At 55.5% G+C, this 268,048-nt stretch overlaps 1 protein-coding gene and 3 long non-coding RNA genes across 27 annotated transcripts; 2 read left to right on the forward strand and 2 right to left on the reverse strand.

The window, feature by feature from the left end:
* The first annotated feature begins 2,531 nt into the window (after positions 1–2,531).
* On the forward strand, positions 2,532–199,594 carry TNS1 (tensin 1). 20 transcript variants are annotated; one of them, XM_072813586.1, is made up of 37 exons: positions 2,532–2,685; positions 14,531–14,645; positions 25,911–25,948; positions 86,604–86,645; positions 99,113–99,154; positions 99,936–99,986; positions 106,240–106,289; positions 108,526–108,697; positions 111,013–111,063; positions 112,144–112,266; positions 112,721–112,785; positions 113,784–113,867; positions 117,547–117,659; positions 118,001–118,061; positions 118,262–118,337; positions 118,907–119,036; positions 120,446–120,511; positions 121,866–121,982; positions 152,474–154,063; positions 160,248–160,331; positions 161,686–161,838; positions 165,253–165,449; positions 166,406–166,481; positions 170,017–170,109; positions 170,731–170,754; positions 171,213–171,251; positions 178,829–179,027; positions 181,824–182,815; positions 185,937–186,023; positions 186,790–186,921; positions 187,271–187,363; positions 188,022–188,099; positions 189,931–190,002; positions 190,229–190,397; positions 191,167–191,235; positions 191,679–191,711; positions 194,800–199,594. In XM_072813586.1, exons 1-37 carry the CDS (start codon positions 2,653–2,655, stop codon positions 194,942–194,944), a joined length of 5,754 nt encoding a protein of 1,917 aa, XP_072669687.1. In that variant the 5' UTR covers positions 2,532–2,652; the 3' UTR covers positions 194,945–199,594. The 20 variants fall into 20 exon arrangements, with proteins under 20 accessions (XP_072669687.1, XP_072669684.1, XP_072669685.1 ...); XM_072813583.1 differs by lacking the exon at positions 2,532–2,685 and having other exon boundaries at positions 161,686–161,805; XM_072813599.1 differs by lacking the exons at positions 2,532–2,685; positions 14,531–14,645 and adding an exon at positions 23,150–23,331.
* LOC140625907 (uncharacterized) lies at positions 60,371–64,075 on the reverse strand. Its single transcript, XR_012025181.1, has 2 exons — positions 63,679–64,075; positions 60,371–62,971 (listed from the first exon to the last, which is right to left on the reverse strand). It is a non-coding gene; the product is annotated as an uncharacterized lncRNA (long non-coding RNA).
* Positions 131,216–139,254, reverse strand: LOC140625906 (uncharacterized). Of its 5 annotated transcripts, none has more exons than XR_012025180.1 (2): positions 134,464–139,254; positions 131,216–132,047 (listed from the first exon to the last, which is right to left on the reverse strand). It is a non-coding gene; the product is annotated as an uncharacterized lncRNA (long non-coding RNA). The 5 variants fall into 5 exon arrangements; XR_012025179.1 differs by having other exon boundaries at positions 131,216–133,606; XR_012025177.1 differs by having other exon boundaries at positions 131,216–133,825.
* Positions 199,595–220,504: 20,910 nt separating the features above from the next.
* Positions 220,505–239,249, forward strand: LOC140625559 (uncharacterized). Its single transcript, XR_012024912.1, has 4 exons — positions 220,505–221,008; positions 221,732–221,837; positions 222,118–222,225; positions 239,066–239,249. It is a non-coding gene; the product is annotated as an uncharacterized lncRNA (long non-coding RNA).
* The last annotated feature ends 28,799 nt before the right edge of the window (positions 239,250–268,048 follow it).

Below are 268,048 nucleotides of genomic sequence, written 5' to 3' on the forward strand. Positions count from 1 at the left end.
GAGAGACTAAGATACAAGAGAGACCCCCATAGGCTCAGGGAAAGAGGGATGGGGACATTCTGGGGGCGGGTTCTTCCGGGGGGGGGGTAGGTATGTCCAGCACCAGGGTCCTCCACACCCTGAGGCGACTGGGGAAGGAGGGTGGCTGAAGGGCTGCAGGGCCCCGTTGGGCTTTGTGGGAGGACAGACAAGTTGGTGTCACTGCGACTTGGTCTTCAGTCTTGTTTTCCGGCGTTTCTGGGAAGCTGCAAGGTGATTTCTCAGAACTTGTGAGCTAGCTGCCGGGAGGCGCATCTTCGAGTGCCGCCAGCAGCCTAGGGCGATGGGAGCAGGCGGGGGGAGATGGGTGGGCGTGGGCACCCGGATGTCAGGATGTAGCTGGCTGAGCCCTTGAAGTTGTGGGGAGGCTGGAAGGGCTGCTGGGGGTGGCTGCGGGCTGCCCCCCCAGCACTCAGGCCTCCTGAAAGCTCCTCCTCCGTGCTTGCCCGATGCTCCAGTCGGCAGAGGGTGGGAGGGTTCGCAGGAGTGTCTGTGGACACCCCCTGACCCGTGGTGGCTGCAGGGCCAGCCATGTGGGGAGCCCTGCTGCATGTGGTGTTGGCCAAACTGTCAGCTGAGCCCCAGTAGGCTTGGTAGGGAGGTGTCTGGGGTGGGGGAGCCAGAGGGTCTTGTGATGCTGCAGGGCATGTGGTGGAGAGGCAAGACCTTTTGCGGCTCCATAGCTCTGCAGAAGGACTCAGAGAGTCAGGAGAAGGGACCCCGAGTCCTCACTCTAGCTCCTTGACCAGAACAAAGGCTTTGAACTCAGGTGTCAGCTCCCAGAAGGACCAGGATCAGACGCTTTGGCTTCAGCGGCCACCGCCTCCACCGCCGCCCGACTTCTCAGAATCACCAAACGATAGAGAGTGGGTCCCTTGTGCAGTGCACAACCTGCGTTTCTGCCTGTGGCCGCCTTTCCCCAGATGAGGTGGGAATGTATCCCTCTCTTTCCGGAGTTAGCCAGGTAAATGTCTTGGTTGGACTGGGAGCCAACACACCTGGCTGGGCAGGGCCAGCTGAGGCGGGGAGGCCGGTTGTAGAGCCTGAACCCTCCGGATGCACCGTGTGTGGTGCTCACAGAGTGGCAAGGACGTGCTCTTGGGTGAGTGGGGGAGAGAGTCCAGGGGATCTGGAGCCCTCTGTACGTGCCAGGGGCGTGCACAGCACACTCATGCATGTGCAGAGGAGCTCGAGCGGGAGGCCTCTCTTGCCAGGTTACTCAATCCAGGAAAGTGGTCTCCAAGCGCCTGCTCTGGGTGGGGCCCTGTCCTCGGCATTTTTTGTGTGTTTATGTGAGTTGTACTGTGTGTCTCGATGTGTGTGTCTGCAGAAGGGGGTGGGGCTGAGGCCTCTTTCCCTCCCCTGGAAGGCTCCAAAAAGCAGAGCGGGTGATTCACCAGCCCCACCCACCCTCACTTGGTCCAGCCTTGGCCAGAGCTCAAAGAGGAAAGTCTTTGGGGGGGAAGGTGGGGGCGGGGGGGGGGGGGGGAGTGGTGGATCAGACAATGAGGGCCTGAGCAGATTTTACTGGATCCCCCTGCAGTGCTTCCTGGGAATACATTTATATTCTGGACCCTCCTTTCTACCCCACACTGGACTCCAAACTATTGCCCCTGAACTAAGGTGGGGGAGAGGAGAGGGGAGGGGAGGGCTGGCAGGGGGCAGGGGGACACTGTGGGGGAGAATGAGGCGGGTGGAGTGATGGGAGGTGAACACTGGGCCCAGGGAGGGGGAGCAGGGGAGGTGGAGGAGGAAGTGGGGAAATGCAAACCAAATGTTGGCCCAGGGTACAGTCAAGAAAAACAGACTCTCTCGCAGGAGCCTGGAGAGCCTGGAGCGGGGCTCCCTTTAGGAAGGGCAGGAAGGGCTGGGACAGATGTTTGGAGAAAAGAAAGAAAGAAGGGAAAAAAAAAAAGAAGTAGGAAAAAAATTGGAATGAAATCCACAGCCTGGAGGCAGGGCCATTCTCCCACAGTCTCAGGCCTGGTTTTTCTTGTGTTAAGGCCTGTTGCTGAGTGTGTTGTGCAAATAAATGTATGTTCCCAGGGCTGGAGGGCACACATCTATCTGCACTCAGAGATAGGACCTGGTGGACCCCAGGATATGCAGACTGTGTCTGTCTGTCTGTTCATCCATGCTCTGGGGGCTGGAGGGGGGATCTGCAGGAGGACAGTAGACCTGGGGGCTGCCAGCATCCCATCAGAAGGCAGGAGGAGCCTGGGTGGCTCCCAGGGTGGCTCCCAGGGCTTGTATGTCTGGAGGTGGGGGTGGCGGTGGGGGGGGGGGTAATGGTAACGGCCTGGGGGCAGCTGGCTCTAGTAGCTGTCCCTTTGCCTGGTCTCCTTCACACCCCCCTGCAAAGCAGGCTTCTGACCCCCAACAGCCACCAGCGGAGCCTGGGAGGAGGGAGGAGACAGGAGGCTGGGACAAGGGGGTGGAGTGGGGGGAGGAGGGAAGGAGGGAGGGTGAGCGGGAGGCAGGCAGGGTGAGAGGCCCGACAGATGCTGGCTGGAGGAGCCGCAGCCCGAGCTGCCTTCTTGCTCCGTGGGGGCCGCGAGCTCAGGGGCCGTGAGCAGGCTCCAGGCTGGGCCTGAGGGACAGCACCCGCCGAAGATGACGTGGATCTGTCTGTCCTGCATGCTCTGGGTAGGTCCGGCTGCTTTAGCTACGAGGTCATGGGCCCCCCTCCCTCCCGTCTTATCCTTAGGCTGAGAGCCAGTGTGTGTGGGGGTGTTGGTGTGAAGGCAGGGGGGCAGGGGGGGCTCTCTGCCTCTTACTGACTGAAGGACACATGGACTCACGCAGGCCCTCGGCTGTGGTCCTTCCCCATCAACAGGGCCTCGGCGGTCAGGACATGCCCCCTCCCCAGCTCTCTTGCTGCCTCTGGAGTCCAGGAGCGGGAAGTGGAAGGAAGCCGGCAAGAAGTTTGTTTCCTTTTGGAGCCTCTCTTGCCACCCTCCCACCCCCTGCCACACTGGGGGGGCAATTCTTCACCCCCTCTGACGCTCAGCCCAAGCCGGAGGAGGTGGCAGCCGAGGGGTCTGGAGGGACAGGGGACCCTGACCTGGCACATGAAACCTGGGGGAAGCCTGGCTCTGGAGAACTCTGCTCCGATCCCTCACTTTGATCCCTTCTGGACCCGATTTCAGCTTCTACCGCTGCCAGCCCCCTTCCTCTATGGGCCTCCCATCCTTACCAGGACCCCCCTGCCGCCCTCCCCTCCTGCCCAGCAGAGGGAAACATGGCCTGCTCTTTCTCCCTTCTTGCACCCCCAACCCCAGTTACCAGGGCGTGTGTTGGGGTGAGGGTGCCTGAGGGGTGGGCAGGCAGGGTCTGGGGGCCGCTTGATGAAGTTACAAGTCTCCTGGGAGAGTCCTGACTGCTGCGGGAGGGGTGGGGGCAGGGCCAGGAGACCCCGGCCTCAGAGGGGCTTCTGGGCTCTGGGCTGGGTGAAGGCATGCGCGGGTCAGGAGGGCAGCGAGGAAGTCATCCCTGGCCGAGGTCCATGTGGGCCTCCAAGAGAGTGATGGCTGGTGGGGGGGAGGAGCGCGTGGGGAGGGGGCTTGCAGCCCAGGATCCAGATGTGGCCTTTCCTGCCCGGTTCCCTGTTCCGGCCAGTCCCCAGGCAAGCCCAGGCTGGGGACAGCTGTGGGAGATCAGACTCAGGGGGCCAGGTGTCCTTGGGGCAGAGAGGGGAAGGGTGGGAGAGGGGTTTGGGCGGACTGTGGGGCTCGGGTGCAGGGGAGTGTGGGGGTGGGTCAGAATGCTAGACTGAGGGCCCGGAGCATCCTGCACTGGGGCTGCACCGGCGGTTTTCTGGGCTGCTGTTCACATCTGTAAAAGGGGAGCCTTGGCCCAGCTCACCTGGCTAGGGCCTTCCAGCTCCCTCGGGCAAGCTCTGGGAGGCCTGCGTACAGTGCTGGGGATGGAGGTGGGCAGCGGGGGAGAGCCCTGCAGTGGCACAGGTGGCAGTGAGACTTCCAGGGTGACAGGCTGCTGTGGGCGGACGAAGGGCCACTTCTGCTCGGAGGTCGTGAGAAAAATGACTTCACCCTGGCAGGCCTCCGTTTCCCCACGTGTGAAATGAGGTCGGTGAAGGGGAGTTGCAGAGAGGTGGGCATGAGTGCCCTGTCGATCTTACTGGCCTTCCTGGGAGTTGGGAGAAGGTGCTGGTTACCAAAGACGGGTGTGGATGGTGCCACCTGGGGGCCTCTAAGCCCCTCCCCTGCCCTGTCTCCTGGTCCCTTCCCAGACCTGTTCCTCCCAACCCTGTGTGGGACAGCCCAGGGAGGGGCACTTGGCTGTGGGAATGGGAAGAGCTGGTGAGAGTGGGCTGGACAGAGGACCAGGTTCTGGTCGGGTCGGGGCTCTCGGCTCCCCCCTCCGCCCCAGTGGCACCGGCAGCCCTACCAGCAAACTTCCTCTCTTCTCGGCGGGCCATGGTGGGACTGGGGGGTGTGTCTGGGGCAGGCGATGGAGGGGTAGATGGCACCAGTTATGGAGAAGGGGCACAGAAGCCCTGGAGGCTTTGCCGAGGGGGCTGCTTCTTCTGCCTTGAGAGGCACCTGGTGGCGGGACGTGTGCGGACTTTGACACCAGGCAGGGCTAGGTTAAAATCTTAGTTCCATTGTTTACCAGGTGGGCCTTGGGTAAGACAGGCCCCTTCGTGAGTCTCAGTTTCCTGGTCTGTAAAGTGGGAATAATAAAACCCACCTTGTATGACTGGGATGAGCACAGAGGTAAAATATATCAAAAGTTCAGGTGCCCAGGCACACAGTAGGTGCTCAGTAGATGCTTGTCCATCCCCCTCTCAGAAACCTCCTGCTTGGCTGGTGGGATCCCCTGAACCCAGATCTCACGTGCAGGAGGATGTCCCTGGGATGGCTGTTGTGGGAGGGGGCCCCACCTCTGAGGCTCCTGACTGCCCAGCTGTTCTGGGGCCAGCAACTAGCTGGGTCTGCGGCCTCAGGGAGGTAAACTGAGGCATGGTCTGGAAGAGACACTATGTGTGTGTGCTTGTCCATGTGCACCCACGTTCCTGGACAGGGATAGGTACGGAAGCTTCTTCCGAGCAGCAGTGTATCTGCAGTGCATGGTCTTTACAAGCTCGAGGAATAAAAATCACTTTATTAGCAGAGGAGCATAGCTACATATTATGCATAACTTGATTTTCTCATCAAATGCTCCTGCTATTACATATTCAAGGATGGTTTCTTTAGAAAATAATTACATGCCCATTAATTGAGGCTTTTTGGTGTTGTGCCGATGGAGTTAGAGCTGCAGGCTCTTCCTGCCAGAAGGACTCACTCTGTTCTCTGGGACTGGGAAGGAGCTTATCAAGGGTGGTGGGACTGAAAGGACCACCAGGCAGGGCCAGGGCTGGGGGTAGGGGTGGGGGGCAGGCGCAGCTCTGGCCCTGCCCTGAGCAAGCCATGTGGCTTCAGGCTGGTTGCTCGACTTTTCTGGACCTCACAGAAGTGGGGAAAGTCTTCTCGGAGGCCCCTTGCAGCTGCGGACAGTGAAGTGTTCTCTTTCCTGGAGCTGGTGTCCTTCCCAGCGCCAAGCACACGTTTTTGTCCAGAAGGGTCCTCATGCACCCGCAGATTCTGGGTGTGCAGTTGCTGCCACATTGACCCCAGTCTGACCCCTTGGCTCTGAGATTGTTGTGTCTGGAGTGTCATTTGCCTCTGAGGGCTGTGCCCACCCGGGGCCCCCTGATGCGTGGGGTTTGGGCCCTAGGATGGGCTCCACGAGCCTGGCCGGGGTCTGAAATAAAACCCTCCTTTTGCAAAGCTTCTCCTCTGAATGACATTTGAGGCACAGAGTCTGAGACAAGTACCTCAGTGTTCAGCTGGAGTGCAGTGAGCTGGCCGAGGGTGCTAGGCCTGGCTCCCATCCTGGCCTTGACCCTTGCTAGCTGGGTGACCTTAGGCAAGGAGCTTCACAGTTCTGTGCCTCAGTTTCCCCACCCACCTAGAGGGTTGTTCCGTTTTAAATGAGCTAATAGACGCATACATTTAGAAGAGCGTCTCTCACACAGGCGGGGCTCAAGGAATGTTAGCTCTGATCGTACGATGGCGTGTTTCCAAAGCCACGTCAGCGAGCTAGAGCAGAACCGGAACCTGGGTTCTCCTGGTCCCCCGTCAAGGGCTTTCCATCCTGGGAATCCTTCAGGGCAGGGTATGTGGCAGGGGCCATGAGAATGATGTGAAGGCTGAGGAGAGTCAGGGCCTTCCCCTACAGGCAGCCTGTGCAATGGGCAGAAGGTGGGCTCTGGAGGAGCCTGCCTGGTACAAATGCTGACGCGGCCACTTATTAGCTGTGGGCTCAGGCAAGTTACTTAGCCTCTCTGCGCTTCTCTTGTGTTCAGTTCCTCGACTTAAATAATGTCGTTCGGACCTCAGTGTGATTCTGGAAGGCATGAAGGGTGGAGACGAGTTCTGGTTTCCAGCCATGGTGAAGGGGAGCCACAGAGGGGAAAGGGCCTGCCCACGGCCCACATGTTTTCTGGGTTCCTTGGTCCTAGACAGAAGGGTATGGGCTGCCAGGGCTTTGGAGCTCTGGGTTGAAGGTCGGGGCTTGGGGGCAGGCAGCCCAGGGGTAGTGGCTGGTGTTGGGGAAATTCTGTGTGTGATGGAGAAACCATCCAGCCACTGGGCCACGTGGGCACCCACCCGCCCAGTGCCCGTCCATCCATCTCACAGATGATTATGGGGTGCCCACTTTCTTCAAGAGCCTTGCAGATAGATCTTGGGCTCATGATTAAAATAGGGGGGGGTGTTGCCAAGAGGGCAGCTGTGGGGACAGGTAGAGGGGACCTAACCTGGACTGGACAATGGGGAGGTGTTGGGAAAGTCCTCTTGGGAGGTGAACTTCAATGCAGGGGTGAAGCTGAGAGCTCAGAAGTCCAAGTGCAGCAGGTGAAGGTAATCGTGGGTGGCTAGGACTGGGTAAACTGGCCAGGATGTGGCCTTGGGCAGGGGGGCCCTGACGATGACTGGCAGGGCTCCTGGCACACTGTCAGAGACGGTGGTAGTGCAGGGGCTAGGGGCTTGCGGGTCGGCCTCAGGCAGACTTGGATTTGAATGTTGTTCCATCCTGCCCTCTGTGTGCGTCCAGAGCAGGCTCCTCAGGCTCATCGTCACTGTGGGGGCTTACTGGGGATTCTGTGCCAGCCTCTCGCCGTGGCACCGGCCACGAATGGGGCTCAGGCTGTCCCACCTCTGAGCCCTTGCACCCCACTAGACAACTCCCTTTAGGGCACAAAAGGGACCTGGGACTTGCCACTCAGGAATGTTGCGGTGCAGTTTATGAAGTTGCTGGGCACGGGGGAGAGAGGCAAGCTGAGGGGAGATCATCCAGCTCAGGAAACTGAGTCTGGGGCTGAATCCTGGGTTCCCAGCCTCGGGGCGCTCCTCTGTCCCGTGGGAGGAGTCCAGCCAGTGTCGCCCTCTGCCCGCCCCCCCTCACCTCCCCGCAGAGAAGCAGGGCTACTCAGAGTCACAGAGTTCTCATTCAGCCCGGCACCTGTGGCCGGTGAAGGGGGTGACCTGTGTCCTCTCCCTGAGGACAGGCCAGTGGGAGTGGGGTATAGTTATAGGTGCAGAAACTGAGGCACGGCAGCAAATCCATTCAGTTTGCTCCTTCAGACGTATTTAAGGGTCACACCATGCCAGGACATGAGGACATGGAACAGAAGTACCGGTAGACGTGTGCCCCCAGGTGGGCGAGTGTAGTGCACGCACCAGTGACACACAATGTGCCCCGGAGGTGCTTCACCATGTGCCGGGTGTTGTCTCAAAACAACCTGTGGGAGGTTACTATTAGCCCATTTAACCCATGAGTCAAGTGAGGCAGACCGGGGTTAATCCACTTGCCTGGGTCCACCTAACCCGGGGAAGGTGCAACCAGGAGAGGAGGGGATGCCTGGGGCCGGGAGGTGGGGGTTCAGCCTGAATTGAATCATGAGGAAGTAAGCTGACAAATCCAAACCAAGGGACCTCCTGCCAAACAGCCTAGAGTCTTCAAAAAAGGCAAATCAAAAGGTGGAGTAGTGTGTCCAGTTGAAAACAGATGAAGGAAACCCCGCAAGGAAACGTGATGCAGGGTCCTGATGGATCCCCAGTCCAAAAGCAAAACCAAACCAAAGACCCAGCTGTGATGGATGCTCATGGGGCAAAAGGGGAAATTAGAATATGAATGGAATATTAGAGAATGGCACTGCACAGATGCGGGGTTTCAAGTGGGTGGTCATCCCAGTGGGGTTTCTGTAGGGGCAGAGACCGAGGAAGAGCCCGGAAAAGCGGCTCGACATCAGCCAACGGTGAATCACGGTGATCGGAACATGTGTGCTCATCTTTTCCAGCGCTTTCAGACTTTTCGAGAAAGAAGCAGTGGTGGAGAGTCTGAATCTCAGGCAGGGGTGTGTGTGGGAGGGTATGGGGGGTGGAATTTCCCTGAGGGGGTGGGCATGGAATGAGGCCTTGGAGGACCCTCAGAAACTTAGCAAGCTGAGGGGGGAGGAAGGGCATTCTGGGAAGAGGGAACAGCAGAGCGGAGGCTCAGAGGTGGGTGCGGGGCAGGGAGCTGGGGAGTGAGGTGTGGAGATTGAGATGGCGGAGTGGGCTGGGTATGCTCGAGGCTGCTTCCTCCGCTGGCTGGAGAGAGCGCAGCTTTTGTCTTGGATGCATGCGTGGGCATGGAAGCATTTTGGGGCGAGTGGGGGTGCCAGTGACCCCATAGAGCTGTGCTCCTTAGAGGCTGCACAGAGGGGCCCAGGGTCAGGGGCCCAGGAGGCTGTTGCAATAGAAGTGACGAGGCCTTCCATCGGGCAGAGGCCCTGGAATCGAAAGGCGCAGGAGGCCTGAGAGTGTTCAGGAAGCAAGATTCAGAGTCTGGCAGCTAGTTGGATTGGAGGGTGGAGGGCTGGGAGGAGTTTGGGGGTGACTCAGAGTTTTCCACCCGGGCGACCAAAAACACCGTCAGGTCGTTCGCTGGCTAGCAGACTGGGGGGGCTCGTTGAGGAGCTTTGGTGTGTGTGTGAAGGGAGGTGGGGCTGGGGGAACCTGCACCTGATGCGACTGAGGTCTCCCCAATGCCAGCCTGCAGATCCCTGGGGAGTCCGAGTCCTCCCCACGGAAATGACAGCCGATGCCAAGCCCGTCCTGGTGTGTCCCCACCCAGGATGACAACGTGGACAAGACATGGAGGGGGGTGTGGATGGCCAGGAGGCGGGGAGAGGGCTGACTGGCTCTCCAGGCCTGCTTTTTGGTGATGCTCTCCCCTGAGGCTCAGTGGCCCCCCGCAACGTCTGTCCTCTGGCCACTTCATCGAGGCTCCTAAGTGTGCGCCAGGGCTGGGGAAGCTTCGGGAGGGGGCGGGAGGCCTGAGCTGGAGGACCCCTAGGGCTGTCGGTTCCCCACCCCACCACACTCTGCCCCCATGGGGCAGGGAGGAGCCCACAAACAGCCTTTCCCACCCAGGGCCCGAGGACTCCCGCCAAAGCTTGTCCTAGCCAGATGTGGCCCGCCCCTCTGGCTGGGACTCTGCGGCAGGCAGGCCTTGCTGAATGGAGGGTGGGAAGGCCAGGATCCCCCTGAGGCCCAGGAAAGCCCTGTGATGCTGGGTGGGCCTGTCACAGGGCTGGGGCTCTGGCTGGCAGGGAGGGGGGGGACTGACTTCCGGGCTGGGACCCCTGCCCTTCTCTGGGCCCTGGCTCTCGAGAGAGGTGGGTGTTGGGGAGACCGGCAGCTCCTGCTGCAGCTGTGCCTTCTCTGCCTCCCAGTATCCCCCAGGTCCTCGAGGAGCCAATCCAGCTGGGAAGGGTGGGAAGGGCTTTGTGGGGCTGTCTACCCCTTGTCAGGAAAAAGGATGACGCGCCTTGTCCCAAGGAGTGGTTACCCCCGTGCAGAGCTTTGCACTTCAAGGGCTGGTTCACATCCGCTGCGTGTATCTGCAGAGTAACCCTGGGCGAGGGCAGCGTAGGTGCCAGCCCCCACCCCACCGCAGGCTGCTTCTTCGTCTGGGTTTTAACGTATGGTTGGTCGTTGGGAAGTTCTTGTGCCCCCTTGAGTCTAATCGTGCGCCCTTGTGGCTTCTGTCCCCACCTCCCCCCTCGAGTTTTGTTTTGCCTTCAGTAACTTCACACATCATGCCTGGTGCATTCTTACAATGCCAGTGCCTTCAGATATTTGAAGATACAAGGCTCACTCACCCTACACTATCTCCTCCAGCCAACTGGGAAACCTTCAGACCTCTGTGGATCTGTGGATGACTCCACGAAATTGCCAGATACCCATTTTATGGCTGGGGGGGGGGGGATCTTGGGGGTGGGGGAGCCAGTGTTGCAGAGTGGGGGTCACAGCCTGGGGCCACTTGCCTGGGGGTGGGCGGGCTGGCCTCCTGCTCCCCCGTGCGTTCCCTAGCCTCTCCTGGAGGGCTGATATCTCATTAGGTACCCCTCTCTGTAACCATGAGCATGTCCCACCCCCAGTTCCTCTAACCCCTCCATCTCAAACTGGCCCATCCTCTCCCCTGCTCTTTCGATGCTCAGACTATCTCATCCAAAGCCATCACCTCCATTTGGGGGGTTGTGAAGCCCAGAGAAGGCCACTGATGTTGTCAAGGTCATCAACCTAGAGAGCGGGTCTCTAGACTCCCGTGGCAGTGCTCCTTCAGCCAGAGAGCCAGAGAGCCAGAAATAGGGGAGGGGAGGGGCGGGAGCCTGCTGGGCCTTGGCCCACGAGCTGCTTACAGAGGCCATGAGTGAGGCCAGACAATGTCTCTGAAACCCTGTTCCTGTTCTCCAAGCCTGGGCGGGAAAGATTTTGTAAACTCACATTTATGAGTTTGGGCAGGCAGGGCAGGTAAGCCCAGGGCCCCGGGGGAGAAGCCTGGGTGTTTTTGCTTGTCAGCCTGGAAGGCTCGGCCTGTTCCCGGTCTGTGCATTGGGCAGCCGGGACCCCCTTTTGGGAGAATCCACTGCCCCAACTATGCTTTGGGCAGTAGGCCTCCTTCTGCAGGCTTTAGGGTATAGATGGAGAAGTCTAGGGGTTGAGCTGGAATGGGGTGCTCTGCTGGACTCCATGAGGTGGGACAGGCAGGCTTGGGGGGGTGGCTGGGGTAGGCCTGGGAAGACTGGGCTTTGGGGCTTTCTGCACCTCCCCCAAGACAGGCCTTAGATTGAGCCCCAAGCCCCCTTTCTGCACCTCCCCCAAGCCCAGGGCCGGGCTGCTACAGTTGCCTTCGGGCGGGGCCCCCTCTCCAGACCGTCTATGAGGACCGTCTATGACCAAGATTATCTGGAAGGCTGTGGGCCAGGGGCCGAGGTAGGCAACGGGGCAGGTGAGATTGCAGAATGGAGGCGGCTCACTGCCCCTTGTCATGGGATGGGGGACCCTGAGTGAGGTCTAGTGCAGGACTGTGCCTTGCTCCCACCCCCCCTCAGTGGAAGCACAGCCCCTGGGACCCAACCCCTGGGTGAGCGGGACCCAGGCCCAGGGGCCAGTGCTGGGGCGGGGCTGCGGGCTGCACCGCCTGTGCTCGCTCCACCTCGCCCGGGCTTTGTCGCAGCTGCTCGGTCCCTGCCTCCCGGTCGTCTCAGTCTGCCTCTCTTTGAATTTTGAGATAGTCTCAGACTTCAGACAAGTGGCAAATGCAGTGCAAGGGACTCGTTTTCCGAGCTGTTTGCCAGTGAGCTGCTGACACAGTGCCCTGCCACCCCTCAGCGCTTTCCTGGTTCTCCACAAGGACGTTCCCCTACCGAACCCAAGCCAGGCAGCAAAGTCAGGGATCGGACACTGACACATGACCACGGTCTCGGCCTGGGACCCCACTGCAGCGCGGCCCGTTGCCCCCACCCCACCTGCCCATGATGTCCTTCCCGGGCCTGGGAAGAACCCAGTTCCGAGTCAGCACCGGCGTTTGACTGGCCTAGCTCTTTAGACTTCCAGCAGGCTGGAAATCTCCGCGGTCTTCCCTTGGCTTACTGTGACCTTGTCACTTGGGATGATCCCGAGCCACGTCATGGGTAGACGGTGCCTCCATCCGGGTTGCTCTGATGCTTCCCCACGACGATGAGATTGCGCTTGTGTCTGTTCGGCAGGGACGCGCCAGGGGTGGTGTCCTGCTCTCACCGCGTCCCCTCGGTGGTGCCCCGTGATTTCCATTCACCCCGTTACCGGTCACCTTGGCTTTGATCCCTTGATTAACCAGGAGCCTGCCAGGCAAAGTTACTTCGTCCCCTTTTGTGATTTCTAAGTGTGGCGTGGCCATGTGCTTCGAGATTTGTAAATCTTCTGTTTCTCATCAGGCTTGGAATTTTTTTTCACTTATTTCACCTATCGGCTTGGGCCCATTTTAGCCGCTACTATCTTTCCATATTGTGATGCTCAGGACAACCTGGTGTTAGCCTTTGGGGCCCGTTCAGGATGGCTCTTGGGTCCCTTTGTCTGCCCCTTTGATTCCCTGGTTCCCTTTATAGTCTCTGTGTTTCTAATTTCTTTTATTTCTGGATGTGCTTGTTCATCTCTGCCTTTATCTGGGTCTTTTCTTCCTTTCTGACTCCCTGTTGCTTTTCTCTATCTGTGTCTCTGTGTCTCTGGCTCTGTCTTTCTGTCTGTCTTGTCTGTCCCTCTCCCTTCCTCTCTATCTCTTTGTCTCTTTGTCTCTCTGGCTTTCTGTCTCTCTCTCATGCTGTCGGTTTTTCTCTCTGTCTCTGGGGGCTCAGCCCCTCTCTTCCCCAGGACTCACCACTGCAGCGCCTCAGCGAGGAGTCCTGGACGGGCTGGGTTTGCGGGACGCTGTCTCCCTCCCTTCTCTGAACACACAAGTCGCCCCTCCGCCCCCTGTCCCTGAGGCTCTGGAACTGGGTACAAGGAGGGAGATTGGGAAAGAAGAACCCTCCCCCGGAACCTCAGGGTCTGTCGTCAATCGTGGCCTTGTGTGTGGCTCTGGGTGTGTAGATGGGTGTCAGGAAGCTCTGTGCTGGCGAGAGAGAGAGAGAGAGAGAGAGAGAGAGAGAGAGAGAGAGCTGCCGATGTCTGTGTTCTGCTGGCCTCTGCTGCCGAAGCTGGGAAACGGATCAGGTGGGATCCCAGGGTGAGGTGCCTCTAGGCGTGGTGCCCGCGAGCGGGGACGGCTTCCCGGGGTGCCCCCTGCTGAGGGCCACAGGTGGGAGGGGGGGCTCCCAAGCAGTGTGGGTGCAGGGCTTTGCGGCGCGGAGTGTGTTCCCGCATGTGGTTACAGAGGACAGACTGTCCGAGCTTGGGGTGTGGTGCCCGACCCGGTGCTGTCCAGGGTGGGAAACTGAGTCCCGTGGTAGCGGTGGGCTCGGGGCAGGTGAGACCTTCAGAAGGCTTGGACCGCCTGCCCGCCCGCCGCTCCTCTCCCATGTGTGCTGGGGTAGTGAGGAAAAGGAGATTGGACATGCTGATGTTTTCATGATGCAAAGAACCAAAAATAAAAATAAAGGTGGAAGGAGGCTTCCGGCGAGGGGGTGAGAGAGACCTGGGGGGACGTGGCCCTCCGGGGACGTGGGGAGGAAGGCCAAGGACCCTCAGCAGTAGGACGGATAAAGGAAGCGCCGCAGTCGGGTGGCCGTGTGGATGAATCCCACAGGTTGATCCCCAGGACAGAAGCTGGACACGGAGCACGTCTTGTGTGAGGAAGTTAAAAACGCCGGCAACCCGAATCTTTGGTGATAGAAATCACAATCATAGCAGGGCGCAGGGGTGCGGGGGGGGTCAGTCGGTCAAGCGGCAACTCTTGATTTCGGATCAGGTCATGATCTCAGGGTCGTGGGATCCAGCCCTGCGTGGGGCCCCATGCTCAGTGCAGACTGTGCTTGGGGTTCTCTCCCTCCCCCTGCTCATGCCTGTGCACGCATCCCCCACTCTCTCAAATAAATAAATAAATAAATAAATAAATAAATAAAATCTTAAAAAAAAAAAAAAAAAAAAAAGAAGCCACGATAGTATTCACTTTAGGGGAATCTTGCCCGGGACGGCCCTGAGAGAACCTTCTGGGCTGTAGTGACATGGTATATGTGGAAAATTGTATTGTGTGATCCATTTTATTTATTTATTTAAGATTTAAAAAAATTTATTTATTCGTGAGAGACACAGAGAGAGGCAGAGACATACGCAGAGGGAGAAGCAGGCTCCCTGAGGGGAGCCCCATGCGGGGCTTGATCCCAGGACCCAGGATCACACACCTGAGTCAAAGGCAGCTGAGCCACCCAGGTATCCCACGTAATCCATTTAAAATCAGTGTCCCATAATGCTGACCCACCTGACTGTGGGAGTCTCGGTTCCACTCAGCTCTTTCCTGGGGCACCTCCTCCCAGAAATGGGCTGAGGCCTGTCACCCGGGAAGGGGCTGGCACCTCTCGTTTTCCCCAGTCCTGGCCCACTTCTCCCAGAGGCAACCCCCACACCCACCCCCTGCTCCCTCCCCTGCCCAGACCCTGATCTCTGTGCCTCTCCCCCGACAGCCAGAGGATCTGGAGGCGCCCAAGACTCATCACTTCAAGGTGAAGACCTTCAAGAAGGTGAAGCCCTGTGGTATCTGCCGTCAGGTCATCACCCGGGAGGGGTGCACCTGCAAAGGTGAGGAGCTGGTCAGACTATGGGGGATGGGGAGCACGTCATCATGGGAATGAGGTGGCCTGGGGCCCAGGCACATGTCTTTGGGTCCTGGCCTGGTGCCAGGTTCTCAAGAGGTGGGGAGTTGCTGAGCACACCAGAAGGCAAGCTTGTGGGTGTGTATGGATGACATGTGGCAGGTGGTGGGTGGCATGGAGATGGCATGTGGCTTGTGTGTGGATGCTAGGAAGGCAGCATGTGGATGGCATGTGGAAGGTATATGGCTAGTAGCGTGTGGTGTGGGGATGATGTGTGGTTGGCATGTACTGGGTGTGTGGATGGCCTGGGGAGGGTGTATGAGTGGGGTTGTGGCTGGCCCATGGATGTCATGTAGTTGGCATGTGGCGGGCGTGCACAGGGTGTGTGGTGCTGTGTGGCAGTCATGTGGATGACACGTGGAGGTCCCGTGATTGGCATGTGGCGGGCATGGGGAAGGTGTGTGTGTGGCGTGTGCCTGGCACTGGGAAAGATACCAAACTTAGGGGTGAGTTTAAGAGGCCTCAAATCAGACTGGAGGGAAGGCCTGGTGGCTGCTGGGCTTCTTTAATCACTGTCATCATGTGCTTCTGAGACGGCCTGGGGTTTGGCTGTCACTGTAGCCGGACAAGCCAGTGTCTTGCCCCAGATCACACATAAGATCAGCAGGAGGCCCCTGCGCCCCATCTCGGTGGCTGACACCTCCCCCACCCAGCTGCCCCACAGAGGCCCTCCTCTGCCCCCACCTCCTGTCAGTCTCCAGGGCCCCTCGGTATAGTTGAGTCCTTGAGCTTCTCAGGCTGCCGGCATCTCTCCCCTGGCGGGCGGCCCGCTGCCCCTGGTCTCCTGACCCACCCTCTCCAACCCACCGTCCTCGCCAGCTCTCAGCCCGACTCCAGGCAGATCTAGTTCTGTCCGTTCCCTGGAAACGGTCTTGGGAGCCCCCACTGCCCTCAAGACAAAGCACTGACCCCTCCCTTGCCAGCTCTCCGGCCCATCTCACCCCCGTGCCCCAAGCCCATACTCACCCAAGCCGCACCAGCTCGGCTCCCGAATATGCCAGGGGTGGCACACATGCCAAAGCGGCCGGGCTCTTTCTCGCCGTGGGCCTTTATCACGTGGCTCTACCTGGACTCTCCCCTCCGCCTGTCCCTCCCTGCCGAGGTGTCCGGGAAGCTGGGCCTCAGTGCCCAGGGAGCCCTCAGCCAAGTGCTGGGTATTAGAGCCCTCACGTGGCTCTCCTGCAGTGCTCGCAGGCCCAGCATCCGGCAGGTGCCGCTGTCACCCTCACTTTACAGGTGAGGAAACTGAGGCTCAGAAGAGTCCAATCTCTTGCCAAGGCTCACAGCTGGCTGGGTCCTGGTGGGGTTGTCAGGGGCTGTGCTCTCTGGGGGAGGGAAGTCTTCCTAGACAAGGAGTTTGGGCTGCAGGACGGAGCGGGGAGAGGGTGGGAATGTGCGCGGCGAAGACACTCTGGGCACGTCCTGCTCCGGCCAAAGGGAAGAGGTCAATGGGCCTTAACCCAAGAGCTGGCACCCCCAGACAGGTGGAGGGGGCCAAAGGGACTTCCGCAGTACCAAGGTCAGCCGCGTGGTGGCACCCTCCTCCTGCGAGGTCCGACTGCGGCGGTGGTGGGAGAGGGTAGGAGCTGGGAGGATCCCAATTGCTGGGGGCGGGTTTGGCATTTTACCTGCGTCACCGCGGCCACCTGACCCCGCCCCCTGAACCTGCAGCAGTTAGCCCCCCTCAGCCTCCCCGACCCCCACCGGTTCCTTCCTTCCTTCCGGTGTGCCGTCCCTTCACCCCAGTGACCGCCAGCGCTGCTCTGATAGGAGGCAGCACAGGCCTGGGGCAGAGGGAAGTCCTGGCACTCGCTGTGTGACCTTGGGCACATCTGTGGCCGCATGTTCTGTGATGGTCTGTGGTCCTAGGCTCCTCAGTTGACCTGGCTGGAGAGCCTGGGTTGGGGAGGGGACGTGGCCCCCATGGGAATGGAAGGCTCCCAAGGTGAGCTGTGGGTTTTCCCCGGTTCGGAGCCTGGCCCTGCCTGCGTGAACCAGAGTGGAGGGCAGGTGGCCAGTGGGCTGCCAGGCTGGTTTGGCAGCTCTGAGCGAGTTATTGAGAAGCGGGATGAAAGCTGGGACTGAAGTCCAAAGGCACCACCAGGTGTCAGGACTGGGCCATGGGACGGGCCCGCAAGGGAGGACTGAAGACTCCCAGCTCTGCAGGCTCCGGGGTGCATTCTCAGCAAGAGCATTGGGGTCACCAGGTGTGAGGTCAGGGTGGGGCCACTGGATGTACTGGTGGGAGACGCAGTTATGAGCCAACTGTCTGTGCTTTGGAACAGGGAGGTGGCACAAGATGGATAGCCCCCCTTATCCATCCATCCATCCATCCATCCATCCATCCATGGCCACCAGGTATGGTCAGACAGGTTGTTCTCTGGCTAAGGGGATGATTGTGGACTAAAATCCAGGTCAGATTTTGTTCGCCAAGCCCAGGGTTTGCTGTGCTCTCTGGTTCCTTCTCTGGTCTTCAAGTCTGGGGTTACAGCGTGGCTACCCTCTGGATTAGTGGCTGGGGGTGGTGAGGGGACAGGGTGTATGGAGCCTCAAGGCTCTGGCTCACAGTCCCCACGGTGCTCACAGCGCTGAGGGAAGTCCTGCAGGCAGGGGCAGTGAGGACACTTTCCTAGATCCAGAGAAACTGGGGCATTTGTCCTGTCTCCCTCCGGCTGGCCTGCTCTCGAGCTCCCCGCCTTCCCGCATTTCGCTGTCTAATGTAATATGGCAGAGGGGGTCGGGGTGGGACCCAGGGGTGGGGTGGGGTGGGGAGAGGAGTCAGGGAGCCTGGGGTCTGGTCTGGGGGACTCACAGATGGACAGTGCAGACAAACTAAGGTGGCAGGATGTTGGGGCATAAGTGTGACCGATAAATAGGCGAAGAAGAGGTCACCGTGAGACGGCTGCCGGGCTTCTCCTTTGCTGAGCCTGTTTCCGCCTGTGTACCATGGGGTTAATGATAAACCCTGCCCTGTGTCCCTGGGGGGTGGTTACTGTGGGGAACACTGAGGTTCTGTGTGTGGCTATAACACGAATACCAGTGTTACGGACTAGGGCTCCGTGTAGGGGAGATGGACGGATGAGACCATGGGAGGAGAGGAGGCCCCAGGCCTTTGTTAGTGGCTCTGCCACCCACAGGCTGTGTGACCTCAGATAAATCATGTCACTGCTCAGGGATTCAGCTTCCCCAACTATAGGGAAGGGGCTGGACCGAGAATGCTCACTGAGGCTCAGACAGTGAGGGTGGGGGGTGGGGGGAGGCCCGGAAACTCACTCAGGGGCTCTAAGGGCTCGATAACTCTCCCACTGGAGGCGGCCACTTCACCCCTGCATACACCTGTGCATGCATCTGATGATTGTGCACCTCTGGGCTGGATGTGGTGCCAGGAACTGGTGCCAAGACCCAGTCCCTGACCTGGGAACATAGACTTGCCATCAGACAATCACAGAATGTGGCGGCAAAGACGACGTACAGGTGCGTGTGAGAGGTCCTCTCTGACTTAGCAGAGATTTTCCTGTTGGACTTTGTCAGGGAACGCAGATAGAGGCTGGGTCTTGAGGGTTGTGTGAGAGCTTCTCCGTTCACACGGTGGGTTTCCTAGAGCTCCTTGGGGCAGTGCTCTAAGGAGTCTAGGGCCTTGCCAAAGGCTGAAACCCCAAGGGAAGAGACTAGAATGCCAGCTCAAGAGCCCAAGGGCTGCCAGCTGGGCCTGGATTTGGGGTTTGACTTAGTGTACTTCTCTTCTCAAGGCCTCTGATCAGCCTGGAAGGTAGGGGGAAGTCGTCTGCAGTTTCCCCAGAGTGGGATGCACTTGGCACTTGGGAAAGACAGTTAAGCTCTCAAAGGGACAAATCTACCTAGAAGCCCTTACTGGTTGGATTTGGGGGAAACCTTGTTTCAGGGAGCTCTTTGTCCTCTGTTACTTCACTGGGGACCCCAGCTTCTCCCCTCTGTCTGAGGACCTCTTGGGAGTCATTGGAGACAGTCTGGTAGGGTGGGAAGACCCTGGGTTCTAGTCCTGGCTTGCCTTAGTCTTGTTCTGTGCCTGGCTGTGTGAGCTTGGGTGAGAAATTTAACCTCTCTGGGCCTGGCATTTGAGCTTCTCTAAAGGATGGATTGGACTAGATCAGAGGCTCTAAATTGTCATCCAAAATTTTGAACTGTAAGTTTTCTTTCTTTCTTTTTTTTTTTTTTTTTGGAGGTACTTTAGGTACCTGAGAAGATAAGAATAAGGAGAAATCCAAGGGGGAAGGCTTGAGGGGTTGGGGCCCTGCAGCCCCTGCCCACCTTAATCAGAAGAGTTGTGGTTTTAGCAGTTAAGTGTATCGGGAGGCGGGATGGATGGTGGTCTTGCACTTGGCCCGGACGTCCTGGATTCATATTCCAGCCCTGTCCCTTATTAGTAAGAACGTGAGCAGGTTGTGTCACCTCTAAAAGCCTGTCACCTCTCCTTTAAAATGAGACACATGGCACACCTCCCTCCTCGGGTTACTTTGGGGATCAAATGAGATAATATGTACACATAAAGGGCTCAGAACACAGCCTGGCACAGAGCAAGCATTTAGTAAATGTTAACACAAGTTCGCTGAGGTTCCACGTAAGAGTCCATCTGCATGAAAGTTTGAAAACTGCTGGATGGGATGATCTAGGTTTCCTCTTGCTTGAACTTCAGAGCCACATGGACTCCCCCTGACCATCCCTTGAGATACCTTGTATTAAGTTGCGGTTCCCCCGGCCAAAGAAACAGAACCAACAGGATGTGTGGATGGGTGGATAGATAGGTAGGTAGGTACCTGATGGATGGGTAGACAGATTATTTATTTTAAGGACTGGGCTCATGTGATTATAGGGGCTCGGCAAGTCCAAAATCCGCAGGGAGGGTTGTCAGGCTGGAGACCCAGGGAAGAGTTGCAGTTCAGGCCCAACATCAGTCTGCTGGGAGAGTCCCTTCTTGCTTAGGGAGATCAAGCCTTTGTTTTATTCAGGCCTTCACCTGATTGGACGAGGCCCACCCACGTCGTGGAAGTCAATGTGCTTTACTCACAGTCTACTGATTTATTTATTTATTTAAAAGATTTATTTATTCATGAGACACACAGAGAGAGGCAGAGACACAGGCAGAGGGAGAAGCAGGCTCCCGCATCGGGACTCCATCCCAAGACCCTGGCATCACAACCTGAGCTGAAGGCAGATGCTGAACCCCTGAGCCACCCAGGTGCCCTGAAGCCTACTGATTTAAATGTTAATCCCCCCCCCAAAAAAACCCCTCAAAAAACCTCTTCATAGAAACATCTTGGATAACGTTGACCAACTATGTGGGTCTGATAGCCTCCCCGAGCTGACACGTGATGTGAGCTCTCACGCACCTCCAGGCCGGGCCATGGAGCTAAGCAGGGCAGGGAGGGGCCGGGAGGCCGGGCGGGCAGGTGGGTGGCTGGGCCAGCCTGTCTGGCAGCTGGGGAAGGAGCGGAGGCCCACTGGGGGTGTGGGCGGTTACTGCTGGGGTCAGGTGCACACCGACGCTATGTGCTCATTTTCCGAGCCGAGGCCAGGAGGAAAAGGCCATTTAGATCGCAACAATGTTGGCTTCCTGTGTTCCCGGGAGGCAGGAAGCCACCTCGGGACAGAGTACCAGCAGCCCGGTGAGGCGGGAGCTGGCTCAGCGCTGGGGTTGGGGGTGCAGCTCTCCACCCCGGCAGGTAACCTGTGGACCCTTCCACACTCTGGGGCTCTCAGCTCCCTCCTGGCCACCGGCTCAGACAGTGACAGTGTGTGTGTGGGGGGGGACAGTGACCCCTGAGCAGAGATGAGGCTCCCAGGGCTCCGTGGAGCTCGGGTTTGACAGGGTCACTCCCCAGGGGGCTTCATCTTGCGGGGTCACTGGTTTACAAGGTCCCGGCCCTCGGGGGGAGCTGGGGAGGCCACGGTCTGCCCGGGGGGGCGGATCCTGGGATGTGCCTCTGGGAAGGACGCAAGCGTGAAGCACACCGGGATGGGAGGGCCGCTGTTTTCCTGCCCTTGTCCCCCTGCCCTGAGGAGCGGGACCCCGTGGCGCGGGCATCCCTGTCAACCGCAGGCTGGGAGTCCCCCCCACCGCGTCTGGGATGCGATCAGGGTTGGAACTCGGGCTTCCTTCCCTCCCCTTCCTTCCTTGGAGGAAGAGGCAGGTGGTGAGCGATGAAGAGCCCAGGGGTACCACAGGCTCTCACCGCCGGCAGAGGCTTGAGGACCATGTGTCCCAGGGCTCAGCGACCTAGGGGACCTTGAGGGAACGTGGGTGGACAGCAGGGCGTGCTGGGGACCAGAGGGTGCGGATGACTTGCTTCAGGTCACATAGCCGAATGGTGGCACCCGGGACTAGAACCGGGTCCCCCGCTAGGAGGCCTAACGCCAGCCACGGCCTTGCACGCAGCCCAGGCTGGGCCAGCCGGGTCTGCGGAGCCCGTCAGTTGTCACAACGACGCTGTGAGGCAGATGCTATTACGGGCCGCGTCTTAGAGCTGAGGAAATGGAGGCTCAGAGCGGCTGAGCAACCTGTCCGGGCTCCCGCAGCATGACGGGCCTCTGAGCTGGGAGCCAGTCTACATGCAGCCGGCAGGGAAGCGGGTAGGTGGAGAGCCGGACCAGGCTGGACCACGGGGCCGTTAGTACCGAAGCACCCAGAAAGCCCAGCTCCTGGTCCACACGGGCCCTCTCCCGGCTGGCTGTCTGGAGCCCCAGACACAGTGGGGCTCACCCGCCCTCTCCTGTGTCTGCCCCAGGCCCTCAGCCCTCAGCCCCCAGCCCCAGTGGTTTAGGCTGGGAAGAATTCTTTTGGTTTTAAATTTCTTCCACACTTGTTAAGCCCCATCTGTAGGTCAGACCCTGTGCTGGGAGCAGGGGCAGGATGCAGAGCTGCCAGGTTGAACAGGACCCCAGTGGGGGCACAAAGGAGGGAGGCATCATCTTCGGATGCCCGGTTATCCAGGGAGGGGCATTTTGAACAGGGCCTTGGAGGATGTATATGAGTTTGCCATTTCAGACCTACCAGACTCCGTGTCCTCTTGGGGGAGCTCAGTGTGGCACATCTGTTGTGGGGCAGGGGCTGGAGGTGGAGGCAAGGCCTTGTGAGTGTGCTGAGGAGCTGGATGAGACAGTTGTCAGCAGGAGTGTAATGTGATCAGTTTGCACTTGAGAATGGCCTGTGGCTCCGTGGATTAAAGGGGGAGGAGGCTGGAGATGGAGACAGGGCCCCGGGAAGGATACTTGGTCTGAACTGGGGCAGTGGAGAGGAGCTGGTAGGAGGGAGGGGGGCCTTGACAGCCTTTTTGGAGTTACTTTCTGGGACGCGATGACTAATTGTGTGCTAGGGTAAGGAGAGGGAAGAAGGAATTCCAGAAAGGAGCATGCCTGAACCCAGGGGGGAAGAAGGACTGAGGAGATGGCCTCTGGCCCCAGTGTCGGGCATCAGCCTTTAGCCTCCCACTTTCTGAGGGATCCTGTGCTCTGGTTTCTGTGTCGGTTATCTCCAGCTACATCACAGATCTGTCCCCAGACTGAGCAATTTACAACCAATATGAAGTCACGATGTCACGTAGTTTCTGAGGGTTGTAGTCATCTGAGAGCCTGACAGGGGCTGGAGGATCCACTTGCGAGGTGGGTCAGTCATGGGCCTGCCCACGTGGCACTTGGCTGGTGGCGGGGCTGGGGGTGCTCAGCTGCCCGTCACATGGGCCTGTCTGCAGGGCTGCTTGGGTGTCCTCACAGCAGGGTAACTGGCTTCCCCCAGAGCGGGTGACCCAAGAGACGGGGGTGGGGGGGGGTGGGGGGCTGAAGCCACAATGCCTTTGATGAGGGGTCACACTCCCTCATTTCTAAGTATTTAGCTGGGTACACGAGCCAGCCCTGTTGGCCATGGGAAGGGAGTACAGGAGCGCGTGCACACCAGCAGGCGGGACACACTGGCTGCCACAGTTTCCCTTCTGGAGCGCATTCGAACGTGCCGAGCATCTGGGCAGTGAGAAGCCCGCAGAGTGGCATGCCTGAGTTTCACACGACAGCAGGGGACATGCCGGTGAGAGTAGGAAATACTGCCCCCTGGCGGAGACCCGAGAGGGATGGCCCAGCCTGGGAGGGCACAATCCCGGGAGGGCACTCAGCGCAACAGGGCCTCCGTGGGGGCGGGCGCAGGTGCGCCTCAGGGGTACAAATGCACCAGCGGAGCTGCTGGGAACCTGCCACTTGAGTGGAGTTTGCTGAGCTTCCATCCTCTGGGCTGGGCTGGGGGGCTGGGGGCTCGGGAAGGCTTCATCTGCTCCCCACAGGAGAGCGTTCAAGGGCACACTCGGCATTCCAGCCCGCATGGAGCACTCGGCTCACTGTAGGGCAGTTTGCCCGACGATTTCCCCACCTGCCCTCCATCCAAGGGCGTTCGCTGAGCGCATGTCCACTGTGTGACGGGTAGGGCTGCCCTGTATGGCCGTGCAGGCCGCTCACTGCCAAGGGCGCCTGCCCGAGAGCCAGCCACACTCCAGGTATAGAGCTGGGTCCGCCTGCAGAAGGGGCACTTTCGTGCCATTTCCATAAAGACGCTGTACTCAGCTGTGTGTCCAAGGGGCTGGTCTGTCCAGAGGGTAAGACTTTTCCTAATTTACACAAAACTGCCATTTGCGGTTGGGGAAACCGTTCTAGCTACTACTGGGGATATGGTGTGAATGAGACAGGGGCGCTCTTTGCCTTCCTGGGTCTGGTGTAGGGAGATACACTGTTCCTAAGGGAGCATATGTTGACTTCCGACTGTGAACTGTAGTAAGAGGAAAATTATCGGGGTGCTGTTGGGAAAGAATATTGGAGGTGCCTAATGTCACTTAGGTGGTCAGGAAAAGCCTCTTTGAGAGACAAACTTCAGTGGGTTCTAGAAGTAGAAGAGGGATTTGGCTTGGTAAACAATGGACAGCTGGGGTCAGGGAGAATGGTTTGGGCAGCCAGAACAGCAAGTGCAAAGGCCCTGAGGCAGGAAAGAGGTTGGTGTGTTCTGTGAACTGTCAGAAGTATGGAGTACGGTACTTGAGGAAGACGGAGTCCTGGCTCTCATTGTGCTTTTGGTGTCTAGACTGGGGTTGGGAGGCCCAGACTGGACACCCAGGGAGGCCTTTTTGATGGATTATGAAATGTTGGGGGCAGGGTATGGCTCAGGAAAAGGCTGAGAGTGGGGTGGGAATGATTAAGTGGGGGTACACATAAACTCCAGGGGAGATCTTCAGTCAGGTCCAACTCATTTATTAAGCCCCTACTGTGTATGAGGTATTGTGTAGTGTGTGTGTGTGTGTGTGTGTGTGTGTGTGAGAGAGAGAGAGAGAGAGAGAGAGAGAGAGAGGTCTTCCTTTGAAGGAGCTCACAGCTGTAGGAACCAAGGTGGCAGGGGGAGGGGGGACCTGCTGTGTGGTGATACCTGCCAGGAGGTAGGGAACAGTGAGGGAGGCGTCCAGAGGAGGGGCCTGGGCCTTGATTAGCCAGGAAGGGGAAAGGTCCTTCTGTTTGGAGGTAGTGGCCCAGTAGGGCGTCCAACTGGCAGGAAGGGCCTTCCGAGCTCAGGCCACATGGCCCGAGGCTTTCTCAATTCCACATTCCAAGGCCAGAAAAGAAGGCATGGGGGTGGGGGTGGGGAGTCTGCAGGGAACTTGCCACCCTGGGGTAGCGGGTGTGGGGCGAGAGAAGCAGAAAGGCTAGACAGAAGGACGTGACTTGGGTGGCCAGGGGTGGGTATGTCCTGGTGTGGCCAGGGGTGAGCTGGGCTGGGCGGCTGGTGGGGTCAGGAAAGCCTTGCTCAGCACCAGCTGAGTCACAGGCCTGAGCCAAGGCCAGGACTAGGTTCTGGGAGAACAAGGCCCCAGGCAGGGCCAATGGCCAAGTCGCATCCCAGACTCCACCCATTGTGCCTCCCAGCTTCACTCCTACAGACCAACCAGAAGCCTTGGGATGGACAGCCCTGTCTGGGCCTTCATCTGTGCCTCAGTCTACCCTTTTGCATTCTGCTGAGAATCAGGTCGGCTCAAAGCCAGAAAGGGGTTGGAGGCTGTAGATCCAAGAGGCCAGGGCAGTAGGCTGGGGCCCAAGGCTGTGGCTGCCAAGGATATAGGGTGGGGGCAGCTTGCCTCCCTCCCGGACCTTGGCTCTCTAACCAGTGTCCCTAACCACCCCCCCCCCACCCCCCCCCCCCATCTCAGCAGGCTGTGGGCAGCTAACAAGGTCAAGTGGGTGCAGAAGCTCAGCTCAGTAGACCCCTCACTCCATCTGTGGGACTTGGTGGGAGGGGACCACCGAATGCCAGGGTGGAGGGCCCTGGGGGTGGGGCAGGTAGGGCTGGGACATTCCAGACTGAGGGAACCCCGTAGGAAATTTGATTCCAGCTTCTGGTAGTGGGAGGGCAGAGTTAAGTCGGCTGTGTGTGTGTGTGTGTGTGTGTGTGTTTCAAATGATGCACAAGAACTCTGCGAGCCTGTGTAAGCATCTGTCCACATGTCTGTGTCCACACGTCTGTGTCAGGCTGTACTGTGAGGGTGTCCCGTGAAGTTGTGTGTGCTGGTGCCTCTGAATCAGAGGTGTCCCTTGGGGGGGCGTGCAGTGAGCATGAGGCTCTATATGTGTATGTGTGCACGTCCGGTGGTGCGTGTGGGGAGAGCGGCTGCTGGTGTCTGAGTGTGTATGGGTGTGACCGTGTCTGTGTGAGCCCCTCGGTCCCCTCCTGGACGCCGGTCGGGGCTGTGTGTCTCTCTGGGGGACAGTGAGTGTGATCATGGCTTCGGGGGTGCCGGCTGCCTGCCTGCCTGCCTGGTGTGTAAGGGAGACCCCCCACCCCCACCCCAAGCCCTTATTCCTTGGCGCGGCTGCCCGGGGCCTGGGCCTGGGTCTGGGCCACCCGTGCCCCCCCGACCCGCGAGGATCCAGGGGGAGTCGCTCCCCCCTCCCCCTCCCTCCACCCCCACCCCTGGGGCTCGGGCGATGGGGGGCTCAGCGCCTCCCCGCAGGCCCCGGGAGCTGCGGCAGCGGCCCCCTCCCCTCCCCCCTGCCCCCTCCTCCCTCCTTCCCTCCTTCCCTCCTTCCCTCCTTCCCTCCCAGCGCCGGGTGCGGGCGGGGGTGGGAGGAGATTTCGCCGAGTTTCCATTTCATACCTCGCGGCTAAACTTTCTTTCTGTGTCTCGCCCTCTCGCAGTCTGCAGCTTCTCCTGTCATCGGAAATGCCAGGCCAAGGTAAGGGGCTCGGGGACCCGGGGCGGGGGCGGGGGCGGGGCCGGGGCGTCCCCTGGGCGTCCCCTGCCCCGCTCTTTGTTTATGCAAAGCTCCGCGGCCCGGAGCGGGCTCGGGTCAAGGTGAAGGCGAGGCCCGGGGTGGGGGCGGCAGCGGCTCCGAGGGAGGGGGGCCCGGAAGGTGTGTCCCCAGGTGGGGGCGGAGGAGGGGACGCTTTGCAGAGACCGCGGGCCGCACAGCCCCGTGGGCCCGGTGGGGGCCTCTGCGAAGCCTGGGGATGGGGGCCCCAGCCGCGGGAGCCCCAAAGGCGGGAAAACCGGGTAGCTGGGGAAGTGGGGACGGGGTCGGAGGTCAGGGAAACCATCCTCGCCTGCGGACCCGCCCGCTCACTTTACGGGCCAGGTGGCACTTTGGTCCTCAGTTTCCCCATCAGTGTGTCAGGGCTGGTTTTGGTGGGCGAGGAAGAGTGAGGCAAGAAGGCCAGAGGGACTGCTGGGTCCTGGTTGGCCAGGCTGGCTGGAGCCCGCTCGCTCGCTGCAGCCTCTCAGGCCCGGACAGAGTGTGGGCTTCTTGGAGTAGTGGGTTATGATGGCTTATTTTGGGCTGTTGGGTGCGATGGGCTCAGCTCTCTGGAGGTGGAAGTGCCCGGCCCTACCTGTGGGTCTGCACCGACCCCCACGTCCCCCAGGAAGGCTCACCTTCTCCCTGCCCTCTCACCTCGCCTTTGCTGTTCAGGAAGGACTGCAGGGGATGGGAGGAGGAGGGAGCAGCTTTCAAAAGGATGCGCTGAGCACTGTTGAGGCCACTGTCTGGTGCATCTCCTGCTCTGCTTCCTTATCTACTGAGGGTGACTTTGGGCAAATCATGGAACCTCTCTGAGCCTCTGTGTCATCCTCAGGGGTATGGGAATAAGAAAAGGGTCTTAGGAGATGACATGGGATAATGTGTGTGAAATGCCCAGTCCGGTGCCTGACATAAGGTAGGTGTTCAGAACATAGAAATTGATTATTATCAATTGGTAGCTCCAAGAGCCAAGTGTTATTTTGGAGGAGGGTGCTCACGGAACGGGCATCTAGATCTTCGAGGGAATCTACTTCCTCTCGAGTGACCTTGCTCAAGTAAAGTCCACGGGCTTGCTGGGGGCATCTCGCCATCTGCAAACTCCCGGTGGGGGTGCCCTCCCAGCAGAGGTGCAGTGGGCACACCTGGAGAGCTGCTGCCCCTCCCATCGCCTACTGCTTTGCTGACTCTCTCAGGGGAGGGGGGGGGGTGAGTGTCTGCTTCTCCCTCCATCTCCCTCCTGTTCTCTTCATCCAAGTAGAGCTTCTCCACCCTGAGCCCAGAGGCCGTTTTCTCGCTCCTCCCCTGTCTCCTCCCTTCCTCCCTTCCTTTCTGCACCTGCTTCTCTTAATAACAATGAGTGTTTGTACAGCGCTTCGGGCTTTAGAAGGCACTCCGGTGCATTATCTGATTTTATTTTTTTTAATTCCATCACAGCGTGAGACGGGCTGAAAGATCCCATTGTTGTACGAAGAAGGAAACTGAGGCACCCAAAGGGTGAATGACTTTCCCAAGGTCTCACAGTGTAACTCCTCACCTGACTATGTCCCTGGGCCTTTGTGCTTCCTTCTAAATATCCCATCTTGCAGATGTTCCTTAACCCTTCTCTGCACCCCCTGGCCCCCCACTTTGCTTTCCATGTCTTGCAGCAGCAGATGCCTTCAGAGAGGATAAGGGGTAAATATACTGGCAGTGGATGGTCTGAGTCTGGGTGAATGGGGGGTTGAGAAACGTGTGACTGAAGAGGTTTTCTTATACAACAGCCTCCTGTAGGATGACAGAGGGATGCCAAAGGTGATGTCCGGGGGCATAGCCTGCCTGGCAATTCTTGAGACTACCGCGGGCTCAGAATCCACCGGGCTGTGGCAATCCTGCTCTGCCTAGTGCAGGAGGACGACCGAGAGGGTAGGGGTGGACTGGTGGGGCATGGCCAGCCAGGCAGAAAGAGCTTTTTAGAGGATTTTTTTCTATAGGAAATGGGACCCACTGGTGGTGCGAGCTCCACCCAGCTGGCAAGTGTTTCCCCTAAAACCACAGCTCTTACTACCGCCCTGCCTTTTCCTCCTGCTGGAGGGTGATGTGAGCCCCAGAGCACACAGCAGAGCTCTGTCCTCTGGATTTTATAACCAGATCAGCCTGCAGGTCATCGTATCCATCCCCTTCCCTCTAGACAGGATTCATTAAACAAACGTTTATTGAGCTCTTTCCATGGGCCAGACGCTGGTCTAGGAGAACAAGACAGATAAGGCGTTTGCCCTCATGGGGTTGACATTCTCTTGGGGAAGATAGACAATAAATAGGTAAGCATGTTCTGAAGGAAATGAGCCAAAGCAGTGGGCTAGGGAGTGATTAGGCTAATGTGGCCCAGAAAGAACTTCTCAGAGGAAGTATTGTGTGAGGTGAGATCCTGAAATCCAAATGATGATGTTACACGATGATCTGGAAGATGGAGGAGCAAGTGCAAAGGCCCTGAGGTGAGATGAGCTTATCAGATGCTTGAAAGAAGGCTGTGTCACTGAAGAATAGTGAGCTCCGGAGCATTCTGAGTACACGAGATGTGATCTGATCTCTGTTTTGAGAAGGCTACTCTGGCTTTGAGCAGGTACAAGGGTAGGATAGAGAGATGGGCCAATAGGCTGCTGGTGTTGAGCAAGTGAAGGAGGCTGGTGGCTTAACTCCATAGTGATCGCAGGAAAGGCAGTGAGGAGGGGCCAGGTCTAGAATACATTCTGGGGTAGAGCCCAGAGTTTGGCTGACGATGAGATGTGGGCTGTGTGAGAGACAATGGGCCTAAGGATGACCCCCTGGTTTTTGGCCAGAGTCACTGGGTGCACGTGGTTTCATCTGCTGAGATAGATGGAGTGTGTGAGAAGTTCCTAGGGAAGAAGATGCCAGGATTTCTGCTTTCCTTGATTTCTTATCTCGCAGCTCTTTTCCCACATACTGGAAATTTCTTGTGGATATGGGTCCCCTCCTGTCTTCTCAAATTCAGCCCGTTCTGGCCACCCTTATAGTGGGTGACTAGTTCTGGACACCTTAACATGTCACCTTCCAGACTGTTCTTCCAGTGTGAACCCAGGATCTGATCTGAGAGGGACTATATATATATACATATATATTTTTTTTGTTAAAAAATATTTTATTTTTTTTTATTCATGAGAGAGAGAGAGAGAGAGAGAGAGAGGCAGAGACACAGGCAGAGACACAGGCAGAGGGAGAAGCAGGCTCCCTCCGGGAAGCCTGATCCAGGACTCAATCCCAGGACTCCAGCATCATACCCTGAGCCAAAGGCAGACGCTCAACCACTAAGCCACCCAGGCATCCTGGGAGGGACTATATTATTTATATATATAGCAATATGATATAACAATCTGCCCCTCAATTTAGCAGCTGAAAGCAGCAACAGACATTTCTTATCTCAGCTAGTTTCCGGGGGTCAGAAATTTGGGAGTGGTTTGGCCGGCTGGTCCTAGCCTGGGGTCTCTCACGAGGTGGCAGTCAAGATGTCCGTTGGGGCTGTAGTTATCTGAAGGCCTGACTGGGGCTGGAGAAGTTGCTTCCAAAGTGGTTCTTGCATGTAGCTAGTGGGCTGCCGCTGGCTGTTGGCAGGGAGTCCTAGTTTCTTGCCACCTGGCACTCTCCATGGGGCTGCGTAAGTGTCCTCACAACATCGTGGCTGGCTTCCTTAGAGCGGTGACTCAAGAAAGAGCAGGGTGGTAGCCACAATGTCTTCTATATCCTAACCTTGGAAGACAAACACCGTTAGGTTTACAATATCCTATTGGTTGTACGGGTCATCCTCATTGGCTGTGGGAGGGACTTATATGAAGACATGAATACTTAGGGGCAAGAATCAGTGGGAGTCGCCTTGGAGGCTGGCTGCGCAGAGGCCCAAGAGGGAGGGCAAGGTGGACCTGGCTCCTGGGGAAGCTGTGGGAGCGGTGGGAAGGGCAGAGAGGTAGGAATCAGACACACCTGGGCTTCAGCTCTACCCCTGCCTTCCAGCTACGCGAGCTGCATTGTAGAGGAATAAATGCACACCAGCACATAGTAGGCTCAGTTTTCCTTCCTTGAGCCATAAGCGAAGACTGGAAAGGATCTCAGAGTTTCTGTGTCCAGTTCTTTGCCACTTGGACCTGCTTGAGAGAAAATGCTCCGTGCTGGTAGAGGAGGGGCCTCAGAGTAGATGTTCAGTATCTGTTTATCGCACAAAGGAGGGCTGAGAGTTGGGTTGTACCCTCAGCTTCTAGAATAGTGCCTGACTTATAGTAGGGGTTCCAAAGAAGGAGTAAAGGAGTGGAGCAAAGGAATGTTGAGGAACAAGAGGTTCCTATTTAGAGAGGGACTGTGGAGTGGGGTGAGTGAGGGTGTGGGAGCAGGAGAGAAGGAGCAGCAAAATCATTTCATAATTTCCTTCCAAAAAGCCTTCCGACCTTCCGACAGAGACTCACACTCCACATAACTTTAGTCATTTACATTTTCTAGCTGCCGTCAAGTACACACATCAATGTTTGTACCTACATATGAACCAGATCAAGATCTAGAACATTTCCGGCACCCAGAAATGCCTTATGCACCCCTCCCAGTGTCCCCCAAAGGTAATTTCTAGTCTTATTTCTACTGTCACAGATTAGTTTTGCCTCTTTTTGAACTTCATATAAATTGAATCATCCAGTATGTTTACTCTTTTTTTTTTTTTAAGTTGTATTTGTTTGTGAGAGAGCGTGAGTGAGCCGTGGGGAGGGGCAGAGGGAGAGAGTCTTAAGCAGACTCCTCACTGTTTGCAGAGCCCATCATGTGGCTCGATCCTATGACCCTGAGATCATGAGCTGAGCTGAAACCAAAAGTCGGACACTCAACCGACGGTGCCACCCAGGTGCCCCTTGCTCCTGGCTTATCTCACCCAACGTTCTGTGTGGGAGGTTCATCCGGGCCCTCGCCTATTCCAGCAGTTCATTCTTTTTGATTGCCCTGTTGTATTCCAGCATACGAATAAACCACAATTGGTTGATCCATCCCACTGTTGATTGCCATTTGGGTTCTGTGCAGTTTGGGGCTTTTAGGAAGAGACGTGCTAGGGACGTTTCATCATCGGTAGCTAAGCAGAACTTTGTCATATACCCAATGTCTTCGTTCACCTTCTGGGTTCTGTGAGGTGGGCTGGGCTCATGGTAGCCCTATTTTATAGATCCAAAATTGAGGCCTAGGGAGGGTAACTAACTTGGCTAAGGGCCAGTGGCCTTCTCCACGATTCCGGCTCTGCCCTGGGATCCATGGGTAGGGAGCAGGTGAGAAAGGAAGAGAGTGAGGCCAGCAGAGAGCAGGGCTGCTCTGGGCACTGGAGACTCAGCACGGCCCGTGGAAATGCCACCCCCTAGCTCCCCACTCTGAATCTCTGGAAGGAAGCAGTTCCAAGCCTCCCCGAGTCCCCACCCCCATGTCTCAGGGGGTCCTTATGTGTCCCCAGTTGTTTCTCTCCTGTAAGGATTAAAATGGATGGTCCAGGATTTGCCCTCCACTTTTATTTCACTTTTATTTAAGGTATGTGCCCAGTGTCTATACACGCGGCGGGTTTTCTTCTGCTTTGCTTCTTCTCGCTCCCCTGCTGCAGGATTCCGCAACCTCTAGGTGCATTTTATCGAGCTAGCTATCACCTGTTTATCTATTGCTTTAAAGGAAAATTGTAATTCTAGAGTTGTCTTAGATTTACAGAAAAGTTGCAAAGTTGACACAGGTGGTGCCCGCGTGGCCCACAGGGTTTCCCTCATCCCTAATACGAGTTCGAGAAATGCTTTCTCAGTCCTGATTTCCCCTTTATATATATATATATTTTAATTATTATTTATTTATGATAGTCACGCAGAGAAAGAGAGAGGCAGAGACACAGGCAGAGGGAGAAGCAGGCTCCATGCACCAGGAGCCCGACGTGGGACTCGATCCCTGGTCTCTAGGATCGCGCCCTGGGCCAAAGGCAGGCGCCAAACCGCTGCGCCACCCAGGGATCCCTCCCCTTTGTTTTAAAATAGCAGTCCCGGCTGAAAAATGCAGCTCCTTCCAGCAAAATGCTCATTGTCCACTCCAGGTCAGATAAGAGAGAAGGGAAGGCAGCAGGCAGCTGCTGGGCAGGCGGGTTGCCCACGCCTCCGCCCCCGGGCAGCTCCTACTGCCCTCCTGCTTCTCTCTTGATCTCTCTCCTACCCTCTTCCCAGACCCCTTCTCTCCCCTGTCCCGAGCACTAGCAATGGCCTGGTCTCCCCATGCTCTACTAGAGGGGTTTAAATCCCATCCTTTAAGCTTGAAAGGAAAGGAAATCCCATAATTAACCCCCGCCTCTCCGTCATAGACACACCGCCTTTCCAGCGCTCTCCTAAGCACACCTGCAACCTGCCTTGGCAGTTGTACTGGAGGCTTGGAGTGTCCCCCTGCTACCAGGTATAGCTGGGCTGGGGGAGGCTCGTGGCCCCAGCACCCACTGCTTGTTTTTTGGCCTTGGAGGCAGAGTATTGGGTTTAAATCCCGACTGCATCCATAATAGGTCGTGTGACCTCGGGCACGTGCCTTAACCTCTCTGAGCTCCAGTTCCCTGTACCACGGGGATGGTAGTCGGACCTATCTCGTAGGGCTCTTGTGGGCACTGAGAATGATGACCCAACTCTAATGCCATGTTCAGGTCAAGTGGTCAAAAAGTTGCTAATATTTATTATTTTGTATTCCTCTCGCCTTCTCCTAACTCATGAAAGGGGGGAGAATCTGGGAGACCAACATAGGGGACCAGTGTGGACTGGGCCTGATACTTGCCTCTGTTTTTCTTCTCTTCTTTCCATTATCAAAGAGGCATGAAGAAATAGTGCAGGGGAATACAATGAATCTTTTGGTTGTTCTCTTGCCCCAGGGCACCTGAGATTGTAACGGTGGCTCTGAATGTTATCTGTGCCTTAGAATCACCTAGGGGCAGTAATGATGCCTGAATCCTCCCTAGAGTCAGGTTTAGTTGGTTTGGGGCTTGATCAACCATTGGGATTTTTAAAAATGGCAACAAGCATTGGGAGTGTAAAATGGTAGAACCATTCTGGAAGACAACCTGACTGTTCCTTATTGACTTACACACACACTTGCTGCCTGACCTGGCAATTCTACTCCAAGGTGTTTACACAAGAGAAATGGAAACCTGTCCACAAGATACATAAATATTCAAAGCAGCTTTATGTACAGTTGCCCCAAACTGGAAAAAAACAAATATTTAACAACAGGTGTGTGGAGAAATTGTGATAGAATGGCCCAGTGGAATACCACCCAGCAACGAAAAGGAACCCACTATCGTTATACATTGTGGGCGAATGTTGAAAACACTGCTGAGTGAAAGAAGCCAGGCACAACAATACATACTGGATGATTCCATTTTTTATGATTTTTTTTATGATTTTATTTATTTACTCATGAGAGACAAACAGAGAGAGGCAGAGACGACATAGGCAGAGGGAGAAGCAGGCTCCCCGCGGGGAGCCCGATGTGGGACTCGATTCCAAGACCCCAGATCACGTCCTGGTCTAAAGGCAGACACTCAACCGCTGAGCCACCCAGGAGTCCCCATTTTTATGAAATTCTCGAGAGTATGGAACTATTGTGGCAAAAAGCAGATTAGTAGCTTTCTGGAACTGGGGGTGGTGGGAAGGTTGCAAAAGGGTGTGTGGGAGCTTTTATGGGTGATAGAAATGTTCTTTCTCTTGACTGGTGGTAGTCATGCAGATGTATACATCCGTCAAACTCCCCTGAACTACATACTTAAAAGGGATACATTTATTGTATTTAAATTCTCCCTCAATAAAGTTGATTTATATAAATCCTTGTCTGGTAAGTCCCCTTTGCAGCCAAATTTGAAAACCACTGGTCTATAGCTTCCGAAGGCCCATCTCCATCCTTTCTCTCATGATTGGCACTGACCATGAATATCCACCTTTTCCTCCCCTTGGAAAGAAACCTGTAGGGGGGGGGATCCCTGGGTGGCGCAGCGGTTTGGCGCCTGCCTTTGGCCCAGGGCACGATCCTGGAGACCCGGGATCGAATCCCACAATGGGCTCCCAGTGCATGGAGCCTGCTTCTCCCTCTGCCTGTGTCTCTGCCCCTCTCTCTCTCTCTCTGTGACTATCATAAATAAAAAAATAAATAAATAAATTAAAAAAAAAAAAAGAAACCTGTAGGGGGTAGCTATCACTTCTCGTGATGGCACCTCTATCCTTTCCCCTAACCTCTGCCTCAGCCCTAATTTACTTTCTGTATCTACATATTTCCCTATTCTGGAGATTTCATATGAATGGCATAATAGAATATATGGCTTCCATGATTGGCTTCTTTCACTTAGTATAAAGTTTTCAAGGCACATTCTTTGCATGGCTGAATAATACTCCATCGTGGGAATGTACCACATTTTGTCTATCCATTCATCGGTTGATGGACGTTTGGGTTGTTTCCACCTTTGGATTATTATGCATAATGCTCTCATGAATGCTCATGTACAAGTCTTTCTGTGACCGTAAGTTTTCATTTCTCACGGATGTATAGTCAACCTTTGAACAACACAGGTGTGTGAACTGCACAGGTCCACATATACACAGATTTTTACAGGAGAGTATTGTAAATGTATTTTCTCATCCTTATGATTTTTTTTAGTTAACATTTTCCTTCCTCTAGCTTACTTTATTGTAAGACTACAGTATGTAATACATATACCATATAAAATATGTGCTAATTTAAATTTAAAAATGTGTTAATTGACTTTAAGGCTTCTAGTCAACAGTAGATTATTAGTAGTTATGTTTTTTGGGGGGGTCAGCAGTGATGTGGGGATTTTCACTGCTCAAGTGTTGGTGACCCGAACCTCCTCGTTCAAGGGCCGACTGTATATACGTAGGAGTAGAATTGCAGGGTCGTAGGGTAATTCTGCTTAACTTTTGGAGGCACCACTAGACTGTTTTCCAAAGTAGCTTATATTAGTTTTCTAGGTCTGCTGTAACAAAGTAGCACAAACCCGTGACTTTAAACAACAGATATTTATTGTCTTACAGTTCTGCAGGCTGGAAGTCCAAAATAGAGGTGTTGGTGGGGCCATGCCCCTCTGAAAGCTGTAGAGGAAACCCTCCCTTGCCTCTTCCTGGTGCCTGGTGGTTTGCTGGCAATCTTTGGCACCTCTTGTCTTACAGATCCTCAATCCTCAATCCTCTCTCTTCTTCTTCTTCTTTTTTTTTTTTTAATCCTCTCTCTTCGTATGGTATTTTCCCTATTTTCCCTGTATGTCTTCACATCATCCTCCCTCTGTGTCCACCTGTCTCTGTGTCCAGATTGTGATAAAGACACCGGTCCTACTAGATTAAGGCCTCCAACAATAACCTCATTCTAATTTGATTGTCTCTGTAAAGAATCTACTTCCAAATGAGATCCTGTTCTCAGGTGCTAAGGAATAGGACCTCAACATATTTTTTTTAGAGGGACACAGTCCAACCCACAACAGAGCCGCACCACTTTACAGTCTCCTCAGCAATGTATGGAGGTTATGATATTTCTACATCCTCATCCCTGCTTATCTGACTTTTTGATTATAGCCATCCTAGTGGATATGAAGTGACATCTCATTGTGGTTTTGATTTGATGTCCCTGATGACTAGTGATGTTGAGCATCTTTTCATGCACTTACTGGTCATTGGTATAACTTCTTTGAAGAAACGTCTATTCAGATTCTTTGCTCACTTAAAACATTGGGTTGTCTTTATTATTGAGTTGTAAGTACTGTTTATATATTCACAATACAAGTCCCTTATTGGATATGATTTGAGGTATTTTTTTCCCCATTCTGTGGGTTGTCCTTTCACTTTGTAGCAGAAAAGTGTTAAATTTTGATACAGTCTGATTATTTTTTTATGACTTTGCTTTTGGTGTCATGCTTAAGAATTCATTGCCAAATCCAAGGTCACAAAGATTTGACCCTGTGTTTTCTTCTAAAATTTTAATAGTGTTGGCTCTTTCAGTTAGATCTTTCATCCATTTTGAGTTTTTTTTTTTTTAAGATTTTATTTATTTATTCATAGAGATGCAGAGAGAGAGAGAGAGAGAGAGAGAGGCAGAGACACAGGCAGAGGGAGAAGCAGGCCCCTGCAGGGAGCCCCACGGACTCAATCCAGGGTCTCCAGGATCACGCCCTGGGCTGCAGACGGTGTGCTAAACTGCTGCGCCACCGGGGCTTCCCCATTTTGAGTTATTTTTTTAAGCTTTTATTTATTTGAGAGAGAGAGAGAGAGAGAGAGAGAGAGAGAATGAGCACAGGAGGGGTGGAGAGGGAGAGGGAGAAGCAGATTCCCTGCTGAGCTGGAGGCCAGACGGCCAGACGTGGGGCTTGATCCCAGGACTCTGAGATCATGACTCAAGCTGAAGGCAGACGCTTAACTGACTGAGCCACCCAGACACCCTGAGTTAATTTTTATTTAGGGTGTTAGGTAAGGGTCCAACTGCATTCCTTTGCATGTGGCTAACCAATTGTCCCAAAACCATCTCTTGAAAAGAGATGAAAAGACTGTTCTTTCCCCACTGAATGATCTCGGCAACCCTGTCAAAAATCAATTGATCACAGGTGTATGAGTTTATTTCTGGAATTAATTCTGTTTCATTGATACATATGGCTATCCTTATGCTGGTACTACACTATTTTTATTGCTTTGTAGTAAGTATTAAAATTGGGAAGCATGAGTTTTCTTTTTCAAAATTGCTTTGGCTATTCTGGGTCCCAGAATTTTAGGATCATCTATCAGTTTCTACAAAACAACCTACTGGGCTTCTAATAGGGATTGCATTGAATTTGTCGATTAATTTGGGAAGTATTACTATCTTAACAATATTGAGTTTTCTGAGCCATGAGCATAGAATATCTTTCCATTTATTTAGATCTTCTTTAATTTCTTTCAACATGTTTTTTTTTAATATTTTATTTATTAATCATGAAAGACACACAAAGAGAGGCAGAGACACAGCCAGAGGGAGAAGCAGGCTCCATGCAGGCAGCCCGATGTGGGACTTGATCCCAGTCAGACCCGGAGCCAAAGACAGACACCCAACTGCTGAGCCACCCAAGTGTCCCTGGAATTGCTTTCTTAATTTCATTTTCATGTTGTTCATTGCCAGTGTATAGAAACACAACTGACTTTTGAACATTGGAGATTCCTCCTGCAACCTGATGAACTATTAGATTTAATAGTTTTTAAATGGGTTATTTAGCATTTTTTATATATGTGATCATGTAATTTGTGAATAGAGATAGTTTCACTTCTTCCTTTCCAACTTGGATGTTTTTTGTTTCTTATCCCTTTCATCCTTATGACTGTCCTGGCTAGCACCTCCAGTACAATATTGATTAGAAGTGGCAAGAGCAGAAATCCTAATTTTGTTCTTGACTTCAGGGTAAAGCATGCAGTCTTTCACCATTAAGCACGATGATAGCTGTGAATTTTTTTTAAAGATTTTATTTATTTATTTATTCATTAAAGATGCATAGACGGAGGCAGAAACATAGGTGGAAGGAGAAGCAGGATCCTCATGGGGAGCCCAATGTGGGATTTGATCCCAGGACCCCAGGATCATGCCCTGAGTCAAAGGCAGATGCTCAACCACTGAGCCACCCAGGCGTCCCAATAGCTGTGGATTTTTTTGTGATGCCCCTATATCAGGGGCATTTCCTTCTATTTCTAGTTTGCTGAGTTTTTTTTAAATCAGGAGATATTACTGGGTTTTGTCTAGATCTTTTTCTGCATCTGTTGAGGTGATCAAGTGGTTTTGTTTTTCTATTCCTTTGATTTGGATTGTATTATGGGATGGGATTATACTAGTTGATTTTCAGGTGTGAAAACAGCCCTGCACTCCTGGGGCAAATCCCATTTGGTCATGGTGTATAATTATTATTATTTGTAGCTGGCTTTATTTTTTAATATTTAGTTGAGAGTTTTTGTATCTCTGTTCATAAGGGAAATTGGTCTTTAGTTTTCTTTCTTTTATAATGTATTCATCTGGTTTTAGCGTCAAGGTAATACTGGCCTCACAGAATTAGTTGGAGACTAATTTTTGGAAGAGTTTGGGAAGAATTGATATTGATTCTTTAAATGTTTGGTAGAATTCACACATGAAGCAGTTTGAGTCTGGGCTTTTTTTTGGTGGGCAGTTTTTTGATTGTGAGTTCAATCTCTTTCTTATAGGTCTATTCAGGTTTTCTGTTTCCTCTTGAGACAGTTTTGGAAGTTTGTATCTCTTAAAAAAAGATTTTATTTATTTATTTATTTATTTATTTATTTATTTATGAGAGAGAGAAGGGCAGAAGGAGGAGAGAGAATCCCAAGCAGACTCCAAGCTGAGTGTGGAGCCCAACTCATGGCTCCATCTCATGACCCTGAAATCATGACCTGAGCTAAAACCAAGAGTCGGACACTTAACCAACTGAGCTACCCAGGCACCCAGGAAGTGTGTGTCTTTCCAGGAATTTGTCCATTTCTTCTTGGTTATCTAATTTATTGGCATATGATTTTGTTCATAGTCTTCCTTCATAATTCTTTTTATTTCCATGAGGTCGGCAGGAATGTCTCCTGTTCTATTTCTGAGTCTAGTACTTGACTCTTCTCTCTCTTGTTCTTGGTTAGTCTACCTAAACATTTGTCAAATCTGTTGGCCTTTTCAGAGAACCTATTTTTTCTCTTACTTTTATGGGATTTTTCATTGCAATCACTTTGTTTATGGCCACTGTTTATTGAGTGTCCTCTGCATAGTGGCTACTTGACACTCAACTCATTTAGTCCTTGAAAAAACACACATAAAGCAGATGTAATTGGCCACACTGTTGAATGAGAACTCTGAGGTGCGATACTTTGTGCCAGGTGTGAAGCTGGCAGGCAGTGGGCCTGGAGCTCCCAAGCCTGATGACTTTTCGATGCAGCAGGGGACCTTCCCTGTTCTGCTTTCAGCCTCTGTTGTCTTGCTGCTGAGGCTCATTTTCGATTTCTGTGGGAAGAACTATGGGTCACTGTTCCCTCGTGTCACCTGTCAGGGGGCCTCAGCATCACCTGTGAGCCTGTTAAGCATGTTCCTGTCACCCTCAGCTTTTGATTCAGTGAGCCTGGGCTCGGGTCCACAGATATGCATTATTGTCTACCATCCCCAAAGATTCTGATGACAGCGTCTGAGTAACTCGTGTTTCCTCTGGATACTCCTCCTCAAATTTCCTGGGTGCAGTTTCCCCAGGAAGCCACTGGTTCCTCTGGGCTCTGTGTTCTCCTGGCTTCTGCTTCCCCTGGGGTGCAGGTCAAGGATGAGGCAGGTCCTGGGGGGGAAGCCATTTCCTTGCTGCTTTATAAAAATTAGCAAGAGGTTGTAACAACTTGCCCATCCCCATTCCATCTTCCTCAAGTTCTCTCTGAGGTAGTAGGTATAGGACCTTCAGGAGTTAATAAGTCAGCTTGGAGTGTGTGTCGTAAGCAGTCAGGAGTGTGTGCGTGCTCCCGGGAGCGTACACACACACACACACACACACACACACACCAGCAGGGAGGGGGCGAGGCAGGGTGTTGGGGGGAGAAAGTGACACTGAGCTGAGACTGGCGTCTCATTTTCCTGGAATGTGGTTCCCAAAAGGTCTCATAGTTTTTAGCGTTTCTGACTCTGGGGCTGTGTAAACATCGCATAGGGGACTGCTGCCTCTGAGAGAAGGGGGGAGTTAGGGGGAGGGTGGGAGCCTGGAGCAGGGAGAGGAGGCAGAGAGGGGGAGAGGAGAGGGAAATCCCAGGGTCCTGTTGAAACAGGAGCTTCCCACTGAGGGTGTGAGGGATCTGGGTGAGGGCTGGGGTCCAGGGTGTGGGGCAGAGGGCGGGAGGCCCAGCCCAGACGGGGAGGCTTGTCGGTGGTGTGGGAAGGAAGTGGGAAGGAATGGGGTGACTCCTGGACTCCTGGCCCACACCAGCCTCCTCCCACTGCTTCCAGCATTTAGCCTGGGGGTCTGTAGTCTCTGCTGGAGCCAGCTGAGCAGGGAGCCCAGCCCACTCCTGGGGCATGGTGAGCCCCTGCCTCCTGGCGTCCTGAGCTGCCTTCCTGGAACCCAGCATTCTCTCCTGCCAACACGGTCTTAACCTTCTGAGCCTCCCTAGTTTCCAGAGCCTGCGTGTCCTGGGAGGGGGCCCGGTGGAGTTGGGGCTCCTCTGGCCTTGGGCTCAGGTGGATCTTGACTCTGCCATTTATGTGAGCTGTGTTACATCAGACAAGGCACTCAACCTCCAAAAACTGGTTTCCTCATCAGAATAAAAATGGTGACACTGATATCAGCGAACCTTGCAACGCTGGTGTGAGGATTAGAGGAAATGTAGGTAAAATCCTGGCATGTGATGGGCTCTTTCTCAATAAATGATAACTTCTATTTATTCTGTTATTTTGAGACCCAAGGATAACAAACAGCTAAGCATCGCAGAACTCCACCAGCCAGCAGGTCTGGCCAGCTCCACCAGAAGGACAATGGCCCACACTCCCTTACCCTCCCCACATTGGTTCCTCTGCCTGAGGTCACCTGCTGGCCCCCTGTCCTGTGCCCTGCTTTGCCCTGCCTGGGCCCTATGAGGCCCCGCTCCCTTTCCCTGAGGGTTCTGGCCTCTGGCTGATGAGTCATTTGTGTCCCATAGCTGGCAAGCAGGGTGGGATGTTAGCGGGGGGCCATTAGGAAGAGAGGGGTATGCATGTCCTGAAGCACAAGAAAGCACAGAGTGAGTCACAGATTAACTCCCCGGCCTGTTTCCACCTGCTGGGCCGGAGCACCCAAGCGAGGGTGTCCAGAGGTGTCTGGGTTCAAACTGGGTTCTGTTTAAGGAAGCAGGGGAGGAAGGTCACTCATGAGTCATACATGATTGGAGGAACAGTAGAAAAGCTCCAGTGCCCTCTCCTGCACTAGGAAAATCACACTGGCTTGAATTCCACCATTAGTGCCCGGCTTACTCTATCCTTGTGTGGACAGGATCCATTTAATCTAATCGTCACAACAACACGGAAAGGTAGGCGTTAATATAATCCCTTAGGGCACAGAGGAGGAGACAGGCTGAGATGGTTGAGCTGCATGCTCACGCAGCCAGGAAGGTGCTGGAACTGGGACTCAGGAGCTGAGCCCAGACTTAGGGAGAGCCTTGAGGAGAGAGTAGAGTGGATGGCATAGTGAGAGACCTGACCCACTTCTGACTTTTCTTCCTCAACAGCCTCATTGTGACTTGGGCTTTTGATCTGTCCCTGCCTCGCCAGAGAATTGTGACAGTTAAATGAGTGAATGCATAGAAAGTGCTTAGAGCAAGTAGTGAATCCTAGCATTTTGTGTCATCGTCATTGCCTTGTGACTGGGGTCCCAGACAAGAGGCTGCATTTGGGTTGGGTGGAGAGAATTCTATATTAACAGGCCAGTTTTAACCTCCAGGGGAGACGATAGAATGGTCCCCACTGGACCGGGCTGTCCTGTGAGATGGCAAGCTCTTAGCAGCCATCCTGTGCTGTGGGGAGAGAAGTTGGACTGGGGGCAGTCAAAGTCTCCTTTGTTGTAAGGTTTGGGAGCTTGGGAGTCAGAGCTGGATTTGTTTGCTGCTTCCCCTGCTTATGGCTGAGTGACCTGGGGTCATTTACTGAGGTGTGCTGAATCTCAGTTTCCTCATCTATAAAGGTCCTAAAGACCTTCCTGGAGGTACAGTTGTAGTGAGGATGAAATTAGTAGGTATGGAGAGTGCATTCAGCTCCTGGTGCGCAGTGGCTGGCGATGTGTGACACTGGTGGGGGCGGTGGCATCGTGGTTGTTAGCCAAGTCGGGCTCTCTCCAGGTGGTGATCCCAGAGCTGGAAGGCCCGTGTACTGTATTTGTCACTTTATCCGGAGCCAGATCTGTTTGCTGTGCACTCCGAGCAGCCTGCATCCTTCCTCCTCTCGCCTGAGCATCCCTCCTCTGATTCCCTGAGGCATCTGGGGATCTTCGCACATTGAATCCCTCTTCCCTCCCCAAGACATAAATTCTTTAACTGCCCTCTGGCTCTCATTCTGACCCTTAATCTGTGTCTTCCTTAGAATCCATGTAAATGCATTTTTTTCCCTTCCCTGTTTTGAAATGATTTTAGGGTTACGGAAAGTTTGTGCCAAAATAGCACAAAGAGTTCCCATATACCCTTCACTCAACTTCCCCACATGTTGACAGCTTTAGAGATTTATTGCGCAATGATCGGAACCAGGAAATTAACAGTGATCTGATGCTATTGCTAATCCACAGATCTTAGTAGAATCTGCCGGGTTTTTCCAGTACCGCCCCTTTACGGATCCCAAATCCACTTCAGGATCCCACGTTGCATTTAGCCTCCACCGAGCTGGAACAGATCTGCAGTCCTTCTTCTTCGCTCGTGACTTTAGCACTTCTGGAGAGTACGCATCAGATATTTTGTAGAATGTCTCTTAGTTTGAGTTTATTTGATTTTGCGTTTCCATCATTCCTCCTACATGGATAAATGGAACCCGACTGTTCTTAATATTCTACTGTCCCTATTCACTCTACGGTCTCTTACCCCCCCCCCCCCTTTTTTTTTTACATCCAATTTATGTCAGTATGGAACCTGGATATTCACTTTTTTAAAACAATGCTATCATCATCATCATCATCATTATTTGATCGAATTGACCCTGCCATGGCCATTAGGAGTTTAAGTTGGTAGAACTCATGTATTTTTGACATCTCTTACTTCCTTGCTGTATGGTCAAGTATGTGTCTCTGCCTCTCTCATGAATAAATAAATAAAGTCTTAAAAAAAAAGTAGTAGTAAGAGAAATAGAAGTGGAGCCTAAGACGTGCTCGAATGGCTGTAATCTCATGGTCAAACCTGAACACATGAGGGGTTGCTTCCTGGAGATGAGCAAACAAAGTGGTTTCTCTCTCTCTCTCTCTTTCTTCCTTTCAAGATTTTATTTATTTATTCATGAGAGACATAGAGAGGCAGAGACACAGGGAGAGGGAGAAGCAGGCTCCCCACAGGGAGCCTGCTGCAGGACTTGATCCCAGGACTCCGGGATCACGACCTGAGCCAAAGGCAAACGCTCAGCTGCTGAGCCATCCAGGTCCCCCCAAAGTGGTTTCTTGAGACAGCTCCTATTCCTGGTGAAGATGCCGTGGGGATTGTTGAAAAGGCCACAAAGGACTTAGAGTATTGCATACACTTGGTTGACAAAGCAGAGGCAAGTTTGGAGGATGGACTCCAATTATAAAAGAAGCCGCACTGTTGGTGAAAGCTCTCCAACAGCATCACATGCTACGGAGAATTGGTTCATGAAAGGAAGAGTCCGTTGCTGTGGCAAACTTTACTGTCTGATTTTAAGAAATTGCCCGGGCCACTCCAGCCTTCAGCAACCACCTCCCTGAGCAGTCAGCGGCCATCAACAGGGAGGCGAGACCCTCCACGGGCAAAAAGATGAAGACTTGCTGAAAGCTCAGGTGGTGATTAGCACTTTTTATCAATCACACATTTTATTTTATTTTTTATTTTTTTATTTTTTATTTTTCAATCACACATTTTAGATTATAGTCTAGCATCAACGTAACTTTTATCTTTTATATGCACTGGGAAACCAAAAAACTCATTCGACTAGCCTTATTGTGGCAATTCTTGTTTTTAATGGTTGCTCTAGAATTGAACCTGTGACATCTCTGAGGTATGCCTGTATGTGTATTAAGAGATTTTATTTTGGGGCTCCTGGGTGGCTCCGTCGGTTGAACCTCCGACTCTCGATTTCGACTTAGGTCATCATCTCGTGGTCATGAGCGCAAGCCCCGCATCAGGCAGGCTCCACGCTCTCTGCAGGGAGTCTGTGATTCTCCCTCTCCCTCTGCCTCTCCTCCTGCTTATGATCTCTTTCTCTCTCTCTCTCAAATAAATAAATAAATCTTGAGTTTGAGTAGACATGATTCAAAAAGGTAGGTAGGAACCAAATTGTGGAAGGCATGTAGAAAGGTCTACTTTCTACTGTAGACCAAGGACTCTTAACTTAATCTCTATTTCAACATCATACTCTTAATAGATAAAAATTACACGTGTGTCACTCACCTGAGCTTACTCAAGATTAAGTATGGCTCTCTCTCTTTTTTGTTATTCAAGAAAACTCATCTATTTCTTTTTTATACTTTAATGGTTTTCAGCATCAAATATACAGATGCCCTGAGTTATTCTATAGTTAAGAATTGTTACATCAAGTAATGGGTAACAATTGAAAAAATGAATCAGATTAATCTTCAGGGAGATTATTGTAACAAAATCTATAAAATACTTGTTAATAACAATGTCTAGGGTGGTATCATGCATGCCAGTTCTCAAAAATGGATGGCTAAAGAAGGACAATTAAGCTAGAGGCTAAAATGTGTGGTCAAAGTTCTTAACTCAGTAATTCAATAAGTGCGAAAGGATTATTCTGTACTTCAATACAACTGGAGAATAAATTAAAAAAAAGATTTTATTAAAGATTTTATTTTAAGGAATTGGCTTACACAGCTGTGGGGACTGGCAAATCTGAAATCTCTAGGGGAGGCTGGCCATCTAGCAAATCAGATAGAAGCTGTTGTTGCAGTCTTTTTTTGAAAAAAAGATTTTATTCATTTATTCATGAGAGATACAGAGAGAGAGGCAGAGGGGGAAACAGGCTCCTCGCAGGGAGCCTGATGGGGGACTCGATCCCCGGACTTGGGATCATGCCCTGAGCCGGAGGCAGATGCTCAGCCGGAGGCAGATGCTCAGCCCAGGCATCCCTGGTGTTGCAGTCTTGAGGCAGAATTTCTTCTTCTGCAGGAAGCCTTAGTTATTGGTCTTTGCATCTTCAAGTGAATGGACGCGGCCTGTGCACATTATTGAGAGTGATCTCCTTTACTTAAGGTTGAGTGATTATAGATATAAACTGTCCTCACCCAACACCTAGATCGTGTTTGATTAAATCACCGGGTACTGTAGCCTAGACAAGTTGACACAGAAAGCTGTCACACCCACCCGTTCAATAGGAAGCATGCAAGCCACTTAGCTTCTCACTTGTCAAGGTAGGTAGATGGAGGGGGAATGCAGAGGTCCCATCTGGCTGGTTTGGGATGCAAGTATGCGCTTCTGGCCTGCGCCTCTTTAGTTTGCAGATTTGGTCTTTGACTCCTACCCTCCTTGAGATGATCTCGGCAGATTTTGCTCCTTTCATCTGTAACATGCAGGAATCATTATTATCCTCAGGTGGCTAGGGGGATCAGAAGAGGGACTTTAGAGGATCCCTGGGTGGCTGGGTGGTTTAGCGCCTGCCTTTGGCCCAGGGCGCCGTCCTGGGTTCCCAGGATCGAGTCCCATGTCGGGTTCCCTGCATGGAGCCTGCTTCTCCCTCTGCCTGTGTCTCTGCCTCTTTCTCTCTATCATGAATAAATAAAATCTTAAAAAAAAAAAAAAAAAAGAAGAAGAAGAAGAAGAGGGACTTTAAATGCCTGCCTCAGAAGCCTGAGTGGGAACATCCCCTCCACAGGGCTTGGCTTCAGCTGCCTTCCAGGACGTGCCTCCAGTTTTCAGGGGACACATGGGGTACCTTCTTCCCTTCTGGGAGAGAGGCTAAGGTGGTGTTAGCAGCAGTACTTCCTCTGTCCGATCTGATCCTATGGGAGACAGTAATCAGAGAGACCAAAGTGGGTTAACCACAGAGCCCAGGCAGGAATTGAGGCTACGAGGCACGTGTGTGCGTGTGCGTGTGTGTGTGTAATATCCTGGGGTGTGGGTGGAGAGTGATCGGAGATTCAGGGAGACCTCCGGGGATTTGAACCAGCAAGGAGATGATAGCTGCCAAGCAAGGCTCTCTAACAGGGCTGAGCTCACTGGAGTTTTGCAGAGAGGGGAGTGGAGGAGGCCTGGCTTTCCCAGAATTGGGGAAGATCCGGAAACTAGGGGGAAACTGGCCAGAGGAAAGCTCTAGGCCTATCCCCCAAGCCCTCCCCTGCTTTGAGGGCCTCAGCATTCCTCCTCCCTCCCTGTGGGTCACTTGTCCTCCTTCTTTCCATATGGGGAAACCGAGGCCCAGGGCGGTTCTAGCTTCTGTAGAGGAGCAGGTATGGCCACAATCCCTCAGGGTAACCAGATGATTTTCTTGGTCTCGGTGGAGGACAGCCTAGGAGGAAACAGGTTGAAATGGCAGCTGGAGTGAGTTGGGTTCATTCGGAGGGGCTGCCTTCTGGTGGTGGGGAGCCAGAAGAGAGCACCAGGGAACCCAAGGAGCCGCTGGGGCCCCTTGATTGGAATGTCAAGAACAGAAGTGGTTGTATTTGGCCAGGGGTGGGGGGGGGGGGTGCGAGCTGTCCTGGACTCCTGGACTGGTGGCTGTTGTGTCTGCAGGGGCAGGATGATGAGTCTCAGCCTGCCTTGCACGGACCTGGGGCAAACCAGCGCAGGCCACCTGTGCCTCCTTAGGGCCACATCCTGTCTCCCAGCACCCCTGTGAGTGGCCTCTGGGGCAGTGAGGAGATCCAGGGAATGGGGCTGGTGTCAGTGAGCATCCTTGGGCAGTGAGCTTGAGCAACCCCAGCCTCAGTTTCCTTGTCTCTCAGCTGAGGATGACACGATCCAGCTTGCTGGGTGGTGGTGATGGGCTTTGGAAGTGGGGCCCACGGTGGGGGGGGGGGGGCGGATGTCCTGTTCCTGGCTGACACGGCAGCTGCCGGGCAGGGGGCACTTTTGGGTGCCGCTGGCACTCCTCCTGCCCCCACTCACTGAGGGAGTTCTTGGAGGGGCCGGTGGGGTCTCCTAGGACACCAGCAAAGGCGCAGGTCCCTCTGGCTCTCTCCGGGAGTCCTCCCCTCCTCCCAGCAGCTGCTTCTCTTCCTCCCCCTCTCCGCTCCCCCCTCCCCTCACACGTGAGGATGATAAACACCCTGCCAGCTCCAAATAGGGCCTGACCTCAGCGGCGAGGCATCTCCCCTCGCCCCCCACCCTCCCAGCCGCCAGCCGCATTCCTGGAGAGGATGAGGTTGGGCTGCTCTCCCCTCTCAGCCTCCTTTGTCCCGCGGGCTGCTGCCCACCCTGCGGCCTCCTCTGGCCCAGGCCTCAGTGCCCGAGGGCCCCACTGTGGATCTCGTTAATGATAATAATCGCTGTGGTTATCACCTATTAGGCAATTGGGCACCAGGTTCCATGCTGAGCACATTACATGGATCATGTCAATGAATCCTCAAAACAGCCCCATGAGGAAGTCATTATTATTATTATTATTATTATTATTATTATTATTATTATCTGGATGGGCAGGGGAAAGTGGGAAGGCCTGGGAAACAGGGGTGGGGAGGGGGTAGGTCATGCTGCCTGCCCAGCCTTTCCCAGCTGGGGAGTGGAGTTGGGATAACCGGGGCCCCCCCTTGTCTACCCCCCCCCCCCGCCCCCCAGCCAGCATTAGGCTCAGGTCGGCCTGTCCAACCCAGGCCAGGGCCCCGAGAGAGCAGGTGCAGGAATGGGAGCAGGACTTGCTTAGGAGCCTGGGCCTCCCGGGGAGGCTGGATGGAGGGGGGTCTCCTGGGTGCTCAGAGCTTTGGCGAAGCTTCGTGTTCCTTCCCGTTTCCCAGCCTTGGCAGGTTAGAAACTCCGGTGGGCAGAGGGCCCTTCCAGGGCATTACCCCCGTCCTCGGGTCTGTTCCAGGTTCTGGTGCCCAATGACAGGATTCTTTTATTAGTATTTCCCCCCCCATGAAGCTCACATCTGGGGAAATTACATGCATTTCCCCATATTTTTGTCAAGCAGACACATTTTGGCTACCAACTAGAAACTTCCGGGAGGCGCCCAATAACCTACGTTTGCCATGCTGAGTTGGTATAATTCCAGCCCAAAGTTCAGAAGTGTGTGTTTTGAAATGTTGACCGAGGCTCACAGCCTTCCATTCTACCCTCCAGCTGCACCGGCTGCGTGACCTTCATTCAGCTTGCCGCTGTCCTTCGCTACCTGCCGCTTCTGGGTAACAACCAGGCGGGCACCCAAGCCGATGTGCAGCCCAGGCCCTGCCGGCCCGCCTGTCCTTCCTCTCCCTCCCACCGATCGCGTCCCTCTTGTCTTCCTTTCCAGTTCTTTCAGCACTTTAGCCCTTTGCCGGGCCAGTTACCCGGCTGCCTTCTTGTTTCAACTTGTAAGTCTGGGTGTCAGGGAGATGCGGGTTCAAATCCTGACCCTGTCACCCACTGGCCTTGGGGGCCGTGCGAAAGTCACATCTTCTCTCGGAGTCTCAGTTTCCCCATCTGTAAAATGGGTATGATGTGGTCTCCCTCCGAGGGCTGTGGCGGGGGTTGGGGTGGGAGATTGTGCAAGCACGGGGCCGGGGGGAGCTGGTCTTGGTAAAGGGCAGTGACCGTGACCCACTGTGGTCTCTGCATCCCAGCTCTTCGCTGGCAGAGCCCGGTGCGGCGTGGGTGGCCGATGTCTCAGGCACACCTGCCCGTCCAGGATGCCAGTGAGGGAGGGGAGTGCCTACGCCTGGGCGCCGTGTGTGGCTTCCCTGGCCGTGGGAAGTCTGGGTGGGTTTGGTGGCTTCCCAGCTGTCCCCCCGCCCCCCCGGCATATTCCCCTTTGCCTGCCACTTTAGTTTGAGTTCTCACTGGCTTGCACTATTACTACATTAAGAAAAAAAAAAAGTTGCCTTTATAACCTTTTACTCATTTAAGTGATAGAATGTGTAGACTTACTCGGGGGCACCTGGGTGGCTTCGTTGGTTAAGCATCTGGCTCTGGGTTTTGGGGTTTCGGCTTAGGTCATGATCTCTGCTTCAGGTTCTCTCTCTCTCTCTCTCAAATAAATAAAATCTTAAAAAAAAAAAGAATGGAAAGCCTTACTCTACGATTATATATTTTTAATTTTTTTTAATACACAAAAATATTGGAATAAAATTGTTGAGCCATGTTTCCAACTAACATCATCCTAATTCCACACTTTAGGGAACGTGGGTCAGATGAATCCCCCCCACCCCACCCCACCGTGCGCCTGCGTGTTCATCAGTTTTCTACTGTGGGAGATTTAAAACATACAGAAGTAGCAAGAATAGCATAATGAACTCCTTTGTACCCACGCTCGACAACCATCAACTTTTGTTTTTATTTCATCTGCCCCCCTCACTCGCTTTTTTTTTTTTTTGCTGGAGTGTTTTTAAAGCAAATCCCAGACATTATATCATTCCGCTGTAAATACTTCGCTATGTATCATTAACAGATAAGGACTTTTAATTTTAACATTACCATAATACCATTATTACAGTCAACATAATTAATAACAATTTCTTAGGAGAAGCTAATACCTAGTGTGTGTTCAGTTTTCCCTGATTATCTCAAAAATGTCCCATTTCGATTGGTTTGTTTGCCTCAGGCAAATGAACGTGGAATCTCTGTTCTTGTCTCTTTCTGTAATAATCATGTATCTACACATATTCTTGCCTCTGTCCCTTCAGCAGTCAGCTGCCGGTATGTGATCACTTCTCCTTTTTTTTTTTGGTTTAATGTTTTATTTAAATTCAGTTTGCCAACATCTACTATAACATGTGACCACTTTTTCGATGGGTCCTCATTCCTTAGTCGCTTTCTCCTTTCCGGCTTTCTCTCTAGGTTTCCAGCTGGGGTCTCTGTCCAGCTGGATGTGAAATCCAGAGGCCAGTGCCCCGTGTCAGCTTCTCCTCTCTGGCTTTGGCCGCTGGGTCGACTGTCTTGTCCCCAGGGAAGAGGGGGCTCTGGAAGGAGGAGCGGTGGAGACAGAGTGCACCCCAGGGTGAAGTTGGGGGGCAGGGGGAGTTCACACGCCTGTGTCCCTTGATGCCTCATCTCATAGATACTGTGTCCCTGAGATGTCCGTGTAAGGCTGCCTGGCTTGCTCAGAGTGGGGAGGGCTGGGGTGGCCAGTAGGCAACATCGGATGGGCTGTCTGCAGGCTGTGGGGCCACACGGCTCTGGGAAGCACAGCTGCCCTACCGAGCCTGTGCTGGGGGCGGCCGGAGTCTTCATGGGAACACAGCCCCCCGCTTTCAGCCTTACTCCCCACCGTGACCTGTGCCCTCTGCCTTCATCGCCAGCCAAGGTCCTGCCCTCCTGGAGCCTGGCGGGCTGGTGTCAAGCTTGGGATGCTGCTCTGATCATCCTCCACCATCTCCTCATCTCCTCGGGGCGCTGGGAAAGTCACACCCCAGAGTCCCCGGGGCCTGCTTCCTTCCGCTCTCCCTTTGCCTCTGAGGCCTCTGGCCTCAGCTCTGCCAGTTGGCAGGGCTGCCTCTTGGGGAATTAAAGAGATAGGGATACTTGGGTCGTCTTCTTAGCTTTTTTTTTTTTTTTTTTTTCTCAGCAAAAAGGAAAGCTGGCGCCTTTGGGAAGCCACAGCCCTTCCCTGGACCCCACTGTTCTTATATGAGAAATGTCCAGAGCAGCTCTTGACCTCATTGACTGAGTTGCCAAGAGGGACACTTGAGATTTAGGTGTGTGTGTGTGTGTGTGTGTGTGTGCACAGACTCTAGAACTGCTGCCCTGGGACATGATTGGGCTACAAGGTGAGAAAAAGACCAAAGTGTGGGCTGCCCCGGATCACCAAAGTGTGATAGAACTTTCTAGCTCTAGCTGGCCTCTGTTGCAACCACATCTCTTATTCTTCCCCTGTTGCCTCTTTCCTTAGGGACCTCAGGTTCCTTAGCTTTGTTCTTTCCCGTCCATTCTTTCTGGGTCCCTTCTGGGTCCCTACAGACTTCATATGTTCATGTCATCCTCCGGACCCTGCCTTGTTCCCCAAGGGCCAGCCCTTTCTCCTGGCCCTCCAGCCCTAAAATCCAAAGGCCTCTCTCTCTCCCTCTTGACTCCAGGGATGGGGGAGCCCCGTTCTCTGTCTTCACAGCTCTGTTTCCTCCCAGGCCCTCGGGGACTTGGGGGTTTAGGAGCTCATAGTCTCCTGTCTCTTCTTCCGAGGACACTCCTCACCCCTCAAGGCAGCTGTGATGCCCCAGAACATCTCCTATCATCTGACAGTTTTATGGGGGGTGTTGCCCGTGTATGTGTGTGTGTGTGTGTGTGTGTGTGTGTTACTGAGAACTCCTCCTCCTAAGCCTGTAATGAACACAAATCTTTTCCCTGAGAAGGGTGATTCCTGAGATGTCCCTCATCCACCTGGTGGCACTGAAAATACATGATATAAGATGCAGCCAGGAGGGGGGTTGTTTGAGGTCCTGGGAGGAACCTTTGACTTAGGAGCCAGAAGACCTGGGTCCTGATTCTGGGTCTCTTACTTCCTAGCAGTGGGGTCTCAGGGATACTTACTTCCTCTCAGTGGGGTCTCAAGGATACTTACTTCCTCTCAGTGGGGTCTTCAGTCCTCAGCTGCAGGGATACAGTGATGTCACTGAGTCGTGGCCAGCAGCCGTGCGATGAGGCGCTGGAACAGCCCCTGGCAGTGGGGGCTCCGCCCGGGTGTCGTGTCCTTAGCACCGGAGGCCCGTGGGGTGTGTGTTTGCCGGAACACACAGATCCTGTAATTTAGTCCCCATCTCGGGATAGACCCCGACGTCCCCTCCATCCCTGCGTGCACATCTCTGTGGGGAGACTGAGGCCTGCAGTGGGCCTGGGTCCCCGGGGAGGGCTGGGTGGCAGGCCCCTGGCCAAGGTGTCTGTGCTGGCGGCGCCGGCTGCTGGGGCTCCTCCAGGACGGCGCTGTGGGTGGAATCCACAGGGGTGAGGCAGCGAGGCCAGAACGTGCCGAGGATGCTTGGGGCCGCTTATCTCGGGCCAGGAATGCGCTGCAGTATTATTAGCCGACGGCCTTCTCGCCTTTGGAATAACCACCCGGGTGGCACGGCCGACATCTGTCCGGTCCTGCTTGCCCAGACAGTCCGAGGGTGCCTACGCCAAGCCTCCCAGGACTGCGGCTCGCGTGTGTGCTTGTGTGTGTGTGCGCGCGTGCAGGTACCTGCATGGGTGCCAGTGTGTGTGTCAGTGTGGATCTTCGGGGGCCATCGGGCCTGGGAGCATGTGTGCACAGAGGGTGCACGTATATCCTGTACACATATTTTCATGCCCGTGTGTGCAGATGTGTGTACGTGCATGAGTTTAAGTGCACGTGCTTGCGTGTCGTGAATGGGGCCCTGTGCATACGTGCACAAGTGTGTGTCCATGTGTGTGTGAGTGTGCATGTGTGGCTGTAGGTGCCACTGCCCTGGGGGAAGTGGGAAGCCCAAGGGGGCCTAGGGAGCTGCAGGTAAAGGACAGAGAGGGGGCTGGTGACCTCACGTGGGTGAGGCAGAGGCTGGAGGCAACGGTCAGATGTGCAGGGCGGAGAGGAGGGGCTGCTGGGGCTCTTGGTGCTTTGGGGGCTGGGTCACTCACTCCCCTTGATTGGAATCTTCAAGGCAGCATGAACCCTGAGGTCAGCCAGCCGGCCTGGGTCCAAGTCCTGCCTCTGTCACTCACACCATCACTTGAGCAAGTGACTCCTCAACTACTCCAAGACTCAGTGTCCTCATCTATTCCATGGTGACAATAATAGCACCTGCCCAGCAGAATTAATGAGAGAGAAAAAAATATGGTGCCTGGAACATACGGAGAGTTTGATAAATGATAATGTATCCCCATCATCATCATGATTACGGACTCCTCTGTCTGCCCTGCGTCTGGCCTTGGCAATCCCTCCGTGGTTGGGATGGGGGACGCCCCCCTGACTAGCTCTCTTGGCATGGCAGTAAGATGCGGGCCCAGAGAGGGCACAGACTGGCCCGGGGTGATCAGGGAGCTGAGTAGAGCTGTGAGGACCCAGCCCTGGCTCCTGGCAGCTCTTCCCGCTCCCTGCACAGCCTCGCTCCCGTTCCTGGGGTGCCAGGCTGGAGACGAGAGGAGAGTCTGCCAGGCTTTCTCACCTGGGCCTGCTGCTGCAGTTAGCCCAGAACCAATCTTTTCACCCCTGGATCTGTTCTTACAGGATCGATGTTTATACTCTCTGTCCTAACGACTGTCCCGTGAGTGTTCTGCTTTCCAGCTCCCTTGATTCTGCTGCAAATTCTGACTTTCAGATGGAGACGATCTGGCGCCAAGGAGGGCAGGACCCAGAATCCTCACCCCCTCACCCGGTCCAGCCCAGGAGAGCTGGCCATCTGGCTCCGGACTTAGGTTCTCGTACCTGGTTGGGCTGCCCCAGCTCCACCTTCTGCCCCTGGCTGCAGCCAGACAGGGCGGAACTCCTAGGAAGCGCTGGGCCCCCACCTGCCCTTCCTCTGCTCCTGCCAGCACATCCCACATCCTCTCCTCTGGCCCCGCTAGGCCTCTCTGGACCTCCCAGGTGCCAGGACAGCTGCCCGCCCCTGGGAAGTGGGCCCAGGGTGTCGCCAGGACTGTGGAGGTGGGAGCGGGCACTTTGGCGCCTGGGCACGGTGGGTGGGGCAGGCAGAGGCAGGTGGGACCTGCCAGGACCCCTCAGCCTGGGCAGGCGGTGGTTGCCCTGGACACCAGCCAGAAGAGACTTGTTCCTCATAACCATCACCAGGTACCTGGAAGGAAAAGAAAAAAACCAACAACAAAAACAACCATCAAACTTTTTTTTTCTTGTTTTGTTTTTTGGAACCTGCTGTTAATGGCCGATTGGCTGTACATTATTAAACAGGCAGCTGGAGATCTGCCAGGGTAGGGTGCTGGAGCCAAGACTCACAGCTCGAACACAATGTTCCTTGGAAAACAGTCACCCGTGGGGTCCCTGGGGAGGAGCACCCAGAGGGAGGGGCCCCAGCTGATGTCCCTTGCCCTGCTCACCCTTCCTGGTCCAGCCTCCATACTCGTCATTGGTGGGGAGCTGGACTGGGCTGCACTAGGAACCCTAGGATCCTTTATTGGGCCCTGCGGGTCCCTCACCACTCCAGCGGCTGGAGCCCCTCTTTCCTTCCTTGTGGTTAGATGCACAAGGTCCTGCTTCCCTCCCCAGGTGGATAAGGCCAGTACCAGCTCTCCTGGGGGCCAGTGTGGTGCAGGGGCCTGAGCATTGGGTGGGGAGCTGGACCCATGGTTCTAGGGTTGACTCCATCGAGTTCCTCCTCTCTGTGGTGACATTGGGACCCCCTACTTGTCCTTTCTGGGCTTCAGTTTCCATAAACTACAATGAGAAGGTTGGGTTAGTCAACTCTAGATTCTTGTGATCCTCGGTTGGGTGGCCCTGGGGAGAGCCTGGGGGGCTTGTTTCCCAGAGTTTGGGACTCTTCTTGCTCCATCCCTGGTCCCATCCAGGTGACACCAGAAGCCATGTCTCAAGCAAGCCTGATGAATGGGGCTGGCCTCTGGCCCCATTCGTACCCTTTACCGGCCACCTTGAAATCAACCAGGTCAAAGGTCCAATGTCTGAAGGTAACAGCAAGTGGAGAATAAGCTGGGGGTCTGGGGTTTGGGTGACTACTGTCTTAGTGAAGCTAGTGCTGCACCAGGCGACATGGATAAAAGGACAGTATGGGGTCCAGGTCACCACCAGGGTGGGCCTGGCATGTGTGTGAGGGGTCATTGGTTTGGGAACTGAGCCCTAAGGAACCCTCCCTGAGTCCCTTGGAGACAACACGGCGTGCTGTGTAAGAGTACGGCTGGGGTTCGGGCCTGTTGCCACTGCTTCTCTGCTGTTGTCTTACTAGCTTTGGGCAAGTGACTCTGCCTCTTGTGTCTGAGCTCCCTCCACTGTTCAGAGTGGGCTTAGAAGGACATCCCCCAGGGCTGTGGTGAGGGGCGGGGGGGATGAGCTAATAAGGCCTGTGCAGGATTTCTAACAGGACCTGGCACATGTGAAGTGCGCATTAGCTGTTAGGATCTAAGCGATCCCTCCGTCTGGCGTGCTGCTCTTTCCCCTTGCACCACTCAGCACTATTTGTGTTACGCGTTTGTGCTTTTGTTTGTTTGGTGTCTCCTCCTCTAGACCAAATATTCCAGAGCTGGCACCTCTGGGCCTGCCCCAGTGCAGGCACTCAAGAGCATTTGTTGAACGAATTGGTGACTGTGTGCATGGATGAAGGCCCATGGGGACAGGCTCAGAAGCAGGGAAACAACCGATCACCTGGAAGGTGGAAAGATCCAGAAACTATGGAAGAGCTGGGAATGTCCATCCTGTGAAGTGGGGAGATTGTGAGCAGCTGTGCATGTGTGTGTGTGTGTGTGTGTGTGTGTGTGAGAGAGAGAGAGAGAGAGAGAGAGATTTCTGAATAAAGCTTTAAAGGGACTTGTTCTCTGCAGCAGAACTGGGAGCCACAGTAAACAGGCTGCCACTCACTGGAACCTTCCAATCTCAGCTGGGTGTGGGAGTGAACTCCGAGGGCCTGGTGTGTGAAAGCAGAGGCCGTGAGCGAGCATCAGTCAGGCACAGGAGAGCCCTGCGTTGCACAGGATGTCGATGGGCCAGGCCCTGAGGTCCCTGCTGATGCACTGCTGCTGCTTGAGCGAGGAGAGTGGTGGCAATCATAGCCCATGTCTCTGAGCATCCACTTCCTTACCTCAGGATGGGGTTAATCGTGGTCGATACCCAGACGGTTGTTAGGACGATTAAAGTTAATACCTCCGAAGCTCGAGGAATAGGGCCTGGCACATGGAAAGCACTTGATAAATGTGCTTATTAAATAGAGCCTAAGAGACACACGGGGAGCAGAGGTGAATCGTGACTCTGGGGTGGGGATGGTGATGGCTCCTCTGAAGGAGGAGGATGTGGGGCAGCAGGCATATAGGGAGGGCTGCCGTGTGTCAGACTGTGTGCTCCTCTTTCATAACTTGCCCGAGGTCACACAGCGGCGAGTGAGGTGGCCCGGCTTCGGAGATGGTCCATGCGACACGAAAGCCTGGACTCTCCCCGCCCGCCCCGGGCCTCAGTAGGACGGGGCCGGGTGTCCCTGGCTCTCGTAGTCCAGGAGGGAAGGCGGGGTGGAGAGGTTCTTCTGTGTAGGGGCCGAAGCAGAGTCCTCAGGCGGAGTCCTCGGGAGGACGTCTCCGGCCAGCCCCGGAAGCCGTCCGTAAGTAAGAGGCTCTGGGGAGGTGGGAGCAGGGCGAGGGCTGGCATTTTTAGCAGCCCGTTGGCACGGAGCACAGAGCAGGACGTGGTCAGAAGAGGGACACTGAGGCACACGGTTCGGTGTTAAGGAGAAGGGATGGTGAGAGGAAGGTCGGTTGGGGGGCGAAGGATCTCGATGTGCAGATGATGAGGCCTGAGGCCCCACACAGGTGATGGGAGGCAGGGCCTGGGCCAGGGGGCAGCGCCACGGCGTGGGCAGCGGTGCCCATCTGGGGCCGGTCCCCACAGAGTAGTGGCGAGCGCTGAGTCTCGGGGGGCGGGAGGCCAGGCGGCCAGCTCGGGACAGCGCGGCGAGCCCAACGTCCCGCCACCAGCCTGGCCCTCGCCTCCTCCGGCTCAGCAGCCGGCTTGGCGAGAGGTTAGCGTTCGTGCCCGGGCCAGCACGCTCCCTACTGATCAGCGGCCACGGGCCTGGCCTTGTCAGGACGCTGTTTCGGCCTTCGCCGCGGCTCAGCCCCTGACCGGTCCTGCCTTTTGGACATTCTGGGGTGAATGGGAAGTGGTCCCGGGCTTCAAGGAATTCACAGATGAAGGGGCAGAGAGACAAAGGAGGTGGATGTGGGCAGTAGTGTTTGCCCTGGCTCACTTGCTCAAGGTAGTTTGGTTTTCAAATACTTGATGATGCATGCTGTGTCCTTTTTAAAAAAAATCAGCTGAAGTAAAAATTGGGCCCAATTTCTTTAACCTTTCTTATACTTTTTTTTTAAAGATTTTATTTATTTATGATAGACATAGAGAAAGAGAGAGAGGCAGAGACACAGGCAGAGAGAGAGGCAGGCTCCATGCCGGGAGCCCAACGTGGGACTCGATCCCGGGACTCCAGGATCGTGCCCCGGGCCAAAGGCAGGCGCTAAACCACTGCGCCACCCAGGGATCCTCCTTTCTTGTACTTTTATTCAAAGAATACTTATCGAGTGTCTTCTGCTATCTTCTTGAGGATGCTCTCTGATTTATAGAATATAGGAGAGAACTAGACACTTTATTTATTTATTTATTTATTTATTTATTTATTTATTTATTTATTCTTGAGAGAGAGAGAGAGAGAGAGAGAGAGGCAGAGGAAGAAGCAGTCTCCATGCAGGGACCCCGACGTGGGACTCGATCCCAGGACTCCAGGATCAGCCCCTGGGCTGAAGGCGGTGGTAAACCGCTGAGCCACTGGGGCTGCCTGAGAACTAGACACTTCTAATGCTGTCTGAGAGGCATGGCATAGAGTGGAACTCTCATCTCCTTTGGTCTAGATTCTACACCTTTGTTAATGCAACCCAAAGAGCATGTGCCTTTTGGTGGCAGCCATATATCCTACCGGGAGCTGAACTGAATTTCTGTTTTAACTAAATCTTAGATCTTTCCATGCATGAACTATTTTTTTTAATTGCACCAACTATTATCAATTCAGGGTTTTTTATTTTTATGACTTTGAACCCTAGGTTAGGACTTGCCCCCAAAAGAAATGGGGGCTTACTGATTACTGGCCTGTTTATCAAGTCAGTTTTGCATTTTGGTTCACATCAGCGTCTTAGCTCTTCCTTTTGCTTTTTCCACCTTCGTGCACTTGGTAAGCCTCTGTTCTAAAGCTTCATCTAAGTTACTGATAAGTATGTTGGACAAGCCAGGGCAGAGGACAGAGCCCTTTGGCAAGTCAGGAAGTTGACATTGATCTATTAATCAACGCCCCTTGGCTGGCTGGCTAGGAATCCACTCGGCTTTCTATCTCGTCTCCAAGCATGTCATCAGGGCTCTTGCCAACACCTTTCTGAGGTCCAGATAACCTAGGGTGTGGGGGTTCTCCGACTGTCCAGGCTAGGGACCTTGTAATAATGGGGTTAGGGTGGTGGGCGTGCCGTGTGAGGCAGGGCTGCGGGTCCTCCGAAAGGATCCAGGCCGAAGCCAGTGATCGTTGCTGGTTTAGGCTTGAGAGGAATCCAGTCCCAGAGGCGATTACATCCCAGAGCTCTTACAGCTTTAAAATCGAGTTTCTAAGGGGGAGACAGGGGTTTGTGTGCAGTGAACTGGCACAGCAGTGACTTTCTGCCAAGGACCAGCGTCTGTCCAGATGTGTGTTCAGGAATCTTCCAGGGGACCTTAGAGGTTGTCAAATATGAGGATGGAAGCTAAGAGGGTTGATGTTCTCTGGTCACCAGGGCACTGGTGGCTGAGCAGGGCTGAAACCCAAGGCCCTGACTCCCAGTCTGAGGCCTTGGGGCTGGATTCAAGTGCCTTTCCTGGCTGGAAACTGAGGCAGGCTCGAGAGGGAGGAGCTGCCAGCGTGTGTGTCTCAAGCACAAGTTGTTGGCAGGCCATTTTTCTCATGCTTCTCCTGCCCGTTTGATCCTCTGCCCTCAGACCACGGACGCAGTAGCAAACCTGAGAGTAGGAAACCAGACCGTCTCCCTCCCTGGGAGGGAGTGAGGGGAAGGGGCTGAGGCCCTGCCCAGTTCTGCATTCCCAGAGATGCTGGGAATGCATGCAAATGAGATGCAAATGAGGTGGCAGTGGTGAGGAGGGGGGGCCCCTCCTGCGGCCTCAGTCTGGCCTGAGTGTTGAGGATGACACTTAGAAAAGGAAGAGACCTGTGATCTGGGCTTTGGAACCCGGCATCCCAGAAGGAAGGGAGGGGGCTCTGTGGGGTGACAAGGTGGGGCGAGGCTTTTGGAGCCAGCTTTGGGGGACAGGGAGGCCAGCTGAGGTGGGGGGTGCTAGGGGGTAGCCCTGAGAGGAAGGATCCTGGGAGAAAGCCGGGACTCCTCTCTCGCTGCCCTGGGGCAGGGGCGGAGGAGGGGTGGTCAGAGGGGGGAGGGTGGAACCCAAGGCACAGACATTGACCAAGTGCCTAGGGTGTCCCCCAGGGCCTGGCTCCCAGCCAGCTGTGCTCTGAGCCCAGTCGGACTCTGAGGCCCTCTGAGGCCCGTGGCCTCTCTGCTTGGGACCTGGGCATATGGCCCTGCCTTCTCCGGTGGGGAGGCAGGAAGAGAATGGGGGGGGGGCAAGGGTGCTAGAGAGGAAGCTCCTGCCCCTCCTGCCCCCATCCTGGGGAGATTGGGAAGTCAGTCCCTGCCTGCTGGATGGTGCTGGTCTACTCTTGGCCCCCCCACAGGAGCTTGCCCTTTAGTGCATCAGGCCCTGCAAGAGTGGGGGTTACATGACATGACCCCTGGTGGGTGCACAGGGGCCCGCAATGCCCACTCTTGAGTTGCAAGCCCTGGATTCAAATTCTGTGTGTTTTGTCAGCTGCCCTGTGGTTTTGGGTAAATCGCTTAACTGCTCTGAGCCTGTTTCGGAGACTGATAGGAGTTATAGCCATTTTGCTATAGTGGAAAAATGGGAAAAATACCCGGGAAAGGTTTGGTGCAGGGTAGGCACTCAAATCTTGATGCAAATGGAATGAGGGAAAACCTGGGAGCAGCTCTGTGCTCCCCCCTGGGGCCCAGAGGCCTGGGGGAATCGGGATCCAACGTTCTGGACTTCATCCTGGCCCTTTCTCCCCAGTCTCTGTGTGTCCCTTTGTCCTCCTTTCTGTCACATCCCTCCTGTTGCACTGGAAGTGCCTAACTCAGCACCTGGCCCCGACAGGCACAATTCATTTTCCCAGTTCTTCTCAATGCTGCTCTGTGGCGCAGTGGCCCTGTCCCCCCACCCCCAGCTTCGTGGCTCTCCTCCTTCTGGGTCTCTGTTTCTGATCCCCTCTTTGTCCTGCCCTCTCTCCTCCTGGCTCTCCTGCTCTCTGTCTCTCCGGCTTCTTTCCTCCCTCAACAAGCATCCATTGAATCCTTCCTGGATGCCAGGCACAGCCCTGCTCCTTTCGGGGGTTCTCTGTGTCTCCCTGGCTCCTTGCTGCCCTGCCTCTCTCCCTCCCGCCCCTCCGGCCTTCTGCCCACCCTTCCCCCAGCTCCACAGGCTCCAACACTGGTATTATTCAGTTTTATGAAAAACCCCCAGGCCTACCCCTGAACGGACCAACCACAACTGGAACCAGATGTGCAGTCCTGCAGTTGGGGATGGGAGGGGGGGAGGAGAGAAAGGGGCAAGGGCTGGCTTAGGAGGGGGAGGGGAGACGGGAAACCCTGGGAATCCCTCGGCCTGCTTTGGCTCAGGGAGGAGGCTTTGAGCAGAGCAGGGGAGGGAAAAGGGGCTGAGCCGGCTTCTGTAGAAAGCAGCTCTCACTCTGCGTATGAGTGTGCACGGGCATGTGTGTGAGATGCTGGGACTGACATGGGAAAGCCCGGGTGGGGGGGGGGGGGCGGCGGCGGTGGAGCATCAGCTATGGGACAGCTCTTGGAAATAAAAGGGAAGGCTTTTATTTTTCTTTGGGATCCTCTAGCTCTTCGACTTCCTGTCTGTGTGGTTTCTAGAGACTTGCTGAATTCACGCTTCTGTGCCCAGGTGCTGGAGCAGGAGGGCTGGGAAAGAGGGGTGTTTTGGGGTGGACGATAGAGCGAGGCATCTCTAGGGGCTCCTGGCAAGCAGCTGAGGCTGGCATGTCTCAGAGCTCCTCCTGTCTGCTGCAGACCTGGGGTGGTTGGGGTGCGCCTGGGACGTCATGTACATGGTCCTCGTATCTTAGCACAGTCAGTTTTTTATACAGCTTCGAAGATAAAAGTCTGCCAAAGTTGTCTGGGGTACAGTCTGGTGCAGAATCAAGCGTTTAAAAGTGCTCTTTTATTCAGTTCCATCCATCTCTCTACCATCCGTTTTTTTCATTCTGCATTCTTTGAGAATCTAGGTGCCCACCTTGTGTTGGGCATTGAGCACACTGGGGTCGGGGAAGAGGATGAAGAATAAATCTTTGCTCAACTCACTGGGAGATCTAGAAGTGCACCCGACAAGTGAGTGTCCTGGCGTTAATGTATGAGCAAGAGCCTTGGGTGTTCAGAGGAAGGCAAGGTACCTACCAAATGGTGCAGTTGCAGAAGGACCCAGGGAGGATGTGGCTTTTGAGTTGAAGCCTGATTGCTGATGGAAGAGGGAATTGTGCCTTGAAAAGGCTCAGAGGTGGGGCTTTGTCACAGAGGGTCCTTCTGCAGAGCTCAGACTGGATCTGGTGGGCAGTGGAGAGCCGGGGACAGTTTGGTGTCAATCAGGGTGATAGTGGGTGTGCGTTAGGAGATGGAGAGGATCACCCTGGAATCAGATGTGCAGTCCTGCACTTGGGGATGGGGAGAGGGGTTCCCACTTTTGTGGCAGACTCCCCATCCACCTCTAGAGGAGCCCGGATTGCTGACGTGGAATCTCTCCCTTCCCTCACCTGACGGGGCTGATCTAAGCCCCCAAGCCACCCTTGGTCTGCAGGGGTGTGGGGGTGAGCAGGACAAGGCTATTGGGATTCACCTTTGCTCTAGAGTTGGGGCCAGTGAGGGCTGGGCAGGGAACCAAGGCCACTGGGCAGGTCTCCCGACACAGTCCTCAGGCTCAGAGGCACCGCCAGTGGGGCCATTCTCTCCCATCTCTGTCTCTGGCAGCACCCACACACACAGTCTGCGGCCACCGGCAAGGCTGGTAGGTTCTGATGTGCTGGAATCTGGGACTCTGGGAACCCAGGCTCTCCACTTAAGAAGGGGTGAAGTCATCTTGTTCTGGAGGCAGGGAGTGGGCGCAATGATGCTTCTGTCTCCACCCTGTCCACACAGGGTGCTGGGAAGGTGCCCCTCTTGCCTGAATCCACAGGGTTTCACTGTTGCCCAAGTGAGGGGGAGCAGCCCTCGGATGGCTTGACTATCACTGGCCCCGGATGCCCCCCTAATTTTTCCTGATGCCGTTTGCCCCTCCTCTGGGCCTTCCTTGTCACTTTACTCTTTGGAAGATTGAAGCTTGGAGAAGGGTTTGGCTGAATTAATACAAATTAGTGAGTGTTAGAACTGGAAGACATCTTGAGGACCTGTGGATTCAAACTCATCGTACAGCAGGGGAAACTGAGGATTTGCGATGCAGATCACTGGCCCAGGACCTCCTACAAAGGCCGCCCAGATGGGCAAGAGAAGAGCCTGTCGGTCTCTGGAGGGCTGAGTGGTGGGGAGCTTGGCTCTGGAGCGAGCCTGTCCGAGGCTGAGTTTCCCCTCCATACCACCCTGCGTGGTCTTGGACAAGTCACCTAACCTCTCCAAGATCACTTTCTTCAGCTAGAATAAGGGAGACTTGAAGATTAAGTGAGAGAGAATATTTTTTAAGTGCCTGGCATGCAACAGGCGTGCAGCAAAATGACTTTTCCCTCCCGCCCAAAATAATCCCATCTGCTTCTTAACTCTTATCATTCACATGGTGCTGCAAACTTTTCAAATCGCATTTCCCCTGATGTTTGTAATTAAAAAAAATTTTTTGTGTGTGCATATAGAACAGTTGAAAGGATTATCAGGTAAGCTCCCTGGATTCTATAATGAATTCTCTGGCCTATTTGCTTTATAACATTTCTATTCTCTCTCCATCCATCAGTCCCTGTGATTGATGTATTTCAAAGAGAACTGAAGCAGGCATCTCATTAGCTAGAGGTCACTTCACATGGCTTTCGAATATAGGGTCACAAATGTCTTCACCCAGCCCACGAAGCCGAGAGAAAAAAGCAGTGACTGTTATCCCAGATTTGACAGATAAAGGGAAAAAAAAACCCAAACAGGTTCGGAAGTGAGAGTCTAGGTCTCCTGTCACAAAATGAGTTGGGACTGGCGTAGTAGATCGGGGTGCTCTACAGAAACTGGGAGCTGGTGCTCTCGTGGTTATCACCATTACCCTCTGACCAAACACCCTTCTCCAGTCAGCAGCCCTCTGCCCATTTCTCTGCAGCCGGGTTTGGGTTTCTTACCTGAGCTCCGGGACCTCTTGGCCACCTGTCACCAAGCCCTCCGATGCCCTGCTTCCGGTCCGGGCTGGCTACGGGGGCTGTGGCTGCGGGAGGGGAGGCCGCATTTCTGGGCCCGGAGGGGGCCCAGTGGGGCGTGGGGCACAGGGTGCAGGGAGGGGAGCAGGGTGCAAGGAAGGGCGCAGGGTGCAGAGAGGAGAGCAGGGTGCAGGGAGGGGAGCAGGGTGCAAGGAAGGGCGCAGGGTGCAGGGAGGTGCGCAGGGTGCAGGGAGGGGAGCAGGGTGCAAGGAAGGGCGCAGGGTGCAGGGAGGGGCGCAGGGTGCAGGGAGGGGAGCAGGGTGCAAGGAAGGGCTCAGGGTGCAGGGAGGGGCGCAGGGTGCAGGGAGGGGAGCCGAGCGCTGCAGGGGTTAAAGGAGGCGGTGGCTCCGGGAGGAGGGGAAGGAGGCGGTGCCCCGCCCGCGGGGAGGGAGCCGGCGCGCAGCGCCCTGGCCAGTTGTTCCCAGCAGTGGCCCTGGGACCAGCTCCGCCGCCCTGCCCGCTCCCGCCTGGACACAAGGCTCGCTCACGCCCTCCCCGGCCACCCGCCTCCTGCCAGCCGCACTGCTGCCCTGTCATTGCCCCCGCCGTGTCCCGGGAGCCCAGACACCCCCCCCCCCCGGCACCCGGTGGCCCTCGGCTGGGAAGGTGAGTGTGGGGTGTGGGTGCCGTGAGGGCTGTAACTTAGGGGAGGGCGAGGCCAGCCCCCCTGGTCGCAGGTCCGGCTTGGCTTGTCCTCCCCCCTCCCCAGGCCAACCTGTCAGTCTCCTGTCTCCTGCCTTTGGTGTCTGCTTCCGGCAGGGATGTTGGGGTGCGGTGGTCCCCGCTCTGAGGGACCAGTCGGAAGGAGTTTCCTTTGCTGGGGAAGTTGCTGGTGTCAGTGGCTGCTTGAGGCTGAGGCCAGCAGGGCGAGAGGGGGAGGTTGGGAGCAGGAGTCTCAGGAGGTACTGGTCTCTTCCCCTGCCCCTGCCTGCTGCCCATCCCAGGGCTGGCCGGAGAGGGAGACCGAGAGGGAGACGCGGCCAGGACCGGGGGATGCCACCCGCTGGAGCTGCTTCCGGGCCCTGTTCTCCTCCTTGGGGCTCTCCTTGCTCCCCGCTCTCATCTCCTGGAGGGAGGGGCCGGCAGGCCTGGAAGGGTTGCCCTGCCGCCCTCCCCTCAGCCCGGGCACCTGGGCACCTGGGCACTGCCGAGCATGAGTGCCCCTGCCGGTCCCCCCGCCCCCGCCCGCCCCCCAGCAGCTCTTACTCCCTCCTCACCCCTCTGGGCAGAAATGGCTAATCCAGGTGGTTAATGAACAGACACAGGCAGCTGCCTTCCACCCCCCTCTCCTTCCTCTCTTCCTGCTCCCCATCTCCTCCTCTGACCCTCGGGTGCCCTACCTGCCACCCCTTCCCCAGTGGGAGAGTAGGCAGCGCTAACCTCAGTGTCTGGCCTCCCACCCCCCCAATTCAGGACCAGGGCCAGGACGGCCTGCCCAGATGTTTTTAGGCTGGCCACTGTCCTAGAAGAGGAAACTGGGAGGGGGGACCGAGGGGTGACCAGGAGAGGCCTGCTGCACTCCCAAGCTGGGCTCCCTGCAGGGGTGGGATGGGGCTAGTGGACCGGATGGGTGCTGGGTAGGGGAGGGCAGGACACGCAGTTGTGGGATGAGGGTCAGAGGACGAACTGGAAACCGGGGTTCCAGAGGCTTCTGGGACAGGGGTTTCTCTTGTGGAAGCCGCAGAGTCAAAGCAGCGGGGTCAGGAGGGCGTGGGGAGCGCTCTCTTTCCTCGAGTCTCTGCAGGGCCCCTTCCTGAAGCTGCCTGGGTGGGGTGGGGACCATTGTGGCTCAGACTTGGCGTTAAGTTGCTTCTGGCTCTGCCAGCTGGCGCCTCCTCCTGTCTCCCCCACCCTCACTCTCCCCCAGGTCCTCGGAGCTTGCTACAGCGAGCGCCACCCTGCCGGACCCCTCCGGCCCGGGCTGTGGGGACCAGGCTCCGCGTGGGGAGCGGGTAGGAGAGCTGCCCCGTGCTGGGATCCCGGGTTGGGGACGGTCTCCGCCAGTCTGCAGGATCCCAGGGTGGTGATGTGGGACCTTCGGCTTCCAGACCCCTGCCTCTCCTTCCCTCCGGCTCACCCGGTACTGCTCCCCACTTCACTTCCCTCAGAGCCCCAGCTTCGAGTCTCCCAGGGGGGCTGCAGCATCCAGAATCCTGTACACCGGGAGCTGGCGGCTGGGCGGAGGGGGGCTGGGCGGGGTGCAGGTGAGTTCAGAGCTGACCTTGCTGTCCGGTGACCATCTTCCCATCTCTGGGGGACTAGAGCGAGGGGGTTTGGGCATTCTCAGTGCCCTGGGTGTAGTGAGGTAGGAACAGGAAGCAAAGAGGGAGAAAGGATTTTTGTTTGGTGAAGGAAGCTTGGCTCAGGTTTAGCAAAGGGTTTCTTAAGAGGCCTGGCTGCTCAGCGAGAGAAGGGGCTGCCTTGTAAGGTAGTGAGCTTCCCGTTCTGGGGGGAGTTCAGACAGAGGCTGGAAACAGCTTGGAAGGATTCCTGAGCGGGGATGCGGTTAGGAGAGATGACCCTGACGGTCTCTTGGGATGCTGAGGTCCTGGGATACTTGGGAGTCAGAAATTCTCTGACACCCGGAATGGGGGAGCCGGAAGGCGCGGCCTCCGCCCTGCCAGCCCCTGCCAGCGTTGGGGAGCCCAGAGCCTGACGCCCTCCCCTCGCACCCACTGCTCGCTCTCCTACCAGGTCTGCCCCAGCTGCTTCCTGCAAAGATTCGAAGTTTCTTCCGATTCTTCCTGCCTCACTCTGAGCCGTGCCCTGCTGGTTAACCCCACGAGGGCCAGCACAGACCCGTGGGCTGCGTGATGCGGTGCGGGATGGGGGCGCCCGGAGGCCTTGCCCCCTGCCCCCTGCACTTAGAGCCCTTGCTCCTAGCTAAGGGATTAGGGGCAGGGGTGTGAGGATTAGGGGCAGGGGTGCGTTTGGAGGTTCCAGAGCTCAAGCTCCTGCCCAGTGTGTCGTCCTCTATCCGCACCCCCCACTATGGGAAGGGGCCTCCCCAGCCTGCCTGGAGATCTTTGGGGTGACTCTCACTTGAGCCTCAGTTTCCAAATTTGTGAAATAACACAGGGTTGTCAGGACAGCCTGAAACGGTTTGCGGGTTTGTGTAAGTCGTGGTGGGGTTGCTGGGGAGGAGCGTGGGAGGAGCAGGTCACCTCACTCCCTCCACACTGTCTCTCCAGACTTGTTTCCCTGCGCCAGGCACGGGGAGGAGAGAGGCAGGTGGGGTTGGGGTTAGGGATTTCTGGGCACCAAACCCCGGGAGGCTGGGGCTTTTCCTGTCAAGGGGAGCTTCTGGGCTGGGCTCAGGACCCACCTGGGCTCCGTCCTTCCTGTCCCAGCCTGCGTCTCCCCCCGAGCCCCTGTGACTCCTTTTCTCCTGAGTGGCGAGGGTGAAGGAGTAGGGTCTGAGGTCACCCGGGTCAGCCCCCCGCCCTCCTGCCCCATCTCCAGTCAGTCCTGGCTTGGCCTGACGATGAAGTCCTCTTCCGAGTCTGTCTAGTTCCTCGTCTCGAGCCGGGACCAGATGAGGCTGCTTCATCAGGACACTCTGTCCCCTGGCCCGACAGGGACCCAGTAGCGGGGCGGGAAGGCGAAATGCCCAGTGCGCCCTTGAGCCTCGCCCAGTCAGGGTCAGAGCTGGTGTGGACGGCGACGGCTCTGAGCCACGGGCTGTTCTTGTGGCCTATTTCTGGGGCCACAAGTCTCTCCCCAGAAAGGGAAACAGAGGTCCAGCTGGGGGTCGTGTGCTGGAGGGGGGCAGAGAAAGACCCTCCCGGTTACTGGACTCTGAAAAAAGCCAAGTGGGTGTGATGCTGGGGGGAGGGGCAGAGAGGTTTTCAGAGACCCGAGGGACTCTTGTCCCCGGTGCTGTGTTCCCATGGCCCTGGCCCTCAGCTTTCAAGCCATTAGGGGCACAGAGGTGTGGGCACCAGCGAGCTGGAACGAGAGGAGTGGGGTGGCGGGGCTGCCAGCCTTGCGGGCCGTGCCCAGCCCCCTGGGTGCCCTGCTCCATTATGCAAGGTCACACCTGGCCCTCCTCTCCTTCCTTCTCTCAAATTGCCCGAAGTGCTTTCCCAAGAGGGGAGGTGGCAGGAGGCACAACCGGGTCCCTTGCTTGCCTCTACTCAGATTGGTGACCGTGGCCGTCTTCCCACTTGTCCACACCTAGGTTTCCCTCCGAGAGATGGTCGGTGTCCGTGGCGTTGGAGCTTGGTGGGGTGGGGCGGGGTGGTAGGTGGGTGGGGTGGGGTGGTAGGTGGGCCCGAGCCAGGCCCTGGCGCTGCCTCCTCCGGGGCCAGTCTGGGCTCTGTAATCCCTGCCTTTTTAGGGCTGGAGGCTCGTAGCTCCGGCCTTGGCTATTCAGGGAGGCAGGAGGGACTGGCCCAGGAGGGCGCGGTCCCGGGGAGCCGAGAGCAGTGACAGTAGTGGTGTCTGAGCCCAGTCTCTCGGCAGAGAATAGGGGACCCCTCCGCTTTCCTGGTGCTGGCAAACTTCCTGCGAGCCCACCTTTCTTCTGGCTGGATTACGAGCTCCTCGAGGGCAGGCCTGGGCCTTTCGCCTTCCTGGCAGGTTGCCACCTGCCTGGCAGGGTGTGCTCAGCGCTAACGAGGGGCAGCGGCCTGGGGGCCTGAGACGGCTGGGCCGGGGAGGTTTGCTAGGCCTGCACACAGGAGGTACACAGTGAGGCAGAAAACGTGGCTCCGAAGGCCAGATCGCTGGGGCCCAGCTCCGGCCCACGCTGCTGATTAGCTGCGTGGCTCTGGCAGGTGCCGAACCTCTCCAAGCCTCGGTTGTCTCGTCTGGAGTGTGGAGTAAGAATTGCACCTGTGTCACGGGATGGTTGTGAGTATCAGATGAGTTGGTTTTATTTGAAACACCTTGAACAGTGCCTGGCACATAGTAAGGGAGTGATAAATGTTAGTAACTGTTATTATTACGGGTCGGTGGTGGAGCTGGTGTTTCTCCAGGAGCTCCATTCTGGGTAGACTCTTCTCCGTCCCATGGTTGTTCCATCCCTAAGACAGGAGGATTATGGGACCAGAGAGTGGAGGGACCCCCTCAAGGGGTCCCAGCATCAGCCCAGAGAAGAGACTCTCTCCCCGCCCATGTCTCTGTCTCTCTGTCTCTGTCTCTCTCCCTGTGAGTGGGGGGAGGCGGGGAGCTAAGGGGACCTCCCGAGGCCTTGTCTGCCCAGGGGAGCCGATGCAGAGCTGTGTTTATGGAGGACTCTGAGAAAGCTGCCATCACTGTAAACAAGATGCATTATTATAAACCAGTCCAAGCTCCCCTCCTTGGATCCCATCCCATCCCTTGATGAGAGTCACTGAATCAGAGACTCCCAGGCCTGGCAAGGACGTGGCTGGCCTGGCCTCCAGGCAGGCTACTCTTGACCATGGGTTATACCCAGGGGGGTGGCGCCTATATTTTAAAGTGGAATCTCCAGATAATTGCTGCAAGTTGCTGTGTCTCATACCCTCTGGGTCTCTCTGAAGTCTCTGAACCTGCATCCCTCTGGCTGCGACTTTAGGTTTCAGTCCCTGGTTTGGTGGGAAGTGGGGGAGCAGCATGCCCAGCCCTTCCTGCATGCCACATAGTTGGGAGCTCTGAACCCGTGGTCTGGGCGGGTCCTGGCCACACTCCCTCCTCATCCCAGGCTTCTGTCCTCTCTGGGGTCCTCCGCTTTCTCGTGCCTCTGACGTTCCTCATTAACAGGGGTCAGCCCTCCAGGCCTGGCAAGCTGCACTCTCCACCTAGCCCTCGTTCCCACCCAGGGAGGCTGGGGTTGCTCCAGGTCGGGGGTGAGCTCTATTTCCGGACCCCTGGCCCGCCCAGTTGCAGCTGCAAAAGGCATTAAGCATTTTTTTGGAGAAAGAATGGGTTTGGGTTGATGATGATGACAGCTGGGGAGGGTTCCTGAGCTCAACCCGGCCCTATCTCGCTTCCCCTGTGTAGCCCCTGCTCACCTCTGCTCCATTTCTGGGCCATTGCTCCTTTAGAGGAGGGGCTCGCCTTTGGCTCTTGACCTTGACCAGACCCGAACAATCCACTGGTCTACGACAACCCTTTATGGGGGGCAGTCTGTAGGTTAGGCCCTGGGCTTGGAGCTGGGGGGTAGGGGCGAGGGGTAGGCATGGGGTTTAAGGGCAGTATAAGAAAGGCCCAGGGCATGGGGAGAGCAGTGCACCTTCCCTTGCTGGGCCTGATGTCCTCACCTGTCAGTGAGAGGCTGGGGAGGTGCAGAGGCTGGAAAAGTCTATGAGTCCATCTCCCTGACTGAATCTCCCCTGGTCCCAGGCTGCGAGAACTTCACCTTGGGTTGACCTTGCTTCCCTCCTGCCCCGCCCCCACCCCTGGCAATCGCTGGCAGGAAGTCCTGCTGATTAGGGCCCTAATCACCGGCTGAGACTCCCAGAAACAGCCAGGCTGGTTGAGCAGAGAGGGGCAGGCCGACTGGCACAGGGAAAAGCTCCCACCAAGGAACATGAGCTAGGTGTTGGGCTGTGATGGGGGCACTTGATGCCTGCTTGTGACTGGGGGTGGGCTCCACAGTGGAGGCTGTGTGGCGGTGGCTGAGTCCTGCCGGGCACACGAGGCCCCTGATTATTCACTTAAAAGCCCTGTTTGGGCACCGACCCTATGCCAGGCAAGGTGCCAGGAGTATGGGGCTGCAAAGGTCGGGGGGACATGGTCTAGAAGAAACGAAGGAGAGTAGATGGATGGTTTCTGCCCAATGCAGAAGGAGGGTACGTCACGCAGGAAGCAGTGTGTGCGAGCTGATGGAGTGGAGAAAGTGTTGGGGAAGAGATGCCACTTGAGATGGGTTTCGAAGGCTGAGAAGGAGTTCTGCAGGAGGCGGAAGGGACACAGACTCCTTCAGGCACCAGGGAGAGGCCTGCACGAAGGCACAGTGGCACGCGCATGACGATGGGTCAGATAACGCCCCGGCCCTGGGTTAGAGCGGACAGGATGCGCCGACCCTCCCGGCTCTGCTGCTTGCTGGCTGGGTGGCCTGGGCCGGACCTCGGCGTCCGCATCTGTCAGGTGGGGTGGATACTCAAACCTCATAGACCAGTGATGGGGATGAAATGAGATCCTACCTGGGAAGTGCCCTGCTTAGTGCCCGGCACAGGATAAGCCCCAGTAAGCGGGGTGTGTGTGTGGGTGGGGGGAAGGCCAGCTTTGGGGGAGCCTGCAGGTGTTGCTTGGGCCCCAGCCATGGGAGGATGTTCTGGGCCGGGTTAACTGGGAGCAGCAGAGGGCTTTGACGTGAAAATGTGATGGGACTGTTGTTTCGGAGGGTGATTGGGGCAGCTGTGAAGGCCGTCCTGGCCGGGGAGATCCGGGGACAGGCCACAAGCCAGAGCCCTTGGAGTCCTCCGTCCACATTTCTCAACCCCACGCCGGGAAATCCTCTCCTGAATCACTTCCTCTCTCCCGGCTCCCTTCCCACGTGCTGCCCTCCTCTTCTGGATCCGGAGGCCTCCTGAAATCTCCTTCCTGGGAGACCTTTCAGGCCCGGAGAGAGCCCTCGCTGGCAAGGCTTCACACACAGGCCTGGCATGGGTGGATTGGAGCAGGTGGGAGCGAGGCGAGACCGCAGGCAGCTCGCAGTTCTAAGGAATCAAGAGGCTCCTCTCGGGGGGCATCCTTCACCGCCCCCGTCTGCCTGGCGCACAGTGGGCCCTCACTGTTTGTTGAATGAATGAACGAACAGGAGTGTGTCCCCAAGTTGGGGTGGAGAAGCCTGCCTGTTCTGAGGCCGAGGGTTCCCAGCCTGACCGTAAGTGGCCTGGTGAGTGTCTGTCCAGGGGCTGCCTGTCCAGAGCCACGAGGACTGTTGAGTGTCACCAGGCTGCTGGGGCGGCGGGGGTTCAGTGGCTGCGTGGATGAGGAAGCAGGGATCTTAGGAGCTTAACCGTGGAGCGAGGTCCTCTCATGAGGCAGGGAGTCAACATGAGACGCTGTAGCCACGGCGTCTGCATTTAGGTGTTGACCCCACCTCTTGCAGAGTGTGTGACTGTGGAGAACTTTCCTAACCTGCCAGTGCTTTAGTTTACTCATCTGTCAAAAGTGGGAAATAAATAGAACCATGTCCAGCAGGGAGGCTATGCTATGTGACCCTTGGTTATTATTACTGCTATTATTTCGTTGGTGCAGAGGGAGACAGGCAGGCAGGGGCCTCCGGGCGGGGATGGGTGCCCCGAGCTGGTGGGAGAGCACGAGAGACACAGGCTCCTCGGTGCCTCATGAGCTGCCTCAAACGCCGCACATGGGGCTGTGTCTGATGTGGCCGGCTGGGCTGAGCTGGGCGTGGGAGCGGAGGCCGAGGCCAGCCTGGATTCCATGCGGGAGCCCTGGGAGAGCAGGGGTGAGCCGGGGCGAGGGGCAGCAGGGAGGAGAGGTGAGCAGAGAGGAGGCCACTGGGACCCCAGGAATTCCTCCCATCATGTCCTGCCAGAAGGCCTGGCCCTTTAGCTCCATGGCCTCCGGCAGCCCATGGTCCAGCTCCCCGTCTGCCGTGTTCCTAATGCCCCGTCACTGTTAGAAAGTGACTGGTTCCCACTAACCACTGTTTGGCTGCAACTCCTTCCTTCTTGTCTCATCTGGACTTCAGCTCTCCCAACTTCAGTGCTTTGGGATATGGGGGTGGGGTGGGGTGTGTGAGCGTGGGCTTTCCGGGCCTGCTCCAGCCAGCTCTGTGGGGTGAAGGGACTTGCAGTGAGTGGAGGGACTGGTGGCAGGGGGGTCAGGCAGACTGTTTCCAGTCCCTCTTCGGTGCCTTGGGCAAATCACATCCCCTCTCTGGGCTTCAGTTTCTTCATTTGTAAGACAAGCGGTTGGCCTTAGGAGAGCTCTCCGTTTCTCTAACCGCTGCTGACACTCTGCAAGGCTCTGCATCTCTCTGAACAGAGAGGCTCTTGTTCTTGGGGCTGTTGGAGGAGCCATGCAGCATGGAAGTTGGGGTCCCGGAAGGTCTTCAGGCATCTGCGGGGAAGCCAGCTGAGATGTTGGGGAGATCCCTTCTAGCCCTGGGATTGGAAGGTTCTGTGCCCAGTGACCACTCCTCCAGGCAGCTCCGTTTCTTGGAACAGAGTGGAGGGTAACAGCTGTCAGGTTGAGTGGGCCGGAGTCTCTGGGGCTCTGTCCCGGTGACTCAGGTGGAGGGAGATGCGCTGGCAGGATTGGAGCTCGCGAAGCAAGGGAGAGAACCGTCCAGATCCTTCGGCCCTCTTTGGCCTCTCTCAGGGAGCAGAGTGGGAGTGAGTGTTGTGCTGGGGGGCAGGGTGCAGAGAAGAGTGAGTAACAGTCGTGAGTAATGGCCCAGTGTCTCTGCTCAGCAGGTGGCTCCTAGTCTGCAGCTCTGTCTGAGGCTCCGGAAACGCTCCCTGGAGGCCCAGCCACTGAGTCACGGCAGCCTGAGCTCTTTAGGAGCAGGGGTCCAGGCTGGCCTGCCCACTCGCCCGCTCCCTTCGCCTCTCTGCGCCCCTCTGCATTAGCGCCTCCTACCAGCTATCCCACCGCACCCTCTAGGCTGCACACAGCTGCCCTGTCTTGTCTTCCGAGCACCCGGTGGCTTGGGTTGCCTGCAGGAGTAGAGATGCTGCAGGCTGGCTGTTCTGGGTTTGAGTCCCAGCTCAACTGCTCATGGCCGTGTGACCTTGGGCACCTTACTTTTCTTGCTGAGCTTCTTTGGCCTCCTATGGAAAGAGAGATTTGTCTGTTGTGCTTACCGTTGAAAGGGTTAAATGTGATCCCATGTCTATAGGACACAGCACATTCTAGGTATTTGGATAATTCATGTCCATCAAGCCCTAACCTCTGTTTTGCTCCTCTTCACCACCTCCCCCTTAACATTCCTGCTCCCATGCTTTTATTTTGTGATTTTCAGGATGTTTATCCTCCTATCGGATCATACGAGCCCCTATCGGATCAGTGGCTCGTACACTTACCCTCCTGTTTCTGACACCTCCTACCCAGCTTCCATCAGTCAGCGTGCTTCGTCCCTCACCTGCTCAGGATGGGCAGGATGCAAGTAGGGGGGAGAGAGTCCAGGGGGAGTTTGTTGCTGGCCTCGCTGCGGTGGATGGGCTGGGTCCTGTGGGCACTTGGAGAGCTGGGTGAGTGTTCAGACTTGACCCCCCCACCTCTGCTGGTTCATGCTCTCACCTCCAGTCTGCCCACATGGACCATCCCCCCCGCACTCCGTGGCTCCCCCCTTTCCCCCCACCCCTGTGGGTATGCTGGTGGGGCTGCTGTGTTCCCATCAGGGCCGCTGTGCTCGGGGTGGGGCCGGGAGCACCAGGGAGTGACTTTGCATCTGGACCTGGCAGTGGTCCTGCGGCCTGTGTGTGTGCTATGGGGTGTGTGCTCTGTGTCTGGACCTCAGCAGTGTCTCTGGGCCACCGGGTCTGTAGCTGATGGGAGCCCTCGCTCCTGTCTGTTTAAAATCCGCCTGGGTTTTGGGAACCGGAGAGAGCCGGGTCTTCCACCGCCCCTCCCTCCGGCAACCCCTTCCCTCCAGACCTGGTTTCAGATGCGTGCATCTCGGAGGTTTTCCTGGAGAACAAGGAAACATTGCAGGGGGGTGGATATGCGTCAGATGGAGCCGAACAATGCTGGTGACAGCCAGGCCTCCGCTGGCCTTCAGTGCTGGCTGCGCGTCAAGTCTCTGCTGCCGCTAATTGGGAGCCAGAGGGGGCTTCCTGCGTCTCGGCCACAGATAGATTTAAAGGAGCAACATGGGGCTGGGCTGCCCTGCCCTCGGGACTCCTGCTTCCGGGGCTCCTGGTGCAGTTGGTCAGAGCAGATGGGGTTCCAGAACACCAGCCCTTGACATGTGCTAATTGTGCAGAACCATCACTAACTCCTCCTGGTGCTGATGTCTGGGGTCCAGGACTTTCCTACATAAAGTGCATTTTCGGATAACTGAAGCTGAGGCCAGAGTTGAAAGCTCTGGGGAAAAAAAGGTGGATTTTTGTTTTGTTTTGTTTTTGGGTGGGAATGAATCTTTTGCATTGTATTATACTGTCTTCGGCTCTGACTTATCGGTGGATGGGGCCCTGTAAATTGACTACTTCTCATTTGTTATACTTCTTCAGATTATTCTTCTGTTACGAGGGCATAAGAACAGAGCCTACCTCACAGGATGGAAGTGATGATTTTTTAAAGATTTAAAAAAAATATTTTATTTGAGAGAGAGAGAAAGGGAGAGCAGGAGCAGGGGGAGGAGCAGAGGGAGAGGGAGAGAATCTCCAGCAGACTCCGAGCTGAGTGCAGAGCCTGATCTGATGCAGGACTTGATCCCAGGACCGCAAGATCATGACCTGAGCTGAAACCAAGAGCCGGATGCCCAACCAACTGAGCTGCCCAGGCGCCCCTGAAGTGACGGTCTGATGAGCTGAGATGCATGCAATGCTTAGAATGGGGTCCAGGGCCTCGTCCACACGTGCAGTTTACTGCCCTGGACATGAAGACACGGAGGCGCGTGTGTGCAGCCCGCTCGATGGAAGGGGCCTCCCGTGTACCAAGCGTGTGCTGTGTTCTAGGACTTCTTAATTGTGTCGACTCGGTCAGTTTTATTAACTTGCACCCTGCAAAGCAGGTCTCCTCATCCCCATTTTACAGACGAGGAGATAGACTCAGGGACCTTTAGAAGGAAGTGGCGGTCTGTGGCAAAGTGGTATTTGAAGCCACACCTGACGCCCAGTCCCATGCTTTTCTGTCCCATGTCTTGCTTTTGCTGGGAAACTCAGGGCCTCTCGATGTGTTGAGGAATTTGGAAGTAAGGATCCACAGCCAGAAGGTGTTAGGTGTGATCCTTCAGAACTGAATCTGCTCCCAGCTCCCGGTCCTTGGTTAGATTCCGAGCTGTCTGGAATCAGGCCATGAGACAGAATGACCTGTAAGGGGTCCAGGGAATGTAAGGCCACAGATGGGCTCTTCGGAGATAGAATTTTCTCCCGGGTATCGTGAGCTTGGGGTTCCTTTCATTTTCTTTTGGCATCCTTAAATTCTTTAAAAAAAGAAAAAAAAAAAAAGTAGGTAGACACTGGGAGGGACTTCCTGATGGCTAGCAGCATAGGGCAGTCGAAGCTGCCCGAAGAGCCCACACGAGTTTTCTTCAAATTGGAGATGCTTTCTTTTACATGTTGGTGTTTGTGAAATCGGTAGGCGTCTTGCAATTGAAGCGCACGTTTTGAGGAGCCTTTTTCCCTCTCCAAAGCTGTCACCACCCGATGGAAGGTGCCCCAGGCACCTTCAAGATTAGGAAGCAGGGTGGTAAAGCCTGTGGTTTGCAGGTGCAGGGGGGAGGGAGAGGCCAGGAGGCCCTTGTCCTGCCCCCACCCCCAGGAGACTCCGGCCTAGTTTAAGAAGGCAGAGGGACCCCCTGGTGTTTGTGTGGGCTTGAGTGTGGCCCCAGAATTCTCAAATCTGGCCTGGCCCAGCGCCCCCCACCCCCGCTGCCACTGCTTCTCCCCCACCCTCAGCCTCCTTCTCCACGTCCCAGGACCCGGGTACGTTTCTCAGCAGTTCCCGAGCCCTTTGACTTTTTGGGCTTCCCCCTTGCTCTGAGCTGTTTTTCCCATGCGTCCTTCCTGCCTCACTGTTCTGGCACAGTTTAGGGTCAAAGACTTTTGTCCCTTCAAGTTCTCATCTAGGGACAGAAATCCTCAGTGGGGAGTGAGGGGGGCTGGGCGCACGGCCTCCCTCTGGGCGTAATTTCTGGAAAAACAGATGGGTTTGAATCCCAGGGAGATAATAGCCCTCTTCATACCTTCATTATAGCAGTTTACTGGGCTCTTTTATAATTCCCTGTTTACATGTGTGGCCTCCTCCACTGGGCCCCAAGTTCCCCTCCTGGGCCAGGCGGTCCTTATTCATCTCTGTCTCCCTTGCTGGGAACCTGGCACCGAGGGACCCTCCTTAGTGCTGTTGAGTGAATGCATGGTCTTGCTTCCCATGCCTGTCACCCTCCTCTGCCCCCGGTTCCACCAAAACCTTGACCACAGACCACAGCCCTCTTCTTGACCAGATTCTTCTAGGAACTTCCTAGAAGCTATGTGTTCTGTGCTGCGGGCCCTGTCACCCCACCCCCTGCTTCGGAACAAATGGCCCCTCTCCAGGAGGGCAAGAAGGGCTGGGGTTTCCCCTGGTCTTTGGATCTCAAGAGAAGGCAGTTCTGAGGTCTACATTTCAAACTGCCTGTTGACACTTTCACTTCTACAGTAGAGGCCCTGCTTCCTCTGGGGCCCCCAGGCTGGGCCCCTCAGTGGTGTCCGGCTTCTCCATCTTCTTGTGTCCCCTCGAAGCTCTCTTGGTGGCCTCTCTCCTCTGCACCCGGCCCTGGCTCAGCGCTAGTCGCACTCTGGCAGCAGCTGCCTATTTGAGGCTGGACATCTGGCCTCCAGGCCTGCCACTTGCCTGCGCCCTCTCTCCCTGGCTCCGGAGGACTGGATATTTGCCTCAGTCCAGCCCTCCAGGCCTTGCAGAACATGTTCCCTTTGACTTGCTTCCTCCATTTTGCCATGTGCGCCCTGGGCCTGGGGGACTGGTCTGCTCCCTGCTCTCCCATGATTGATGTCTCTCCCACCCCACCCACCTCGGAGGCCATGCCCTCCCTGAAACTCTTGCTGGGGCCCCTGACGGGGCAAGGAGGTGCAGCGCTGGCACAGTTGAGGCTTGGGACCTTGGGTGAAGCATGTGACATCTCTGAGCCTCATCTGGGAAATGGGTTGATAACCCCTAGGACCTCAGAGTGTATGAGATGGAACAGAATTGGACCTGAAAGGGGATTTCTCTGATGGGAGCAAGAGCTTGAGGCAAGAGAGGTGGGGAATGGGGAACTGAAAGAGACACTCAGCCAGGTCCTGCAGGGCCTTGAGGACCATATTAGGGCATTTGGACTCTGTCCCATGGAACCGGGAAGGACTTCAGGCAGGGGAATGACAGGACTGGACGCACATTTTAGAAAGAGTTCCCTGGCTGCTGAGTGGAGAATAGGTTAGAGAGATAAGACCCAAGGCAGAGACCTGGGTTAGGAGGTTCTTGCCATAATCTCCATGGTTAAGGAGACTGTGGGGTGGGCTGGCTTGGAGAGATATTTGGGCCGAAGAGTTGTCCAGGCTTAGTGGGAGGGAGTGGAGGGAGGAGGCTGATGCTCAGGTTTCTGGCTTAACAGCCTTGGGTGGCCTGGGGTGGGGTGGGGTGGGGTGGTGGGGGAGCAGGGTGGTTGTCAGCGCTGATCTGCGAAGTAGCGGGGTGGAGGCCAAGCGGGGCAGGGCCGTGAGCCCAGTATGCTGACCAGTGTCAAGCCCTGGGCCCAGCTGTGCCTTCTGACCCCTGCTGGTGCTTTCCTGTGGCCCCACATGCCCCCCGCCCCTTGTCTTGTGGTTACTGCTCAGCGTCCCCAGACCCCTGGCTTACCCTTGTGTGCTCCCAGGGCCTGGCACATAGTAGATGCTCAGTGCGGGTTTGCTGACCGCAACTTTTCTGATTCTTCTGCTCCCTGGGTTTCATCATGAGAGGGCCGGCCGGTTGCAACCTCAACCCTCCCGGAGTCACTAATTGTGGGTGTGGGTAAACAGGGCCCCTGAGCTGGGGCCCCAGCTCAGGCTCAAGGGGAGGCAGATCTTCAGAGAAAATGCTCTGCGACCAGCTGGGCCCCCAGCATGGGCTAATCTGGGTGCTCTCTCATGCCATCCTCCAGAAAGGCCCTGCAGGGGAGCGGCTTCCGCAGGTGGGGCCTGCTGGTTCCACAGCGTGCCCTGCCCGGTCCACTGTACCCCCTTTCCCGTGGCTGGACCTTCTGGCCGGGCACAGAGGGGCACACCCGGCTCTCCCCGCCCTGTGGGGTTGGGCCGTGCGGGTCGGGCTGCCGCATGTGGGTGTGACCAGGGGCCAGGGAGGTGTTCGCTGCAGAGAAGCTGCCCTGTCTGGAGAGCCCGTTCTTGAGTGTGTCAGCAGGCCTAGAGGCTGGCGGTGGGCTGGGCAGCCCGCGCCTGGGGCCTGAGGAGAAGGTTCCCGAGACAAGAGGGAGGACCGAGGAGAAGGGGCGCTGCTGGGGAACAGGTGGATTGGCTCAGTGGTTCAAGAGGCATGTGGCCCAGGAGGATTTGGGGAAGAACGGAAGAGGCCGGAGTCCCGGGGACATCACCCAGAGTCGGCCCTCTCCTCTGTTTCTTTTCTTTTCTTTTCTTTTTTAAGATTTTATTCATTTATTCATGAAAGACACAGAGAGAGGCAGAGACACAGGCAGAGGGAGAAGCAGGCTCCATGCAGGAGCCCGGTGTGGGACTCGATCCCGGGACCCCAGCACCATGCCCCAGGCTGAAGGCAGGTGCTGAACCGCTGAGCCACCCAGGGATCCCATCTCCTCTGTTTCTCGTCTGAGTTGGAGCCTCTGCTGGGTTTGGGGGGAAAGGGCCAGCCTCCTGGCTCTGGAGGGGACTCTCGGCTGGGACAGGCCCTACCCCCCGCGCCCCCCCAGCTCGAGGTGTCCCTGGGAATAGGCCCCTTCTTGCCTCCAGGAACTGGATGCACTTCCTTTCCTGATCCTGAGCAGAACTCTATATAAGGGAAGGAAACAGCCAAGCAGGCCAGGAGCAAGCTCTGGTGAGGACAGGCGGCCCGGAGGGAGGGCGCAGGCCTGGGAGGAAATGGAGCCAGGGTCGTGGCCATCTTCTCCCCAGGAGCCCCCCAACCCCTGCCCGGGGTCTGGGGCTCAGATCGGACGCCCGGGGTGTGGAGCCACGGAGCAGTGCTGGGCTCTGCCTTCTGCAGCCCTGGCCTTGCCCTGCTCCCCCACCCCGGCCCCCCGGCCCGGCCGTGGCAGTCTGGGACCACTGTGTACGCCGGGTCCTGCGGGAGCGCATGCTCGCCGCCTCCTTGCGGGAGCCAGGTGGACGCATCACGTGAAGTGGGAGGTGCTGGGCTGACCTCAGCCGAGGGGTCCTCTGGCTCTTTCCTTAGTCACCTGGCGTGTAGGCCACAGCCTCTGGGGGTCATGGGCTCTATGGTTCTTGACCCCCGTGGTGGCACCTCGGTGACCAGGGCTCGGAGATAGCAGCACGCTGGCCGCAGGTTCTCCAAGCGGGGCCCAGAGGGGGAGCAGGAGCTCGCGTGGGGAGGGCCCACTTGCTGCGTGCAGGGAGGGAGGGAGGAAGTCGGGGCAGTGCTGTCCTCCTGGGCCGAGGCTGGGGGAAGACAAGTAAAGCCTGGGGGTGGGGGTCTGTCCACATGTGTGTCTTGTTAGGGTGGAGATGAGGGCCTCGTGGTTTTAGGGTGCCCAATGGCCCCTTGCCTGTGGGCTTTGGGGGTCCCCTCCTCTTCCCCCCCCCCCCATTATTATTAGGATCATATGACACATCTTCTACCTGCCTTGAGCTTCACCCTTTTTTTTTTTTTTTTTTTTTTGAGCTTCACCCTTTACTTCCCCCTGCCACCTCCTGCTCAGGCACCTTCACTGGCTCCCCAGTGCCGGCATCTCAAAGTCTTAACTTCTCTGCTGGGCCGTCACGGTTGCCCGTGGTCCAGCCTGGAAAGAGAGTTTGCAGCCAGTCGTCCTTCCCTTCGTCTCCTTTGATATGTCCTCCTCCTTCCCTTGTCCCACCCTGTGTCCCAGCCTAAGGGGACCTCCCGTGGTCCTTTCCTCCATGCCTCGTCCATGTGATCATTTCCACCTGAGATGCCCTTTCCCCATCTCCACCTTTTAAAGCCCTGTCCACATACCCGGTGAGCTCCAGGCTCTGAACCAGGGCTTCCCGCCCTCGGGGCTCTTAGAACAGTAGTGGGTGAGACACCCAGTAGACAAAAGCGATGTGTCCTGGAGGCCTGGCCCAGGTGTCCCCTCCTCTGTGGACCCTGCCCGGGACCCCCGAGAGCACTCTCACAGCCCCTGGCACCTCTGCCCGGCCACGAAGGCAGCGTGGTGTGCTGGGCAAAGAGGGTATCGGAGTCGGGCAGACCCAGGTGGCGGTCCTGGCTCTGTCACTTAGTGGCCAGGCCGTCTTGGGTCTCACAGGATTGCTGAGATGGCTTGAGATCATGTGAGATGTGGGCACTATGATCTACCTCGAGGAGGTCACAGGGAGCAGAGGGGATAAAACAGCGTGCCTGGCACACAGCGAGCGTTCAAAGAAATCTTGGCAATCTCTGCTGCTGCTTCTACCATTCCTACTACTGGCCATTCCACTTTGGGCAGTTGCCTCACTTCTCTGAGCCCACAACAACCTGTCATAGAGACGAACTGAAATAATGTATGTAAAGCACCCAGGTCAGTGATGCACACAGTTAGGTGCTCTGCAAACCCTCCTTTCCTCCCTCCCGTGCACCATCAGTCGAGATGGGTGCCTGGAGTTGTGGGGGCAGGGACGTGGAGGAGGTGCCAGTAGAAGCCTCTGGAAACAGCCCGAGTGTCCATGGAGGACGGTGGATAGACACAGCGTGCCGTGCTCATGCAGTGGAGTAGCAGGCAGCCCGGAAGAGGAAGGCAGCTGACGCATGCTGCGACATGTGTGAGTCTTGAGGACACGGCGCTAAGTGTGACGGTCTCCTGGGGCTGCCCTGGCAACACACCACAGCCTGGGTGGCTCAACTAATTCATCTTCAGCCAGTTCTGGAGGCTGGGGCTCCAAGATCCAGGCCCTTCCGAGTTGGCCCTTCCGATTTCTTCCGAGGCCTCTCATTGCATCCTCACACAGTCCTTGCCTTTTGCACGTTCCCCGAGTGGCTCTCTCTGGGTCCTCACCTCTTCTCATACGGACACCAGTCGGGTTGGATTAGGGCCCACTGATGGCTTCCTTGTAACTTCCTCACCTCTTTTTTTTTTCTTTTTTTTAAAGGTTTTATTTATTTATTCCTGAGAGACACAGAGAGAGAGAGAGAGAGAGAGGCAGAGACACAGGCAGAGGGAGAAGCAGGGCTCCCTGCAGGGAGCCTGATGTGGGACTCGATCTTGGGACTCCAGGATCACACCCTGGGCCAAAGGCAGGGGCTAAACCGCTGAGCTACCCAGGCGTCCCCCCACCCCCCTTTTTAAAAGATTTTATTTACTTCCTCACCTCTTTAAAGGCCTGTCTCTCGATGCGCTCACATTCTGAGGTACTGGAGATCGGGGCTTCAACATGTGAATTTGGGGGGATAAAACACCAAGTGGAATAAGCCAGACTCCAAATGCGGTGTGATTCCTCTTACATGAGGTGCCTAGGAGAGGTAAATTCAGAGACATAGAAGGTAGCTTAGAGATCACCAGGCTGGGAGGAAAGGGGATGAGGTTTAAAGGATGTGGGATTTCTTGTTCGGGAAGGTGAAAAGGTTCTGGAAATGGATAGGAGTGATGGTTGTACGGCAGTGTGAATGCACTTAAATGCCTTTGAAATGTACTCCTAGCAATGGTTCAAATGGTAAATTCTATGTTGTATGCTTTTAATAATAATAATAGTAATAGTAATGATAATAATAATAAAGGACTAACTAGAGATAGGGAAAAAAATTCTACTCAGGATCATGTGAAATGCTAGAGTCAGGGACTCGAGCGGCTCTAGTTTTGGCTGGGGCAAGGTGGTCCTGTCCAGCCCCAGGGTCAGGTGGATGTGGAGAGCTCCTCAGAGGGCTGGGCAAGTTTCAGAGCCCGGGGTTTCATGTAACCAAGGCTGACAACTTGAGGCCCTGAGGATGGGAATGTCACTCAGTTGGGGACTCGGTCCCGCCACCTGCATGCTGGGGAGGTGATCAGGGCCGTGCCAGGTGGGTGCCTGGGTTTTCTCTTGCTCTGCAAACAGCAGTGCCTGGAACCTGCAGACCAAGATTTCACCTGCAGCGTGCCCTTCCTGGCCAATTGACCTGGGACAAGTGTCACAATCTCATCGAGCCTCCGTTTTTTTTCGTCTGTGACATGGGAGCAATATCGCTGACAGTACAGGATCAGGAGGGCTCAGAGAGCCAGGCCTATGGCAGGATTGGCCCTGGCACCTGGCGCATAGGAGGTGCTTAGCGATGGCGGTGATTTTTACCTCTCGTGGTTGCAGGTGCCTCCCTGGCAGAGGCCTTGAGTGTCCTTCATCTTTCCACAAGTATTTAGTGAGCAGCTACTGTATGCTGGGACCAGTGTGATGAACAATATGTATTTTTTGTCCCCAGGGCACTTGTTTCCTAGCAGGGGAAACAGATTATAGACAAGAAAACAGACACCTGTTTAATTATAAATTGTAATTAGATCTGTGAAGGAAGAGATAAGAGTGCAAGAGAAACAATGTGTGTGTGTGTGTGTGTGAGACCATGACCTAGGGGTGTCAGGAAGGGCCTCTCTGGGGGTGGTGGCATTTAAGCCAAAGCTAGAAGGCTGGGAAGGACCCAGCTATGCAGACAGTGGGATGAGCATGTCCCAGGCACAAGGAACAGCATATGCAGAGGCCCTGAGGAGGAGCAGAGCGAGGTGTGTTCGGGGGCCAGGGAGGAGCCCACCCTTGATGTGTGGCCTGAGGTCCTGGACAAGGGGGGCAGACGACACGGATGGTGGAGAGGAGGGCAGGGGCCCAGTCATGCAGGGAGCCCTTGCCTGGCTGGCTGCTGTCTGGTGCATTCCACCCTCGGGACCTGCGGGAGTCTCCAAGGGGGTGCCCTGTTGTTGGCGTTGAGCCCAGGGACCTTTGAAATTCAGAAGCTATCGGTGGGTGAGGGATGAAGAGTGCGGGGCACTGGCCCTGGTCTGGGCCTGCTAACTCCCCTCCCCGCGCCCCCAGATCTCTACTTTGCGGGCGCCAGAGTCAGACTGCTCCTCTGCAGTGGCCTTAGGCAAGTCGTCACCCTTTCTGTGCCTTATCTTCTTCATCTGGGAAATGGGGACACTAAGTCTCTAGCCCACACATTCTTCGAGCTTAGGGCAGCAGCAGACAGAAAGCCGCATTCCGGGAGCTTCTTGTGGCCGTTGTTGGCTCCAGCTGTATGGAAATTAGTGCTTGCCCGAGCATCAGCCTAGCGGAGGGGGCAGGAGCACATCTCCGTCCCGAGCCACGCTGCTGGCTTCGTGTCCCGTCTCCTCTGTTGCATCACTTACTGACGTCCCTGCACCTCAGCCTCCTCGTCCGTAAAACTGGGGTGTTGAGGGCTGTTGTGGGAATTCAGTGAGTGAATTTAGGCAGAGCGTGAAGAGTAGTGCCTGACATCTAACAAGTGAGATGGGAGTGTCTGCCGCGGCTGCTACTTTTGCTGTCACGTTTTTCAGAGTGGAGAGACTGGGCATGAGGCCTGCTCAGCCCCCAGTGTGCAGACGGGTTTTTGGAGGTACACCGGGGCGGGGGGCTTCCCTGAGGCTGACCTCCTGGGCCCGAGCCGCAGAGTGCCGCACGGCCAGTGCCGGGACCCAGAGGCCCTGCGGACACCCCAGAGCCTGCCCCCTGTGCAGGGAGAGGGTTCCTAGCTTGGGTCCCTGAGGGGCAGTGGGAGGGGTCACTGTTGACACCAGGAGTGTGGGGCCGTAGGGCCTGGGCCACAGAGTGGCAGGGGGCCCTGGCTCTCCCTGGCACATTCCAGGCTCCTGAGAGGGTGGCCAGGGGCCAGGGTGCCGGAGGGAAGGAGAGAGCCTTTTAAGGAAACATTTCTCTGCTTACAAAAAAAAAGAGAGACAAGAAACATTGAAACACACAACAAAGTTAGTGGGCTGGCGGCCGGCTGGCCTGGAATGCACAGCTGTGGGCGGCGGGCGGAGGAGCTGCTGGGGGGCAGCAGGCCGCGAGGGGCACCCAGGCCTCGGGCCCTCGGGCTGCAGGTCCACAGAGCTCAGTCCTTAGGGGTGGCGCTGCCTCAGGGGAGCAGGGAAGAGACTTGGGGTCGGGATGCCTGGCTCCCCATTCTTTCCACTGCCTTAGGGTGGCTCTGGGAGAGAGGCCCTCCCACTGTTTCAGAGGACACTGTCCATCCTGCTGCTGCTTCAGGTGTATCCATAACCTGTCCCTCCCTCTCTCAGTCCCCAGAGCCCGAATGGAGACTAGAAACCCCCTTGTGTAACGGCCTGGGAGATGTGGCTGTGGACGGGACTTGCCCGGGTCTGGAGGCTGTGGCCTCCCCCTGCAGAGTGGTCCTGCGTCCAGGTCCCCTGCGCTCGCCCCAGCTCCAGCTCCAGCTCCGAAGGAGGGAGCAGAGCAGGGTGCTGCCCTGTGGGTGGCGCTCACTCCCACCCGGGGCCCGAGGGACCCAAACACAGTGGTGGGGGAGGTGGCATTGGGGGCCTGGCCCCATGGGGTTGAAACCTACAGCCCCTGAACGGGGTTAGGGACAGGAGAGGACGGGGAGGGGGCCACTGCTAGATGCAGGACTCCTGGCCCACGGGTGCCTGGTGGGGGGCGGCTGTGTCCCCCACAGCTGAGACCTTGTCTGGTGGGCAGGGCAGGCAGGGAGCCCTGAAGGCCACAGCCACCCCTGGGACCTTCCCGGCCTTCCCGGTCTGTTCTCCTGTCATTCTCCACCCCACCCCGGGCTCCGTCTCCCCCAGAAACTTCTAAACTCATGGCTTCATGCTTACGTTTATCAAGAATCCTGAACTTAGGGGGAGCATTTGCCCCTGTGTCTCCTCGTTCCCTTTCACATTTCATTTTGGGAACCAGAATGCCTGGGTTCACATCTTCACCACGTATGAGTGGTGTGACCTCGGGCAAGTTGTTTAACCTCTCTGGGCCCCTCACCTCAACTGGAGATGTAATAGTCCCTACCTTATAGGGCTGTTGGGAGGATTGAATGAGGTAGTATGGGTCGAGCATCGATAACAACACCTGTCCTTCCTGTGGTCCGTATTTAATCCGCGTTAGCCGTTGTTCCTTTCTTTTGGCCTCATATATGAGTCTCTCAGCCGCACCAAGGGGTCTCAGAGTAATGGTGAGTACAGGGCGATAGGTGCTGAGACTCAGCTGAGACTCAGCTCAGGCTTCTTTGCTGGAGAATGAGGTGGGCGGGAAGCCCATAGCAGGCCTGGGTCGAGAACCCAGGGATGCTAAAGCCCCCGGCTTCTCCACCCATTCCGGAGCTCAGGGCACAGCATCACATGAGCCCTGGCCCCTTCTGGGCTGGTGTGTCAAGCCTGGGGATCCCCTGGGCTGGTGGGAGGACAGGACTGGCTCAGGCATGGGGAGGGCCCGGCTGAGGGTGGCTTCTTGTGAACAACCAGCTCCATCCGAGCCTGTAGGTTGTCACCGTCACCGCTCCACCGGGGCGGTGGCTGGAGCAGGGGTTGCCCCCTGCTCCAGGAGGCAGCAGCCTCCTCTTCAGCGATCCAGGGCTTGTGCCCAGACACCCCACACGCCTGGGGGAGAGCCTTCCCTAGTCCCTTCTGTGGGCCCCTTGGGTTGGGAATTGGAGCCAAGATTGAGGTATGAGCTCCAAGAAAAACGTGTCCCGACTAGAAAAAAAGAGCACGCTGAGTCTCTGATAAAGGGCCCTGCTAATTGTCAGGGTAGTGGTTTGGCTGCCTGGCCTGGATGGGGGGTGTTATCTCAGGGGAGGGTTCAGAAATGCAGCCCTCCCTCCACCCGCCCTCGTCTGGAGGCCCGAGTTGCCAGCCCCCACCCTCCATCAGAGAGGACGGTGAGGGCGATGGTAGGAAGAACCGCTCACCCACAGAGGGTGCTTTCACCCCTCGAGGCTTTCTTTTGAGGAACTGGCAGGGGCCTTCCACCAACCTGCTTCCCATGTGCTGTGGGGACCCCAGACTCTGTCTGCAGCTTTGGGTGACATGCCCTGGCCCTGGGGAGAACCCCCTTTCTTAGAGGCCTTAAACATGTTTTTAAAAACTTTAAAACACATCTTAGTATATCGTAGAACATTTAGAACATAGAGCCAAGAAGACAAAATCCTTATTCTTGTTACCTTAACCCACTGTTATTAAAAATCCTGGGGCACTGGGACACCTGGGTGGCTCAGCAGTTGAACATCTGCCTTCAGCTCAGGGTGTGGTCCTGGGGCCCCGGGATCGAATCCCACATTGAGCTCCCCGCATGGAGCCTGCTTCTCCCTCTGCCTGTGTCTCTGCCTCTCTCTCTCTCTCTGTGTGTCTCTCATAAATAAATAAATAAATAAATAAATAAATAAATAAATAAATAAATAAATCTTTAAAAAAAAATCCTGGAGCACTGACCTATAGCCTTCCACATATTTTTTCTACAGAATTTAAAAATTGGGATATACGGGGCGCCTGGGTGGCTCAGTCAGCTAAGCTTCCAACTCTTGGTTGCGGCTCAGGTCATGATCTCAGGGTCGTGAGACTGAGCTTCGCCTCGGGCTCTGCGCTCTGCACGGAGTCTGCTTGAGATTCACTCTCTCCCTCTCCTCCTGCCCCCTCCCGTGAGCATATGCTCTCTGTCTCTCTCTAAAATAACTAACTAAATAAATTCTTTTAAAAAATTGTGATATATATTTCATTTCTGCCTTTGCCGCTCGCCCTCTGCCAAGTGTTATTAGCTGAGGGATCCCCCACGAGGCTGCAGAGTCTTCCAGTGACCTCTCAAGCTGGAGATGGTCGGTGTGCTGAGCCGAGGGAAGGGGTGTCTAGCATGGAGGGGGCCGTGGAATGATCTCAGGAGGCCCTGGTTTTCTATGGGACTGAAGGATGCTAACCTTGCCCTTTCTCTGTTCCTCCCACAGGTGGCTGCCCCCTGCATTCCTCCGTCCAGCCATGAACTGGTGGTGAGTGACAGTCCCTTCCCTACCTTGCTGGGCCCTCCCTCCTCTTTCTTCTGCTCCTTTGTTAAGGGCTTACATTAAACCATTAGACTGAAGCATGCTGCTAGCCCCAAAGGGTGCTGGGCAAGTAGGTAAGGAGGAGGAGGAGGAGGGGACACTTCCCAAGAAGTGAAGCTGGACCGGGAGGAAATGAGTCATGAGGTCCCTTCTGATGAGATGCAGGGCCTCCTATTTCAATTTGAGGCTTAAGTCCTTGGAAAAACCCATAAAAGGGCATCTCGTGTGCCTCTAGGCCTGGCCAGGGGCCTGTTGTTCTGTGGCTTCCAGAACCCGAGGATGGCATCTTCTACCTGCCTGGTCCCAGGTCAGGTACCTTCGGCCGGAGGAAGGGGAATGGATGGCCTGACCCACAGAGCTCGCCTGCCTGGGCAGTGGCTCATGTCTGGGTGGCGTCTTCCACCTCCCACCTCCTTCCACCTCCCACCTCCTTCCACCTCCCACCTCCTTCCACCTTCCACCTCCTTCCACCTCCCACCTCCTTCCACTTCCCAGCTCCTTCCACTTCCCAGCTCCTTGGCTGACTCTGCCTTTCTGCTCTGTCTCCATGTCTCCCACCCCTGCCTCCCCCATCAGGCTTCTAGAAAAGTGTGGAGAGGGGCAGAACTCCTATGATCTGTGGGCTGTGGAGAGGGGCCTGTTCCAGACTGATCCCAGCTGGGCTGATTTGGAACCCTGGGAACCTTTCCTCCCTCCTGGCCCTCTCGGGGTCTTCTCACCCTCTGAAGGCCCCTCTCTTCCCCCTCCCAGCGCCGAGGCAGGCGGGCCCTGGAAGCTGGAGGGGAGGGGTCTGCATGAGGGCAGGTTCATGTGTGTGTGTTTGTGTATGTGTTGGGTGGGGAGTGTCACAATCCACCTGCTGATACAGAGGAGCCTCCAGTGACACTGGCATGGGTGGGAGTCTGGGGGAGGGGGCAGGGCTGTCCGGGGATCCAGACAGGTTCAGAGGTCTGCACACTCGCTCAGCCTGGATCCTGGAGTCTCAGTCACGCCACCTGGTTTCTTCTTTCCCTCCAACATCCATTTGCCCGGTGATGATGGACAAGTCCTGCCCTCTTTCTGGACCCCGGCTCCCTTCCTGTCAAAGGGAGGAGTTGCTCTAGGTGCTCCCAAGGCCTTCTCAGTGGCGGGCAGTGTTCCCTCCATTGAAGGTCACTGCCGGAATGAAATAAAGTTTGTAAAAGTGCTCGTGACTCAGCCACCTCGGGCCCACGGCGGTGTCCTCCCAGGCCCAGGCCCTGCCGAGGCATTTCTTTTCCTTGCAGAGGAAGGTCCTCCTCCCGGGTCCCACTGGGCTCACACCCTTCTGGGTCTCAGCTCTGCCCAGCTGTGCCGCTCCAGATGTGGAGTGTTATTCGCACAGGGCCCAGTCACAGGTCATCTGGTGACAGCCGGGTGGGGTGGGGCATGTAGTGAGGCCAGAGTGCGGGCCTGGTTTGCAGCTGCCAGCAAGAAGTTGCTCTAGGACTGGGGAGGGTCACCGTGGCGGGCAGGTGGGGAGACGTTGGGGGAAGTGGGGAGCATGAGTCTCATCATTGCAACCGAACTGCCCCCTCCCCTCTGAGAACAGAATGTCCTTGGCGGGTCTGGGATAGCTGGGGGGTCTGGGGTTTAGGGATCTCCAGGCGAGGCAGATTCCTGGCCACTTGGAGTCTTGTGAGCTTTGTTTATGTGAGGAGGGGTCAGGGGTTGGGACAAAAGGGAAAAGGTTGGCATTCCAGCTGGAAGGACTGCAGATACAGACAGGATACAGAAGGAGCTCCTACCTGAGTGAGGCTGTGGAGTTGTCCCGTCCCTGGGACCCTGGGACCCTGTGACGGGCCCCACCTGAGCAGGGGGCTCTGACCTTCCTGGAGGCTGGGTCAGCCACCTGGTGGTGGAGTGGGGAGATTGTGGGAGATTGTGCTCCCAGAGGTTCCCCCCACCTGAATCAGAACAACGCCATCGCCCCCCTCGCCCCATGCACTGCATTCAAGGGTGAGGGCATTAGACTCCCTCCCTTTGGACCCTGGCTCCCCAGCCTCTGCTGTGTGACCTTGGGACACATGATTTGACCTCTCTGGACCTCAGTTTCCCCTCTGCAGATTGGGAGCTGGTAACAGCAGCTACCCTGGAAGGTCGTTAGGGAGCAAATGAATGTATTTTTTTTTTAATTTTTATTTATTTAAGAGAGAGTGCAGGTGCATGCAAGAGCACAAGGAGGGAGGTGGAGAGGGGCAGAGGGAGAAGCAGACTCCCCGGGAGCAGGGAGCCCTACTGGAGTCCTACTGGAGGCTCGATCCCAGGGCCCCAGGATCCTGACCTGAGCTGAAGGCAGACACTTAGCCGGCTGAGCCACCCGAGGATGTATTTAATTAATCTGTATTGAGGCCCCTCCAGGGGCTGCCCTCCTGATTTGGTGTAAAAGTCCAGGTTCTTGCTTTGACCTGTGCAACCCCACGTGACGGGTTTCCTCTCTGACCTCATCTCCTTTCTAGAAGCTCTCTCCTTCACTCACTGCTTCAGATGCCTGGGCTTCTTGTCCTTGAATGTAGCAGGCAGCGTCAGGACCGTCAGGACGGCGGCGCTTCCTGCTCCTTCTGGCCGAGAGGGTCTTCCTTCAGGTCCCTGGGAGGCTCCTTCCCTCCTGGGCGTGAGATTTCCCTCCCCCCAGCGACCCTGCCTCCCCGCCTTGCTCTCTCCATCCGTCCATCCATGGTCAGCGTCTGGGACGCTGTGCATCTCGCTCACTGGGCTCCCCTCGTCCCAGCACGAAGCCCGTGTCCGCAGAGGACTTTGGTCTGTTGTGATCACTGCTGCATCCCCCCACGCACGTAGTAGGTGCTTGGCGCGCTCGGCGAGTGGCTGGCACACTGGGGTTCAGCAAGCAGGGTGCTCAGCAAGCAGGACTGCTGTGGCTCCCGCTGCCGGGCTTGCTCGGGGGCGGGGGGCTCTTAGCAGGGGCTGAGCTCCCGCTGGAAGCTGCTGCTGTCCCCTGGGAGTGGGAAAGTGGCCCAGGGGAATCCGGGAGAAAGTTGGGCTTCCCCTAGAGAGCACCCGGCACCTGTTTCCTCAAGGCGGGCGAGGCAACTGCTTTGAGCAGGTTCACAAGAGGGAGGAAAGGGCGGGTTGTATTTTTCCTTCCTTTTCCATTTGCTGCCTCCCCTTCAGCCTCCGCAGAGCTGGTCTCTGGTCTCCCTGCCCCCTTCCCTTGCGCCTCACACTGTGTGTGTGTGTGTGTGTGTGTGTGTGTGTGTGTGTGTGTGTCTGTCGTGTTTTCTCCGTGTCTTTGGGGGGCCCCAGCTCTCCCTCTGGCCTTCCCACCCATCTTGCTTAGATCCTACCCTCCCTGGGATGGGGCGCCCTTGTCCCAGGCTCAGGATTTCTGCCCAGCGTGGGCCTCCCAGACACGGTTTCCAGCCCGTGCCAGGCCAGCCAGGGCAAAGTGGCTTAATCTTCAACCCATGTTTTCATCTTACTCAACAGATGTTGCCCAAGGCCTTGGGTAGAAGGGTCCTAGGGTCATGTCCCTCCTGTGGGGTCCCCCGGTGGGGGCAGGATGAAGAGGGGAGAGGGTTTGTTTGCCATGGACACTCCTGATCCTTGGAAATTGCTGAAGCAGCTCTTCTCAACTTCTGAAAAATAAGAGTCAAAAGGAATTTCCCGAGCGTGATAGCCAAGTGGAGTGGCCGCCGAGGTCGGCCGGATGGAGAGCCCTCTTGCACACACAGCCTGGCACCCAGGAGCTTGGGCTGGAGACAGATGGGTGTGCATCTCCTCACCAGACCAGCCCCTAGGCAGGTGCTCGAAATGTCCTTGGAATGAACTGGAGGTCGGGGGAGTCGAGGAGTGTGTAGGGGCAGGAGGAAAGAGGTGAATGGGACAAGGGGAACGCCAGGCTGGATTCACCCATAATAGCAGCCAGAGTGCTAGTGAGAAGTTACCCCTTGTATGGAACTTTCTAGCTGCCAAACATTGTTCTGAAAGCTTTGCAAAAATAAACTCATTTATTCTTCATGACAACACAGCAAGAGAGATGCTGTGATTATCCCAATGATACAGAAAGGAACGGAGGCCTCAGGCCACAGAGCTATGCAAAGGGGGAACTGGGATTTTGACTGGGTCGTCCAGCACCACAGGCCACCCCTCCTGACCATCAATCATGACAAACATCATTCGCTTGCACGACTCCTGCGGTTTCCAAGGCCCTTCCCCTGACATCAGGCCATCCGGAACCCACTGTGGATTGTGTGCAGGTCTGGGCACGTGCGAGAGCCGCCTGGGTCGGCGGGAGGAGCATGTTGTGCTGAGGAACAGTGTGGGGCTCAGAAAGGCTAGGCGACCTACCTGTCCGTGGTCACACCGCCGTCGGGGAGGTGGGGTGGGTAGTGGTGTGCTGGGTTTAGATTCCTGCTTTCTCCCCAGGGTCCCCTAGATACTTGGCTGCTGTTGTAATACTGGATGCCTGCAGGTGGACTTTTCTGGGATTTCCTCTCCTCTCCTTTCCTTTCTTCCTCCCTCCCTCTCTCCCTTCATTTATTGGAAGTATAGTCGACACACAGTGTTACATTAGTTTCAGGTGGTGGGATTTTTTCATTTTTTTTTCTAAACACAGTGCCAATCACAAGTCCACCTAGCTAGCTCAGGGCCTGGGATTTAGAGGAGGGTCTGTCCCTCCATTCTGTCCATCCATCCATCCTACTCACAGACATTTCCTGAGCTCCCACCTCATGCCAGCTGCTGTGTTTTTATTTTTTAATTTAATTTATTTATTTGAGAGAGAGACAGAGACAGAGACAGCAGAGGGAGAAACAACATGTGTGGCAGAGGGAGAAGCAGCAGCAGGCTCCCCACTGAGCAGGAAGCCCAACGTGGGAGTCGATCCCAGCACCCTGGGATCACGACCTGAGCCGAAGGCAGATGCCCAACTGACTGAGCCCCTCAGCTGCTTTTTTTTTGTTTGTTTTTTTTAAAGATTTTGTTTATTCATGAGATACACACGGAGAAAGGCAGAGACACAGGCAGAGGGAGAAGCAGGCTCCATGCAGGGAGCCTGATGTGGAACTCGATCCCAGGTCTCCAGGATCAGGCCCTGGGCCAAAGGTGGCGCTAAACCACTGAGCCACTGGGGCTGTCCCCTACTCTTTTTTTTTAATTTTTAATTTTTTTTCATCCCTATTCTTGTATAAAAGATTTTATTTGCGAGAGAGAGAGAGAGAGAGCACATGTGTGCACGAGCAGGGGCAGAGGGAGAAACAGGCCCCTTGCTGAGCAGGGAGCCAGACGTGGGGCTCGATCCCAGGACCCTGAGATCACGACCTGAGCTGGGCAGACGTTTCACTGACCGAGCCACCCAGGCGCCCTGGTCCCCGTCCTTGTATAAACATCACCCCTCCGTCTCCAGAACTCTTATCATCTTGTAAAACAAAGCTCTACTCACTCGATAAGAAGGCTGCTTCCCCTTCCCCAGGGCCTGCCAACCACCCTTCTACTTGGTATCTCTATGAATTTGACCACTTAAGGGCCTCATGTGAGCAAACTCATATGTGTCCTTTTGTTTCTGGCTTGTTTCACTTAGCGCTGATGTCACGATTCCCCTGTGCTGTGTGTCAGAGCGTCCTTGCTTTTCAAGGCTGAATAATATTCCATGTGTGTCTGTGTCATGTTTTGCTCACACATTCGTCTGTCGGTGCACATTCGAGCTGTTTCCATGATTTAACTCTTGTGCATAATGCTATTTTCTTGGGAGTAGCCATCCTCATGGGTGTGAGGTGGTGGTCCTGAGATTTTCAGATGGTTTTCCCAAGGTGCCCTAGTGTTGGATCTGAGGCAGGAGGGCACCACGCCGCCTCACGGAGGAGGAGGAGGAGGAGGAGGAGGAGGAGGAGGAGGAGGAGGAAATGTTAGCCCATTCCGGAGAAGTGTGCAGAGCTCCCAGCCCCAACGATGCCGTCTTACCCTCCATTAAGGAGGGTGATTAGCAGGCGCTTTAGTTTGAACTCCAGGCTCTGATGAAATTTCATCTTCTGGCAGTGAGGGCCATGAGTAGCCATCTTGGGAGATTCTAGAAAACAGAGCAATACCAGGAGAGACGAGCCCAATAGAGCCTTGCTTTTCAACAGGGAGAGCACAGTGATCATTACATTCCAAAGAAGATTCCTAGAGTGGTGAGGGAGGCTGAAAATCTCAATTTGTGCAACGGGGCTGCATGATCTGGAGAAGGAAAATATGGAACAGGTGCAGAATGGGACTGAGAACGTGGGGAAAGGCAAATGGCCTATTTGCTGTTGCTCTCTGGAGGAGAACCTAATAGATGTTCTTGCAAAAAAGGAGGAGACTTGAGTGCAAAGAAGAGCCTTCTAACATCTACAGTGGCCCAGAGGGGCTGTTTGGGGCAGTCGCTGTGTGTTGCCACAACCCATACTCGCCAGCACCTACTAGGTGTAAGGTGGGAGCTGATAGCATGTTCCTTCTCAGGGGCAGTGCCTGTTGGAAGTCCTGCCCTTGACTCGGCTGCAAAGGGACATGGTTCCTGGAGGTCAAGGCATCCATGAATGTGTTGATCGCCATCCCCGGGGCATCCGTTGGGAGAGACCCAAGTCAGGTGAAGGGGAGCCCTGGGGAGCCGTGTTCAGTGGAGGGAAGAGAGAGGAGTATGAGATGGAAACTAATGAGTGCCCAGCTGGGGGCTTCCGACCAGAGGCAGCCTTGGGGGGCCAGGGAAGGAAGCAATCAGTTTATGCTTGGGGGGTTGAGAAAGCCTGTCTCCTGTTCCAGGCTTAGTTTAAGATTTGAGCAAATGGGAGGGAGGCGGGCAGGAGGATGGGGAGCTGACCCAGAGAGGGGGCAGGGCCTTGGTACGAGTTACTGAGCCTGTTGGGAGCCAAGGCAAATCCAGAGTAAATATTTTTGGCCAATCTGCGCTTGCTGGGGGGTAGTGGGGGCCAGGCAATGCTGTGTCATTTTGGTTGTCATTTGGTCATTTGGCTGTCCACTGGCTGGGCGCGCCGGTGGAACTGGTGAGCGTGGGCGGGAATGGAAGCTGAGTGAACATGGCCACATGGGGCGCGTGTAGAGGAAGGGGCCAGATAAGGGAGGAGTCCATGCACTGGCCAGGGGAACTTGAACTTGAGCCAAGCAGTAGGGCCATTGTGGGTCCTTGAGTGGGGAAGTGGCCCAGAGCAGGATCTGAGAGTTGCTGCCAGCGTGGGGCGTGGCTCGGGGTGAGGGGGTGCGGGAGGAGTGCGGGGCGGACCCCAGGCTGGCGCAGGTGCAGGTGCTCCGCTGGAGCAGAGAGGATGTGGACTAGAGTGGCCGGAGGGGCACGGAGGAGGGGCCTGGGGAAGCGCGGCCTCCCGTGTCCTGTGAGGGGAGAAATCCTCCACCCTGGTCTGGCCTGGCCGGGGAGCGCAGGCCCCTCCTGCTGTTGCCCCCTGTCTGCCAGGGGTTGTGTGCTGGGTCCCTCCGGGTGAACTGGGTGAACTGGGGCCGGCCTGAGGACAGGAGTGGGCTTGCCTGGGCCCCTCCCTGGGGAGGGGGGGGCGGGTGCAGGGAAAATCAGGCATCACATTTCATTTAATCACACCCAGCCTGTTTTGTTTGTTTTGTTTTTTTGTTTTTGTTTTTTTTTCCCCCCCTCTGGTGGCCTAGGCCTGCTGAGAGAGGATGGAGCCCCCAGAGCAGAGGGCACCCAAACACTTCATGGGGAACCAGGGTCCCGGCTTCCCTCGCACCCTGGCGGGGCCTAGCCCTGCCTGTTCTGAACCCTGCCTGTCTCCAGTCCCCAGCCCTCAGTGCTGCTGTCCACCCCCAGGGGCTCCTCTTCCTGAGAGGGTGGTCATTTACACTGGGGGGGGGGGTAACAGGTGGGGAGATGGAGGGCAAACCCAGGCTTTGAGGTGCAGACCTGCAACGAGCTTCTGCATCTGCCCAAAGGGGCTCAAAGAGCTACCCGAGCAGCCCCAGCTGCTGCAGGTTACTTTGTCCTTGTGCGATGATGCAGCTCACACCCCCAGGGCTGTGGGGTCTGTACTGTGCCAGCCCGGCCGCGCCCCCCGAAGTGCCCAGTAAATGGCCCTTCCCTTTCACTTCCAGCCCCTCCCTTCATCTGCTTAGGGTTCTATTTCCGGACCCAGTGAGCCTGGAATAATCTGCTGTGGGTCCTGGGGCTGAGGACACCCCAGCCCTTGCCGGCCCTACCTGCCGGCTCCCACCAGTGCCCTTCCCCTCCTGATAGGCAGCGCCACTTGTGATCTCACAGTGCGTTGCCATGGCAGCAGATGTGACGTCATGGGGTCTTTTTGGCCCAAATAGCTGCCTGGATTCCAGGCCTCCCAGGGGGCAAGAGTGGGGAGGGCCGGAGGGGTGGAAGGGAGGAGGGTGTGAGGAATTTCTGGACAGAATGTTCCTCCGGAGGCTGAGTCCGCATTCTGCGCCAGACCCCTCCCCCCAGCCCTGGGCTTGGGCATCTCTCCCCTCCCCACCCCCCTGTGGCCCTTGCCTTGCCTTTTCCTTCCTCCACAACAGCAGCCCACAGATACATTTTTTTCCCAGCCCACCCTCCCTGCAGGCCACCAACATGTACGGCACGAACGTCTGGGCATCATCCCAGCCACCCGGCCCCTTGGGCCCACACAGTCAGGGGTGGGTATGCATGCACAGAGGGGGTGTGCGTGGCTTTTTTTGGAAAAAAAAACTTGAGGAAAGGATGTGCAGTTTCCCTTATCCGCCCTGTGGTTCTCAACCCCTCACATTCAGGAAGTTCTCTCTGATGTCTGATGTCAGGGTCTCCTACTGCGGTCCATTCCCTCTTCCTATGGCAGTGCCCTGAAGGATCTGAGGGACCTGAGACTGCTCGTCCTTAAGTCACAGGAAGCTTGTTCCCAACGGGAGGGCAGTTGATGGAAAGGACCTCTCAGCGAGTGTAGGTCTTCGTCAGGGAGGGGAGAAAGAAGCTGAGCGGGGGACGGAGGGTTCACATAGCAGCCGAGCAAGTTAGTGAACGTCCCGGGCCGTCTGTCTCAACTGCAAAGTGGGGTCACGCTTGCCTCCCGGGGTGGTTCCGAGGACTGATGGTCAAGAAAGTAAAGAACTTGATATTATGCCTGGATCATTAGCACTTAGTGAACACTTGGTATTACCGCGTTGACACTGTGAAAAGGCACCCCCAGAGCAGGCAGGAAGAGGTAAGGTGAGGGAGGCCCGTTGGGTGGAAAATTTGAGGAGGCCTTGCTCTGAGGGTTGTGTGGGCGCACCTGGGGCAAGCTGAGAATGGCTGCCTCCCCACATTTTCTGCCCTAAGCGCCTCCCCCTACTCCCTGCTCCCTGCCTTGCCGTAGACTTCCACGTTTGAGACCCCAGGGCAGAGTCAGCTGTGAGGTGCGAGGTCTGGCCGCCAAGGGACACCAGGTCCGAACCCTGCCACCTGCTTGGAATTGTCCTGCCTGGGGGGCAAGGAAGATTCTGGAAGACTCCTGGCAGGGGTGGGCATTGGCTGTTGCCCTCAGCTTTGGAAAGCCTGGAGTCCTGAAGATGGAGGCTTTGTCGGGGTGCCTGGGTGGCTCAGTTGGTTAAGCGGTTAAACACCTGCCTTCAGCTCAGGTCGTGATCCCAGGGTCCTGGAATGGAGCCCCTTGCTCAGCGGGAAATCTGCTTCTCCCTCTCCCTCCGGGCTCTTCCCTGGCTTGTGCACACACGCTCTCTCTCAAATAAATAAAACCTTAAAAAAAAAAAGATACAGCTTTCGTCCTGGGCTTGGATAGGGGTGGGGCTAGATGTGGGGGTGCTGTCTCTGTCTGGGCTCCATCTTTTGCATCCTGGTACAGCTGAGTCTCAGGGAGAAGGAAGAGGAGAGCCCGCAGGGAGGTGTTCTGCGTGGCTAGGGACTGGGGTGAGTGAGGTGCAGCAAGGTGTGCTCAGCGGTGGGCCTACAAGCTGAGCCTGGGTGCCAAGCCCTGTATTGCCATGGACCTCACCATGAGAGGCTGGGCGAGTCATACTTCTCTGTTTCTCAGTTTCCCCATCTGTGAAACAGGGAGGGAGGAGATGGTGTCTGAAGTCCTTCTCAGAGCTGGTGTCCTGAGGAGTGGTGTGCAAGGATGGTGTGTGTGTGTGTCCTGGCCAAAATCCAAGCAGAGATGGAGATTAGAGACATTGGCTCCAGAAGGTCCGCAGGTGCTCGCTGCATTGTTGTGGTGATCATGGTCAGGGGGCCAGCCAGGGAAGATAGGGAGGGGCTGTCTTGGTTAAGTCACTCAGTGGATATTTGCTGAGGCCCTACAGTGTGCCAAGCCCAGGCCTAGGCTCCGGAGGCTTTGGGAGCTTACGTTGTAGTGGGGAAGGAAGACCCTAAATGAGATGAGAAAGTGAAATATATAGTGTGTTGGAGAGTGAGGAGTTCTAAGCAGGCAATTAAACCATGCAACAGGGATACGGTATGTTTGAGTGGGTGTGTTTCCACCTGCCGAAGGTGAGCTAACAGCCCAGGCCGAGTGGGTCTCTCTGGCCATGGGAGCTCTGGCTCTGCCACCTTGGGACCCAAAGTGTGGCTTCTCTGGGAGCTTTCCTACAGCATGGCCAGGGGCCTGGGGCAGGGGCAGCACAGGGGAGACCCTGCCCTGTGCTACGCGTCCCTTGCCTGTTCCATAGCCAGCAAACCCAGAGCTGGCGGCGCCTGGGAAACAGAGAAGCAGGACTTCAGTCCCTGGAGAACTGGGATGGGGAGGGGTGGGGAGCTCAGCTTGCATGCTGGGCTGGGTTTGCAAACACTGCGGGGTGGGGGGTGAGGGGTGGGGGGGTGGGGGTGGACAGGGCTTTTAGCTCCTGAGGGGTTATTGGAAATTTTTACCTTCTCGGAGAGCATCTCAACCAGTAAGTTGAAGGCATCTGGTGGCTGGCCCTGTGGCAGCCCTCCAGCTGGCACGGGGAGGGGTGGGGGCAGAGGGGCTGGTGCTCAGATGATTGCTGGCCAGGAGGGAAGTGTCTCTTGCAGTGCTGAGGCCTGTGGTTTCTAATATTGACTCGTCTCCCTGGTTCGCATCGTGCCAGACTGGGGAGGGGTGGAGCAGGAGGGTCAGGGTGGGGTCGGGTGGGCCTTGGGAGTGTGCAGGGTGGAGAGGAGAAATAAAAGCTCACATTGACGGAGAGCTTCCTAAGTGCCAGGCCTGTGTTCTAAGTGCTTAATGTCCTCCGTGTCGTGTGGCGCTCACAGAATAGCGCTCAGCCCTGCTGAGGAGCAGCAAGGCCAAGGTGACCTACGCGAGCTCTCACAGTTAGTAGTGGAGAGCGTCAGGACGGGGCCGGCTGCCGGCAATGCTGTTAGCTTAGACTCATCCCTGGGCCCGGAAACCTTTGAGGACTGTGCTTTCTTGGGTCCCACCATAGGGCCGCTGGATTAGACCCTCTGGGCAGGGCCCGCCACCTGTGTCCTCAGCCCTCCAGGTGATTCTGAGGGCTGCTGGAGACTTCTGTTGTGCCCAGAGCCGGGGCCTCTGAGGGGGCTTTACCCAGAGCAGGAGGAGGGGCTCTTCGGGGCCTGTCACGGGCCCGGGGCAGGTGCTTTGTCCCCACCGTCTCCGTCCCACCGCATTTCTGTCTTCTCTGACCACTCCTGTCTAGTCAGGCTGGTTAAGGGTGAGGGCTTTGGAGCTGAGAGATCTGCATTCGAATCACAATTCTGTGGCGTAAACTCCGCACATGGAAGGTTCCTGGGATCTGCCCTCCTTGTTGGGAGGAGAGCTTGTCGGAAGAGTGTGGGGCGGGGTGGGGTGGGGGTGTGGAGCCGTTCCCCAAGCAAGGGCCTGGATGTAGGGGTAAGCAAGGGGGTCCAGGGGACAGGTCGGACGGGCAGAGCTTTTGGGCATGGACTCTGAGGTCTGCGAGGGGCAGGGCTGGTGGTGGAGGGTCATGAAAGCCTGCAGAAGAGTTAAGACTCTGGCAGGCCTCACCCTGGGCTGTGGGGATTTCACACAAAGAGAATGAAGCCCTCGGGTTCAGATCCTGTCGTCACCAGTAGTAGTCGATGGCCCTGGGCCACTCATGTAACTTCTCCTTTCCTGAGAAGCGGGGCTCAGAGGTGATCAGGGGACCCACCTCACTGGGTTCTTGTCACGAATAAATGAGCCGGTGCAGGGGGAGAGGTCCGGCACGTAGGGACAGGCCTGCTCTCTGCTCCTCTCTGAGGGCTCAACACCGATTCACAGGCCTTGTGAGGTTTGTCGAGCTGGGTGGTTCTACTACCAGTAGGGTTGTTTTTTCATTTTCCAAACTCTGCCTCCTGAGCTTGGGGCTACCAGGTTACGTCTGAGCCTTGGGTTGGCACCACGGGCCCTGCCCCACGAGGCTTTCTGCCCGTCACGGCCACCAGCCCAGGGGAGACAGCCGGTGCGTGGCTGTTGGCCCTGAGACCTCACCCCGCTTTCTCCCTGTGTTCACAGCCCATCAACGCTGAGAGCGCCCCGAAGAATGTAGCCAACACGGTGAGTGGCAGCCCGGGCCCAGAAAGCAGAAGGGCAATTTGGGGTGTGTGGTGGGGAGTGAACAGATGTGTCTGGGGATATCCTTCTGGAGGAGATTTGAGGAACTCGGGGTGAGGGGAAGGATGGGGAGGTGGGTCGTGCTGGGAGCCGGGCATCTGGCCTCACTTGTGTGCTCGGAAATGGATTGCCAAGGAAGTAGGCAGGGCGGTGGGAGAGGCCAGTGGTTAAATGTGGGTTTCTTTATTAAATATGTAGAACGCAAGAAGGCCGGGCAGATGTTCCCAAACAGATCTTTCTGACTTAGCAGAAAGACAGATAATTTCCCAATTTCCTCAAGGGTGCGTGGAGGAGGAAGGGAAGAGAGAGTGGGTGGGGCGTGCAGCGGGGAAGCTGAGGTTAGCAGCCGAGGGGGCACCTCCTGGCCACGGCCGCGGCGCAGGAGGTTGGAGGGCTCGCGTCCAGATCCTACCTCCTCCGCGCTGCTAACTGTGCGACCGTTGGCAAGTCATGAGCCTGTGTGTGCCTCGGTGTTCTTACGTGCAAAATGGGAGTAAGAAGGTCTGGAAGAGTGGCCGTGAGACACAGGTGAGACAGCGGGTGAGCTCTGAGGGGCTTTTAGTGGACAGGGAAATGCTAAACACACGGCTAAGTTCCCTCCCGGGCCCTTCTGCTACCCCCCTTCACCCCCTCGCCCCTGCCAGACCCGGGAGGTGAAAGACCAGGTTACCTTTTGATTACTTGCCTTGCCTCCCCCCTCTGACTGCTTTTTCTCTGTCTTCAGGGAGAAGGAGCTTTCCGGAGTGGAAACACACGGAAAAGCCTTGAGGAAGACGTAAGTACGGGAAAGGGAAGGATGTGTCTGGGCTCACGGTGCCCTCGGGGGAATTGGGGGTGCAGAAGATGTCTCATACCTGGCTCCTTCGGGGGAGCATCCTTGCCTCCTTTCCAGAAGGGCAGCAGGGGTCACTCGGCTCTGTGGCTGAGCCGGGGAGGAGGGGCTGGGGTGAACAGGCCCCAGGTACTTATGCACTTACGGACCTCAGTCTTGGCTTTGGCCTCCGGCTCAGCTGGATCCAGAGCTCCTTTGCCCATCCCTTTGCCAGACCTCTGTGCCCCCGGGTGGGGAGGGAGGACGGAGAGGGAGTGCTCTTCGAGGGCTGGCTTGGTGGTGAGCAGTCACCAAGGTAAGGCCAAGGGAAACGGGCAACACTGCAGCAAGAGAGACCAAGGGCAGAGGTGAAGAAGGATGCCTGGGCTCCTGGAGGGTCATCAGACCTTGAGGAATTGCAGCCTCTGCTTCTGGGGAGAAAAGAGTCTTTGAAAACGTGAGAGTCTCTGTGTGACTTAAATGCCATTGCTTCGGGAGGCGGCTGCAAGATCCCGCTGGGCTCCTCGGGCCATGCATTCCTGCTGGAGGTCAATGGGCACATTCCTAAACCGAAGGAGCCCCCAGGGCAGGGCAGAGGGGGCTCCCCCAGGACCCTGCTTTGAGCAGCGGTCCCGCCTGGGCTTGCCCTCACTACGTCCCTGGGGGAGACGCCCCAGCGAGTTGGGCCTCTCTCTTTCTCTGACAGTTTGCCCCTCTGCTGGCCTCTCCATCCTTGCCCGCCCTGGTCTGCAGAGGAACAGGGAGTGGTTTTGGCGGTTGGCACAGGGGGAGCTGTTGATGGCATGAGGCCCTATCATCTGACAGCTGCCTGACCCACGGTGGGGAGGGCCCTGGAGGGAGGTGCTGGGGCAGCAGGAGGCAGCTCCCGCCGGCAGCCGCACTTCTGTGGTGAGCCCGAGCCCGTCGCCACTGCCACATTGCCCTGCCACATTGCCCCGGGGCAGCCCTGCCAGGTGGAGGCCTCCCCGGGGCCTTCCCCGGCCCGTCCAGATGCAGCAGGAGCATGCCTCTTAAATTAGTGGGGAAGGCTCTGTTCAAGGTATGCGCGGGGCCTCTGGGCGCAGAGTGCAGGTGTCGGGGTGGGCCTCTTGCCCAACTCTGTGATCTTTCTGGGGCTGGGATGCAGGTCAGAAATCAATTTTTGTGCGCACCTACTCCCGAGGACGAGCTAACTTAATGCACACAAAGCATATAACTCATGCTCAATAAACACTAGGCGTTCTTATTACTGTTATTTTGACTAAGGCTCGGGAGGTGGGCTGGGTGATTTTTGGATTCCCGGACACACCCCCCCACCGTGGCAGATGCTCTGGTCCCATTTTTCAGATGGGAAAACAGAGTCTTGAAGGGGCTCAGTGACGGGATGAGAGCCTTCTCCATCCCTTCCTGGGTCTGCTGCTCAGATCTGGTGCTGCCCGGCTCTCCCAACCCTTGGCCAGCGGAGGCTGTGTGAACCGAACGTTTTACCCAGTGGTCTGAGCACATTGATAAGCCAAGTCCTAATGCCGCTGCTTCTCACAACCCCAGCCTGGGCCCGATAGAACTTGTCAGATAAAGCTTCAGCGAGAGAGAGCGAAGTTAGACATCATGAAGAACTTTTTGACGCGATGGTGGGTATGACCTTGGTCCCGGGAAAGGAAGAAGTGGCCATTTAGTTAGGACAAGATGTTTTTTTTTAGAAGAAAATGTTGTTGATCTGGGATGAACGTGGGTGCATCTGGGCGTGCCAGGGTGGGTAGGGGTTGTGTCCTGTCTGGACCTGGGACGAGGGACAATGTGAATTTTGGCTTAGCTAGTCTAGTCAAGGAAGCCAGTGGAAGGCTAAGCAAGGGAGCAGGTTCCAGAATGGCCCGTGTACTGCCAAGGAGGGAACACCTGAGGTCTAAAGCTCCCGCACACCTGTCCCGGGTTGGGGGACCCCAGGGCATTGGTGCGTGCCGTGCCCAGCCAGGGGCCCCCTGCCGTCTGCCCCGCGCGAGGGGACCCGTTTTGGAGGCTGTGCTCTTGCAGCCCTGGGCCTACTGGTGAGCTAGTGAGCCTGTTTGTTGAGCTGCTTTCCTGTCTCTGGCCCGCGGCCCAGGACTCACAGGGCAGGAATGGCTGTTTTCCTCTAGCAGGGTTGGTGTGTAGAGAGGTTTGTGGACCGTGTGCTGTGTCGCACTTTGTTTTGGAAAAATCCAGGCTGGTGGGCAGGAAGGAGAGAGGAAGGGGTGTGGCTGGAGGGGCTGGTGGCGGGTGGGGGTGAGAGGGGGTGGCCACAGCCCCTGGAGGAGAGGTAGGAATGGGGACGGGCCCCTGACGTCGATTGGGCCCCAGTTTCTGGCTGCCTGACGCGGCCCCTGGTGTTTCTGATGGACCCTCCTCCCAACTGTGCCCCCTGGGAACTGGGGCTCAGGAAACGCGCCTTTTTTTTTTGGTCCAGAACTGTTGTGTTTGGTCTGCGGACCTCAAAGGCAGGCAGGACTCTTCTCACAGTCGTTTTGCTCTAAAGCAACCCCACCCGAGTCCTGGGGTTCCTGCTCCTAGTGGTGGTGGGGAAGGCAGATGAGGAGCCTGGGGCCACAGACCCCGGCCTCTCAGGAGTGTCTGAGGGTGGTCGCGGGGGGTGGCGGTGGTGGGTGGAACAAGGCAGAAAGAGTCGGGTGGCGAGATCCCTGGGTGGCGCAACGGTTTGGCGCCTGCCTTTGGCCCAGGGCGCGATCCTGGAGACCCGGGATCGAATCCCACGTCGGGCTCCCGGTGCATGGAGCCTGCTTCTCCCTCTGCCTGTGTCTCTGCCTCTCTCTCTCTCTCTCTCTCTCTGTGACTATCATAAATAAATAAAAATTAAAAAAAAAAAAAAAAGAGTCGGGTGGCTGTGCAGGAGGAAGGGTGAGGGTTAGACTCCAGGAGGAACTTCCTGACGGTAAGAGAAGCAAGACACCGTTTTGGGGGGAAGGGGTCAGGGTGTGTGTGCAGAATTTCCTTTCATGCTGGTCTCCCAGTGAGAGAGGGACCGTGGTTTGGTGGTGACCGTAGGGGAGGGTCCTGGTGCCTAGGGAGTTGAATCAAGGTTGTATGACTGCTTTCTGTCTTGGGAAGGGCCAGGACGAAGTTAAAACCTGCTGGGTAAAGGGCTTTGACCACAGCCCCAGAGAAGAGTGGGAGAACTTCTTTTTCAAATAAAATCTTTGTAAAGCCCTCTGGTGGTTTTCCCTGGAGGCTGTAGGTGGAACAGGTAAATCACCTGAGATCACAGGAGCACCGGGCTCTACCCATTTTACAGCTTTACCCTGAGGCCCAGCAGCAGCTCCTCGTACCAGCTCGCTCTTTCTTTCTTCCTTTTTTTTTTTTTTTAAGATTCTATTTATTTATTCATGAGAGACATAGAGAGAGAGGCAGAGACACAGGCAGAGGGAGAAGCAGGCTCCCTGCAGGGATCCCGATGCAGGACTCGATCCCAGGACCCCAGGATCACGCCCTGGGCCGAAGGCAGACGCTCACCCACTGAACCACCCAGGCGCCCCATCCTCATACCAGTTCTTGAAGAGTGTTTTCCTCCATGGAATATAAGTTCTCCGAGGTCAGGGATTCACCGCTCTGGTCCCCACATTGCCCGGCACACAGCTGGTGGCACTCGGTGACAGTTTTCCGAGTGCGTGATTGTGCATGATGATGGGCACCAGAGGTGACCGGTCTCGACTCACTCCCAGCCTCTTGGGAAGAGCCCGTGTGGTGAGGTGCGCGGCGGGGTGGGTGGGGGGCATTTCTGGCCTCGTGTGTGAGGTCACCTGCGTGTTTGGAACTTTCGGCTGTGCTTGCTCCCAGCCCCACCCCCTGGAACTGCGTGCGGTTCTCCACGTTCACTAGACTCAGACTTGTCACCCCTGTAAGTCTGCTTTCTGCCAGTGAGTGTCACATGTCCCCAAACTCTGCAGAAAACAGGAAGCCCCGTCAGTGAGAGGACAGCCCAGTGATTCAACAGGGGATGACCATCCAGCTGTTCCCATCCCCGTCATCTAGTGGGGTCACGGTCCAGGGCAGCTTCCTCCCCTGCCTCCCCTTCCCTGGCCAGCCTGGTGGAGCAGAGCCGGCTTGAACTTTGTCTTATCACCTCTGGAGGCGGCATGGCCAGACTCTGTTGGGGCCAAGTTTTTATTTATCTTCCCTGGCTTTTTTGGGGTGGGGAGGCTGAGGAATGTGGAGTGTTGTAACGTGGGGGGGGGGGTGGAATGGAGAAACAGGATCCGGTGCTCCTGCCCCGTTCTTCCTTTTCCCCCCTGTGCCCCGGGAGGCTCCTGGCTCCCCTTGGCTCTCCAGTCCCCTGGCCAGGCCCGTCTCAATATCACATTGTCTCCCTGCAGCTCCGTGGCCAGGACCCACGGCCCAGGCCACACCTCAGGCCTCGGCTATAGCTGCGGCTTCCAGTTGTTTGAAGCAGCTGTGGTGGCCTCCTCCAAAAGTGGCTGTGGATCTGCAACAGATGAAACCCGAGGGCCTATTTATAGCAGGGTGGCCCCGGGGCCTGGAGCAGGGCCTAGGGTCTGGGGAGGTTCAGCGACTCCTCATCAGGGACCAGTGAAATCAAGACGGATGAAGTGTTGAGTCTCTATGTTCCTCCGGGTGGGCAGTCTTGGAACAGCCTGGTTTGGGGCTTGAAAACCAAACGTGATCCCTCCTTACCACCCCCGCGCCCCTGTGCCTGACTCATCCAAACCCAAGTCGTCAGGGCCAGGGGCTGTGGAGACGGAAACCTGCTGCCCTGACAGTCCCACTTGGCTGTTTGTTCCCCTTGCTGCTGCTGCAGAGGCTGAGCAGACGAGAGCTGGGCCCTAGCCCACGCCGAGGGGCTCTGGGCGCCGCGTCCTCCCAGAGGGCTGGATGGAGAGCCCTCCTCTTAGGGGGGCTGCCCTGACTTCGGGCTCGGCCGGGAGCCAGGCCTCCAAGCCTACCCACCGCTGCCTCGTAGGCGCCGCAGGGCCCTGGGGGAGGCCGACAGGGGCTCCTCTTCTCCGCGCCCCCGTGGCCAGACCCAGGGCCTGAGGGTGAATCCTGCTGGTTGTAGACTTCCCCAGGACTCAGGGGGTGAGTCACCGTGCCTCAGTTTCTCCTCTTCTTGGCAGACTGGTCGTGTCTCCTCCGAGAGGTGGTTGCAACTGGGTGGTTGGGAAAGGCTGGAGGTTTGGAAGGTGTTGATGGGCTCAGAGGGCTCTGGCCGGGCCTGGGAACTAGAAGCTGGGTGCTTGATTCTGCATCAGTGAGGTGGCTGACGGGGTGGGCGGCTGCTGGTGGTAGAGGCGATGTGGGGCTTTGGTTTTCTATAGAGGTGAAGGTTGGTTTTATCTCCAACTACCCTTGTAATTGTACTACTATAGAGGGGCCCTATATGCAACTTCCTTTTCATCTTCGGACAGCTCTGTAAGGATCGCCCCATTTTACATGTGATGTTACAGAGGCTCTAAGTATTGCAAGGCTGCCTGGAGGGCCGCTGCAGGACCCCGACCCTGTACCATCGGGTTGTCTTGGGCTGTTGGGACCCCAACTTGGGTCCACTTGACTAATTTTCTGCAAGTTGACAACCCTGGAGATGGGAGCGGGTGAGGGTTAACAGCCAACGGGCGGCAGGTCCTCAGGCACATGACTTGCTGCCCAGCACTGGTCTCGGCTGGTACGTGCCACCCCTCGCTGCTCTCGCCCCACAACTTTTGATTGAATGGCTCAGTGTTGCTGCTTTGAAGGGGAGGAGTGCAGGGTGATGGTGGTCGGTGGACAGACGGTCAGAGCTGGACAGGGGCCTGCTGTACCAGTCTGTCCTCCTTCCAGGCTTGCAGTGTGTATTCTCCGCTCGGGCTTACTGTTATGGTGTCCAGGGAATCAGGACGAAATGTGTTTCCATCCGCTTAGTGACTGTTTTATTGAGTGTGTGTACTCAGTGCCGATGGCACCAGCCCAGGCATTTCTCAGCATTTGGGATTTCTTCGTTCCCCCGGGAGGGAAAGCGGGGCCCTCTGGGGGCTTGCATGCACACTCACAAGGAATTGGCACCGATTGCTTTTGGCTTTAGGTTGCCGTGTTGCCTGGGTGTTAGGGTGCCTGGGCTGGAATGTTGGCAGAGAAAGGAGAAGAGAGTCTGTGTTTGTCTGCAGCCCTGACTGCTCCCGTGGACGGCTCTCCACCGGCCTCCTCCATAATGCCGCTTCTCTTTCCTCTGTCCCAGGGCACCACCAGAGTCACCCCGAGTGTCCAGCCTCATCCCCAGCCTATCAGGTATGCCTGGCCTGTGTGGGGGGCAAGGGGTGGGGGTGCCGCAGTGAGGTCACTGTGGGTGTTTCCAGCAAGTCATGCCTTTGGTTTTCTGAGACCGAAGTCATAAAGCCACAGGTAGGGGGCATGGGGAGACGTGCCAGCTACAGGGAGAGTATGCAGGTAGATGCCTCTTGGAAATGCTCATGTTTTGAGTTCTAGCTCGAAGCCAGGCCTTGAGCTGGATTCTTTATGTCCTTGCATGATCTCATCTAGTCCTTGCAACAACCTTGCAAGGTAAGTATTTTATTCCCATTTGTCAGATGAGGAAACTGAGTCTCTGGGAGGTGAGGTGACTTGTTAAGGGTCACGCGGTCACCAGGACTTGGGTGTATGTTCAGGACTGGCTGGCGTCAAGGCCTGTGCTACATCCGGGTCGTCTTCGTGGGCAGGGGGTGTTTGATGTTGGAGGGTCATTTATAAAAGCCAAGTTCTCTGTCTGGCTGGGCTGGGGGAGGGGATGCACAAAGCCCAGTGCCTTGCTGATCCAGAGTCTCTTTTCCCTGTGTCCAGGTTCTGTGGTTTTCTGGCTTGGGCTCTTCCCTTCTGCCTCACTTTCACTCCCAAGGCTCCCGAGATGAGTGAGAATCTGGCTCCAGGGAAACAGAGCCCCAGCCAGCGACGGCTGGTGTGTAGCTAAAGCCCCCAGTGGGCCGTGGCCCAGCTGTCAGCTGCCCACAGACCCCAGGGGCCCTTTGGAGAATCCCCTTCCCTGAGGGCTGAGAACCACCCCGGGTTGGTGGATGGGTGCAGGGTGCGATGCTCAAGTTGTCCAGGCGGTGGCACTGCTCGGCCTTGGACACCCCCCCCCCCCCCCCCAAAAAAAAAAAGGCTGGAGTGAGAACTTTATCTTAGGGACAAGGAGTCATGGGAGCTCAGAGGTCAAATTCAAACTGGGCTCCTTGCCACAGCCCGCTGGCCCCTCTACCACTTGGCTCCTGTCCTTGCCACCGTGGAGAAGCCATACCTCACCCCTGGCTCCCCTGGCTCCCAGCCCTGTATACACACTTGGGCTCAGAGGTCACCCTGGTGGACATCTGGACTCTGCCACTGGTGCCCCCCCCATCTCTTTGACATACCCTGGTGCTATTTCTCTGCTGCCCCCACCTCTAGCCTCTCCTTAACCCTGCGGTAGTGAAAGATTGTCAAAAGGAAATGTGAGTGCTGCCCACCTTGGGTAGAGAGGGGGAAGTGAGACAGTGGGGGTTTGGTGATGGGGTAAGAAGGTGAGAGGGTAGGAAGGGTAGGGGATGCCCCCAGGAGTCACAGGGGGCCTCAGAATGGAATTCCAGTGTCCTGAGACCCATTTCCCCTTCCTGGGCCTCCCTGCTGGAGGAGAAGCTGGGTGAGGTGTACAGGTGTGAACCCCCACCTCGCCACACCCAGTGCCCAGCCCAGGGGCTTTCCACTTCTTTTAGGAGCTCAGGTGGAGCTGGGATGTCTGGGGACCACCCACCTGCCACCACCACGGCAAAGGCTCAGCACCCTCTGCTTCCTGGGCCCTTAGAAATCACGGAGGCCAGTGCCAACACACAGGCCCGGCAGGCAGTGGGAGCTGCCGGAGTGGGAGAGCGCCAGGGAACACGGGGCAGGAGCCGGCCTGCCTCCGGGGAGGGCTGGAATGTGCGCCGCGGTCTGGCTTACCTGGAGCCCAGGCGGGCGAGCGTGTCACCCGAGCTGCCCTTTCCCCTGAGCGGCCTCCCCGCCCACTCTCCGGTTCAGGAGCGAGGGGAGGGCAGCACAGTGCTCAGCTCTGGGATGCTGGGCAGCACCCAGCTCAGTTCAGTCCTCTCTAAAACCTGTCCCGGGATCCTTGGAGAGACTTTTGCCAGACCCAGTGGCCACAGTGTGTTGGAAGGCTGGGCTGGACTCCTGGGCTCCTGGCTGGGTCCCGTCCTGGCCCTGGCGCTGACCTCTGGGATCACAGGTTGAAGGCAGTGCCAACAGGATCGAGGGGCCCCTAGGGTTGCTGTCATGGCTGAAATGGCCTGGGATCCTTGCAAGCCCCTTGCCCAGGTGCACCCGGGCTCCCAGGCCGGCCTTGCCGGTTGCGCGGGCCTTGGCTCTGGGTCTGGGAAGAGCCAAGCCTCCTGGGTTGGAATTGCAGGCCACATGTGGGGTGTTGGGGGTACGGCCACCTGAACCTTGCCCTGAGGATCTGGGTGCTGACCTGCACCCCCTTCTGCCTACCGTCTCTCAGAAACATGAGTGTGAGCCGGACCATGGAGGACAGCTGTGAGCTGGACCTGGTGTACGTCACGGAGAGGATCATCGCCGTCTCCTTCCCCAGCACAGCCAACGAGGAGAACTTCCGGAGCAACCTCCGAGAGGTGGCCCAGATGCTCAAGTCCAAGCATGGAGGCAGCTACCTGGTGAGGAGGGGGCCTGGGGCCCCCTGTCCTTTCTGCTGGCCGCCCCCTCGCTTCTGGTGGCTGGGCTCAGCTCCAGCTTTACTGTGAGGAGTGTATCTGTGGCTGGGATGGGGCATCTGGCCCCGTTGCGTGTGCACGAGTGCCCGTGTACGTGTGTGGTGACCAGGAGGAGAGCATAACAACAGGAATTCAGGTTACCGAGTGTTCCCTGTGAGGCAGGCCCTGTCCTAACTGCTTTCCACGTATTAACTTCACACTCACCCTAGAGATTGGGTTTCATTGGAGCACATGTGGGGTATAGGGCGGTGGGGTGTCGCCTGCGGTCACAGCGGCAGCAAGTGGCAGAGCTGGTGCACCGTCAGGGCCTCTGAGGAGGCTGAGAATCGCGTTGTGGCGACGGGTGGCGTCTGCAGGGACCTTGTGATGCTGGCACCGGGGCGGTGCCTGGCCCAGGAGAAGCACCTCGCCCATGTGGGTGATCTCTAATGTCGGAGGGCCGGCGTGAGGGCCCCGAGGAGAGCTCAGTTCCACGTAGCAGGGAAGTACCTGTGGGATTGGGCTGGACCCACTGGCCAGGAGGTGCGGGCTCCGGGAGCCACCCCACGTGTGAGCCGAGGGGGGATCGGGATGTGCGGGCTCCGGGGACCACCCCACATATGAGCCGAGGGGGGATCGGGAGTTGTGGGCCCTGGGGGCCGACCCCCGTGTGAGCCGAGGGGGGATCGGGAGGTGCGGGTTCCAGGGGCCACCCAGCCTGTGAGCCGAGGGGGGATCGGGAGGTGCAGGCCCCGGGGGGCCGCCCCCGCGTGTGAACTGAGGTCTGGGAGGCCGTGTGAGGTCCCTGGGGCTTCCGTAACAAATGATCGCACCTTGGTGTCTGCAAACAACAGAATTGATTTTTTCATGGTTCTGGAGGCCGGAAGTCCAAATCGAGGTGTTGGCGGGGCCGTGCTCCCTCTGAAGGCTCTCCAGGGGAGCGTGCCTTGCCCCTAGCTGCTTTCTGCTGCCTCCCAGCAGTCCTCGGTGACCTTGGCTTGTAGCCCCATCGCTCCAGGCTCCACCTCTGTCCTCACACGGCCTGCCTTCTTTCCCGTATCTCTTGGTGGTTCCTCTCCGCATCTTATAAGGACACCAGGCATGGGACCCAGGGCCCGCCCGACACCCGGGATGATCTCATCTTGAGATCCTTAACTACTTACATCAGCAGAGGCCCCGTTTCCAAATAAGGTCACATTCTGAAGTTGCAGGTGCATGTGAATTTTTGTGGGACACTCCTGAACCCACCGCAGAGGCCTGTGCGTCAGCTGTGCTGGGCTGAGTGCAGACATCAGAGAGCCCCGGGTTTGGATGCTGGCTCTGCTCTTACTGCCTGACTTTGGCCACTTCGCCTCACTAAACCTTAGGTCCTGCGTCTGTGAAATGGGTCTAATTACATCACCTCCTTGTGGTTGTTGAGAGGCTTAAGCCGGCTCCTGAGGCCTAACGTCCTCAGCATGGGCTGCCAGGTTGGGGATGCTCGACTGGTAGCTGTTGTTAATGTAGTAAAGCGTGAGCCCTTATGGGGCCGACAATGGACTGGTAGCCAAGTGAGATCGTTCCCGGTGTCAGGAATCCGGGATTCTGTGGGTCTCTGTGCTACGCTGCCCTCCCTCTGTCTTACCCATTGCAGGCTGTGGCTCCTCTTTTCTCCCCAGGAGTCAGCACAGTTTTCTTCGAGTTTCCTGGGGGGTGAGGTGGAGTGGTGCATTCTGTGCACCTCCTTTGGAGGCAGAGACTGGAATTCTAGGGCCTGGGGGACTCCCATGGGACGAGGTTAGGTGCCAGAGGGCATCTGCTGAGAGAGGGGTGGGGAGGGTCTGAGAGGGCCCCCTCAGGGCCATTTGCACCCTCAGTAGGAGCGTGGCTGCCCACAGAGCTGTTGCGTCTTCAGGGGATGAAGTTCTCAGGTTGACGTGTGAGGTGGCAAATATTTAGCACCTAACACCACCGGGTTCCCACCCAGTGCGGGAAGATGCCCACCTCGTGGGTGGCACAAGGGCCCCAAGGCAGGCTGCATCCCCTTCTCGTCTCCAGTTCTGGGTGTCTGTCCGCTCAGCGAGGGGAGTGGCGTGTCTACATACTTCTCTGTCCTCCTCTTTTCCCTGAGAACCCGCAGTTGAGCTCTTGGTGGTCAGTGTGTGTGTGTCCGATGGGATGCCATTGTAAGCCCTTGCATGGGTAGAATTTTCACTGAGGGGTTGTGCGGGGAGCGGGGGAGAGACAGACAGACAGACAGCGAACACCATCCCACGGTCTCTCCCTTTTCCTCCTTCTAGCTTTTCAACCTCTCTGAGCGGAGGCCCGACATCACGAAGCTCCACGCCAAGGTGAGCTGATGCCCATCGCGGGTGGGGGCCTCCCATCAGGCCTGGAAGAGGAGAACAGCGGGGCTCCCTCGCCCTGGGTTCCTACTTTGGAATCTGGGGGGAAGTGATGAGAAGCTTCGCAAAGTCTATTCCGTGTCTGTGCCATTTTCTATTTGGAACAAGGAAAAGACCGTATTTATGGTTTTTGCCAGACATACAGAGAGCCAAGCTCGGTACAGTGATTTCCTACCCAGGTCTGTCCCCCTGGGGTGCACTTGGTATCTCTCTGGGGTGAGGCTGGAGCTACGAGATTCCTAGCCTAATGGAAAAGCACTTTGGATATGACCTGGCTGGGAATTGCCAACGGGTGTTCACTCGCTGGCTCCGCGGGCTGAGTTGCCCGATGTATGCTCTGGTTCCTGGATTCTGGTGCCCGTGGCTTTGTGACCCTGAGCAGGTGACAGCTCTCTGGGCACCTCTGAAAGTGGACGGGCTGTATCGGATGTGCTCCCTCAGCTCTTCCAAGCATGAGTTCTCTTTCACTTTAGTGGTCTGTGAGTTAAGAAAAGTTTCAGGCTGCTCTCCAGATCTGCCCTCTGCCCCCTTCAGGCTCTCTCTCGGCCGGCCTGAAAAATCCATGGTTTGTGTGTCCAGGCCTAGAAGAGAGCTGTGACTAGCAGTGGGGGGGGAGGGGTTCACTTTTCCTCCTTGGCTCAGGGCTGGGCTTTGGGGTTATATGTGGGAGGAGAGCTTAGGGGAAATGCTGGGGGGTCCCAGCACATTTTGAAGTTAGAGTCATGTGGAAGGGACCTTGGGGTCATCAGCTTTACACACATATGAGGAAACTCTTCCATGACTTGCCAGAGGCCCCAGAGCGAGGCAGTGTCAGAGCTGAGACTCAGGCGCAGGGTCTCTGATCCTGGGGCCCACGTCCTCTCTGCCCACGCCCTTGCCTCCCCTCTGGGCTGATGGGAGGGGCAGGAAGCTAGGAGGGCAAGTGGCTGCAGCCCTGGGACCAACATGTGGGGCGTGTGTCACCCCCGCTGCCCTGGTCCACTCTCTGGGGCTTCCGCCCCTTCTCACTTGTGACTTGGGCCACAGGTACTGGAATTTGGCTGGCCTGACCTTCACACCCCAGCCCTGGAGAAGATCTGCAGTGTCTGCAAGGCCATGGACACTTGGCTCAACGCAGACCCTCACAATGTCGTTGTTCTTCACAATAAGGTCAGAGCGGGGGCCAACGGCTGTGTGTGTGTTTGTGTGTGTGTGTGTGTCTGTACGCATAGGCACATACGCTCGTGTGTGCACACATGCCTAGATGTGTCCTTGGATGATTGTGCGCGCCTACCTGTAGGCACATTGGATTGCGTGAGCATGCAAATCTGTGTGTATGCCTTTTTCTAGGGTATAGTAGATTATGTCCCAGGGGCACCCCCGGGAAATGGGGAGTTGTGAGCTTGAGGGGCCCTCAGGTGTAGTGGGTGATCGGCTGGGTTTCTTTTCCTTGAGACTCAGCCCACCTGCTTCCCTCCCTTGCATTCTCCTCCCCCGTCCTGTTCTCCCTTAGAACCTCTCCCTCTCTCTAGCCACTGCCCCCTTATCTCCGGGTGTCTGGGTGGGCTCTGGGGCAGTCGGGCTGACGTTAGAAATAAAGGCTTTGTGTTTGGGGTTCTTTTAGGGAAACCGAGGCAGGATAGGTGTTGTCATCGCAGCTTACATGCACTACAGCAACATTTCTGCCAGGTAAGAGCCTCCCGTTCTCTGAATATTGCCAGCAGGAACCCCTTCTGTCCCTACCCCCATGGCCTCGCCCTTCCTTGGGTGGGAGAATGATGATGCGGGATGAGAGGTGCTGGGGATGGGGTAGAGGAACCCACAGAAAGGAGAGGGATCTGCCTCCAGTGCTGAGGCAGGTGGCTATGCATGGCAGGGCAGGAGAACGGAGAGTCCTTCCCTCTCTACTGAGAGCACTGGTAGGAGCAGCCTTGGGAGGCAAGCCCTCCCACGGACACCCCATCCACCCACCTTTCGGGGCCACTTTTCTTTGGCAAAAGACCTGTTTTCCTGAGTGAGCTGGTGAGGGAGTCAGAAAGAAATGTTGGATCAGATCTGGCTCTGGCGGAACCATCCAGAAGTTATCTCATCCTTGTGGGCCTCGATAAAGATTTTGGGGTTTGGGATGGGATGTCATTGGAGAGTCAAGAATAGACAGGCAGCATCATTTGTCTCTTCCTTTTAAAATGATCTCTTTGTGGGTAGATAGAATGTTCTATGGAGCCTTAGTTGGTAGTTTTGTGGCTCTAAGAAACTCAACCCAGCCTAATCTTCCCTTAACAGTGAACATTTCCTGTACACCTACTGTGTGGCCACATGTGCCAAGCTCTTTACAGGTGTTATTTCACTTAATTGCCATAACAACCTTCAAGGAAGGCACTTGTCAGTCTCCTTTGACAGGGAGGGAAATCCGGTTCAGAAAGGTTAAATAACCGGATTCAAGACACCGGGCTAATAAGTAAGTGGCAGACTTGCTGTGGGAAGTCAGGCTGTCTGGCTCCAAAGCCCCTGCGCTGAGTCCTGCAGTACATACATAGAAAGCAGAGATGCTGGAACTCTCTTTTCCTGAGAGCTTCTCAGCATGGGGTGCCTGGAGGGTTCTATAGGTTTGGGGGAGCAGGGATGAGGAGATAAGGGACTCTTAGACATAAGAGTTGGCTCCTCTGACCACCCGTCTCTCCCCGCAGCGCTGATCAGGCCCTGGACCGGTTTGCCATGAAGCGGTTCTATGAGGATAAGATTGTGCCCATTGGCCAGCCATCCCAGAGAAGGTGGGTCTCCGGGCTCACAGCCAGTGCATGCACGTGTGTGTGTGTGTGTGTGTGTGTGTGCACGCGCGCACGCGCTTGCTATCTTGGGGACTAGCCTTATGCACCCACAGGGGTTGGAACAGCCATGCCTAGGTGGGGGTGTGTTTAGGTGCCAGCCTGGAGTGGAGTGAGCTCAGGAACCCGGGTGAGCCCATGGGCAGTTGTGTGTACCCACAGTTGAGCATGGCAGTTGGCTCCTGAGGCCAGTGCTGGAGAGCAATGGGGCTGCTGGTGGAGGCCGCATCGGTCTGGGTGCAAGAAGGCAGCCCGTATTAAGAAGGCAGTGCTGTTCTTGGTTCTGGCAGTAGGACTGCTTCCGCGCCTTGGTGAGCTTAGAGGAGGCTGATGTCAATGCCACCTGCCCTGAGGACGTCACAGATTCTTACCATGAGGGTCAGTCATCTTCTGCTGGAAGAGCTTCAAAAATTTTACCAAGGGCTCTCAAGCACATGGTCTCATCGGAGCCCATAGGAGCCCTAGAAGAAAGCAGGGCGGGCAGAGATCATTCATTCATTCATTGGACAAGTTTTAGGTGCTTCAGTAGGTTCTGAGTGCTGGAGATACCTAGTGGAACAGGACGAAGTGCTCTGCCCTCAGTGAGCTGATATCCCATGATGGACATTGCCCAAGTAAATAGACCAATAGGACCATTTCTATAGTGGTTAGTGCTAGGAAAGAAAGAGAGCAGGATGGGATAGATCTGATGGGGGATACTGGGGATATTTAATGAAGGGGGAGTCAGGGAACACCTGGCAGAGGTGGTGGATTTGAGTCCCAACCTGAACAACAGCTGTCCAGGGCATTCCCATTTTACAGATGAGAAGCCTGAGCCTGGGGCGGGGGGTAGGGGCTCAGCATGGCCGGGATCCACAGCAGTCAGTAGCAGAGCTAGAAGGTACTCGGGGGCCTGTAACTCAGGCCAGTTGTGCCACCGCCTGTCCCGAGGGACGCCCCTGGATTCTGCTCTGGGGATGGCGTACTGTGTAGTGATGGCTGATCCACAGAAGAGCACACGTAGAATCAGGGCTGGTGGACTGTGGGGAGGCTGCAGGTGAGTGTGAGTCAGGAGCCCAGGCCCAGAGGGGCGAGTGGAGATGGGGAGGGAACCCAGCCCCTGTGTGGCCAGAGCTGTGGCCCTGCCACGTGTCCTCGTGATGTGCCACACTGCTCCGCGCGCAGGGGCTGTGGGGCTGACTCTCTCAGCAGGTCCCGCGGAGTTTACCAAGGACACGAGCCATCAAGGTGCTTTCAGGTCATGAGAAATCCTTGGAAGGGGAAAAAACCCAAAATGGAGTGATGGGGTGGGTGTGGGGCTGAACATTCTGGGAAGGTGATGGATGGGCTGGGCTCTCAGGGGAAGACGGAGGCATCTGAGTGCAGGTTTCTGGCCCAGGGGCCAGAGCATCCCCCTGACTTTTCTAGCCCATCAGGACACTGACTGGGGGGCACCCGGGGCGCCTGGGTGGCTCAGGGGTTGAGTATCTGCCTTCGGCTCAGGTCGTGATGCCAGGGTCCTGGGATTGAGTCCCACATCGGACCTCTCGCGGAGCCTCAGGATGCATGCTGATTGGCGCCTGCTTCTCCCTCTGCCTATGTCTCTGCCTCTTTCTCTGTATCTGTAAATAAATAAAACATAATAAAAGAAAAGAACACTGACTGGGCCAGCAGGACCCCTTGCCTCCCCAGGCTGGGGTTCTCATCGTATTCCCCATCACCCCCACCTGGCTTGCCTTGCTGGAAGGGTGCTGGCTCTGCCGGTGACTGTGTCTACCATTGTAGCGGGAAGCCCAAGCACAAGTGAGTCCTCAGGCCACCCAGCGCCTTACAACGGGCACAGGACAGCCGGTAGCTGGTCTCTGGGTCAGCCATCAGAAACAGGATGTCTGTGTGCAGAAAATTCTGGTTGGGCTGCCAGACGCAGCAGCTGTGGATCAATGAGAGTCTTCCCAGGGAGGAAGGAACTGTCATTCAAGTACCCGCCAGTCAGGCCCTGGCTCGCTACGTGTGACTGGTGGCCTTGGTCATGAGTCTGACTTTGAAGGATAAGAAGTCCCGATGGAGGAGCCTGATAGTATGAGGGCACGATGTGGCTTGGAGAGAGTGGGAGAGCAGCCACATCCCTGAAGCTGGAAGCCTGGGGAATGCGACCAGGGCCACCTCTCAGTAGTAGGAGGGTTTAGGGACTCCACGGTGTGCAGCGTGCGCTTACCCAGCGCAGTCGGGTGTTCACATGATCTGTCTGCCTTGCAGCTCGTTATCTGTCACCGCATCTGCTGATGGGTGGGTAACTCGGGCCGTGCGCACCGTGGGTGAGAGGACAGCTGTTGGCTTCATTGTGTATTTGTTGCCACTCTCCCGCCTTCTGGGCAGTGTCATTTGTAGGGAGCAGAGCAGTTGGAGGAGAGGAGGGCAGAGAGGGAGGGAGGGAGGGGCTTTGCCTGCAACTGCCCCATTCATCGTCACCCCACCCCCGGACTCATTGTCCCCAGCACACAGACACATCCTGTTGGCACGATTGAGAGATCTGATAGGAACCGCCATTCCAGGTTTCCGGTTTGAGTAATGGGGCTGGGGGCTGGGCAAGGGCTGACCAGGAACCGGGGCTGCCCATCAGATTATCTTGCTTGGGTAGTGCGAGGTGGCCCCTCCCCGGGCCCGGGGACAGAGGCGCACAGGCCTGGAGGTGGGCCAGGGAGTCAAGAGACAGGAGGGGACCATTGTCATGGTCACGTGGGTTCTGGCTCCACCAGCCTCAGGGAGCTCCCTGGCCTCTCGCGGAGTCTCAGGATGCATGCGGATTGGTGTGTCGGATGCAGCGCAGCGTCCTCTGGCCATTCAGAGAGGAAGGGCGCGGCGTCCAATCCACAGCAGAGGGACTGACCTCTCTCTGCAGCAGGTGCACCGAAGTTCAGACTGCTTTCCTTCTCTCCCCACCCACGCTCAGCTTGTGTGTCCTTGCTACGTGTTAGCGACTCTTTCTGCACCCGGTTTCCCCTCTCTTCTGGAAGGAGTGGAGTTGGATTAACTCTTGGGTTCTTCCAACATGATCCAAAAAGAATTGGGGAGTACTGACCGTAGGGATGGGGGGGATACTTGATGGACTTGGTGGAAGTTAGGGGTCTTTCAGTACCATATATAGAGGGATCTCCTACACTTCAGTGTGATATAAAAAAGTAAAGGACTCTAGTTATTAAGCTCTTACTGTTTGCTAGACTGTCATGTAGCTGGTGGGTCGGTCGGGGCCCAACGGCGGCCTTGGGCACAAGCGTAAGCTTGGTTTCAGCTCCGTGTGAGGGTGTTGGAGGGGTTTGCCTTGGGCAGCGGTGAGCAGCTTATTGATACCTGTCGGGGATGCGGGGGAGGAACTTTTTGGGTGGGAGTGAGGCTGGAAAGAGATGCTCACGTTGACCACCAGGGGACGCCAGAGAACCCCCAAACAGGAGTATTGGCTCCACTCCGCTCCTGGTTGAGTGGTACCTGCTCGTCCTCCTACCTGGGGCTCCCGGCAGCAAGAAAGGACTGTGCTGGGGTGGAGACCCCCCCTTCCAGGAGGCCCGGGAGAGAGGTGGGGGTGGTGGCGGGGAGGCTCTGCTGTGGGACAGCTCTCCTGGCTGAAGCCGCCCTTCTCCCGGCCCCCCAGGTACGTGCACTACTTCAGTGGCCTGCTCTCTGGCTCCATCAAAATGAACAACAAGCCCTTATTTCTGCACCACGTGATCATGCATGGCATCCCCAACTTCGAGTCTAAAGGAGGTACCTGCCCGGGCCCTCTGGCTTCCCTCCCCTGCTGTCTCCCATCTTTTCTCAAGGGGCAGCATCGGGGGGTAAAGGTGTGGGCTTGGGTTGGAGGCCCCACCTCCTGAGCTTTCTTTAAGCCCCGGGTCCAGTCACGGGTCAGATTTTGGCAGCGCCCGCTGGCACGTGATGTTGGATGCTACAGGGGTTCTTACCCACTTAAAAGTATCTCTCAGACGAAGAGTTAGTATCCCTTCCTCCTTTCTCTGTTCGTGTCTCCTGCCTACCTCTCCTGCCCCCAGCCCTTCCTTGCTTCTCCCTCTGCCCCCCACCCCGCCTGACACCACCCTCCCTTGCAGGATGTCGGCCGTTTCTCCGGATCTACCAGGCCATGCAGCCTGTCTACACGTCTGGCATCTAGTAGGTATCCCAGGGGATGAGCAGCCAGGGCTGCGCGAGGGCGAGGATGGGGACAAGGGTGCGGGGGAAGGGCCAGGACCTCTTCCAGGAGGATCTCGGCCTGCAGAGGGCTGAGCCACAGGGAGCCCCCGGCAGGGGGCGGCAAGGAGCAAGCGTGCCCCCTCCGCAGCTCTTGCTCCCTGCTCCCCTCTCTCCTGTAGCAATGTCCAAGGAGACAGCCAGACCAGCATCTGCATCACCATCGAGCCCGGGCTGCTCCTGAAGGGAGACATCTTGGTGAGTGCCCCCTCCTCCCTGTTTATTTTTTCTCGTTTTTTCTGTCTTCCTGCTCCCCTCCTGCCTCTTCAGACAGGATTGTCACTCCTCGGTGGCCACCAGGGCTCCCGCGAGGCCCTTCCGGCCTCCGACAGTCCTTGTCCATTCCCCTGCCTCAGAGGTGGACATCTCTTCTCCTGTGCTTGTCTCTTGTTCTAGAACATCTCCAGGGAAGTATCTCTCAGTGTGAGCTGTTACCCGCCTGGCTTCCTGTGGTGACAAGGACTCCCTCAATTCTAACTTCAGTCTTTCCTCCTGCAATTTAAAGTCACTCCTCCCTTTTTCCATTCTGTGTGCAGGAACTTATTGGGAGGACAGTTTTCTCCCCACAGGGCAAGATTGGCCTCCAACATTCTGCTTTCTAGAAGTTTCCCCAGATAGCTCTGAGATCCTGTTTGGTACTGGTGACCTCTCCCTCATTAAGGCTGGGTGAGCCCTGGGGTCTCAGTCATGCTGCTAAGAAGGAGGCTCCCTGAGACCTGATTTCCCATCCTCGGGTCCCTGATGGGCTCTGCTCTCTTCCCACCCAGCTGAAGTGTTACCATAAGAAGTTCCGGAGCCCAGCCCGAGATGTCATCTTCCGTGTACAGTTCCACACCTGTGCCATCCATGACCTGGGGGTTGTCTTTGGGAAGGAAGACCTTGATGATGCCTTCAAAGGTGGGCTCACTGAGTAGAGACATAGACCTCACAAGGAATAATTATACCACAGGGTAGAAGAGCACTGATGGAGGAGCTATGGCAGCAGTGAAGGGGGGACCATTTTCTGAGGGAATAAGAGGTGTTTGGGGAGGTGTCTCCCTTTGCTTCTTTATCTATTTGAGGTTATGTCTGTATCACATTCAGGCCTGAGACATATCCATATCCGTTCAGTCATTCACTCATCCACCCATCTGCCCATGCATCTACCTACTTATCCAAATCCATCCATCCATCCATCCACCTACTCATCCAAATCTATCCATCCATCCATCTATCCAACAATCCATACCCATCCATCCATCCATCCACCCATCTATCTACTCACCCAAATCCACCCATCCATGCACTCACCCAAATCCACCCATCCATCCACCAAGAAATACTTGTGTGTCTATATGTGCCAGGCAGGTGCTAGTCTCTGGGGTTACAAAGAGACAGAAGTCTGGCCCTACCCTCAGGGAACTCACAGGTCCATGGGAGAAAAAGAGACACACAAGTGTGATACCACGAAGCAGCGCCTGCAGTGACGGAGACATTCCCACCCCAGGGAACGCCTGCCATCCCTACTGTAACATCTCTTCCCACAAGCAGTGGATGGTGATCTGTGTCCAGATTGGTCTTAGGCCAAGAGCAGAGAGTAGGGCTGGCGCTCGGGGGAGGAGGAGCCTGACCCCCCCCCTCCCCCGCAGTGCAGTCTGGCTCATGTAGTAAAAGGATGTTTCTGTGGTGAGCTTCCTCTGTACTGGAGCCAGGAGGGCAAAAGCAGAGGGGATGCCATAATCATTACGGAACAGAATGTAAATGTTATCAGTCTTAACAAGGAAAAGTAAAGGGAAAACAGACAACATAAAGATGGAGTTGGTAAAGGGAGGAGAAAGTGGGGGCACGAATTTTCTTCTCTTACATGGAGGGAGTCAGGGGACACCATTGAAAATGGACAGCTCACGAAATAGAGGCTTAGTTGTAGCATTTAAAGTCGCAAAGGAAATCAGAATAAATATTACTACTAATTGATTTAGTGAGAAGGGAGATGGGAGTGATATTAGCAGGCCAAATTAATTACCGTCATCATGGTAAATCAATGGAGATTGCTTGAAACTGGTATGTCTAGAAATAGTGGCATAAAAACAGTGGCTATTATTTAGAGTCTTAGAGGCAACTGCTAGTAGGACAAGAAATAGAAACGGTTGGGAATGGTTTCAAGCAAGTAGCACTTGGGCCAAAGGTGGGCAAGAGGCCATTTCATTATATATATGGTATGATCAGCCATATATTTGCATATTATTTTTACCTTCTCCTGAAAGATAAAGCTGAAGTCCGTTTGGGGAATTAACTGCTCATTTTTGTCTTTCCTTCTCCCTTTTCAGATGATCGATTTCCAGAGTATGGCAAAGTAGAATTTGTATTTTCTTACGGACCAGAGAAAATTCAAGGTAAAAGCTTGTTAGAGTTCATTTTTTTTCCCACCCCCTTGCCTGCATCCTCACTTGTCCTCACTCCACCCCCGTCATTCTCCCACTGACGTGCTTTACAATGAGCAAGTTCCCTGTGAATGAGAGGCAGGCCAGCAGTAGAGGATCTGGGTATCACAGTGGACCCCCAGCTAAACATGAACCAATGACTTAATCTTTGGATCATAAAAATAAAAGAGCTGACCAAGATGTGCTGGGCTGGATAAACTGTTCTGGTCCCATTAGGTCACCGTCCCGTTATATTCGGAGACTAGGGGGCTGTGGTAGATGTGGGGAGTGGCTGAAGGGACGTTCAGAGGTGCTAGATGGGCGAGAGAAGTATTTATGAGGATTGAGGTGGTTCAACCTGAAGATGAGAAGGCCGATTTAATAATAGCTGGTATGCCTTCAGACTGGTTATATGTGGAGACCAGTTGTTCTCCATCCTATTTGAGAACAGAGTGAGATGAGACGAAGTTAGGCTACCGACGGAGGGACTCTGGGAAGAGGCAAGGAGGGACTGCCAGGTCAGGAGAGGGACTTGCCCCAGGAGGCAGGACTTGCGGCCTGTGCGGCCTTCATCTTCCCGTGGATGAGTGGGAGAGACTGCTTCTCCCCTCAGAGTCCTGCCGGCAGCCGGGAGCATCTGAAGAGGAAGTCAGGGGGTTGGCTAGCATGCCCTTGTGTCCTCTCAGTGTCCTGGCTGGGATTTCCCTGCTGTCCCTACCCCATGCCACTCAGCACAAGCCTCTTCCACACTCCCCCTGACTCCAGGGGCAGACCTTCCAGTCTCCTGGCACTGCCCCGGGGGTGGGGGGCCCAGGACATGGAAAAGGAAGAAACAGATGCCTAGCCAGAGGGCCCCCCAGCTTTCTCCTGGAGGAGGAGGGGTCTTCATTCCTCAGTGTCCCATCCTGATGTCCCCCATGACCACATACGAGCCTTTTCAAGAATGCAAGGAAACAGGGGTGCCTGGGTGGCTCAGTCGGTTGAGCACCTGACTCTTGATTTGGGCTCCGGTCATGATCGGAGGTCATGATCTCCGGGTGGTGGGATCGAGCCCCTCGTTAGGCTACATGGTGGATGTGGAGCCTGCTTTGGGTTCTCTCTCTCCCTCTGCCCCCCACTATAAAATAAAACAGACAATGCAAGAAACCAGACTCCTGGGTTCTCTGTCCACTTGAAGCCGCTGGCCGCACCCCACCATGCTCAGGAGAATGAGAAGCCCCTCAGGGGGCAGCCCCGGGGGAGCCGTTGGCTTCTTCTGTTTGCCTAGCTGCTGATCGGCCTTTTCCCCCACCTTTCTCTGCACTGCCCTCCTGCCTCCTTCCGTCAGGCATGGAACACCTGGAGAACGGGCCGAGCGTGTCCGTGGACTATAACACCTCCGACCCCCTCATCCGCTGGGATTCCTATGACAACTTCGATGGGCACCGAGAGGACGGCATGGAGGGTAGGTGGCACCGGGGTTTCCAGCTCCCCTCCCCGCAGCACTGCCCTGCTCCCGTGGCCTGAGGCAGCAGACAGGGTTCGGGGGAGGCCGAGGAGAGGTCCAGGCACCTCGGAGAGCTCCCGGTTCAGTGACGGGACAGTAAGACAAAGCACGAATGTGTGGAATAACCAAGACACAGGTGACGAATGCAGCCAAACGGCCACGCAACCACGGTGTGCCTCTGCTGCTGAATGAGTCCCACGAACTGTAAACAGCCTGTGCTCTGACCCTGGCCGGGGAGGGACTCTTGAGAGCTGGAGTGGTCTGGGAGGGCTCCTTGGAGGAGGTGGCCTTGAGCGGACCTTGACATAACTCTCACGCCCCGCAAATGCGGCATTTTGTTAGATTTCTTTGAAACCCGCCGTTAGATTTCTCCAGGCTCGAGGCCTGAGTTCCCTGGGGTCAGAGCCCTAGGAATGTAGTAGACACAGCATGCGGGTCCTACACGCTTTCATCGACGGCCAACGAAAATGTTTGAGAGCTGGAGACCGATAGGCTGCAGAATTTGAAAAGTTAAACCAAGGTCGAAATTAATGCATGTTTAATTTAGCTGCACAACCTAGCATTATGTCAAGTGGGCAACTGCAGCTCAGTTCAGTGCTGGGGGCGGGGGTGATGTGTGGATTGTATTTGTTTGTGTGGTTCATTTGCATGTGGGAGGCAGGGCGGAGCCTCCAAAGGCAGCATTCTGGGAGCCCTCGAGACGCCGGGTCTGGGGTTTGGCCTAGACTTGCTTTTCTGATTTAATCCTGGGACTGCAGCATGTGGGAGCCCAAAGGATCCTCAGGACTGTTGGCCCACCCCCGGATTTTCAGTTGGGGATAACCAAGAGCCCCCCACCCCGGCCCCACTCGAAGGAAGGGTCTTCTGGTTTACCCACTGCCCAATGGATACGTGCTTTCAAGGATACCAGCTCCCGGCCCCTGAGCTGCAGCTGGTCCTTGGGTGAGGCTGTGACATCCCTGGGACTCTGAGCCCTGTGGCAGAGCTGGGTTAAAGAGAGCCAGGCCTCCTGGACCCCCACCTGCTCCCCATCTTCCTTCTACCTTCTTCTCCAGGATTTTTTTTTTTTTTTTTAATTTTTATTTATTCACGATAGGCACACAGTGAGAGAGAGAGGCAGAGACACAGGCAGAGGGAGAAGCAGGCTCCATGCACCGGGAGCCTGACGTGGGATTCGATCCCGGATCTCCAGGATCGCGCCCTGGGCCAAAGGCAGGCGCCAAACCGCTGCGCCACCCAGGGATCCCCTTCTCCAGGATTTTGGATATGTTGACTCCACCCTGAAAGTCTTCTTTTTCTTGAAAAAAAAAAAAAAAATTCTCCCTCTGACCTCTGAGATACCAGAAGGAGTGATGGAGCTCAGAGCAAGTGGAATGAGGGCAGTGGTTGGGCCAGCCTTTGGGGCTTGATGAGAGCATGTTGTTTACAGGCAACACTGCAAAGTGGATGGCTTGTCCTCAAGCCTACCTTCTTAGTTCCCTCCACCCCCTCCCCCAGGGGCCCAGACACCCCACCCTGCAGAGGCACCGCCCCAAGTACTCCTCCCCACCTCCCCGGGGCCCCCTCTGCTGTGCTGAGTGGCTGGGGAGAGGGCAGAGGACGAAATAATTTAGTTCGGAGCTACTGCCAGCCTAATTGTTCAACGTTCTGGGGATGTTTGCATTTTTCACAAGAACACTTGGCAATTTGAAGGTATTTTTAATGTGTCCCCGTCTCTCCCTGCTGTGGATTCTGTGCTGCGGCCAATGTAAAACACTCAGTAAACTGCAAGGTGCCAGGCAACCAAAAGGTAAAAGAGTTAAGGGGACAGGAGAGGCCGTGGGAGGCCTGATGGGGACACGTTGCCAGAGGGAAGGCAGGGGGCAGGAGGCGGGGGAGCAGAAGGAGGAGCAGCAGCTAGAGGCAGGAATGGGGTAGGAAGGAGAGGCTGGGGGAGTCTGGACTCTTCTCCACCCCTTGCCTCCTTCCTTTTCCCCCCCCGGGGCAGGGGAATGGAACCCATCAGCTCATCCTGCAGGGACAGAGGGGCTCCTGTCTGGAGGCTGAGGAGCTGGCCCTATGCCTGGAGGGTGGGAAGGGAAGGCAGGGCAAGCAGATCGAGGCTCTGCTGTCCTCTTCGCTGGCCTGGCCTCGTCTGGCCAGCTGGTTGGCCTGGACCGGGAGCGATGAGGTTGGGGTGGTCACCAGGACAGACCCTGCCTGTCCATCTGTGTGCCCCCTGCTGCCGCTGGGCTGCATCCCCCACAGGGATGGGAAAGCCAGCCATGGGGTGGGAGCAATGATCATTATTCCAGTCCTGCTCTTCTTCATGGCTGGAGGCACTTCTGGAAGGCTCTAGGTTCTGGGGCCCAGAGATAAAAGCATTTTCTTCTGGCTGATTTCCTTGGTCAAGAAAGAGACATAGGAGGCCTGAGTCCATCTCCTTTGTGGGCAAGTCCCTGTACCTCAATGTCCCCATGTAACACTCTTGGGGTAAGGGCACCTAACCTCCTGGGGTGCCCAGGAAGTGGCTCAAGCTGGAGCCTGGAAGGTGCCTGGGGGCTCCTAGGAGTGGCCCCGGGGCTGGGGGGCTGGGCTCTGTGGGTGACATGGTACCCAAGGTGGCCCTGCCTGCCCCCCAGGGAAGTCATGGACTGGGAGAGGCAGGCTAACCCCAAGGTGCTGTGGGTCAGCCTGTGTGCCTGAGGCCTGACCGCCCAGGGTCCCCGATCCCCCTCTGTAGCTGAAGGCCTTACCTAGCCTTCCTGGTCTCAGTTTGTTCTTCTACAGACTGGGATGGTTAATGGCGCCCATGTCCTTGGCTTAATGCAGCAATGTTCATGAAAGGCGGTTTAGCATAGGGGTCCCCAAGGTGGCCTCTAGAGCCGAACTACCAGGGTCCAGACCCTCTGACAAGAAGCCATCCTCTCAGGGCCTTGGTTTGCTCTGCTGTAAATGGGGGATTGAGTGGACAAATCATTTTGAGCATCGTGTGGGGAGTAGGAGCTGCGGAGGCTGCCTGTGGTGGCTCCTCAGGAGTCTCTGCACGTAATGACCGTGGCCAGCATCTCAGGCGTCTCTGCAGAGAAGACCAAGGAGGTCTTGGTCTTGGCCTTGGGAGCCCGCTCTGGCTTTGTCACATGCCAGTCATGGTGCCCAGCCCTTGCAAGTCTCCCTTTGCCTAGTGTTCACAGCCACCCTGTGAGGTGGGCACTGGTTTCATGCCTGGGTAGGGAAACTGAGGCACAGCGGGGTTTAGTAACCCGCAGAAGGTTGCCCCAACAGTAAGGAGCAGGTCTGGGTGTGAAACCCCAGTGCTCATCGCTGTGCTGCTTTGGTAACCGCAGGCCTGTATTCCGGGCGCCAGCCCCTGTGACACTCCCTGGGTCGCCCCCGAGCTTGGGTGGATCTGGCCCCTCCGTCCCCACCTCTGACCACTGGGCAGACCCCTGTCCTGAGTCTCAGCAGGAGGGAGGCGCTGGAGGCCCTGGGATCTGGAGTGTGGCAGCCAGGAGAGCACCGGGCCGGCCTGCGGCAGGTGCTTAGCTGGATGTCAGCGCCGGGGACAGCTGAGGCGCATCCCTTAGTGTCCCTCCCCTGCCCCCCAGGAGGCTGTGGGGCTGCTCCCACCGCAAGGCCTCTGGTGAGGGGATGGCCGCTCAAAATAGGGGAGGCGTGTCGGAGGTGAGATCAGGTCGTTTCTGCAAGTGGCACGCCTCTCCTATTTCAGGCCCGTGAGGGAAGGAATCCGAGAGGCCGGGCCAGGCCCTCCAGAGGCCACCGGGTGACTCAGAGGGGCAGCAGGGGGCACTGAGCCAGGCACTGGGGACCAGGGACAGACGATCTCGGGCCTGGGCTGCTCCTCGCCGCCTTGCAGTCGGCCCTCTGCCCACTATTCCTCCTGCTTCTGCAGGAGACCCTGACTTTACCGTCCATGCCGGGAACTGCACCCCTGTCTCCCCCCAACCCCCCATTCCTAGTTCAAGTTTCTTTTTTTTTTTTTTTTTTTAAGATTTTCTTTATCTATTCATGAGACACACACAGAGAGAGAGAGAGAGAGAGGCAGAGACACAGGCAAAGGGAGAAGCAGGCTCCATGCAGGGAGCCTGATGTGGGACTCGATCCCGGGTCTCCAGGATCACGCCCTGGGCTGCAGGTGGCACTAAATGGCTGAGCCACCTGGGCTGCCCCCTAGTTCAAGTTTCTACTCCTTTGGGGCATCGCAGATCCATCTCAGCAACAGAAACGATGGAAGAAAAGCCCCGTGCTCTGTAGGCCCACGTCCCAGGCTGGGGCGGTCCAGGCCGGTCAGGGAGCCCGCCTGCTGGCCTCCTGCCACAGTGAGGACACGAGGCTGGCACTTGTGGGCCTGCCAGGGGGGAGGTCATCCTCACGTGCAGAGGCTCCCTTTGCACGACCTCCGCTCCAGTCGTACTGACCCCATTGCACCGATGGCCACACCCACGTGTGGAGAGGTTAGTCGTGCTGCGGGGGTCACGAGATAGGACATGGGGTGGCTACTGAATCCAGGGGTCTGACTCTGGTCCCTTCCCTCCTCCCTCGGAGCTCAGTGTGTTCAGCGCCCCACACCCCCTAATACGGGTGGTCCTTGCAGGTGCTTGTCCAACTTCTCACACCTTTGGACGGCAGAGAGCTCACCGCCGCACCGGGCAGGCCGTTTCACTGTGGACAAGTCCAGAAATTTGGAGAGAAATAGAGGGGAAAGGGCGAGTTGCCTCTGTGTGGTGGCCATGGATGCTCAGGGACCCTGCACTCAGGCCAGAAGGAAGGGGAAGTGGTGACAGGTGAAGAATCCGTTAGAAACTCAGTATTAAGAACTTTCTCACCAGAGAAGGTTCCAGGCCTTGACATGTGGCTGGGGAGCAGGGGAGCACCTGCCGTCTCCAGGCCTCCTCACTTCGGGAGTAGCACCCTCTGGTGCACCCCGCAGGCCGGTGTCTGAGTCTGCTTGGGCGGCCACGACAAGATACCCCAGCCTGTGAGGCTCGCACGGCAGACGTGTCTTTCCCCAGTTCTGGAGGCCGCGAGTCTGAGAGCAAAGCGTCAGCAGCATTGGTTCCTCCCGAGCTTGTGGATGGCGGTCTTCTCTCCGTGTCTTCGCTGGGTCCTCCCTCTGTGTGCCTCTGTGTCCCCATCTCTTCTTTATAAGGACGCCGGTCGGATTGGCCTGGGGCCCACTCGTGTCTAGAGTGGGTTTTAACTTAATTATCTGCTAAAGGCCCTCTTTCCAGACACAATTACACTCTGAGGTACTGGGGGTTAGGGCTCCCACGTATGAACTTGGGGGGAGAGCACGTCAGCCCACAACACCTAGGAAGGAGTTTTCTGGGTGGCCTGTAGTCGGACGCCTGGAGCCTTGGTCCTGAGCTGGGGGGCGCAGGTCCCGGGCGCTGGAGGGGGGAGTGGGCTGGCCCCCCACCAGCCTCCTCCTTGCAGGCTGTCTGTCTTTCTCTGGTTTGGTCTGGAGCCTGCCAGCTCAGCGCTCTGGCTGACACCACGTTTCACAGCCTCCAGAAGCCCCATTAGCCATTTGGCCTGAGTTCTGACGCCCCATGCCCAGATCCCAGCTCCCTGTGGGTGGGAGTGGGGCTGTTTTTTTGTCTATGCTGCACAGAGCCGCCTCCAAATTCCTCCAGAGTGTTCCAGGGCGAGCCTTCTCGGAAGCGAGTTCCGTACCAAGAGCTGTGGGCTGCCTTCCACCCGGGGGCTGGCCAGGCCTGAGTTCCCTCACTGTCCCCCTTCACGTCTCCCGTCCCCCAACGTCCTCAGGCTTGGAGTTGTTCAGAGTGTGTCACAACTTAAGTGGGTACAGGGGAATAGGGCGCGTGCTGGGCGCAGTAGCGGATTGCTCAGGGCCGGAGGAAGGAACGGAGAATGTGAGAAGCCCCCGGTTACCTGGCTGGTAACCACCCCTCTTCTGGGCTTCTCCTGTGTGGTGCCCATCAGTCCCTCCCCGTTTCTGTGGGAAGCCCCCCAAGAGCCAGGGGCTGGTGACAGGGGGTGTGGTTTTGGGCCCAAGCTGCTCAGCCCTCGGAGGATCTGTGAGGAGAGCCATTCCCTTCCTCGGGGAGAGCTCCCAGTTCTGCAGGACACCCAGTGCCTCCTCGAGCTCGGTCGTCTGAGCTGGGGAAGAGCCTCCTGGATGGCAGCCAGCGGCCCCTGGTCTGTGGTGACTTCTCCTGAGCTGGGCTCGTCCAAGAACTCTCTGATATTTATTTATTTATGTATTTATTTTGAGGGAGAGGAAAGAGGGAGGGAGACACAGCAAACAGAGAGTGAGAAGGAGACAGAAGTAGGCAAGAGACATGGAGAGAGAGCCAGACACTGGGAGGCGTGGGTGGCAGGAGACTGTTCGGGGTTGGGGGGGGGTCTTGGTAACTCCTTTTCTTTAGATCTCCCTTATGTCCTGTAAAATGAGGGAATTGGAGGAGTGGTTCTTTCTGTCTCTTTGAGCTTAATCATTGTGTCTTTTTGTGAGTTGGGAGGAGCTAAGATGGACCCACCAAACTTCCCACCTCATGGGCTTGGAGCGGGGAAGCAGTGTAGCTTCGTGGTGGTTGTATTAGTCAGGAGAGGCTTGGTTACGCTGGGTAACAAACAGCCCCAAAATATATATCTCTTGCCCGTGCCACATGTCCAGTGTGGGTTGGCACGGGGTCTGCGTTCATCTTATTTACTCGAGGCTGCTGGTGGCTTCATCCCATAGCTGCTTCCATCATCGCCGCCACAGTGGGTAGTGGGCACTGTGACGTGCACACTGCTTCTGCCCGGACGTGACACACATTCCTCCTGCTGACATTTCATTGGCCAAAGCAGGTCGCACACCCAAGCCTGACTTCAAAGAGAGCAGAGAAATGGTTCATGGAAAATGGAAAGTGGAAAATAATGTTGAACAGACTGAGCTCTGCTATAGGGACTAAGTCTGTGGGACCTAGAGTCAGAAGGCCAGGTTCCAAGCCCTGTTGTTTAGGACTGTGTTTCTTGGTCAAGACACTCGACCTCTCTGAGCCCCAAATGTCATTTTTATAAAACGGGTACAGTAATAGTCTTTTTTCATGGGATTGCTGTTAAGATCAATGAGGATGTCAAAGGTCAAATCCAGAGTGCTAGGCATGTACTCTGCTGGCAGGAATTTGAGTTTATTACTATTGTCATTATTGAAGTGCTGGAGGAAGGAAGGTAGAGAGGTGATTTGAACATATGCAAGTCCTCTCTTCTTGGGAAACATTCCACATCCCTGTGGCCCCTCTACGCTCGGGAACCATCCATAGTGGCTCTGTTCTGGGAGCCCCACTCTTGGGAGTCAGAGACCTGCCTCTGACAGCAGCTTGCTGTGTGACCTTGGCAAAGTTACTTCTCCTCTCTAGTTCTCAATTCCCTTGTCAGTGAAACGAAGAGGATGGATTCCCAAGGGGACCTCATGGGGGGACGGCGATGGTAACGATGCCAGCGCCAGTGACCAGATGCTGGCTGGCTTTGGGGCCTGCCCTGAGCCGGGTGCCACCGTGCTCTTTCTCGTGGTTAGTCCTCCCCAGCAGGTGCTACTGTTTCCTGATCAGCAGGCAGACCTTGTCGAGTGTGGTCATCAAGCCACTCCCTGTGTCTCCTGCTGCCCTGCCTGACGTCTGTCCTCTGCTTTCCCTGCCCCCTCATGGTATTAGGGCGAGTCCCGTGCCTGTTCTGGCCACTTAGGGAACGAAAGATCCTCAGCCAGTTGACAGTGTGTCCAGTGCCAGTGGACTTGGCCCTTCATTCAGCCAGTTCCTCCCCCTTGTCAGCTCCTGCCTGGCACCGACTGTGTGTGTGTGTGTGTGTGTGTGTGTGTGTGCGCGTGCGCACGTGGGGGGGTGCAGCTCACTAGGTTTCCCGACTTATAGGAAGAGAGGACAGGACGGGTGTGGGGGAGAGAATCAGGAGGGGATTCCTGCCCACTCTGTGTGGGGCAGGCGGGGATGGCCACTCCTGAGCTCTTGGCCGATGGAAGATTCCGGGATGTCGAACGCGGGCTGTTTCTCTCCTGCGGCACCTTTGTGGGTGTTTGGGGGACCCCTGGGGCTCCGCGTAGGTCACTGCATCGGTGTTTCCTTCAGGCAGGGGACTGCCGCTCAGGCGGACTCTCACAACCCTCTGGGCCCAGGCGTCCCTCGTCCCCTGCAGTCTCTCGTGGACACGGGACAGCATGCGAGGGGCCCAGGCCGGCTCTCCCTCCCCGGCCCGAGGGGGCCCTCATGCATCTGGGCCTCAGCCGAGCCTGGGGGGGACGTGACCCAGGCAGCCCCTCTGTGGGTCCCCCTGCCTGCCTCTCGCCCCTTGGACTTTTGGCCCAAGCCAGTCCCTGTCTCTCCTGTTCTCTGTGCTCCCGCACTCGCTGAGGGGGAGGGAGAGGCCCCCAGCAACAAAACAACATTCTCCAACATTCCTCGTGGCCTCTCCCCCTTCCTGATCCGTTTGCTCCGTGATGTGGAGGTGTCCGAGGGAGTTCAGAGCCACGGAACAGTTTGGGGCCTTCTCTCTGTCTCTTAAAAAACCCCCCAAAAAACAGCTAATATTATATATTTCCAATATCGTGTTATAAAATTGTATTCATTGACTTAATAACGTCCACCTGTCTTAAAGTGGACGATTCAGTGGGTTTTAGTATGTTTGGGGTTGTGCACCTTCACCATCACCATCACCAACTGTACAACATTTCCAACACCCCCAACCATCGGCAGCCACCCGGCCCCCGTTTCTTGCCCCACCCCCAGCCTCGTGTCCTTTCTGTCTTGACAGATTTTAAAAAGTTAATTCATTAATTTTTAGAATTCTATTTAAATCCAATTAATTATCATATAATGTATTATTGGTTTTAGAGATAGAGATCAGTGATTCATCAGTCTCAGATGACACCCAGTGCTCATCTCATCACGTGCCCTCCTTAATGCGTCACCCAGTTATTCCATCCCCCCCTCCCATCCAGCGACCCTCAGTTCATTTCCTGTGATTAAGAGTCTCTTATGGTTTGTCTCTCTGACTTCATTCCTTCTTTTTCCTTCCCTTCCCCTATGATCCTCTGTTTTGTTTCTTAAATTCCATGTATGAGTGAGATCATATGATAACTGTCTTTCTCTGACTTATTTCTCTCAGCGTAATACCCTCTAGTTCCATCCACGTCATTGCAAATGGCAAGATTTCATTTTTGATGGCTGAGAAATATTCCATTGTGTGGATTTACCACATCTTCTTTATCCCTTCATCTGTCGATGGACATCTGGGCTCTTTCCATAGTTTGGCTACTGTGGACATTGCTGCTGTAAACAATGGGTTGTGGGTACCCCTTCGGATCACTGCATTTGTATCTTTGGGGTAAATACCCAGTAGTGCCTTGACAGACTGGAATTTTTTTTTTAAAAGATTTTATTTATTTATTCATGAGAGATACAGAGAGAGAGAGAGAGAGAGAGGCAGAGACACAGGCAGAGGGAGAAGCAGGCTCCATGTAGGGAGCCCGACGTGGGACTCAATCCCGGAACTCCAGGATCACACCCTGAGCCGAAGGCAGATGCTCAATTGCTGAGCCACCCAGGCGTCCCCAGACTGGAATGTTCTGCTGATTTCCTGTAAATGGAATTATACAGCACGTGGCCTTCTTTCACTGAGCCGAATACTTTCAGGCCACATCCAAGTTGGAGCATGGGTCACTGCTTTGTTTTTGTTGCTGCGTAATACTCTACTTATGGCCATACCACGTTTTGTTCACTTATTCCTCAGTCAGTGGATGTTTTCTTTATGTCCACTTCTTGAATATTTTAACAAACACTGCTGTGGACATTCATGGACCAGTTTTCACGTGGACTTGGGTTTTCACGTTTTCTTGTGTAGATACCTAGGGGTGGAGTGGCTGGGCTGTAGGGTCACAGTGTGTCCAATCATTTGAGGACACAGACTGTTTTCCAAAGTTTTATATCACTGCAGCCAGTGTCTGAGGATGCCAGCGTCTCCCATCCGTCCTCACCAACTCCTGCCTTCAGTACCCGAGCCATCCTAATGGGTATAAAGTACATTGGCCAGTTGGGTTTTCATTTCCCTCATAATGGACGGTGATGAGCATCTTTTCACATGGTAACTGGCCACTATAGATCTGTTTTTATTTATTTATTTAATTAATTTTAAAGATTTTATTTATTTATTAGAGAAAGAGAGGGATTGAGGGAGCATAAGCAGGGGGAGCAGCAGAGGGAGAAGCAGGCTCCCCACTGAGCAGGGAGCCTGACAGGAGGCTGGATCCCAGAACCCCGGGATCATGACCTGAGCCAAAGGCAGAAGCTTAACCCACTGAGCCACCCAGGCGCCCTGTAGATCTCTTTTTAGAGAAATGTTTATTCACATATTTTGGACACTTCAAAACAATGTTTTTTTTTTTTTTTTGGTCTATTTGCTATTGAGTTATAAGTTCCTTCTCTATTCTGAAAACAGATCCCTTATTGGATAAGTGATTTGCATCCTGTGGATTATGGTCTCTTTGCTCTCGATGCTAGCGATGTCTTCCTGCCATCCTTGTGTGCTGACCCCTTGCCTTACTTTCGGAGTGGGGCGTTCATCTTCCTGGGGCCTCTGTCACAACTGAGACCCCACTACTTCCACGTTAATATCCGGTTGCCCCTGGGGTTCCCGTTTTATAGAGGATGGAACGGGTAGTAGCAGAGAGGTTGGGGGCCTCGTCCACGGCAGTGTCCTGAGTAAACGGTGGAGGCAGGACTCCAACGTGAGGGTCTGGAGCCAGAGTCCGGGATCGATACTGCGTACTATCATTTAATGATCTTGATCTAAAAGATTATTCATCTGCAGCCCGAAATGCTTTCGGCTGCTTGGTCTGATCTCTTTCCAGCCCTAGAGCTGGTGCTTGAACTGGTCTAGAAAAGCTGCCCCAACCCCCAGAGAGGGAGGCCAAGTGTCAGATCCCTGGATGGCCGAGCAATGCAAAATTGCGTGAATTCTGCACCCCCAGCTGCCCCTGCGGCCCTTGTGGCCCTGGGTCCCTTCGTGTCCCCGAGGCCAGGCAGGGTGAGGGAGGGTAGCCCCTCCTCCAGAAGGTGGCCCCTTTAGGTTGGAACTGAGGCAGTTGGGCAGCGGGGAGGGAAGAACACTTGTGCACCGTGGTGAATATCTGCCCTTGACGTACCTTCAAAGGGTTTGGCATTCCTGCCTTCTGGAGTTTTGGGTCAGATGTGGGAGGAACCAGTAAGAGAGGAGTGCAAGTTTGCAAGGTGGTCCCAAATAATTTAGGGAAAGGTTCCAAGGATCCCGGACTGATACATCCGCCCCCCCATCTCTGAGCAGAAGGCTTTAGGGGGTGATCTTCTGACCAAGAGCTTGGGGTTCATGAGCACCAGACTGACTTTTGTTGGAAAATCCTAACCTGGTCGCCGGAGAGGGCAGCCCTTCTGGGATGTGGCTTCAGGGGATGAGGGGGAGAGATGGGCAGAGACGGAGACCTTCAAAGCTGCTGCAGGAATCTTCTGTCCTTGTTATGTCACATCATAGATGACCAAGGACTTAGTCTACAGCAGGAAGGGTTTGAGTCAGCCACCCGGTGGCACTTCCTGACGGTGAGAGAGCGGATCAGCTGTAGTGGGGAGGTTGGGCCCTTGTCTCCTTGGCATCCTTGGGCAGAGATGTCAGGAGACAAGGGAGATGGCTGTCCGTGTGGGATGGCCTCCACAGATGTGGTGAGAGAGGCCGGGATAGACTGGCTTCCTGGGGAGGATCTGGTGCCTTCTTTTCCCCCAAGTCGGGGGGCGGGAGTCCTCCCTGCTGACGTCCTGCAGCAATCAGAGTGCTAAGAATCCAAATGTGAGGTCGGCCTGACCTTGTGGGTGGAGAAGATGACACCACTGACCCAGCATCTCCCCGCCACCTGCTTAGTGGGGCGAGGCGGGGCTCGTCCCGATGCCCTCAGACCCTTGGCTGGCTCTGCTCTGTGAGGCAGCTGGCAGGCCTGGGCGAGTAGTGTCTGCCCAGGGAACATTCAGTAAACCAATACCCTCCCGAGTGAATGTGCCTTGGTCCTCTGTAATCTCTGCCATCGGGTGGAGGTTGGAAGGCCGGAGCCGCGCTCGGTTGGGCCGGAGCTCCTGGCCGGCAGCCTGAGCCTCGAGTCTGCCTTCCCGGTGTGCTCAAATATCGAGCTCCAGGCAGGGCAGGAGGAGAGCGCTGTCCCCTTCTCGGCCCCTTCCCACTTCCCCTCTTGCCAGACCCGCAAACAAGCACAAGGAAGCTGGAGCCTGCAAGACCCCAAGATACCAACTCTAGCCATGTCCGAGGGAAGAAATGGAAGCTTCCAGTAATCAGATATTGTTTCCTACCCAGCTGTGGCTGCTTTTTACCCATCATCCTTCCTCCTTCCTTCCCTTCCTTTCTCCCTTCCTTTTCTCTCTCCTTTCATTCCCCCAGTACTTACAGATCACCGCCTAGGCGGCGGGCGGCGGGCTGGCCTGGGTGCTGTAGAAAGTTGTGCCCTGGAGTCGCCTGAGGACAAGGGCGGGGTGTGTGTCTCACAGCCACGGGGAGGAGGATCTCGGCTGGGCCTCGGCTCCTCGGGAGACAGGCAGCTCCTGGGGGACGGTGGTGCTCAGAGGTGCACAGCTCTGCAGAGGGGCTGCGTTTGTCCCAGGGCTGGGAGGGCGACGTGCGTGGAGAGCAGCCCCATTTTCAAACCTAGAAGTGGCATCACAGCCTTGCTCAAAGTCTAGCTTGGTGGAGGGAAAGAGAAGCCTTCGATTCAGACGGACCTCGCTCGCCACTCGGCTGTCCTGGGGTGCGGTGCTGGAGCTGGTCAAGGTGGAGTGCTGGGGAGGGTGGAGCGGAGGGTGAGGGAGCGCCCAGAGAGCCACATACCGGGGTCCAGAAGGGGAGAAGGAACCAGGAGATTCATTGAAAAGACAGCCTCGAATCACACACACAGAAAGGCCAGAATCCTGCCGCGGGTGAGACCCTCTTGCCTTCCGTTGACCTTGGGCAGATGGCTTAGCCTGTCTGAGCCTCAGTGTTCTCACCTGTAACGTGGGGCAAGGATGGTACCTTCCCCCCTGGGGCTGAGAATTAACTGAGATCGTCTCTGGGCTCCTAGGTCTGCCCTATGCGTCCTAAGCCAGCTGGTTCTGTTTGTTGTTCCTGATACGGCTCCCTGACCTTGGGGGGCACTTGATAAACTGCTTCCCGGAGCGCAAGTCAGTTCATTTTTTGACTATCGCAGCTGTTGAACTGGGCCTCTGGCTGCACGTCCGGTGTTCTTCCTCCCACACTGAACCAGGTGCGGGTGTCGGCACCTTTTCCTTGGCATCTTCCAACCAGGCTCCGTTCCCCGGGGGGGTGAGCTGCCCCCTTAGCTCCGGGCTTGGGGGACTTGTGGAGGTCACACGGATCGCGGAGGGCAGAGCCAGCCCTAGCCCCCAAGGGTCTTTTCAGGGGCTTCCCCTCCACGGGTCCTGCCTTCCTGGCACCAGTCATCGGCGATGCCCAGGCTGTGTGTTATGGTGATGGCTGGCATAGCTGTAAGGTTGCTCCTTTCTCTTCCATTTGAGAAAACAGAGTGTGGGAGAGTGAAAATAAGGGTAACCTTGAATCTGCTCCACCGACAAAAAGAAAAAAACAAAAACAAATCGCGTGTGTTCTTTGGTATGTGGACTATCCTCAGTCAACAAATAATCACTAGGTGCCTACTAAATGCCAGTCGCCATTCTAGATACTGAGGATATAACAGTGAGCAAAACGAAGATCCTTGCCCCCATCACGATTCCATTGTAATGGGAGAAAAGAGACAATGAAAAAAAAACATTAAAGACATTATATGTAAATGAGAGAGCATGCTAGACGGCGATGAACACCTGGGAAAAGATAGAGCAGAATAGGGTGATTGGGAAAGGGGAGGTGGAGGGGTGAGTTGAAATTTTTTAAAAAGCTGATCAGCCCAGGCCTCACTGAGGGAGAGATAGCTGAACAAAGACTCGAAGGGGTGAGTCAGCCAAGAAAATATCTGAGGAAGAGCATTGCCGGCAAGAGAGCAGCAAGTGCAAAGGTCCTGAGACAGCAGCTTGCCTGAGCCGTACGTAGGCTTGGGAAGCATCAGAGGGGCCAGTGTCACTGCAGCGAAGGCTGCAATAGGCCATTAGGTCAGAGGTTATGGGGACTAGGTCATGGGGGTTCTGGTAGCTGTGGCAAGGATTTGGCTTGTATCCTGAACTTTTTCATCTAGTGATGCATCGTGGAGACCCTTCCATAGTGGCACGTGAAGAGCTGTTTTCACTTTTCTTCCGATGCTGACGAGTCCACTGTACGTGCGTTCTGTGTTTTATGTAACTGTATTTAAGTAACACGACATTTAAGTTGTTGCCAGTCTTTTGTCGTTTCCAAAAATACTGCAAAGAATAACCTTGTACACACAGTGTGTGTGTGTGTGTGTGTGTGTGTAATCCCATCGATGGAAGTGGCATTTGTAGAAGTGCAGTTGCTGGGTGAAGAATATGTGCATATATAATCTTGATGGTGCCCAAGTGGCCTCTGCAAGCGTTGTACTTAGTTGACATTTTCCAGCGGCAGTTTGGTTAGGGCCTAGGAGAAAAATGCGTGAGACACCGTTAGGTGCCCACTATTTCCTTTACTCCTCATGACCCTCCCGTGGGCTGGGTCTTCTTGTTCCTATTCCACAGACGGGGAAGGCACAGAGAGGTGAAGTAACCTACCAGCGTTTGCCCAGCCAGTAGTAGGTGTAGAGCTGGGATTGCGAAGCCTGCCATTTCTCACCAGGGCTTCCCAGGAGCAGGGGTCCGAGGAGCTCTGGCCCCCGGCCCCCTGCCCCTGCGCCCCCTGCACATGGTCATGTGGACCCAGAGGCCTCCAGGTCTGCGGCTCCTGAAAACGAGGGGCTGAGTTAAAAGGGGAAGCCTGCTTGCCTGGCTCTGCCCCTGCTGCGCCTGCCTGCTGGAGACCCTTGGAGGCCGGGGGCAGGCTGGGAAGAGGCCCTCCTGAGGGACCTGGAGCCACACTGGCTGAGCTGGCCTCCCCCTGTCCCTCCCCTCATTGGCCCCCGTGGTGAGACCCGGCAGGCTGCCATCCAGCTAATTCTGCTCCAGGTGGGGCGCTCCCTGCCACCGTCTGCTGGGTCAGCTCGCTCCGGGGATTAGGTTTCCGCATTTCACTGATGAAAATAAATCAGCCTCTTGATTGCCGGCAGGGCCCTCGCGAGCTCCGCAGCCTGGAGGGTACTTCCACATTTCCTGTAAGTCACACTGTTTCTGTCCTAAGCTCCGGGGGCTCTGACGCTGCTGCAGAAAGAGCCTCAGATGAGCTTGGAGCCCGGAGCCACCCAGGCAGGACCGAGCAGGAGAGGAGAACGAGGCTCAGTGCTGACCCAGCATCTTCTCTTTGGTGGATCTTGGAGCATCTGGAGTTGGCCAGGAGGTCAGGGGTCATCTGGTTGTGCTCTCCCATTGCACAGAGGGGTACACCGAGGCCCATCGAAGACCACTCCTTAGTAGTCTGGCCTCTTGGCTCCCAGGCTACTGCCGTTGCTACTGGACAGTAGATCTGTTCATCGTGCAGTGGCCGGTCAGGGGCAGGGGGACTGCGTGGGAGAAAGTGGGCTTTAGCTGCAGCAGGCCGGGCAGAGAGATCTGACATCTAGGAGAACTGTCTTGCCTTGGAGGGACATGGGAAAGGGGAACTGGTGACAGGACTGGATTTTCTTGAAGTCCCTTCCACCCTGCACACCTGCCTAAATGGGGGTGAGTGACCATGGTGTATGGATGTTGGGGGTACCAGGCAAATTCTAGAGCGCTGTGACCAAGCCCCGGCAAGGTTCCGTGTGCAAAGGGGACTCTGGAGTCTTGCCCCAAACTCCCCTTTCTCCTGCCTCTCCCTTTGTGTGCTCAAGCATTATTTGCAAGCACAGGACTCTCCAGCAGGGACGTGGGGCATCCTGCCTCCCATGGCAGACTTGCTGGACTGTTGTCCCACCCTCCGGGGCCAGGCCTAGCCAACCTCCGGGAGCTTTGTTCAGGCCACAGTGGGACTCCCTTGTTCTGGGAAGCAGCTGAAGAGCTGGAGTGGGTGGGCGCCAGGAGCTCGGACTGCCTTGCTTGCCCTGGACCAACCAAGTCTTCACATCCTTACAGCCTGTCGATGCCCTGATGCTCGTCAGACACTTTGCCTCGGGCTGCTCTGATAGCTTTAAAAATTGTCAGCCGCAGAGTGTTCTTTGATGTCTGTTCTTCTCCAGGGGCAGTGAGATCAGATTTTGATATGAAAGCTCAAAGCTGCTCAGATCTTTCCTTCTCCCTTCCTGCTGCCTCCCTGCCCCCTTCCTGCTTGCAAACCTTCCAGAGCCAGACAGGCGCTCTTCATGTGACACAAGCAGAGAAAGAAGCCTGGGGGTAGCGCTCCTGGGTCCTGTCCAGGCCTGCACCCCATAGTTTTATAGCTTCTGTGGGTCAGGGGAGTCACTGCCAGCTCGTCCCGCTGCGGCAGGGGCTGCCAGCTTCCGGCCCACACCTGCTCTGGGGTGTGAGCTCGTGCACACTGGCCAGCAGATCCCCACAGAGGTGCCTGTGTGAGCTTCCTCATGCTAACGCACATGGATGGACCCATTTGGGAAAGGCAGCAGAGACCCAAGCAGATTCACCACCCACACCCATACCCACAGCCACTCAGGCATAGAACCACACAGACCCCGTTGCACATGCCACCTGTGCAGAGAAGCACAAAGGTCCTCCCCTCGACATACACCCACCGCTCGTTCATAGACCCATGAGACCTCTACCCCACTGCACACCCCCACAGTGCTGATGGGGACTCTAATGGCCAGTCTGATAACCACATGTGGTACCTAATTTCCTGTTTGGGATCAAGAATGGGGATCGACCCCCCAAGTGCAGAGAGGGGCTCATCTGTGTGCATTTTGAACCAGCCCTAAAGCAGTTCCCTACAAATTTCCAGAAATGCTTTGAGCCCTGGAAACATCATTGGGATAAACGCATGAAAGCCCTAGGTGGAGGGGGGGTGCAGCCTGGGTGGCCCAGTGGTTTAGCACTGCCTTCGGCCCGGGGTGTGAACCTGGAGGCCTGGGATCAAGTCCCATGTCAGGTTCCCTGCATGGAGCCTGCTTCTCCCTCTGCCTGTGTCTCTGCCTCTCTCTCTCTCTCTCTCTCTCTCTCTCTCTCTGTGTCTGTCATGAATAAATAAATAAAATCTCTAAAAAAAAGTAATAAATAATTGAAAAAAAAAAGCCCTAGGGGGCCACCTTGATGCGTGGATGGTAGGGTTGGGGCAGGGTGTTCTGGACAACCTGCGGTTTGTTGTCGCCCTTAACTCCCTTCTTCCTGGTGGGTTCCTCTGCTCTCGCCCTCTGCGCCTCCCACTCCTTCCTTCTTCCTCTCTGGGAAGCAGAAAGAGCATGAACACCAGGGGCCCATAGGCCAGGTGATCTTGAGCAAGCCACAACTTCCAAGCCTCGGTCTCTTTATCAGGATGATGGGCACGATAGTCTTTCCCTTGAAAAGCACTTGTGGAAGCAAATGTGAGAGCATCCGTTGAAGGGCAGACAGACCGTAAAAACCTGCAGTCCCCATGCTGGAGCCCCTCCCCATTTCCCCCCATCCTTCTCCGGGTGGGGAGAGGCGGGAGGAGGTGCGTGGGTACGTATGGCCCCCCGACCTTTGTCCAGCTCAGACACCTGCCTGGGAGTTGACAGTTCCCTTCCTGAGTAGTCCTCTGGCACCGTGGCTCCTGCCCTCTGGTTGGGGAACACTGTCCTGAGCCCAGCCCTGTCCGCTGCCTTCCTGGGTGGGGAGCACCCCGGAAGGCTGGGGCCGTGTGAGGGGTGCCCAGGACCTGCCCTTTGCCCCATACACCGTGATGCTCGGCACACCCGTGCCTTTCTCCTCCTCCTTGTGGTTCTGCGTAGAACCGGCTGTTTTAGGGTTCAGAGCTCTTTCTTATTCCTCCCTCGCTTTTTACTGCTTTGGAGACTGAGGCCCAGGAAAAGGAAATGACTTGCCCAAAGTCAAGTGGTGAGTTAGCGGCGCAGCGGGGACCAGAAGCCAGGACTCCTGAGTCATAGTCCCAAGCTCCATCTCACACCCCAGACTCCCTCTGCCCTCAGGCTGGCTCACGGCCTCAAGCTGTGGCCCACTTGGCACTTGGACGGGGTAATTGCTGGTTGCCGGGCCCTGTCCTGTGCGATGTTGGGTGTTTAGCAGCATCCCTACCCACCAGATGCCGGGAGCATTTCTTCTAGATGTGACAGTCCCAGCTATTTCCAGACTCTGCTCCATGTTCCCCGGAGTGGGGGGGGGGGTCACATCCTCTCGGGGGAGGACCCCCAGCCTAGCTGTCCCCTCAGCCCTTTGTCTCTGGGGCCTTACCTCTCCTGCATGTAGGGTGTGAAATGGTCCTTCTCTCTTTTCCTGCGTCCTGTTTCTATGTCAGGACTGGCTGCTTGGAAACCACAACGTGCAGCCATTTAATTCCTTAAAAGAAAGAGCAAAAGAAATCCAGATTGGGGAAGATGCTTCCACAGCTGCCAATGAAAAGAAAGCATGGGGCGGGAAGGGGGCCGGAGGAGGTGACGGAAGGAGACTGGGCGTCCTTCCTCCCTGGAGGACCCTCGGCCTGATTGAGCGGCCTCTGCTGCACCCCACTGGCCCAGCTGCGGGGTCTCCCGAAGCTGGGCCTGCAGGGGAGGCGGCCTGTGTTCCATTTGCGAGTGGATGGTCTTTAGCTGCAGATTTGCCCATAACTGTTCTACTTTGTTTGCATGGCCAGACCTGGAGACCTTTGAGGGTCTAATGTCGCAGGGTTTCCAGCACCCTTTGGGCATCCCCCTGGTGTGTCTGACTCAGCTCTGGCAGCAGACAGGATTTCCTTCCGGGATCCCGGGTCCCGGGTGGTAGTCTCTGCTCCAGTCCTGACCCAATATGCAAGCGGGGGAGACTTGCCCGCCCTGAGTCTGATGGGCCACCCTGGGGGGGGGGTGTGTGTGGGGGGGTGGGGGCTGATGAACTCAGGACATCCTCCAGCTTGACCATGCTGTGACTAGGGATCAGCCTGGGCTGGTGACCCACAGCTGGGCCTCACGTGGCAAATCTGGGGTCTCAAGTCCTACTGAGCATCCGAGGGGCTCCCAGAGGTCATGCATCACATCCCTGCTCTAGATCCTATATCTCATGAAACCGCCCTACCCAGGGCTGCCTCAGGGGACAGGGGACACTGAGCCGCCTCGGAAGAGCGAACCGTACTTTCACCTCTCAAGCTTGGCTTCGCCCATCCCCCTGTCCAGAAAGATTTTTGACTTAGCTCTATTCTGGAAAATATTTTTTTTTTCCTTAAACAGAAAGTGATAAAATTACATATATCCTTTTCCAAACCAGATCTACTACACCCCCTGCCCCATGTTGTCCTGTCTGCGTGAAGGCAGCTGACGTCTTGCCCTCCCCTCCCTTGTGGTCCTACACAGCGGAAGCCATCTCTGGAGGCGGGAGGGGCGGTGGCATCTTCCGGCCTGCTGTTGGCAGCCACCGAACCGGACGGTCTCGGTATTTATTAGCTGAGCAGCATCACGTTTTAGTGTCCGAGCTGTTTCATTTGATGCTGTGATTTTTGAGCAGGGAAAAGGCGAGGCGGATGATAGGCCCTGAAGCTGAAGCATCGGGCCTGTGCATCTGTACCCTGAGGAGACAGGGTCACCGACGTCCCTCTCAGGGTGGAGCTGGGTTAGGGAGAGAGAAGGAGGGAGCACATGGCATGGACGTGGTTGTATATATGGGGCTGCCTCATTTAGAGCATCTCTCTGTGCTGTGTGCTGGGCCAACTGCTTTAGATGCGTTACGTCAGTCTCTGCACTTGGCACTTGGACGGGGTAATTGCTGGTTGCCGGGCCCTGTCCTGTGCGATGTTGGGTGTTTAGCACTATCCTGCTCTGAGGTGAAAATATTAATATACCCATTTTGCAGATAAAGAAACTGAAGCTCAGGAAGACTAAGTAATTGGCCCAGGGTTGCACTGAGTAGTAAGTGGTCATGTCTGGATTCAAATCAGTGTCTGCTTGACCCCTAAGCCTTTGTTCTTGGCCACTGTGTTCTAGGCAGATGCTGAAGTGACATGAGCAAGAAGGGCTGGGTATAACATTAGGCCTCATTATTGAAGGTATGGTGTGGGGACACCTGGGTGGCTCAGCGGTTGAGCGTCTGCCTTGGGTTCAGGGCGTGATCCCGGAGCCCCGGCATTGAGTCGCACGTTGGGCTCCCTGCAGGGAGCCTGCTTCTCCCTCTGCCTGTGTCTCTGCCTCTTTCTCTGGGTCCCTCATGAATAAATAAAATCTTTCAAAAAAAGAAAAGAAAAAAAGGTATGGTGTCCAGAAAGTGGGAGGTGATAGGCCTGTGGAGCTCCTTGTGGCACTGGGTACCATCTCTGTTCTTCCTCTTATTTTCCTTCTTTACTCTCAGAAAAAAGTAGTGAGAGAGGGATGGATGTTGGAGATGGGGAGGGGGCTGGCATTGAGGTGTTGGCTCAGGAGAGGGAGGGGTTGGTGGCCTGTACCTGGCACGCCCCTCCCTCTTGGCACTTTGGGATTACAGACTGAGTGGGGTCCTCAAGGAGACAGCAGGCCCCGAAGCCCCCACTGACCTGACTGCAGACCCCAGGCCATCTCTTGCCCACTCTGGGAGCTGGGTTGGGACATTGCCTTGATGTGAAAATAAGCCACCAACATTGTGCAAATAAGAGTTAGGGTTTGCTGTCCTGCTGTCAGTGATTTCTGGCACTTTTCAGGGCACGCCAGGATAAAGGAGGGGGCGCTTTTGGGGCAGCTCTCATGATTTTGGCTGAGGGGCCTGCTTTAGGTCTGGGTGCTTGGGGGTGAGGGTGGATGTCACCGACACTCTGAAAAGTTATTGTCTCTGCCATTCGTGATCTTTATAGACTGGAACAAACGGAATACCAATAGCTGGTCAACTGGAGGCACCTTAGGTGGTGGCCTGGTGGATCAATGTCCTGGGCGGGATGCCCACTGGCCTTCCCAAAGTCACACCTCAAGAATTGTCAAGGTTGCCAGGCCAGAATCCAAAGCTTTGCCCTGAGGATGTAGCTTTGGGGCTCCTGCCCCCCTCCCCGCCCCATCCCCTCCAGAGACCTGCCTGGGTGACCCCTCGGTGCCTCTGCTCAGGCCCGCTGTCACCTCTGGGACGTACAGGGGCTTGTGGGTTTTTTTTTTTTTTAATCTTTCTTCCTCTTTTATAAGCCAAGGAAGTGTCCTGGCTCCTAGACTCTGCCCTGTGGTGGGGGTGTTGGGGAGAAGGAGGGGGAGAGGGAGGGAAGAAAAGATTTCCACCTTATTTATTGTTCAGCAGCTGGAAAATTGTTGTCATCTGTTCTGCCTTTCATTTAGCTGAGAATGGAAAAAAAATGTGGAAAACTTTGGGGAAATAAATCTCAGTACCCTCGTAGGAACTGCGGCCCTTCCCCGTGTCCCGCTAGCGTCCCCGGCCGCTCGGGCTCCCAGGCTCTCCCTTCCCACGCGGCCGGGCCCTGGAGCCCTGGTGGCTTCGGGGCCGGGCCGGGGCCGCCGCTGGCCGCGCTCGCTCCGTGCGGAGCGCTTGGGAAGCCGCTGTGATGTCATCGGAGAACTGCGTAGCTACAGGATGATAAGTGAAGCCCTGGGGACCCAGCTGGCTGAAATTACAGACAGAGTTTTATCCCACTGGCTTCCTCCAAGCCAGAGCGAGGCGAGGCGGGCTGGCCGAGGGGGGAGCGGGGAGCAGGGGAGGGTGGTGCGTGGACGGGGCAGGCCGGCCGCCGGCTCCTCCCAGCCCTGACAGTCTCGCTGAGCCGAGCGCGACGCACACAGCCTGGGGCTGCAGCCGCGCAGGGAAGATTTGAAACTTGAAGCACGAGGAGCCGAGATCAAATCAGAGCGGCTCCGTTCTCCTCCCCTTCCCGCGGCTCCGTGCAGAGGGTGAGTGTGCGCGGGCACGCGCGTGGCCCTCGAGCCCTTGTGCGGCTCCGTGCCGGCCCTCGGGGCGGTGGGGGGCTCCTGGACCAGGGAAGCCGGGGCGGGGCGCTGGGGCCGCTGCTGCCTTCGCAGCCGGGTGTGCCGGGGCCGGCCGCCTCCCTCCTGGACTTGCGGCCCTGGGACCCGCGAGCGCCGCTGCCCCGAGAGGTGGCCCTTGGGGGGTCCGCGTGGGTGGGCAGCGTCATGGTTCACGGAGGATGAGGATGGGGTGGCGGGTGGAGGGCATGTAGTGGAGGCAGGCCCAGCCCCTGGGCCCCTCCCAGTGGGACCTTGATTCAGGATGCCCCCCACCCCACCCCACCCCACCCCCGTCCTGTGGTCAGAGCTTCATGGCACCCCGGGTGCTGCCCGTGCCCCGCGGGCCGCCGCGGGCTCCCTTTCATGGCTTTCCCCCAACGTTGGCAGGGCTCGTAGTGGCCCGGCTGTCCTGGCCAGGGATCCCTGGGTGGCCAGGCGGACGCCCTGGCCTGGCAGAGAAGGACTTGGGTTGTTGTGGGCTCGGGTGCTATTTTTACTGTCCCGAGTCCCTGTGATATCTGGTGCCCGGATAGGCTGAGGGCAGGGAGTGGGAGTGCCTGGCGTGGGAGCTGGAGGCCAGGCCAGACTCAGGAGGCAGGCCCAGCAAGTTCACATTTGCCCCACAGGCGTGGGCCGTCGTGTGACCTGGGCAGGTCACTCCAGGCCCTGGTCCCTCGGGTCCGAAATAAAGGTCATGATTGAGCTTTCTGTCCCTCCTTCTCTCTCTGGAGGAATTCCAGGGAGATGGTATCTGTGAAAGTGCCATGGGTCCTTCCTGAGGAAGGCCTGGGGACACATCTGTCATCATCACTCGATGAAGCCCGGTGTATTATGTTGGGAGGTTCTCGGTCCACGGCCCCCCGCCCCCCCAGACTCCGGCCATCTTCACCTTGAAGGCCATTCAGGAGAAAGAGCCCTGAGCTTCTCTGTGCTGCGTGACCTTGGTGGGGGGGATCCCCCGGCCTGCCGAGTGCCACTGTCGTCCTGTAAAACGAGGGGTGGTGGCCAGTGGATTAACTGATCCCCTGAGACCCTTCTGCCAAAAAGCCCATGGCATTTAGAAAGCTCTCTTGGCTCCGCTGACTTCCTGGAGCAGCAGGAGACAGGAGCAGCCCGTGGGAGGGGCTCTGTTTCCCATTTCTGCTTGAATGCTGACTTTCTTCATCCCCAAGGCCCACAGGCAGGAATTCGGACCAGGGCTCTGTTTGGACATTGGGCCTTCTTTCTTCCTTGCCACAGCAGAATGATGGAGGTGGCCTCCCACCCTCCCTGGGTCCTGAGAGGCAGGTTTGTGGGTGACTCTGGGGTGGTCACTCGTCCAGGGGACACAGCCACCTGTGAAAAGATGGACAGCAGCCTTGGGAAGACTCACTGCTCTGTTGTCCGAGGTCTGAGAACGCAGTGGCTCCCCTCTGAGTGCCATCAAGCGGAAGACAGGGGCTCTGCTTGCCACGCCGGCGCTCATCTGTCTCCGCCTGCAGGGCCCGAGGCCCCCGCCCATCAGCGGTCCCCCTCCCAGTGTGAACCCCGGTCTCTCGGGCCGGACGTGTTGTCCGCCCTCTGCCATCCCGGAGGCTGTGTCTCCTTTGTGTGCTTCCCCTTCAGAGACCTGGGGTCTTGTCTTCAACCGTAAATCTGCGGACCTTCAGAGTCCCTGAGGAAGCCCATTCCCATGCAGAGCTCCATGTGGTCCAGAGCTCTCTGCGGCTGGGAGGGGCAGAGGGCTGCCTCAGTACCCGGCTGCCTGTGGGATGGGAGGTCGGCGTGGGTGGTCCGCATGGGTGACCGTCGCAGGGTCACCGGAGATGCCTGTCGCCGTTGCCACGGTGTCTCAAGAAGACCCCGGGTCGTTCCTGAGCCGTGGGGCTGAGCTTCTGCACACCCCTGTGAGGTTCTGCACACCATCCTCATCCCCTCCCCACACACCCTCCCGCGGGCAGGTCGCAACTCAGGGGGCTCCTCCGGGCTAGACCCCACCTGCGCTCCTCCAGCAGGAAGAGTTTCCTTTTCTGTGTGTTCTCCTGTTTTTCTTGGACGGAGCCTGGCATTCTTTGTGGAATCCCAGGTGACAGAGAGGGATCCCCAGGAGCAGCACCCTGTGAGAGATACAGACGCTAAATTTAAAAGTCCATACGTGGACTTTGGGGTGTCCATTCACCCTTGGCCATTATGTGAAAGATTTGTGTTTGTGCATTTTGGGGGCAGTTAGTCTGGGCTTTCACCAGATATCCCGAATGGCCCTTAGTCTGAGAAAGTTAACATCCCGTGGACCAGAGTATGGCCGGGGAGTCCTGGGGGACACTGCAGGCGAGGCTCTGGCCCAGCCAACTTACGGGGACCTCCCCTGTGCCCAGCCTCGGCTACCAACTGTGTGAGACAATACTCCTCTCTCAGGATATTTTTGCCTGCAGTGCTTTTCTTTTCTCTTTCCTATGGGAGAAGCTTGGGTCCACCTTGAACCTCTGGTTTTCCACGGCCCCGGATGGCAGTGGAGGAAGAGTGCCTCAGTGGCTGACAGGACGATATATAACTTTGGGGACGATTAAAGGAATGCAAGAAGCATTTATGAGCCACGTAACGTGTGCCAGGCGCGGTGCTGCATCCTGCAGAGCTGTCCCATACGGCCGGTTGTGCATTGAGCTCCAAGAGGCACAGTTCGCATAGACCATATAGTGAAGGGCACCCTGTCTGGAAACCAGGCACTGGGTGGAGGGCGGGGCGGGGCCAGGGGCTTTTTCTCAAGGAGCCCTCGGCTCAGTGGGAGGACGGAACATGGACAACAGTCATGACCGGCCAGTGGGTGATTCGTGTCATGGTCGTTGTCTGCACAGGGCAAAGGGACACAGAAGAGGCTGATCTCCGTCCGGAGGATGGTGGGCAGAGGGTTAGGCCGAGGGCTGTTCCTCAGAGAAGTTCAGGCTGAACCTGGAGGAGGAAGAAGGGACTTTTCAGGGAGCTTGGGAGTTGTAGGGAAGAAACATGAAGGATCTTTCAGGAAGGGGAAGAGCGTGTGCAAAGCCCGGGGTAGGAGAGAGCCTATGGATAGGAAGAAGAGTGAAGGGTGTTGGGGGGTTTTGAGGACAGCGAAGGTGAGCCTTCAGAAGGCAACCAGGGGCCAGATGATAGGAGGTATGGAATGTCTAGCAGTGGAGGGGAGTGGGGCTTGGGCTTTACTTGGTGGGTGATGGGAGCTGTTGAAACACGTAAGACAGAATGGAGAGAGGAGAACGTAGGATGTGCCAGGCCTGGCTTCAGGGACTTAGCTCCTGAGTCCTGTCACTCAGCAGCCCTGCAAGTAAGCATTGGAATCTTGCCTCGCTGGGCTTGGAGGCCAGGCTCTGTGCGGTTAAGTGGTTGGTGCAAGCGGACTTGCCATCAAGATGGGGACCATCCTTCTGAGTGATGCTTGTGTCTGGCACACGGGTGGGGTGGGAAGGGGCACCTCTGGCTCCTCCATCTTCTCTCCAGAACCATGTCCCCCCGGCCTTCCCGGTATCCGGCCGCATCCTCTGGCTCCCACAATAGCCCTGGTCCTATTATGGGGCCCCAGCCTGGGGCTCTCCACAGCTGAGGGGGAATCTGTGACCAACGGGTTAACGTGTCCAGACCTTGCTCTCTCAGCTGCTTCTCGGCCAGGCCTCAGCCCTCGTGAAAGCTCACCTACGTCCCACACGCGTGTGGCCTCAGATGCCCCCTCACTGTGTTTAAGGAGCTGAGGCTCCCTCTGCGTGTGCCGAGGCCCTGGTCTGCTTCTAAACTACTGTGTCCGGGGTGGGCGTGATGCTGCCTCCCGTTGGCACTGCTTTGATTCTCCTCCACGTTGGTTGGTCATCACTGCTCTGGGGAACATGTTTTAGTGATTGTTATTCTGCTGGCCGTGGACCCACAGGACTTTTGTGTCACGAAGTGCCCCCTCCTTGAAAACCTTAATAAATCATTCACTGTTCAAAACAGACCTGCTGCTTGGACAAGGAGGGGTCGCTCCTCGCTGAATCATCGCCAAAGGAAACTTCTTTCTTGGAGTCAACCGGGCTGGCACCTTTTACTCTTCATGGTCGGGGCCATCTGTCCTGACATCTAAATAAGTGAAACTTTTCCATTAGCAAGAAAAGTGGGGGGGGTTGGGACTTAATCTCAGAGTCTAAAGTGCTGACCACGGGGGTCAGGGTTTCTCAAGATAGTATCCACCTATGCGAGTCCCGGAGCCTCAGGAAAGCTAAAATACTGCTTTTTGGCCTCGCCCCAGACCTATGAGTAAAAAATCTTTCGGGGTGGGGCCCCAGAATCTACATTTTTAACACTCCTTATGGAGTCTATTCTTATGAACATCAAAATTGGGAAACTGCCGCCCTAAACCCGGGTCATCCTTGCATCCCGTCTTTCTTTCCTTCTTTTCGAAGGGTGCAGGATGCACGCGTCTTTCCTTCCCTGCCTCCTGGCCCGTTCTGTGCTTCTAGCACCACGCACACCTCCGTGGGTTGCTGGAGGGAGCCGAGGGGGTGGGTCCGTGTCCAATCAGCTGGGGATTTTCCTCGAAGCTTTCCAAAAGCATGACTCGCACATCTGGATCGCGGCCGCCGAGGAACCAGGGCCTCTTGGTGTCGTGGAGCTCGTGCTGGAGGGTGGAGCCGGGGCTGGGAGCAGCTGCCGGAGAGAGTGGAAGACAAATTCAGACAAAGCAAGTGGAGCTTTGAAGAGACCGTGGGCGTCTCGGTGGCCCGGGGAGGTGGCCCAGGACACAGCACGCCCCGGTGGCCTGCCCTTGCGGCTGGGGGCTCTTGGCTACGTGTAGCTGGCGTGACCCCTGCCGTCCATCCTCCTGCTCCACTGTCACCCGTACTGGTACCCAATGCCCCGATCGGGCAGGTTCCACCTCTGTCCCCTGCGCCCTGCCCCTGGGCATCTCATCCTCACCTGCCCTATGCCAGTCGTGCCCCTGGAGGCTGTGGCCCTGGAGGTCCCTGGAGGTCGTGCCCCTGGAGGTCCCTGGAGGTCCCTAGAAGTCGTGCCCCTGGAGGCTGTGCCCCTGGAAGTCCCTGGAGGTCATGCCCCTGGAGACTGTGGCCCTGGAGGCTGTGGCCCTGGCGGCTGCAGAGACTGTGAGCTGGATCTGGTGGCCTCTCGGCTTTAGAACCTCGAAACCACCTCCTACCCCCATCTCCTTGGGCTGTTTCCCTCCTCCTCCTTGGCCTGCCTGCCACTCTCTTTTGCCCTTCCTGCCTTAATAGATCCAAACCAACATTGTGTTCCGGCTTCTTGTGGTCCTGCTAAGTAGCACTTAAGGTGGCGGCGGTGGCCGTGCAGAAGGGAGTGACGAGCGTGTGTGTACTGGTGTGGGGGGCAGAGGGGAGTGCATCTCCTGCAGGAGGAACAGGGGTACCTGCCATGCTGGGGTCAGGCCAACACACTGGGGGTTCGGCAGAGCCCTCTCGAGGCTGCACACCCCTGGGGTGGGCCCTGGGTGTCCTCACGGCCTCCCCTCGATAGGGAAAGGAAGGCCAGCGCAGGCGCAGGACAGCCCGCAGTGGCGGGAGCAGCTGGCTCCTGCCTGGAGGACTGCGATAGATGTTTCTATTTGTATTTTGCAGAAAAGAATTAGTTAAACGATCCACACGTCTTCGATTTTCTTACTCAGTCTCGGTGGCCTGGCAATTATCACTGGTGATGTGGCCACAAACAGTGGACCGTGTGGGTCTAAATTCCAGGGAAGAATAGGTTTAATATTGACGTTGTAAGAATCGATGAAGGGGCCAAGCGGGGCAAGGTATCGGGTCCTGGGAATGAGTGTGAGATCGTCCTCCCTGCCTCCCTCGGGGGATGCCTTCTTAGCTCTCTCGCCAAAAGCTCGTCTCTTAGGAACCCAAGCGAGATGATGCGGGAGTGGGCCTCCTTTCTCTCGGAAGGAAAGAATACTTTTAGGTGTATGCTGGTTTGCACCCTCTGTGTAAAGGGGGAGCCCGTCGGCCACTCCACCCTTTGCTTTGCTGTTCCCCCCACTTCCCAGACCACATGAGGAGGAACTTAGGAGATTAAGGGGTACAGGGGATAGAGCAGCTCCCTGGCCTCACAGCGTGAGCTTCGGAGTGGGGCCAGGGCCCAGGAGTGGCCTGCCTCCTCTGGGGTCAGCAGCTTTCCAGGCTCATCGGGAAGGAAGGACAGCTCTTCGGCTTCCCACTCTCATGGGAACCAACCCCAAGAAATCTGATGGAGGAGAGCTCTGGTCTTCAATGCCTCCCCGCTGTGGAAGCTGTCAGCTGGAGTCTCTTGCGAGTGTGTGTAGCAGGGAGCCCAGTTCTTTGGAAGGACGTGGCATGAGGGGCAGTGTGTCTCTTTGGAAGGACGTGGCATGAAGAGCAGTGCCTCTCTTTGGAAGGACACGACATGAGGGGCAGTGCATCTCTTTGGAAGGACGTGGCATGAGGGGTGTGTGTCTCTTGAAGGATGTGACATGAAGGGCAGTGCCACTCTTTGGAAGGACATGGCATGAGGGGCAGTGGGTCTTTGGAAGGACGTGGCATGAGGGGCAGTGCCTCTCTCCAGTAGCTTTGACACCTTTAGCGACGATGACAGGCCAGTTGGAAGAGGCAGTCTTCCAAGCAGTCCCTGGGGACCCCGGCACGAAAAACAGAGGAGCTGTTCTGGAGCTTAGAGCGAGCTCCGACTCACACCAGCCCGATCCCTGGGAGCCCTGGGCCGTGGCCACACTCCGGCCCAGTATTGCGTGGGGCCTGCCGCTGGCCAAGGTCCCAAAGCCCCAGGGAACACTGGGGACGGAGAGGTGGTTCTGGACAGTTAAGTGAGTGAGCAGAGCATCCAGCTCCCTGGGGGCGGGGGGGCGTGGACGATGCGCCTCGCTGGGCATCGCTGTGCTAGCTCCCGTGACGTCACTGGTTGGCCTGTGGTCCGTTGAGTGTGTATGTTGATCAGGATGTTCCTGTTTTGTGGTTGTGTGATCACTTGTTTTTGGCTGTGGGCTTCTGTGCGAGTGTTTATTTTTAGAGGCTGCCACTATCTGGCCTGAGGGCTGATCCTTGGGCCTGGTGTAGGAGCTTGTATTTTGTGAAATGACTGTGGCTTTAGATTGAAGTATTTATGTTGGGGTGTTGCTGCCTTTTTATGTGTTCAAGTGACCCTGTGTGTGCGTGTGATACGAGAGACCGTGTGGAATAATAAAAATTACATGGTTTTTTGATGTTCTGATTTTAAATTAATTTCGCTTTTAATTTCGTTTTATTTTAATCATACTTTAAATTAGTTCTGATGTTGAATCCCAGCTCTCCCGTGTATCTGCAGATGAATGGCCTCACTTCTGCGGACCTCAATTTCTCCCAACCTTAAAGTAGGCATAATACTCCCGACTCACAGGATTAGAAATAACGGGTGTGTAAAGGGCACCGTGTTTGGCGCCTCGGGGGCACCTATGCATCTAGTGTGCCCCGAGAGTGCAGCAGGGTGTTTGATTTGGGCGAATTCTGGGTGTTTGACTCGGGTGATTATTAGTTGGCGTGTGTGTCCCTGGATGTCTTTGTGTCTGGTTTTCCTGTGTGTGGTTGGTGTGTGAGTGACTCTGGGTGTCTGGCTGGAGTTTGTGCAGGGTTTGGGAGGGGGCTTCCTTTTCTTGCCAGCTGGGGGCCTGCCTTTAGAGCGAAGGGAGGGGAGGTGTTTGTGCGTGCACGCAAGTGTGTGTGTGTGTGTGTGTGTGTGTGTGTGTGTGTGTCAGGGCTGGAAGCTGGGCTGCTGACTGTACAGGGTGTGAAATCACTGAGTCCCTCTGGGTGGGGAAGTTCTTCATTCCTGAGTCAGCCCTTTGGCCCTGAGCCACCCAGTGCTCACTCTTTCCTTTCAGAGAAAGTATTGCTCATGGGGTCCCCAGAGCTGTGCAGACAAAATGACACAGGGGACACCCCTCCCTGATGAGAACATCTCCTTTCGTGTTCTGGATGCTTCCCCTGCCACCCTGGTCTCTGAGTCCCCTTTCCGGAACCCCACAAGCTCAGCATTCAGAGGGAAAGCATGTCCTCTGTGACACGGGGACTGCTGGCTTTGCTGGACCCCATCCTGACCCAGTGCTTCCAGTCTTTGGGAAGCTGGTGAGATGCCAGAGCCAGGGTTTAGACTGGGGCATCTTGCTCCCAGGACCCCCCCGCAACACCCACCTACCTTAGGCTTCACTGCCTGGCCCTGAGGCTGTGTTGGGGCCCAAAAGCCTGGGGTTGGGTCCTTTTTTCCTCCTCTCCCACATCCCTCACCTCAGCTCTATCTTGAGTCAGGAGAGGAGATTTTAGGATCCAGGGAATGGAAGCTCTTCACTCCTTTCCTCTGGGAGAAGAGAAGATGTCATGCCTCCCACTGACCTCTGTGTCTGTTGTCCCCTCCGGCTCTCTTGCAGAGGTGGTGGGACACACTCAGGGACCCCTGGACGGGAGCCTGTACGCCAAGGTGAAGAAGAAGGACTCCTTGCACGGCAGCACTGGGGCTGTCAATGCCACGCGCCCTGCCCTGTCGGCCACCCCCAACCACGTGGAGCACACCCTCTCCGTGAGCAGTGACTCCGGCAACTCCACAGCCTCCACCAAGACAGACAAGACCGATGAGCCCGCCCCCGGCCCCTCCAGCGCCCCTGCTGCCCTGAGTCCCGAGGAGAAGCGTGAGCTGGACCGCCTGCTCAGTGGCTTCGGTGTAGAGAGAGAGAAGCAAGGGGCCATGTACCACCCCCAGCATCTCCGGTCCCGCCCGGCGGGGGGCCCGGCCGTACCCTCCTCCGGCCGGCATGTCGTCCCAGCCCAGGTTCACGTCAACGGTGGGGCCTTGGCCTCTGAGCGGGAGACGGACATCCTGGACGACGAGTTGCCCAACCAGGATGGGCACAGCGTGGGCAGCATGGGCACACTGTCCTCCCTGGACGGGGTCACCAACACCAGTGAGGGGGGCTACCCAGAGGCCCTGTCCTCCCTGACCAACGGCCTGGACAAGCCCTACCCCGTGGAACCCATGGTCAATGGTGGGGCCTACCCCTATGAGTCCGCCAGCCGGATGGCACCTGCCCACGCGGCCCACGTGGCCCCCATGCGACCCTCCTACTCGGCGCAGGAGGGCTTAGCCGGCTACCAGCGGGAGGGGCCCCACCCAGCCTGGCCGCAGCCAGTGACCACCTCCCACTATGGCCATGACCCCAGCAGTATGTTCCGCTCCCAGTCCTTTCCGGAAAGCGAGCCCCAGCTGCCCCCAGCTCCAGCACGCGGGGGCAGCAGCCGGGAGGCTGTGCAGAGGGGCCTGAATTCCTGGCAGCAGCAGCAGCAGCAGCAGCAGCAGCAGCAGCAGCCTCGTCCACCTCCTCGCCAGCAGGAGAGAGCCCACCTGGAGAGTCTCGGGCCCAGCAGGCCCAGCCCCCAGCCGTCGGCAGAGACCCCCACCCCCGGCCTCCCTGAGTTCCCCAGGGCAGCCTCCCAGCAGGAGATTGAGCAGTCCATCGAAGCACTCAACATGCTGATGCTGGATTTGGAGCCGGCCACAGCTTCCGCCCCCCTGCACAAGTCCCAGAGTGTCCCGGGGGCCTGGCCAGGGGCTTCCCCGCTGTCCTCCCAGCCTCTCTCAGGCTCCTCCTGCCAGCCCCATCCACTGACCCAGTCCAGGTCTGGCTACATCCCCAGTGGGCATTCCTTAGGAACCCCTGAGCTGGCCCCACGGGCCTCCCTGGCCGTGGAGTCCTTCCCTCCTGGCAGGCCTTACTCACCTTATGATTATCAGCCATGTCCAGCTGGGTCCAGCCAGAGTTTCCGTCCAAAGAGCCCAGCCTCCTCCTCATCTGCCTTCCTGTCAACTACCCAGAGCCCTCCAGGGCCTCAGCAGCCCCCAGCCTCTCTCCCTGGCCTCACTGCTCAGCCTCCGCTCCCACCGAAGGAGGCAACTTCAGACCCTTCGCGCACTCCAGAGGAGGAACCACTAAACCTGGAGGGACTGGTGGCCCACCGCGTAGCAGGTGAGAGCCTCAGGGACCATCAGTCCTGGCAATCCCCTCCCACCCCCTCTGTGCCTTCCTTCTTTGGTCTCGGTTGGTCTTGCTGGGGGGAGGTGCCAGGGCAGCCATCAGCCCTTGGCAGGTGCTGCTTTGACCTGGGGAAGAGGTGTCAGGAGCTCACAGGCTAGCCAGCCATCCCTTCCTGCATTCAATGTCTGTTAGGCTCTATGCCAGGCATTGAGATTCAAAGACTAGTGTCTCTCAGTTCCTGCCTTCAAGGAGCTTACAGTTTAGGAAACGGAGAGGTACACAGGAGTGTAAGGTGTGCCATGACAGGGGTGGGGACCGACACCCCAGAGCTGGAGGAAAAGCAAGGCTTATCAGCTAGGATGATCAGGGAAAGGTTCCTGGAGGTGGTTACTTTGGGGCTGGAGTACAGATTTTCTAGGCAGAGAGAAGATGCTCTTCGCAACTACCTGCAGCCCTCAGACTTCAGTTCCTGGGGGAAGGTGTGGAGAAGGCTGGAGGGGAGGTTTCTGTAGACTCAGGTCCTTGGGCCCTCCCAGGGGCATAGTAGAGAAGAGAGGGTGTCCTAAAGGTCTGGGCTCTACCTGAGTGCTCAACCCTGGTGGGTCCCCTCAGGAAATGTCTCATTTGGTGGGGAGACCAAGGTTCCCCTTCTTGTTCAACTGTCTTGTTGGTCCTTGCTTTTGGACCGGCTCTGTATGAGAAGCAGACACAGAAACGAAGCTCCATTTCCTATCAGAGAATGGGCTTAACTTTCTGGAGAGAGGAGAGAGAATGGAGTGACCAGAGAGCTTATTGGGGAGATAAAGGCAAGAAATGGCAGAGTGTGCAGGGCCACATTGGGAGGGATGGGAAGGGCTCCCTTCCTTCCTATTGGCCTAAGCCTATGACAATTCCATGGGGGCAGCTGAACTGGGTGGGAAATCCTGTGGGTTTATTTAAATGTTGGAGGTAAGGCCAGGCAGGGGTGGACTAGAGACTGCGGGTAGGGGACCTTGTGCCAAGCCCCTCAGCTGCCAGGGTGATGAGAGCTCAGGGAGGAGAAGAGGAGCCTGGGCAGCTGACTCTGCCCTCCACCTCTTTCCCTAAATGTAGGGGAAGCTGAGTCACCATACCAGCTGTAGGAAGAGAGGGAGACCCCTCTCTGGGGATGGACAGTGGGTTTGGGGAAATAGCTGAGGGCAGGCCAGCTGGCTATTGGTCTGTGTCTAGGACCTGTGTGGGGCATGGATGCCCTGCTATACTTCAGAGCAGAGTGCAGTTCCTCATTGCACTCTCAGTAACTTCAAATTGGCCACGATGGAAGTATTTATTCCATGGAAATTGGCAATCAGGGTTTCATCTTGCCTGGAGAGCTGGTCAGGGAGCACATTATTGCTTTTAGCTGAGAGTCAAAACACAGGATGAGTAGTTCTCTAACTCTAGAAGTGAAAAGCTTTATGAGGTGGTCCACATGGGGCTGCCATCTTCTGCTTTTTCCCCACCTCTGGGCTCCTGAGATAAGGACCCCTGGCTTCTTTGTCAGAGATTTTGTTAAAGGGGGAAGAATGGGGCCCTCTTAATATTTCATAGAATTGAGGTGACCTGAGGAATAGTAACACTCTAACCTAATCATGGGCGGGATCTGGGGCCAGATTCTCTGGGGAAGCAGAGTGAATTTCCTCTCCCCTACCAGAAATCCCTTCTGTATAGCTCTCCTGGAGCTTGCTCTAAAGGAAGCTGTACCTTAATGGGTCCAGAAGGATGCCCATCATCCTTCTAATGGGTCAGAAGGATGGGCATCTTGTAGTGCATCTCCTCTCAGCCTTTTCTCTGCTACCAGTTTCTGAAGTCTTGCTGTCAGCCTCTATATCCTTAGCTGCTCAGGCTTTGGCTGCCAAGGAGTCATAGGGAGGGAGAGATGTTGGTACAGTGTCTCTGTCCCCAACCCTGCTATCATCCTCTCCACCAACTGTGAGTGACTCAGTCAGGAGAAGTGATGAGGTGTATAGAGTGGACAGATATATTTGGTCTCCAAGGCTATAGAGGGGCCTCTTTGGTCCACACCCTGTCATGAAAGTATTTCTTATGTCAGCAGGTCCTGTTTGCACAACTTCCTCAGTAACCCTGCAGAGGCAGGATCATTGTGTACAACAATCTGGGAGTCAGGGAACAGACTAGTACCACTTCCTCCTGCATCTTCTACATTTTTCTGCGAGAAGCTGGAACATAAGCTTCAGCATGAGTAACCCAGGAAGCTCAGATCTGAGGGAGAGCCTCTTCATGGCTATGAACTTGATCTGGTTTCTCCTGGCTCTTCTTCCTTGGCTCAGTATTTCTCCAATACTGTATCATTGGTTCATTCCACTTTGATCCAACAACTCCTTGTGTCTTATTTCAGCTTGGATATCAGAGAATATAGGAGTAGTTTTCTTAACTTGATAAAGGGTAGGTGCCAGGAATCTGTAGCATATACATCACACTTTCTTGTGAAACATTAGAAGCATTCTTGTTAAACCAAGGACAAAATAAATATGCCTGTTATCACCACTATCACTTAGCATTGTATTGGATATCCTAGCCAGTGCAATAAGACAAGAAAAAGAAATAGGAGTCAGAGTTGTTGAGTCCATGTTATCTTATAATCCTGATTCTGTGACTGGACTGATCTCAGATGTCCCTAGAGGTAGAGATTTCAATGCATGTTGGAGATCAGATGTGCATCTTATCTTTAAGGAGTCTAGAGTTTAGTAAGAGGAGAAAGAATTGGAACTTTAAAATGAAGTCTTTCTTAATAAGTGAGCTATAGAGAAAATTCTGTGGGAGTAAAGAAAAGGTAAAGATCCATATCAGCTGAAGAAATTGAGGAGTGTGTTGAATGTGGGTTTTAAATAGAACCTTGGGAGAGGTGTAGGAGTTGGAAACTGGTTGGGGTCATTGGAGAGACAGGGTTCTTAGTGAAGACAGGGAAGCATAAGTGTTTGACGAACATAGTAGATTGAGAGCATATAGGCAGTGTGAGAGAGAGTCAAGGAAGGCAGCCTGGGGCCTGCAGGTTGTTGGTCTTAAAATACTAGACTATGGAGTTTGAATCTTGCCTGGTGGCAGTGTGGAGCCACGGCCTGTTTTAGTTGGAGTATGCCATGATCAGAGCTGTAATTTAGGAAGATGTATCTGGTGGATCTGGGCAGGAAGGATGCAAAATAGGAGAGTTTGCATCTTTGAGTTGGGAGAGAGTTTCTAACTCTGAGTTGGGAGATGTGGTCATTTATTAGATAGACTGGGTTGGGCCATTGCATGAGGATGCTGACCATGGAGATGAAAAAGAGATGGGTGCTAAGGATACCACAAGAGTGGAACCAGTACACTTACAAATTGATTGGATATAGGAGGTGAAGGAGAGGAAGACACCAAAGATGAATCTGGTGCTCCATGAATAGGACCAGAATGCCAGTTCCATTAACAAGCCAGGCTTTAGGGGAAGTGGATTTTGTGTAAGATGAAGACATCAGTGTTCCATATGTTGAGTTTGAGGTAATGGCGGAGCCTGCAGGTAGTAGATGTAGGGAAAGCAGCTAAACATCTGGAATTGGAGCTTGAAAGAGTAGAAAGAACTATAGATTTTGGAGTCATCCTCACAACGATGTAGATTAACACTTGGCCATGAATGAGATCTCTATGTCAGAGGGCATGGAGAGAAAGGAACTTAGGGTGAAATGGCCATGAGGGGAATGGAGTGGGGGTGGCGCTGAGAAGGAATGTTCAGGACAGCGAGAGAAGACAAGGACAGTGGGTCACCACAGAAGTCAAGACAGTAAAAGGTTTCCAGAAGGAGGGGTGCGGGGCTCGAAATGTCACTGGAGAGATCACGAGGAGGAGGACTGGGAAAAATCCACTGGGCTTGCCAATTAGGTGGCCCCGGGGATTTTCAAAGACATATTTTCAGTAGAGTGGTCATGACAGAAAGCAGACCGCGGGATTGAGAAGTGAGTGCAGAGAGGCCGCGCAGACAGGATGTCAACTGTTCTTTCAAGTGGTTGTATGATAAAAGGGAAGAGCATGGGTAGTTAAAGAGTGTAGCAAGATGCTGGGAGTTTTATTTGTTTATTTTTTATTTTTTGTAAATATAGGAGCCATGAGAATGTTTTTTAGAGGAGGAGAAGCAGAGGTTGAATATGGAGGGAATCAAAAGTAGTAAAAGATGTAAGAGAAAGAAAGAAACTGCAAGAACAAGATCAGTAAGGAAGTAAGAGTGGATATAGGCCTAGGAGCCCAAGTGGATGGGTGATTTAGGCTCAACGAGGAGGTGAGATACCTCTTCTGTGAAGTAGGAATAAAGGGTGAATACAAATTTAGGGAAATACCGGTATCAGGCTTTGGGACCTTGAACTGAGAACCCAACTTTTACATTTCATTGTGTGGAAATAGGAGATGATATCAAGGCCCATTCAGCCATTCATTCAGCATGAATTCCTAGTCTGTGTTAGTCCAGGCTCTGGAAAAATGGTGGTAAACAAAAGAGGTAAAAATTCTTGCCTCCATGAGGGGACAATAAACAAATAAGCAAATGCATGTATATTATGTCAGATGGATGATAAGTGCCACAGAGATAACGTAAAGCAGCAGAGTGTCAGTGAGCGGCAGAGGGAGGGTGGGTGGTTGCATTTTACACAGGATCAGGGAAGGCTACACTGGACCGTGAGAGAACATGCAGATAGAACAGCAAGTGCAAAGGCCCTGAGGTGAGGAGTGTAGTGGGGCACCAAGTCAGAGAGGTGATAGGCCTTGGGGGCCAGCTTGCGGGGGGCCTGGTGGGTGATTATACGAACTTGGGCTTTTGCTCTGTGTGCTGTGTGCAGAGCAGTGACATCGTCTGACTTGTTCTAAAAGGACCAGTGTGGCCAGGATGGAAGGAGGGAGACCGGTGAGGACGCTGCTGCTATTGATCAGAGTGGTGGCTGTGGAGACGGGGAGAAGTGCTTAGATTGTAGACAGCTTTGGAGGTGGGGCCGTCAGACCTAGATGTGGGATGGGAACAAAAGTCGAGGACGGCTCTAGGGTTTGGGGGCCTGAGCAACTAAAGGGTGGAGCTGCTCTATATCTAGACGGGTAAGAACGTGGGAAGGGCAGACTTGGGGGGAACGTCCGAGGTGTGATTTTGGCCATGACAGATTGCAGATGCCCTCGAAAGCTCTGAGGGGAGAGGTTGGAGCTTAGAAGCGGTGGCACAATGATGCCAGTATACGATGTCGCCAGTGTATGATGTCGCATGCAGTGTGGCACTGCGTGATGGCGCCCAGCGGGGACCACAGGTACAGAAGAGCTCCCAGGGCTGAGTCCCACAGCCTCCCACATTTGGCAGGTAGAGGCACGGGGAGGATGGGGCCAAGAAGCTGGTGTGGAGCAGCTTGTGAGGCAGAAGGTTGGTGAAGGAGCGCGGTTTCCCGTGCGGCCCCTGCGGTGTCAGGGGGTCTGCGAGCGTGGAGAACAGGAGGGCATGGCAGGTCTTTATGGGGCATCCAGGCGGGCTCATCTGAAGGACTCTTTAGTGGTGCCCGGCAGCTTGGGGGCAGGAGTAGAAATGTAAGGGACTCCGCGGAAGAGGGTTATGAAGGCGAGTGCAAGGGAAGGACTGACGGCCTGGAGATGATGGATGCTCGGGACTGTGGCCCCTGGGCTCAGGCTGGTGGGGTCACAGCTGAGTCCAGAAGGAGGCAGGTGACCATGAGAGAAGAGAGGTCCCAGGTTGGGGCCATGCTGACCGTGGGGGCAAGTGAGTTGTGGGCCAGTGGGACTGCATCTCCAGGTCCCTGACCGGCCCCTGCTTGCCCCATGCTGGGGTGAGAAAAGAGAGAGGTGTGGCGTCCTGCAGGACAGCAGGAGGCCCCCCTGCCCCTGGGGAAGCAGGACCCTGGACGCACCCTCTTTTCTTGTCTGACAGCCCCCCCCCCCCAACCTCTCTCCAGCGTGTGGCCGGCTCCCAGACTCAGAACACCAACTAATCTTGATTTTCTCTTTGTTTTTGTTTTGTTTCGTCTTGTTTGATGGCTTGTCCCTTGCGTTCTCCATGTGTGTGGTGTCCCTCGTCCCCTGTGCTGTGGGCGTGGTGCCTTCCTTGCCTGGTGTGGTCCCCTTGCCCCTGCCTTCCCTTCCTGCTTGTCCCCCTCCCTGCCGGCTCCCCCGGGGTGGGGGTGGGCAGCGTACAATGCCAAGCTGCAGGGCCTCGGGCACCCCGGCTCCCGGCTGCCTCCTCTCCACCGGCTCCGATCTTCTTCCCTCTCCGGTTGGTTCCCCTCCACCCCTCCACCCTTCCGCCCCTCCACCCCTTCCCTCTACCCCCTTCCCCCTTATAAGTCTCTGGCCCTCATTGTGGCTGTCAGCCTCTCTTCCCCCTCTCTCATGGGCCACTCCTTCAAACCCCTGCCCTCTCTCGTCCTCTTTCATTTTCCCGTCCACCTTCCCTCTCCTCCTCCCCTCTTTCTCCTCTTTCCATCTCTTCCCATTCTCTTTGCCCCCTCCTCCCTTCCTTACTGCCTCCCTGCCCTGCCCACTTCCTCCTCCCTCTCTCAAGACCCTCTTCCCTTCCTTTCTGCATGAGCGAGTGCTCCCACTTCCGCATGGACACAGGCCTGATGCTTTTGGCTTTGGCCTTACCTGCTGGGGACACAGGGTCTGGGGTGACTAGATGAGCTTCCAGATTCCCCATGGACACACAGGCTTTTGCACTGAGTGTGCTCGGTGAGGGTGGGGACAGCTCGGCTCTCCGGCCACCCTCGCCAGACCGCCCAGGCTGCTGGGCCAGGGTCTCAGCAGGAGCCAGGCTGTGCTTTGCATGGGCCACCAGGCTTCATGACAGACAGTGGCGCCCTAGCACCTGCCGCTCTGTCCACTCTCGAGTGCGGTACTCCGTGGGGACGCAGCATCCCCTCTGACCTCATCCCCAATCTCTGATCCTGGGACCCACGGCCAAGAGTCAGAAGCCCTGGGTGTGGTCCTGGCTCTGCCTGTGACTGCCTCTGTGACTCTGGGCAAATTTCTTAATTACTCAGCTCAATTTCCTGATGTGAAACATGGAGAGATCATAGCACTGCCACGTGTGTTTGCACGGTGGCCTGACCTGCCCCAGTATGGTGCACCTTTCATCAAGGATCCCGTTGCTCTATTTGACGGTGATGCCCCCTCACGTCTGCCCCGGGTCTCTTGGACATACAGGCTGTTAGCTCTGGGGAGACTCACCTCACTGTTTTCCCTGTGCCTCTGAGCCCGGAGGCCCAGGTTAGGGAGGAGGCCGTGCTGAGCTTGCCCCATGCCGTGGCCTTGAGCAGTTCTGGGAAAAGGCTTAGGGGGTCATGGGGACTGGTGGCCACTGATGGCAGCATCTGGTGCTGGCACAGACCCTCCTCTTCCCCATCATGGAAAGTGGGGAGATGACTCTAGCAGAATGCCCCCTGTCCTCCACCTCCCCTCTCTCCCTTCACCTCTCCTTGACCCAGTGGTGGGGAGTGCAGTGTTCACTTGGACCTGGGGGTTCGGGGCAGTTCTGGGGTGGTGGGCCTGTCCTGAGGGGAGCTGGCATGGCTTGCCCTGGGGCTGCTAGTGTGATCGCCGTGTGGCTTTCTGGTGCCCTGGCCCAGCAGGTGGCCTCCCGGATACCCTGGCTTTCGGAGCCCCAAGCATGCCGTCGGACACCCAGCCCCGTCACCTGGAGCTGAGGAATCCAGGCTTCTGGAAATCGGAAGGCTGGAAAGAAGAGCTGGGTCTGTGGGGGTGGACACGGCCAGTCCGGGGAGGCACGTGATGATGCCTGACACCGGGGCGTTTGTCCATGGGACTCGGGTGGTGGGCCCCTGTGTTCTGCTGAAATGGGTGTATGGATGTGTGTTAGGGCTGCGGCCCCCAGAAGTGCAGTGTGTGTGTGTGTGTGTGTGTGTGTGTGTGTGTGTGTTAGATGAAGGGGATTCATTGCCTCAGGTCCAGTCCACCTCGGGGGGTGGGGTGGGGGGCTTAGAGCCAGCTGTGCCACCCGGAGTGAGGACCCCCAGGAATGGGGCTGTCTTGGCACCCTGTTCTTTGAGGTCTGGTGGGTGGGGTGGAGGCCCTGGGCTGAGGTGACTGTCATCATCCAGGTGGTGGAATGGCCCAAAGCAGCCTCCAGAGGACACCGAGTGCTGCTGACTGTTTTGATCCTAAAGGCCACGTCCTCGCCATGAGGGCATCGCATTCCTCTTGCTCTGGCGCTAGGACGAAGACATCTCAGAGCCCCTTGGGCGGTTCTTTCCACCTTTCTTCACCAGCTTCCTCCAGCCCCGGGGTCTCCTGCTGGGGTAGAGGCTCTGAGGGCAACTCTGACCCACCGCCACTCCGGGTGAAGGCTGTGTGTGTGTGTGTGTCCATGTGTGCGTGTGCTGTGCGTGTGCGCCTGTAGGGAGCGGAGCACGTGGACGCAGAGGCCCCGGGCAGAGACGGGGGACAGGGCCAAGAGACTGAGAAAGTCCTGGGGTTGAGGGTGGCGTTGGGGAGGAGGGTGGCAGGGAGTAAGCCTGTTGTTATGGTCGGTCAGTCTCTGGGACATGAGGGAGGGGTGTTCTCTCTCTGACACTGGCTGTTAGCTTGTGTCCAGCTGTCCCAGCTTGGCCAGGGAACAATGGGGCTCTCTTCCCTCCCCCTGGCCATGCCCTGTCTCCCCTCCCATGGAGAAGGACAAGAGCGAGGGGACATGGCTCTCCAGCTCTCTGGGGCATATCTGGGCCTGCCAAAGGGGACAACAGTGAGATACTGTGTTCAAAGAATGTGAGAGGCTCTGACTGGCCACTGGTGCCTTGGGGCTCACTGTAGGGGAGAGGCCATCTCCGTGGGAGTGGAATGTGGGGTCTTCCCCCTTCTGCGGAGGCTAGCTCTTTGGAGATAGTCCTATCCATCCCCCTGCCTCAGGACTTGAGGAGCTGTGATCATCCTCAGATGTCTGTGCCAGGATCTCGCATCCTCCACAGCTGGGAAGCCCCCCACTCTGGCACTCTGGACCCTTCTCTGGGCGGCTGCAACCATCTGCAGCACCTGAACGTGAAGGATGCTTCTGGACACACCGGGGAGGATTTTCTCTGTCCCCCTGGGAGATTGAGGGCCTCGGATTAACACAGACCCACTTTCCAAGGGTGGACATCAGATCCCCGTGCAGGGAAGCTGGCCACCCCTTGCAAAGGCGCAGAGATCTGCCAGAAACAGGCTGCCGGGCTGGGTGAGCCGGAACTGAAACCAGCCCTAATGCATTTCTTTTAACCTTGGGGCCGAACTTAGTTCCAAACCCCAAGAGCCTTTCCCAAATGGGCCTCCTTTGTCACAATTATTATTAGAAAATCAATGGCTATGTCTGTTTCTTTCTGATGTTTTTGCCAGGAATGAGAGGAGCGGCAGCTCTGGAGCGGGCGGCCCAGGAGGCCTGGGAGGAGGGGGCTCAGTGCAGGGTGAAGGCAGGGGGCCCCGGGGCAGGCACAGCGGGCTGCTCTCTGAGGGCTGGGAGCCTGGGGTGGCCGCAGCCCGGGGTCCCAGGTGCTGCTCAGCCCGGTGAGAGCCTGCCTGCATCTTTAATCCGGGCTGATGGTCATAACAGACCCTTATTAGGACTATGTGACCCCCATTTTTCTCTTTGGAAAATAAGGGGCACATTCAGGGGAGGGTTTATTTGCCTTTAAGTAAAGCCGTTGGTGGGTCTGGTTTACTGTCCCCATCTGGGGCTCTTTTTTCCTGGTTGAGATAGAGAGCGGGCTGCCTCTGAGTGATAGAGACCCCGAAGTGGAGGCTCAAACTTCTGCCTTGTAACTGCCACGCCAGTCCTACTGCTGTCTGGACCGGGCCCCCAGTTACACGACAATATGAGTGTGTGTCTCAGAGTGACTGTGTGTCCGCCCCTAGTTTGGCTTCGGCAGCCTCTTGTTCGTGACAAGTAGGAAGGCTTCCCAGCGTGTGCTCTCCCGGCAGCCTTAGTGGCCGCACCAGGCTGGAGCTGGGGGGCCGGGGCGCCGGGGCCACGCAGACCCCACCGTGGAGGGCAGATGACTCGGGCTGAATGAGGGTGATTTCTGCTTGGCTCCCGTGGTGCACGCCCAGGGGCCAGGAGTGTGCGCGTGTGCATGTGTATCTGTGTGCAGTGTGCCACGGGGCGGTGTTCCCAGACGCGTCGGCCTGAGGCCGGGGCGGCCAGGCGCGCACGTGCCCTTGGCCCTGTCCCAGCCCCCTTCCCCTGGCTTCACCTGCCCCCCCTCCAGGGTGCGGGTTGGGCAGAGCTGAAAGTGTCCTCGCACAGGCTCGGGAAGACAGGAAGCCTGTCCTCAGGCTGGGTCTTGGCCTCTGGGACCCAGGGAGTGAGTTTTCTAGGATTCCGGAGCCAGCTCCATGAGGCAATGGGTTCCGTGCCTCAGCCCAGCTGTGGGAAGCCAGTGGGAAGGAGGGAGGGCGAGGCTAACGACATGCCGAGGCCTGTGGGATGGAAGGGAATACAGAAAAGCAGATGGAGAACATGACTTCGGGGCCTCTGCCTGCTGCTCTGCTGGGAGGGGCAGGGTGGGAGCCGGGCCATCTTCGGGGTGAAGCAAGGGGTGGGTAGACGAGGGGCCGGCACAAGGGGAGTTGGCAAGAGGTTCGGGGGTGCCGGCACGAGGGCTGGGGAACCCCAGAGAAGGCCAGCAGTATCCTAGGGGCCAGCTGGGGCCGAGGACTTCACAGGACTTCGTCATTTCTTTGTTTCTTCTCGAGAGCACCACTCGCAAGATGATGCATTATTTGCTCTTTCCAAAGTTCTTCCCCCGGGCCTGATGTTGCTTGTTGGTTGATGCGGTCACCTTGGAGACTGTCTCTCCTCTTTCCACCTTCCCTCATTTGCCTGGAAGCTCTGGCCCTCTGCCTCCAGGGTTTGCAAGGAGCTGACATCTGTTTCTTGTATCACCCCCTTTGCGCTTTGGGCCTCAACCCTGTGCAGGGCAGAGCTTCCTAGGAAAGGGCAGCCCCACCTAAGCAGATCCCCCACCCTGCAGAGAAAGCCCGGGGTGGGGGCTGGGCAGAGGGAGGCAGTGGGGAGTCCTGCGGGGGGACGGGCCCCCTCCAGCGCGGCCCCTGGCTACGATGCCCTGCCTTCTCTGGGGAAATGGGGCCTGACCAATCCTCTCTCGCCTGATATGCTCACTGCCCTCGCTGTCTTGCCTTCCTCCCAGGGGTGCAGGCTCGGGAGAAGCAGCCTGCAGAGCCCCCAGCCCCTCTGCGGAGGAGGGCAGCCAGCGATGGACAGTATGAGAACCAGTCTCCAGAACCCGGATCTCCCCGTAGCCCGGGGGTTCGTTCTCCTGTTCAGTGCGTGTCCCCCGAGCTGGCTCTCACCATCGCCCTCAATCCTGGAGGGCGGCCCAAAGAGGTGAGTCCCTGGGCAGCATCCTGTGGCCAGAGAGAGGGGTGGGGCCCATCTGAGCTATCCAGGAGCCAGATAGTCACCTGAGGGGCACTGCCCCTTCAGCAAACGCAGTCCTCCCCCTGTATCTCTTCTCCGGGGTGTGGAATCTGGCATTTCCGTCCCTAAGTAGTTTTTATGCTCCCACTTCTCAGATTAACACTGAGATTGGAGTTCCCTCCTGGATTCCTAAGGAGCACCGTGTAGTAGGGGGGTAAGGGTCCCGGGTATGACACAGATGACCACCGTCTCTACCCTCCAAACCCGATCATACAGACTGACGAGAGCAGTTTTGGATTCCTTCTAGGTATAGGGTTTTCTTGGGAGATCTGATTCCAATGCCAGAAGGTTTGCATTTCTGAGACATTTCAGTAGTTGGAGGCAGCGAATTTTAGACTTCAAGGAGCATACCAACCACTGGGGAGTTTGTCAAATACATAGATTCCCAAGTCCACCTCCAGAGATTCCTGCATATTAGATCTAGGACAGCGCCCAGAAATATGCATTTTAAACGTACATCCTGGAAGATTCTGATCGGAGTGGCCCATGTCTGATAAAATCCAGGCTAGTGTGTTATTCTGGGTATAAATGGCTTTTGGACATCTTTTCTCTCCTGCCTTCTGGCAGGATCCGAGTCCCCTGTCCCCAGCCCCTTCTCTTTGGCCCTGTTGGGGAAATTTCCAAGGCAAGCATTCCTGATTTCCACCCGCAGGGACCGTGGGGGACCCGGGCTTTGCAAAGAGCCTTTTTTCATTCCGTCAGTGACAAAGGAGTGGGTGGGGCTGTGAATGGCTGGGATGTCCCTTTGACCTTTGTGTTTACCGAGGAGGGACGGGTGGGCTGGTTACCTGGGAAACCGCTGCTCTTCAGGGTCACGGCCAGCAGCGGGCATCCCCCTCTACTCCCCTGTTCTTGTCCTGCAGCCCCATCTGCACAGCTACAAGGAGGCCTTTGAGGAGATGGAGGGAACCTCCCCGACCAGCCCACCGCCCAGCGGGGGTAAGAGCTGCTCACTACCCTGTCTTCCCTGGGTCCCCTCAAGCCCCTCTCTCAGCCCCGGCCTGAGTAAGTGCCCCAGGTTTGCAGGCAGGTACTGGTGGGGCGTGGCGGGGGGGCATGATCTGTTCTTCCCCCCCACTGGATGGCTCATCGCACTTCACCATCCCTGCCCTGCTTCTCTTCCTTCCGTTGTCCCCGTGCACACATGTAAGGGGGCAGAAGCCACAGGCTCGGATCCTGCTGACCTTCTGTGGGGTCCCTGGCCTCCCAAAGTCTAGAATTTTCCTAAGCTTTGAGAGTGTTGGCATCCTGTGTGCAAAACACACCCCCTCCATCCGAAAGTGACTCTTGTGACTTGGTGGCATATCTCTGAGATGCCTCTTGACCTTTTTGCTCGTGACCCTCAATCCTGTCTACATCCAGGCACCTCTTCTGTTTCAGGCAACCTACTTAGTTGCCATCAGGGAAAGAAAGGCCTAGAACACTCAGTCTTGTCAGAGTCCCCATCTCATCCATTCTTGGCCTACGGGCAGGAACATTTAGTCCCTGATGCACTCACTGGAGAGGCAAATCCCCAAACGGCAGAGGCATTTCCACCCATAGAGAAGACCCGGATGAGTACAGCATAGAAGAGACAGGGGGAGCTGGTAGGGGGCAGCTGTGGGACAGCAGTGATGGGAGGATACTGAGGACTCAGAGCCCCTGCGACAGGCCTCCCGGCAGCAGAGGAGGAAGAGATGAGGGAGGGGAGGAGGGTGAGCACGGAAGAGCAGAACTGGCGGTAATGTTCTCCTGGGGGCTGGCTGTCCTGAGGAGGGAAGAATGTGGCACCCCTGTGCCAGCAGAACTTGTGTGGGCTGCCTTCTGGGGCCTGCAGGAGGCTGGGGTTGTGAGTGGGAGCCGTGGCTCTCCTCCCCAGAGCAGCATGGTCCAAAGGAAATAGAGCACAAGCCATGTTTGTGATGTAACGTTTTCTAGTGGCTGCGCTGAAATACGTAATAGGAAACTAGAGAAGTAGATTTAATATTTTCTACTTAACCCCAAATGTCTAAAATATTATTGATTTCAATAGGTAGATCAAGATAAAAATATTAAGGACATGCCTTACCATCTTTTTTTTTAAAAAAACTGTAAAAAGAGTCCAGTGAAATTACTTTTAATTAATAGGTTTGACTTAATCCCCAAGATCTAGAATATCATAATTTCAACGTGGAATCAACCTAAGGAGACACGTTGCCTTCTTGTTTCATAGCAAGTGTTTGAAATCCGGTGTACGTTTTACACCGAGAGCGTGTCTCGGTTCTGGTCGGCTCCACAGCCGGCGCCGTAGCCCCATGAGCCTCCTCGCTACCATATTGGACCAGTGCAAGCCTGGGTGGTCCACTGAAGAGGCATCTCTGTGGCCTCTTGTGACTCCGTGGAATCAGTTGCTGTCCCTCCTGAGGGTGGTCTTCGCCCTCCTCCTTCACGCCTGGCTCTGATTTGCCGTTGGTCCAGTCAGCCAGGATCTTGGCCATCACCCTGTTTGGGATGGAAGCCATCTGGGCCGAGCGAGGGTGAGGTTTTGCCATCTGTGTCTGTTCCCATTCTTCTCGGCCTGCCCTGGCCAGCCCTGCTGCCCCAGCCTCCCGGAGAAGAAGTCAGAGGTTTCGTCAATGCACAGGCTTGGGAGAGAGGACAGAGGCGGAGAAATTCGAGGAATTCCTCTCTCGGGAAGCAAAAGCCTTGCCTGGCTTCAGGGCCACCCACTTGTCTGCCTCAGCAGGAGAGCCAGTTGCTTGGGGACCGGAGCATGAGCCACCAGGGAGCTGGAGGTGCTTGGGGTGGAAGCAGGAGAGCCCTCCCACCGCCTCTGGTCCTCTTCACCTGGTCGCACTGGTCCACCTGTGTCTCTCCTGTGCCAACTGGGCCAACACATGCTTCGCGGTCATTCCGTGGACAGTGGCCTCTAGGCTGGGCTCATTCCTCCCTGACTAAGTACATTCAAATTCATTCCCTTGACAAACATTAATAAGTGCTCCATAAGGGCCTATTGCAAGGCACCATTTTCAGTAGCTGGAGGGTGGTAGAAACCGAATCTGTGTGTGTACGTGTGTGTGTAAGGAGAGGGAGGGATGGAGACACGTGAGTCTAGACCTATCCCCTTTACCTGGATGTGTGCCTCTGTGCACATTTGTCTCCTCTGCTGTATTTGTCCGCTGGGCATCTAAGGACGGTGTGAGGGTGGAGTCTGCGCCCGCCCGGACCCCCGTCACCGCTCACTGCTCCTGTGTGGCCCTATGCACACACCCACGTGTGCACAGATAAGTTATGTGTGTTGCTTGCACCGAGGGACTGTAGCTTGTAGCCTTTCGTTTCCTGTAGGTCTCCCTGTCTTTTAGGGAAAGGAGGAGGGGCCGGGGAGGGTCCTGGAGCCGCTGTGCGGTGCTGGGCATCCGAGGGCTACAGCCAGGCTGTTGAGGCCATTGGTGGTGGCAGGCAGGCTGGGGCTCCGACTGACCTGTGCGGCGGCCTGTCCTCAGGGCCCGTGGCCTCTGCACGCTCCCGATTAGCTGTGACAGGGGACACAGAGCTCAGTTCTTTGCTTCTTCTCAGAGGTGTGTCAGGAGACGCAGCAGCTGCCACCGAGAAATCGCGTGACTGGGCCTAACAACCGCCCTGCAGTTCAGCTCGGAGTCTGGCCACGTCCTTGGCTGACGGGAAAGAGCCTGACGGCCCTCCCTGACCTTGTGTGTTACGTGACACTTCTCACCCCGCCCGGCAGCCTGGAAGGGCCCTGGGGTTTGCGCAGGGAGTCGGTGCTCTTGGCCAAGGGTTGTGGAGCTTCTCCCTCTCCCAGGACGCCCAGATTTGGGGGGTACAGAGTCCCACACTGAGAAATTCTCTCTTCCTGGGGTTTACAAGTGGCTTGGGTGGCTGGGGGTCAAAGACCTTTGGCCAAGGGCTGCCCCGGGGTCTCAGGGTTGGCACGGCTGTGCCCATGACCCTTCTGCCCTCCGTCCTTTACAGGGTCCATCTTGATTTCCCATCTCCTTTTGTTCTCTGAGTCCATCAAGGTGCAGGGCGTGGGAAGACTGTGTGTGTGTGTGTGTGTGTGTGTGTGTGTCGGGGGGAGCGAGAGGGTGAAGGAAGAGAGGATAGAGTATGGAGGAAGTCAGAGAGTCAGAGAAACCTGCGTGTATGTTGTCAGCCATGGCCATGCCGGGCGACCACAGTGACACAACTAAGGGCCCCCGCATAGAAGCTATTTGCTGGAGGTTGAGGGCCAGGGCCAGGGCCCGTTGAGGGGCAGTGCCATTTCCTGTTTCACTCTGCCCTTTGTGCTGTGGAGAAGCACGGAGATGGGAAAGGGCTGTGGGAGCAAGGCAGTAACCCCTGGGGGCTGCGGCTGGCTCCTCTGCCCTGCGCCTGCTGCCCACCCCTCACCAACACGTCCTCACGTAGGGGTGTCCCCGCTCCTGCCCCCTTGCCTCTCCCCATACCCCCCTCACCCCAAGGCTCACCCCCTGTGTCTCCTTTCTGCTTCCTGGCACAGTGCGCTCCCCTCCGGGTCTGGCCAAGACACCCCTGTCTGCTCTAGGCCTGAAACCCCACAACCCAGCGGACATCCTGTTGCACCCTACAGGTGGTGAGTGACTCTAGCTGGAAGGGAGGTGGGAGGGGGAGGCCAGAGGGAGGAGTAGGGGTTGGAGGACCCCTGTGGTCCTGGGCAGGGCCTCAGGATTGAATCAGAAAATGCCCAGAGGTGATGGCTTCTCAGGACCCTTCTGGAAACAAGATGACAGCCTGGCTTTGTGCCCACAGTGAGGTCAGGCCTGTGTCGGGGCTCTCTGTGCAGAGGTTGAGGGGGATAAATCCCTCTGCAGCCTTCATGCCCATTGACATGTGAGGTCTGTGCCACTCCCAGGGTCCTCTGACTTGGGGATTTGGGGGCTTGGCCTCAGTCTCCTTGGAGCTGGTCAGCTCTCTGCCAGAAGGCTGGCTCCACCATCCCCCAGCGTTCAGGCACTTGTGTACATGCACACACACAGATGTACACACACCCTCCCCCCACCCCAGTTCACACCTCCCACTCCCTTATCACATCCTCCAGCTCCTGTCCTCCCTGTGGGGAAGGGGAGAGTGGAGGGCCCTAGGCCCTATGTGGCCATTTTGAACAAGTTTGAACCACCCCGAAGGTTGTCCCCTTAGACTCTGGTTTTAGGGCTGGACTGGGACTCTTGAGGCCAACTTTGCTTTTTCTCCTTAGTCACCAGAAGACTGATCCAGCCAGGTAGGAGGGCAATGACACGCTTGTGTGACACACAGACACACGGCCGGCACAGCCTCCCACTCAGGGGTGCCTGCATGGCCAGGGACACCGAGTCACCGGGGAGCTGAAGGGGATCGGGGCTGCCTCTCACCAGCCAGCACATTGCTGCTTGAGATGCAGGCCCTGGGTGCAGGGGCTGTGAGGGGGACGGCCTCGTCCCTGACAGCGAGGCCCACCTTAACCTGCGTGTCCTGAGCCCCCAGGGTCGTGTCCGGTGGACCTTACCTCCTCCCTGGGCTCTTCTGCTCTGGCCTCACTCCTGCTTTCCCACCTCCTTCTTCTCAGCAGATTGCTTTTCAGGAAAGGACCCCTGTTAATTGATCTCTCTCTCTCTCCTTTCCTCTTTTCCTCTCTTCCTCCTCGCCTGCCTCTCTTTCCTGCCTCTCCTTCCTCCTACCTCTCCTCTTGTCTTCCCTCAGAGGAGGATGAGGGGAAGGTGGTGACAGAGCTTCCCAAAGGTGAGTGTGGCTTTGCTTGCGTGGCCGCTTCCTGCTCTCTGGGCCTGGGGATGGCTGTGGACGAGGAGCTTGCTCAGGCTGGCTCGGGGGCAGCTCTCTCTTCTGACAGGTCTCAGATGACCAGGCCTGGAGCCCACCCCCTGGTGATGAGCTGTCATCTTGGATGCTGCCTGAGTTCTGACGGTGGGGGGGCGGTGGGCAGGGGTTCAGGTGTAGCCAGCTCCAACCGCCAGTGCGGAGCCACCCTGGTGATGATCCCTCCCTCCTGCCACCTTGCTTGGTTTCGTATCAACACAGATGGTAGGAAGTCTGTCTTTCTGGGCTCTTGGATGCCTCTGGGGATCGCAGAATGGCCACGGACCCACTCCCACATCGGGACACCCATGAACATGGTTCTGACAGTTTCAAGGAGTCCCCACGTCCGTGCCTCTGCTTAACCCTCGATTTAGATGAACTCTGCTTTGTACATGAAGCAGAGCGGAGGATGTGAGGAAGGGGGACGTAAGCAGAAGAGGAAAATAGAGAGGGGACATAATCTGGTTGGAGGCCTTTAACCTATTAGGGACAGAATTCAAATGATGTCTCAGAGCATCAGGTGAAATGAAGGGGGTGCCGGCCTCGGTTGTCTGTGTGTGACTGGGCATCGGGGGGCCTTGGATGAGGGGGGCACTGAGGCCCCTTCCAGCTCTGACACATTAGATGTTCTGACTTCCCACCTGGGCCCTGGTTCTATGCGGCCTGGTTTCTTTAAAGGCTTTATCTGCTTTCTCTTTTTCTTTTTAGATTTATTTGTTTATTTATTTGAGGGGGGGGGGAGTAGGGGAGGGACAGAGGGAGAAAATCTCAAGCAGACTCCCTGCTGAGCATGGGGCCCAATGCAGGGCTTTATCCCACAACCTGTGAGTTCATGACCTGAGCTGAAACCAAGAGTCGGATGCTCAACCGACTGAGCCACCAGATGCCCCCCTGTCTGTGTTTCTTAAGCCCGTTTCCCACTCACCACCTTGGTTTTCCACCCCCAGAGAGGGCATGGGCTGGGGGTCACCCAGGTAAGGTGGCTGCAGCTTCCCGGAGGCTTTGCTCACTTGGAGCCAGCCAGGGTTGGGCAGCCGCGCCAGGATGCTGGGGGTCGCAGCAACAGATCCCAGGGTGGGATGAGCCCCAGCGGGCTCCTGGCTGCCCCTCCCCACAAGCCTCCTACCCTGGGAGAGGACTTTCCCCCAGGCTGGCTGCTGGCTGCTGGCTGCTGGCTCCTGACAGGGCAGTGACCGTGGGACAGGAGTCCAGAAACGCTGGTGCCCGGAGCCCACCCCCAAACACTCTCCAGTGGGACGGTCTGAGGGGAGATTATCCCACAGGCTGACAGGCCCCGGATGTCGTGTTTCCCACACTTTGGGGTGACACTTCAGGGAAGCGAGTATCAACAGAGCTGAGCTGAGACCTGCCCGTTTTGCCTCACGAATGACTCTCAGCCTTCCAGGCCTCAAGGCCTCTGGCCCTCTTCGTGTGTCTTGGAGCCACAGAGTTTGGAGGGGAAGGTTCTCGTGGATCAGCTCTGCTGCACCCATCATTTTCACGGATGTGGGGGCACTGAGGCCTGAGCTGTGGGGGTGATGGTCGGGGGAGCCTGCCCAGGACCACAGTTAGGAGGCAGAAGGCCCAGACTGGACTTCCAGGTCTCCCGTCTGCTCGTCCTCGGGCTATTTCAAAGCCTCCTCCCGCCTCCAGGCCCCGTGCCTGGGGATTCCAGCGTGGGGGTCGGAATTGCTGTCGTGGCCTGGGGAGTGCGGCGGGAGAGGGACGGGGAGCAGGGCCGTGGGCAGCCAGCTCCATTTTTCCTAACTCATGTACCACCTCCCGGGTCAGACCGAAGCGCATTGTCTGCTGCCCCTCTGAAGCCCTGGCTGATTTCCCTGCTGACACTTTGGTGGGAAATGCAGGAAAAGATGCCTGTGAGGAAAGATGGTCAGTGGCAGAAGTATCCAGCTAGGGGCAGAGCTGACTTGAAGGGACTCTGCCCTGGTCACACATGCATTCATTCTCTCCTTTGCTGATTCATTCAGCATCTCGTGCGCCTACCATGTATACCACGCACCGTGCCGGGCTCCGGGAATAGGATGATAGGCAGCACTACGATTCCTAATGTCACGGAGCATATGCATGAACAGGACCCGGAATTAAATTACTTGGAATTACGTATTGAGGTAGTGCTCTAAGGGGAAGGGTGTAGTTTATGAAACATTATAGCCAAGAACCTGACCTTGGCGGAAGAGGTAAGACGTGAGGGTGAGTGACGTGAACTTGGTGAAACCAGGAGATGAGAAAAGCATTCTGCGTGGAGGGAAAGCATGTACAAAGGCCCAGGGGTCAGAAGGAACTGCATGGTTTTTTTTTCTAGGAACCACAAAATCAGTGAGGCTCAGAGCAAGAGGGAGCTAGTGGTTGGAGCAAGTGGGGGAGTGTGGTCCAGATAAGGTTCGACAGGCAGGAGTGGGCCACGTGGGGCCATGGTCACCACATCTTGTTTAACAATCACCGAGAGGAAGGCGGTAGGAACCCCATTCTACCAATGGGGAGATGACGTTTAGGGTGGTTAAATGGCTGGTCTGGGTCTGAGCAGTCAGCCGGGGGCATGGCTGAGAGCCAACGCCAGAGCCGCGGAGGCTGCCCCGCACCGGGCACGACCTGTCAACCGTGGGGCTGGGGACGGGGCTCTCTTCTCCATGAAGGCAGGTGAGCAAGGAGGCCTGCAGCAGTTAAGGCGTGAGGTCAACGTCAAGACTATTCTCCCAGTGGTGAAACAGGGAAAGAATTGTAGAAGGTCCCTTCGCAGAGGAGTGCGGACGGGGAGCATGCGGGTTAGCTTCTGTTTGTCCGGGTGGCGAGGCGGGACAGATTTGGCCTAAAGGAAGACTCTGGACTAGAAATGGCCCCTCTGGGGAATTGTTCCTGCTCTGAGATCCGTGGTGGTGGGTGTCCTGTGGCATCTGGGATTCTTGGCGGGGGGGGGGGCAGTGCTGTGCAATGCAGATTTATTGAGCACCCATTGTATGCCGGCTCCTGCGCTAGGCACCGAGGGTCTACCCACTGAGGGTATAAGGTGAGATACCTGGTGAGGGCAGAGGCGCCAACAGACGATCGAGCATCGGGAAGAAGCGCTGAGCGGGGGTTGGAAGAGGATGTCACGGGAGTTCAGAACGCCTGTGTATGGCCCAACCTCAGGCTTGAAATTCCAACTTCGGAGCTCCTGGATGGGAACTCGGGCGTTTCTCTACTTCCTGCCTCTCCCCACGCACATGTCTTCATTTTGCTTGGGGTGGGCAGGCCCCTTCTCTCCAAGCAAAGAGCCTTTCCTGGGGGCAGGACAGGCAATTCAGGGTGTTGATGAAGAGCCGATAGTGCCCTGGGCCTGGTGGGGCCAAGTCACTCTTGTGCTGCCAGCTGCTCTCAGCCGCCAACAGCCACTGAGAATAGGTTTGAGCTCTGGAATGTTCTACATGAAGCACCCTCCCCGGCCCCACCTCTCCTGCTCTTCGCAACTCCTTTGGGTGCAGCTGCTCCAGGACTGGACGGGAGGAGGAAAGGAGCAGGAGAGGGTCAGAGAGAAGGGTGGAGGGAGACAGGAGCAGGTGTGGCCGGGGCATAGGCTGACACCCGTGGGGCTGCTTGTAAACGCTGCTGTGGAAAAGAGCAGGAAGGGATTAGAGGGAACTGCCCCATCTTTCTCACTTGATCTCGGCCGGGCAGGTGAGTATTCTCATTCCCTTTTACAGATGAGGAAACTGAGTCCCAGAAAGTTTGAGCAGCCTTTCCCAGGTCACCCCTCCAGGAGTTGAAAGAAATGGGGGATCCCAGGAGTCATATGTTGTCCTGTGGCTGGGAAAAGAGAAAAAGCTGAAGAATAGACAGAAAAAGGAGGTGTTTTCAATATGGCAACTGAGTCAGAAAACTTGGGAAAACTGAGTTTTGGGCCTTAGAGGTTGGTTTTGAACAGTTCTGGAGATGGACTCAAATGAAGTAACTTCCCAAAGGTCTCTCCTGCTCCGGGTTCAGGAGGAACAGAGATTGAGACAGAGGGCTTAGCTCATCTCCACCCCCGGGTGGGCCAGGCAGGCTAGGAAGGGGCGACAGATGGCCGCAGTCTAGCCAACCAAAGATGAGGGTGGTCATGCCTCTCACAGGACTGGGGAAGGGCGGTGGGCAGGTGAGGGAAGGGCCAGGTGGACTGGGTCACTGAAATCCTGCTAGGCCAGGAGCAAAGCATGAGTTTGGTTGGCCTCTAAGTCCAAGGACTGTTTCCTACCATGTGGCAGCTACTGCTTCTCCCTGGGGAAGGAGTCCTGTCCCCCGAGTTCACAGAGTCTTCCTTTGGCTTCCTGTGTCTCAGGATCTGATGGGAGTGGGGAAGGGGCCGAGGAAACTGATGCCTTGCAAGCGTAACCATCCTGTAACCACCCCAGGCTTTCTGACATCCCAGAATTTCTCATAGGCTGTCCCATCGTCACCCTGTGCAAACTATGTGCAGGCATCTGGCCTGGAGCTCAGGCTGTCCCATTCAGGCCAGGGGCAGTGAGTGGGGACACAGTCTTACCTAATGGCAGGCAGGCCAGATGGGAGTCAGCATCCACAGGTCCCAGGCTCGGCTGTGTCCTGACTAGGTGACAGGGTGGTGAGGCCTGCTTTATCTCCCTTTTGCTGCTGGTAGAAGGGGTACATGTACATTTTGTTAGGGGGTGCGGTGGGGTAATGTGAGTTGCTTACTCAGTAAAGGGACCTGGGTCCTGGTAGGAAACAGACGGCTCATTCTGTGGGGCAACGGAGAAGAGTTTCATGGACTGTTTAAAAGGTCTGAGTAAACCAGTGATGGGTGGTGAAGCGCCCCTCCGGTGATCCCTAGCGGGATGAGAGATCAGACCTGAAGGAAGAGCAGAGAGCTGGAAGAGAGGACCTGTGACCGCAGCTGTGGGCTTGGGTAGAAGGAGGCAGCCACTGGCACCTTGACCTCCTCTCCTCACTCCCATCTCCTGGCGGTCCCCCACACTGGCCGATGCCAAAGCCTTCCAGAGCCCTAGAACCAGAGGGTCTGGGTGACACAGTCAGTGCTGGCCTCCAGGGATGAGGAGCAGGCTGGACAGTGGACCAGGAGGGCATCGACGGGTACAAGAGCACAGACGTCGGGGATCATCCACAGGGGTTTCAGCTGGAAATTCTGGGCTCAGCAAGGATTCCAGGGAATGAGAAACATGAATGTGCGTCTCTAAGGTCCCAGTTCTTACGCGTGTCTGTGTGGGTGGGTTGGAGGGTGAAGGTCGTGCACCGACAAGCTGGTAGGATAGATGCATATCAGGGGCCTCACTGCTTCCCGGGGGTGTGTGGGGCGCTGTGAATGTGGATCCGCAAAGAGCCTGGGGTGGCCAAGAAGCAGGTGGATCCCCTTGTTGTCTCTCGGTGGGAGAGGGGCTGCCGAGTGTTGCAGGCACCCAGGTGAAACCGAGATCCTAGAAGGGTACGGAAGGAGTTTTCGGACAGTGACTCAGAATGGGGGGGGGGGGTGTTGACTGGCTTTGCGTCTCCATCGCCGTTTCTGTGGGCTCCTGGTTGCATAGCAAGGACACAGCTATCCCCCCGAGACTGAAGACACGTGAAACTACAGGCGCCCTGAGTTTTCGCTGGCTGGTGTGTGCGCCGTGGGCGAGAGGGCGGGCTCTGGGCCAGACTGCCTGCATTCCTAGGCCAGCTCTGCCCCTTGGTCCTGTGTGAGGGGGCAAGGTACTTGCATTCTCCGATTACTTACGTTCTCCTACTTTCCTCATATAATTGTTTGCTATTTTTATCATTACTAATGGTTCTGGCTGACATGCTGGAGTGCTGGGTAGCAGCCAGCTCTCAGCGTCGCCGCGAGGCTGTGGCCCTTCCCTAGGCCACCAGGAGCCAGCCTTGAGAGTCAGGAGACCGTGACGCTGGTATCTCTGGCCGTTGATTGGCTGTGTGTTCTGGGGCAAATCCCTCTACCTCTCTGGGCTGAGGAGACAGGTGAGATCACGGGGAGGCAGCAAAGTATGGCCCAGTCTGGCCCGCTGCCTGTTTTTGTAGAGAACATTTTATTGCAACACAGCCACGGTATTTTGTTTACGAATTCTGTGTGACCGCTTGTGTGGCACAAAAGCAGAAGCGACCAGCTGCCACAGAGACCATCGACTAAGCGGCGTGGAACATTCACTATCGAGTCTTTCACAAAATGCACACCTGTCCTGGGCCAGAGGATCCCCATAGCATTTCCTGGCTCCAGCAGGCCCTCGAACACAGTGGGCACAGATTCGGTGCCTTTGCAGTGAAAGCGGCCTGAGGCTTCTGGGAGGTGGGTGGGTGGCCCCCAGCTGGGTGAGGGGGCTTTTGAGGAGACCTTTTGTGAGGCTGACCCTCTGCCTATATGGACTCCGGCTTCGGGCACTGAGGCGGCTGGTTCTCCCTCACCCTGTGCCCGGTACCCGGACGAGACCCCCTCATGCTCGTCCCTTGGCAGACACCCTGCCCCACCCCCAGGCACTGTCACACAGTCCTGGCCAGCAAAAGCTCCAGGGGCCTGACCTGCCCAGGGCACCACGTACTCTCCGCTTCTTCACTCTGAGGCTGGTTTCAGCAGATGCCCTGATTGTGGTCAGCATGTGAGCTGTGCTCTGATCACGTCCCACTTGGGGGAGACAGGTCAGTGCCAGGTTTGGAGGTGGTAGGAATGTCATCTGTTCCCGATCACGGCCCTGGAGAAGCCAAGAGTGGCCTGCTTCTTCTCCCTGTGTAGCACCGAGTGCGGGTCAGGCCTGGCCTCAGAGGTCTGGGAGGAGGGTCAGACGAACGCTGGCTGGGCGTCAGATCTCCTCCTGGTCGTGCACTCCCCAGGCCTCAGCGTCCTCACCTGTAGAATGGCCTTCCTGGCACTTGTTCCCCCACCTGCCCTGATTCTTAAGCTCTTCTAAACACCAGGCAGGGATAATGATGTCATCTCGGGAGGAATGCTAAGTGTGTCAGGCAAGGTGGGTGGGAGGGTCTTGGCGTGGAAGAGGCTGGGCGTGACTGGCCGGCACAGGCCCGTTGCTAGGCCAGCAAGCCTGTTTCTGGATTCTGGGCGTGGGTGGAGCCCCTTGAACCCTGGCACCGTCCTGAACGTGGGCAAGGCTGGGCCGGAGCCCTGGGCCCGCTGTAGAGCAGACTCCAGCCATGCCAGCGGGACCTAGGAGGGAAGAAGGAGCTCAAGGGGCTGCCAGCTATAGACGGGTGTCCTAGCTGTGACAGGAGGGAGGAGTGTCGGATGGCTCTGTTCGGAGGCAAAGCTGGGGTCTGTTTCTGGGAAGCTTCTGCAAGCAAGGCCCCGGTTAAAGGTTCCATGGGGGCTCTCACAGCTTCTCCAAGACAACTGGGAAGAGCGGTAGGCGTGGGCAGGCTGAAGCACCAGAAGTGCCCTTTGCATGCTTGGCTGTCTTTCTGGAATCGTCCTCACAGGCTGGGGAATTCCCTGACAGGTTGGGAGGGGTCTAGGCTGCACCCCCATAGATCTCAGTCTCTCTTCTGCCCCCTTCCAGAGCCCCGGAGCTATGTGGAGTCGGTGGTGCGGACGGCCGTGGCGGGGCCCCGAGCTCAGGACCCTGAACCCAAGAGCTTTAGTGCTCCAGCTGCCCAGGCCTACGGCCACGACACGCCCCTGAGGAACGGGACCCTGGGAGGCTCCTTTGTCTCCCCCAGTCCCCTCTCCACCAGCAGCCCCATCCTCAGCGCCGACAGGTAAGTGGGGGGGACGATCCAGGCCTGGATCTGCCTAGAGCACGGCCGGGCTGAAATCACATCCAGACCGCTGTACCTTGGCAGCCAGCCCACTGGGGCGCATTGAGAGAGTATCCGGGTGCCAGAGCCCCTGGGGAGTGTGAGGGTGGGGGAGCTAGAATTCCCAGGCTGGATTCGGTCCTTCCGTCCAGAACTGTGCTGGAAGAAATTGGGGCCACCGTGGTGGACCAGGCCTTCCCCCACATTCAAAATCTACCAACTGCGATCGCTGTGTGGTGAGTGCTTCTGGTGAGCCAGGCACTTCGCTAAATGCTGCATATGGTGATTTTAGTTAATCCTGAGAGGTAAGTACTCTTAGGATCCCGCTTTTCAGAAGAGGAAACTGAGGCACAGGGAGGCCAAGTGGCTTGCTCAAGGCCCTGCAGCTAGACAGCAGCAGAAACAGGATTCAGACCCAAGGCGTCTGGTTTCAGAGCCCGCGTCTCTCCTCTCCCCTGGACCTGTGTTTCGGTGCCCTCTCCGTCCCAGGGGGCCATTGTTTCTGGCTAGGGACGCAGAGAGGGGGGCCGGAGGTACTTGTGGTGAGGCCAGAAGGAAGAGCAGTTGTCGAAAGATGGAGGAGGAGGGAATGGGCATTCTAGAAGGGCAGCACAGCCTGGGTGGGCTGTGGACCTGGTGGTGGATGGGCGACTGGCGTTCTGAGTGGGTCAGATGGAGGGGAGAGCCTGGAACCAGGCAGGGGAGGGCTCTGAAGAGGGGATGCAGCGGGGGACTGGGCCGTAGGCTTTGTGACGGAGAACGTGACGCGACACAGGAGAGGGAGCTTGAGATCAGCCCAGGCAAGGCAAAGGGTGCCAGGCACGGGGGACGGACTTGGCTAGCCTGCCCCGACCAGAGCTCTCCTCCCAGAAGGAAGACTGCGGGCATCCCTTTGCATATCCACCCCCTTTCCTGGTCTGGCCTTGCTTGGGGCCCAGAAACAGTCCAGCCACCTCCCCGTATTGTCACAGGCCAGGCCCGGTGGTGGAGTTGGCTGTGTGCCCCTCCCAGGTCGGGGGTGGGGGGCAGCACGGTGCGGGGGCAGAGGCTGTGTTCTTCTGCGTTCTAAGCATTCTAGAACCTCAAGCATGCATGCAGCCCCCTCTCCAGCCCCTTGACAGGGCAGACGGCTCCATTTCTCAGGAAGTCTGCTTCTGGGCCGAAGGTGTAATCTTCCTTTAACGGCGAGGGGATTTTCCTAACCTGGCCAGCCACCGCTGCTCACGTTCGGGGAGCCCTGACCTTAGGAAGTTTTCACTGTTTCTCACTCAAATTCCTCCCGCTGTAGAGTTGGCTTTTTTCAGGGCTCAGGAAGCTAGTGTTTCTCCGATGGGATTAATCTTCCAGAACTGCATGTCAGTGTCCCCTACCCCGCCCTGCTCAGCCTGACACGTCCTCCCACTCCTCAGAGCCCGTGTTATTCCATACCCGGAATGGCATTCCACTCTAGCTCCTTCTGGGATTCGAGGTAGACTTTTTCTTGGCCTGGCCCGTGACCTGCTTCCTGCCCTTGGCTCTCGCCTGGCCCCCCACCTCACGTCGCCCCGGCACTCGAGCCTGTCCAACCGGGCCTCGACACTCCTTCCAGTCTGTAGCTCCAGGCTTTGGCCCATTGTCTTGTGTAAGGACTGCACACCCCCCCCCCCCGTCCGCTGCCCCCTGCCCCCTGCCCCCTGCCCCCTGCCCCCTGCCCAGGGGCTCCTGGTGCAGAGCCTACCTGCTACCTCCCTATAGCCACAGCTTATGCAGGGTCCCTGTCCACCTGTGTCTCTCCTACCATGTCATCCACGGATAGGAGTCTGTGGCTGGAAGGAATCAGGATTATCTAACCCAGCCCCACCTCGTTTGCCACATGAGAAGAATTTCATGGGTTTCCAGAATCTAGGTTTTCCAGCTGACGGGCTGTTGCGTTGCACGGCTGTACAGACTTCCCCGTAACTTCAGAGAAGAGTCTGCGGTTGTGGCTATTCCCCCAGAGACGGTCCCCTCTGAACTGAATTTTTATCTGAGTCTTAGAATTGGGAACGACCTCCGAGCTCATCTAATCTAACCTCCCAATGGAGGAAATCCCCCCACCCCACGACATTCAGGTCAAGAAGTGGGTCCGCTTCTGCTTAAACCCTCCTAATGACGGGAGTCTCATTACTATGCAAGGCAGCTTGTTAAATTAGTGGCCAGATCCAACGGCTGGAAAGCAGACCCTACAATTAACTGAAATCTCCTTCTATGAGATTTGTTGTCTTTGCCTTTTGGAGCTATCCAGGAATGAAAGCCCAGTTCCAGCACTCTTTGGTGTTCAAAGATGATAATAACATTCTGGGAAAAGTGAATCAAGGCGGGGATACTCCCAGTAGGAACAGGAGCCAGGTGGTTTGACCCCTCCCTGGTGTCCAGTTTCTGTGATGCTGGAGGTGACACAAGGACAGCCACCTTCAGTTTCCATAGGGGAGATCCCCTTGCTTGGACTTGTGGTTTCGGAGTCGACAAGGAGGGGGAAACCGGGGCTTTGAAATCAGATGCAGTTGGGTTGGGATCCTGGCTTTTTCCTGTGTGGTCGTGAGCTCATGCTTTGCCTCTCTGAGCCTCTGTCTCTTCCTCGGCGGGTTCCACAGGGTGGTGTGCAAACGTCATGGCCTCCCAGCACCTGCCAGGGGAGCTCTTCCTGTTGGTACTAGTGGTGGGCGGGAGGGCTGAGTACCCGCCCCCCCAGACTCTGTCCTTCATCCTGACATCTCAACCTGCCTCCTCTCTTTCCAGCACTTCAGTGGGGAGTTTCCCATCCGGGGAAAGCAGCGACCAGGGCCCCCGGACACCCACCCAGCCTTTGCTGGATTCGGGCTTCCGCTCCGGCAGCCTGGGCCAGCCTAGCCCTTCGGCTCAGAGAAGCTACCAGAGCTCTTCTCCTCTCCCGACCGTGGGCAGCAGCTACGGCAGCCCCGACTACTCACTGCAGCAGTACAGCTCCCCAGAAAGTCAGGCCCGGCCCCAGTTCACCGTGGCTGGCGTCCACCCGGTGCCTGGGAGCCCTCAGGCCCGCCACAGGACAGTGGGCACCAACACCCCCCCGAGTCCTGGCTTTGGCCGCCGGGCCTTCAACCCCAGCGTGGCTGCCCCCGGGAGTCCCAGCTTGAGCCACCGCCAGGCCATGGGCCCGGCGGGAACTGCTTTCCACGGGAGCACGGTGTCCAGCCCGCAGAGCAGCGCGGCCACCACCCCGGGAAGCCCCAGCCTGGCCCGGCACCCCGGCGCCCACCCGGGCGGCCTGGCATCCGGTGTGCACGGCAGCGCGCTGGGCAGCCCGGGGAGCCCGAGCCTGGGCCGCCACCTGGGAGCGCAGGGCCCCGGGCTTCCCGGCAGCCCCGGCCTGGAGCGGCACGCGGCCTACGGCGGCTATTCCACCCCCGAGGACCCGAGACCCGCGCTGTCCCGGCAGAGCAGTGCCTCCGGCTACCAGGCTCCGTCCACGCCCTCCTTCCCCGTGTCCCCTGCCTACTACCCGGGCCTGAGCAGCCCCGCCACCTCCCCGTCGCCGGACTCGGCGGCCTTCCGGCAAGGGAGCCCGACGCCGGCGCTGCCCGAGAAGCGGAGGATGTCGGTGGGGGACCGAGCGGGCAGCCTCCCCAACTACGCCACCGTCAACGGGAAGGTGTCCTCCTCGCCCGTGGCCAGCGGCATGTCCAGTCCCAGCGGGGGCAGCACGGTGTCCTTCTCCCACACTCTGCCCGACTTCTCCAAGTACTCCCTGCCGGGTGAGCCCCGCCTCCCGGCCCCCTGCGCCACCCTCGGCTCTGTCCCCGCCCGGGTCCCACACCTCTTTGCCGGAGAACCTTGGGCAGATCGCTGACCTCCCGGCCTCCTCCGCTTCCTTGTCTGTGTAGCGGGAGCTGGAGGTGTCCTCAGAGGAAGTGTGCTGGGGCGGGGGCGGTGATGGGGCAGGGGGCGCCATGAGGACCACGAGAAGGGGGAGGAGGAAAGTACGGCCGTGACACTGCTGTTAACCACGATCACCACCACCGGCATGGCTTATGCCGCTTGTTGAGCACGTGCTGTGTGCCAGGCTCTGAGCCACACACAGGCTGCCTGGCACAGTAGGCATTATCACCCCCATTTTATCTTGTTTTAGTTGACCTTTTTAAGGATTTTTAAAAATTATTTATGGGAGAGGGAGAGAGCATGCACCTGAGTGTTCATGAGCAGAGGGGAGCAGCAGGCAGAGGGACGGGGGGAGAGGGGGGGAGCAAGCTCCCAGCTGAGCGGGGAGCCCGATGTGGGGCTCTATCCCAGGACCCTGAGGTCATGACCTGAGCCGAAGGCAGATGCTTAACGGGCTGAGCCACCCAGGCGCCCTCTCATTACCCCCATATTATGCAGGAGCAAACCGAGGCTTAGAGAGACTCAGTCATCTGTCCAGGGTCACATACTTAACAAATGGCTTCCCATCTAGGCCCTTATACCCTAAAATTTGTGCTCGTCAAGCGTTATGGGAGTTACCTTGTCATGTTTCCATACTTGCGATTTAGCATCACCTTGAAAATCTGCCTTCGAAACCTGGACTCCAGACCTGTCGGCTGCCCACAGCCCTCTGTCCCACCTCTTGATCCCACCACATGCACGCATCTCTGATAACAGATCCAGCAGCCCGACATGCCATGGGCCGAGGCCGGGGGTGTGTGCAGACTGGGGGGCATGTTCACTGGAGTCTCGTTCCTTCCCTGAAGCCCGTGCACGTTCACACACTGAATTCTTCACTCAACCCCCATAACGGGGCACGTCCCCCCTCCGTGCAGAGGGCTCCTTCTCTAAACACAAAGGTCAAGGCCTCAGCTGATTTGCAGCCTCTCAGCCAGACCTGGAACGTGACTGTTGCCGAGTGGCTCTGGAGCTCTGGGGCATTCGAGGAAGGGTCAGAATGTTTCGGGCAGCCTGGGGTGGGCCTCCCACTGCCTAGATTCTCTGTGTGATGCTCTGGGGTCCTGCCCTGAGCCGGCCGGCCAGGGGCACCTACAGCGACCCCGTGCACCCCTGCTTCCTGCTGCCCACCAGAGACATCTGGTTCCCAGCCCCTCTTCTTGGAGGATGGAAAACTTCTAGTAGTTGGGACATTTCCTGTTTCCCACCATCTTCCCTGCTTAAAATAGCACTGGAGTCAACACAGGAAGGCACATGGGGCTGCAGCCGCCGCTGACAGCTCATTAGGCCCCAGCGGCAGAGGGGCCGGGGCTCCGGAGCCGGGCGAGAGGCAGCTTGCGGCGCTTGCGGCCCAGCTGCCCAGCCCAGAGGCCCCCCTCCAAGCACAGCTGCCAGGAAAGGGAGCTGGCCTGTCCCCGTGCCGTCCCCCCAGTGGCCCATCCCAGGGGCCGAGCGCAGCGTTACTGACATGTGGAAGTTGCTGGGCGCACACTCTAACTCGGGTCTCAGGTCTGCGCCGCCACCTTCACAGCATCGTGAGCACAGACTCCCTCGGTCCCAGCTTCTCTCTGAAGAAAGGAGGGGAAAGGAACATGTGGAATTGGGATCTTCCTTTCTCCCTCTGTCCTCCACCCCCATTTTGTTTCTTTGGTGCCAGGAGATGAAGGAAGAGCTTGGAGAGCGAGGGCCACACTCCTAATACCCAGACACGGAAGACCAGGTGTAGCTGGCATGGAATTGGCGGCTGTGTTTTCTTACCTGGGAAGGTCTTAGAGGAGCCTTTCTGAGGACCACCTGTGTGATTTGGGCAGGTCCCTCTCCCTCTCTGAGCCTACCTTCCCTCATTTGTAAAGTTAAGTGATTGGACTGGATGCTCTCTGAGCATCTTCCAGAATGTGTAGGAAGCATCGCTGGTCAGCAGAGGGTCTGGGTGAGGGTCATTTGCCAGGGAAGTGGGGTATGTGACCCCTTAGTAGATAGTCTCTAGGCCACCTCCTCCTCTGTTCCAGGGCAGGGCTGATTTTTTTTTCTTTTATTCTTTTTTTTTTTTTTTTTTTTGTGACGCAAACCACAGACTCTCCAATGAGGACACGGAGGGCGGGTGCTTGGGGAGAAGCGATGGACATGTATCTTTCTTCCCTCAACTTTGAGGTTGTTCTGACAAAGTTGGGAAATGGGAAATTCATCTTGTGGAGAAAGAGGCCCGGAAGGTGTGGTGCCTTAGCCTGTGGGAGAGAAGCTGCAGGAAGGGTTTAGTCCAAATCTTCTGGAGAAAGGAGCAAGATGGGGTGCAGGAAGGGCTTTCCTCAGCTCCACGAGAATGCTGTGCCAGGCTCTTCGACAGGAGAGCAGCTCTGTGATGCACGGCAGCTGGCAGGAGATGGGAAGGGTGGGCAGGCCACTCAGGGTCCCCGCCAGCAGTCCTCTGATCGTGCCTGAAGACCCTGCCTTTCTGTGCTAGTTTCTGTGACTGCCGTAAAAAGTACCACACACTTGGTGGCTTAAGACAACAGAATTTAATCCTTCACTGGTTGGAGGCTAGAAGTCCAAAGTCAAGGTTCTGGCAGGGTTGGTTCCTTCTGGAAGCTCGAGGGAGACTCTATTCAAGGCCTTCTTCTTAGCTTCTTGTGGTTTGCTGGCAATCCAGCAAGGGATCCCCCCAGAATGGGATCCCTTGGCCTGTAGATGTGTCCCTCCGTCTCTGCCTCCGTCGTCATGGCTCTCCTGTGTGTCTCTCTGTCTCTTCCCCTCTTCTGATAAGGACGTCCGTCATCTTGGATTGGAGCCCACTCTAATCCAGCATGAGCTCATCGTACCTTAATTATATCTGCAGAGACCCTATTTCCGAATAAGGACATGCTCATAGGCCCCTGGGCTTAGGGCTTCGACATATCTTTTTGTCGGGGGGTGGGGGATGCATTTCAACCCATCACACTGTTTCTCTCTCTGCATCTCTCTCAGACAACAGCCCCGAGACGCGGGCCAAAGTGAAGTTTGTCCAGGACACTTCCAAGTATTGGTACAAGCCTGAGATCTCCAGAGAGCAGGGTGAGTGAGTCCTGGGTGGCACCGAGGGTCCCGGGGCCCATCAGAGGTCACGGCTGGCTGCCGCCCACCACGTCGGCCTCGGGCAAGGAACACAGGCAGACTCCCTCCTTCTTGCGGTACGTGGTGGTCACGGGGAGGGGCTGGGCTCGAGGTCAGGCAGTGAGAGGCACCTCCCCATGGTGAAGTGTGGGGGCGCAGAAGCAGGGTTTGCAGACCTAGGTAGGGTCCTTAACAGCAGCACAGTCTGGATTTTCCAAGCGGAGTAAAACAGCGGAGAAAAAGGCCAGCCGAGGTGATAGCAAATCTTAGCTCTCTAGCTACGTGAGGTGGGAGATTTTTGCACATTTTACAGAAAAAAACAAAGTCAGCATGGTGGGGCTTGAGACAAGGCCCACCTCAGGCTCTCAAAGAAGGTCTGTGTGGATGGAAGACAGGTGCTGGCCGTGGGGTCGAATCTGCACCACTGCCCGTTTTTGTAGCTACCGTTTTCGTGCCGTGCGCCGTGTCCATTCGCTTACGTGTCATGTGTGGCTGCTTTTGTGCTGCCGTAGCAGAGCCCAGAACATTCAGTAGAGGCTGCATGGCCTGCGAGGCCTGAAGTATTTACTACCTGGCTATTTACAGAAGACGCTTGCCTACTGTAGTGTCGGAGGACCCTTACATTCAAACTCAAGAACGAGATTCCATAGGCCTGATGAGTCTTAAGTAAGGCCATGGCCATCAGTGTCTTCTCTCTTCCTCTCTCCTCATCCCTTTCCCATCCCAGCCATCGCACTCCTCAAGGACCAGGAGCCAGGGGCCTTCATCATCCGCGACAGCCACTCCTTCCGAGGGGCCTACGGGCTGGCCATGAAGGTGTCTTCTCCGCCTCCGACCATCATGCAGCAGAATAAGAAAGGTAGCACCCTCTCCTCGAGCAGGGTGCAGGACCAGGTGGTCTGTCCAGCCTCCTCGGAGTCCGAGGTGCTCAAGGACCCGGTGACCGGCAGGGGAGCTGGTCCCTGCTGAGTCAGACTCTTCAGGCGAATGAGTCCTGGGCCTGGTGGTGGTTGGGGCCAGAGCACGAGGAAGCAGGATTGTCGGGACTCTGTGGTTGTGTTTGCTCGAGTAGTGGTCTCTGCATTCTGGGGTTCTGGCCGTTGCTCCCATCACAGAGCCCCACACGGGGAAGGGGTAAAGCGCTGTTGGCAGGGGTGGGAGGGCGCCAGGAGAAGTGCTCAAGCCTCATGTCTTTCTCTTCATCCCAGGGGACATGACCCATGAGCTGGTGAGACATTTCCTGATAGAGACCGGCCCCAGAGGAGTCAAGCTCAAGGGGTGCCCCAATGAGCCAAACTTTGGTGAGCTGTCCCCCGTCTTCGCCTCCACAGCCTGCCTGCCGAGTCTTGGGCTGGCCCCGGTCCCCCTTGTCATAGATCAGTGAACAGTGACCTCCTGTCCTGTGTACTGTGCCTGCTTGACGCTGCCAAATTCGTCCCACCCCACGGGAATGCGTTATTGTTAGCGTTGGCACAACCACCGTTAACAACCGCCTTTATCGATGACCCCCTCCTGTGTGAAAGTCACTCTCCGGGAACCTAATATCACTTCTGGTCTCATAACAATCCTGCTTGGTGGGTGTTATGGTCCCATTTTACACGTGAGGCTCACAGAAGTTAGACTTACCCATGGAACACGGAGCTAACAGGGGACTGAGCCGGGGTTTGATCCCGGGATTCTCTGATACTTCTGCTGCACGGTCCTGAGAGCGGCCCCAGCAGCCAGAAGAACTGAGGGGTTGTCTAGAAGGGAAACCTCGTGGCTGCTGGAGTGAGCCTCTGGAACCTTCTCCCTTAGATCTTGCTGACAAAGGGGGTGGATTTTCGACTTCACCGGTGGGATGAGGGAGAGGTGATAAAGAAGCTGGAGATTACGGATAGCGGGGTGGGGTGTCTGGGCTCCGGGGCACCCTGGCTGCTCCCGGTGACACTGCTCCTGACGCGCTGTCTCCTCTTACAGGGTCTCTGTCTGCCCTGGTCTACCAGCATTCCATCATCCCACTGGCTCTGCCCTGTAAGCTGGTCATTCCAAACCGAGGTAGGAACGTGAGACTCCTTGCTCTCCGTGCGTCTTTGAGCTGGCCTCCTCCTTGTGAGAGTCCACTGTGCCAGCTGCTCCAGAACGTGCGCCAGGGTTGGAGGACATGTGTCATTTTGCCAGTCCAGGGAAATTCAAAACTATTCTCCTCCCTCCCACCTTGCATCACCCCCTGCCCCTTAAAAAAGAAGGAAAAGTTATTTAAAAGACTTAACTCCAGGAATACACATAATTGACTTAACAGATTGTTCTGGAAAATTCTCTGGTGGTTTTTAGGAATTCTTTTCCTGAATCTTCAGAATACGCCCAGCGGAGGCACGAGAAGTAGGAGACGGTCACGGGGAGGACCGTGTCTGGAGGATGAGATGGGCGTCGGTGGGCGGGGTTCAGGGGAGGGGGGTGCGGACGGCAGATTTAGGTCATGGGGATGTTGCCCAGGTGTTGGAGGTTGGTGTGATAAAGAGGATGGAGCACACTCTGAGGAAGAGGTGGCTGGGCTCTACTTGGCATGGGAAGGGAAGGGGGCCAAGATGTTCCTGGAGTCCCCACAGTCCGCTTGGCTGTGAGGGTGTTCTCTGACGGAGGGGATATAGAGCTGGTGGGAAGTACTAATGGAACCCAAGAGCCTCGGGACCTAGAGGTGAGAATTTGAGTGGGACACCATGCCTCGCAAAGGAGACTTTAGTGTCTCTCAGAGAAGCCTTCCAGCTTTGGAGGATGGCAGATGGACATCTAAGACTCCTCACCGCGCGGGCTTCGGGTCACCCATCCCCACGTACAGGGACCCACGCAAGGGGAATTATGCTCAGCCCTATCGAGGTCTAGGAATTGGAAACTCGCTACCTTCTCCCCATCCTCTCTGTTTAAAAATAGGAGGTTCAGAAGTGTCTCTGGGACTTCCTTCCAGTTTCTCTCAGAGCTCCTGGGGTTATGCCCACACACAAAACCCCCAATAGTATAATAGTATTTCACAATTTCTACATATCCAACTCAATTCATTGAATTATTATGATAATTAACCAACATTATTAGTTTAGAAGTTCAAGTACACCTTAAGTAGTGTTGTTAACCCCACAATTTGAACACCAACTATAGTTCTATGAAACTTAGGCAAGTAGTTTAGCAATTATAAAACTTTGATATTTACATCGTTTAAAATGGTGCTTCTCAAAGTATGGTTCCCAGACCTGCAGCACTGGCACCCCTTCCCAGGAATTAAAATACAAATACTTCCCTTGTTAAAAATGCAAATACTCTCAAGCCCCATCTAATGAGAAACTCTGGGGTGAGGACCAGGGATCTGTGTTTTAATAAGCCTGCACACCAAAGTCTGGGAAACACTGGTGCAAAAATACCCCGTTCTTGTTAATATTGAAATTATACTTGTGCTGCGTTAATGGCTTGATGAATTAGGGCATTCATCGATCTACACAAAGACACATCAATGCAAAACGACAACAGCGACATCCATTGCCACTTGAAGTCCTGGTTTATGTCAGGCACTGGGTTCACACTGTACTTGGAACGTCTCAAAAACCCAACAAAATGGGTACTATTACATCTCCATTTTATAGCTACTTGGCAAATGCTGGGGCGAGGGTCTGAACCCCACATTGTTGGATTCCAGAGCTCTCAACCCGTGTGCTGAATATTTACAGTAATCATTGGAATGTTCAGACTGGACACACACGTGCCAACTGCCAGGGCCTGTTATGAAAAGCAGTATCCATTGCAGAAAGTATTTGCAGGGCTTGCCTGAGGCCCAGCCAAACTTGTGCTACTTTCCAGCTCTAGAGTTTTAATTACCAGCTGAATTAAATTTTTGTCTCAGACCCCACAGATGAATCGAAAGATAGCTCGGGCCCTGCCAACTCAACCACTGATCTGCTGAAGCAAGGGGCAGGTGAGTGGCCACCCCAGACTGGATCCCCACCCAGGCCTTTCCTCTTGCCTGCCCTACCCCTTCCTGCAGACCCAAATATCTCTGGGCAGTCTACATTTCTCTGTGCAGATGCCTGGCCTGAGGCTGGCCTAAAATTCATAAATTCCTTCCCCCAAAGAGCTGACTTGAGGTGTTATCCCCACCTACTCCAGCCCCCGTAACTCCTCTTTGGGTGGGTTTATTCCAGCCTGCAACGTGCTCTTCGTCAACTCTGTGGACATGGAGTCACTCACTGGGCCGCAGGCCATCTCCAAAGCCGCTTCTGAGACACTGGCTGCTGACCCCACACCAGCTGCCACCATCGTTCACTTCAAAGTTTCTGCCCAGGGAATTACACTGACTGACAACCAGAGAAAGTAAGGCTCTTCTACTTGCTTCCATATTGCGCTCTCTTTCCCTGTGACCCATCTATCTATCTACTTACCCACCCGCTTACCATTCATTCCTTGTATTCATCTATCTACCCACTTAGCCATCTGCCTACCCACCCATGCATCCATCTATCCACCTGCCCACTCATCCATCTACCTATCCACTCTTCCACCCACTCAGCCATCCTTCTATCTGACTACCCATCCATCCACTTGCTCATCCACTCACCAGTTGATCCACTCATTCCTGCATCCATTCATGCTCCATTTATCCTCTCCACCCATTTATCCCATCACCCATTTATATCTCTATTCATCCATTTATCCGTTCATCCATCCATCCATCCATCCACCTATCCATTCATCCATCCATCTTTCCTTCTACAAATGTGCCTGCATTGAGCACACAGCCATAAATGCATAAAAGTGCTTGCTTTCTGGAGCAGAGCCTTTCCTCTCAGGCTCTCCCTCCTGCTTCTTTCCTTCCTCCCCCAAGGTTTGCTCATTTTCTCATTCTTCAATACCAATTTGTTCTTTCTTTTCCTAGTTACTAACATTTGGGACATGTTTCAATGACACATTTATCTCTCCCCATGCATTGCTTTATATGAGCAGCCCAGGCTATCTTGCTTCTAAGGGGAAGGCTGGGTCAGCTGGTGACAGCCACACATGGTGGCCTGACCTGCAAAGGGAAGGTGGGAAAGAGTGGCCACTTCAGTGCTCATTCTCTGTTCATCTGATATCTGTGCCACAGGCTCTTCTTCAGACGACACTACCCCCTCAACACTGTCACCTTCTGTGACCTGGATCCTCAGGAGAGAAAGTAAGTCTCTTGCAGATACCTTCTCTCCCGCCTATTTCTGTAATCCTAAGGCCTCTGTGTGTGTGTGTGTGTGTGTGTGTACGGGCGCAGGCATATATCCTTGGTCTGCATGTGTCTGTGAGACCATGAGTAATTGTGTTGGGTAGCTTTTTGAGTTTTTCCCACCATAAATTTAGAGCCCCTCCCAGGGACTGGAATGCTTGCTTCCATGTCCTTTGCCATATCCTTGACCTTGAATCTGCTTCTCTTCACACCGGGGAGAGCTCCTTGGGAGACAGGCCATGGTGTCCGTTGAAGCCTCCCCTGCATGATCTTTGGCAGCTCCCATCCCGCTGGAACGGGGTCTCCCTTGCCCTCCTGCAGGAGGCCTCGGCATGCACAGGGCTGAGTTCTGGGGGGAAGAAAGTGTAGTGATTTACGCTGTGGCATCTTTCTCTCCACAGGTGGATGAAGACAGAGGGAGGTGTCCCTGCTAAGTAAGTGTGTCTTCTCCCTCTGCCCCAGCTGGCTGCATCTTGGGGAGGCTTAGAACCGGGGACCGGGGGTAGGCAAAGGGCAGCAAAGGCCTTTGTGCTGGCCTCGGTCAGCATTGGAGAGAGCTTGGCCAGGCAGCCGGGTCTTCTGCATTTTCCTCCCTCGAGGCTGGAGGCTCAGCTTCCAGTCTTGTTGCTTTGCCTCTCCTGGGACCAGACCAGCAGGGACCTGAGAAGTGGGCAGAAAGCTGGCAGTTATATTGGAGGCAGTGGCCACGGGGCAGGGGGCTGTTTGAATGGTCTCTCTGCCCCAGTCCTGGCTTCCTTCATCGCTAGTCTCACGCTTGGTGAGCTGTGAATCCCGTGGCTGGGCTCCACCTCCTCATCATAGCTCGGGAGCCCAGAAGGTCCAGATTTCGGGGATGGACCAGGGACTTTTAGCTGAGTCTTCGGGAAACCCCTCCAGCATTTCCCAAGTGCCTGCAGGGAACGCAGCCCCAGGATGATTCAGACGGACCAGGGGGCTGACTCTGCCCTCGGGAGGCTTAACATTGGTGCAGCGGATAAGACAAGTGTATCAACCCACTAACTTGTACAGTGGTTTTCAAACCATGTGCCAAGGAACTGAGGATCCTCAGGTTACAGCTCAGGCCTTAGGAAGGAAGGAAAACTGTCACGATTGGCAATTATTTACTGGTAAGAATCAGGGTTTTCTCAGTGTCATGAAACCGAAGCCAAGTGTAGGAATAACCCGAGTACCGCCGCTGACGTGAGACTGGCATTATGGCCTGTGAGTCCACAGTTTACTTCATCTGAGTCATCCAAACAGCCCCATTTTTTTCTCACTGATTGAGTATAATAGGTAAATGTCTTGAGGTTGAGTAGATACATGTGTGGCCACAAATCCTGCTGTCACCTTTATGTATTTGGACTTCATGTAAGATTGCTTTAGAAAAGGCAAACCTTCACTGTTAAAAAAACATTAAATCTCCTGCTGTTTGAGACACACCCCAGAAGGTACAAAGCACAGCTGTGTGTCGATGTAACAAAGGAGAGCACATCTAGGCCGGGAGCGATTTGGGGAGGTTTGGGAAAAAAACTATTATTTTAAAAATGGATCTTAAAAGACAGTACGCTTTGGACAGAAGTAGGTGTGGGGATAGGAGGCAATTTCAAGGGGCTGGGCAGGCATGGCCACCCAACCGGAGGCTCCCTGAGGGCAGGACTGTGTTGCATGGGAGGGTGATAAGTATTTGTCAAATGAAAAAATTTGAGGAAGGAGGCAGGCAGGACACAGCGAGGAGGCATAGGGAAGTCACCCTGGTCAGAAAAGGATGTTGCTCAGCTGTAGACAGTTGGCACCATCCAGAGGGGCTGTGTGGGATAGAGGGGACCTCACCTTGCCCAAGGTCACATAGAGAACCAGCGGCCCAGCTGAAAGGAGGAGCCAGGTGTCCAGCCATCTCGAAGCATGCCTCAACCTACCTGGGCCTGCTTTGAGTTCCCAGGGTCAATAGCGTCTCTGAGTCCCTGACCCAGCCAGGCAGGCCAGAGCTTTGTGTTTGAGGAAGGACTCGTGCTCACTCACCCCTGGGTCCCACGATGGGGAGATGGGTCAGGGACAGAGGTGGGCTGGTCCCAGGCCTGGAAATCATTCTCCTCATTCTGGAGCTGGTTGTGTGCTGAGCTTCCTGCTGACACAGGCCTTGGGGCCTTGATCTCAGGGCAGAGGCCCAGGAGAGCCTGGCTCAGGCAGGGACTGGGAAGAGGCATGTGAAGAGCCTGGGGCCCCAGATTTAAGGAGGCACTTGTTCTTGGATTCTTGCAAATGCTCCTCCCTGGCCTGGGGCTAAGGTCTCTTGCCTGGATCCATCCTCCTCCCTGCTCCCCCCCCAGCCGCCACGCCCCCAGCCGAGAAAGGACTTGGCAGTTGTTGAACCGGCCCTGGGAGCCAGGGAGCCGAAATAAACAGCAGTGAGGGCAGGCGGGCCATGTTTAGGCTGGTGAGGTTGACTGGCTCTCCACCTTGGCAGAACCAGGCAGCCAGGGCTGGCTCGCTGTGGGCCCGCTCAGAGCCACTCCCCCGTCCTCATTGGCCTCCACTGCACAGAGGAGCCTGAGCGAGCCTGGAAGGGAGGTCCTGGGGATTGGTCCATGGACCCAGGCATCCATCCCCTTCACTTGGGCAGGCCATTACCCCCAGACCTTTGGCCCTAGCCGTTCCGGCCTCTGAAACTACACTGGCGAGAGCAAAGCTGTAGGAGGCCTTGTGCGTACGTGTGTGCGCGTGTATACGTGTGTGTAAACACGTGCGTGCGGCTGGTGGCAAGCAGGACCCAACGCTGCTAATTTTAGCTGTTGTGGTCCAGTCCTGGGGAGAGGGGTTTCCATCGGCATGTCCAGCTGTCCCGATTTCCCCATCTCGCTCTAATTAGCAATGTGCCGACTGGGAGGGGACCTGGGCTCACATTCTGTTCTCTGCTCATATTTTTAACTCTGTTTTGCACAGAGAATGCCAGGTCACTGCAGCTCTGGTGCCGGGAGTGGGGGTGGGGAGGAACAGGTGTGGGGTCGCCTGTCCCCTCCCATTCTCTGGAGCCCAGGAGAAGTGAGTGTGAGGGGGGTGGTGACCCCTTGTCCTTTTGTCTCCCTCGCCCTCTCTGAGGAGGCCACGCGCTTTGACAGGCAGACAACCTATTATTCATGCGTTTTAGTGTCGTGTGCCAGAATAGTCGGGGAGGGGTGGGGCTGGGAAGGACGGAGAAGCCCGCCTAGGAATGTCCCCATTTTATTTTTGGTCTCCTCCCCACCTCTTACTGTCCAGTCTCATCATATGCCTCCGACTCCTCCTGCCCCCGCTCCTCAAAGGGGAATGGCTGCTTACCCCGGGACCAGTGTCACTGTCATCTCCAGGACCTGGCTCTCTGGGGGCAGAAGAGACAGGATTCCCTCCTGTGCCTGCAGGGAGAGGTGGGAGGCTGGGGACAGGCTTCGAGGAGGAGCTCGCTCCCCTGGGCAGCAACTCTCCAGGCCTGGGCCCCCCTCCCCAACTTCCCTCACCCCCATCTCCCCTCTCCTGCCCACCCCGCAGGCTCTTCGGCTTCGTGGCCCGGAAGCAGGGCAGCACCACGGACAACGCCTGCCACCTCTTCGCTGAGCTCGACCCCAACCAGCCCGCCTCTGCCATCGTCAACTTCGTCTCCAAGGTCATGCTGAGTGCCGGCCAGAAGAGATGAACGCCACCCCTCGCCCGGGGCCAGGGCAGTGGGGCTGGGGCGCGTGGGGAGGGGACCCGTGAATCCTGACCACCCTTGAATCCAGAAGGAGGACTTTGGGCCAATTTTGGAGAAGGAGAGAAGAAAGTGCAACGTGAGGAGGGGGAAGTGAATTGCGGAGGGGAAGGGGGGAGAGAGAGAGAGAGAAAGAAGGAAGAAGACGGAGGAGAATAACTTGGATTCCCCTGGGTAGACGGATACCGTGGGGCCCCCAAAGCCTCCACTGCTAACCAGGTCCCCCTAGCTCCCCCTCCCCTCCGAGAGGATAGGGCTCCTCAGAGGAGACACACTGACTCCTTGGGGTTCTATAATTTGGGAGTAAATGCAAAAGCTCTGTCTCCCTAACCCAACTGCTTTGCAAGGAGAAATCAGATTGAGGGGATCCTTTTCTGGCCGCCTCTGGGGTAGATTGGCAAAGCAAAAAGAGCCAGCGTGGGACATCGGGTGGCCCAACTTTTGCCTTTGGGAGTCTGAGACCCGAGGTTCCTGAGGTCTCTGGACTCCACCTCCGTTGTACAGTCTGTGTGGGTGTATATATGGGGCGTATGATGTGTCCACACCCACATCCTCACATACTGGTTTCCATGTGCCTCTCAGCCAGAGCTGTAAATGCGTATGCTCGTCTGCGCCCCACGTGTTTGCGCACACACGTGCATACTGTCCAAAGAAGGTGAGAGTTGGGGGTGACAGGGCAGCCCAGGGTGGGGACATATACACTTGCTTCCCCAGGAGAACCCCAGATTATGGTCGCAGACTCCGGGTGCCTGCACCTGTTTCTAGAGGCCCTGGGTGCTGCCGGCGGCTTCTCCCAGCAGGAAGGGGCTGGCTGCCCAGCAGTTACACCCATTTTGCCTCAGCCGGGAGCCTGGAGCTTTGGTGTCGGGAGGTGCAGACGTGCGTGTGCATAGCCACGCGGGAGAGATCCCTCAGGAGGGGCGGCTCTTGAGCTCTGCGTGTCTTCCCCAGGCATGTGGCCCTGCGGCAGTAGGGGCAGGTCGCCCCGCCAGCTCCCGGCCGGCCCTCTGCCCGTTCCTGGGTTTCGCGGCCCAGCTCAGCCTTTCCTCACATCTGCCTATCTGCTTGGTGCCCTTCCAGGTGTGGGGGGGATTGGGCCTTGCTGCCTTGCCCTGCCCTGCTCTGTCTCTTGGGGTCCCCGTGTTGGAGCGTGCCTTGGGGAGCCTGCTTGTAAAAGCCCTGCCCAGTGAGCCCCGGGGGAGACTCCCGAAAGGCCTCGTGCTCCCCTACATGAGCGTTTCGGGCTCTGACATGGACCGGGCGGCCCAGGATGTCCTTAGCAGAGCTCCTGGGGCTGCTACCTGTGCCTCCCACGTGGCCTACCTACAATGCCAAAGCCATGCTGGCCCCCCTCCTGCCTTGGTTTCCCTGTCGGAGCCTAGCTGCCCATGGAAGAGAAAGGCATGCATTTAGGTCGGAGGGCCGAGAGTCCATGTGGGCAGTTGGGAAAGGCCCAGGCCGCCACCCAAGGACTCTAAGCCGGAATGGAGAATTCACCAGGACTCCAGTCTTGGGCGGCTTCTTAAGCCTATGGGATCCCCCAGAGAGAGGCATTGTACTGATATATAAATATATATAATATATATGTGAGACATACAGAATCTGTAAGCTAATAAAATATAAGAAAAGGTTAAAAAAAAGAATAGGTAAATTGACAAGAAGTATTTATTGTTTTCCTATATTGCTTTATTGCCTCCCCGGGGATAAACCAATTCCCATCCCTTTTTTTGTGTATAAGTGAAGTCTGAAATGTGGGGGGGCCTTTATCCTTGGAGCGCGCAGGGTCTGCCGTCCTAGATGCTGCCTGGGGCTCGGTGTGGAGGGCTGCATGGGTGCTGTTCCCTTGGCTTCCCTATTTTCTGGTAAGCTGGGGGCACGGCAGCCGGCTCCCAGAGATACGGGGAGCCTCCCCCGCCCCCCACCCTGCACTGCAGGCCCAAGCAAGCAGGGGAGCCTGCGGGGCACAAGGGTGTGTGTAGCGGATGTGGGTGATGTGTGTGTCTTTTGTGTTTCTTTCTCCTCCAAGAGGCTGTATCTGTGCGGACGCTGTGTTTCAGGGAGTTGGAAAGGAGAGTGTCTGAGGGTGGGGAGCAGGATCCCCGCTTCCTAGAGATGGCAACCTTCTACTCGGTGATGGAGGGTCCTCCAAAGTGCTCTTCCTTCTGAGGCATTCAAGCCAGATCCCCAGATCTACCCTGGCCCCCATTCCCTACCTACCCCGACTCTCTTCCCAGATGGGAGATATTTCCTGCCGACTGTAAATACCTTCAGTCTCCCACTGGACGTGGCCCCGGGACTCGCCCCTCCTGGTCTGCGCATCCTCTCCTCACTTGGGGCCAGGCGGAGCCGCGGACCCTTCGGCCCCCCGGCCCTAGGGCCCCCAGCCCCTGGGCCTTTACACGCGCTTTCCCACCGCCCACCGGCAGCCCCCACCCCCGAGTCAGGGCTGGCCCGCCCCACTCAGGCCTGAGCCAGTGTGACCCTGGGAAGGACTGGGGGCATCCTGGGAAGCTGATCAGCTCCCTCCCTGGCATCCCTCTGGATGGAGCAGGTTTCCGGAAGAACCATGGGGAAGGGTACCCCAGTCTCCAAGTGGCCCTACCTTGGGGTCAGACACTGGTTGGGAGGACACTGGCTCCCCACGCCTCACAGGTTAGGTCTCTGCACCCCTGCGCGCACGTGCGCACACACACACACAGCACTGCAGTATATTCTTGCCAAAGATTTCCTTTAAGAGAAAGCACTTTTAATCATTATTGTTATTATTGTGTAAATGTCTAGCCTTCTCTCTCCTCCCTCTCCCTCACCCCGTTTTGCTGTTACTGTGGAATCTGTCTGTCAGCCAGGAGAGCTGTCTGGTCTTGAAAACAGGCTGGCAGGGCAAGGGTCTGGGGGAGGTTGGCAAGGAGGACCGGGAGGGGCAGGGGAAGCTTGCCGAGCGGGGTGCAGATGCCAGGAGGGCTCAGGCCCTGGCTCCCGCGCTCCAGCCAGCGTCGGAGGCCAGCCCGGGCCTCCCGGAGGCTGGCCTGTGTGGCGTCTGGAGGGAAGGGGCAGGGAAATGACATCTGTCTGATTCAGGGAGAGAGCCCAGAGAGGCACAGGTGGAACAGGGGGTGAGGGCAGGCCTGGGAACAATGGAGAGGTGACCCCAGAGGGGAAATAGGAAGGAAGGGAGCATCTGGTCAACCTCCAGGGGAGCCTGGGTCGCCCCTGCCCTGCCGTCTTGGCTTCCTGGTCCCCGTGTCTAGCCAGGTGTTTGAGGGCCACGAACATGGTGTCCTAGGTTGGGGATGGGCCTTTTGACTCCTATCTTCATTGGAGTCTCTCCCCAGTAGGTCTGAGAACTCGTGGACTCCTTCTCCCTTGGGTTTTGAGGAGTCCCCATGTATCAGAGACTAGCAGGAAAGGGGTGGTGGCCGAGTGACCTGGTGGCCATAGGAGGCAGCAACCAACCCACAAGTGTGATCTTTACAAAGGGGCTCTCGGGACGGGGAGGTAGGGTACTCTGATGGGCCCGAGCCGAGGTCGGGCAGGCTCCTCCTGCCATGTGGGGTGTGTGGAGGCTTCTGGAAGTGGACCATCTATGTCCTGGATGTTTGCCCACCTGCTCTGCCTCCCAGGTCCTCCCCCCTTCTTTGGCATTTCTCAACTACCGGCCCTGGGGAGGTCAAGTGGGTCGGTGCCCTGTCCATGGGCTGCCTCCCGCCCCTGCATCTCAGGGTCCTTGGAGAGGTTGGGGGCAGAGTCCCAGAGTCACTCTTCACCCAAGTCCAGGCCCCAGGCCCCTGAGACTGGAGCTCCTGGCCGGCGTGACACAGGATGTACGCGTAGGCGTGCGTGTGCGTGCGAGTGCGGGTGTCTGTGTGTGTATATTTTGCCGATCTCTTTGGGAAACGTGGGGTTAGGGTCAAACGTAGTAGGTGGGCGGTGGGATGTCCAGTTCAACACCACCCAGCAGTGAAAGAATTCGGGAGGGCCCCCGGCCGGCGGAATCTCGGTATTGTGGATGGTGAGGACTGGCTCCGCCGGCTGGGGGGCTGGGGCTCGGGCGGATCTGCTCCTTCCTGACTTCTCCGTCCTCGGGGGTCCAAGCCGTTGGAGGACTTCCGCGTGTGTCCCACACCTGGGCCCTTGCCAGCAGCGAGGTGATTGCGGACGGGTGTCCCCGGTTTGGTTTCTAATCAGTGTTAAACGGTTTGAGACTCTCCTGTGTGTCCGTGTTTGGTTTGCGTGCGAGAGTGAGCACACCCGTGTGTGCATGCCGCGTTTCCCCGTTTTCTCCCCTCCCTCCGACAAGCCGTTCATAGCAAATGTAAGAAATACCTTGCCACACCTGCCCGCCTCCTCTGCAGGAGAAACAGAGTAACCCGGCATCCTCCCCATCCCCTGGCTGTGTATTTATATAGATGGAAATATCCTTTCTATTTTGTATCGTCGTGCCTATAACCTCTGCCACCTTGTATAAACCCTGACCTGCGCTACTTCCCCTGGATATGAATGTATTGTACACCGACGCCGGCCCATCCTGTACAGCTGCTTTGTTTCTTTGCAACCCATTGTATGGCTTTATAAATGATAAAGCGAAAGAAAACCCTGTGCCTTTATCTTGCCGTGTTATTTGGGAAGGGGTCTGCTGAGTGTCCGGGCGAGCCTCGCCGCCCAGGCTCCGGGTGTGTGGTGGGCTTCGGGGCGTCTCTCGCACACAGCTCACCTGTAACCCTCCGAGCGGCTTCCCCACCGTCCGGGCCTCATGATTCTGATTGCCGTGAGTTTTTCGTCTGGACTCTTTTGAGCGAGGAGAGAAACTCAAACTGGTTTAAGGAAGAAAAAAAGAAAAGAAAAGAACTGTGTTGGCCCACCCAACGTGAACAAGAGGTGAGGCAGGTCCAGCTGGATCTAGCAGCTCAAAGGCTGGAATCATGAGTTTGTTTCCATCACTTGGTTCTGGGCTGGCCTAGTTTTCAGGCAGGCTCTGTCCTCCTGGGTGGCACCACCACCTGCTCCGGCATTTGGCCGCTTGGTGCTCCCAGTTTGCATCCCACTGGCACGGGAAGCCCCCGTACAGACTTCTCATTTTCTCCTAGTATTTTAAGCAACTATTAAATGCTGGGACAAGTGCTCTTAGGCTCGGATAGACCCTGCCTGGGTCATATGACCAACTCGGAACGAACTAGTCTGTGCAGAGCTGCCTCTTGTGACTGCCTCTGGGGCTTTCTGGGCCACAGGGACAGCAGGTCCTGCACACCTGCCGTGGGCTGGGCATTGTCACCACTGAATTTTCTGACACATCCGGGAGGTTGGTGTCAGGACATTAAAGTGACAAAGAAGGAAACCAAGTCTGTAAGCGGTCCCAGAGCTTCTAACCGGCAGAACTGGTACTTGCCCTCCTGGTGACAGCTGCATTTAGCAATCCCGCCAAGTGCCAGAGACGGTGCTGAGCACGTGTGTGTATTTTCTCACGCACATGCGCCCAGTGGGATGAGGGCTCTTCTGGTCCTCAGTTTACGGAGAAAGAAACTGAGCTTCAAAGACGTTGGGAGATTGCTCAGAATCACCACAAGCCTGGTGATTGGCAGAGCGGCCTGGGAACCCTAGAAGTCTATGCCTTTCTTAGCTCACACCTCCTCCTTGGCTCTTAGGGCCTTGTCTGTGAGGGAAAGACTGACGAGTGAGGGGCAGAAAGGAGACCAAACTGATGGCATTGGGCAGACGGAGGGAGCTAGCGGGCTAGGTAGTCTGGCTGGCATCCCACGGAGGGGACCAGGGCTCCAGGTGTGTGAGCGGGAAGGCACCCTCTGATGCCACCCAGCTGTGGAGTGACATGGCTACCTCGGCAGGGCCTGGGGTGGGGGACGAGAGTGACAGGCTGGGGCCTGCAGGCTGGGCTCATCCAGCCTGGCTTTGAGGGAGGCAAGTGTGGGGGCCCAGCTGTGTCCCCGTGTGCCCCAAGGAGGAGGGGGTTGGTGAATGGGCTGCAGCAGGAGGGCTCCGGGGTCGGGACGTCAGTCCTCCAGACACACCTTATCCTGAAGACTCTCTTCATTTCTTGTGCTGGTGCAGCCCCTTGCACTTGTGCACCAGCATCAACCGGGAGCTTATTGGAAAGGCATCACCCCAGATTTGCCCACAGACCCCCCAGGACACCCGCATGGGCACAGGTGTCCAAGCAGCCTGGCCCAGTGTCACCTGGCTGGGACTCAAACCCAGGGCCCGATATGCACCGTGCAGGGCTCGCCCGGGCACCACCTGGACGATTGGGACGGTGACCGCGCTCATCTGGGCCTCCCCTGGACCCAGGCGGTCCGCGGCTTCCCCTCGCAGCCCCTCTGCTGGCGGGATCCCCGAGTGGGCAGCCCTGGGCTGAGGAGAGCTGGGTGGGGGCTAGGCCTGGCCCTGGCACAAGGGCCTCCGGCTGTTTCAGGCGTTTGGAGTGTGGGCAGTGTCCACCCTTGGAAGAGGCAGGGACGTCAGTAGGAGGGCGAGAGGGGCAGAGGGATGGGGTTGGGGACCAAAGATGAGTTGTCTCTCACTTGGCCTCAAAGTTGGCTAAAAAGTACCGAAGCTTGGGCTGGTCCCACCCTGAGGTTCTGAGCGAATCTGTCTGGAATTAGTCACCTCTCCCCCGGGGACTCTATGGATAGCCCATGGCCACACCCGGGAGGACCGTTGTGCAGATGGGATCCTGTGTGGCAGGTGTTTGTGCCCTCCCACAGACGTGTAGGCACTGGGGAGGAGGAAGTCCCCTCTGGATGGGCTTGGGGTGTCCCTGGGGCCCCCCCTCCCCTCAGAAGCTGAGCCCAAATGTCCCTCCTCCTGCATCTAGGGGGGTGTGGGCCCCAACCGGCCGGAGGCAGAGCTCCTCGGGGAAGGAGAAGCTGTCTGTCCCTTGGGAGCCAGGCCCAGGCCCTCTACATGTGGGCGGAAGGGTCGGGCCTGGGAGATCCAGCTCCGGCGGCTCTGAAGTTTCTCCTCGTGGGCATTAAATTCTGCCAAAGGCTTGGATTTTCCTCATTCACGGGCGAAGATGACTAATCGGTCGTCTCAGCAGTTTCTAAGCAATTCCGAGTTTGGAAAGGATACGGCCACTTCTAAACAATGGACAGCAGGTGTGGGACCAGATGCACCTGCGCGGGCACACGGCCCTAGCCCGTTGGGCTGCGCTGTGTCGCGTGTAGGCCCTGCTACCTGCCTGCCGCCCACGTTCTGGCGGGGAGACTGAGTCCCCGGGGTGCGGAGCCAGCAGCGGGGCAGGGCTGGCTCTACTGACCAGCAGAGCGGCACAGTCAGAGGAGACGGAGAGCGCCCCCCGCGTCCTGCAGGTCAGGGCCCCGGCGCACAGTGGACGCAGGACGTGGGCAGTGGGAGTCGGGAGCCCCACGCCCGGGGCAGCTCAGCTTGGAGCCGCAGAGGCGAGGGGAGGCTGAGGTGCTGGCTGTGCCGGGTCCTGTGGCCTCCCGTGGAGCTCACAGCCCTGGGCTCCGCACCGTCATCGGTGAGCACCCTGGGGAGCCCAGAGCAGAGAGCAGCTCCTGGAAGGTGCGCTCTGGGACCAGTGAGCCCCTGCGGGTGCTGCAGTGAGGACTGTCTCCATCCTGTGGCCACAGGCACAGCCTCGGAAGGGCCCCTCTTCCAGCCGGAGCCGGACGAGGCCAGGCCGTGGCCCAGAGAGGAGCCTCGTCAGGTGTGACCTACCTTGAGACCCCTGGCCTCCCACCCAGGCATGGCTGGCTCTGGCTCTGGCTTTGCTAGGGCCTCAGGAGAGCTTTCTCCTTTCTGAGGGCCCTAGTTTCCTCGTCTGTAAAATGGGAGAGCACCGACCCCAGAGGCAGGGTGTGCAGAGGGACCGCCGTGTACTCCTGGGCTCTGGGGCCTTCAGCAATGTGCACCCCCATTCCTCGTGCCTCTTCTTGTGCCTCTCGTCCCCTCCCTACCATTTCCTCAGGCCTCTGGGTGGACTTGGCAACAGAAAGGACTTGTAGCTGCAAGCCTCCCTAACGATATTGATCTAGCCGGCTCCCGACTCCAGACCACACGCTTGGGGTGGGGGTGGTCCAGCCGCCTCCACAGCTCCAGCTCTTGTGGGCTTTAAAGATCATCTCTGGCCATCGAGACAGGATGTCTGGGTTCTGGACCCCTCCTCTCAGCCCCTGCCCATTCCCCGACTTGTGGGTTGGTTCCGGGGAAACCAGGGGGCGCCCAGAAGGTCACAGGCTCCTTACCTCCCCTCGGTCTCAAATCCTGCAGGAGCAGAATCTGAGCTGGAAAACCACGGCCCCTGATTCCTCAGGGGACTCGGGCTGGTTGGGGACGTCAAGAAGAGAGGCTGTGTGGGCCAGGAGTCCTTGAGGAGGGCAGGAGACCACCAGGGAGAGACGGAGACAGAGAAAACACTGGGGCTTTAAAAGTCTTAAGGACGTAATACTCTAGTGAAGGGGGGCGGGGGGATAAAATACGTAGATAATTAACATCGCTGACATGTATTGAGCATTTACTATTTGCCAAGTGCTGCATATTAGCAGCAGACGTGGGGCTCTAGAGCTGGTGGAGACCTCGGGGCTCCCTTGGGGCAAGTCAATCAGTCAGTAAAGTCACCTGAGACGTACTGAGCACCCACTAGGTGCAGGCATGGTATCAGGCACTAAGCAGCACTGGAGCGTGTGTCTCTCTTGCAGCATTCCGGGTCTAACGACAGCAGGGAAGGGGGAGTGGGGAAAGCATAAAGAAGCAGCTAATGTGTAATTACAATATGACAGTCACCCCGGAGAACAGGTACTTAGGCCCTGAGAGTTTGTAAATGGATCCCGATGGTCTGGGGAGAGCAGGGAAGGTGTCCTCTGGGAAGTGTCTCCTTCCAAATGTTAGGGTCCACAGAGTGGACAGGAGTTGACTGGGTGAAAAGGAGAGAAAGGGTCTTTCAGGCAGAGGGACGAGCATGTGCCAAGGTCCAGGGGCAGGAGGGGCATGGCATGCTCCAACCTCTGGGGCCTCCCCTGGGCCACGTGTTTTACAGCGTTAGTTACGCAGTCAATCGCAGGCCAGAGAGAAAACTGGCTAATGCACATGTGGGGTCGGGGTTCAAGTGCTGCTCCATCCCTGTTAGCCGTATCACCCTGCGCACACTGTTTGACCTCCCTGTGCTGCTGTTTCCACCTCTGTCAGTGTGGGGCGCTAACGGTGGTATCTAACTCGGGGGGTGTAGCAATTGAGAGTCTCTATCTGTACAAACGTTTTGGGGCAGCAGTTGGCAAATAGTAAGTACTCAACAAATGTCAGCTATGTTTATGATCTACTTATTTGATTCCCCACCACCCCCGAGACTATTACATCCTTCAGGGCAAGGACCCAGGTCTGTACCTGAAGCCCCAGTACAATGTCCAGTCTGTGGGGGGCCCTTGATCGACGTTCATAGAAGGAGTTAATTAAGTACAAGGTCGCCAGAGGAAGCTGATAAGGGCTGGGGGGGTGAGGTCAGGAGGTTGGAGTAGGGAGTGTGGGTGTTTGGCAGGGCGCCTTTGGTCACGGGAAGGGTTTGGTGTTTGTCGTAAGAGTGGTGGATGTTTTTTGAAAAATCTCAAGGAAGTGGTGGGAACAGAATGGCATTTTGTAAAGACTGGGGCTGTTTCAACATCTGTTGAAATGTGTTATGCTATGTGCTACACGCTGGGTTAGATATTACCTCGTTTACTTATAAAACCCCCAAAATAGGTAATACAGCTGAGGAAATGAAAGCTGGGAAGATTCAGTATTTTTTTTTTAAGATTTTATTTATTTATTCATGAGAGACACAGAGAGAGAGGGAGAGAGGCAGAGACACAGGCAGAGGGAGAAGCAGGCTCCCCACGGGGAGCCCGATGTGGGACTCGAACCCGGAATCCCTGGATCATATCTTGAGCCGAAGGCAGATGCTCAACCACTGAGCCACCCGGGTGCCTGGGAGGTTCAGCAGTCTGCCTGAGATTGCATAGCTGGAAAAGCTACAGAAATGCACTTCGGATCCCCTAGCTCTGCATCATTTAGGATGTTGACTCGGCTTCTGTAGCAGATTCCAAATTACCGAACACTTCCCCGCGATAGGTTTCTCAAGTAAAGGCTCCAGCTCAGATCAGGGCTCTACTTATGGAGTGGGTTAGGAACTCAGTTTTGTCACTCAGCCATCCTCAGTATGTGGCCGCAAAGGTTGATCCAGCTCCTGCCATTGCAGCTGCATTCCAGGTGGTGGAAAGCAGAGAAAGGGGAAGGAAAGATCATGCCCTCCTCTTTAAGGACACAACTGGCTGCTTACATTGCCTACAATGTTTCTACCTGGATTACAAGGGCCCAAACTGTCCCATGGCCTCAACTAGTAACTGGCAACTGTTACTTTTTTTTTTTTTTTTAAATTATTTATTAATTTGAGAGAGAGAGAGAGAGAGAGAGAGAATGGCAGAGGGAGAAGCAGGCTCCATGCAGGGAGCCCGATGTGGGACTCGATCCCGGGACCTCGGGATCACAACCTGAGTCAAAGGCAGACACTTAACCCCTGAGCCACCCAGGCGTCCTGGGAACTGTCACTTTTATGCTGTGCAGCCAAGAGCCCAGCCATTCTTCTGGGGATTTAATACTGAAGGCAGAAGAGGAGACTGGGTGCCGGGAGTAACCGTTAGCTTCTGACTCAGGCTCCTGCGCCCCGGGGAAGGAGGGCCCCTCTGTGGCCCCCGAGGCAGGAGGGGAGAGCCTGCACCGTGCTCCCTCCTGGAGCTGCACCGAGGCATGCCCATCGGGTAGACACAGATGTGGGGGGGGGCAGCCCGGGTGGCTCAGCGGTTTAGTGCCCGATTTCGGCCCAGGGCGTGATCTTGGAGACCCGGGATCGAGTCCCACGTAGGGCTCCTTGCATGGAGCCTGCTTCTCCCTCTGCCTGTGTCTCTGCCTCTGTCTCTGTCCCTCATGAGTAAATAAATAAAATATTAAAAAAAAAAAAAAGACACAGATGTGGGAAAGCTGCACCGCTGATCCCACACAGGAGCCGTGAAGGCCGGGTGACGAGGACTAGGCACGGTGACAGCGCACTGAGTCGAGAGGTATTGTCTGAGCAGAAGGTGAGGAGTTTGGAGGTGGACGTGCTGAGGGAAGCAGCCGTGGCACCTGCTTGGCCCCTCACAGCGAGGGGAGAAGATCCTGGAGTCCGTGGCACCACGTGGAGCGGCTGCACAGCCCAGGGCTCTCCCTCTCTCACGGGAAGGGCCTGACGTGCAGGGCTGAGCCCCCACAGCCGTGTCGGTGCATTGGGGGTGCCCTGACCGCTGTGGCCCCGGGGCCAGGCTCCGACTCAAGGTGGGGCCTCCTTGACCACTTCAGTCCAGGGGCCAGTGTCTGACTCAAGGTGGGCCCCGGGGGTGTGTGGCTGTATGAACAAGACACGGGAGAAGGATGGTGCATGGCTCAGTCCCGAGGACAAGGACCCGGGGCTGCACTGGGGCCCAGAGACTGCAGAGAGCGGCCTACCCAGGGCCACGCAGCCCGGATGACGCCCCAGTACTCCCTAAGGCTCAGGAGTGCTCCAGTGCTGCAGTCGAGGCGGCGGGGTGATGGAGAAAATGAGTTGAACCACAGAAGGGTTGGCGTGCGTGTGGGGGTTGAGATTCATCCCCATCTAAAGGGAGGGGAGGCAGAGGAGGGTCATGAATGGGACTGGGTGGGGGGGCTGCATGGTGTGTAGGGACGAGGCGGAGGAGGAGGGTCCTGTGAGGAAGACGGAAGCTCTCAGCCTGGGAGGAAGCGCTCAGGTCTTGGCAAGCAGAGGGGGTGAGAGTTCGGAGGAAGAATTGGCCAATCCACCGTCCAGACCCCTGCCCCCCAGCTTAGGATCCCGTCCAAGGTCACTGAAGCTGACCATGAGGAGGTCGTCATCCCCGCTTCCCCTGGGGGAAGGACAGCAGGGTGTGGGGGCCTGGGGCTGAGGAAGGGGCTTAGCTCGACGTCTGGCTCTGAGAGGCCCACGGTACTTCTAGAATCGGTGACTCCATGGGTGAACAGGATGTGGGGGGCGGCCAGCAGGTGTGCACAGCTCCTCCAAGAACCCTGACTTCAGGGCAGCCCTGGGGGGGGGGGTCCCAGCAGTTTAGCGCCGCCTTCAGCCCAGGGCGCGATCCTGGGGACCCGGATCGAGTCCCACGTCGGGCTCCCTGCATGGAGCCTGCTTCTCCCTCTGCCTGTGTCTCTGCCTCTCTCTCTCTCTCTCTCTCTCTCTCTGTGTCTCTCATGAATAAATAAATAAAATCTTAAGAAAAAAAAGAACCCTGCCTTCAGCCCGCTGCGGTTCCCTTCTTTCCCGGTGCGCTGCTCTGCTTCACGCCGCCGTCAGCCTGCCTTCAGGCTGGCCTGGGATCCACCTGCTTAACCCCCGGGGAAGGGAGGTGATTTGTCCTGGAAATCCGAAGCCCCCTGGGGGTGGCCCTGCAGAGGAGCTGTCTGATACCGCACCTGGCTCTTTCCTGCGCCAGTGTGGGCAGGTGCCCGCGGGGAGGGAGAAGGCTTCTGTGAATGCGGCTCCTTCAGATAACCAGAACGGCCGACTCCATCCCAAGTGGGCAGATAAGGGAGGTGAAAATCAGGTGAGAGCCTGCGCCTTTGTGCGCGCCCGGGTTCCCTTACAGCCCCTCCCGCCCTCCTCGGCGGGACTTCCTGCTCCCGCCGCTGATAACCCAAGCCCGGGGGGGCCTTGAGGAGGCCGGGCCCTCGCTGCAGCAGGCGCCGGAGGGGGTGTCCGGCCCCGCAGGGCAGCCCAGCCCGACGGGGAGGACGCCCAGGGAAGCCGGTTCTGCTCAAGTCGTCCCTCCCCCTCTTCTGCCCCCATCCCCAGGCCTTTCCAACCGACCGACCGGCCTTTCTCGCTCTTTCCCCGCCTCCCCTTCCCCGTCCTTGCTGCTCCTTCCCTCTTCCTTCCCGGCTCCTGTCCGTCCGTCCATCCCCTCGCTTCCCATCTCATTGCTTTGTCCCCCAGGCCGCCTTCCCCATCCCCGGCCAGTGGGGTCACCGTAGACCGGCTGCAGCTCCTGGCTGTGGTCCTTCGGGGTGCATGGGCCCGGGCCCTCAGGGGACAGGCGGGGCCTAGGTGGGGGTGTGGGGGGGCGTGTGGGGGGCCGCGGGAGGGCTTCGGGAGTCCAGACCCGGCGGGCTGAGGGCCTGGGGGCGACCAACCGGGCTTCCCAGCGCAGCCCCGGGCCGGGGGCTCCCTCCAGTGGCCGACAGGGGACTGCGGGCCCCGGGCAGAGGGCCGAGGGCTGAGCTGGAAGCGGAGGGCAGCTGGGCGCTTAGAGGCAGGCGGGTCCTTAAAAGCTCCAGCGGAGAGGCGGGAGAGAGACCTGGAGGCCCTGGTTCCATCCTTTCCTGGAGAAGTGGAGCTGGTCCAGAGCTCCTGGGTGGCCTGCTTGGGGGCCCGGCGGGAGACCCCGCAGGTGGCCAGCGGGGGCTGGAGCCACTGAGACCCTGGCCGCAGGGTGAGGCTCCGTGGAGGGGCCCCGGACTAGCAGCCAAGACACTTGTGTACACTGGGGGCTGGCCCAGAGAGTGCTCCTCCTCAACCTCCGCGCCCTCTTCTCTAACACATGCCTCCGGGCCCGACCCTGTCTCTGGTGCCTTCTCGCAGCCCTGCGTGACCTAGCCCCGTGTTCTGACCCTTGCGTCCACGAGGCCAATGAGCCCGCCTGCTCCTCTCCCTCCTCTGGCTGCGGGGCAGGCGAGTGTCTCCGAGGCGCCCTTCCACTCGCCCTTTGGAATGACCCGACACTCTGTGGATTGTATTCTGCTCCCTTGTGTCTCTGCTTTCGACGGGAGCACATTTCTGCGGGGGTCCGGCCCCTACGGAGTGGGGGAAACAGTTGCTTCCCACTCTCAGGGCCCAGGAGGGGGCGTGGGAGGGGGGTGGGCAGGTCCGGGAACCAGGAGGCAAGCATCCGCATTCCCTAGACTTGGTCACTCACTTCCCTCCTCTGCAAAGTCAGTGACCCCCCTGGAGATGGAGCCTGGGCATCCACGTTCCTCTTGAGGGCTCCCAGGCCACCAAGCTCACCAAACTGCCCCCGGTCTTTATGAGAGAGAAACTGAATCTGACAAAAGATAAAAATGAGTAAGTGAATAGGCCTCTTTCCCACCCCAAAAAGGAGTGATGGTGGGCGCGCCCCTGCAGAGGCAGCACTGAAGTTCGGATACCCCAAGTGACAGAGATGAGAATCGTGAGGGCAAAGTGTGTGGTGGGGGAGGGGGAGGTGTTTTCCTAGCTCCCGACTCCAGGCCAGTTGTTTGACCTCTCTGTGCCTCAGTTTCCTGGTCTGTAACACAGGGCAGCAATGATAATGTCACATAAATATTAGCAGTCCTTATGTAGGGTGTCCAGCTTGGTGTGGCACGCTGGGAGGGAAGTGACGTTTAGGGACTGTCCACTATGGGTGACATGCACAGGATCCCGTTTACGGTGGACTCAGGAAGGTGTCATTATCAGTCCCATTTGACAGATGAACAAACCAAGGCCCGAGATGTGACACTTCCATTAGGAGCCCGGCTAAGGATTTGAACTCACAGCTGTCTGCTTCCAAAGGCTCATGGGGGAAAGTATAGATGGCGTGGGGGCAGGAGCCCGCGGGGGGCAGAGTCCTGAGAAGGCAGGCATGTCCTTGTGAGACCAGAGAAGAGCAAGACGGGAAGGAGGGAGGAAAGCAGCAGGGGGAGGAGCCTCGGGGCTCATGAGACCTGGTGACCTGCTCATCTCCCTGTGCCCTTGGTAGGCCGACAGCTCAGAGAGGGGCAGGGACTCTCCATATGTCCCTTGGCCTCGAAGAGCTGGGCTGGTGCAAAGATTCGGTGACTGAGAGTCCTAGGACCGTCACCAGGAGGCTGAGAAGGCCAGATGTCATCTGTGGGCGCTTCTAGGGGAGGATCCAGGGCGTGGCCGGCTGTGAGCGCACAGGGAAAGGGGGGTGGTGGTGGGGAGAAGCCGGGGGTCAGCGTGGGGCCTTCCTCCCCAGGCTGGGGCTGCAGTAGTTTTAGGAAAGGAGGCTGTAGAGGCCTTGGGAAGGAGGATGTCGCCTCCTTGTGGCCATGGCGGTGGGACTACGAAGCCAAGGCTGGATGACCAGAGGGATGGAGTCCTAGGACCGTCCCAGGCAGCCAGAGGTTGTCGCACTTGCTCCTCCTAGGTAGGCATCGGGCTCCCTCCGAGAGAGGGTGGCGGCTGCCAGGCCTCGCTGCCGTGAGTGGTCTTCTCCGCAGGAACCCCGGGGCTCTGAGGGTCCAGGCACATTCCAGGAGCAGGGGTGACAAGGACTGCACTGAGCTGCTGCATGAGCCGGGCCCTGGGCTGGGCACCAAGGACCTGGAGCTGAACAGGACCTGGACCCTGCCCTCCACCGTCCCCGCAGGACCCAGGCGGGGGAGCAGCTGACCATCACGCAGCCTGTCCAGGATGGAGGGACATCGTGTTAGGGGCACAGCCATTTCTCCTACCGAGGGGTTTCTGAGGAATACCCTCCCTGGCCTCTCTCCACACCCCTCTCTATCTTTTTTCATGTCAGGAGGAGGGATTCATCGGGTTGGGGAGCTCTGGAGGAGAAATGGAGCTCCTTCTACCTCTCTCTGCCCCTCAGAGTCAGCAGGCTTCTAGAACATTTGCATTCCAGTCTCCTCTCCCATGTGGCCGGAGGCTTGTCCTGGGCAGGGCCCCCGCGGTTGTTTGGTGCCGCTCATCTCTGCTATGGGAGGGTCTAACTCTGAGAGCCATGGGAGCAAGTTAGTGTGGTCACTGCTCCAAAGTCACCTTCTCCAGTCTGCTCCTCCGGTAACGTTTTGATGATCTTCTCGACTTTGGGTCAGTCAATTGTTTCTGAACTCAGGTATGGAAAAAGGGCATTATTTATCGTTTCTCTAAAGCCCTAGAGTTTCTCTAAAACTCAGGTATGGAAAAAGGGCATTATTTATCATTTATCTAAAGCCCTAAAGTTCTCAACCAGTGGTGGTTTTGCCTGCCCGGGTGACCATTGTCACAGCTAAGGGTGGAGTCCTCCTGGTGGCTAGTGGGTAGAGGCCAGGGATGCTAAAACAAAAAATTCTAAAATGCTCAAGACAGTCCTTCAGAGCAAAATTTATTCAACCCAAATGTCCCAAGTGAGAAGCCCAGCCCTAAGGCATAGGGTGTTATGAGAAGTTACAGTACAGGTGCCCGATTCAGCCTTGTGGGGGGAGGTTGTGTGAAGCGGGAGTTCAAGGAAGGCTCCCGGAAGGAGGTCATATCTGACTTGGGCTTGAAATATAAGTTGGTGGTTTTCATGCAGGTGACGGGTGTCAAAGTCAGACATGGGGAAGACTATCGGGCAGTGGGAACAGAGTGTGCGAACTCATGGCAGCAGAGAGGCCGTCGTGCACCTGTACAGGTCATGAGCGCATGGTGCACGAGTGTGTCTGAGGCAGGGATTGTGCGTCAACAGGGAGATTAGGCTGCGGAGGTGGGGGGGGGGGCAGGCACGAAGGCTTTGCACGGCTTGCTATGGAGTAGGTTTTTATTAAGTACAGAAAACCACAAAATACATTCAGAAACATGCACAAAACACAAACGTATACAAAAGTAGAGCTCAATAAATTATCAATCATGTGGTGGAGTTTCCACCTCTGGCTGCCATAAATAAAGCTCCATAAGCATTTTTGTGCTTGTCTCTTGGGGTTCATTCTTACAAATCTCCTTTGGGGCATAAACCTGGTAATAGAACGGCAGGGTCGTGGGGTATGCGTGTGTTCATCTTCAGTTGGTATCATCACATAATTTTCTAAAGTTCGTGTAGGGATCTACAGCCCTACCCATAGTGCCAGAGGGTTCCCATTGGTCTCCATCTTCATCAACAGTTCATATGGACACTTTGTTGAATGTCAGGTTTTCTGGAGTATGCGTACTGGCAGGAATTTCATTGTGTTTATTAAAAAATAAGGTTCATTGATATATAATTTATATATAGCAAAATTCACTATTGTAGGCCTAAAGATCTATGAATTTTCACTAACCTATATGTTTCTGTAATAATGTTACATAGAATTTCCACTGCCACCCTACCCACCCCCGCCAAGGTCCCTGCTTCTCTTTATGGTCGATCCCTTACGTTAACCCCAGGACCTGGCAAGCATAGATCTATTTTTCATCTTATTTTTAAATTTTTATTTATTTTTATTTTTTCTTTAAATATTTTATTTATTTATTCATGAGAGACACAAGGAGAGAGAGGCAGAGACACAGGCAGAGGGAGAAGCAGGCTCCGTGCAGGGAGCCCGACGTGGGACTTGATCCCGGGTCTCCAGGATCAGGTCCCGGGCTAAACCGCTGAGCTACCCGGGCTACCCTATTTTCCATCTTTCTAGTTTTGTCTCTTCCAGAATTGCTCTGTAAACGGAATCGTAAGGTGAGTGTGGCCTTTTGAGTTTGGCTACTTTCGCTTAGCCGTATGATTTTGACGCTCACCCAACTTATTGCATGGATGAGCAGATGGGAAGTGTCAGAAGTGAGGTGGAAGCTACAGGAAACACCCAAAGGGAAGGCTCGAGATAGAAGCCACAGTAACAGGAATGAAGAGGCTGTCGAAGGGCTCACCTCTCTCTCCTTCTGCAGCATCACGTTCAGCCTGGGCGGTTGGCGGATACAGGGGAGTCGCGCGCACGAGGAGGTAGGTGATGGGTTCCTTGGTGGCGTGTGCTTCTTAGAACACTATTTCCTTTTGCCTGGTTTCAGAGCAAGAAAGCTCTGGTTCCAATGGAAGGTGTGGCCTCCCAGGGCTGCCAGTGCCCACCCAGCTCACCCGCCGGAGATACCACACGCTCACCCTGTACCCCCTTCGGTCCCGCTGCGTTCCAGCGCAGCGCGCAGCCCCTGGGTTCTGTGCTCAGCGAGTGTTGCCAACAGCTGTGTGTGTCTGGGCTGCAAAGACCATAGTGGGCAAGCTTCCTCTCTGCTCACGGGCACGCTCCACTGGCCCCTGGGCTTCACTTAGGAAACACGGGTTCAAAGGCAGATTCATCAAGGATTCGTGGCAGGGAGCGCAGAACGCGAAAGGATGAGCGTGCGGCCCTGCCCAAGCTCGTGGCTCACTCTTCTGCCCTGGCTGCTCTTCCGCATCCCAGGTGCCTTATCCAGATGGAAATTAATGTCTCTGTTTGAAAGTTTTATTTGGGTTTGTTCTTCTGTAAAACGTTCCTGTTTCCTGATGAGCATTTTAGAGATTATCCAGTTATTTTCCACAGGGATACGCTGATGGCCAACCCCTATGATCCCCGCTCCCTTGGCCTTCCACCTCTCACCAATATCATCACCTGCAGTCCCTCTTTTGCCTACTTTTGGACCTTTATAGAAGGCGCCTCTTTATTTCTTGTTACATAAGCTATAAAAATGTATCTTGACTCCCTCACGTTGGAAGTTGAGGCTATTTGGGTCCATTTTCCTTGGCCAATTTTTCCCCTTTCACATTTATCTTTTCTCACGTGTGCTTTTACTGGCTGTGTTTGTTGGGGTAAAACTAGATGCTGAGACAAATATGTCTCGAACGCAGTGACAGTTTACTTACGGCTCACAGAGCGGCACCGGGGGATGCCTAGGTTGGCAGCTGATTCATTGACTTAGGCTGATGGAAGTTTAGTGAATTCAGTTGACTAATCACGGGGGTTTCCATGGTAATGATCTGCTTCTCAGCCATCAGGGAAGAGTAACGAGCATGGACAAGAGGACACGGGCGATGTCTGTGGCCCAGACAGATGCACATCCCTTTGGCTGGAACTCAGACCCACGGACACATTTTATTGCAGGGGAATTTGGGAGATGTATTGTGCTTAGCTGCCCAGAAAGAAGAAGAAAACAAAACATTTAATTTTGGTTAATAACTAGCAGTCTTTGTCCCTTGTATCTCACCAACTTTGTAGTCTTTCTATTCTCTTCTTCACTGATTTCTTCATAGACTGTTAGTTTTTCATTTATTTATTTTTTAAACAATTATTTTATTTACATTCTATTAATTAACATATGGTGTATTATTACTTTCAGTGGTAGAGGTCAGTGATTCATCAGTCTTATATAACACCCAGTGCTCGTTCCATCAGCTGCCTCCTTAATGCCCATCCCCCAGTTACCCTGTCCCCCCACCCCACTCCCCTCCAGTGACCCTCCATTTGTTTCCTAGAGTTAAGAGTCTCTTTTGGTTTGTATCCCTCTCTGATTTCATCTTATTTTATTTTTCCTTCCCTTCCTCTATGATCCTCTGTTTTGTTCTTAAATTCCACATGAGTGAGATAATATGATAATTGCCTTCCTCTGATCGACTTATTTCACTTAGCCTAATATCCTCTAGTTCCATCCACGTCGTTGCAAATGGTGAGATTTCATTTTTGATGGTTGAGCAATTTATTTTATATATATATCTCACATCTTCTTTATCCCTTCATCTGTCGATGGACATCTAGGCTCTTTTCATAGTTTGGCTACTGTGGACATTGCTGCTATAGACATTGGGGTGCCCGTGCCCCTTCGGATCACTGCATTTGTATCTTTGGGTGTAATTGCTGGGTCATAGGGTAGCTCTATTTTTAACTGTTTAAGGAATCTCCACACTGTTCTGCACCAGCGTGCATTCCCACCAATGGTGTAAGAGGGTTCCCCTTTCTCTGCATCCTCGCCAACATCTGTTGTTTCCTGACTTGTTAATTTTAGCCATTCTGACTGGTGTGATATGGTATCTCATTGGGGTTTTAATTTGTATTTCCCTGATGCTGAGTGATGTCGAGCAGTTTTCATGTGTCTGTTGACCATTTGTATGTCTTCTTTGGAGAAATGTCTGTTCATGTCTTCTGCCCGTTTCTTGACTGGATTGTTCTTTGGGTGTTGTGTTTGACAAGTTCTTTGTAGACTTTGGATACTAGCCCTTTATCTGATAATACATTTGCAAACATATTCTCCTATTCTGTAGGTTGTCTTTTGGTTTTGTCGACTATTTCCTTCGTTGTGCAAAAGATTTTTATCTTGATGAAGTCCCAATAGCTCATTTTGCCTTTGCCTCCCTTGCCTTTGGAGACGTGTCTAGCCGGAAGTTGCTGTGGCTGAGGTCAAAGAGGTTGCTGCCTGTGTTCTCCTCTAGGATTTTGATGGATTCTTGTTTCACATTTAGGTCTTTCATCCATTTTGAGTCTATTTTTGTGTGTGGTGTAGGGAAATGGTCCAGCTTTATTCCTCTACATGTGGCTGTCCAATTTTCCCAACACCATTTGTTGAAGAGATTGTCTTTTCCCCCCATTGGATATGCTTTCCTGCTTTGTTGAAGATTAGTTGACCATAGAGTTGAGGGTCCACTTCTGGGTTCTCCTTCATAGGCTGATTCTAAAGCTGAAAGTCAATGTCCAGGGTTGACATGAACACAACCGTATGGTCAGGGTTCCAGTGCAGGACAAAAGCCGCTCTAGATAGGTTAAGTGGGAAAGAATTTACTCAATGAATCTCAACATTTGTGAGGAGGAGAAAAAACAGAAACGAGGTTAAAATTTCAGGAACTGCTTTAGAGACCATCCCTGAGGATTCTGTGCCTTCCACAGTCAGGGAGCCACCATCTCCAGAACCACACTAGCCAATTCTGTTCCTTTAATGTGGAGGGAGCTGTCTTGATGGGGAAGCCACCACTGCCACTGGCTCTGGAACCATGTGGAACTCACCAGCAGCAGAACGGCTGCCTCCAGCCCCATCTCAGTGCCCCTGAAGCTTTTCGCTGGACACCCAGGTGTCTGTTAATGCTGGGCACAGAAAAACCAGCACTTCCAGTGCTGTGTGCACCATCCGGAAGCAGCATCAGCACTAACAACCCCACCTCTGCTTTCAAAACTCTGAGTGCATCTGATGGAACGTAAGTCACATTTCAAACTCTAGCTGTATGGAAACCTGGGACATGTAGCTGTCAGTCTAGCCTCTCCCATACAGAAATACTTAGCCATATCCAAACTATATATGTGTGCATCTGTACCCACGCATATGCTCAGACATTATATCCGTAGCCAAACACGCACACATTTATACACATCTATATCTGTATCTATTCTCACATCTCCTTATATCAAAAGCCAAGGTCACACCAACATATCTACTTCCCTAGGTTTTATTCCCGTCTTCTCCCTTTCCATATTCCCTGGTCCCAACCCCCAAAGTGAGAAACTTGGCTCCCAGTATCCTGCGTATACTCCTTATCTGTCCCCTCTCTCTGGGTCACTAATGTGACCTGCACGCAACCCCCACCCCTCTTGCCCAGACGCCGTCTTTATTTTGCACATAACATACTATATTCAGCAATTATTCACCGTTTATCTGAAATTTCAGTTCAACTGAAATAAATATGTAATGCCTTATTTTTACTTGCTGAATCTGATGAATCTGGATGAAGGGCTGTCCCAACTTCGGTGTCCCTGGGGAGGGGGGGTGAGCGGAGGCCTTGGGGTGCCTGCGCCAGAGCCCCGCCCCGCTCGCGCCCTTCGGCGGCACAGGCACAGGTGTTGTTACCTGCTCGTCCAGAAACTTCCTGCTTGCAGGTCTCCACCTCAGAGTCGGCCTCCTGGGCGCCTGACCCGCAGCGGCGAGTCTGGGCTTTATTCTCTCGCTGGTCCTAAGACCCCTGACCACGCTGGTGGAAGTCCCGCTCCCTTCCCCAGCAGCCTGGGGGTGACTGCAAGGAGGACCTGGGAGGAGCTCGGGCTGCCAGCCTGCACGCTGTGCTGACCGCCGTGCCCACCAGGGGGCAGTCTTTACCCACAGGTGAGCAGCCCGCGGCCCTGGGAGGGTGAGGGGTGGGCTCAAGGGGTGCCCTCAAGGGGAGGGCGTGTGTACGTGCGGGAGGGCACGCTCGGGCGTGCAGGGGCCCTGCGTGTGTGCGCATGCGCCTGTGCCCAGGTGAGCGCCCAGGTGTGTGCTCAGGTGTGTGCCCAGGTGTGTGCCCAGGTGCCTGGCCCTGGGCAGGTCGCTCCTGTCATCCGGACCTCAGCTTTCTCACCTGTCCAATGCCCCCCTTCCCCCCATTTTGAGTCTGTGTGCCTTTGTCTCTCAGCACCACCTTTGGGTCAGCTCTAGAAATTTCTCGCTTTCTTTAAAAGAATGCAAAATTCCAGGCCACTGATTTGAGGTGGGGGCTCGGTGGAGAGAATGGGAGAGGTGTTCTTTCCTGCTACCAAAAGCAATACTTTAATTGATTAAAAAAAAAAAAATCTGAATTTTCATTTCAGCCAGTTTTTTTTTTTTTGAGCTCGTAAATCCTGTGCAAAGGCACTAGTGCCCCTGGATGGTGCTTCTCTACGCATTTGCAGGAATCTGGCCCCATCACTAATTCCCAGAACCACTGGGACTTTCCAACCCAGTGCCCCTTACGCAGCAGAGAAAAGTGAAGAGGGGAGAGAGCGAAGGCGTCAGGGTCAGCCTTCCTGGTCCTCGTTGGCCATTTGATGGCTGTGCCTCAGATCTCATCTGTGAAATGGGAACAGTCACGTCCACACAAGTCCTGGTATCACTATTATTCCTGTGCATCATAATGAATTATTATTAACGGTTGAGTCTTCTAGTCTCGGCTGCATCATACTAAAGCTCCGTGACCTTGACTCTTGTCCCTGTGGGATCTTCGTTTCCTCCTCGCCAACAGGGAGAGGGACAGCGCTCATTTTGTGCAGTTGTGAGGAACAGGGAGGATGTTTGTGAGACCACTTGGTGCAGAGTAGATCCTAAATAAATTCCAAGTTCCTTTCCCGGACTAGGGCTGCTGCCCCCAAACTGAGTCTGCTGCCCCTCTGATGTCCAGGAGGTCACCGTGCCAAGTCAACTGACCCACGTGTGGCAGATCTTTCCAGGACGTCTGCCCTTAGGGGACAGCGAGAGTGCAGGCATCTAGGAAAGCTCAAGGGAGCCCCTGAGCCCCTGAAATATCACAGGTCTGGCTGGGCCGCTGTTCTCTGCCAGCCGGGAAGGGGCAGGGCTTGCAGGGGCAGAGGTGGTGTGTCCCCTGGAAGCCACCTCTTTGGAGGTGGGGCTGTGTCGCCTGCCGGTGTGAGAAAGCGGGGTCATTCACTGTTCCCGCTGTGTTTTCCTGCACTCTCCCCACCTCCCGTGTGCACAGTGTGCTCCTGCGGGAGCCTCTGCTTCAGGCCTCTGGCCCTGCAGGCCGAGAGCAGCGAGTGCTTTTACACACCAGGTGTCTCTGGCCTTTGATTCTACTTTTTTTTTTCTGGAGGCTTGAGTTCTTGGAGAGGTGAGCCCTTTGAGGGAGGAGTCCCTGAGGCCCAGTGGACCCAGTGGGCAGGCCTGGGGTGGACAGTGTGACGTGCTGGGGACCAGGTTTCTTGGGCACTGGGTGGCTCGGAAGCTGCAGAGCCCTGGGCACCTGGGGACAGTGTGGCCTTGGACCGGGGGTCTCGGCAGTAACCAGAGCAGGGGGCAGGTCTCCAGTGACCCCTCGTGCTTCCCTTCCCATGATGTTGGTGACAGAGAGGTGGGGCTGGCGTCTCACTAACCAGGGACACTGAATTCTCTGCCTGCAGCAGCTGGGGGCTCAGAGACAGCTTTACCTTGATTCAAAGACATTGTTATTTTTATTTTTTTTTAAAGATTTTTATTTATTTATGAAAGACACACACACACAGAGAGGTAGAAACACAGGCAGAGGGAGAAGCAGGCTCCGTGCAGGGAGCCCGACGTGGGACTCGATCCCCTACTCTCCAGGACCAGGCCCTGGCTGAAGGCGGTGCTAAATCGCTGAGCCACCCGGGCTGCCAAGACGTTTTTAAAAATCACGTTTCTGCATACCTCCAGTTGTGGAGGCCGTTTGTAGCTGCCTGTTCTGAATCTCCCAGGGCTCCCGCACGGCTTGTCCACAGCAAACGCTCCCACAGCCGCGCTCCCTAGCTGCCGGCCACCTGTCGACGCCTCCCGGTTGCTCGAGGCCCAGCGCCACGGGCACGGCGGCCAGAGGCCAGCACCGGCTCCCCAGACCGCAGGAGCCTGGGGGTCGTGCCCCGGGGTCCAGCACCAGCTCGTGGGGCTTCTCGGGAAAGGTGCGAGGATGCATGACGATGAGAACAGCCCCCCAGGGGGATCGAGTGCCTACAGTCTGCTCCTGAGCCCCCTTTGGGCATATCATCTGCTTAGTGTCGTGCTGCAGCGTCCCCATTTGACAGATGGGCAAGCTGAGGCTAGTCAGGTGAAGTCCAGCACCCGAAGTAAAGACGCTAGCAAGCGGCAGAGCCAGGATGCTGACCTGGGCGGCCGGAGCCCAGAGCCCGTCATTGGAAGCATCTGGAGCAAGGAAGTAGACGGGCTCAAGCACCCACGTGCAGAAATAATAAATTAGATCCGGGAATGGCAAGGCAGGCCGCGTGCGGTTCCTGCCTCGCACACGTGTCTTCAGGGGGCCTTTGCCTCCCCGCTCGCTCAGGCCCACCGGCCGGTGGGGAACAGCCGGGTCACTTGTCTCCGCCGGGCCCTCTGGGGGCTTCGGCTCCTAGGCTGCGTCAGGGATGGACATTCCTTCTCTTTCTCTCTCCCCAGCGCCGTTTTGTTAGAGCAGAAAATCCTTGAGCGGTGAAGTCACATTTTCCGTGCCCCGCGAGCTCCCGAGCGCGAGGAGTATTATTGTAACCAGAGGAGGCCGAGGACAAAGGAAGCTTATAATTTTGTGAGCGGAGGCTTGGGAGACGCCTGCCCGGGGTGGCTTCCCAGGGGGAGGGAGAGGGCAGCGCCGAATGTGGAACACCCGAAGCCGAGACAATCGGGAGAATCGCGGGCCTGTTCAGCGGGGGAGGCCTGGCACCCGGCAGAGACCCCCTGGGGGGTCGGCTAGCTGGAGGGGGTGGGGGGCCTCCCAATCCCCCCTGCCTCCTGCCCCAGGCCCCCGCCCCCTGGCACCCCCGGGGTTTCTGCTACGCTCCACGCCGGCTTGCTGTGGCGGCAGGGACGCTGGGCTTGGGGCTCTGGGCCCGGCTGGTGAGAAGCCCTGGTTCTTTCCCTCGGTTTCCTCATCTGTAAAATGGGATGGTGAAGGAGGTGCCCCGGGGTGCGTCCCCTCCGCCCGGTGACTGCGCGGCACTGCTCCCCCGCCTGCCCGGAGCTCCCACCCTTCCTCGCTGTCTTTGGGCCTGGCCGCAAAGGCAGGGGTGTCTGCCGATGGTACTGTCCTTCTGGGGCGCCCGGAGGCCTCCCCTTGCTCAAATCAGGAGGACAATAAGAGCTGGTAGTGAGTGCTCTGTGCTGAGTGACCTCCTCACAAGGGAGGTGCCCGGCCACCACCTGCATTTTACAGGATTACCAGCGGCAGGGTGCAGACCAGGGTGGCAGGAGGCCAGCACCTCACATCCTCCAACAGCAGAGCTCATGCCGACACCCTGCACCCTCTGTTTGCAGACCTCACCCTGGCGCCCCGCGCCCTCCATCTGCAGCGCTTTCCCTGGAGGCCTGCGCCCTCCATCCACAGGGCTCACCCTGGCGCCCTGCACCCTCTGTCTGCAGGGTTCCTGGCACCCCACACCCTCCATCTGCAGGGCTCGCCTGGCACCCTGCACCCTCCGTCTGCAGGGCTTGCCCCAGCACCCCGCACCCTCCGTCTGCAGGGGTCACCCTGGCACCCCACACCCTCCATCCGCAGGGCTCGCCTGGCACCCCGCGCCTTCCGTCTGCAGGGCTTGCCCCGGCACCCCACGCCCTCCATCTGCAGGGCTCATTCTGGCGCCCCGCGCCCTCCATCTGCAGGAGTCATCTTGGTGCCCCGCGCCCTCCATCTATAGGGCTCATCCTGGTGCCCTGTGCCCTCCATCTGCAGGGCTCGCCCCGGCACCCCCACGCACTCTGCAGAGCTCACGGGCATAACCACTGCGCCCAGAGCTGCCCACACGTCAGGACGGGACCTGGGACACTCGTCACGAAACACTTATTACCATCCTGGAATACAGCTGGAGCCACATGGGCAGGAGGACCTCTGAGACCAGTTAGATGCTTGGCTCACGGTGAGAAGGCCCCACTGGAATAGAGAGAGGGAGGGAGAGAGAGAGACAGAGACACTGAGAGACAGAGAGGGAGAGAGAAAGGGGGAGCGCCCCATTACCAAGGAGCCAAGTGTCCTAACCTAAAGTAGTGCTCTGGGAGGGGAGGGGGGAGGTGACGGAGGGTCGGCTCCCCCTCTGGCCTAGGCAGGCCAGAACCCCCCCACTCCCTTCGTGTTTTGATCTGAGGATGGCAGGGTCCTTGCCTAGTGTGGGAGGACCTCACAGAGGAACCAGGTACACCGTCGTCTCCCTCTCGAGTCCTGTGAGCACCTTGGCCTGGGTGAGGAGGGCGTGGGAGCCTGGGGGGGGGGCAATGTTCCTCTGCCACCTGCCTGGGGGGGCCTTCTGGGCCCTGAGGTTTAGAGGTAGAAGTACGAGGGGGCCAGAACCGGAGGAGGGAGGGGAGCCCATGCTGCTCCCCAGGGAGGTGCAGACTGACCAGAGATCTGCTCATTCTCCTCCAGAAACGTTTTCCCCCAAAACACTCATGTGCCCCCCTCCCGGGCCCTGTCCCCGGCCCTGCTGCAGCCCACACCCCCTGCTCTCAGGACCTGCAGCCCAGGAGCCGGCAGACGGGAATCCTGAGGGTGACTCTGCTCCTTCTCCGTCTTTGGATCCTCACCCCCCCGCCCCAGGGTGTTGTATTCGGAGGCTTTACAGGGGTGTTCTCTCCCTGTCCCGCAGCCTTAGCGAGCGCCGCGTGGTGAGCAGGAGAAGGCTGCAGACCCCGCGTGGCCGGACTTGAGAGGGGCCCACGCAGCCTGTCGCAGAGCCTGACCACTAGGACGAGGTCAGAGAATGTGCGAGTCTCCTGAAGCCCCAGTGCCCTCGGTCTGGGGGGCAGAGAGCCGACCCCGGGGGGCAGGGTGCCAGCCACGTGGGCCCCCCTTCACGGCTCGACCCCCAGGGAGCTTGCTTGAGGGCTGCGGGGTGGGGGCTGGGAGTCTCCACTCTGGAGCCAGGCTCCCTGGATCCAAGTGAATCCTTAGCGCTGCCGCTTAATATCCAAAAAACGTGTGCCCCTGTTTCCTCCTTTATAAATGGGATTAACGGTAGTGCCTTCTTCAAAGATTTTGGGATGAAGCTCTTGGAACAGAACCGGTGCACGGAAGCCGTGCGAAGCATCACCTGAAGCTAGACGTCACCGCCCCTCCTGGAGGATCTTCAAAGCTCAGTAGGTATGCTAAGGGGCAGGGCCAGCTCCAGGAGACTTGGGGTAGTGGCAGCATTTCCGAGAATCATTTGCCCAGAGAAACCTCTTTCTGTGCTCTATGGGATTAGGGTACCTGAGCTCCTGGTCTGGGAAACATTGCTAACCCAAGCTTCTCACTTTGACAGTCCAAATGAAAGTGGAGGCTGCCCACCCAGCGACTGGGGACCAGCTGGGGCTCTGGATCAGGGGCATTTGCTCCAGCGGGGGGAGGAGGCTACACTTGGCCCCAGGATTGTGCCAAGGGCATCCCGTTGTGCCCCCAAGAGCCTCAGCAGCCAACGTCTCTCCAGGGTGGGCCCCCCGGGGGAGTGACCTGCTGTTGACCCGGGGGGCTGGCACCCACACTAAAAAACGGCGAATGTGGATATTAGAGGGGGGCCAAGTGGCTCTGATCCTTGAGGGCCTGGGCTCATCAGCTTTTACTCCCAGGACGTGAGGATGCGTGGGACGGGGCAGCAGAAGGGAAGACGGCACACGTCAGAGCTGGAAGGGTCCTTGGGCATGGCTGGGTCTAGAGATTCCTTTTCTTTAAATGAAGGATTCAATGGAGGCTGCTAGAAGGGACGAAAAGAGAGAAGTGAAGTGAAGTGAAGTGAAGAGAAGTGAAGAGAAGTGAAGTGAAGCACCCCAGTTAGTAGGCATGGGGAGGCCAGGAGAGCGTGATCTCGTTCTGGCCCTCGCTGTTACGGGCAAGGGAGGTCGTCCGGAGCCACGTCCTCAGATCTTTGCTACCTGCCTCTGCTCGGTGTGTAACGTGTGTAACGTGTGTAACGTGTGTAACGGCTCCTGTTCTGGGAGGTACCATGGGCCCTGTCTATAGGGGGTTGGCGGCTGCCGAGGCTCAAGCCCTAGGCTGTGTGGCTGGACCCTCTCTTCTTCTGAGCTAGTCTTCACCCCTTCCTGGCACTTCTATGGTGGAACCTTCTTTACTCTGGGGAGAATAGGACCCTCAGAATCACATGCCATCCCCGTCCTGTGTCTGGAGTCTGGGGGCTGGAGTCACTGACCTCCACCCTGGAAGGATGATCTCTGCTCACCAGCTGCTCTCGAATCCCACTCTGCCTCCTTGGGAAGCATGTCCCATGCTCCAGCTGCCACCGTATCTTCGTGATTTCTGCCATGATGGCTTCGACCCGAGTCTTAGTGGGTTCCCAAGGTCGATGCAACCTCGCTGTCTTACCAGCCCCTTTTTCCTCTCAGTGCAGCTGGTCTCCTAAAGCCACTGTTTTCTCCTGAGCGTCCGTCTCTGGGGCATCCCGGGTTTGCACCAGAGCTAACCCATGTTCCCTTGTTGGAGGCTCTTCTACCTGGGGCAGGAGACGCTTGGTGAGGGAAGATGCAATCCTCCCACAGCCTCGATTCTGAGGGGTCACGTTGGCCGCCCCAGCACCAGGGGTCCGCTTAGATTTCTGTAGCCCTTTTTGTTTTGTCCTAACGTGTTCACTTGCAGGGAATTTTTTTTGACTCTCTGGGAAAGCCACCCTTCTCAGCGCAGCCTCTCCTCTCTACCCAGATGGGGTCTGCCCTTGCAGAGGTTGGATAGATGCTGGTGATGGTCCAAAACTAAGTCTGGAGGGCCCTGAACGTTGTGCAGGGGCCTACGAATGTTCAGACTCTGGAGCGCCCACTCACCTGGAAGTTGGCATCTGCCTGGTTGCCTGGCCCACGAGTGTGGATGATTCTCTGAGTGTGCATGAGAGGGAAAACGGGGGAACGTGCAATATCTTCTTGTCCACGCTGGGACCAGATGACCCTGAGGGGTCAGGCCTTGCAGGACAGTTTCCTGCTGGGGAGGGAAGAGCCAATGGAACTTGGCATCATGGTGTGTGACACTGTAGGTCCCAGATCTTGTCACAGCCTCAGAGCCCTCAGGGGTCCTTCAGCTGCCCTGGGAGTCAGGGGTCCCAAAGGCCATACCTTGGCCCAGGTTGGTCACATGTCACATTTACGTGGGAACCAGAGGTAAAATGTGCATGGAGGTCCACTCCTGTGGAAAGGGCCAGGCTTTGCCCTGCGGAGCCTTCAGGCTGTGGGGACATACACAGTCCTGTTTACCATCCCATATGTCCTTCCAGAGGGTATGCCAGCGGCTTGTGGACACTGTGGGCTCTCATTGGAAAGCCAGGGGCTCGGTCCAGGAAAGTTGATTTTCGTCTCCTGAGATGCTTGCACAGGCCCCAGGCCAAGCTCTGCTGAGGGCTGGCAGCAGACTGGGAAATGCTCAGCCCTCCTGTCATTGTGGACTCCAGAAGCAGCCTCTAGGGAGGAGAAAATCCTCGTGGAGGGCGGAGAAGCCTAGCCATGCTGATGAGACAAAACAAAAGGGGGGAGAGTTACTGAGGAGGGGACGGACAGATGTTCCTCTGGGCTGGCTAGAAGTGCTGACTAGTGAATCTGACCGAGGGAGGCAGGGAGAGGACAGGCACGGGGAGGGAAAAACAAGGGAGATATTAGAGAAGCCTAAGGGGGCACAACTGTCTCCTTCTGGAAGGGAAGCCATGGAGAGCAACAGCTAGGACAGGAGTTGAACTTGTAAGGAGACAATAACTGGCGTGATGCTCCGGGATTCAAGACGGCGGTGCTAGAAAGATTGACTCCACTTGGTGAGTGGAGAGGCTTCAAGATTAGGCAGGGGGAATGCTCTGGACTTTGGTTCCATCTCTGCTGGGCTTTCACTAGAACGCAAACCCCAGAGGACAGGCGTCCCTGTCGGTTTTGTTCATTGCTTCAACCCCAGTATGTAAAATAGAGGCAAGTACAGATTAGGGTCTCAAGAGAAAAAAGTTTGTTGAATGAGTCAGTAATTTGAGTGCAGGGATATAAGGAGAGGAACATTGTATCTTAGGGAAAGAACTGAAAGTCTCTTCCAAATCTACCCTGGAGTCCTAGAAATGCTTGTGACGGGCTATCTTAGGGAATGTTTTGGGTCGTGCACTGTAGGGAACCAACAGCGGCCTATACGTGGGGGAGAAAGCAATGAGGATATTGAAAGTTGACCCCAATTTCAGGAGGGGAGTTGAAGAGCAAGCCAGGGGTTTGGAGCATCAGGAACTCCGGCCTTGAGCAAGCCAGGCAAACATGTGCTTTTCCCAGGCACCTGAAAGCCACGGGTGAAACCCATCCGTCCCGTTCTCAGAGGTGTGGGGACGCCCAGCCTCCCTCCGGGGCTCCCACGAGGGGTCCAGTTTCTGTTTATGCTTACACAGTCTGCAGGCTGTGCAGGGTGGTCCTGCGAGGGGGGTGACTCAGGGTGGGTGAGGAGGGATGACGAAGCTGCGGCGGGTGGGCCCTCTTCTGTCGGCTGGTCGCTGGGTCTTGGAATCCTGGCCCAAAGTACGTGAGAGACCATTTCGGGTATTGGTTTTGCAAACGCTCACTGAAAACTGACCCCGGGCCGGGCGCTGGCTCACGAGTCGTGTCAACAGTGGCGAGTTAGAGGCAGGTGTGGTCTCTGGTCTCTGCTCGCGGGGAGCTTAGCGCGGAGCGGGGAAGAGAAGGCCTCATCAGGTCACGCAGGCAGGCTGGGAGGTGGGTTTTAAGGAGGCATCAAGCTCCGCCTTTGCAGAGAGGCCTGTTAGAGGATTTGAGGACCTGTTTGAAACCACGACGCTGTCCAAACCCAGACCTGTGACCTCCTCCCCCAAACCCGATCCAGCCGCCTGGTGCCTATTAGAGCAACCGGTGCCCACTGAGCGAGCCAGGAGCACACCCCATTAGGGACCAGATTGGGTGACCTGCCTCTAATAAACAGAATACGGTGCCAAGGAGGTTCTGTGACTTCCAAGACTACGTCAGAACAAGCCCTGTGCCTTCCATCTTGTTCCTGTCCCTTGAGTCACTCGCGGGGGCAGTCGCTGCCGCCTTGTGGAGGTCCTGGAGGTCCTAGAGGTCCTGGAGGTCCGCGTGGCGGGGGGCCGAGGCCTGCACCTCCAGCCAGGGCGGGAGCGCGCCGTATTGGGAACGGACCCCCCAGCCGAGCCCAGCCTTCAGAGGGCCGCGGGCCCAGCCAACATCCCGCTTGTCACTTCATGAGAGATCTTGAGCCGGAAGCTCAGCTTCGCTGCTCTCGGTTCCCCCCTGGGCAGAAACTGTGCGAGATGATCAGGCGGCTAAGCAGACGGCGACGGCGGGCGTCGGGCGGCCAGCTGTGCGGCGTGGAGTCAGACTTTGGGAGCTGACAGCATTTTGATGGTGGTTGAGCCATTTAGGAAAACAAAAGAAGAGAGAGAGCCCCAGATTGAGCCGCGAGAGGTTCTGTCCCTTAGGGGCTCGGGGTGGAGGAGGACGGGGGTTTCTGGTCCAGTGGAGGGGGCTGAGTGGATGGATGGAGGTTGATAAGCAGCTAGGCCTGCCAGGCCTCTGGTCTGACTCATGGTCCTGCCTTTTCTGTTTTTAGGTTGGGGTTTAGGGTAAGATTCATTTGGGGAGAAGCCAGCATCTGACTGTAAAACATCACAAACTGCTAACCTGGCGCCATTTCTGTTTTCATAGACGAGGAGGCTGAGGCTCAGGCTGGCCGAGTGACTTGGCCTACTTGCGAGTAGGCCCTGGGCTCCGTCAGGTGGTCTGGCTGTGCAGCCTCTTCCCTCCAGTGCCTTCCAGGGGGCCCTGGGGAAGAGAGCTAGGAGAGAGGCAGAGGATGGGAGGGGTGTCTTCCCTTGGCGTTGTACCCCTTGGGACAATGACATCCCTCCACACGCCTGCATCCCCTGGGAAGAGGGTGGGAGCCACGGGCCCATTCCTCGCTCTGCTAGGCCTGTGGCCGGCCTGGGCCTCAGTCTTCTGGTACTTCAAGCATCCCCCCTCACGAGGGATGGGATGGGGGGGCGGTCAGATGAGGTGGTGGTGGGGCTTGTCACCAGGGAAGTGCTTCCTAGATGGAGCAGGTAGGTCATGGCTGGCCAGGGAAACACAAACTCCGGGTCTGTTCCTGGGCAGGAGGGAGACCTGGGAGACCCCTACACTGACCCTTCTGCTAGAGCAAATCCCGGCCAGCTGCTCAGAATGCTGCAGCCGCTAAACTTTCAACACCCCGGGACCCCTGCCGGTCAGGATGTGCCCCTGGGTCTGATTTGCGGTGCCAGTGGACTCTTGGCTGTTGCAAGTTCTCCTGACTCTTAAGCACCCATCCTCCAGGACCCCGATTCTACAAACCTTTACCCCCAGTGATCTCCCTGCCAAATTTGGAGTTGTATGGAAGAAATATGTAGAAATAAGAGGGTACCCACTGTTTGAGGGGAGGCTGAGGTCCGGGGAAGCGAAGTGCTTGTCCACAATGACACTGTGCTCTACCCACCCGTGTCCTCCTTCTTGGTTTTCTTGGAGTGATGCTTGTCACCAGCAGACCCCACATAGCTGTCCTTCCTTGGCCCCCAGGCCTGCCCTAGCCTGTTCTTCCCTGACCGTCCAGCCTACGGCCACGTGACCTAGCTTTCGCCCTAACCCTGCTGCACCCCTGCACTCGGCTCTTGGACCCAGTCTGAAGCTTGTGCTCTATGGCTCTGTGATCTCCCCTCTAGCTGCCACCCCCCTTCCATGTGTGACATGTGACTCTTGAGTCTTCTCAGGTGAGTGGGGAGCTCTCCTCAGCCCCATGCCTGGCTGTCGCGTACCCTCATCCCTCCCCATTCTTCTCCATTCCTCCCCATCCCTCCCCAGTCCTCCCTGTCTCTCCCCATCCCTCTCCAGTCCTCCCTGTCTCTCCCCATCCCTCTCCAGTCTTCCCTGTCTCTCCCCATCCTTCTCCAGTCCTCCCTGTCTCCCCTAAACCTCCCCAGCCACCTCTATTCCTCCTCATTCTTCTTCATCTCTCTACATCACTCCCCAACTCTCCTCATCTTTCCCCATTCCTTCTTATCCCTCCTCATCCCTCTCTAGCCCTCCCCATCCCTTCTCATCCCTCCCTACCCCTCCTCATCCCTTCTCATCCCTCCTCATCCTTCCTCATCCCTCCCTAGCCCTCCCCATCTCTCCCTACCCCTCCCCATCCCTCCCCATCCCTCCTCATCTTCCTCATCCCTCCCCACCCCTCCTCATCCCCCCAGCCCCCTCAAGCCTCCCGGCTGCTTCTGAGGTTTGGAACCAGCACAGACTTTCCCCTGACCCTGTATTTTCTCCTGCCACTTCTCTTTGCTTGAAACCATTTGTAAGCAAAAAACCATTTGGGGTGTTGTGTTTATTTTTTCCTAGTTCCACGGGAAATTACTCAGAATGTATAAGTATGTGTTTTCCTTAGAAAATGGATTCCTTTACATCTTGGCTTTGTGGTTCCCAAGGAAAGCGGGGCCCACAGAAGCCTGGGCTGCCAAGAGGGCTCCCCATCCAGGAGTCCTGTTGGCCTCAGGATTACACCCTTGCTCCTCCAGAGACTGGTCACCCCCTCGCGCCCCCTCTAGGGCCCCTCATCTTCTCAAGTCCAAGGCCTCAGCCCCGTGGGCCAGACGTCTCTCCATCCGATTCTCCCAGATGCCTCGCCTGCAGCTCCTCCTGTCTGGGAGAGATGTTGAGGTGGATCAAGGCAGGGGAGGTCTCTGTAAGGGTCTCCAGCACGGACCCCAAGCCAGAATTTCCAGCTTCTAATCCTGGCTCTGCCTCTTGTTAGCTGGTGACATGGGCAGAGCTTTTCACCTCTCTGGGCCTTGTTCTCTTTCCCCGAAAATGGGCACATTGACAGTATTTGCGCAGAAAGCTGCCCCGGGGGTTCGGGGAGCGCATGTGGCGGGTGGTGAGCGGGGACCTGGCAGGGGGAGGCTCGGCGTGGTTTCTCCTGTGCGCGTGGCTGACACGCGCTGCAGCCCCGGCCCCTTCCTCCCGGCGGGCCCGAGGGAGACCCAGGCGGCAGGGGCCAGGCCTGGCTTCTCCCCAGCCCCCAAAGTTCAGGGCTCCCCTCCCAGGCTGGGCTCTCTGACCCAGCGCCCTTCCCAACCCTCTCAAGAGTCGCCTCTCTATTTGCACGCCCGTGTTCGCAGCGGTGGCCTCTGCTCGCCGTAGCCCAAAGTGGGAGGAAGACACATGTCAGCAGTGGATAAGTAACATGCGGTGTTTTATATGTAATGCTTATAAATATTATATGGAGCAATATTCCATTCAAGTGGAAAATTATTCAACCTAAAAAGAATGAAATTCTGACACGTGCTGCAACATGGATGAGCCTTGAAGACAGTTTGCTACATGAGACAAGCCAGACACAAAGGGATCCTGGATGGTCCCATTTCTAGGAGGTCCCTGGGGTAGTCAGATGCAGAGACAGAAAGGAGAAAGGTGGTTACAGGGGCTCAGGGGCGAGGGGTGTGGGGTTTACTGTTTCATGTGTGGAGAGTTTTCATTTGGGATGATGAGGAAGTTCTGGAGATGCGTAGGGGTGATGGTTGCAGGACAGCGTGAACGTACTTGGTGCCAACGAACGGTACACTGACACGTGGTTGAAATGAAAAATTTTATGTTTTGCATAGTCTACCACAATCAAAAATGCAGAAATAAAGATGTACAGATGACTAGTAATAATAGTGGATTTGCCTTTTGAGACCCTCTGCGAGGGGTGCTCACGCCAAAGTGCTCCTGCCCTGTGGTTGGGGGGACGGAGGTAGGTGAGGGACTTTGGGGCAAGGGATGGATCCATACACAATGACCGTAGTGCATCCCATTAAGGACTTGTCCTAGTCCTGAGAACGGAGCTCTGGGGAGCCCGGGGGGGTTGGAAAGTCGGCCTGAAGCCGGGTGGTGACGTGTGAGCTGGACTTTGCAGGCCACGTACGCGTTTCCAGCTCGGGCTGCGGGGAGAGACGAGTAAGAGCCCGGGGAGAGCGTGAGGTCGAGGCACCTGGGTTCATCTGTGTGGCTGGCCTGTGGGAAGCCAGGGGAGGCGGAGGACACGACCCAGGACAGGAAGCTCGGGGCCGGAGTGCGAGGCCGCCGGGCCCATGCCAGGGCAGCTGACACCAGACTGGTGGCTCTCCTCTCTTCTCGGATCCCAGCATACTGCTACAGGAAGGCAAGCTTCTTTTTCTTTTCGTCTTTAAAAGGGACAAAACTTCCAGGCGCCAGCACAAGCTTGTAGGGGGTATTTGGTGGCCGCCCAAGTCTTTATTACCTCTCACCCCAAAGGTGGTGGCGGGCTGTCTGGTTCCCGCTTGGCCATTGTCGCTGAGGGTCGTGCTCTGGGAAGCCTGTTCCTTCCTGAATTCCTTAGCCCCTCTGCCCCGGCTTCCTCGGGACTTGCCAGGACGCACCTCCTCCAGGATGCCCTCCTGGGATTAGGCAAGGACAGACAACTGAATCCATCTACTTCCCGTCAAACCCAGCTCTCCTCCTCTCGGGCAGAAGAGTGTGGTAATGAGAGACCTACACTCTGGGGCCAGAGGGGTGGGGTTGGGCTCAGCTGCTCAGCAGCTCTGTGAACTTGGGTAAGTGACTGAACTTGTGTGCCTCAGTTTCCTTGTAGGTAATGATGATACTTGTCTCCACCAGCCATGCGGAGGCCAGCAACCCGTGCCGGTCGTGCTCTGCCTGGCGCTCACACAACCACGTCCTGGCCCCCGGCTGGGCTGTGTATCCGCAATAGCCCTGGGCAAGGGACAGCTCTCCCACTGGGGTATTTCCAAGCTTGCCCACGTGGTGCACAGGGAAGAGGGGCTGCCTGGAAGAGAGGCTAGCCTCCCCGGGGGACCCCTCCGTGCCCTGGGCCCTACAGCTTTCATAGGGAGCAGCCTCTCTGCCACAGAGATGTAGTATCTCCTACACCTTTTGGGGACCAGGGGCTTGGCTGCTTGTGACCCGTGTGTAGGGCCCTCCTGGTTCCCGTAGCACTCCACTTGGTCCCAGGGTGTGACTGCACATCCATCTAGTATTAATTAGGCACCCCTGTATGCTGGTAGACTGCCAGGCACTGGGGGTGCAGAGCCAGGGGGTGCCCTGCTTCAAGGGGTTTTCGTTCTCCTTTGGGCTCTGCTGGCAGCCCTGGTAGGTGGTGTGGGGCTCTCACCTTAGGAGATGTGTTTTTGCCACGGGGAGATGCTTCAGTCTATTTGGAGGTGCGAATGGGAGGCTTGGAGGCCCCAGTAATGAGAGGTTGCCCTGCTGTCCCCATCTTCCCCATTAGACAGGGGTTTCTTGCCTTCAAGACTTTTTGCTCATTTGAGAGCCTCCTCTGGGGCCAGCAAGAGGCCCCGTAGACCCCCTGGCACTGTCGCCTGCAGCCTCCAATGACCTCTATACTAGGTCAGGGATGGTGAGCCTGCAGAGCAAGCCCAGCTCAGAGCTCCCAGGGGTGTCTCTGAAAGTGGGGTGCAGGGTGATGAGGTGGCCAGGTACAGAGGACAAAGACTGGAGACCCCCGCTATACAGGCCCTAGGGCTAGGAGGCCAGCACCTACCTGCCAACGCACCCTTTCTGTGACCATAACTCGGCAGCCGGATGCCCCACTTGGGGGACGATCATAGGGTGGATGGACCAGGCGTGGTGCCGGGCCTTGCGGGCTGCGTGCGCAGAAGCGGTGATGCCCCTCTCATTACCTCCTCATTTGGCCCTTCTGTTTTCACTTGCTCTGCTTCCTGCTAAATTCCCTTCCCAGGCTAAAAGTTTCCATCTCTGGGCTTGGCCCCAAAGTGACATTCTTCGGAAACTTTCAGCTGAGTTCATTTAGCTATTGTCGGGTGGGAGAGGGTGGGTGGGAGAGCCAGTCTGGTTCTGCTTATTTCTGATATTTCACATGCCAGCACGGTGAGACCCGGAACATTCCCGCTGGCTGCTGGGATCTTAGCTGGTGTGATGGAGGAAAGTGATGTAAAGCAAAGAGCTCAGGGCGGGGGTCTGGACCCCTTGATTCCAGCTCTGGCAAGGATGGGTCTTACCCTCTTGGTCTGCTGGTCAAGGTGCTTTAACTCTTCAAACTGATTTGCTGATTTTTAAGGCTGGGGGGTGGGGGGATCTTTTGGATAAAGGTTCTTTGCACACAGCCCTGATGCTGGCTGATGGATGCTTCATCGTGGTGTGATTTTTCTTTGCGATGGTTTCGGGGCAGCCATCAGAAATTTCTAGCTTCTGCAGATGCCTGGGTAGCCTTGTCAGTCTCCAAATCCTAACCAACAATGGCTGGACCACAAAAGTCTCAGGCTTGGCCTGATGGAAATCAGGCAGCTGGCCCGGAAGGAATGAGCCTTGTCCTGCCCACCCTTCTCCCCTGTTTGTTTGGTTTTACTTGTGTTCTGCGTCAGGGATGAGTTGGTGGGGAGAAAGGGTATGAAACTTAGATCCTAGATCCACACATGTTGTTTGGTTTGGGAAATTAAAAACAAAACATTTGGTTGATTTTAGTCCAAGAAAGTAATTTTTTTCTTTTTTTTTCTTTCTTTCTTTCTTTTTTTTTTTTTTAGAAAGACAGGTTGTTGGTCGGATATAGCTGAATTTTGTTTTCGCCCTAACATAAAAGGTAAAAAAAAAAAAAATCAGCCTTTATTTAAAAATAAAAGTTTGAAAAATGGTCTCTGTGAATTAATTTCCTGCTAAGATGGTCTTCTGTAAGCGGGAGCACTGCTGTACAAGTCAGATGAGTGGGGAGTGGCCGGAAAGGAAGAGGGAGACAGGCCAGTGTGGGATTTTCAGGTCCCTGGAGATTTCTGTGGCTTTGACACCATTTCTGGGGCATATTTGTAAATTGTCTGAAATGCTTAGATGGAGAGGTAGGGGCTGCAAAGTCCCCCTTTTCCCAGAGACCAAAAAGCAAGAAGGTCTCCTGGTGTCCTTGGGGTTTCTTAGGAGTCTCGCCTGGAGGTAGGGGGGTGGGCGAAGTGACCTCCAGAGGGCCTGTTGATGCAAACAGGTAGAGGAGCCCACCTCTTGGGCTGAGTGCACAGGATTACAACCGCCTAATTCGCTGGAGGGGAGACCTTCGTGAGCTGTTTCTCCCCGAGTGGGATCTCAGCTCGTTCATTCTCTTTCCTCTTCTGTCCTTTTTTTTTTTTTTTTTTGATTTTTATTTATTTATGATAGTCACACACACAGAGAGAGAGAGAGAGAGAGAGAGAGAGAGGCAGAGACACAGGCAGAGGGAGAAGCAGGCTCCATGCACCAGAAGCCCGATGTGGGATTCGATCCCGGGTCTCCAGGATCGCGCCCTGGGCCAAAGGCAGGCGCTAAACCGCTGCGCCACCCAGGGATCCCTCCTCTTCTGTCCTGAGTTGAGAATCTGTTTAGATTATTCTAGAGACTCAAAAAAAAAAAAAAAATTATTCTAGAGACTCTTGCTCAGTCCACTTAAAAAATTGAGATAGAATTGATATTAGCAATGTGTTAGTTTAAGGTATGCAGCATGTTGGTTTGAAACACCTGACTGTGCTTTTTATGCCTCGTGGATGTTGAGCTTCTAGGCACGGTGAGGCCCAGGCATTACTGTTGTCCCTTCTAAGCTCACTGCCATACTTTGTCCTCAAGATTCTTGTCTACAGTTTCACAAACAAGAATTTGAATGGCTGATTTGAAGATACGAGGGAAAGACTGGGAAAGGGCAGGGAGATATTTTGGGATGGGAAGTACCTCTCATTTTTACCCTGTGGGCACCTGCCTCTTACCTGGCCCTGAAAATGTCGGTGTGTAGTGTTACTGAGCAGCTCTAATGTGGGGGCTCTGCACGTAATTCATATCTGACAGCTTGAGGAACTGAAGTTCTTGCCCAAAGTCACACCTTTGGGGAGATGCAAAGCTGGGATTGGGATCTCGATTTGCCATTCCAAGCCTAGGATCTTAGCCGGCACAGTCTGCCGTCCCTGGGGCGCCAGTGGACATGACAGTCGCCAGTAATTCCTAGTGGTTGGTGATGCTTGCTGTGTGCCCGACTCGAGGAGGTCCTCACACCTGGGCCATGTCTCCCCAGCCCTGACAGAGCCTCTTGCTGTGGGGGCCCCAGTCTGATTGTTATGGGCCTGATGCACTTTGCCCTAGTAGGGGCCCCTTCCTCCGTAGGAAAAAATAAATATATTTTAAATATTTTATTTATTTATTCATGAGACACACGAAGAGAGAGAGAGGCAGAGGGAGAAGCAGGCTCCATGCAGGGAGCCCAACGTGGGACTCGATCCCGGGTCTCCAGGATCAGGCCCTGAAGGTGGCACTAAACCTCTGAGCCACCTGGGCTGCCCTCTGTAGAAAAATATTAAACATTATATGATGACATTGGTATAAAGACAAATATAACTCAGGCCGAATGCATGATTACGTATTCGTTCTTATTATGCTGATTTTTGTCCTACGATATTTAAAGAAACTAAAACAAGAACATTTTTGAGGGATCCCCCAAACAGCACGGACCCTAGGCGCAGTGCCTGATGGGGAGATCTGTGTGCTGTACGTGATGGGGCGGCCCTGGGCTCTGAGAACGCCCTGGACCCAGCTGCCCCTGCTGCCACCTGGCATAGAGCCTTTGGGCACTGGCTCCAAGGTTCGGGAAACCAGGACTATCTCTACTTCTTCCCCATTTCTCGAAAGTCTTGCAAGCCTTGCAGAGAATCACACCCCAAAGAAAGTGATCCCCCGGGGCCCCTTCTTAAGTCCCTAAGGTCACCTCCCTTCTTGCCACATGAATTCTTTGATCTAATCTCTTCTTTCCCCACCTCTTTGGGAGTAGCTGATGTAAGCCCAGTGACCTCGGCAACTCACTGTATCCCTAAGAAGCTCTTTTTCTTTCTGACAGAGGAAGGTTGCAAGCTTGAATTTAGGGAAGCCTCTGCTGGGGTGAATCCTGTGGAAATGGGGTTGCTGCTCTGGGATTTGGGCAGTCGCATCCTACCTCCCCCAACACCCTTTGCAAGGCTTGGCACCCCAAAGCAGTGGCCCCCAAGGACTTGATGGGGAGAAGTGACTTCTCTAATAGCACTGGGATGCACTACACTAGGGCTAAGTATTCACAAGTTATAAACAGAGTTGCAGACTGCGTGTTCTTTCCTCCTTCTTTGACCAAAAAAATCCTTTATAACCACTCAGAAGATCAGCTTCTAGTCTAGAACTTTAGACTCTAGAGTTCTGTGCCAAAATATACCAGAACAGGGAAATCTGTCCCTGGTCCCCGCACACCAGACCCACCCCTCAGCCCTCCCTGCCCCGTCTCCAACCTGAACCTGGAGCTTCTGTGTGCATGCACCAGGCGGCACCACGTCCTGCGGCCAAGCTTGGCCACCCCTCATATTCAGGTGTGTGCGTGCCAGTGGAGAGCTTTGGTCCGGTCTCTGGGTGGAGGCAGGCACAGGTACCCAGTGTGGTGCAGAAAGGAGTGCTGAGCTTTGGGCTGGCACTTTCCCTTTGCCCCCCAAGTCCTTGCCCTGTGAACATTGAGGCCAAAGGACGAGCAGGTTAGGGCCTTTAGGCCTGGCGCAGGGCGGGGGTCCATCTGGCCTGGCTCTGAGGGTGGTGCTGGCCTCAGCTTCCACTGGGCTACGCACTGTCTGGCCATATATTTAGATTTGCTGACTCAACTTGTAAGAAGTCTGTTCCTGTCCTAAAAAGAAGTGAACTGCTATTAGGGCATGTGGCCGTGGTGGCCCTTTGCTACACATGCCGGACACCCACACGTTGGAAACGAGCAGGACTCTTTATTAAAACCATTTCCGAGCAAAATGAAGTCTTAAGAAGCAAGTTTGCAAAGAGGCGAGCCCTTAAGAGCAGTAAGGTAGCTTTCTCCCTCATACTGACGGTGCTCGGAAAAAGTCGATAATTTCATCATCAAAGCTTTTGTAGGACATTTCTTATGACATACCACTTCAGCCAAACTCTGCAAGGGTGTGAATAACTCCCAGGCTTCAAGCAGCTCGTCTTATTCTCTGAATCGAGAAAAACATCGTGAGTGCTGAGTGGTAGAAGTTGTGTTTTAATCCATAACTGGATTATTTGAATGAGGGACATTCCTTGGTTCCTCATTCGAACACTGCCACGACCAGTCTGAAATGCATCCCTTCGTCTCCCCCCCCCCCCCCGCCCCATATGGACACAAAATGGAGAGAATATCAAGCTTGGTGCCCGGCCCTATTCCTCCAGAGGAACGACTCTCCAGTCTCCTTAACCCGTTAGGTCAACCCCGATCACTGAGTGCTGACCGTGTGCCAGGCACCTGGTTGGCTCTTAGGAAGCAATGTGAATCCCACAAGTGTGGTCCCAACCCTCCGGATGTCTGCAAAACCTATTTTTTTTTAAAGACTAAGAAAATCCTCCATCTCCTGACAAATCACCTATTGCTTTAAGTTTAAATACAATGAAGCTTCTTTAACAGCCAAGTTTCCCCTCTTAGCCAGGAGTGTGAAAGTTTCTCAGAGTCTCTGTCTGAAAGGAGGTGTGTCCCTAGGACCAAATCCTTCAAGCAATGGAGAGGCCAAGAGTGTCTAAAAATCTGTCACAGGGGAGTTGAAAAAAGTCATTTACTTTCTCTGAGACTCAACTTCTTCGGCTCTACCACAGGGCATCTGACTCAGTCTCCCCTTCCTCCCTGCCGTTCTGTGCAAACTATTTTTTTATTTTTTTAAAAAGATTTTATTTATTTATTCATAAAAGACACAGAGAGAGGCAGAGACACAGGCAGAGGGAGAAGCAGGCTCCCTGCGGGGAGGCTGATGCAAAACTCGATCCCAGGACCCTGGGATCATGCCCTGTGCTGAAGGCAGATGCTCAACCGCTGAGCCACGCAGGTGCCTCCACAAATGTTTTTAAACAGTCAAGTGTTGGCCCCAAGAGACTTCACTGTGCTCCCCTGATGCCCACCTTGAACTGTCCCTCCCCAGGGGTAGCCTGGCCTCGCTGGGCAGCTTTCCTTCTCTGATCGCGAGGTCTTCTATCATCCCTGTACTGCTTAGGAAACTGCAGGCGGGATGGGTCCCAGCTGCTGGTGGCCTTTGGGGTTTCCCAGAGCTCTCTGGTTGCAGAACCCAGCCCGAGCCTTTCATGATGATCACTTGTTCTTCCATCTGTCTGACCCTTGTCGTGCCTCGCGGTGGTCTATCTATCCCCCGCCAGACGGATCCATTCATCGTGCAGATATTTATTGAGACCCTGTAGTGCCAGGCATTGTTTTAGCTACGGCAGGGAATAGAACAAGCCCCCAGGGGCACGGGACATACATTCCAGGGGAGAAGGAGAAGAGGGAGAAGCACACACACAGTGATGCCAGAGAGTGGTAAATGCACGAGGAATAGAAAACAACTTAAGGGGATAGAGCGTGAAGCAGAAGTGGTGTTATAGCTTGGGTGATTGGGCCTGGGGACTTTCTGAGCAGGTGACTCAGTGCCAGAACTGAAAGAAGAGAGGGCCCGGGCCCTGATGGTGTCTGGGAGCAGAGTGGTTCACAGAGAGAGAACAGCAAGAGCAAAGGCCCTGGGGCGGGAGCCGGCAGGCTGGGCTCCGGGAACGGCACACGGCCAGTGTGGCTGAGATGGGTCAGTGGAGGGTGGGAAGCCAGAGGTCTAGAGGCCGGGTCTTCCAGGAGCAGACGGGTATGGCTTTTGTCCAATGCGTGATGGGAAGGAAGCCCTGGGGGGCTTGGAGAAGAGGACAGAACAAACACGATCCGATCTGGGTTTGATACGACCCATCTGGCTGCAGCGTTTGGAAGAGTCTGAAGCAAAGGAAGGCTGGAAAAGCAGGCGGACTCGTTGGGAGCAGAGCCTGGGAGCCCAGGGTGGGGAGGACGGTGGCCGGCCAGCCTGGAGGCCGTGAGGAGGGCTTGTCTCGGGGCGTGTGAGTGTGGGCACAGACCATGGATTGTCACCAGACATGGGGTCCGGTGCGAGCAGGTGCTCAGAAACGGGAAAGAAGTGAGAGAACGTGGCACAGCTCCAGAAAGCCCCCTCCGAGGCTCTCGTGGTGTGGCCCACTTCTCCACGGGTGTCATGGGGATACCCTGCGTCGGCTCATCCTCTTGTTCAACCTGGCGGCGCCCAGCCCCAGAGCTCTTGCTGTCCCCATAGGACCCCTTCCTTCTGGGGCAGTGCTTCCTCCTCTGGGGCTGTTCCCTCACCCCCATCACATCAACATCTGCAGCCCCTCTGAATTTGCTGGGCCTTTCCCCTCCCCTGGGCCCTCACCGCTGGCTTCTGGAGATGCACCTGTTGCAGCCACCGCGATGGCTCCTGCCGGGGCTGCCCTCCCCTGGGAGGAGTGGTGGCCTCCATGGCTCCTGCCACATGGTCCCCAGAGGCCCTCATCCCCCCTCGCCCCCCAGCCGGGTCTCTGATGGAGCGCAGTGCCGCACAGCGTGGTGCCTGGCCTCACGGGGGTTCCCTCAAGGTGCCAAGTGAGGCCATAGCCCTGAATGCCGATGGGGGGGGGGGTCCAGCAGATCAGTCTTCCCACTTCCTCCGTCTGACGGGCTGTGGTCAGACGTGCGGTCAGGTGACCGTGCCCGTGTGCATGTGACCTTTCGGGGAGCTGAGCGCCAGGCGGTAGTGCGCTGCCCGCATTTGCTCCCTTTTCCTCCTGCCCACCCACCTTCCTGCCGCGGGGCCGCACCTCCCAACAAGCCTGACCACCTCAGTGGTGCATTTCGGGCCTCAATGTCTTGGAGGTGCCCCTGCCCCAGCTGCGTGATGTCAGTGGGCTCCGGCCACCAGTTCCCAGTTCCGTGGCCCCCGCCAGTCCTCATCTGGTGTCTTTTTAGTCGGACCAGGAGGAACAAGAGTCGTTCTCTCGGGCATCGGACCCACCGGTGTGCCTGGGAGCTGCTGGGGCCACCGGGTGGGGGGACGGGAGCTGGCCTGCAGAGAGCAGACGGGAGCAATGAGGGGACTGAAGCCAGCGGCTCCTGACACTGAGCTGCTTCCCTGTCCTGCCCACAGTTCCCTTCTAGGAGGCGACACGCTGCTCCCCTTTCCTGGCGGGTGTGAAGTGGCTTTCTGTCATTTGCTGTGAGTCACGGTCCAGACAGCACAGAGCGCTCGGAGTATTTCACATGCAGAGAGTTGGACTCAAGAGATTGCAGGACCCAGAGACCAAACCAGGAAATCATTGTATCAGGAGGATTCCAACACCCTGGGGGCTGGAGGGGTGGGTGGGGGGCTGCTGCAGGACGGGGGTCACCTGGCAGGGCTGAGACCATGGGCAGCCTGTGCGGGGGACATAGGGCCATGGGCTCCGAGGTGCTGCCAAAGCAGAGAAAGGGGCAGATGGAGCGTGGTGTCCCTGCTGCCCGTCGGCCCCCGTCGCGCCTCCACCTTGACGCTGTCCCCACGTCAGAGGGCAAGGCAGCTCGGGATCGCAGTTCTCTGCGATCAGAAAGTGGGGAGCAAATGGGCAAATGCCCCTCACTCTGGTGGTCGAAGACTCAGTTTATTCTACTGGGGGTCTGCCTTTGACTGTGAACCCCAGAGAGCCCCCGGGTGCCGACCGAGCCTGTGCCATCCCCCAGAAGCTCCTCGCAAGGGACTGGCCACGATCGCAATGGTGTGGGCCGTCCCCGGGAAGTCCTGCTCCCTCGGAGAGCGGGATTGGTTCTCCGTGTGCCCTCACTCCAGGAATCCACGGGAGGCTGAGTTCATCATTTAGGGACGCAGCTGAGCCACAGAGAGAACCGAGTGTAGCCTCCGAGTACCTCCCAGCGCGGCCGCGGTCACGGTGCGCTGCCTTCGGCTCAGGCTGAGCAGAGCTGGCCGGGCCGTGCTGAGTGTCAGATCAGCCTTGGGAGGCCTGGGACACGATTGGCCCGTGTCATCTAGAAGATGGCATTCAGGATGTCGGAGAAAAGGAAACACGGTCACGTTTTGAGTGTGAACCAAGTATGGACTTAGTGGATGCTGATGATGTGGCCGAGGGGGCGGGGGGCAGGCACGGGCGGGGGTCACGGGAGGGATTTTCAGACTCCACAGTGGCCGGAATGACTAGCTAGGGGTCGTCCAGGCCGTGGGGTTTGAGGTCCAGCTGTGCTCGCAGAGAGGCCTCTGGGAACCTAACGGGGACAATTTGGGGTTTTGCAGATCATCTGAACAGAGGTTGTTTCACATATGTTGGAGGGCACGCAGCTCTCTATATGTCTATATTTTAAAGTAAATAAAAGGCTCTCTGAGCAAACCACACGGTATTGGATGGACTCAGATTCCAGTTCTGAGGCCTCTGCTTTCTGGCTTTACAGGAGCCTGTGGTGACCGCTCCGGGCTGGGAGTCCGGTTGCTGGGTCAGCTTCTGGCTCCTGCCAACGATTCACGGCAGTCCCAGCGGACGGGCGGCCTGCTGCGCCTCGCCTCAGTTTCGCCTTTCTGTGGAACAGGCAGACGGGCTGGGGGCGTCGGGTGTTGTGAAAAGAGAGGAGACTTTAGCTCAGTATTGTGGGTTGAATTGTGTCTCCCCCAAATGAAGATGCTGATGCCTTAACCCCCGGAAACTCAGAATATGACCTTGTTTGGAGACAGGGTCTTTGCAGAGGTAATGAAGTTAGAGTGAGGTCATTAGGGTGGATCCTAATCCAAGGTGACTGGTGTCCTTATAAAAATTTGGGCACAGGGGGCTCCTGGAGGGCTCAGTCAGTGAAGCATCTGCCTTCGGCTCAGGTCATGATTCCAGGATCCTGGGATTGAGGCCCATGTTGGGCTCCCTACTGAGTGGGGAGCCTGCTTCTCCCTCTCCTCCCTGCTTGTGCTCTCAGTAGCTTGTGCTGCTCTGTCTCTCTTAAATAAATACATAAAATCTTTTTTAAAAATTGAGGCATAGAGGCAGACACAGAAAAGAGATGATGTGAAGTAGGCCATCTGTAAACTGAGAGGAGAGGAAGAACAGGTTCCTTCCTCATGGCTCTCAGAAGGAGCCAACCATGCCAACCCCTTGATTTGAGTCTTGTAGCCTCCAGCCCAAGCCCACAAATGCCTCCTGTCTCTTCTCATTGTGGACGTGTCAGGAGAATCCTCATTCCCCTTTTCCCATGCTCTACTTCCTTCCCCACACTCACTCCTGTGTCACCCTCACAAGCACACTTCAAAGCTCTGTATTATTTTCCATCCAAAAAATTTATGGTCACACTTATGCCTTCAGCTCTGCAAGCTTCTGTCCCCCTCGAGTATAAAAGGAAAATGTCTCTTTGTTGGAGTCAGGGGTCAATAGGGATGCCATTGGGAGGGCCATCCGTCAGGGAGGGCGGTGAGCCAATGGGGATGGAGGGGAAGGAGGCCGTCCCCGCTGCTCCCCCGGAGACCTGGATGGGAAGTGGGCCACAGTCTCGGAGGCTTGGCCAAAAGGCAGTTCTGCGTGAAGACAGACCAATGAAGAAGACCAATGAAATGACACCCAGGGGCCTCGAAGACTCATTCCCAAATCTGGGTATGTCAGATTACCTGGAGAGCTTTAACATTTATCATCCCCCTTTGATGTTAATGAAAATGCAAAGCACCACCGTGAGCACCCTTGTACCTACAGGTATTGCTGAGATTAAACTGTGCGAGTAGAATTAAAAGCACCCGGGTAGGCTTCTCATTTTTAGCTGGAGAACTTTAAAAGTCATAGACATCCCAGCCCTACCACAGACACTAAACCAGGGTCGTCGGAGGTGGGGCCCGGGACTCTGCATTTTCCAGGTCATTCGGGTGGTTCTGTGCAGCTGCGGGGACAGGGCACATCTATGGGTGTAGAGATTACATCTAGGAGCTGCCAGATTCTCTCTCCAGGAAGAAGCTCCACACACCTCGCTGTCCAGCACGCTGGCACTGGCCGGGGGAGACCAGGGAGGGTGGGGGGCAGGCAAGGGGAGTTGAGGGGCCTCAGGAATCAGGCAGTGCTGGTGGCCAGATACTGGGGAGCATTTGTGGAGAAGAGAGAAGCCAGAGGGGGACAGAGGTCAGAGACAGTATCTCCCAGTGGGGAGAAGCTGGAGGACTGGAGGACGCCCTTGTATCAGGATCTGGGGAAATGAGAACCAGCCCTCTCCTGCGTCGGTTTCTAAGACAAGCTTCTCTTCCTGTTGGAGGGAAGCTAAGATCTCACCTCTTGTCCCATCTGTCCTATATTCAAATCTCTTCTTCCTTTTCTAGTTATATGATCGTGGGCAAGACACCTTGACCCCTGATTTCCACCTCTTGAATGTGGAGCGAACACTATCTTCCTTACTCTATAGGGTAGCATGGTTATTAGAGTCAAGTGAACCGACGGTCACGCAAGTACTTGGAAACCATAAAGTGTTGAGTCTATTCATTCTTCAACGTCAACACAGAGAATTATCTCGTCTGTCACACCTCCCTAGACCCCACCCTTCCCTGCCAGGCCAGGAACAGTCACCTTAGGCTTCCTTCTTCTGTCCGGGATCACATCACAGTGTCGTTTAAATCCTAAGTATTTGCTTCCACATCTGTTTCGCTCAGCAGGCCGTGAGCCCCGTAAGGACAGGATAAACGTTCCATTCGGGATTGCATCTCCAGGGATGCCTGCCACACGACAGGCAGTTGGCAAATGTCATTAATGAACGAAAACTTTAGGTGGAGTGGGGGCACTGAGCAGCCCCTGTGGTCCAAGCTGTAGCGCTGTGCCCTGGGCGAGTCCAGGCATGGGTAGATAAGGGACCGACGTAGGCCTCTGCACTACGGCTGAACCGGTAAGAAGTCCTGCTTCCCGTTGGGCTTCACCCAGTGCTTCAGCCTTCAGCTTCTCGTGCTTCAGCCAGCTCCCGCCAGTACCTCCTGCACCCCAGTCTGCCGGGGCTCTAGGGCAGCGGCTTCACTTGTGTGTCCATTTCAGAAGGCAAACATGCAATTTCAGGTCATGCCCGGTGCCATTTGGAAGGAAGCTCAGATTTCCCTAAGTGGAAACAGCATGTTCTAAAAGCAATTATGGGCCGAGAGGCATGTTCTGGAGCGAGACCCATCATTTATAAGCAAAGGTTACCCTTCCTGCCTGGTGACAGGACAACCCAGGGAGGACATGCTCAGTGCAGTTAACCCCTACATTATCCCAGGACAGCCTGCATCATCCCTGGCACAGGCCTTTGGTTTTCGATGGCCTTGTGGGGACCACTCTTTCCCACGTTAAGACCTTGGAAAATGACTATACCAGGCCTCTCATTGGGAAAGGCAGGACCTTGAACAATCACACCCCCCTCGCTTTTGGTATCCTGATGAGGTCAAGCTAGAGTGTCTCTGACCAATTGTGCACTGGTAAATACTCCTGCCATGGCAGATTTCAAGTTCTGGTGTGATGTCATCGAATGCGGACTTGGGGAGAGATGCTTGCCGACCGTTGGGAGCTGGCATGAGCCATGAGAGCCAGCCCAGCACATCGCTGCTTCTGACTCTGGCACCTGCAAAGCTCTTCCACTGTTACCCAGCTGACCGTTCTCCAATCCTCATCTTCTATGCACCTGGACAGGTGTACACAGGGCTGGCTACAGAACGTGCGGACCCCCGTGCAAAATGAAAAGGCAGGCCCCTCGTTCAAACAGCCATTGAAGCTACTAAAACATGAAACTCTTTTCTTTTCCTGCCTGGTCTCTTGAGGTGTTTTTAACTTGCCATTTAACATAGCTCTAAGTAAATAAAAAATTAGAAATTAAATGATTTGCATGAATTTTATCGTTATATTGGGCGATGCCAGTCTTAGATGAAAATAGAAGAGCATTTAAGTGGTGGAGCCACCAGAATGACACAGTTGTACATCATAGTTTACATGAGAATGGTGGGAACTCTCACAAGACGAACTCTCTGGTTTTCATTTCGTCTCTTGATGTGCGCACGTTCTGTAGCCCTTTCTACCGTAGCTTCCTGGCTGGGGATCAAAGACCCGAAAGGAATGAGATCCATGCATGGCTCTCTTTTCCCCTTCCCTTGGTCGTGCATGTTTCTTAGAAGCTGCTTCCTTCTTTCTGTGTTCAAAGCAAGCTCTAGTTTGAATGGAAAACAGCTTCTTGAGATCGCCAGCTCCCGTGTGACTCTCGCCACAGACATAAGCGCTTACCTTGTACTCGCTTTGAGTCTTGGGGAGCTACCATGTATCATGAGCCTGCTGGAACTTTGTGCTCAGAGGAATTACACATGCTGTCTGCAGATGAGGAGGCCAAGAATGGTGGGCGAGCTAATGCTCATCTCTGTTCCGCTCATGGGCACGGTTGTGTCCTTTTGGGCTTCACTTATAAAACACAAACATAAAATTACTAAGAACTCCAAGATGGTGACAGCAGAGCCTCATCAAGGCCAACGCGGGGCGCTTCTGAGCTCAGAGGCTCCACATGTGTGCACAGGTTGCACAGATAGGAGCTGGACTTGGAGGCACCAGTCCTTGTGTCTGTGGTCTCAGATTTGCAGCTAAGGTCCTGGTGCAGTATGCGATGGGAGTGACAGGAACCCTTGGAAGTCCTTGGCTTACAACAACTTTGTGTTTCTGTGGCAGAGGGTGAATTCTCAAATTCTCAATTTGAGAAGCACTGTTGCAAAGAAGGCAAACTCTGAAAGGAAGGAGAGGCCACGAGCCTCGGGGAGGGCTTGGGCTCAATAAACATTTGTTGAATAAATGGATGCATGAAGGAAGTAAAGGGAGAAAGAGGACCCAAGAAGCCTGGAGATGTTAGGGACAGGTGAAGTGTGCACTTTCCATCTAGTCCTATGTACCCCACCCCTTCCCACCTTTTGAATGAGATCACAGCATTTAACCCAGGACTGAGAGTAGAGGGGCACCGTTCCTGCTCGTTGAATGGCCGAGGTCTGTGAGGAGTCCTCCAGAGCCCAGGGACTCGTGGTGAGCTGAGGGCAGAGGAGATGAGATCTCAGAGCTCTCTCCCAGTCTCGTGGGCTCTGAAGTCACCCAAGGGCTCTTGGTGAGACCCTTTCCACATGCAAATACAGCAAGGCTCTTTTAGGAGCTCTCAGGTGTGTGTGTGTGTGTGTGTGTGTGTGTATGTGTGTAGGGGGGAGGCATGACAAGTCCCAGGCTGAGGCTGGAGCAAGGTTGGAGGAGGGGGTGCCCACATTTCGGCTCTGGATCCCCTTCCAGGCCTTCAGAGGAGTGCTACCAGCCGCCTCCATCACCTGTTCCCACGTCTCACCAGGGAAAGTCAGGAGCTAAATCCCCACGGATTTGGCTGTCTGGGGCACAGAAATGCCACCTGGGTCAAATGCCTGCTCCCTGCCCTCCAGCTGGAAGGCTCGCCTCCCTTCCTGGAACCTCCGGAGCCTTTTATCTGCACCTCTGCCTCTAAGACACTTGTCGCAGCCAACCTTGTGACTTGGTCGGCACTTGTTCTGCTGGCAAGCAGGGCCCGAATGATTTATCCCCGTGCACCTTTCTACACTCCCCACCCCAAGGACTGATTTAGCACCGAGCTGCCTGGGCCTGGCTTGCAACACAGTAGGCGGGATGAAGGCTGGAAGGTCTGTGTCCTGTGGTTCTAATGCAGGGCAGGAGGGATGCTGGGGTGGGGCCTGGGGGGCGGTGCTCTCCTTATGGTGGGGTGGCATTCACAGCCTGTCACTGTGCAGCTCCGACGCATGTTCACAGGTGCCATGGTGGGAAGGTGGCACGATCCCCAGGCAGGTCATCCGTTCTCTGCACGGTGCTGGAAGAGGGTGGCCGAGAGGCACATCCTGTCCCCAGTGGCTCTCCAGATGGGAAGGGACCCAGGCCGACAAAGAGCAGTGGACAGAACCCAGGAGCAGGGTCCCTAGTGGAACCGGAGCTGCTGGGGGGCCCTGCCATGGAGCCAGCGGAGTCTCATCTCGTCATCTGTCAAGTGAAAACAACAATTAGATGACAGACGAAGGATGTAGAGGATCTAGTGGCCTCCCGTGTCCACTTTTAGCATCCGCGTGCTCTGGTTTGGCTTCCTTTGCCCTGTTTTACTTCCCTCCTCCATGGGGACCCATCCAGCAAACCCCGGACAGGTCACACTGTCCCCTTCCTTCCCTCTGTCTCCAAGTGGAATTATAACAGAAACTAATATTTAGTGGGTGCTTCCCGTGTACTCCGCACCTTGCTAAATTCTTTTTTTTTTGTTTGTTTGTTTTGTGCATTAACCCGTTTAATCCTCATGGCAACCCAGTGAGGTAGGCCCTTCTTGTCATGCCCATTCTCTGAGGAAACCAAGGCTCAGAGAGGCAAAGCCACTTGCCCGAGGTTGCACAGCTAAGAAGCTGGAGAGCTGGGTCTGCAAGCAGGTTTGTCTGACCTCATGGTTGGTGATCTTCTCTACCGACCTCCTGAATGACTTCCCCATCTCCAGCGGCAGATCCCTGCTGGTGTCTGGCTGGTTGGTTTTAAAGCCGGTTGGGGCTAAGGGTCTGGCACTTGATGTACTGGCCTTTGGCCTTTTAACTGACGTCTTGGGCTTGTGGCCTTATGGTAGGGGCGAGAGCCCGTGATGCTGGAATGCAGGAGGTTCCCAGGCCTTGTGCTGTAAGACCAGCCCTCCATTCTCCCACGTTTCTCCTTGGAGAAGCCCTGTCCCTCCTGCTTTCTGCGTCTGAGACCCCAGCCCCACGCAGCAGGTCTCGTGGTGGTGAAACGTAGGAGGTCTGTGTTCTTCTCTGACCTTGGGTTCCCAGCACAGTCGGTGTCTGAGATCTATTTCAACTGCCTGCTGGCTCTAGGGACAGAGCTGAGTTGGACAAAAGGCATCCACTTTGGCTTCCAGAACCATGGAATCTCCTGGCCCCTTCAGTAATCAGATTCATATCCTCTCCCAGCTGATGAGAGAGTAAAGGCAGGAGGGTGAGTCTTTGCGGCAGATAGGACTTGGGACGCTCGGGCCCCGGGACTCCCATGGATGACCTCATGGAACAGCTTCCTCTGACCCCAGAGAGCTGGAGAAGGTCACGGCCCCCGAGAGGCACTGGCCGGCGGCACGGCTTCCTTCTCCCCACTTTGCTGGGAGGCCGCGTGGGCAGTCATGGGGCCTGTCAGCCTGCAGCTTCTCTGCCGTGACATATGGAGCACATCTCTTCACATTCGTGCCTGGGTTTTCTCATCTGTGAGGAGGGGATAATGTGTCCGCTCCACTTACTCCCACAGGGCGCTGTGAAAATCCTTGCGAGATAAGAAACACATGTTGATGAGTGGGAACTGCTTTAAATATAAATGAACATAAATGAAGTAGCCGTGGGCTCTGGGGTCATAAATTAGACCCTTCAGTGGTCATTTGAAGGTTCCTAACTAGGGGGAAAGGCAGTTTAATAGAGATATTGAAAAATCCTCATTAGGTTTTTAGTAAGACCATGGTGCAGAGTAGTTAAAAACAAATGGCCCACTCATGCGTCATTTTTGCCCTATACTGTATTTGTGCTTCTATTGTAAAGGGTAAACTCTTTTATTTTAGCCTAAGTCAGGTATTATGCCTGGATAAAAGGCAAACTTTTATATGGATTATGGAAAATAAAGAGCTGATGCCACTCTGGTCCCTGGGGGGAATTCATATACATTCTCATTTCCCCGTAGATATTAACAGAGTGGCCTTGGAGTAATTGTATTGTCACCTCGATCCATGTGGAAGCATGTGGAGAGGGAATGTATGGACCTGGGGATCACCATGGGGCTGGACCCTATATGGGAGCCCCAGGGCCCGAGCGTCCCAAGATGCCCAGGTGGGGAATGGTTTCCTCTTTGTAACTGTTAGTTTTCTTTTTCTTTTTAATTCAACAACTATTCATTGAGTTCTCATTACCTGCTAGACCCTGTTCTTAAAAATAGCTTTATGGAAGTGTAATGGGCACACCACAGACTCCATGTATTCAAGGCTTACGAGCTGGCAAGTTTCAACATACATATATACCTGTGAAACCCTCACCAGAATCAAGTTACCAACCTGTCCGTAATCCCCCAGAGTTTCTCTGTGGCCCTTGGGAGTCCTCTCTCGCTCCTCTCCACCATGAGATCAGTGATCTGCTTTATGTCTCCATAGGTTGGTTTGAATTTCCTAGAGTTTTCTACAAATGGAAAAATATGTTTTATGTTACCTTGTTTGGCTTCTTTCACCCAGCATACTTATTTTGGGATTCATTCATGTCATCGTGCATGTTAAGAGTTCGTTCCTCAGGGGCGCCTGGGTGGCTCATTCAGCATCTACCTTCTGCCCAGGTCATGATCCCAGGATCCTGGGATCAAGCCTCGCATTGGGCTCCTTGCTCAGCAGAGTTCCTGCTTCTCCCTCTCCTTCTGTCTGCCATTCCCCCTGCTTGTGTTCTCTCTCTCTCTGTCAAATAAATAAATAAAGTCTTAAAAAAAAAAAGAATTCACTCCTTGTAACTGCTGCATAGTGGGCCATTGAATGGATAAACCAGAGTTTGCTTGTTCACTCACCTATTGAAGGGTTGTTTCAAGTGTTTGGCTGTTACGAATAAAGCCACTACGAAAATCCATGTACAGGTCTTTGTATAAACATATGCTTTTATTTCTCTAGGGTAAATACCCAAGAATGGGTCATATGGTAGGTGTATATTTAATTTTTTAAGACATTGCCCAACTGTTTGCCAACGTGCTTGTCCTATTTTAAATCCCACTGGCAGTTTATGGAAGTCCCAGTTTTTCCACATCCTCACCAACACTCGATATGGTCAATCTCTTAAATTTCAGCCGTTCTAATAGTGGTTTAGTGTGTTAAAAAATACATGGAGCTATATTACAAACTTTAATAGTTTATCTGAGTGAACATTGATATGAGTCGGGTGCACCAAACTGGAAGTGGTTAGGAGTGCTCCACGGACAGGAGCTCAGGGAGAGATTTTATAAAGAAAACATGAAACCAAAGTAGGGATATTATTGATTGGCTATAGCTTAAAGACGAACTGGCTGTTTGTGATCAGCTATCGTTGGGGTTTTGGTTTTGTAACCTGGAGGCATTTATGTGCCTCCTATAAGTTTGATTTGCTTACATAAGTGCCAGGGCATTAGAGCCACCTCAGTCCAATGGCCATCTTATTTAATTAGCTTCCCAAGTGGTATGTGCTTGTGGTTTTAATTTGCACTCCCCTAGTGAGTAATGATGCTGACCTTTTTCATGTGCTTATTTGTGGTCCGTGTCTCTTCTCCGGGAGAAGTGTCTGTTCAAATCTTTTGGCTGTTTTATTTATTGGCTGCTTATTTTCTTATTGAGTTGTGAGAGTTCTCTGCATAAACCTGTATCGAAGTCCTTTTTGTTAGAATTATGACTCGTAAATATTTTCTCTCCACGTGTGTCTGACCTTTTCATGCTGATTTTGAAGAGCAGATGTTTTTAATTTTGACAAAGACCAGTTTATCAATTTGTTCTTTTATCACCTGTACTCTTGGTATTATCTTTAAGAAATCACAGAATTTCTCATTTAGGTTTTCTCTATAGACGATTTTATAGTTTTACACTTTACATTTAGGTTTCTGTTTTGAGTTACTTTATTTTTTAAAAAAGATTTTATTTATTTATTTGAGAGAGAGAGAGTGTGTGCGCAAGCATACAAGCATTAAGAGGAGAGAGGGACAGAGGGAGAGGAAGAAGCAGATTCTCTGCTGAGCAGGGAGCCTGCAGGAGAGGGGGCTTGACCCCAGGACCCTGGGATCATAACCAGAGCTGAAGGCAGACTTGTAACTGACTGAGCCACCCAGGAGTCCTGAGTTAATTTTTTTTTTTTATATGCTGCAAGGTACTATTTCTGGTGCTCCTCATTCCTTTCTGAGATTCAATATCCATCTGGTTTCATTTTCCTTCTGCCTGATGGACTTTCTTTAACATTTCTTCTAGTGTGAGTCTGCTGATGACTTATTATTCTAGCTTTTTTATGCCTGAGAACATCTTTACTTCACCTTTTTAAAAGAAAGAGTTTTCACTAGGTATAGCATTCTGGTTTTTTCTTTCACTCCTTTAAAGGTGTGGTCCTACTGTCTTTCTCACATAAAGTGTTTGGGATGAGACATCTGCTCAGATATTGATCTTTGTTCCTTTGTAATCTATCTTTTTGGTCTTTTTTGATAAAAAAAAAGATTTTATTTGTTTATTCACGAGAGACATAAGCAGAGGGAGAAGCAGGCTCCCCATGAGGAGCCAGATGTGGGAGTCAATCCCAGGACCCCAGGATTGCACCCTGAGCCAAAGGCAGGCGCTTAACCACTGAGCCACCTAGGAATCCCTAAGAACATGCTTCTCTTTATCACTGGTTTTGAGTAATTTAATTATATGGTGTGATTTTCTTCCTATTTCTCTTGCTTGGCATTTGTTCATTTTTTGATATATAGTTTTCATTAAATTGGGAGAAGTTTCTGTCAGTTTTTCTTCAAATATTTTTTCTATCCTCTCTGTCCCGCAATTCGATGGCTCCAATTATACATATATTAAGCTGCTTGAAGTCGTCTCTAGCTTCCTGATGCTCTGTTTTCTTCCCTCCCCCTTGCCCCCACCAAAATGATCTTTTCTCTTTCTGACCTTTTGGATAGTTCCTCTCACTATGCCTTCAACTTTACTATTTTTTTCCTCCTGCAATGCCTGATTTCCCATTCATTCTAACTAGTGTATTTTTCATCTCAGACATTTTAGTTTTCCTCTTTAGAAGTCAGCCCCAATCATTTCTTAACTAGAGTCTTTGAACCAGCAAATCAGATATTGGCATCTAGTTGCCAGAATGTTGAGTACCGTCTGTATACTTTATACTGTATAATTGTGCACAGTGCTTTAAAAATCCCTCAGATGTTTCTTACACTTAAAAAAAATCAAGAGATCTCATGAAAACCATGAATTCCTTTAAAAATTAAACAAAATTGGGCTATATTGCAATATGGCTTCCATTCCCTCTGGGAACAAACAGCCTGAGAGTGGTCACTCTCTTTGGATGGATGAGACATTTCTACAGCTCCTCATGCTTACACACCCTAACTGAAGGCACTTTTGTTTGAGTACTTGTCAAAGATCAGTTTTCCAGAGGCAGCCCTGAGATGTGTATGCGTGTACACATGGTTTGTTAGCAAAGGACTTCTGGGAGAAACTTGAGATGGAGTGGGACAGAGGACAGAGGAAGGGTGAAGTCAAGCAAGTATGGGGTTTCAGGGAAAGATGCATGGAGGAGACTTTGGCTTGATCCTGCCAAGGGATGAGGGTGGGAGAGTTTCATCCCAACTAGAGGGAGGGGACCCAAATTTTCATACTTCTTTATTAGTTAGGCATACCTGGCAAGGTGGGCAAAATGGGGAGGGCTGGGCATCAGCATTTCCAGTTCATGCTTTCCAGCTGCACCGAGGAATCTGTGTAAGGGCCACCTGGGAGTCTCCAGGGGTCCTGGATGGGATGGGGACCTGAAAGGGTGCTAGGCCCATAGCATCAAAACCATGCAAGCATCTGCAACTCATCTCCAAGACTTTATTGGCAGGAAGAGCAATTGAAATAATCAGGGGAGGCTCATTTCACAGGCAAGGAAACTTGGGTGCAATCAAGGGAGGGGGCTGACCCAAAAGCTGCTGTCTTCTTTTGTTGGAAAGCCTTGCTGATGTTGCCTCACACACATCTGTGCTTTGAAGAGTGATCTAGATTTAGCATTATTGTAGTCTCCCGGTGTCCCTGGGGAGAGGCACCTAGTAGTTTCTCATTCATTCAATCATACATTCACTGACTCATGAACATTTATGGAGCCAAACAAAATGTTCTGAAGAACTGTTTGAATGAGAGCACTTTGAGCCCTTTATAAAACAGAGCCTTACCCCTCTTCACTGACCTCCTACTGCCAAGTCCCAGGAGGAAATCAGGTGGTCTGCTGTCATCACTCCAAAATCCTTCAAATCTCCTTTGATCTGTGCCTAGGGAGGAGGAGTTCTGTGCCTTAAGTCACCGACCTGGGAGTTCAGGCACCTGTGGCCCTTCCTCTCTCTTGATGGGTCTCTCTCTGTCTTCTTCCTCTCTCTGGATCTTCACTTCCCCCCATGTGAGTGAAAGCCACCAAAGCAGGAATCAAGGGGCTGTGCACAGCAATCCTGGGCATCTAGGAGAGATGAAAATGAACAGATGGAAATAGGGGATCAAGACGGCCCCTTTGCTAGGCCACCCTGACCTCCTCAAAGCTTTGGAGAGGAGCATAAAGAACAAATCCCCCCTCTGGGGATCTGGAGGGCTGAAGGAATGGGCTGGACAAGGACCAGGGGGAGAGACTGGGCCAGGTGGGGGCTCTGATTCTCAGGCCATGGTCCAGCTGTGAGCTAGAGACTGGTGTGGAGGCCAAGAAAGAGGACAGGAAAGGAGAAGAGAGAGAGAGGAATGGAGAAAGGGGGTGGGGAGAGACACAGAAGGAAACCAGGAGAAAGAACAAGAGAGAGAAAGGAGAAAGAGAGAGAGAGAGAGAGAGAAAGAGAGAGAGAAAGTGGGTGTAGGGGGTGGGGGAGGAGGCAGCCGTGGGGGTGCTCTGGTTTGGAAATTCTCGGGGTATTGCAGATGGAGAGTGTGGTGAGATCGCCTCAGGGTCCTGAGAAGCTCCCAGTGGGCCCGTGCCAGGCCATAATAACAGCCTCTCAGTGGCTCCAACCCGCTTTGGCCTCTCAGCTCCCGGGAACACTCAATTCACACAGGCGCAAAATGCAGCCTTCCTCAGCTCGCGCTGCCTGGTAGCTACCGTGGTGTTTGCACGGTGCCCGCAAGCATCACGGGCAATTAAGAAAGTCGTCCGTCGCAGTCGTGGGCTGCCATTTAAGGGCTGGAGCCTGGAGCCCTCTGATGAGACACAAATGAGCAGGGGAGGAGTGTTGTTTCCCGGGAGAGGGACCCCTGCCATTAGCTGGCAGATCCCAAAGGGAGGTGAACAAAGGCTGCTGCGGGCTCACGGGAAGGGAGGAGGAGATGGGGCGGGCAAGGGGCCTCGAGTGTGCAAAGGACACGTGCACACACAGGGACACCTCACAGGCTGGCGTGCATTTGCATATACAGGCACGCAAACCCACCTCGAACACAGTCCCGAGGACAAGCTGGGGTGAAATATGTGTGGAGCGTGCACGCACACACACTTGCACGCATGCACACACATTTGCACAAATGCACAAACTCATGGGCTCACACAGACATCTGCACCAAGTCTCAGCATCATGGGGATATCCGTTTATGTAAACCCACGCTTCTCATCTGGCGCTCTCACAAGCACAAATGTACGTCCATACTCACACGGATAAAAGAGTGAATAAACTCAGGCACACACATACGCACTTACGTATATTCTAATCTTTTAATCTAAAAATCCCCAAGCAAGGCAGCTCCAAGACCTTTAAAATATGCACCCTAGCCTTCAAACTGCTTTCATGGCCATGAGGAGAAACGGATTTGGGGACTGGGCCATTAGTCTGGTGGAAGAGAGAAAAGAATGTTTCTTTGTTCTACTTTGAGCCACGGTCAGTATCATTTAGGCGGCTGGAAAATAATTCCTGGTGACCAGCATCTTTCCAGGAGCCTGCCACCAGCCATTTGACCCGTTGTCATTGATGCCACGCTGATGGGTTTTAGGATGTCAGGGAAGGAGATTTCAAAATATCTTTTTTTAAAAAAATTGAAATGTAATTACTACACAATGTTACATGAATTTCAGGTGTGCCACATAGTGGATCGATGATTCTCTACATCACGCACGCTCACCGCGGCAAGCCTTGTCACCGTACGAGGTCATTACCGTAGTATTGACTGTATTCCCTACGCGGTACCTCTCGTCTCTGTGACCTGGTCGTTCCATATGGCGTGAAAGCAGGGCTCCCCTCCTCGCTTCAGCGAAGCATCTCCTCGCCTGTAGCCTGCCCAGAGCGGGGGACTCGAGTAGAGGGTTGTGTACGGTGACTTTCTCATTTTTGAAATAGGGTTTAGAAGTGTTTTCATCCTTTTCTGAGGTTTGGGGTTTCTCTCTCTCTCTCTCTGTCTCTCTCTCTCTCTGCCTCCCTCACCCCTATTTCCCGCACTGTTATTAGGGCAAGAAAATTGGAGACCATGTCCATTTTGAGAACGTCTCCCAGAATAATTGTGCCGTGACACGCCGGGAGCGCAAACGAAAAACAGGAAGCCAAGCTGCAAGGGCTCGTTTGGAATTGGCAAACTCTGCAGCAAAGTTTTCAGCCAGAAAATCCACAGCTGGCAGCCGTTTCCCACAATGCCACTTCCCTCTGTGTCTGGTTAAGAATGGGGCTGCCATTGGCCTGCTGCATCTCCTGTGGTGGGGATGGTGACCTTCCACATCAGACCCCAAGACCAAGTTCAGCGCATTGGTTGTTAGCTCCACGTGGCAAATTCTGGAAGCCCCAGCAGCCTCTGACCACCCTCCCACTGTTGTGGCCCATGGAGCCAGGGCTCCACTGGAAACCTGCCAAGGACATTGGTTTGGAGGGTTTTTGGCAGTTTAGATTTGGGTCAGAAGTGGCTTCAAGAAGCCTAATTGACTTAAGTATTTTCATTGTACTTTTAGCACCTTCTTCACTTTAATCTTCCAATGTTTCTTAATTGACAATAGAATGTACCAGAAAGTCTGGAATATTTGAGCACTGGGGCATTTGGGATTCCTGAGTGGACACGATGCAGCTGAAGGATGTAGACATGGAAGACAAAGGCGCTCCTGCTGCCACTCCTGGGGCTGGCTCTGGGTGGGAAGGATGCCTGGGGTGTGCTGTTCCTCTAAAGCAGGGGCTGGAGGGTGGGACCTCCCCCCAGAGCCGTTTTGGTGTGTAGGGGCAATCATAATCAGCTATTGAAATGTAATCTTTAAAGGGCAGTTCCCCACCCCCCCCGCCCACCCCAGACAAGGAATCAAGATTATTCAGTATGGCTCCAAGGGTTATTATGGGGCTGCATCAGTTTACATTTTCCGCATAGCAAAATATCCCAAATCTTAGTGACTTAAAACAACAACCATTTCTTCAGCTCCTAATTCTGAGGGCATGCAATTTGGGCTGGGCTCAGCAGGGCAGTTCTGCTGATCTGGGACAGCTGGGCGGATCTCAGCTGGGGCTCACTGGTGCATCTGCGGGCGGCTGGCAGGCCGGCTGTGGCCTGGCTGGTCTAGGATTGTTCAAGCTGGCATGACTCAGCTTTCGCCCGTGTGTTTGTTCATCCTCCACCAGGCTACCCTGATCTTGTTCTCATGGGACTGACAGGGTTCCAGAAGAGTGGAAGTACGCAAGACCCCTTGAACCCTAGACTCCAAAAATGTCACGCTACCCCCTTTGCTGCATTCTGTCGGCCAAAGCAAGGTGTAAGCTCCGTTCTGCAAAGTCATGTGCAAACAGTGTGGGAATAAGAAGGGCTGGGGAATGGTGGTCATTTTTCCAGTCTACCATGGCGGGGGGCAGATTTTTTGGACTTGATATTCAAAAAACACTTTCTAATGAGTTGGAGCTGCTTAGAAGTGGGGTGGACGGACTAGCCTGCTGTGGGCCTGCTCTGGAGGGGGCACCACCTCCCTGGCGAACAGAATGGGATCACTGTGGCCTCCAAAATCCCTTCCAATCCTAAGTATTTATTAGAAACTTATTTTTAACAACCCAGAATCGAAGATTTTCATAATCTGAGAATCAGAAGAACTGGAATAATTTCCCAAGCCTCAGAAAGCCCCCATCCACCTGCCGGGGCCCTGTTGGGTTGGAGGCCGGGAGCAGAAGAGAACAGATCAAGCAGGCCCCCAAAGACAAGGGTGGCCGGGCTCCGACTTTCTGTTGTGGTCTCTAAAAAAATGATGTGTGTTGGAGGGGACAAAAGAAACAGCACATGCGTATTTTTCAGAGAAACGCACACGTGCAGAGAGTGGAAAATAAGAAAAGCCAACAACCTAACCCCAAATCGGTTCTAAAGGAGGAGCTGTAAACTTGAGCCCCAGAATCGGAGCCAGGGCAGGAAGTGGGCTTGGCCTGCAGGAAGGCATATGCTGCCTGGAAAACCATCGTGCGCCCGGGCTCCCTGTCTTCTTAATTCCCTTCAGCCTCTAGCCCCTCCTGACCCTGGGAACAATGCAGCTCTGTCCTGAAGGGTTTCCAGCCCGAACAGCCGAGACTGCGCCTTTTGTGATGGCCCGGAGAGGAAGAATGGAGAAGCTGGTCCGGACGTCTGCGTGTGTGAATCACCCACGTCACATGGCCCGGCTGGCTGCAGCGGCTCCCCGGGTCTGCACAAGGGCACGCGGGAGCGTGGCCCGAGCCCACGCCTGGGGCCGGTCGGCCGGCTGCAGGGTGCACAGCTCTGAGCTACATCAGCGGAGAAAGGACAGGCGATGGGGTGGGGTGGGGGTGGGCGAAGGTCTGGCACAGCAGGGCCGTGGAGGTCACCGTCAGGGGCCACGGGCCAGGCTCTGGGCCCTGGGGCTCTGCCTCCAGATCGCAGAGCGGTTGCGGGTTCTGGGCCCGAGGCTCTCGAGTTCACAGCATTTCTGGTTCACTCTTGGAAGCTGCAGGGCCCTGGCTTGTCCTTTTACTTAGGCAGGTCACCACGATCCCCTCAGCTCAGGGGGTTTTCCCCAAGGCCTAGAATTTGTCCAGAGTATGGAGAAAGCACCCTATTCTGGGGCAAAGAGGATACAGCGAGCCGGGCTGCTGCCCTATGTCCCAGAACTAAGGCCTGACTTGGGAGAGAGGAATGCTGAGGCTCCTGCAGGCTGCTGGGAGGGAGGGAGGAGGGACAGGAGCCAAGGGACAGGAGCGAGATCCCGGCTCCTCTGCAGAACAGGCTGCTGAGGGCGAGGATGGTCCTCCGAGACACCCCCGCACCCCCACCCCGCCTCAGCAACGCGGGGAGAGCTGGCCCAGCCGCAGGCAGGGGGATCGATCCCAGGACCCTGGCCGGGGACTCTGCCTACCTGGCCCGGCCGCGGTGCCTTCTCCCCGAGGGCCTGCAGGGGGCAGTGTGGTACTGCGGGCAGAACTCTGCTGCCTCATCAGATTTCCTTTCCGCCCCACTGGCCTCCTAATCTTTTCAAACCAAAGCTGCTTAGACACACACAACCTGAGCCCGGCTCGGCTCGAGTGACAGGGATTTAGCCCTGTGCTCCGGGACCCCTCTGCCGAGAGCCCCTGGCCCTGGATCTGCTCGGAGCGCAGGCCTGACCCCTCTCTCTGCCGTGTCCCTACCCCTGACCCAAATCCTAAAGGTGGCTGTGCAGCCGGTCAGACGGTTTCCCAGACTGGTTCTCATCTAGTCCCCACAGCAGTTCTGAGAGGTCGGTACGACTCCGGGCAACCTGGGAAGGTGCAGATACAAGGGGGACACTGGTCTTCTAACCCCTGGTCCGGTGCTCATTCCACCCCTCTCTGGTGCCCCTGAAATTCAGCCTTCCACCCAGCACTTCCCAACGGGCCATCGCTCTCTTTGGGGGTGTGCTTGTCTCCCAAGTGACAGGTGCGAAGGTGCCTCTGCTCCTTTCCTAGAGTCTTGTGTGACTTTGGTCCACTCTACCGTCTTGCCCAAGTCACTTGCCACGTCTGGGCTTTGCCTTCTCCACCAGGAAAGTGATGGTCTCTAAGATGGCTTGGAAGCTCTGTCTTTCGAGGTTCCGTGTCCCCAGGTGCAAGTTAGTTGCTGGGACTGAAGACTCAAATCACTGCTCCAAGGGCAGCAAGGTGGAGCCACAATGCAAAAATTCGAATTATGGGTCTGACCAAACTCTTTACATTTCAACTGGTTGTTTCCATATGGTGGATGCAGCCTTTGTCTTCCGGGGCTCAGGAGGGGCAGATCAAACCACATGCGAGTGTTGTAGACAACTTGGGTGGCAGCAGCTGCGCCCTCTGGAGCCCCACACTTAGGAGCTCCCTGTCAGGTGCCAGGGGAGGTGGCGCGCTCCTTGAGGGGTCTCACCCTCGTGGCTCAATCTCTCGGGCGGGCAGCCGTGTAGAGCTGCAGCAGTTTGGAGGTAGCAAGGCCACCTCCGTGGCTGCCTCAGGAGAGCTGCTCTTTTCCAAGAGGGAGGTATCCGACAAGGGGGGCGGCAACTGCCCAAGGTAACGTCCCGGGGTGTGTGGTACGGGGAGGAGTGGAAGGACAGAGCAGCACAGATGGTGCCTGAAAGTCAGAATTCCTTCATGAACGTCACCAACCACCATTCTGTGAGAACTAAGTCACCCAGGTGGTATTGTCAATATTCTTGTTTTGTGGATGAAGAAAACTGAGGCCCAGAGAGGTTGGATGACCCGTCCGAGGTCACGTATCTCACCAGAGGGAGAGTTAGGACGGCAGAGCCCATGTCCTTAGTCACTCCTTCAGACTGTGACTCTCTCCATGAGATTGGACCTTAAAACTATGGAGCGTTTGTGAGGCATCTGAGGAAGAACATCTGCTACCTTCTATTGATCTGTTGAACTATCAGTTTATCATCTATCTATCAATCTATTGGTCTACCTACCTCATTATTTCTCTCTCTCTCTCTGTATCCCAATAAGTGGAAACTACAGAAAGACCTGAAGTTGGTTGTCATTTCTTCATCCATATTTTCATCTGTTCTTCCAGGAACCTCATAAATAGGGAGAGCTGGTCTCCCAGAGAGGAGGGAGCTGAGGCTGTCAGAGGTCAGAGACTTGCTCAAGGCTCCACAGCTGGCTGGTGACTAGCCTGGGATAAGAATCCAGTTCTCCTGATTCTTGATCATGGTGTCCTGTTGACCACAACATGGGAGGAGAGCGCTGGCTTGAACAGTGGGGAGGGGAGTGCTGGCCTCCCATCCATAAGGGTCTCGGCTCCTGGGAATCCCAGGAAAATCTGTGCCCAGAGACCCAGTTGTGTCTTTGCCAGGCACACCCCAGGGGACATGGGCAGGCATAAGATCTCTGTCCTAATGCAGGTTTGGGTGGCAGGTTTGGTGGACTTTATCCTGCTCTTGAGGTCTGGGCTTTCTCGTCGAAACCACAGCCATGAACCGTATCAGGGCTGAGAATCGAGCAGGAGTGTTGAGCTTGTGCTTCGAACCACGGCTGAGCACCAAGCCATTGCTGTAGCCCCGCTGTCCCGGCGCAGCTGAAGACAGGGAGAGTCACAGGAGGGGGCCCCCCAAAGGGGGAGGGCTCAGGGCATTTGCATAGGGTTTCATACCACGTAGGTGAGGAGAATCTTAGATTCCTGAAAAATGATTCCACCTGGTCCGTGTGGCTTAAGGGAAGCAGGAGACTGGACATAACGATTTTTAGGGATTTTTTTTTCTACTTAAATTTTTTCTTCCTCTACCTAGTTTCCTGCTTAAAAACTGCAAAGGTCAAATGCTTATAATGTAAGAGTTCATTTATTGGCCTTGACAACAAGCTACACCCTTCCTCAGGCCTCCATCTTCCTCTTAATTCTATTTTTCTAACTCCACTGAACAACCCTGCGCCCTGGGGGGAAGTCCCCTGTGTGGCAGGCTGTTGTTGTCAGAGCATGGGTTGTACTTGCAACAGATCGGAGTTTGAATCTCAGCTCGCAGGCTCCAGGCTGCTGTGTGAACCTGGGCAAATCACTCAGTCTTTCTGAACCCAGGTTCATCCCCTCGTAAAATGGGGATAATGATCTCTAACTCTGCTAGTCGTTGTGGAGATCTAAGGAGGACCTAGGAGTTCTTACAACCAGAAGCTCTCAGAATCTGCTGGAATGAGGCAGTTTGGCGAGTACGGAAGAGAGGATCTACTGAATGCAGGGAAAGCAAGTTTTCTGAGGTTGATTTTAGTCACAAGGTAATTGCGTTCCTGCAATGTGACGTGTGAATGTGTGGATTAGCAGATGTGCTTTGGGGCATTTGTGGTCAACGCCTGCCCTGGAATTTGCCCGAGTGCATGGTGATGATGGCCATTCGTGTGGGTGTGTGGGACAAAAGGAGGTTCCCCAGAGTCAGGGATTTGGTATGATTCAAGCACCTTAGGAAGTAGGACGCTGGAGGACTCTGCTATGTGGAGTGGTCTGGGAAAGCCAGAAGGCTAGAGAATGGAATCATATGGCATTAGTCTTTGGGGGAGGACGGGGAAGATTTAGGTCCTTTAAAAGAGACTGGAGAAGGTGGGAGAGGCCAGGAAATGGAGTGCTTTGGCACTCCGTCAGTAGAAGGTCTAATTTAGGTGAAAGAAGTTTTGGACAGTGGCGGAGAATCCAGCAAAATATGGGGCTTGGTGAAAGGGGAAGGATGACACAATTCTATCAGCTTTCCTTATGAGAGCTCCCCCTACCTCAGAGAACATCTTAAAGTTGCTTATTTGTTTATTTTTTTCATTGCTTTGCTGTATCTGACAGCAACCCTCAAACCAGCATGCCAGACTCAATTCAGTCTTGACAAACACTTAGCACCAGATGACCTGGTCTCCCTGTCGCGCCCCCTCTGAGCCCCGGTGCCCAGGCAGATGGGCTGTGGGAAGCATTGGAGAAACATCTCGATGTGCTTCCATGGTGATCGTCAGAGGGAGCCCCACGGCTGTGGCAGGATTGGAGGTAGGCCGCTGGCAAAGTTCAGGCACCAGCTTTCATACCCTCGGCAACATCTGGTGGCCATGATCTTCTCATAGCCTCCTGGAGGAAAGCTGCAGTGGAGAGGAGGAAGCCAAATGGTCGATGTCTTGTGTTCACATCCTGTGTCCCTGCATGATCCCCATGATTTCAAAGCAATTCAGCCTAAGCCGCCTGGGCCTGGTAGGAGCTTTTCCAGGGAGAAGCAGATTGAGTGTCATTTGTTTAGATTTAGCTTGTTTAAAAGGGATCGATTTCTTGACACCTCTCAGAAAGTCCTGTCAAGTGACAGTGTGTGTGTGTGTGTGTGGGGGTGAGTACTCATGAGTTGATGGGAATATAATTGGGTCCAACTGTGCCAGGAGATCGTGTGGCATATGTATCAAAAAATCAACAATATATCACATGGTAATGTAACATCTAGGAATATATTCTAAATAAACGATTAGGGGAATCCACACGGTTATATATGCAAGATGGGGGGACTTATTATACTGTTTATAATACGAAAAAATTGGAGACACTGTAAGTATTCAGTAATAAGGATTCGTTGAGTAGATTATGGAATATGAGGATATGTACAGAGCCATTTGAAATGGTGACCTGGGTTAGAGGTTACACATTGTTAAAATTGAGAGGATAAAGAATTATAAAATATGTGTGATTCCATTTTTATGAAAACAAAACCTTAACAAGTGCATATAAAAAGTCTGGAACTTACGTACATCATGTGGGAGGGGAAAGAAATTAAGGGGGATTTAAAAAAAGCTTTTCCAGTTGACTGAATTTTGATGTTTTGCTATAGCAAACAGAGATTGGTTCTTTAAATAAAGAAATCATAATAATTTAAATGAAATCGAGACCATGGACACAGACATAAATAGCGGCCAGCCGACATTTCCATCAGAATCTCGAAGTCCCTATTTTTCCTTTTCTTTAGACTAGATTAGCTTCCCCGGATTCTAGAGACGCAAAACACAATGGTTCTTAAGCAATTTTACCGATTAATCCTATGCTAAAGTACTAATTCGCCCAGGATATTATTTTCGACTATTTTTCGTTGACCGCATTTTTACTTTGTTTGGGCTGAAGGAAAACTGAAGAGGGATTCGTAGCCCTGTTTTCATTTTTGCACAACTGTCCTTTCCAGCTGCAGTTTTGGAGAGGAAACACACACTGAAACCCCACCAGGGAGGCAGCTGTATGCGTCCCAATCAGTCTGGCTGGAAGGAATCGCTCTTGGAAACTGACCCAAGGGCAGAAGCTCATTTCCCGTTCCCAACCCTGCCACCCCGGCTCCACTTCTCCTGGCTCTGTCTGAGCCCCCCTCCTGGAGGGCTTTTGGAACGGGGGTTGAGGCACCTGTACCTTAGTTCTGTCTCCCAAAGGAGGTTTAACTTGTCCATGAGAAATGAGTCAGCATGCAGAGCCTGGAGCTGTAAGATACTTCTGTTCTGAGATTTGGAATCTTCTGGATGGTTTAGAAAGACATGTGTTTGGCGGGAGAAGTCTCACGGCCTAAGATGGGGCATTTTCGGTTTCTGGCTTGATTAGACATGTTCTCCAGAGCAGGCAATGCTATCATGCTAAAAACAGAAAGATGCACTAGTGTGGGGTTTCCAGGTTGGTGAGAACAGATCTTGGCCCCCACCAATCCTGGCCCCACACTGTCGTGAAGTGACTGGAAATAAAGATGGAGCAGAGAGTAGGGAAGACAGAGGTGGCTGATTCAGGAAAAGTGGTCCATTTTGCCAAACTAGCTTGCATGGCTGGGGTGGTATTTGGGACCAGGATCTGGTCACAATTCTGTGTCCCCCCCCCCATTCCTGCAGCAGGAACAAAGTGACCTGGGTCTTGTCTCTCCAAGCTCCCATGCAAGTGGTTTCTGTCAAATTTTGTAACGTGAGAGCTTCCCTGGAGGTCGAGGCCTTCATGCTTAGCTGTAAGCTGTTGAGACGCTGTTTCCAATCTTTTTAGCAAGTGGATTGGTTTCCAGATTGACAGCCTTGGAAACCAGACCCCTCTGTTTTTCCCCAAAACAGGTATCATCTGTGAGCAGCACACGAAGGCAGAACACGCTGTCCAAGGCCAACTCCAGATTTTCCATGGTTTGGGGTGGGTAGGGGAGGGTGAGGGAACATTTGGAGAGCCCAGAGAAATGATGTCTAGAACCTCAAATTAATAATGATTATGAAAAGTCAGCAACCTGCATTAACTCCCCTGCTTAAGAAGATGTTTCTAAAGTTAAGTAGCTGAAAAGTGACCTTTGAACAATTTCATTTCTAGCTGGTCCATGGCTGTGAGGTTGCCCTCCAAGGCTAGAGTTGATAAAAAGCAAAGAACCTGTTTATGCCCCTATTCAGGCCACAAGTAACAGAGACAGGAGAGCCCATGCTCATGAACCCAATCCTTCCCCTCCTTGCCAGTCATACATCTGAGGATCTGATGAGAATTGGTTCTAGAATTTCAAATGGATTGTCTTATTTAATCTTTTACAGCAAGAAGAAAGACAACAATAATAAGAGTAGCTATGGTTTATTAAGTGCTTACTATGTGCCAGATGCCTTAATATGTGTAATTTCTGATCCCCAAAAGTAATCTTGCAGGAGCAGTGTTGTCACCCTCATTCTACAGGTTAAGAGTCTGAACACTGAGTCTAGGAGAAGTTATCACTTGGCCAAATCTGTGTTATTCAGAAAAATGGGGATCCAGGTGGTATGCTCTCCTTTGGAGTCAAGAGTTCTCCCCTCCCGTGGTGCTCTGGGCAGACTCTCGCTCTTCCATCCTCCCCTAGATCCAGGACAGGTCAGGACCGGGGAGGAGAGATGGCCACTGCTTACCCAGCTCTTGGCTCCTTCACTGCACAGTTCTTGGCTGGAACTCATTGTCCTGGGTTATTACATGACTGGGAGAGGGAAGGGATTAATTTGTCTCTCAAACCTAGGAGAGGTGGAGTAGTCAGGATGAGGGATGACATGCATGGGAGGAACAAGGGTGGAGATGCGACATGAGAAGTCAGTTGTGTTGGTCTCAAGAAGGGTTTATAGACATTTCTCAAGGTGAAGGGCATATTTCCCTTGTCATTCCCATGTTCTTGGAGATGACAATGGCCCGGTCTAGGGAAATCGCTTTAAAAACAAGTGCACAGGTATTACAAGTTTCCGATTTCTCTGGCAAAGACTGATCGACAGGGTCCAGTTAGATCTCCACCCACTATCTTGGTTGTCAAAGAAAAGCATTTCAGAACTGCTCTGCCACTCTTCTGCTCAACACCTGTGGTCCTGGGGTCTTCCCAAATTAATTTGGGGAAAATTCTGTTCCTGTAGGCCCAATATGGCTGGGAGGAGTCAAAAAGCCTTGGAAGACACAGAAGTGTAAGGCCATTAACCAGAAAGATGTCCTGAGCCAGGAGCTCAGAGACCCTGATAGAAGATGGTTCCAAATCCAGGAACTAGGGGCCAGCTTCACCACAAGGAGGCAGCTCTTCAATGCTTGCTGATGGGTCACTTCTGAATCACCTCAGTCACCACTCATCCGGCCCTGCCCACCATCCCCACATTCTGCTCTGTGTCTAGTGCTACTTCCCAGCCCTACATCTCCCATTGTGCTACCTGGAGATGACCACAGTAAAAAGCAGTAAAAAGAACAATGTTCCCCGGGGGGTGACTCTATCAGGCACCATGCAAGGTGCTTTACCTACGTTAACTGATCATCTGCAGAGTATGTCCATTTTACCAAGACTCAGAGAGGTTCAGTGACTTGCTCAGGATCACACAGCTCCTCACAGAGTCAGAATCCAGATTCAGGTCTGTCGGACTCCAGAACTCACGACAAAGAAGAAACAGTAAAAGCAGTCTTTCTAGTCATAAATGCCAACATTATTGCTCAGCCATTCCAGTTCTCAGTGTGCTCTACAGAATTCTCAGTGCTGGGTGCTGTCAGCCACAGATGGGGAAGCTAAAGCTTGCAGAGGCTGAGTGAAATATCTACAGCCTCAAACAGGTCAGCAGATGAACCCGAACCAGAAGTGGGTGGTCCATTAATTTATTACCTCTTTTGCAAAAACTGCCAAGGGACCCAATTGGTTGCATGAAAGATATCAACTCAGGGAAACACATCAGTCAAACTGATAAAGATGTCAAACATCAAGATGCCTGTGTGCCTGTGAGCCAAGCGGTAAGAAATGTGGGTGAGTGGTGGTGTCTCAGAATGCTGGCCAGGGCAACTTTCAATTCACGGTCTCACAGAATGCGGAGGCGGAAGGGCTCTGGTGAGGAGCCATCTAGCCCTCACTGCATCCATGACAAGCGGTTACCTAGCCCCTTCCAGGATACCCACACGGTCAGGAAGCTCCATTTTCCAGAAGCTGCAAATTCTACTTCTTCCACTTCTTCGGGACATGTCTGACTTCCTGGATATTGAATCCATAGATGTAGAATGTCAGTCTCCTTAGTCTGAGATCTGATGAGTACAAATGAGGTCCCCGTAAGAGTGGGGATGCCAAAGGGTCCAGCCACTTTGGAAAACAGTAGGGCCATTTCTTATGAAGTTAAACGTAGTTACCATAGGGTCCAGTGATCCTACTCTTAGCTATTTACCCAATGACAACATGTGTCTGCACTAAAAGCTGGATGCAAATGCTTCCTTCATAATCATCAAAAGCTGGAAACAACCCAAACATCAACAATAGCCCATCAACTGGTGGATGATAAGCAAACCATGGAGTCCCCATATGTGGAGCATTCCTAGCACAGCAAGTAAAAAGGACCTATGGCTGACTTGTGCAACATCATGGATCATGGATCAATTTCAAGGCCTTATCTATAGAAACCAGACTCAAAAGGCTGCCTACAGTTACAATTCCTCTTATATGACATCCTGGAAGGGGCGACAGATAGTATATTTGTGTGGGTCCCACTTAAACCTGGATTTTTAAAAATAAATACAGTATGGTAATGTTAATGTATTTTTTCTTTCTTATGATTTTCTTTTCTTTTTCAAAAAATAGTTTATTATTTACTTAATACAGAGAGAGAGAGAGAGAGAGAGCAAGAGAGCATAAGCATGGGGAGCGGCAGAGGGAGAGGGTGAGCAGGGAGCTTGATGTGGAGCTCGATCTGAGGACCCTGGTATTATGGCCTGAGCCAAAGGCAGACGCTTAAATGACTGAGCCACCCAGGCACCCCATTCTTCTTTCCTTTCCTTCTTTTCCTTTTCCTTTTCCTTTTCCTTTTCCTTTTCCTTTCCTTTCCTTTTGTAGAGAAAGGAAGGGAGAGAAAGGAAGAGGAAGAGGGAGAGAGAGAGAGCATCTTAAGTAGGCTTCATAACCACCATGGAGCCTGAGGTGAGGCTCAATCCCACAACCCTGAGATCATGACCTGAGCCAAAATCAAGAGACGGTTTGCTTAACTGACTGAGCCATCTAGGTGACCCTCTTATGATTTTCATAATACTACTTTTTTCCCCCTCTAAATTACTCTATTGTAAGAATGCAGTATATAATGCATACAACATACAAAATATGTATTAGTCAATCATTTATGTTATTAGTAAGGCTCCCAGTCAACAGTAGGCTATTGGTAACTAAGTTTTGGGCAAAGTTATACATGGATTTTCAACTCTGTGGGGGGGTCAGTGGCCTTAACCCCCTCATTGGTCAAGGGTCAATTGTATGTATTAAGAACAAAACAAGAACAACAACAAAAAAAGAAGAAAACAAGTGGTTGCTAGAGGCTGGGGCATGACTACAAAAAGTATGGACTACAAACAGGCATTAGGGCACATTTTGGGGTGATGGAAATGTTCTGAGTCTTGATTGTGGGAGGGATTTTACAATTGTAGGCACTTGGGAAAATTTATTAAATTGTACACTTAAAAGGGGTAAATTTTACTGTAAGCAAATATATATATTTACTGTAAGCAAATATATATATTTTTCTACAGCTATATATATATATATATAGTATATAGTACACAGCCATCAAAAAGAATGAAATCTTGCCATTTGCAATGATGCGGATGGAGGTAGAGTGTATTGTGCTAAGTGAAACAAGCCAGTCAGAAAGAGAAATATCCTTTGATTTCACTCATATGTGAAATTTAAGAAACAAAACAGAAGAATATAGGGGAAGGGAAGGAAAAATAAAGTAAGATGAAAACAGAGAGGAAGGCAAGCCATAAGAGACTCTTAATTCTAGGAAACAAACTGAGGGTTGCTGGAAGGGAGGAAGATGGGGGATGGGGTACCTGGGTGATGGGCATGAAGGAGGGCACGTGATGGGATGATCACTGGTGTTATATGGAACTGATGAATCCCTAAATTCTACCCCTGAAACTAATCACGCAGTATATGTTAACTAAATTGAATGAAAAAAGAAGATGCAGACACAAGAGTCAGTGATAGTTGGATGGTCTCCATCTGTGTAGCTGTAAAGTCTTGGTGCTTGTGCAGTGATGGTCATGGGAGGACCCCTCCTACTTCTGGAAGTTTACAAGCGCTGCCTCACATGGGTGTCTGAATCCTTCCAGCTGCCTCAGGGACCGGGTCGTTATTCTCCTTGGGCCAGTAATTCTGATGTTCCTGCAGCTCTGTCCCAGTTTCTGTCTCTGAAGCTGTGCTTGGTCTATAGCCTTTGTCAAGGCCTTTCCAGGCTTTTCTCTAGGGTACTGATTGGTTCCTTACTGTTCCAAGCTACCTGATAGTTCTTTTTCTGCCAAGACAGAAATGGTTTCCTTGTCTTAGTGATCTACTTCTTTGTAGTTCCTTCTGAAAAATTGCTTGGGTCCTTAGATATCATGGCTCTTTTTATGCTTACAAAAGACCCTTTCCTCTCAATGTATGTATCACTGTGGTGCCTGGGGCTGGGGATGATTAAAGCAGGAACACCACCTTACTGTTCCTGGAGTCCCCACTCTCACTCTTGAAGTCCAGATCCAGGGCTATGGTCAGCAGCACTTTGATGTTTTTCTCCCTGCCCCTTGTGGATCCTGCCTTGCTTCTCCCATTGAGATTTGGCTTTTCTTGTCATGTTCTACTCACACACTTCAGATTTACCATGTCTGTTTCTACGTCTGAACCCCCAGTTTGGCCATGGTGCAAGTTCAAGTTCTTTCCCTAGGATATCCTAACACCCCATGCAAGTCAGTGCTGTAAGTAAATTGGGGGTTGGGGAATCCAGGGGAGTACCTAACTTCAGAGATTTGAAATAGCTCAATTCTAATGTTGGACTATAAGATGTGTTTTGCATAATGAAGATGTGTTTGCCTTCCAGCTGCTTCTGTCCACTGTCACCATTCCTTACTGTCACAGAGCTGGGTAAATCTAACGCCTCTTCTAAGTGACAGGCCTTCAGCTGTTTGAGGACAGTGATCATGTCTTTCTGAAATCTTCTCTCTGGCTACCTTAGCAAGAATGCCATGTCTGCTGGGAAACTGTATCTGGAATCCTGAATTGAGATGTGGCACCTGCACCTAAGAAGGACCTAGAAAAAAGGAGAGGTAACTCAGAGGTAAA

This window comes from Canis lupus, chromosome 36 (assembly GCF_048164855.1).
Source record: "Canis lupus baileyi chromosome 36, mCanLup2.hap1, whole genome shotgun sequence".
NCBI classification, from domain to species: domain Eukaryota; kingdom Metazoa; phylum Chordata; class Mammalia; order Carnivora; family Canidae; genus Canis; species Canis lupus.

Excerpts from the sequence above, each read along its gene's own strand:
- TNS1 (XM_072813586.1), top strand. The coding sequence starts at position 2,653 with ATGACGTGGATCTGTCTGTCCTGCATGCTCTGG. Across the intron at positions 186,922-187,270 it reads CATGCAGCAGAATAAGAAAG|GGGACATGACCCATGAGCTG; the intron begins GTAGCACCCTCT and ends TCTTCATCCCAG. Across the intron at positions 190,003-190,228 it reads TCTGCTGAAGCAAGGGGCAG|CCTGCAACGTGCTCTTCGTC; the intron begins GTGAGTGGCCAC and ends GGTTTATTCCAG.